The sequence below is a fragment of the Leptosomus discolor genome, chromosome 4 (genome assembly GCF_034619465.1).
Source record: "Leptosomus discolor isolate bLepDis1 chromosome 4, bLepDis1.hap2, whole genome shotgun sequence".
Classification (NCBI taxonomy): Eukaryota; Metazoa; Chordata; class Aves; order Leptosomiformes; family Leptosomidae; genus Leptosomus; species Leptosomus discolor.
Genome location: NC_141394.1, coordinates 9,727,897 through 10,005,000, shown reverse-complemented (window position 1 = coordinate 10,005,000; position 277,104 = coordinate 9,727,897). Strand labels below are relative to the sequence as shown.

The 277,104-nt window shown below is 45.5% G+C and overlaps 10 protein-coding genes across 13 annotated transcripts; 4 read left to right on the top strand and 6 right to left on the bottom strand.

Moving 5' to 3' along the window:
* Positions 1–2,451: 2,451 nt before the first annotated feature.
* On the bottom strand, positions 2,452–6,224 carry BTC (betacellulin). Its single transcript, XM_086464548.1, has 5 exons — positions 6,146–6,224; positions 3,487–3,582; positions 3,122–3,239; positions 2,837–2,983; positions 2,452–2,557 (listed from the first exon to the last, which is right to left on the bottom strand). Exons 1-5 carry the CDS (start codon positions 6,222–6,224, stop codon positions 2,452–2,454), a joined length of 546 nt encoding a protein of 181 aa, XP_086320674.1.
* Positions 6,225–9,725: 3,501 nt separating this feature from the next.
* On the top strand, positions 9,726–22,614 carry PARM1 (prostate androgen-regulated mucin-like protein 1). Its single transcript, XM_086464380.1, has 6 exons — positions 9,726–9,777; positions 10,068–10,138; positions 16,854–17,031; positions 20,417–21,124; positions 21,859–21,937; positions 22,533–22,614. Exons 1-6 carry the CDS (start codon positions 9,726–9,728, stop codon positions 22,612–22,614), a joined length of 1,170 nt encoding a protein of 389 aa, XP_086320506.1.
* Positions 22,615–33,718: 11,104 nt separating this feature from the next.
* RCHY1 (ring finger and CHY zinc finger domain containing 1) lies at positions 33,719–38,154 on the bottom strand. Its single transcript, XM_086464041.1, has 9 exons — positions 38,092–38,154; positions 37,874–37,993; positions 37,621–37,736; positions 37,421–37,499; positions 36,861–36,905; positions 36,700–36,758; positions 35,742–35,768; positions 35,339–35,459; positions 33,719–34,353 (listed from the first exon to the last, which is right to left on the bottom strand). Exons 1-9 carry the CDS (start codon positions 38,152–38,154, stop codon positions 34,225–34,227), a joined length of 759 nt encoding a protein of 252 aa, XP_086320167.1. The 3' UTR covers positions 33,719–34,224.
* A 1,722-nt stretch (positions 38,155–39,876) lies between these two features.
* On the bottom strand, positions 39,877–54,700 carry CDKL2 (cyclin dependent kinase like 2). Of its 3 annotated transcripts, none has more exons than XM_009949629.2 (13): positions 54,470–54,700; positions 50,025–50,219; positions 48,952–49,130; positions 47,937–48,049; positions 47,477–47,616; positions 46,362–46,450; positions 45,754–45,880; positions 44,587–44,861; positions 44,031–44,121; positions 43,165–43,276; positions 42,951–43,057; positions 42,322–42,414; positions 39,877–41,011 (listed from the first exon to the last, which is right to left on the bottom strand). In XM_009949629.2, exons 1-12 carry the CDS (start codon positions 54,635–54,637, stop codon positions 42,355–42,357), a joined length of 1,656 nt encoding a protein of 551 aa, XP_009947931.1. In that variant the 5' UTR covers positions 54,638–54,700; the 3' UTR covers positions 39,877–41,011; positions 42,322–42,354. The 3 variants fall into 3 exon arrangements, with proteins under 3 accessions (XP_009947931.1, XP_086319797.1, XP_086319798.1); XM_086463671.1 differs by lacking the exon at positions 39,877–41,011 and adding an exon at positions 41,841–41,856; XM_086463672.1 differs by lacking the exons at positions 39,877–41,011; positions 42,322–42,414; positions 42,951–43,057 and having other exon boundaries at positions 43,240–43,884.
* A 4,706-nt stretch (positions 54,701–59,406) lies between these two features.
* AP1AR (adaptor related protein complex 1 associated regulatory protein) lies at positions 59,407–77,939 on the top strand. Of its 2 annotated transcripts, XM_086464043.1 has the most exons (10): positions 59,407–59,483; positions 64,281–64,329; positions 65,926–65,952; positions 66,743–66,768; positions 67,662–67,758; positions 68,496–68,594; positions 71,598–71,659; positions 72,472–72,545; positions 73,439–73,567; positions 75,584–77,939. In XM_086464043.1, exons 1-10 carry the CDS (start codon positions 59,407–59,409, stop codon positions 75,847–75,849), a joined length of 906 nt encoding a protein of 301 aa, XP_086320169.1. In that variant the 3' UTR covers positions 75,850–77,939. The 2 variants fall into 2 exon arrangements, with proteins under 2 accessions (XP_086320169.1, XP_086320170.1); XM_086464044.1 differs by lacking the exon at positions 68,496–68,594.
* A 2,033-nt stretch (positions 77,940–79,972) lies between these two features.
* TIFA (TRAF interacting protein with forkhead associated domain) lies at positions 79,973–80,536 on the bottom strand. The gene has a single exon (XM_009957624.1). The coding sequence runs from the start codon at positions 80,534–80,536 to the stop codon at positions 79,973–79,975; it is 564 nt and encodes a 187-aa protein (XP_009955926.1).
* A 20,539-nt stretch (positions 80,537–101,075) lies between these two features.
* Positions 101,076–129,552, top strand: ALPK1 (alpha kinase 1). The gene is made up of 13 exons (XM_009957511.2): positions 101,076–101,196; positions 105,933–106,087; positions 116,249–116,447; positions 117,748–117,807; positions 119,461–119,547; positions 120,260–120,336; positions 121,917–122,012; positions 122,517–122,621; positions 123,045–125,064; positions 125,852–126,005; positions 126,642–126,804; positions 128,614–128,800; positions 129,356–129,552. Exons 1-13 carry the CDS (start codon positions 101,076–101,078, stop codon positions 129,550–129,552), a joined length of 3,621 nt encoding a protein of 1,206 aa, XP_009955813.2.
* Positions 129,553–141,832: 12,280 nt separating this feature from the next.
* On the bottom strand, positions 141,833–142,549 carry NEUROG2 (neurogenin 2). The gene has a single exon (XM_086464544.1). The coding sequence runs from the start codon at positions 142,547–142,549 to the stop codon at positions 141,833–141,835; it is 717 nt and encodes a 238-aa protein (XP_086320670.1).
* Positions 142,550–149,067: 6,518 nt separating this feature from the next.
* ZGRF1 (zinc finger GRF-type containing 1) lies at positions 149,068–172,352 on the bottom strand. Its single transcript, XM_086464417.1, has 28 exons — positions 172,332–172,352; positions 172,129–172,209; positions 171,973–172,029; positions 171,353–171,538; positions 169,199–170,984; positions 168,785–169,099; positions 168,358–168,440; positions 167,581–167,679; positions 166,133–166,238; positions 165,930–166,046; positions 165,594–165,728; positions 164,006–164,658; positions 162,320–162,458; positions 161,626–161,810; positions 161,001–161,188; positions 160,279–160,418; positions 158,998–159,144; positions 156,845–156,959; positions 155,770–156,029; positions 154,428–154,587; positions 153,684–153,761; positions 153,240–153,387; positions 152,097–152,224; positions 151,669–151,792; positions 151,040–151,216; positions 150,785–150,919; positions 149,871–150,132; positions 149,068–149,183 (listed from the first exon to the last, which is right to left on the bottom strand). The coding sequence occupies exons 1-28, from the start codon at positions 172,350–172,352 to the stop codon at positions 149,068–149,070; spliced, it is 6,141 nt and encodes a 2,046-aa protein (XP_086320543.1).
* Positions 172,353–173,879: 1,527 nt separating this feature from the next.
* LARP7 (La ribonucleoprotein 7, transcriptional regulator) lies at positions 173,880–201,924 on the top strand. The gene is made up of 13 exons (XM_086464000.1): positions 173,880–173,918; positions 178,247–178,462; positions 179,924–180,024; positions 180,138–180,221; positions 183,379–183,543; positions 184,195–184,303; positions 185,674–186,048; positions 187,140–187,269; positions 190,128–190,285; positions 191,227–191,345; positions 194,102–194,261; positions 196,554–196,645; positions 201,495–201,924. Exons 2-13 carry the CDS (start codon positions 178,255–178,257, stop codon positions 201,573–201,575), a joined length of 1,782 nt encoding a protein of 593 aa, XP_086320126.1. The 5' UTR covers positions 173,880–173,918; positions 178,247–178,254; the 3' UTR covers positions 201,576–201,924.
* Positions 201,925–277,104: the final 75,180 nt, after the last annotated feature.

The following is a 277,104-nucleotide window of genomic DNA, read 5'->3' as shown; positions in this document are numbered from 1 at the left end:
GGTCGGGGCCGGGCCCCGATATCGCCCACTCCCACCTCCCCGCAGCCACAGCCCCCCGAAACACGCAGCCCAGACCTGCCCAGCCCCGGCTCAGCCTCTGACCACGGGGGTCCCTGCCTGGGCCCTGCGGTGCCGAGCTCCTGCGAGCCCCAAGGGCCCACGCCGGCACCGGGACCCTCTTTCCCCCCGAAGGCCCCGCGGGGAACCCTGCCGGGGTTCGGCGCCCGCCCTCCCCGTCTCCCACCGGCACAGCCGGCCCCGGGAGCCCAGCGCCCCGGTCCCACCGCGCAGCCCCGCTCAGCCGCCGCCCCGGGCACTCACCTGCCGGGCACGTGTCTTCCCCGGCCCTCGGGGCCGAGCTCCTCGCCCGGGCGCCGGGGTGAGCCTTCCCCACGGTCGGCGCAGCCACACGGCACCGCCGGGGCCGCCGGCGCCTCCAGAGGGACCGGCAGCACCGGGGCGGCCGTCGCTCCCCGGGCCCGGCCAGGCCGGCTTCGCCGTCTCACCCACGGGGCTGCCGGAGCCGTGCGGGTCCCTGGGGCGGCCGCTGCTCCCACCGCAGCACGTTTGCAGCTGAAAAAGAAGGTTTTAAGTAAAACCATGGTTTCAAACAGCTCGGAAACACCCCCGGGCCCCGCCATAGCATTGCCCGATGCTGCCGGCTCCGGCCCTCGGGCATCCGCCGGCGAGGATGACGCCGGGCAGGGCCGAAGGGCTGAAGCCCAGTGGAAACCAGTTCCTCCCAGCAGCAGCTCCCACACTCACCAGTCCGAGCTCTTCCCAACTCCAGCAGGGCCAGCGCCCGCCCGGGGGCTCTGTCCTGCCGGGAGGTCCCGCTGGGACGAGGAAACCGGCCGGTGCCTGTGCCGGGGGGAGGGAGCCCGGCGGCAGGAGGGGTCAGCGGCCGCCCCGGGATCCCCCAGCCCCGCCAGGTCCCCATCTCCCCGAGGTTACCGGGTGCGGCTCCGCCACGGCCGGTCGCTGGGTCACGGTTTGAGCAGGGGCTGATCCCGCAGTGGAAATTAGGAGCTGCCGGGGACCCCCAGCCCCATAGGCCGAGCTGCAGCCGCTGCCCCCGAGAGGGGAGCCGAGGGTTGGTGCCGAAACCCGCCGGGAAAGTCACCGGGCCCGAGCCGGGCACCCACGGGGGTCAGACCCCAGGAGGAGAGGGGAACAAACCACGCACCCGCGGGCACAGGCAGCGACGGCAGCTCCTGCCGCTGGGAAACCCGGGGCCCGCAGCAGCCGGCGCCTGCCCGCCCCCCCCCCCGCGGGTCCTGGCAAAAGCCTCCGCCGAGACCCGGAGGGATCCGGCCCCGGGAGGGGACGGGGCAGCCCCCGCTGCCTGCGGGGAGAGGCAGAGCCCCCCCGCCCACCGGCAGCTGCCTGCAGGCAGGCCACGGAGCTGGGCTCCAGGCAGCATTTACCGGGCAGCGGCCGGTGCCGCCGCTCCCGCACCAGGGCCCGCCGACTGGGGAAGAAAGGAGTTAGCCGCCCCGGTTCGCCCAGTTTTCACCCGTTTTCCCCCAGTTTTGTGAGGTTTCCCTTGCCCGGCCCCTTCCCGGGACACCGGGGCGGGCGGGAGACGGCGTCGCCCCCGGGTTCTGCCCGCCGGCTGCGGCCGCCCCGCAGCGGAACCATGAGAGCCGCGACCGGAGCCGGCTCGGAGGAGCCCAGGGGAGACGAGACACCCGGGACCGGCGCGGCTGCAGCCGGTGCCCGGCACAACGGCACTCTCACCCGGAGGCGCCGGTATCCGCTCGGCTCCGGGCGGGGAGACGCGGCGGCAGCCCCGGGAAGAGCCGTGGTGGGGAAGCAGCCCCGGTAGGGCCCCCGGAGTCGGACCCCGAGCTCGGCAGGGCCCCCGGTAGCCGGGACCACGGTCCCGCCGCCCCCGCGCTTCCCCTCGCCGTTCCCGCGGCGGCGGCGCCCCTGGCGGCTGCGAAAAGGCGGGAGCCATCGCGCGGCTGGGGCCATAGCGCGGCGGCGCCCCCTGGCGGACGCGGGGCAGCACCGCACACCCCACCCCCCACCCTCCTCCGGTGCCGCTACCGCCACCGGTGAGATTTTTCCGTGCCCCGTTGTACCGGTAGGGGGAAAGGCTGGGCCCCCCCATCTGGGAGGCAGGCAAAATGGCGGGAAAACGTCGCTGGTGCGGGATAGGGTGGTGCGGTGTGTGTGTGGGGGGGGGGGAATTGGGGGGGGGGAGGGGCGCAGCGGGCAAGGAGCATGGTGACACGTGGACACCTTTCCGTCACCCCTTTATTCAAGCCGTTGTAAGTTTTAGCCCGCGCCCATGGAGCCGGCTGGTGCTGCCGTCCGGGACCCGCCTGCAGGTACCTGGAGCTCCTGCGGAGAGAAGGGACGTCTTCGGCCTCAGCAGCCACCCCTAACAGGGGGGTCTCCTGTCACCCCAGGCTCGACTACCCCCCGCACCCGTCCCACGTACCTTCACGCGATGCCCGTCTCCAGCACTTCCTCGCTTTTGGAAGGCAAATTCTTGTTCAATGTATCCATCTCTTCTGCTTTTCTCTTCCTACGCTGCTTCCGACAGTGGCTGGGGGAGTGTGTTAATAATTAAAACCAAAAAAAAACCCCAAAACTCAAAAAAACCCCAACCAGAACTTCAACCTTTGCTTTCCCCTTGCAGATGGGGATGGGACTACACATGGTTTCCAGCCCCGATGCCCCACACACCTCCCCGCACCCTCAGAGGCCGTGTCCCACCTGAACCCCAAATTCAACCTGCCCCAAGCCAGTGGAGATGGGCAGGATTCACTCTCAATCTAGGGCTACCCCTTCCCTTCCCACCCCTCGCCCCGTCCCCGCCACGTACTGACTGCAGAGGCAGGCGCAGATGATGAGGACGATGAGGGTGACGATGGCGGCGATCAAGGAGATGATCACAATCTGGCCCCGGTCACCTCGCAGGTAGAAGATGTCCACCCTCTCGCAGCGAGCCCCCGTGTAGCCTCGCTCGCACCTGCCCCACGGCACAGGGGAGGCAGAGGGGTCCGAAAAAATGCCGTGGTGCCCATGCCCCCCTCCTCCCACTGCCCCGGGGATGATGGGCACGGCATCCCCGCCCCGTGCCACCATGTCCCCGCTGGTGGTGGCTTACACGCAAGCTGGCGCCTTCTCGGCCACGAGGAAGCGGCACCTCCCTTTGACGCAGTAGTGCTTGTACTCCTCCGGACACCTGGAGAAGTGACCCTGCTGCCTCAGCTGCGTCATGTTCCCTGGGGGTGACAAGGACAAAGAAATTCCCCCCCCTGGGAGTTACGGTTGTGCTCAGAGGCAGCAGCATCCCAGAGCTGGTCTGAGCCTGGTTGGCTGCAAAGAGCTGCCGGCACTGGTTGCTTCCCAGCTCGGTGGATGCCACACAGCTATGCTAGACAAAACACCCTGCCTGTCCTCCAACCTAGCCCTCTCCCTGGCACCACCCAGCTCCCATCCAATGCCACCGGTTCCTCCGAGCATCCTTACCCGTGCAGCTCTCGGCTGCACCGTAGGCGAGCCCCTCCATGCTGTGGCCGGCAGTGACGTTGGTGTCAGCACCCACGCAACTGAAAAATGCCAAGCCTGAAATACAGCAGAGGTGGCTCAGAGGGGGAGCCTGGCCAGAGCCCCACCATCCACCACCACCACCCCACTGCAAGCTGCTCTCCTGGCTCCTTCTGTAGGGAGGGGACCGGCAAAGGGCTCCACAGCTGTGCCCACAGCCCCCCTTCCCTAGCAGCATCAGCTTTTCCCCGGGGCGAGGAGAAGGTTAAGTCAGTCCCTGACTGCCTCCTCCACCCACCGACGCCCCAGCATGGAGGTCTGGGAGCCAGCAGGGTGGGTTTCGGGGGGCACAGCCCTGCCTGCAGGCAGCCAGCAGCTCCTTTGCCTGGGGAGGATGCAGGGAGGGATCCTCAGGGAGGTTCAGCTTGCTGTGCTGCCCTTTTTGAAGAGCCTGGGTTTTGGGGTGACCAAGAAAACATGCCAGCCATGGGAGCAAGGAGGCATCAGCGCTGCGATTCAGCACCCACCAAAGCCCAGTTGCTTCCAGTGAAAGTGCTAAATCCCCATTGCTCACTGCTGCGCTGGGACATGGGATGCCTGGCATGAACCGAGCCAGGAAAGTGGTGACCACGCTCGTCGTGGCCATGGGACGAAGCTGAGCGCCAGCTCAGCCCTGGCACGTCACCGCGGTGGTAACCGGATCGCTGGCATACCAGCACTGACTCAGCACAGCCCTGCTCCCAGCCCAGCCCTCCCCAGGGATTCACACCGCTGTGGTGGCACCCAGGGGAGCGGGGACAGGTCCTGCCTGATGGGGCACAGTGCTGGGTGGCTCCCACGGGGACGTGGCACGCCAAGGCAGGGAGTATTTTCATCCCGAGTGGGTGCACTTCGCGGCTCAGCCACGTCAAGGCCTGCCGGAGAGGGGGGAGTTTGGGCAGCCGAGCCTGGGCAGCCTTATGCCCCACGTCCCATGGCAGGGACGTTCCCTGCACATGCGTCCCTCCTAGCTATATATAGCCACCGCCGTGCTAACGATGTGCTTTGGGTAACAGAGCTGAAACGAGGCTGAGGCTGAGCCTCCGCCAGGGCTTCTCCACCAGCACACTTCCCCTCCCCAGCAAAAAGAGCCCAGCAGGGAGGAGATGGAGCCCACCACCCGGTCTGGCCCAGGCAGTGGGGTAGGAGCTGCCCAGTGGGAGCCAGGGGATGAGCCACGGGGCGGCTGCCCACCTAGGAACCATCTGCGGGCGACGTGGGCACGCAGCGGCACAGGGCGGGAGGCTGACTTCACCCCCGGTGATCGAGTTCACAGCTCAGCACGGAAAGATCCCCACCAAGACGAGATCCACACCCTTATTGCAACCAGATGCAGAGCTTTGGCATCCTCTGGGCTGGCAGCCCCTTGGCGAGGACTGCCCTGGCGGCACGGCCAGCTGAGGGGGGTGTGCGTGCCCCCCCCCCCCCGCCCCAGATCTCAGCACCCAGGAGCTGTGGGTGCAAACAACCTTATCTCTTTGATGTACACGGAGAGCCCGGCTCTACTATCCAAGGCTGGAGATAACCCAGGAAAGCATCCCAAACATCGGATTGTTTTGCCATAACACCCCCAGCACTCTGCTGGGAAAGCCTGAATTTCAGGAGAGCAACTACCCGGGGCATTGCCTTGATCTGATGCACACCCCAGCCCCAAAACAGGTCGTCCACCCTTGATTTCCTCCCGCCAGCACAGGTTTGGCAGGTTTTGCCGAGCATTGTCACCAGCTCTGCCAAAGGACCAAACCCAAACTGCTCTGGGCGGAGGGGAGGGCTCCCCTGAAACTCCGAGGCTGGCACTCTCTACTGGGGGGTATCACCAAGCCTGGCTGATGTTCAGCCCCACCTGTGGTTATCTCCTGCCAGCCCTGAGCAGGCAGCTGCCTGCAGCTTTGCCTGCTTCCCGCGCACTTAGGAACTAACATGGGGACACTCGTGCACTTGCTCCCCCGCTCTGCATCCCCCCATCCCCAGCGCTGCCAAGGATGGTGAAACATGGGTATTCGGGCATCCATGAGCAATGTCCCACCAACGGGTGGTCAAAGCATCCCAGCCCCACTCCACGGTCCAGCCAGGACAGGCCATGCTAGCCCCAAGGGATTCGGGGATGCTGTTGGCACGTGCATATGGGAGCACTGGGATGGGATGGGATTGGATGGGAAGGTGGGGAGCAGCAGGACGGGAACTGAGGGCACATGGGGGATCATTTGGATGGGTGCGGGGAAGCATGGGGGACGACAGGGACAGGACTGGGTAAACTCCAGGCTGGGCATGGGGGAAAGATTGGGATGAGATTGTCCGGGGGACACAGGGAGTTACTGGGATGGGACTGGAGAAACACCAGGGTGGGCGTGGTGAGCACTGGGATGGGACAGGGTCAGCATGGGGATGGGGCGGGATGGGGGGGGGGGGGGGGGGGAATACAGGGGATCAGCGGGATGGGACCGGCAGGCAGGTGGAAGATCACCGGCGTGGGACCGGGAAGCAGCGGGACGGGACGGGACAGGAGAAGCACCGGGACCAGCCCAGGCTGGGACAGAGAGAGGACGGGGCAGGGACACCCCCGTACCGAGCCCCGCCGCCTCGGTTACCCCCCCGTGCTTACCGGAGGCGAGGGCCAGGCAGAGCAGCAGGGGACCGGGGCCGCCGCCCGGGGTCGGGGCCGCCGCCGCCGCCGCCTCCATGCGCGCCGCCGCCTCCTGCCCGGTGCCCGGTGCCCGGCGGCTGCGGCGGGGCGGGCCGCGGCGGGGCGGGGGCGGCCGCTGCCGGCACCGCCGCCCTTCTCCTCCTCCTCCTCCTCCTCCTCCTCCTCCTCCTCCAGCTGCCCGGCTCCGACCCCGCCGGAGGCATCCCCTGGGCGGGCCAGGGGTGCCCCCGCCTCCCGCCCCCGGCCGAGCTCCCCCCCCCCCGCGTGTGTCCCCCCCCTCCCCACAGTAACCACGCCTGGCCTCATCCTGCCAGGAGCGGCGAGGGCAGGAGGCGTCAAGGGGATGCCTCACCCCAGCATCCCTGGGGATTTGGGGAGCGAGAGGGACCCCACCCCCCGCATCCTCGCCCCCATCCGCATCCCACCACCCCGGTTACAGAGCGGGGCTCCGGGCATTTCCCCTCTGCAAAGGGACGGGGAGGGCGTGGGGCTGGAGCCCAGCCTCACCTCCCCAAAACTATTTATCCCTGGGCGGCGTGTTATGAAAAGGGAGATTTATTCATAGGGAGCTGCTAATAAAATACCCTCCCAAAGCCCTTGGCAGGGACTGACGGCAGCTACAAATTATTTCGTGAGGGGCTGTGCCTTGGCACAAGCCTTCTGCACGCTGGCCTTGGGGTGTTTCTTTTTTGCCTTGAGGTATTTTTTTCTTTTGCCTTGGAGTGGCTGGGAGGATGTTTCTGGTCCCCCGAGCCATGTGCCGAGGAGGAGGAGAGCTCCGCAGGGGTGAAGGTGTCCCCCAAGGTGCTGGTACATCCCCTCCTGGCATCTGGGGATGCTCGGTGGGGATGCGGTGCCATGAGCTGGTGCTGTCCTGGCCCCAGGGAAAGCAAAAATGCTTCACCCGGCAAAAGGGAGTGCAGGCAGGGAGGGATGGTGGGGCTGCTGCCTGCTCGGTGTCGTTACAGGCGTGAAATAAGGCAAGGGGGTGGGCGGGAAATGAAAGACTGGAAAGAACGGGTGACCTCAAACCGCAAGCTGGCAGCTATTAATGCAAGCGCTGGCAGCCACCCAGCCATGCCATTTGGTCACTGGCCAGGGGGTGAGCGAGATCCCGTGGCCCCAGTCAGCCAAAAAACCCAGCTGCGAGCTCTGGCACATCAGTACTGCCAGCCCCTCGGCTCACGGCCACCCCAGCTCCTGGCTGGTGAAGTTGGGAGACCCCAGCCTCAGCCCCCCAAAAGCAAGCAGAGCGTGCTAAACATCAGAGAAATATTGCAAAGCTCCTGTGGAGCAATGAGGATGTGGATAAGACCAGTGAAAGCAGCAGCTGGCACCTGGAGGTGGCACAGGGCTACCCAAGAGGAGTGGGCTTCGTCCTGGTAGGGCAGGCAAAGGCAGGGAGCAGGCCGCAAAAATCCTTGTGCCCACCAAAAGAAAAAGGTCTCCCTTCAGCATCCTTCATATCTGGATAAAATTGGGGGAAAAAAAAGTATTTTAGAGATTTTAGAAGAGCTGGAACCCCAAGGCAGATGTCACCAGAGGCAATGGTTTCTGTTCTCCAGCAGGAACGAGGAAGGGCTGGCAGAAGGTATTTTCAAAAACGGGTCTCTTGTTGGCTTTATATCCTCTGCCTTCACCGCCACCAGGAGTATCACAACCTCCCTGGGGGAGGCCCAGGGACCTGTGTGCCCAGGCAGATGTCACCCCTAGTTGTGGCCAGGCAGAGCTGGCCATGCCACGGTGGCCAGGCAGGTGTGGCCATGCCCATGAGACCAGACAGAGGAGATCAGGCAGAGATGACCATGCTGATGAGACCAGGCAGAGGTGACCCTGCTGAGGTGACCATGCTGATGGAACCAGGCAGGGGTGACTGGCAGATGTAACCATGACAATGAGACTAGGTAGAGGTGATCACACAGGTGTGGCCCTGCTGAGGGGACCATGTCCATGAGTCCAGGCAGAGGTGCCTAAGCAGAGCTGGTCATGCTGATGAGACCAGGCAGGGGTGATCAGGCAGAGGTGACCATGCAGAGGTGACCATGCCAACAAGACCAGGCAGAAGTGACCAGGTAGAGGTGACCAGCAGATGGCAGCTGGAGTCCAAGGACGGTGCCTGGTAGGGACATTCAAGGCCTCCTACAGGATTTGCACCCAACGCCACGGTGGGGAGCGGTGGCTGCACCCAGCCCTGCCCTCTCTCCTCAGAAACCTCCTCCTGCCTGTGGAAACACGCAGCCCCTTCTGCAATTAAAAAAAAAAAAAAAAAAAAAGTCAAAAAAAAAAAGGATGGGAGACCAGCAGCAGGGAAATTGTCACGCAGCTCACACGGCACCAAGGTCCTGCAGCGATAAGAGCATTATTTTTCCTCCTCCCGAGAGGAGGGAAGATTTCAAGGAGAGCTGAAGTATTGATGCTGCCCGATGTACAGCAAGGCAGCCAGCATCCCGGCCGGTGCAGAAACGCCACCTGACTTGGATTTTGTGTCCTGCTGTTTTGGGCCTGGAGCCAAGATCCGTCCTGAGAAAACGCCACACAATGCAACAGAATAGATGGCTGCGTAACCCCAGTTAAAGATAGCTCAGTCACGGCCTGGGTTTGATGACATCCTTTTCCATAGCGAGCATGTGAAAGCGTGGAGAAGATGAGTTCAGCCTGAAACCATTTCATTCACAGCAAAGCGCTTTCCAGAAGGAAAGAGGTAAAAAAAAAATGGCACTCGTACCTCCCGCTGTGCTGCAGGTGTCCCCTGGCTGGGTCCTTTGGGCACCAGGAGCTGCATTTTGGGAGCAGCTCACACCGTGGAAAGGCAGGGCCCTGGCTGCTTGCCTCTAGCCTGGCTGCCCTTGATGCACGTACCTGAAGCGTCCCCCACCACGGACCCCCTGGACCCCTTGGATGTGGCAGACGATGCTCAGCAGTGAGGGTGGGCAGGGGCAACCCTGTCTAGCCATGGCAGGAGAGGATCTCTGCCTGGCTTCCCCCCGCCTGCCCCCGAGGGATGCCCTGGCAAGGTGCATGCACCATTTATTACTTGAAAAGCTCTATTCAGGCAGGAGCCAGCGTGGCCCTGAGGAAGGAGAGGGGCAACGGGCGGTGCCACAGGGCACCCCGAGCACCTGCCCAATGCCACTGACTTGGGACAAGAGCACCCCATGCCCGGTGCATGATGCTCGCTGACAATGTGCCGCGCTTGGGGCTGGGTCCTGGCATGATGCTCAGCACCCAGTGCTGGGTGCCCAGTGCCGGGCGCTCGGTACCTCCACCCCATCCCAGTCCCCCTGCCCAGTATGGACTGCCCAGTGCCCGGTACCCTACGTCTAGTCCCTGATACCCGCTACTGACGCCCTGTACGCTGCATTCTCTACCCGGTGCCCCGTCCCGGTCCCCGGTGCCGGCAGGTGCCGCTGTGCTCCCGGCGCTGGAGGGGGGCGGTGGAGGCGGCGGCGGCGGGGGCCGGACCGGGGCGGGCGGGCGGGCAGCGGGGCCGGGCGGTCCGTCCGTCCCTCCCGCCGCGGCTGCCAGCGCCGCCGGCACCATGGGCTACTGCTGCCGCCTCCTCTTCCTCGCCCTCCTCCTCCTCCCGGCAGGTAAGCGCCCGGGGGAGGCGGGGGGGGTGTGTGTGGTGTGTGTTTACCGAGGGTGGGGGGTACCGGGAACCCCCGCTGCCGAGCTGGGAGCGATGCGATGGGGACGGGGAGGGGACAGGCAGCCCCTCTGCTTGCCGGGGACAGCCCGGCGCCCTCCTGGCAGAGGCAGGATGCCTGGGGAAGGGGGTCCGCAGAGCAACACAACACCCCCCCCCCCCCCCCCCCCCGGTCCCACTCAAGCCGGGTGAGAGGCGTTTCGCCCCTCTTTTCCTCGACCCTTTGCCCCGCAGAAGGGTCCCCAGCTGGGTCCCTGAAGACGGGGCGCAGGAGGACAACTTCAGGGGACCACCAGCATCTCCGGGTGGGCAACACCCCTGCCCAGGCTGGAGCTCACCCCCACCCAGCCTCGAGTCTCCCTTCCCAGCACGGTCGCTGCTTTGAAGGAGCTTTTATCGTTCGCCCCGGCCTTGAGCAGAGGCTCCTGCACATCCAGCAGCTGCTGCTTTCCCCAACCAGCTACAAGCATCTCCCTCCATCTGCCGCCGCCGCCGCCCCCCCCCCCCCCCCCCCCCCCGCAATATCCCCCTCCCCGCGTCATAGAAACACCCAATTTGACATCTTTCCCCTACTGAGAGAGTCACAGGAGACCAGCCCCTGGCCAGTGTGACAGCGAGCACTTTCAGATGAGAGCACGCACAGGTTATCTCTCCGTTCAGGTTGGGTTTTTAATAAACAACATGAAGAGCTGCTTGCTCAGAAACAAGAAGAACACACGCATAACTGAGCGACGGGGATGCACACAAGGAGAAGTACAGCAGGCAAAGCTGTTAGTATTAAATAGCTGACAGTGTGCAGCAGAGCAGTGCAAGGGCACAAGGCTGGGTGAGGTTTTGAGCTCCCTGCGAAAGCCCGCAGCCAGCAGACATCTCCCCAAAACAGGGGCTGGGGAGGCCACGTCTGTAGAAGCAGCAAACCATCATCCTGGAACACATCAGCTTGTGGGAGATCTTCCCCTGTTAAGTGACCCCACTAGTGGGAGATGGGGGGGAGCTGGTTAAATCCTTCTCCTTGTAAAGGGGGACCTGGCCAACAAGCTCTTGTTTCTGTACTTTCCAAGCAAGTGCATTTGGGAGGGATGGGGATGAACCTACATTTTGCTCTGCAGGGATGCTGCTCACCTCCTTCAAGGGCTTCTGCCTGGCCCCGATTCGGCCGCCACCTTGGCAAGCCACTCAAAAGGAGCCAGCCTCTGCTGGGAGTCAGCCCTCGGCCGCTTTGGGGTTGGGAGGCGGGTTTTTCCCAGCGCCTGGGCCAAACCCAAGGCTGTTCCCACGACCATCCCTCTCTAAAGCATCAATGCCAACAAGGCTTGGCAGAAGAGCTGGGAGAGATTTCCCTGGAGTACAGGCTCTTGGGCTGCTCCTGAACACCCCCAACGCCCCAAATCTTTCAGATGCTTTCTATGACCTTTTTTGGTCCCCATAGAAATAATACTTAATATATATATATTTATCACCTGTGAGAAAACAAAAACCGTGATTTAATTATGCTTTGAGCTCATTCTTCAGGACTTAGTGATAGAGAAGACGTCACTGGGCAGGAGTAAAATAAGACTGGGCTTTGCCTGGCCACATAATGAAATAATAGCATCTCGCACAAGGAAGTTTTTATCCTATTATTACTTCTTACTCTGGATGTAAATTCAAACCTGCTTTGCTTTCCTGACTCGATGCCTGGCCTCACACAAACACCCGATTACTGCAGCCCTGAGCCAGCTTTTCCCCTTTAGATGCTCACCCAGGTCCCCAGCCAGCAGCTGAGACATTTTAAAGCACCTGCAAGAGGCAGCTTGCAGCTTTAAAGGCTTTGGGTGCTTCTTCAAGGAGCCTCTGGGGAGGAAGAGCTGCTTTTTTGGAGGTCTCAGAGCCTGGCACCACTTTGAGCTGCCAGGGAGAAGACAAAGCTTTAAGTGCCCCTGGTCCCAGCTCCCCCATATGTGAGCTGGAGGACAGGGGAAATGGGCAGTTAATTATCCCCTCTCCCAGCCCAAACAAGCAAGCAACGGCTTCAGCCTCTAATACCAAAGGATGCTCAAAAATTCCTCTGCTGAACCCAATTGCTTCCCCTCCTGGGGAAGGCTGGGATGGGGCTGACGCATGTTGAAAGCCGCACCTAGAAGAAGTAATTAGCAGCTAGCCAGGAAAATTATTTAGCTGGTGCATTGTCACTTGGTCAGAGCTGCTGTTTGCAACATGCCTGGCCGGCTCAAGAGCCCCATCCAAGACATCCGCCTGGGAAAATGTATTGTGAGGGGGTCCAAGCCCAGCTGCATGGGCAGGCAGGTCCATCTGCCAGCCTCCCAGCCCAAAGAGCTGACAAATGGTTTCTCCTCCCATGGTGTAACATCCCAGGGAAATGAGCACAGCGTGAGACATATTGGCATGTTTCAAAAATGTAACACACAATATCAAAAGTATTTTTTTTTTTTTTTAAATTTAAATCCAGCAAAAACCGTTTTAGAAAGAGCTGGTGCTGTGAACTACTGCTCCTAATGAGTGCAAAGCTCGCACCAAGAGGAAATGTTCCCACACTGCCCAGCAGCCTCATTACGCCGAGCAATCAGCTAAAGCCACCACACGAGGTGACAGCCTGCCAACACACCCCAAGGGGGACACAGGGCCCTGCCAGGCAGGGGTTCTTCAGGAATGCAGAGACTTTCCACCGCAAGTCTTTATCAGACACCTCTGGCTGCATGGGTTGAGTGGTAGCCACAGGTTGCTTTGTCACTCTCAGGAGGAGAAAAACCTCTAAAGACTCTCTTCACCTTCTTTTCTGCTAGAATTTCATTGCAACTTCAGGATCAAGTGCTGCTTGACTTAAATAATTAAGCAACACTTAGTATTAGGGAGGGGAAACATCATGTTTTCTTTGCAAGGAGGGTGGTGTGGCCACCCAACTCTGCAGCTGCTCTGAAGAGTAGGTTTGTTGTGCCACCAACAGCCCTTGCTGCTGGGTTCGGACATTAGGGCAGATGGTTGCCTGAGGAGGACTTGGACACCCACTCCAGACAAGAAAGGAGCTGGTCATAGGGACCATGCAGGCAACCATCTTTGTTTTAAAAGTTGGCATTAATTTTTAGCTGGGAAGAGCAGAGACTGCAGGGTGGTGAAGCTGTCTGCCTGGTTCCTCAAGAGCAAGCTGCCTGCAACAGCTTTCCTCAGGGTCTGAAAAGTATGCAAGAGTGAGCCAAGCCCCCATGTTATCTCCTTCCTCCCATGCAATAGCCTGGAGAAGAACAGCTGCTGCTCCCAAGCCAGGCCATAACCCACAGCCAGTGAAGAGCTCACTTGGAGCCTCTTCTTACCAGCTTGCCCAAACTTGGTGTGTCTGGCCACATGAATTTTGCTCCCGTCTTTTGCAAAAGGCAGGCCATGCGTCTACAAGAGATGCCGGTACAACCCCTACATCCAGGGAGGGGGGTACTGACGGGTTTACTCAGCAGCAACCCCTGGGGTTGCTGCATCCCCAAGGAGGGCTGCCAAGGGACAGCCCCAGGGTGCCCCGGCCAGCTGTGTGTTTGGGACAGCCCCTCTCCCCCAGGGATGGGGCCTCTGGATGGTGAGGGACACATGGAAACAGCACATTGATTTCCATTGTGTAGCTGTTTCTCTTGGCTACAGAAAGCTTCAGGCTTCAGAGCAATTCGACCTAAACCACTTAACAACCATGCAGCAGAAGAAAACTAATCACACAGGAAGCCAGCTCGGCTCACCAGTAAATTGGAGCAACTGCAGATTTATTTGATTTGATGGCCTTGGCTTCTTTCTGCAGACATTGGATAGCTTCGCCTTTTACCTGTTGATGTTTCTGGCCCCTGGTTTTCTCACTTGGTTTCTTCCTCCCCTCGCAACTGGTTTTGTACCATCACCAACACAACCTGGCATTGAAAAGAAAGGTGATACAGCAGGAGCCGAGCAGGCAGCAAGGAAGCAGCACCTCACCCAGAGGTGCTCCCGCTTCTGCTAGCATTCTAGGTCACCAGCACACACATGCAGTGCTGGAGCTTTGCTAGAGACCTGGAGAGCCACCATGTTGGCCCTGGTTTACCCCCTGAAGCTCAGCAGCCCCCAAGAGCTACCATTTCTGGGTGTGCTGGGTGTTCCCTCTAGGATGGCATAGAAAGCTTGTTGGGTCTGAGACAGAGCTCAGACCCTGCAGAGCTGCTCCCAGATCATCTTGTCATCCTTATTTCTCGGGGATAACAAGGCAGAGCTCTACCACAGCACCCTAGAAGAGCAAAGACACAAGTTCAAAGCCCAACACAACCACCACATCCTCTCTCTTTCTTCTTCCATACCAATACAGAGCTTAGTCAGACCCCTGTTGACTGCAAATGGGCTCTCCACCCAGAGAGAGAAGTGGTGAACAACCCCAGAGCCCAAATTACATGCTGACTGAGAAGGTGAGGCAGCCCAGTACTGAATAGCTTGAAAAACACGTTGGACCCAAAACAAAAACCAGTTTTATTAGGTTTAGCCACCACAAAGAGACCTTCTGCCATCCACAACTAGATGCTACCAGTTTTATAGTTAGGAAGCAATAGCACAGTAAGTTACACCTGAGCACAAACAAGGGGGAAGGGAAACTGCAGAAAAACAGCACAAGGTATGGGAATCCCCAACCACAAAAACCAAAGCCAGGCTAAGAAGGTCACGAACAGGAAGTCCTCACCCTATATTTAAACATCACCTGGTAATAAACCAACACATGCTGCAGGACCAGAGGAGTCAGGATTGCTTTGTTATCATTACTTGGTGAGAACCACCATAATATGGGACCTGCAGAAGGTCAAAGAAGATTACACACCACAAAACACATCACCCTGAGTGACCTACACCAACTTACCTTGGTTGTTGGGCTCCAGGTGCTCCCCTAAATAAGTTGAAAGAACAGCTCACCACTGCGCACATGCTTTCCATTGTTAGTGCTATCATTTACAATTAATTATCCATAACACTTTTTTCTGTATACTCAGCAATACCACACAGAAAGGACACAGCTCCAGCCGCCAGCTTTTGTGTCGGAAGCCCCAGTTGTGCTAATAGCCCCTAATCATCCCGATGAGCCTCACCCGGGACCCTCCCACCCATGTACCCTCTGCCCATTGAGCTGGGGCCTACATTTAAGCTTGGGTCTCAGCTGTGTTGTGGGTGTATGTTTCTGTTGTGTTAGATGACTCTTGGATCTGTCTTGCTTGTAGGTTGTCTCTAACCTGTTTTTTATTTTAGGCTGGTATTTTAATGCTGCTTCTAATTGTTTCCTGCATTAACTTCAAATTTAACTTTGATCTTGTCTTAAGTAGAGGATAGGGCTGTATCAGCATCCTTCTTTCCCTATTCTTGTGGGTGTATAGTGAGGTTATTATGGACTCTTGCTTTACAGAATAGCGTGGTGCTTAGATATGGTCTTAGTCATGTGCTTTTGTTAGTACCTGCCCTGGGAGCAGCTGCTGAGCTGGCATGGGAAGTGGTACCCAACCTTGCTGCATGAGCACGCTATGCTCTGGGTACCCAACAGATCTCCTTGTTGCAGTGACTTATTCTTCTTTGGTTCCTCTATTTCTTGTTTGAGAAAGGATGGTTGTATTCTTTGTGGAAGTACAGTCAGGATGAGCTGCTGGGAGGGAGAAGAAATAATATTAATGTCACAGAAACTGTTCTTATCTCTGGGGTCTTGGTTGCTAGAGGAGCATCACTTACTGCAGCTGGGGTACGGGTGCCTTAGTTAATTCAAGCTGAGAGCAGGCATGTGGTCTGTTGGTTAGGTCATGCGGACCTTCTGGTAGTTACATCAGATGGGATGAGTCATGAAGTGAAGCTTGTTAAAAGCTCCATCACTGCCTTATCAGTAGATGTTTGTTTGCTGTGGCATGGCTGCTCCATCTGATGTCATTCACTTGGGCTGGAGATGTTCTCTTTTTATGCTGCATTTCAGCTGGCAGAACACTTTAAAAGCTTGCTGCAATTGCTTCTGGAGTGCCAGAGAAGCGCATCACTGGAGAGGCTGCCAGGTCAGGCAGCTCTTTCCCAAGCAGAGCACAGAAAGCATTCAGCTTCTGTATGGGTGAGACTTCCACCTTTATGTGGCTTGCAGAAGCCAGGAGAATAGCATGCAAATAGGAGAGGGAGATAATCCATCAGCTGGATAGTTCATTCCTTGGGTTAGCAGGTGATTAGGGTTAACATTCTTGAGGAGCAAGGTATTAGAATTATAGGGAGTTGGGTTTTTAATTTCTTGGTTGTTTCCCATACTCCTAGGGAAGACAGTCTAGAAAAAGGACCTTTTGAAGCTCGTGTGGGGCTGTGAAGTGTGATGCTACTGTTTACCTTGCCCTGGCAGTCCTCTGCCTGCCTCTCCTCTGAGGGGATTCCAGCGGGGTGGTCAACTGCCTTAAGTGAATTAGATGGGCACATTCCTCTGGGCTGAACTATGCTTGGCATCCTTTGATAGCTGACAACCTTCAGTCCCTCTAACAACCCCAGCTTGAGGTTTTTCAGCCTTTGAAGTCATGTGGTCCTAAAAAGTTCTTTAGTGTTTTGGTTTTTTTCCTCCCTTATTCCAGTGCACTGCTCTGGTTCCTGCTCCCAGCAGCAGCACCTACAAACCAGGTGTTGGAGAAACAAGGAAACCCCCTACCTTGGCTTTTCTTTTCCTTTTCAGATGTGTTGGCATCTGAGGGGGCACAGGCAGGTTTTGCTAGCAGAGATTAATGCAGCACTATCAATCTGGAAACCAAACTTTGGCTGGCAATGACCATACAGGGGCAGATGAGGAAAACCAGGGCTGAGCTGAGCAGCGTGGTGCCTTCAGCCATGCTTGCTCTCCTGGGAAATGTCCCTGTGACTTGTGACCTGCTTGGCTGGAAGCGCTCAGCCAGCGGCCAAAGATTGTTCCTGCATCCAGTTTTGGCTCACCCTCTGAATTTATACCCCTTTGATATTATCAGATACTTCCTGACTCATCCTGGCTGGCAGTGTTGCCAGCTTTTTGAGGTCCCTATTGGTTTGCCTCCAAAGTTCAAGCACATCATGAGGGCTCTGCTGACCCACAGCATGAGCAAGCACCAGAACTACAGACAGATATTGAACCCTGATCTGAAGAACACCAAAGGTGCTCGGTCTGTGTTAGTCAGCACTTCCAGCACCCTCTGCTACCATATGGCAGCTCATTTCTGCCCTGGCTTAGCCATCCCCAGTACAGACCTCTTAAAACCGTTGGTGAGTGCCGTGCTCAGGGCATGCACGAGCTGCGAGCTGCTCTTGCCCATGCAATGTCAGGTCGGCCGGGCGCCTTCAGGCAGCATTGCAGAGGTTGAGGGGTTTGCTGTCGCAATAGCACTTGCAGTGATGATGCCTGGCATCACTGCTGCTGGGGAAAGGCTGACTTGGTGTTGGTGTAGCTTGTGTGTGTGGGGAAATAATCCAATTATCTGAGGTCAGAAGTGCAGGCGCAGGGAGGCTGGTGGAGCCTGGGGCAGGGTATGCTGGGCCAGAGGACCTGGGTTTTTCACTCATGCCTTGATATCAACTTGTATTGCTGATATGCCTTTCCACCCATGCATGTCTAAAGCAGCCCCTCTGCTCTCTGCTAGAGACCATACCTCCTCTTGTATAAGGCCCAGGATGGCTGCATGGTGTTAAATCCTTGAGAAAGACCCTGATGCTCAGTGCTCCTCATGAATCCAGCCAGCGGTTTTGTGTCCCACCCTCGGCCATGAGAACCAGCGGGCTATGCACTCCTGGGGTTGTGGCTGGTGGCACCTTCAGGTCTTGTGATGTGGGAGGCTGGGGACTAACAATACCTGCTAGAAATGGCACTTGTACCTTCTTTGTTTTAAAAAGGAGATGCACTTTCAGCAGCCTCCCTGCTTTGTACTTTGTCCCTCCAGGAGGTGTGTTGGGAAGACCATATGGGGATTCTTCAACCTGGTCAGGAAAGGGCAAGGGGGGGTGGGGGGGTACCAATGTAAAAGCAAAAAGGGCACAAATCAACCGTTTGAACCTCAGCATGAAGGAGGCAGGTTCCTGCAACTTGTTTCTGGCCACTGAAAGCGCTGTACCAGATGGTGTTGTTCCCTAACAAAAGTTGCTGCAGGTTTTTTGCAGGTCCCACCATGCTGGCATGGGACCTGCCTGTTCATAGAGGACCTGGCACACGCTGCCTGTGGCACATCAGCGTGGAGAACTATGCAAGGGGATGGAGCAGCACAGGGAATACTTGGTTTTTTGGTATTGCAGTGCCTGAAGGGAGCCACCAGCCTCTGCAGGAGGAAGGGACAGGATGAGCGGGGGACTCATCGTGTTTGTTGGATGGAGTCAGTGCTGTAGGCAGGCTTTGTCCTGGTGAGATGCTGTTGGCAAAGCCAAGCTGTGAAAACCAGTGCATTCATCTGAACTAATGGCCTTTAAGCTCAGGATTATCACAGTAATGCAGCTCAAGTTCACATGCCAGTAAATCCCAAGTCTTAACCAGGAAGCGTAGAGGTCTTGGGATGAGCAGACATCCGAGTGCGCTGTTGACAGCAGAAGCTTTGCAGGAGGTGGTAATGCTTTGGAAAGCTGGGAAGGAAAAGGTGGGATGGCTGGGTGCTTCCCTGCTGCTGTGGTATGGAAACCATGAGTGCTGAGCTAGGTGGCTTATTTGGTAACCAAACTCCAGCTTGTCATCCATCTCCTCTCCCTTATCCTAAGGTCTATCAGCCTTGTGCCTCAGCAGACAGAGAGCCAGAGGAGGGTGAAAGCTCAGAGGCATCTCCAAGCGCCCATCCCTGGGAGAAGAGCACCCATGGCCTCAGTCCCACCTCCCAGACTCTCCTTCTTGGGAAACGGGGTCCATCGCAGGGATATCCACAGTGCCAGGAAAAAAATTTTGGGTCAAGAGTGCCAGGGACTTGTACTTCTAAATGCCTTGGGCTCTAATAAAAGCCTTGCCCCAGAGCTGACTTTAAGCCCCTGTTTGACCATATATTTGCAGTTTCTAGACAGAAAATGCTTTAGTGAAAGGTGTGCTACGTGCCCAGCACTTGCTGCAGTGAGCTGGAGGAGCTGCAGTGAGCTGGAGGTCCTTAGCTGAGATGTCCCTTCTGCTGTCCTCTTCCACGGAAGGTGTGCAGGTTGAGTGAAGCTATATTAAACACTTGCAGACTTCTGTTTGCACTGGTGGCTGAAAACACACAAAAACATAGTTTAGTGAGTCCCTGGTGCCGCATCTCACCCTTTCTACACACAGGCATGTAGTGTTTCCATCTGCCCTTCAGCACAAGGTGCTGCCTGTGCCCTAGGAGCCTTGTGGCTCTCCTGAGTGCTCAGTAGTGAGGAGCTTTGCTGGAGAAACCCCACGTTGCACAGCCCCTGCTCCCAAATTTGAGTCCTTCCCACACTATGGTTCCTTGGTGCAGCTTTATGTGCAGTAAGAGTTGTGTGGTGGGCTAGCAATAGCTCTATTCCATTGAAAACTCATCTTTGGTGCGGATTAGGTCCTTACTTGCCACCTTGGGTGCAGCACCTGCACGGGTGGCATTTCAGTTTGATGTCGGGGGGACAGCAGGTTTGGCTGTGGTGGCTGACAACATATTATTGGGTAGCTTGGTGATGGGAGGGAAAGCCTTATGTGCCCACCAGTGATGCCCAGCCATGTATGATTGCTGGGACAGTGGCCTCAGGCTAAGCCTGAACCACTGTCCCCGCATATGATCTGCAAACTTCTGCTCACAAAGAGCTACCGTGATAGCTGTCTGTACTTTCACTGCTATTGTTTCTCACTTAGGTAAGCACCAAGCTCCTGTCTCTGGAGCTGAGGTGGAAGTTTGGCTTTGGGGTTCCAACAAAATCAGCATTTTGCTGCGTTTTTTTGTCCTCCGCATTCATATAATTTGTTCGTTGTGGCTTGCTTGTGCTGGAGCGAGTTCTTGCTCTTTCCAGTGCTGGTCTTGGGATGCTCTTGGGGTGTAAATAAATAAATTCACAGGAATAAAAATGCCTCCCGATGTCACTCAGTGTTGGCATGCTCTTCCCTTGGCCCAACCGTGCCAAGGGAGCTAGCTGCTAGCACTGGCCCAGGGCTGAGTTTAGTCCTGGAGAGTAGAAAAAGGGGGGGGGGGGGGGGAAGAGCCCCAGCAGTCTGCTGGTGGGGATAAAGGAAAAAATGACTCATCTTCATGCTAAGAAATGGAGACAAATGAATGAATGCACAAGGAAATGGGGGGAGAGGAGAAAGAGGAGTCTTGTGTTATCATTCCCAGCTGCGCAGTGGTGGCTGCTGAGGAGGAGCTTGCTCCCCTGCTGCTTTGCTGGCTGCTGGGAAGAGATGCTGGGAAGACAGAGGGGGTGTTTGGGGATGGGGGGGATCCCAGCCTTGGGGGAAAAATGGTGCTGGCCCATGCCAGGGCAACTGGTCTGCTTTAAACCTCACCTTTAGCTATGCAGGGATATTTGCCATCTCTTTATTTTAGATGGTGCTCAGCATTTTCAAAACAATTAAGCTATTTCCAGCTTCATTCCCAAACCCTTTAGCGTTCACCCAAACCCCAGGTTGCCCCAAGGATGTCCCTGCTATTCATACTTCTTTGTCTCACTCCTAGGACTGGGCGATGACTCCACGGCATCGCCCCTCACCCCTGCCAGCCCTCCCCTCCCCTCAGAGGGTATCCCAGAAGGGCTGGGCTCCAGGGATGCAGCTGTCCCCACCCCAGCTCCTGGCCAGCCCTCTCTGCCCATGTCCACGGGATCTGCTGGAGATGGGGTGCCCTCCAGGCCGGCGGAGGGGTATGGCCGCAATGCCACCCCTGTAGCGGCACTGTCCTCTGCTCCTGCCTCCGTCACAGTGAACTCCATCACTGCGGCCACCGCCACCATAGCAGATAGCCTGTCTGTAGCTTCCAACCCCAGCTCGGTGCCACCAACCTTGGAGACAGCCCCAGGTCTTCGGACAGCAAATACTGCCAGCTTGGCAAGAGGCACGATGGATTTGGGGGCAGCTTCCAGCCCCACGGGTATACCTGCATCATCCTCCTCCTCCTCCCTCCCCACCAGCGACCTGTACTCATCCCCTGGGACAGTCTTGTCCCCAGCACATGTCCTCACGAGCCCTGGCACAACCCAGCCACCGATGCTGACCAAGGAGGTCCCTTCCCTGGGGACGCTGGCCGTGGCATCCAGCCTGGCTGTGGAGCCAACGTCCCCCCCAGTGACTGTGACAAGCCCCACCGTACCCGAGGCTGTGGCCACCGGCAAAACCACCCTCTCCACCGGAGTCACCATGGAAGAGGTCCCGCGCGCCTTGAGCGCAGGTGAGCACCACCCCTCTCCATGTGCATATCTAGATATAGTGTCAACCTCAAGGTATTTGTCTGAGAGGGGCAGAACCCCCAAATTGGAAGGGAGGAGGCAGTCAAGTTTGAGAAGGCCATTCAGCAAAAGCTGAGCTTTCCTGGATGAGCCTATGTCATCTGCTCCACCAGTGGAGATGAGGAGTCATAGATACCAAACCTCAGTTGCCTGGAGATGTGAATAAAATCCTTAGTTGCAAATTTGACTTGAAACACTTAAGGATGAGAGGAAACGAGTGCCTGTGTGGTCGGTGCAGCCTGAGTTAGGAAGATGTAGGTTTTTCTTCTCCCTCCTGGAGACCTCACTAAGCAGACACTAGCTTTCACCTGGCCTCTTCTGCAAGCTCAGGTAGCTTAAAAGCACTTCATAAGGCCAGAAAAGGGAGGGATCTGGAGCATTTTCTAGCCTTGGCTCAGCACTAAATGCTGGGAGGAGCATCAAGGAGCAAGTCTGTAGTCCTCACACAAAACCCAGCTGTTTTACCCCAAATCCTTTATGGGAAGGGGGTCTTTGCAAAAGCATAGGGGTGCCCAGCATCCTCTACAGGAGCTTTGGGGAATAGCAGTGGGGGAATATCACGTCCCCTGCCACCAGAGATGGCTGGCATGGGTGTATTTGGAGTAGTTGGGGTGAGGGCGACGGGGCTGGGACTCGGGGAGGCTGAGCGCTGCCCTTTCTCATGCTTCCTCCACAGGGAGCATCGGGGCCATAACCGTGACTGTCATCATGGTGGTGGTGCTGGTTTTTGGGGTAGCGGCGTACCTCAAGATCAGGTAAGGCTGGTTTTGGGGTGCTTGAACCGTGTCCTCCCCTGAGGCTGCATCCCCTCTCACCATCAAAAGGGTGATGCCCAGGGGCAAAGCCCTGGGGAGATGCTGGCCCCAAGCCTGGCAGGGCGATGGGCAGCCTCTAGTCCCAGCACAGCTGCATTTTCTACCACATCTATATTGAAAAAGCAGAGTTTTTCCTCCTCATTTTACAACAGCCTCACTCAAATGCCAGGGATGTTGTTCGGCATAGTCATAACCAGTAATTATCCCTAGGGCAAGCTGCTGCCACGGGTCTTGCCGTGACTTAGACAATAAACAGCAGCACAGCCCAGTGCTGAGCATCTGTAATGAGGCTTTGCTGACAACTGAGATGAGCAAAGGCCTTGTTTTAATTCCCTGCCATGTCCCAGTCTGGTTCAACAGGGGCAAAATCCTCCCTGGCCTTTTTTCCTGTCCTGGTTCTTCCTGCTAAAAGATCCCAAAGCTTGACCTAGTGAGCACTTGCATGCATTTATTTTTTTTTCTCACCGCATGGTAAAATAACTAATTATCCACCAAAGCAAGTGGTAACACCAGGTGGTTTGCTTTCCCCTGGCAGGCACTCCTCCTATGGCAGGCTTTTGGATGACCATGACAGCTCCTGGGGCAACTACAACAACCCTCTCTACGATGACTCCTAGCACGGATGAGGAGAAAAGAAAAAAAAAAAAAAATTAAAAATCCTTAATTTATAAGCACGTCTGCAGCAGAGCATCCACTGTCGAGGAGATGCCCGGGCACGGAGCCACCGCTGCGGTCAGGATTATGGCGGGTCCGGCGGATGACAGGCAACGGGAGGGCGGGTGTGCAGGGCCCACAATAAACCTGAATTTTGGCCTTTACGTAGGAAACTCTGGGTCCTGGTGCATGTCGGCCGCTTGGTTTGCAAGGCAAGGGAATCCAAATTGCCCTGGGAGAAGGGATGGGAGGAGGTAAAGGGAGGGGGGCGGAGGTTCAGCCAGTGCCATGGCATCCTTTGAAATGCTGCCCCACGGCTTGCAGGGGGGACACGGGGGCTGCTGAGCCAGAGCTAGCAGTGTGCAGGGGTTTCCCATGCTTTCACATGTCCCTTTCTCTAAAATTGCCTCCCTGCATCACCCCATTGTGAAATCTTCTGCCTTGCCTTGCCAAGGACCGTCAGCAGTTGTGGGGATGATCCATCACCACTCCCTTTCTTTTCCTGCAGGTGCTTCTGTGCAGAAGCTTGTTGTTTTGGTTTTTTCCATTTAATTGTGGTTTTGTTCATGTGTTGTTGTCTGTCGTGTCCCGTCCCCCCCCCCCCCCCAAACACAGCCTGGGAGCCCGTGGGAAGATGCATTGACCACCCACGCCCCTGAGCTGAGAGGTGCCCTATTTCACACGCGTGGCTGCTTGCTCTGCAGCTTTATTTTTAATCCTTGAAAAACTCAGCCGCTGAAATACAGCAAAGTGGTGGGTTTTTTTAATCCCCAATTTACGTGTTCAGCTAGCTCACCCCAGCCCACATCCCCTTGCTTGGCCACTTCTGCCTAAATTCCCTTGCAGTGAAAAGCAAATCCCTCAGCCCACATGGCCTTGATAAATGAATTGGCACTAGGCGATGCTGAAAAGGTTTGGGGCATCCCAGCGAGCCCCCAGAGCTGGTCACCATCATCCTGGATGTTGTAGCCTTGGCAAGACAGCAGCATGACTGAGTTTCTGGAGGGGTTTTGGGGAAGGCAGCAGCACCCCCGTACAGGTAGAGATGTGCCAGTTTGCAGTATTTTATGTCCCCGCTCTTAATTACAGACTGTTTTCCTGCACGAGGAGGGCATGAGTTTCATCAGGGTATCCTCCAAGATACCTCTTTGCTAAAGCTGAAGCAGCAGAGCATTTGATGCTATAGGGAGGGCAACCAAGAAGTCATCATTCCCTGTGGGTTGGGAACAGATGAGACAGGAGAAGATGGAGCTGCCATCTCACCCGAAACGCAGGCTTTGGTTTGCTTTGGGTTAGTTGGCGGCGCAGGCTGGGAAACAGGCTCTGCTGTTTGCCCTGGCTGCTAAATGAAGCGTCCTGGGGAACATCAAAGCTCAGGGCGTTTGCATGATTGCTTCCTGCAACAGATGCATCATCTCTTAATTTTCATCAAGCAAGTGTAATAAATGCAGCCAGCACCATAACAGCCACCTGAGAAGGTCAGGAGAAATGAGGACAGCTCCTCCTGTTCCCTTTCCCAAAAGGAAATGCAATCATTATGCATTTTCCTTTTCCTTCCTAGCCTTTTTTAGCCTCATCCTTTCACCTCCCTTTTTATATTGGTGTTGGTTGGATAGCTGAAGCCTGGCTCAACAGTGAGACTTCAATGTGGATTTAGCTGGCACTAAGCCAACCTGCTAGGCTGTGTATACCACGTTGTTCCTCTTTTAGTTCAAACAGGGTAGAAATGGAGAACAAAGCAGCAAATGGTCATTGCACCTTCAAACCACAGCCAGCTTGGGAAACTCTTGGGGCTGGGAGCATATATGGGGTGAGATTTGTGGTACGAGTGCTCTATATCCCACTCGCCCTCTTCCCTGGTCAGCATCCTGCCAGCCACTAGCCATTCCCACCAGGTTCCAGAGGGATGGGATGCATTTAGGGAGGCAGGGGAAGAGGGGAATAGGATGCCAAGGCAGGAAGCACAGTGGCAGCGCAGGCTCTGAGGATGCGCAGGACAAGCAAAACTCCCTTTTTGGCAGCCAAGAAGCAGTGCATTAGGCCACCTCAGCTAAGAAAAAACACAAACTAAATAAAAAACAACCCCACCTTTCTTGTCTTGAAATAAATTGGATGGTGCGGTGCTGCATGCACCCTCCCCAAAACCATGTAGAAAAGGCTCTCAGTTGTCCATCAGTGAGTCTGACCACTTTAAAACCCCACCTGAGCTACAGCTCAATATTGTCCAGCAACAGCAAAGAACAGGCATTAAAACCCAAAACCTCAGACACCCCAAACTATTAAAAAAGTCATGATTTGCTCAAACGCTACTGCTAAAATAAGCAAGGGAATAAAGGGAGAGGAAAAGCCATCACCTTCACTTAAAAAAACCCCATAATGCCTGGGGGAATACATTCCTTTTTCACAAAGGAGCATAGAAATTAGGTGTCATCTTCTGCAGGACACTGTGAGTTTGTAGGAGAAAGGCTTGGCCAAGAAATTAAACCAGACCTCATCAGCGTGGGCCAGTTTCACATGCAAATTCACACTCCATCTCTGCATTAGCGGCAAAAACCGGAGACACCGTCTCGTCCCCAGCGCTGCCGAGCTGTGGGTCCACAGGGCTCGCTTTCCTGCTCAACCCTATGCTTGGGTGCTTAAAAGGAATGAACTTCTCTTGCCTACAATACAAAGAAGAGGCTGTATGTATTTTTGGGGATACCCCAGGCTGAAAAGAGGTTCCTTGCTTCCAGCAAGAGTCTGGGACCAGGAACTACCCCCGGTGCCTTTTCTTTGCTCTCCAGTGTGGTATAAGCAGCAAGGCAGAACCTCTGCCCTAAATTGCTCACCTAAAACAGGTAAGGTAAAAGAAGAAAAGGATGGACATCCCACCTCCTGACATGGCTCAGGCCTCCGAGCCTGTGGAAGGGAAGGCACACCCTGCCAACTCTGAGCAGAAAATTATAAACAAACACATGACGTTCGTCCCTGTCGTTCATAAACAGAGACCAAACCAGCAGGCTGGGATACGTGCTGCGGTACCCTGCGACTCAGAGCAGCTAAGCCTCTGCAAGGCACACCGGCCGCTCCGCTGAACTCAGCCCCGTCACAGCCTGCCTGCTCAGAAACACGCAGCTAAATCCAGGGGTCTGCTGGAGGAAGGCTGCTGTGCAGGCAGCTCCGTGACGGGGCTTACGGAGCCAGTGCTGGGATCGCACCAAAGGGTTTTCCTGGGCGACCACACCACAGATACGCCAGACTTCGACTTTCGTTTATTCATAGTGCATCTACCCTGCGACACGGACCGTGTGTTTATGTCTACAGCACCGTGGGCCAGCAAGGGCCAAGGTGCAAGGCAGCCTAAAAAATAACAGCTGCACTTGCCAAGTGGAAAAAGCACTTAATTATGGGGATGATGCCCTCAAAGGGATGATGCCCATGTTTAAGGCGATGGCTGCAAACACCCCTCTCATCTTCCACCCTCAGACCCTCCAGCTTACCCAGGGATTTCTGTCCTTCCACACTACTATGGCAGGGAAGAAGGGGGAAGAAAAATCCAGCCAGGACCACCATGAAAACAAAGACTTTCATTTTTTTCTTCTCCTCTTAAAAAAAAAAACAAAACAAACAAGGAAAACTCTCTGCCACCACCTTGCTTTATTTACAAAAATAGCAGACCCCCATTTTCCCCAAAAGCTTCCCTCCTCCCTGCCCCCCCCCCCCCCCCCCCCCTTTGGCCTCATTTCATCTCAGGGATATTTTATTTATACAGAAAAAATAGCTCACATAGCTCTGTGCAGAACACCCCATTCCCCCCGCCTTTCAGGCAGCAGCAGGGTCTGGCAGCAGCGCCGCAGATGACGTGATCCCTCACCAGGTCTCCTGCCTTGCCCTCATCGGAGAGCCGGCAGGCTGCTTTCATCACCATTTCCAGATTCCCTCCAGCCTCCCTGACTGTGCTTTGGTTTTGCCCATTTGTGAATATGCTAATATCTCCTCAACGCCTTTCCAAGTGTCATCTTCTCAGATTCTTGGTGGAATTAATGGAGTAAGTATTAATGACTTATTAGCAAAGATGGCTCTTAGTTGCAGCCTCCAGGAGCAGTAATGCTCGTTAGATGAAGTAATTACCCCCAGGGTGAGAGCAGGGCACATTAAGAAACTCGCAGCTCAGACCAGAGCTGTCTTTGCACCGCGTGTTCCTACAGCTCCAACCTCCAACAACAGTCACTTCCACCAAAAACCCACCGGAAAGTTTGCAACGTGAGGACCAAATGTCACCAAATTTGTTTCCGTAGCCCATTTAGCACATGCTGCTGGATTGCGGTCATCTTCAGGTGCCGCTCCTATTCAAAAGTCATTTCTCAAGCAAGAGGGAAGCCCTCTCTTTTAGCTCTTGTGGCTCACAGCTACCTCTGATAAAACCACTTGGCCTTCAGCCCATCCAGCTTGCCTTCCTGCATGCTATAGAAAGATTTGTGCATTTTTATTTTTAGCCCTTTATCAGCCAAGAGCAGCCTTAGGCACCCAATGCAAGCTAAGACCCAGCTGGGGGTGGGAGTGTCTTCTGCTCCCCTTCGCCCCAGCACAGGTGGGGCAGGGTGAAGGTCTGAGCTTTGGCAAGCAAACAGCAGCTCTACCTGAGTCAAGGGGCACAACCAAGAGCCATCAGCCCCTGGTGGGTGAGCAGCCTCCCAAGGGCATGCTGGAGCTCACCCACCATTCTGTCACCTCTACTGCTCTCAAAAGCCACTACAGCCAGTAGCGACACACAGGGACCTGGACTCGCAACTCCATCAGCGTTGAGGGACTCCTGTCCTCAAAAGCTACAGGAGATGAGCGAGAGAAGTGGGAGGGGGGCAGCACCCCAAGGTCCCCCTGAGGCTCTGCTCCAGCCTCTGCCACCCAGACTAGAGCCAGCTCCTTGCAAAAGATACAGGAATCAGTTCAGGTGTCAGAGAGCAACTATTTTGTGACGGTGTAGTCACAAGTCCCATGTGCAAATTCCCCTCCAGCTCAAGGAGAAAAAGCAAGGAAATCACCCCATTTCCAGCGTGGAGGTCCCAGCACACCCTGGGCTAAGCCAGCCCTGCTTGGAGCTGGAGACAGATGCTCCGCTAGCCCTCCGAGCTATAAATAGCATGACATGACAAGCCTTTCCCTAATTGCGTTCCTTCCAGTTGGAAAGAAAAAAAAAACCAGATGGTTTCTCTGTAGCCAGGCAGGGGCAAGACATCGGCCTCAGCCCCACGGAAGCCAGGGATCTTCTGCTGCGGGACAGGGGGTTTTCAGCATGCACAAGCAAGAAGCCTGCACAGCTTCAGGGCAAGGTCTTCTCCCACCGAAGAGGCGGGGGCCAGCGTCTGCCTGCTTTTCCCCAAGCCCTCCCAGGGATGCGGACTGAAAACACACACTGCTGCTGCTTCAGTAGAGCTTAGGGTTGGGTTTCACAGCCACTGCCACCAGCTGAGCATCCCCCAGCTCTGCAGTACCACCCCAGCACCGGCCTTGCACCCACACACTCATCCCCTGGGCAAGCAGCCAGCTTGAGAGGAGCCCACGGGAGGGGAAGGCTGTACAGGAGGTTTAATATGCAATACCCCTGCTTTCCCCCCAGATGACATTATCAGACCCAAGGCCATCAGATCACACTTACCTGCTTTCTGACAGCAATTCAAGAACCACACCAGAGTCATTAAACCCACCCTTCCAGCCCAAAATTGGGGATCCCTTCCCCACTGCTCCTGAGCCATCACCCTGCACCTTCCCATGGGGCTGGAGGGCTCAGCCGAGCTCTCCGGTCCTGCATCGCTCCGCTCCTTGGCTTAACGAGTCCCTCTCCCGAGTTTCGCATACTTCAGCAGGCCCTGGCTTTATTAATAGCTCTGCTGACCTTTTTTGTGCCTGCGGCCCTCGCGCCTGCTGGAACACTACATTTTTCCCACAAGGCAGCGATAATCCCATCTGCTCCTGATTTTGCCCTACACTGGCGCGAGCAAGGCTTAATTTCGGGTGGCGGGCAGCATGGGAGCTCGCTGCCGTGCCCTGCAGCATTAAGGACAGCTTTGCAACAGCTCCCTTAGCCAGTGGGCAAGCCCTGACCAAGCCACCACGCTGCCTTCATCCCAGGACCACCACATCACTCTGATCCAAGCAGCCTTCCCTCTCCCAGCAGCGCTTGGCTGCAGGGGCACACCCAAACTCAGCAGGTACATGGTAGGATGGAGAAGGGTGGCCCCGTGCCCGCTCCAGGGAAGCACCCAAGGTCAACACCATGTCTCTCCCTTTGATGGCAGCCCACAGCAAGAACGGAAAGCAGCAGCAGCTCACCCTTACACAAATCACGGGTCTGACTGCCCCACGATCCACCCTTCATGCCCCGTGCGGAGGCTGAGCAGAACCTGCTGCTCCATCGAGGCAGGACGCAGGCGACCAGCCTCCCCAGATGCTCCAGTCCCTGCGGACTGAACCCCAAGGACGCAGGAACAAAGCCCACTTTGCACAACAGCACTGCTCACGTGCTGCTATATAGGACTCTCCTACGCCCCTCAAAAGGAGACCATATCCAGCATCTCCACCGGACAGGGCAGCGAAGCTCAGTGCAGCACCTTCCATCATACATCTATATCTATATCTATAATCTCCCATATACAGCTCCTTGCCTGTCTTTATTCCCTACATTTATCTTTATCACCTCGGGAAGCTGCGCAGTACAATTTATTTCCCTGGCAAAGGGAGTTAAGGGCTCAGCGCCAAGCTAAATGCACAATACAGCGGTTCAGCTGGTGGCATCAGGTTGCCCAGCTGCCCTCCCTCGCTTTGCAGAGGCACATACCAAAAGCAGGAGAGCAAAAGGTCAAAATCAGCTGGATCCCACCCCCAAGATCATTTTTCTTCTCAACCCAATGCAAAAGTCCATCTGGGGAAGGAGCTGCTCTTCCAAAGCTCAGATTAACTAAGGGTTTTCTTTCAGCCTCCTCTTGTGGCTGGAACCCAAATAGGAATGTTTCTAGCTGGGATAAAATTAGCTCACCATTTAGCATCAAATCTGCTTGGTTCTGGACTTGACCAGCACAGGAACACTGTCAAAGGCTACTTTGCTCCTGAATTTGCCGAAGTTGGCTTCCCAGCTGCACCACGATACTATTTATCAGCCAAATGAACTCAGAGTACTTTTGCAGGAAAAAAAAGAAAGCACCAAAAAACCCCCCAAAACAACGCCAAAACCAAAACAATTTGCTGGTAATGAGCAGAGCTCTCTGGAAACGACGCACAGAAATTCAGCCTCAACCTCAGCAAGCCACGAGCCTGTGTCGTCCCCCTGTGCTCCCCAGCAGCAGCTCCCACCCTCCGTACATCCTTCAGCCCTAACTGATCCGCTCCTCCGTTAGCCATCCCCACTAGCATTTGCAAGGCAGCACGTCCCTGGAATAGCGTATCTCTTCAAATATATATTTCATCGAGTTAACGAACAGGTTGCTGCACCCATGTCTCCCTACCAGCCGCTTGCAAGGAGAATTTGCCTGCTCTGGGTTTTGTTTTTTAATTAAGGCTGGATTGCTGCTTCTATCTGCCCCCAGCAGCATCTGCTGGCGGAAAAGGTCCATGTCCTGCATGGCCCAGCATCACCAGTAGCGCTCAGGCTTTCACGGCCAAAGTGCTCCTCTTGGAGGGAGAAGGCCTGCCAGAAAGAACTGTGAGGTCTATCGGACCCGGTGGGATAACAGCATCCTTGCCCAAAGGCTCACCAGCACAGACGTCAGGGTGGCGACGCAGCCCCCAGTTCGGGTGGGCAAGCCCAGCCCTTCCCAAGGAGGTGGTGTGGACCTCACAGTCTCCATTTCTTCACCCGCCAGCACAAGACATGTAAAAGGTAAGTTACCACCTGTGTCCTCCACCTCCAGCACTTTAGATGTGCTCAACATCTCACCACCTTCTGAAGGCAACAGCTACCAGGTGCCAGCGAAGCCAGGCTTGAGCCCCATCCACACCAGACAGTACCTACAACCACCTTGTGTCACGCAAGACTTGCTTGTGAGGAACACGAAAGAGCGTTTCATCACCTGCTTCCAGAGCAGCAGAAGGCGAGGACACCTCTGCCGTCAACCCAGAGCGCTCATCACCTGGGGACCCTGCCACAGCATCTGCAGAGACAGCCTGCCCTGGTTTCAGAGTCCACGAGGACCAGATGTAGCTCCACAACCTTCTTCCGAGCATCCATTCACTAGTGGCTCTTTTAATAGAAGGAGGGGAATCATTTTGTTCCTTTTCCTAGCTTTGCTGTATGCCCTCGGCACATCTCCGTGCCATCTCTGCTTCCCCAGCCCCCACCCGAACCCCAGCCCCTGCTGCCAGCACTGCCTATGGAAACGATGTCTAACCCAGCATTTGCCGTCAGTGGGCTTCTCAAGTGTCAGTCAAGGGATTTTTTTTTTTTCTCCTCCTCCTCTTTGGGAGAAGGAGGACCATAACTGCTTTAATAATACAGAAAAAACCTGTATTTCTCAGATTCATCTCAAAAACATCATTTGAATTCACATTTTTATCCCATTTAGTGTTCATTTAACCCTGCCTGTCTTTTTAAAGCCAGAGGGAAGTCACTTCTCCAGCAGTAACACTCAAGTGAGGAGAGCAACTTGAAAACGTCTAAGGGGCATCACCTGAACCTTTTTTGTCCTGCTTCTGGGCAGCCAAAACCACTGTGCCAAGGCTGCTGGCAGTCACTTGGGCCTGGAGCTGTTTGGGCAGCAGCAGCGGTGGTGATGGGGGGGATGAGCTCTGCCGGCAGCAGGCACCCAGATTCCCCTGCACACCCAGCGCTGCTGCTTCTTCCCAATTAATACAATACCCTGCATGGCCCCGTTGCCTGAGCTGGGCATCTCCCTACGAGACCACAAAGCTCCGAGATGAGAACTCCTCCAGGCTGATATGAGCCCCATTGGCCCTCAGGGCTTACCTGGGAGCAGGTCTCCATCCAGGGAAGGTAGCAAAGTCACCAGGTGACGGCAGACATTTGGAGGGTGCTCCAAAGCAACAGGGAGTCTTCCTGGCAGCTTCAATGGAGGAACCAAAAGCATAATCCATGAGCAAGAGGAGAGTCCTTTTTACCATCTACAGGAGCTTAAAGTCAAGCAGGTCTGTCAGCACCATGGGAACACCTCACTCAATATGCCCGTGGCAGCAGGGACTCGTGGTCCCGTAGTCAAACCAGCCCCTTCCCTGGGTTATATCCCCTCAGAGAGACATTCCCCAGCATGTCCAACCCCAAACCCCGCTCTTACAAGGATGGAGCAGACAGCAAGGAGCCAAGCCATGCTCCTGCTGTGCTTTAAATTCCAAAGGTAACACAGCACCCCCAGCCACCCTCAATTTAACAGCAGCCCCTGGTGGGAAATGACCACTTGGTGCCCAGCACAGCCCATAACCACTCCCCCACCATCTCCAAAAAGCACCTTTCCCCTAGAAGCACCCCCAAAGGCAGAGAGGCCTACCTGCTCCCTCACCAAATGCCCTGCTCACCCCCCCAGGGCAGCCCCAAGGCTAGTTATGGGCTCTGGCTGAGGTGATGCAGCCCACCTGGCCCCACACATGGTTCCCCACCATGGGACTCGCCCAAATTGCCACAGAGAGCGGAGAAAACCAGCCTCAACCTGAAGCGCCTGCTCTGCCCATGCACGTAGGTGCGACCAACTACGTCCCCCGTACCGTAGTTTGGAAGGGGCGGGATGGCGGGGGCAGGTTTGGGGTGGGAGAGCAGAGGCATGGGCTGGGACCTAAAGGACCCGGGTTTCGGCAGCTGCTCTGCCCCTGGCACAGCTTGCTGGGACACCAGCTGCTCTGGTTTCAACTTTGAACGGGGCCTCCCCTCCGGCGGCACCATTAATTCGCCACTCACCCATGAAACAGTACTGGGGAGCCCAGACTGGGACCAGTCACCCCCATGCCGTGCCAAGGGGGAAGACCCCCTCCCCTCGCACCACAGAAAAATGGCAATATCGGGGTTGCGGAGACCGCTATGTTCATCGTAGACACCCAGGGGTCACACATCCAGACATTTAACCCTCGTTTTTCAGCGCTGAATCATTGTTTAAACTCAGCCGGGAATTGCCAGAGAGTACGTGCGTAAAAGCAGACACATAGCGTCATTTGTTTTAATAGAGACGTTATTTTGCATTTATTTATAGCAGTGAGAAAAGTGCTTCAGAAAAAGATCCTCCAGTAAAGGCAAGCTACGGGAACGCTGTCAGGCGAGTCCCAGTATTTCGTACATAAAGGGGCACAGTTAGATTATGAAGAAAAGCTCTTGCTTTACAGCAGAACGAGTTAAAAACAAGTAGTTGTGTGGTAAATAACTAGGCTTCTTTTTTTTTGTATTTTACATCATTATTTGAAACCATTTGCATGTTCTGAAATTCTCTGAAACTACGAACTTTCTGTAATATTTAGACTGCAAAACATGAAGAGGAGCGGGAAGGTTTGTTGGGTTTTGTGTTTGTTTTTTTTTTTTAAACAAATCACTCCTCAATCCTCCCTTCTCTTCCCCCCAATGAAACCAGACACCATGAAAAAAAACCCCAAAACCACAGAAAATTGGTCCTCGCACTACTCGAGTGCCTCTGACGTGCTGTTATATCAGCAAACACCTCAGGCTCAGCCCGACCAGTTGGCTCAATGTCAATCCTGACAAGACAACGGCATGTGCTTCGCTTGGTGCACTTCTCCATCAAAACATCCAGCTAAAACCCTACGACACCTCGGCCTTTGGAAGTGAAGAAAGCAAAAGGAGGAAGAAACGGGTGTAAACGCGACTGCAGCTGGCAAAGGAATCCCAGTGAAGAGACAGGAGGTCAGTGGGTGTCCGGGGGGAGAAGGGCTGGATTTTTAGGCTGTTTATCGCCTGTCCCCAGGGAGGGCAGGCTCGTTTCGAAGCGACTCTCGACAGGCGCGGTGCGCACGCACGTGTCGACCCATCAAGCCAGGAGACGCAATCTCTGCAAGCTCACCCTCTGCAGCCGCTCGCGCCGATGGCTCCGAGGCCCGAGAACAAACGCGCCTCTCCAAAAGGAACAAAACGTCCTCGCACAAAACTTTGCGGATGTCAGCTTTATGTAAAAAGGCCACTCTCAAAGCTACCAATTTTCCGCAGCAGCTGCAACCAGAATAGCTGCACCTCCACCTCCTGTTACGCTCACAACCTTCAGCTGCCCCAAAACATCTTCTGCTGTGTCAGCTGCTTATCATTTCTCATTTTGCATCTCATTAGCTGTTCTTCTAGGCAGTCTCCTCTCTGACACCCAGCCAACGGCTCTTTTAAAGCGCGCCACTCTCTCCAGAAACAAACCTTCCTCGGGCATCGCACGGCTCGACGGGGATTTTCCTGAAGGGCCTGACTGCGCTGTGCCCCAGGTACACGGGAGGGGGGGCACAATTAGCAAAACTCCTTTGCACCAGCGTTAATTAAATCTTGTCATCGTTTCACTGGTGCCATGATAACTTTGACTACACTTTTACTGACAAGCGGGGCGTTTTCTTTTTAAATAGTCTCTTCCACGGCAGAGTCTTCCTCGCCCAGCCGAACGCAGTGCGTGTTCCAGTCACTGCTCCTCCAAAGGCAGCCGGCATCTTCCATCTTGGGCAGTATTGTACGACTCACAGTTTTTGCACTTCATGCCCAGGAGATGGAACTGCACCGTAGACCGGGCATTGCAGTCATTGCAAAGGATCTATGCACACAGGACAGAGAGGGAGAGAGAGAAAGGGAGGCTTTAGCATCAGCAGGACACTCAACAACATCCTACAGCCTCGCTTCTAGCAATCACAGAGCTGGTATCTTCCTTTTAAAGACAGCAGGGCTGATATAACTTTTCCATTTGTAACTGCTCAGATCACACTGTGTCATCACAGAGAATTTACGTTTAGCATGACAACGTGACTCCTTGCGTTAAGTCAGGGATACAACATGCTTTGGGTTCTTCTCTTGATGTTGGAAACCACCAGAGAAACCCTCAAGTGAAAGTGAAAGCCTAGTAACAGCAGCTAGCAATGTTAGCCCATCTGCTGTGCAGGAAAGGCAAGTAAGCATTCTCCTCAAAACAGGCAGCAAAGACGTTTTTTCCAAATATCCTGCCTCCAAGAGTTGGTAGGACAGCTTGTCTAAACCATAACAGAGGCAGCTAAAACATCAATGACCGTGCCGTTTAATTCAGCATTACCTGCAAACAGCAAACCGTTTCACAGTTCTGAGGTAACACAAAGAGACAGGAAGAAAACAGAAGTCTCTATGTACTAGCCTTGCATAAATCAATAGGGGTTTTTTGCCAAAACCCACCATATTTAGGCTGGAACACAAAGCTCCAACCTGTTAAAAACCAAATGTTCCTGCTTATTGCTATGGCAGCACCTAACGCTGCTGGAGAAAGCGAGATACTTCCAAAGGCCAAGCCATTTCTCTGCTGTGTGATACTACAACACTAAGAGGTGGTGGTTTTGGTGTGGGCTTTTTGGAGAGCAGGTGAGAGGTGCTTTTTTTGTGTGTTTATAAACCCAGCAGGTGAATACTCTAAGCCTACATACGACACTTCTTCACAATTCCCTAACTGTCAGATTGAATTTTAATCCAGGACAAGTTCCCAGTGCCCTCTACTGCCAGTACTGCAAAGGCACAGATCTGCCAAGGACAGAGACATGGGCACAATTCTCCTCTCTTACCTCCACCATCATGTTCTGATACTCCGTGGGCATAGGAGTCTGCGCTACTTCGTCATCCAGCTGACGCCAGTACCTTGTCATATCTAAAGCCGAGTGCATGCACAAAGGGCACCTGTAACCTCTGGCAGGAAGGGGTGGAAAAAAAAGAAAGTCTAAATCAGAAGATGGGAGTGGGGCCATGAAACAAGTCCACCCAAAAGGACAAGTTTCGTCCCAGTCAAAGAGAAACACCACGAATCATAAAGTTCTTGCAAACAGAACGGGAAATTAAAAGCCCCTTTTCCCTTTAGGAGTTGGCTTTAAGTTATGTGGTACAGGAGTACATGGTACACATCATGGTCTGTACCTCTTGAAGTAACCTGTTTGGACTACAACATTAAGAGAGATGTTTAGAAATACTTACTCCTTTAGCATGTCCTCGTAACATGTTCTGAAAAGAAAACACAATGAGAGTTCAGTAAGAAGAATGCAACTGCTGACTGGTAACATACTTGGACTGAACAAAGAGAAAAGGCACACAGTATCCCCAAACCAGAAGTTAAAAAATATCCTGAGTCCAAGCAAGAAGAAAGCTTCCCAGCAAAATCACTGTGTACTCAGAGCGCATCTGATTTCACCCTAAGGTCTTCTAACCTAACATGAAGGAACAGAGTCAGCACTACAGCAAGGATTGTGTGGTTCAAGTTTGCTGAAAAAATGGACTGTGATGCATCACAACAGGAGCTGAAGGAAGATTCAGTCTGGAGAGACCTATGTCAAACATTGAGGCCATTCACTCAGCACACAGAGACAACAGGGGGGGAAACCAGATAGCCAATAGAGTAACAAAAAGCTGTGTCTGTAACAAGACAAGCAGAAAGGGAAAATGGGAGGGAAACACGTGGTAGTTATTCCTCCAAAGGCACCCAATGCTATATATGACATCACTTTAAAATACCGATAGAAACAGCAGTTTCTGTAGTGCAATGGAGCGCTCTGTTGTCTTAGAGAAAGTAAAACTTAACTGATGAGCTGCCACCAACCTCCTAAAACCATTGGGCAACTGCTTTCTACACCAAGGAGGGACTTCTCTATGGGGTTCTTGAAATTTAAGTAGTAACAGAAGTAAACTCAGCACGGCAAAATTGAGAATGAAGAGCAGACAGGTCCCTCTACCACTGTCAATGTTTATTGCAGAAGGAAGACAACCTTTCTACAGAAAGTATTTCCCGATGAAACAGAGACTATCCCCTACCCTGTGGGTCCCTTAGAAACCAGCTGTAAACAGCTGATACAGACTAACCAGGCCTGCAGTGCCACTGAATAAATGCCAACACAAGGCAGCAGCTATTCCCCTTTCTCAACTATCTGCAATGCTTTACCTGTGAAGAAGGTGACCGCACGGCAGAACATGAGCTCCAACACGAGATGTGTGAATATCCTGTTTCAAGGCAAGTGTCGAACAAAAGATAAGAAAATTAATTCAAACACAGTAAAAAACACAGCCACACACAAATCCAAGAGACGAAAAGAAGCAGCTCACCTCCAAACATATTGGACAGTCCTGCCTGGAGACATTTTCAATACACTTTGCAGAGATGAAAAAAAAAAAAAAAAAAAGGAAGTAAAAGGAAGTTATTTTACTGTATGGATATCTACATTTTTCTAAAATTTCCTTTAGAATGGTAAGGAAAGATGTATGAAACATTACTGTTCCCATTTAGGTTTGAAGTTACAGATTAACAGATGGCTGAGCATACTACAAACCAAATAGCTTCAAAGTATACATAAGAAAAGGGCTCCCAGAACTCCCAGCAGCCTACGATGCAGCAGGAACAGGAGCTCGGACTTATACGCTGTCAGATCTGCAATCAACAGCTCCTTTCTAAAGGAGAGGAGGAATCCAAGATGTTTATTTCCTATAGCCTGAACTGCTAGCGAGGCCAGCCCAGAAGTGCTCTGTATCGCTGTTAGGTGCGCTAAGAACCCGCTCCTCCCCCTGTCTGTACAGCCTTGGATGGAACCCAGGCACCACCCGCTTGCGTTTACAAGGTGTTTTTTTACCTTTTTTTAAAGACACGGAGTTAACCGGTGCATTCTTACCTTGTGCTTTCCTCGAAGACTCAAGCTTAGGCATAAATTGCATTTTGAACAGTGGAAAAAATCCTCTTTCGGACCAATCCTGAGGAGAAAAGCGTCAGGCCGAGGACGGTTCTCTCCTCCCCTCCCCGCCCCGCCCGGCTCCGTTCCCCACCGGAGCCGGGCAGGGCCCGGGCCGAGGCGCCCGCCCGCCCCTCACGCACCTGCAGATCCCGCACTCGGCGCAGTGGTACTGCTTCTTGTCGCGGTCGAAGAGGTGGCAGATACCGCAGTAGTACTCGCCGAAGAGGCTGTCGCAGCCCTCGCACCGCTGCTGGGCCTGCCGCCGCACCGGGGAGAACGCCGTTAGGTGCGCAGTCGCCCCCTCCCGCCCCCAACACAACATGGCGGCGGCGACCCCCCCCCCCCCGCCCCTTCCCAAAATGGCGGCGCCCGCCCCCTCCGCCCCGGACCCACCTTCTGCAGCAGGCGGCAGCGGGTGCACTGCACCTCGGCCACGCGGAAGCGGTCCAGCCGGTGTCCCTCGGCGCCGTCGTGGCACAGCCGGCAGGCGTACAGCTTCCCGCAGCACGGCGCCTACCGACGGTACGGTACACCTCAGCGCCCAGCCCCGGCAGCCCCCCGCCCGCCTGCCTCCCTCCCTCCCTCCCTCCCTCAGCCCGCCCCCGCCTCACCCGCAGCAGGCAGCCGCGCCGGTAGTGCTCGCAGCCTTCCTCCCGGCCCTCCGCCGCCGCCATGGCCGCCCCCGCCTCGCCCCGGCCCTACCGCCCTACCGCTTCCGCTTCCGCCCCACCGGCGCCGCGCTCCCCGCCCCGGGACGCGCACCCGAGCGCCGCGACCAGCCGCGGCGGCTGCTGCCAAGGGCGGGGAGCGGCGGCAGCGTGGAAAACCGTTCTTATTTGCCCCTCCCCGTAAACCGTCGTCCCGCCCCCCCCCCCCCCCCCCGCCTTTCTTTCCTTTTTCCCCCCTCTCCTCTTAAACCTTTCGCCCCCCCCCCCCCCCTTTTTCTTTTTTCCCCTCAAACCTTTCTTGGAGGTGTTGGAAAAACACGTAGATGTGGCACTTCAGGACATGATTTAGTGGGCATGGTGGTGTTGGGCAGACGGTTGGACTCGATGATCTTGGAGGTCTTTTCCAACCTAATGATTCTATGATTCTTCCCCCCCCCCCTTAAACCTTTTTCTTTTTTCCCCCTTCCCCCCCTTAAACCTTTCTTTTGCCCCCTCCTCTTAAACCTTTATTATTTTTCCCCCCACTCCCCTAAACCCACCCTTCTTCCCCCCCCACTCCCCTAAACCCACCCTTCTTCCGCCCCCCACTCCCCTAAACCCACCCTTTTTCCCCCCCATTCCCCTAAACCCACCCTTCTTCCCCCCCCATTCCCCTAAACCCACCCTTCTTCCCCCCCATTCCCCTAAACCCACCCTTCTTCCCCCCCATTCCCCTAAACCCACCCTTCTTCCCCCCCCCATTCCCCTAAACCCACCCTTCTTCCCCCCCCATTCCCCTAAACCCACCCTTCTTCCCCCCCATTCCCCTAAACCCACCCTTCTTCCCCCCCCATTCCCCTAAACCCACCCTTCTTCCCCCCCCATTCCCCTAAACCCACCCTTCTTCCCCCCCCATTCCCCTAAACCCACCCTTCTTCCCCCCCCATTCCCCTAAACCCACCCTTCTTCCCCCTCCCATTCCCCTAAACCCACCCTTCTTCCCCCCCCCATTCCCCTAAACCCACCCTTCTTCCCCCCCCCATTCCCCTAAACCCACCCTTCTTCCCCCCCCATTCCCCTAAACCCACCCTTCTTCCCCCCCCATTCCCCTAAACCCACCCTTCTTCCCCCCCCCATTCCCCTAAACCCACCCTTCTTCCCCCCCCCATTCCCCTAAAACCATCATTCTTCCCCCTCCATTCCCCTAAAATCTTCCTTCTTTTTGCCTATGGGTGCTGAGGCTGAGCATCTTGGTGCTCACGCTGGGAGAGGCACCCGGCCCCGGCTGGTGGCTGATCTGTCCACCGAGACCTTGGTGAATTCTCACTAGGTGAACTTCAGGTGAGTAGCTTGGTTGCGTTTGCCCGTGGCTAGCTAAATGACTGCTATGGCCAGCTGGGAACATCCGCTATGGGTACATCTGGGCTACCCTGGAGCAGTTCACAGCTAGCGGCAAAGATAAGAGCAGGGAAATGGGAACAGAACACCGCTATCACCAGCCAAACTGGAAAGGTAAGGGGCACCCTGGATGAGCACCGTCAGCTACGTGCTGTCCGGGTGCTGCGGAGGGACATGAGGAACCTGTGCTTGTCAGTGGTTGCAAGAAACTCAATGTCAACTGTTAAATAAAAACTGATTCAAAAGTGCAGGTAACGCCACCGATACAGGTCGGCAGGTATAACACCAAGTCCAGGGACGACTAAGTGAGCACATCTTACGTTTGTAAGCACACACTAGTACCAAGAAATCTGCAATTTGAATATCCTTTTATTTACAAATTTTAACGTACATGTCAAAACACAGTATAGCCACAAAGCTCTAAATATGACGACGTTCATACTGTATTCTGCCATGATACATCGATAGGAAAGGCTGTATTTTGTGGAAAGACAAGTTCCAAAATTAACTACACTGTACAGGGCTGTGAGCTCTGACAGCGGCCTCGAGCCGCCGGAAAACATTTGTGAGCAACACAGGGACACCATAGAACTGACTACAGCCAACTTGAGGGCAGTTAAGCAAAAATGGTCTCATAACAGTCCCAAGAGGAAAGCGATGCCATCTTTCTCTCCCCACAAGCCAGAGTTTTACACTTAAGATGTCCCATTCCCCCAAGGAACCTAAAGGACCGATGACTTAAGTGAGTTACTGAGCGCCCACAGAAGCCATTTCACGTGCCACCTGCACCACAGCTCAGTATTTTACACTGATACTCCTCCTTCACCATTAACAGCAGACAGACATTCACCCAGCACAGCCAGACAACAGGCCCAGTGAACACCTGAAAGACAAACTGCCCGAGGACTGGGAGACAAAAGCATGGAGGGAAGAACTAACACAAGGTCACACATGCTGCTGAGCATTAGCAAGGCTTTCAAAGGAACAGCTGGGAACATTCACACGTTTAAATGTTGTATTTCTTGCACAAACATCTTCTTCATTGGCATTTTTGTCAAGGCAAAGGTGCTTTCCAATATAGACCAGGTAGCCCACCGAGACAATTCAGCAATCTACTCCCTTCACTATTCATTTAAAAGAAAACCCTCCAGAGGGCAGCAGTTAGACAAAAGAAAGCCCAGCTTCCTTCAAAACCCTCCAAACCACCTTCTGTCCTTGTCACGCACCAACAACCACTATTTTTCTCTGAGCAGCCTCAGACAAGACCTGGCCCTAGGCCAGAAAGTCAACATTTCAGGAGCTGTTTTGCATGCAAGAAACCCAGCAGCAACGGCAGCGTGAGCTCTGTCCTCGGGCTGGACCTGAGCTGCTTCCCACGGCAGTCCGCTGCGCCTAACGAGAGAGTAAGGGATCCTCCTCTCCCCTGCGGAGACCTTGCAGCTTCAGCACCTGGAAACTCAGGTGGATTGTTCCCCGTTTCAGCCACCTGCATCAAGAGGAGAAAAAAGCAGAATGATGTTATGGACAGGCTAACAAAACCACAGAGGTACTCCCTGATGAGACACACTCCCTTTAGTTTGAGTTATTACACGTCCTTACCCTGCAAAAGCTGCGCACGTACACCTCTGCGCTTCAGAGATGAGACAACTTTAGTAAGACTTCTTTTTCCTCCACTCCTATCATCGGGATTGCTTCCCAGCCCAATGGTTTTTCTTCTTTATTCGTAGTAGCATTAAGCCATGACATCATGTGAATATAAGTGACAAACACACTCATACAGATTAAGAGCACGTGCAGCATCGGTGCAGAGATTTCAGAGTCAGCAGTTGCTCCTGCTCCTCAAAAAGGAAGCACCAGAGCCCAGAAGAAAAAACCGAAGATGCACAGTTTGCACCTGCATGTTAACAGTATCGCCACGACACACTCGTGGCTCTCTGTAACTAGCACCGAGTAAGAGAGGAGGGAGGCTGTGGTGCCTGGTGGTCCCTGCGGCCACAGGGAGACTCCCCGGGGGGGCAGGTATGTGATCAGGTCCAGGCTGGCAGCACCAGCGTACCCAGAGCTTCGAGTAAAGCCCACCTATGCAGGACACAAGGTTCCAATAGAGTCGGTGAGATTTTGGAGCACAGCCTCTGACAATCCTTCCAGAACACCTTGTCTCCTTCTCTCCTTATTCTCCCAACTTCTGCTCCCTCCCCAGTCCTTCTGCCCAGCCTCAGTGAGGAACGAGGGGTGATCATGAGAGTAAAAACCCTCAGCTAAGCACTGCAGTTCTCGCTTTCAAGAGGATGTGACTAACTCCAACGTACACAACAGACACCCTGGAAGACGCTGAGCAACAAGAGGTAACGATACCCCAATAGAAAAAAAAGCAAAACAACAAAACCACACCATTTTTTCTATAAGGTTTCTTTCAGACAAATTGACTTAGAGGACTGCACGTCTTTCGATGGGCAAGATGAGAAACTATTAAAACCACGTTTAAAAACCTCAGCTTAAAACTACCTGGAATGGTAGGATGCAACGGTAAGTGAAAGTCCACATAGAGTGGCAGAGTTCAAACTTGGTACTTCAATCTTGAAACTACAAGTCAATCACAGACCCAGGACTTTTCCTAAGCCTCCCTGTCTTGTAGCTAGATGTTCCTAACTGAGGATGTGAAGTGTAAAAAGATTGTACCATTGCACCTCCCAGCTAGGTAAGTGTTCAGGAAACTGTCCATTTGGAAGTTGTCAGAAGGCCACACAGCAGAAATTAAAGCCACCAGAAGGCTACACAGCAGAAATGAAAGCTTACCTTTTGCAGGCAGGTGTGATCTTCTCCAGAAGGCTAGTGCTCAACTCTGGGGAAGGTGGCCTCGGATGCATCAGGCATCAAGGTCCCCGATAGCTGTAAATTGGGGGAAAAAAAAAGAAAAAAAGAAAAAAAAAAAGAGAGAGGGTTAATTTCCAAGTGTAGTATAAACAGACAGAACAACCAGAACCCACCTTCTAGGACATATGCAATGCCAACATGTAACTTACAACAAACCTGTTCTTTGCTCAAACCAGACTTCAAAAATGTTTCACCTGCCCCAATACGGTTTGCCAAATCTCAGCTGGAAGCAAGACAGCCAGAGTGACGGCCCGTGAAATTACTTACCTCGCAACAAACATCTCAATGTTACCGAGGAACTAATCTTTAGGAGAGCTCCAAGTTTTTCCCCTCTCTCTCGCTACGCCTGGCTCCTGTGCTTTCATCCTCCCTACTGGACTAAGCCCCTCAATACCTAACACTTTTACTTCAAAGAGTTAAGAAACCAAGGCAAGTTCTGCATCTGTTAAGAGTCGCACTGGAAATGTGTGTGTCACGCTGTTCAGGAAGTCCTGAACCAAACAAATACAGAGGAGCACAAATTATTTTATCGATTTATATCGATTTATTACCTGCTGTGAAGCCAGACTTGGGTTATGGAGGTCAATAGCAGCAAGGGAGGGGACACGGGACTCTGAAACTGTTTTATTTTCCTTTTTCAGGAATCTGGGATGCCACGCTGCAAGACACAACCAACGCATACAAGAGCTGACTGTTGTAACACACGCTGTTTCCTGCCACTTACTTCATATTCAGGTTTTATTTAGAGGACATCAAAGCTCATACCTTCCACCCCTCTCAGTTCAGGGAGATGATTTAGTTCTGGCAAACGCACATCTGTCTTGGAGAACTCCCATTTTTTCCTATTTGCTTGAAGGATGTTTTTTTCATTAGTGACCTGTAATCAAGGGCGTAAGTACCAGCTCATCAAAATATAGAAAAAAAACAAAGCTATTTTCAAGCTTAAAAACGCATCAACACAAAAGTGTTCTGCTGTAGCTGGAACTCGCGCAAAAGACTCTAATGTGCGTGAAACACGTGACACTTAAGCAGAAAGGATTCTGTGATAAACAACGGAACAGCCAGAGCAAAAACCACCCCAATCTTCTAAGCCAGACTGCATTCAGAGACACAAAATACAACACTTGGAAAACGGCTCAGATTAGTTATCTGTAAAAAGGAACTGTTCCTGCTGGCGTGGAAAGGCTATTGCCTAGGTTGAGTGCAGTGGAAAGGTTTCCTTTCCACTTGTTTTCATTATCAATTTTTAATGCATTTACAACACGACTAAATAAGGCCCTGACCATGTTAAATCCAAATCCTCAATTCTGCTTCAGTAGCACAGCACACGTGGTCTACTCTTCCTGTCCAGGCAGGAGGCTACAGATAGATTCCAAGTCTCACAGGTATCCTGTGTGGGACTGCTCCTCTCATTTAAAATTGTCCTCTGACACAAAATACGTTTCAGAGAAGATAACTATTAGCAAAGGATAACAGATGACACACCTGTAGAAAAAAGGGGTAAAGAAAATAATATTTCTAGTTGGGACTTATGGTGAAGGCTGCAACAGATGGCATTTTTGACAACAAAACACATACCTGAGTTCAGAGTTTATTTTTGCTTTGCCAAGGGGGAAGGACAGACAACTTACCGATGTCAAGCTTACACTGTAATGGCCCGCTGGAGAATGCTTCCGTTGCTTTAGAAATGGGTTCAAGTATTTTTTACTCTTTTCATCAACTCTGTAATCAAAAATGCCCCAAACTTTGTATTAGCCGGGGTAACGTGGTGAATATAAAACCAAATATGCAAGACATCTAGAAACACTATTATTAAATGCTTTGAAAGAAGGCTCACAGGGAGAATATCCTTCGTGAGCTCAGGTAACATAGATGTTTGGTCCAAAGGACGAGCTACGAGTCAAAGAAAGGCCAGTGTCACGGCAGCTGGCAAACTGCTGCTGTTCGGCAGAGCTTTGCCAAACGCAGAAACACAGGGGCCCTGTGCGGACACGCACAGCTGCTCGAGGTGACGCCAGGCTTTCTGACCCACGCACAAACCTCCACCCAAGAACTGTTCCTACCCATGTCCTGCCCCAAACCCACATCTCGCGTTCCCACATCATCACCCTGCACCTCTCTTGGGACACCGCAGTTCATCGGCAACAGGGACGATGGGTACAAGCTATTCTAGCGCTGCTCCCATACCTGTAATTAAGGTTCCCAGGCACAGGACCCATCCCAACTGCAGTGGGAGAAAAGTTCTGGTTGATGGGAGGGATAACTACGCCTGCATTCTTGGCATAGTCCAAGCTGCTGCTGGAATCTTTTAGGCTGGTTTGAGGGCTTATTTTAAATGGGTGGATCGAACTGTCGTAGAGGGAGCTCAGGTTGGAGCATCGGCCTGCTTTCTCTGCATCACCTTTAGAGCGCTTCGCCTTTAATAGCTTTGCATCTCTGCTCTTTGGGTCAATGCTGAAATCCTGTTTGGAAAGACAGGCATCATCTTTCTCTTACAGTCATGTTGAAGAAGTAGCTTAGAGCAGCACATGCGGGGAAAAAAGTCAAAAGCCTAAACTGGTGTGATTCTGCAAGGATCTGGTGGAGATGGAATTGTTTTTAGTAGAAAACTTCTGTTTTCTATCAAATGGAAGGAGACTTGTGAGGGTTCCAGCACCCTCTGCAAATAAGTCACCTTAGAATGGGATCGGAAATGATGGAGGAAGAGCAGCCGTATCCTGTGTCACTTCCAAAGAAATGAAGTAAGAACTGAGCCAAACATCACCTCAAAGTCACTCTGAAGCCTCTACTCCTCAGTATCTGATTGAAAGCAAAATAGGTAATTTTGGAGACAGGGCTTTAACAGAGGTAAACAGCAGCACACAAGCATGTTTTCACGATTCAACATGACTTATGCTTCCCAACGGACTCTCCCTTCAGCTCTCTATTGGCCAGTAACCGCATCACGATGTAGTATTACTTGCAAGGCACTGGCCAAACAGCCACTTGCAGACTGCGGAGCCAAGCGCTAGAGCAGACCTTGCAGCAGCCAAACAGCTAGGATCAAAGGCACAGAACTTGTACACAACAGCCTGCAGGCTGTATGGCACTGAGTGTCAGAGCTGGGGGGGGCAACAGGCCTAACACGCTGCCTTGAATCGGGCGACAAGGTCTCCAGTGCTGTTTAGATTCACCGTGGCCTCCAAAGGTGAGGCGGTGCTCTGGCACATCACACTTACCTAGTCTTTTTTAAAAAATGAAATGGACGGTTATGCTGATATTTTCGCTATGACCTTAAACTGCTGCACACATTTATACAGTGATTTTAAAACACAGGGAAAAAAATACAGGTTTGAAAAACAAAGATGGACCAACCTGGACACCAAGCATTTTTCTTTCTTCTAAAACATCATCTTTGTCCCTTTTGCCGATTTTTGATTTTTTTTGTAATTGATGGTCTCTGGCATCTTTCTGAATCTTTAATTTAAGCTCCTGAGCAAATCTACATTCCATAGAAGGGGGAAAAAAAAAAAGGGAGGCTTCTGTTAATCGTCATCAGCTGGTATTCAGCCCAGGCTCCTATAGCCTTTTAAGTAATCAAACAAACCATGCCTTTTTAACTAATGAGAAGCCAGCCAAATATGATGTATCCATTAAAATAAATAAAAGGCAATAAAGGTGCTTGTATCCCAGTCTGGTGTAGATGCAGACAGTGGATACAGCGTGAGACTATACTACCCAATACGGTGTGACACTGCGTGCGCACCCTGATGAATTAATGTCATGACAAGGTAATGAGGCAAACAGGCCACTGCAATGCATTCCCTTTCAACCGTCCTCCTATTTCCAGGAAGGCTAAACCCAAACAAAACCAAGACGCTCAGCAGCTGTAAGCTCTGCAAACCCAGCATGCAATCTTCAAGTGCAACTGCTTAACTTCCCTTTAATACTAACCTGCTTTGAGCAAGAAACTAACTCTTTACCTTTCAGCAAATCCATCCTTGTTAAAGAAATCGCACTGCAAGAGTTCAGCACAGGATGGTCTTTTGTCTGGATCAATCTGCAAACACTTCTGTCAAATCAACGCAAACATTAGAAGGCAAATACGTTAGAAATGAAAGAAAGGCTTTAGCATTTCCAAGTGAAGTCAAGAAAAAAAGCTGCAAACCTCCCCCTTCTAGGGTGTGTTATATTGAGATGAGCCCAAGAGACACCACTACCAAAAAAGTTTAATGTTTGCTGGCTGCTTCCATTCCAATCGCTAACGCTCACAAAGACTCACTGCACAGGGAATACCTCTCATACCAACAGATCACTCTCAGTAAACCTCCCTTGTTTTTAGTTACGTTTGTTTAGCTAAGGCTTTAGAATCTGTTTTGATCACTAGGCATTTCAAACAGAACCATGTGGTTTTTAGGTTGGTTTAGTTACCCAACATATCGGTGCTCCACTACTGTGTGAGAACACAAAAACACTCCCTGGAAAGATTCTTCAGAATCTATTGCAAAATTGTAGGCTCCCTAACTCCCACACAGCTCCGAGAGCAAGGGACACGTTTCGATGCCATCCCATTCAAACCTACTTGCTCGCAGTCTCCACCAGCAGGTAGAGGGAGGGTTGGCTGAAAACACTATATCCACACAGCTCTGCTAGCAAGTAAGAAGTAAAGGGCTGTGTATTATCTACAAAGCATGTGCTTAGGTAGCGGATGAGGCGCAAAGATTGGGAGAAAAGATCAACTGACGCAGTGAGGTGTATGGGGGATGTTTTCCACACACAAGCCCTTCTTCACCTTTCAAATCTCCTTGGGAAACTTAATCAGTGGGGTACTATATGCTACAAATCCTCCCTGGAGGATATGCAGTGACCATTTTGGCTCTGGAGATGACTGGCTTAGCCTCCCCTGTCACCCAGGATGGTAGCTGTCATATCCTTACAGTCCTCACTAAGCTACCAACCCCAGCAGTTGCTCATTGCATGGGTAATTGAGAGAAAGCCAGTTTAACAGCCCCAGCCCTTTCTGTAGGCTGCATTCAGCTCCCCATAGCGAAGGACAAGTAAACACAGGAACGTTCATAGAAAACAATCAGTTAATTACCTTGGCTAAATCTAGCACTGCAGCAGGAAGCTTGGGATATCGTTTGTCCAGAGTTTCGGCCTCCTTCACTTCAGGCAACCTCATGCCAGCAAAGAGGGGATTTTTATAAAATAACTCTTGGTGTCTTGGAATTAAGTTACCTGGAATCATGCAAACAAAGCAACCACTTGGAAGAAATACAGAACAATCCTGTGAAACATTAGGGAGGCTGAAATACAGGGTCAGCACTACTATATGGGCTACACTCTGGGTTGTTCTCTTTCCACCTGTGCACCACGAATTGATGCTGCACTCGCAAGCTCCTAGCTGCCCCTTTGTAAAAGGCACTAAGAGTACAAGCTCTCAGAAACACTTCAGTACACTCCACAGCCTTTCTCCCAGCACCCTCCTCCCCCCTGTCAAAATACATCTGACCCCTTCATTACTAAGCAGGCACTAGAAGCCTGACAGGCTGTCTTACCCAGGCACTTGGTGATATGGTAGAGCTGGTCAATGTCTGAATCTCCAGGGAAGAGGGGCTCTCCTGTAAGCATTTCTGTTATCAGAGAGCCAATAGCCCACACGTCCACAGCCCTGGGAAAAAACAAAAAACCAACACCCCAGCTCAGCACAGCTTCATTTGTCCCTCTGATGTAAAGGCTGAGCTAGGCCAGCACACAGCACGTCTTCAGCAGGACACAAGCCCCAAGTGCAGCTCTGCCCCCCTAAACAGCCAGACAGCTGTTTCCCAAGCTTACAAGTGCTCTGACGAATGGCAAGGATTCAGCTCTTCATGCAGGCAAACGCTAGCAGAAGCCTGACAGACACAACATCAAGTTCCAAACCCCAATGCTTTAAAAATACTAATACAACATCACACATTAGTAGAATCTTGCACTTTGGAGAGCACAAAAGTAAGCAGCTCCTCTTTCCGCAGGCATCCGCTCTTCAGGCACATTTACTGAAAACTAAGTTTAAGTAATACAGGGACACACAGAAACCTGCACAACTGTACTAACAGACCTGCGAACAGTTTAAGTTCTGACCTGGTTTTGTGGTACTGGAGATCCCAGTAAGAACAATCTCATTCATCCTACCTCCTCCCTCCTGAAATGTCCGCCTAGAATTGTTTGGAGGGACTTTTCTGCCTTCCCTCCAGGACTCCAGCTGCACAGGGGGGAGGTCTATCATAGCCACCCCCAGTACTAGAGTCGACAACTGAAAAGCTCCTATAGACAACAGACCAGGAATGCTGAGGGCTCTCCTCGCCTCTTGAGCCAGGAAAGCCTAGCACTGGCAGTCGTTAAGTGCAGAGTGGGAGAGAGAAGAGGAAGGCTGACACCTTTACAAGTGAATAACCAGGGAATGCTGAACAGCATCCCCTTCACCTGTTTGCCAAGCAACAGTCCCCTGCCTCCCAAAAAAAACAGAGCATCCCCCCACCCTCCCCCATACTCCCCACAAGCCTTCTGCAGCCTTGCCTGCCAGTCTCTTACTTGCCATACTTGATATCTCCCACCAGCAGCTCTGGAGCTCTGTACCATCGGGTTGCCACGTAGTCTGTGTAAGCTTCCCCAGAAGCTGCTAAGGTACGGGCAAATCCAAAGTCACATAGTTTTACAACTCCCGACTGGGAAACTAGTATGTTCTCTGGCTTAATATCCCGATGTATTATCTGCACAGAGAAAAGCAGGCCAAGACAAATAAAATCCCCATTTCTACATAGCACATTGACTAGCTCACCAAAAACAGTAGCTTTCTCATATCCAGGTAGAAAATGACATTTTTGCAGCGATGGGAAGACATATAGAGACTGTAAAAGACAGCTATGGGCACACGGTCAACAAACAAGTGCCAACTCAATTGCACAGGAAAAAGCAGAACCTCTAATTTTCGCACACAGAAGCGTTTACTTTACGTACCTCTCTGCATATGTTCTGCAGGTCTATTTACTACAGGTACTTTAAAAGGCAAAATTTATTATGCTTGAAAACCTGGCCTTGACCACAAGTTTAAAAGCTCTAAGTATTGCAAGGGCCATGGGCATGTCCTGCATGTGAAGAGTGTTTTGGGAATTCATAAGAGAGCCAGCTTCCCAAACATAAAAATAAATTTAAGAATGTGCATGTGTTTATATAATAGTTACACAACTAGGATTAAATCGGCAAACCTGTTAGAAACCAGTTAGAACAAAACCCCAAAAATACTGAAGAGAAAAAGCAAGCCTGTGTTTACATAGACACCATCTGAATCAAGCTTTTGCAAGACAGACTACCTCCCTCTGCACGATAAGCCAACTAACAGTAGGGTACCACCACACATTGGATCCCCACAGACTTTTGAACCTTTCCTTTGAAACACTGTCACAAATCCATCAGAGACAGACTACTGGATTAGCTGACATCAAGCTCTGACATTTTATATGAAATTCAGTCCGGCCCTTCTACCCTGCCTCTTTCTTTTCAGGCAAAGCTTTATCTCTCTCAGTTTTAATATATACCAAAAATACACGCTTCTGTACCCAGTCATTCAAGGTTAACAACAAAGCTGACTTCTTGTGCATACTTACATTATGACTGTGACAAAAGGCTATTCCTCTCATAATCTGAAATAAGTATTTCCGAACCCTGCTGTAGTCTAGTCCGTTCGGAAACGCCTCAAGGTCATCAAGCACCGTGTGATCCACAAATTCAAACACCAGATACCACCGTTTCTTCTTTTTACACACTTCCAGCAGGTTCACAAGATTCTCATGCCTGAGTTGCTGTTATAAAACAGGAAATATTTTATGAGAGCTTGACAGTATACAATGGGTAAAGTACAGCCAGATACTTTTAACTGCAACCCAGCCAGTGCACTGCCCTGGAATGCTCTTCTTGCCACGGCATTCCCATTCATTTATTCTTAAAATCAGCTCACTGATATTTTAGAACAGATTTAATTTTGCCAATTTGATTTCATTTTTTTAACACTATCTGGAGGATTTCCACCACCTCATACATGCAGACACCTGCTTTTCTAACCTAAAAATAAATAAAACCCTGACTAAGGGCATCTCTTCTTAATGGGGATGCTCAAAATACACTGTTCTGTTGTTGGAAAAACCCCATGTGTTCTGCCTCTCACAATACTCTCCTCATGTAAGAAGTGACCCTAACTCGTGCCCTGATCTTGACAAGCTTTAGAGCAAGCTTATCTTCCACATGAGAGAAACCTTGAGGAAGACACAAAGAATTCCAGAGGAGCGTGTGGTTAATGCTGAGAGACAGCAGGCACCTAGCAGCATCTCCCCCAAAGACTTGCTACGGCAAAGGAAAATCCAGAGGTCCCTGAGCTGGCAGGAAAGACAAAGCAGGATGGTTTGTACTGGGAATTTCAGCATGCTGCCAAGTCTGTCTTCGACCAGTGCGAGAAGAACAGGGCATTTAGCCACGACTGGTGAGCTGCAGAGACTCCTTGCTAGTTCCCTGGGTTTGCTTACAAACAGCTCAAGCAGCAATAAACACAGCTTGTTCCCATAATTGGGCTGTATCTGTGACTCAAACTCCTTTCGGAGATATTTTCATCGAGGTGACCAAGTAACACTGTGCTACCCTGCCTGCTCCCTCAGGGCAGGGCACACAGAGCAACGCTAGCTAGCTATCCCTTCCCGACAGGATTCAAAGGATTTCTGCAGACAGCTCTCAATGTTTCATTTAAAAAAAAACTTTCTGCCTCTCTCAACAATGCAAAGCTGATTACTCTCTTTTCTCCCACATTTCCAGGAAGTTTTACTATTCTTCTCTGTTATTCCTTTCTCTAGGTCCTCTTCTTAAAAATCTCTTACATCTCTATTTAAAAGAAAACCAAAAGCAGCTGCAAGACCTCTCTGTTCTACCTAGCTGCCAGTTCATCACCAACTACTCAGTGTCTGTATCTTAATTTTTTCTAACAAGGCTGATAGAACACTTTTATTTCAAGCTCCTACTATACTCAAAGCACTTTTGTTGGCACCAACAGCTTATACACATTTACAGTAACATGTGCCAGAATGTGAGCACATTGAATGGATAAAAGGAAAGTTCAGCATTCTTATCTATAACAGTGTTAACAATTAAACAGCTTCTATTAAACTGCATCTAGTGGATTCACAGTGAAAACTGAGTAGCCAAGGATTTGAAGAGATTTTTTTCCCCCAATATTATGCAGAGTAAAAAGCTGAAGATAATTTAGAGAAAAAAACCTGCAACATAAAGGAAAAAAAAAAAAAAAGCAGCTATATTTTCTAGTTATTTTGTCATGACATTCTAACCAGACAAGGATCCACCTCCAGTTTGTTACACGTTTGTAACCCTGATTCATCACGCACTGCTTTAACAGACCGGACCACGCTACAACGAGCAGTTATTTATTAGCTTGGAACCTAGCAGGGAAATACCTTCGGAGGCTGCCTGAAGGCAGCACCATAGCCTGGGGATCATGACCAAGGAAAATGCAAAAGGACTGCAGAGCACGGGGACTTGGAGGGAAAACGCTCTGCCAGTCAAGAGGGAGTGCCAGCCAACCTGCACCCAGGTCTGTCAAAGACCCAGATTTCTTAGAAAGTCTGAAAAGGAAAGATTACAAAACAATCAGAAAAAAAGCTCTTTTCTCAAGAATGATTTCTTCCCAGCACAGGAGACTTGAAGAGGCTTTGCTGTTTTCAGCCACGATTACACTTCTGCCCAAACTCCAGAACAGTGGAGAAAAAAAATAAACTAGGTTCACAGGGAGCAAGTGAAGAAACTACAAAAACATTAAATCTCTAGGTATTTATTTTCCCTCTGAGAGGCCACACTTCCTGAGCTATATATGGAAATGTTCCCCTTGCTAAGTTCCCACTTATGCAGGAAAATAAGTTAATTCCCAACACACCTGGGAGGTGGTACGTGCTTTGACTCAGTAACGAAGCGAGCCTGGCCAACAGATGAGGTGCGACCCAGACTCACACAGATCTGCTTTAGAAGAGTTCGAGGGGACAACGCTTGGAACTGCTGGCTGTGTCTCAAGTTCCAGCACGTACATTTCTATTAATTCTAAGGGTCTGTAGCTCTTGCAGTGATGGCAGAGATCCCTTTCTTTTTTTATGCTTCACAGCCCAGGGACTATATAGTCTGGCAGACTTGCGAAGAGACACTTGTGGCAGCTGAGAGGAGACATGTGTTCCCATCTCCAGAACACCCCACATCAGAGGAAAAACCTGGATGCACCCTAACTGTAATAACTTTCATTTCTTCACCAGACACCTCACCCCTGTCCCACCACTTAAAACTACCACGTGTGCCCACACACAGGGACAAGCACTCTTCTGTGCACACCATCCATGGAAAATGCTGCTAGAGGTTACGGTGGCAAACATAGGGGTTGAGGGCGGTCAAAAGAGCAAGCAGAACAATGGACACATGCCCTGGCACAGAACGCCACCCTGCATCCTTGGCATCCTATTCATGAAGGAATGCAGCAGGAAAAAATGGCAGTGAAACAGTTTAGGAACTTGCAAAAGCTTCTGTAGGAAGAACAAAGCCAAGAGAGGAAGCAGGACTACATAACTAAACACTGAAGAGCACACATGCACAAACCCCTGCTTATCTAAAGCTCCTGGGTATTTTCCCAGAGCCTCTACAGCCCACGAAGAGAAGTACCTTTAACAGACCAAGTGACACAATGAGGCTGCACCACATAACACTGCTGATAAGAAGCCAACAGGCTGAAATATGACTGGCTATTTAGGTAAGTATAAAGCATCCACAACCGATACCAGGCAAATCACTCGTCCGACAGCAGAGGACCTTATGCCAGCTGCCTTCAGCCTAGGGGCTAGCCACTAATTGATAAGGTTCAGGGAACTTGATACCTGTCCTCCTCCAGCATCTCCTGCCAGGAAAGTGCCATTAATAAAATAAAATAAAACTTTCCTAGAAGCATTTTTCCATATCGGGTAACAGCAGTACCCCATCTGGTTAGGCACTCTTATCACACGTTCAGGTCACCACTGACCTGCAGGTTTTAAAAGTTCAGCTTTTCTTTTGTTTTCAGCAAATTCACAGCAGCAAGGTACTTGATTTTGGTATGCAACACAGGGGGACACAATTAGCACCAGGAGGGAATAGAGACCTTGTGACTCCTTTCCTTGTACCTTTCCTTGCTGAATACAGGGCATATAAACAGATTAGATTCTGATCAAGTCAGGTTTAGCCAGGCAAATCCAGCACAGCACCCAGCCAAGGGGAAATGCAGCTCTGCAAAGCTACAACTCAAAGGCAAAATTAATTTACCATGGCTTGGCTGCTTGTGGAAATGCAAGCAGGGCCCAATCAAGTCTCTTTTGGTTTGGACTTTGTTAGTTATACTCTGTAAATCGTGGTCAGAAGCAACCATGTTTCCCTTTTGAAACTGACTCAATAGCTTAAATTTACACCCATCCTATAACTTCACTAGATAAACGCCACTTCGTAAAGGGCTATTAAGGAGTCTCAAGAGGCAGTTTCCTCCCAAGAACCCAACTCCCTACAGGTAGATCTCACCCACACCCATCGTCGTCCTACACAACTGGCACCTTTACTGCAAGAAAAACTCAGACCATAGACACAAGGGTTACTATTCTGCTTGAAGGAGACATTTGCCTTCACCAAGGTATTTAAACACCTGACGAGGATTCAAAATACGCTATGAAGAGGCACCTGGAGCACGGCAGAGGCCGGACCTGCACACCGCTACTCTCTCCATCGCTGCCCTTGCCTGCGGCGGGGCAGGTTGCTGGAGCAATAACCACAGCAGCTTCAAAATAAAAAGGTCACGCTCTGCGTTCACCACCTCGGTGCAGCGGCTCGTGGCAGACGTCGTACTGCGACATAAACACCTCCCAGCTGAACGAGGAGCTGTGAATTTAAACACCGAGCCACCAAAAAGCCATCGGTTTGGGCACACTTTGCTGGAAAACGCAGGCCCGCTCCCCTCAGCTGCCCTCACAGGCCCCACCCGCGGCCCCCTGCTCACCTTCAGCAGCTTGATTTCCCTCACGGCGATCTTCTTCACCACCGCGTCGTCTTCGCTTTCCAGAAACTTCTTGACAGCGACAATCTGCCCGGTCTCCTTGTTTCTGCACTTGGTCACCACCCCGTAGCTGCCTTCCCCTACGAGGCCCAGCACCTGGTACTTCTCCATGGCCGCGGCTTTCCCCCTGCGGGAGGCCGGGGAAGCTCCGTTAGGCCGCGGCAGGTTGAAGGAACCGAGGCCTCCCGCACCGTCACCCAGGCGACGGCCCGCCGTAAGGCGCAGCCGCCGCCTGTCGCAACAGCCGCGCCGGGCGGGAAGGGAGGCGGGTGGCTGTGAGGGAGGGCGGGCGGCCGCAACCGGCGGTACCGGGAAAGAGGCGGCAGCCCCGCCGCAGCAGGAAGGAGGAGGGTGGGCCGGCCGCCGTTGAGGCGGGGAGACAGGGCGGAGGGTGGTGCCGGGGGCGGGGGCTGCGGCTTGTTACCGGTAGTCGTGGGGCAGCCCCCTGAGGCGGGGCGGCGGGTTGATGTCAAACCTGCCCGGGCAGTAACGCTGCTCCTCTTGCCGGAGAATTTTACACTTCACATAAAAAAAAATTGTAACTTCGGTGGAGGGGTTCATAGTCTTCTCAGCTAAGGCATGCAGTAGGTACGGGTGTCAGCTACATGAGATTCCTTGGCTATTAATAAATCATCCACATGCCGTATCAAAACAGAGCCGTTTTTTTAACATGACATCCTGCAAATCTTTAACTAAAATTTCGGACAACTAGTGAAGACCCAGCGAAGCCCTGAGGGAGCCTTGTCTATGTTAGTGGTATCCTTCTCCAAGTAAATGCGAAAAAAAGGCATTTAGAGACAGGATGAACAGGTCTACTGATTTAAGGTAAAAAAAAAGCTGCCCTTGTATCTATTAGACAGGGGTCATTATATTCATTATTTAAAAGGTTTTAAGACCAGATCCTCCTTGGAAGATGAGGAAAACATTTTGTATTCAGCAGCGACTGCACAAAAGGGAAGGACTGCACCACAGGACCCGAAGATCCTTTTGGGAAGCCCTTTGGTCGTTCCCCTTTTCAATGACCTGGTTGTCGCACAATTACAACAGCCTCCTCTTCCTCGAGGCCCACTGCTCCTAAAAGTTCCTCCTCTGCTTCTGCCTCAAAGACCTCCACATCCCCGTGCCCTCAGTCTAGGATTGCTGTTTGATGGTGGGCCAAGGTATGAGGAAGGCAAGAATAGCCAGGAAACAAATCTGTGACTTGATGGCACAAGAGATGCTCGACTCCTTCCTAACAAAGTCAGTCTAAGAGAGCGCCCAAGACATGCTGGAAATCTACTTGGTTATGATGAGTAAGAAGGCCTTATAAAGCATTTTCCCTTGAGGTTCCTTTCTTAAAGCCATTAAGACACATTAAGAACAAATGACTAAGCAATCTTGTCTTGGCATGAAAATGTGCGGTGGGCCGAGTGCCGAGATGAAAAACCAGTATGAATTCATTTAATGCATATTCTGTGCCTGAGCAGCCGCGTGCTGTTGCAAGGCAGCTTACGTTGCTAGGAAAGTGGCAACGATAAAGGTGGAATAATTTGCTTTAAAATGGATGCCTGTATCGGCGCCCTTGCTGTGCATTTTATTTTGAAAACACGTCAGTTTCTGCACATACCATGTGCAACTTAACACCAGGCATGGAGGTAACCCGTTTCCTTCGACATAGGCTTCTCCCAGCAAAGCTGAAGCATGCGTGTGTATTTACCCATTGAGATTTAATCCAAGATTCTCTTGCTCTTTCCACTGCACACCAGTGAAGGAGTCTTTTGCTCACATTGTCTTGCTCTGGATGCGAGCAGCACGACAGGACGCGTGCAGGAGAAAGCAATCGGAAACTGAAACCACAGAAACACAAACATTCTGTTTTCACCAATCAATTCCTAGACATTTCTCTCCTCAGTTTGGCGGCCTATATTGCACAGTCCAGAAGAAATGGTCTCCCATTGCTCCAAAGAAATTGATGAACACCTGCCAGGTTTGACTACTGGAACGTTTCTCTTTGGGACAGGAGCAGTATATACCCTGCCAAAATGCCAATTCCCTGGAAAACAGCATCATACATTCCAATAATATTTTCTGAAACCTTTATCGTATTTCTCTCGAGTCACATCGAAACGCATCACCTTCTGTCATTCATTCCTGGTTGTTTTTATTTCTCCTTCACCCTCACCCTCACTTCCTGTACGCAATCACTGTAATGCACCTTTCAGGCTGACCTCACGTTTCCAGGACAAAAAAAAAACAGAGCTGAGTTGGCATTAATTTATTGCATTCCTCCCACTTTCTACTGCTCATCATCATCATCATCATAGCATGTGCCTTCTCTAGGTCCTGGCATCTGTTCAGCACAGCTAACAGAGAGCTAACTGGGCAACCAATTAGCTCCTCCACTGCCGAAATAAACACTCTTGGCTTCGTTAGGTGAAAGGCACGAACCACGACCACACATGCACAGCAGACTTCAAAAACTCGCTTTGTCAGTGCAGGTGGTTCTTCAATTTTATTTTCTTTTTAATCATTGCAAACAATATGGGGAACTAGCCTTTCTCGCTTAGGGACAGTGTCCAGCGTCAATGGGATCTCTGTTAATCAGAGATTCCAGCCGCCTCGCTGCTGTGTAATTCTGTTTTTTACCACCAGCAACTAACTTCAAAATGACAACGATTTCTTTTGGCTATAGGTTGCTTTGGGGTTTGTTTTTTTGAGAGATCTTTATTTATATATAGAGAGAACGTCACCGTTAACTTATGATGACGTGTGTTGGTGTGGTGCTATAATTTATAGCCAGAGAGACTGAAGGTGGTGAGAAACAAGTGAGATACCTTCCTAAGCCATCTAGCACCTGTGCTCTGGGTATGTTTGACAGCCCCTTGGTATCTCAATGGCATTGACCAAGTTCAGTCTCCGTAATTGGAGAGAAACCCTTTGTCCTGGTTTGGCTGGGACAGGATGACAGCCAGGCAGGCTGTGAGCAGTTTCAAGCCAGCCAGGGCAGCTGACGTGACGTAGCTACAGGTGTAGCCCATCCCATCGTGTCAGGCTCATTATAAAGGGGGAAGGTTTGCTGAGGAAGGGGAGTTCCTGGGGAAGTTTTGGCTGGGGTATTGCTGCTGGGGTTCCTCCTGCTCTTGATGACTAGGTGTTCTAGGCTGAGCGTAATTTTGTATATGCTATTTATTTTGCTATTTCCTTAAATCTGTCCTTGCTTCAACTTTTTGATCCTTTCTTTTTTCAGCTTGCCCCTCTCAATTAAGGAGGGATTATTGGGTGTTAAAATAACTGCAATAGTTTAGCTCCTTGTATGGGCTAAATGGAGACACTTTTTTTTAATCTTACAATATGATACCCATAGCCAATAGAGGCCTTGAACTGGATTCCTTTCCCCAAAAGTGTAAGTACTGGTGATGCTTTTTCATACTGGCCTTTGGAACCCTGGAATACTTTTCTTCTTTCACATGTAGGCTACTGTGAGCTCCTCCAATCTTCCATGGCTGTAGGAAAGGACATGCCCCAGGTTAACAAGAAAGAGGCAGAGGAATTTTTAAGTCAATAGCTACAAAAGCTTTATTTTTCTGAGATTTAAATTGGTATTCTTACAGTGAATACAGCCCTGAATCTAAGCCAATGAATAACTGGATAGTTTCATTTTCCAAGTTAGATGTTTTCAGTATGCTGAGCTGAGTGCAACTCGTATGACTTCTATTAACATGGATTCTGGATGCTTTGAATATGGGGCAAAGGCATTTCTTTTCCATATTATTTAGCTTTTTATACCAAATAACATGTGGCTATATGTGTGCCTTCCACATTGTCCTGCTGTAGCTCTCAAATGTTCATCTAGAGAATGTCAATGCAGTCTCAGTTCTGATTCTGTTTTTCTGCTGTGTTTGCTAGAAACTTTCAGGTGTTGTGGTGTTTGCCAGAATCATCCATCATAGTTCTTGTAGCTAAACCTCAGAAAGACAAATAATGATAGCCCTTGTTGTTTACATACTGGGGTTTAGAGGAGTCACACAAACAACTAGTTAATGTTTTTGATAATGAAGTATCCAAAGACTTACAGAAGTTACAGATGAAGTAGTCTGGTGCTCCAAATGATGTTTTGGGGCTGAAATAACAATGGTGGGGTTTCGGTTTTTATTAAGCAATTTTTGTTTGCATAAAGTGTACAAGCTGTAGTGAAGACAAGCCAAGACAAAGGGTTTCACAACAGACCTTATGTCTCTTCATGGCATGAAATGGAGGGTAGTAAAGTAAATGTAAATAAACCCATCACACCTGTGGCATGCAGTGATGATAACAGTTGATCATGAGATGCTACTGCCTTTTAAGGCAGCTTTGTGGCAAAACCTTTTTTTTTTTTTTACCCATCTTGTCTTTCCCAGATGACAGAACCTCGACACCCGCTTGGGTTTCCCGCAGGGCCTCCCCTACCTCGCTCGCACCCGCAGAAGCCAGCTCGGTCACCTCCACCTCGCCTCCCCGCTGGGTTTCTTCCCTCGAGACAACACCCGGGAGGGAAAAGAGCCCCTTTGGCGCCGGTCCTGGAGGAGAGGAGCCCTCGGAACCCCGAGATTTGCCGCGGAGGCCGGTCTCAGGCGGGCGGGCCCGGGCGCTGTCGCCGCCGCCTTCCCCTCAGCGCCCGGGAGGGGGCGGAGCCGCCGCCTCTGGGGGCGGTGCCAGCGCTCGGGGCATGCGGCGTGCGCCTCTGCGCAGCGGCCGCGGCCATGAGGCTGTGGGCGCGGAGCCTCCGCCCGCCGCCGCTGCCGCCGCCGCCCGGCCCTTTGTTTCGTAGGGTCAGCGGCTGCCCTTCCTCTCCGCCCTCCATGGCGGGGGCGGTTTGAACCCGCCGGAAGGGAGGAGGAGGAGGAGCCGCCGCCCAGGATGCGATGGGGAACTGCTGGGCGCAGTGGTGCTGCGGGCTCTTCTTCCGGAGGGAAGCCAGCCGGCTCCAGCGAGGCGGAGGGTAAGCAGGCAGCGCGGCTACCCCTTTCCCCTCCCCGGGGCGGGGAGGCGCTGGGCCCGCCCGGTTCCGCCTTCTCCTCCTCCTCCTCCTCGGCGGGAGGTGAGGAGATGCGGCCAGGCTGGAGGGCACTGGGGTAGCTGGTCCCCGTCCCCCGCGGGGGGTTTTGACAGCGGGACGTGGGCTGCCTTGGGGTAGCGGGTGGTGGTGGTGGTGGGGTGACGAGGTCGGGGAGGTGAGGTGGGCCAGGGTGAGGGTACCGCGGGTGTTCGCCCCCTCCCCGCAGCAGCGCGGGTAGGTTGAAGGGAAAATAAAGAAAGAAAAGGCGTGTGCGGGGTCTGCCTCGGCAGCTGGGGCTGATGAAATGCCGTCCAAAGGTTGCTCGGCGTTGTGCGGTTTGCACGGTGGGTGGTAATATCCTTCCAGGGATGGCTTGGGGTCACTGACTGCGCGGACATCCTCACTCCTTGGCCCTCTTCAGGGTTGTTTTTCCAGAAGCAGTTTAAAGATTTTTTTTTTTCCAGGTCAGTTGTCAAAATCTGTGTTTGTGCAAAGATGGAAAACCGCTATTTTCTGGAATATGTTTTTGTGTTCGCAGAGGCTGAGACCCTGTTAGGTTAAAGTGTGACTACTACAGAAGATCAGGAGCAGAATAATCTGAATAAACTTCCATATTTCTTGTAAATGTGTTTTATTCTGCAACAACCAGTTCATGGAAAAGCAGTGTGCAAACCAGGGAGAGATACATTACCTGTACAAGGAGCTGGCTTTCTTCCATATGCTTACCAGTATTTGATACTTATATAGCACTCTTTTATTGACTGATGTATTAGGATTTAAGTCCTTCTAGACAGATATGTGGAGTATTTCACATGCTGTGAACTCACAGCCCCTCATTTCACATCCTCTAGCAGGCAAGACTGTTCTGCTTGTCCTGAAGACCTTTTAGGGATACTTTTCAGAGATGGGTGAAAGACCAGGACAGTGTGTGCAGAAGATACCTGCTTGTGTTCTTAGCTCTCTCTAGCTGAGGGTATGAGAACATCTGAAGTGCCTGGACAGGTGGCACTTCAGTGTCTGTTTCTTGTACTATACACTTGGAAAAACAGGCAATACTTGAAAGGTTCTTGCTTCATGTGTGTCTTTTTGCTGAGTCTCCATTCATAGGCTAATACCTTTTTTTGTAGCAGTTGAGGGTAGTGACAATTAAGTCTGGCAATGTGTACTTACCCTGTAAATTAATGCTTTGATTGTGGGGTCTCTCTGGTCTTTCATTTCCTCCCCCAGCTGCTTTTAATTGACTTAACTGACTTAGGAACACTGGGTAGGAGACAGAGTCCAGAAAGGCACTAGATTGTCTTGACTGTGACAGCAAATTCTAGCTACACAGCTATCTTTTTATCTTTCACTTGGGTCTAAAGTATTGCCTATATTTGTTGTTTTTCCCTGCCTTGTATCTTGCTTGTATGTTTGCAATACTGTGTTCCCCTTTTGTCTATTAATTGGTGTTTGCATTGTCAGATACCTGTTCTAGTACTGAGGTTTGGTGCAGGTTTGATTCGTGAAGCGTCATTTGTTAGCTTCCTGCCACACTGCCTCTTAGTCTCCAATTGGTTTTTGGCAGATGGTCACTGAAATTACTGTCCTGTTAGCCAGACTTTGTGTGTTTCAGTGCCTTTTGTGTAACCACTGGCTTACTGCTTGCTTAGGTTTTAGAATGGCAAATGTGGATGCTGATGCCCAGACGAGCAATGCTCTTCTCTTAAATGGCAGGGAATTAATGAAGAAATTAAGTGTACTCTCAAAGGAGATGTTTGTTTGTCATGATGGCTTAGCTACTCATTTAGTCCAGTATCAGACTGTCCTTACCAGTAAAATTAATCGTATATGCACATTTCCTTAGGTGTTGCATAGCCTGTAGTGAAAGTCTGAGGAGAAAATTACAGGAGTACAGAAACTAAACCTTTCCAACTGAAGGGGCTGCATCTATTTGGATTGGCTTTTGAAGCCTGAACCTGGAATATTGTACACAGGGATCAGTGTATGGAAAAAAAGATGGTCAGTGCTACCTCTTGCAGTTAGCTGGCACATGTCCCAGAGCATCTTTGCTTTCTGGGTGTGCTGGTAGTTTGCAGAACAGTATAGGAGTGTTGAGCAATTTGGGCATTTTCCTTCCACTGTGCGGTGGGAGGGGCAGGCAATTGTATTAAAAACAAAACTGTAAAATGTGTCTTAAATTTTCCAAGTTTGCAAGTTGGATAGCTACCAAATTCTGCAGATTTGGCCACTTCTGGAACAGCATAATACAATCATGTAGCTTATGAAGTTAATTGTGATTATTTTAATTGCTTGCATTTCCCCGCACCCAAACTAGTGCTTCATTATTCTTAGATGTGCCAAGATTTAACTGTAAGAAATGAACTCTGAATTAAATAATTAAGTATACAGTTTTTAACACTTTTTAAGTGTTTATATTGTGCAAGATAAACTGCCTTTGCTTGGAATTGTGCTTAAAGTTGTGGGAGATCTATGTATGACTTGCTGCAGTGATTTTTAGTTTCATGTTAAGCATGTGTAAGAGACATGAAAACACCAAAACCTTCTTTAGTGTAGTATAAGTTTAACTTTCTGTAAAAATACAAATTTTCAATTGGTAACTTTAAGGGAGTGCCCTTATGCTTGGGCTGAAATAGTTTTGCTTGAAGTACTACAAGCTGCAGCTGTAATTAGAAAGTGGGTCATAGCTAATTTGTCACTATATTCAACACTCTCTACTTCTAGAGGAGTGTTTAAAGGGGGTGGTGGAAAAAAAGAGAAGAATAAATATTTCTCTAGGTTATTTGTTTGGTTAGATTGGGAGGGGTTATGTAGTAAAATTGAAACAATCCTTTTTGTCACTAGTGTAGAAAAATTTTAACTCGTGCCCTGGTTGTAATAGATTAAATGCTCGTTTTTAGTGACTTTTTCCCCCACGTACAATCTGTATAAGTTGGTTGGGTTTTTTAAAATAAAAGGTGACATGACTTTGCGTAAAAGGAGAATAAAGCATGTGTACGTATGGAGTGCTGAAAATTTAGTGTCTCTGATAGCTTTGAAGATTGAGCTGACTGTCTCTATAGGTCCTGTGGCCTGTTAGCTGAACTGTTTTCTCTAGTACCTGTCAAACCTAAATGTTTAAGCCTGTTAGAAAATAATGAAGCAGTAGAGCTTAAAGAATAATAAAAGCTGTACACATTTTTATAGGTTACTATTATTGCAGTTGGAGTTATATATGGGGGTGAAGCTGTTGGGCCTTCCATTTCTGTCCCTAATGACCTCAATCTTCCATAGTTGCTCTGGGATTTAAGGGCAAACTCTGGCACAGAATTAGGTCTTTTGTTAGAGTCCCTGTTCAGCAGGTAGCAGAAAGTGTAGCTCATGTCATTGCTGTTGGGCTCCTGTAATTTCATTGAGTAAGCTTGCACTGCATTGTCTTAGTTTTCTATGGGTTTGCTGCTCCTACTTTGCAACTAATCTGACTGCAGCTCATGTGTTTGTGAAGTTGAGCAGAATTTAGTTAATGCCTGATGCTGTAAACTGGAATTATAGTTTTGTTAACAACATTGATAGTCCTGAAAGAATTTCCTGTATCAGTTTTATTATATTAGATTATTTTTGCTGTACAGAAACCAGTATCACTGTTTCACAGGGGGGTAGCATTGAAGTTACTACAAGCATTCATGCCATGCATCCCAGTGATACTTGTGATGTAGTGCATGGATTCAAGTGGTCTTTCACCTCTGGTTTCATAGCAATGAATCAATTTGTAACAGTTCCTTGGTGGTAGCTCCACAGTGTGAGGTACACTGCTGTGGAGAAGGAAAGGCTGCGCAACAAGTGGGTTGTGCAAGTTGCCAGGGGAGATGTACCCTAACTGACTTCCAAAGAAAAATGTGATGGAGATGAAATAGGATATGATTAAAATAATTCAGGCTTTGGCTGGTGTGTTGCTTTTAGTATAGTAGAAGTAGGTGTTGGTTGCGAGTACAGAAGGATCTTTTGTACAAGTATGGAAATGCCTGAGGGCCTGGGTTTATTCCTGTTGTCAGTCAGCACTTGCAACTGGAGACTCTGGTTTTTAAAATAGTTTGAAATGGATGTTATGCTGAAGCACCAGAATACATTTGAATGCTTTTGGATGATAGCCAAACCTCTTTCACTAGGTAAAAATGTGTTCAGGTAACTTAATACTGTGGTGCTTTTTATAAAGGACACTGTTAAGACAGCTAAAGAATCAAGGTGGAGGCTGATTCCCTGTGTAAAGTTACAGACTGTGAGTAATTTTTGGTAGCTGAAAAGTATTGTCCTGACCTCCTTCTAGACACTTTTCTCTGGGGTTCAACCTTCCAGCTGTGTCAAGCTGTCAATAAAATTGTTTAACCTTGATGTTGTACAAGGTGCTATGCTAGTAAAGAGTGAAGTGCCATGATGAGCAACAGTGTCTTCAGAAATTGCCTGGAACAATGTTTTTCTTTTGAGAAAAATGTACCAAAGAAATTGCAGGACACACTAAATGTCTGTAAATGTCAAGTCCAGCATCTTGGTAAGTGATTTCTTTGCACTTAAGGGTGTTTGTCTTATCTCTAGTTCTAAAGAAGGTGTTTACATGCTTTTGCTCTTTTCTATTCTGGTAGTGATGCAGAGCGCTGGTTAACATATACTTAACATAATTCAAAAGCTATTTAAAATTACCAGGCTTGTCTTCCTTCTGCTGTGAATTGAAGACTATTCTATAATGTAACTGTAGACTTATTTTTCTAGGTCAAAGTATTTTAGAACATGTTCAACAGGTGAACACTTCACTATAGAGGTGAGTGCTTACATTTTTAGCAATTTAAAGAACAAAAAGTGGAGGAAGCTGAATTCTAGCAATGCCTTTAATGTTTTCTGCAGTTGATGTGCACTGAAATATTCTGGGTTTTTCCAGACCAAATTGATGCAGCACTTGGTGGCAAGATAGTGGTTCTTATAGCAGCTCTGAACATGAATGATCTCACTTTAAGCTATCATTTGGAAAGAAGAGAAGTTGTGATCTGTTGTGATCTGATACCGCTAGAGCATTCTGAAGTCTGACTATTGCATCTTTCATCACTGCTGTGTTGGGAGTGATTTTTCTTTTCTGCTTGTGTTAAGTGCAGGATACTTAGATCTTGATTGCAGGATCATGAATATGGTTCTACAAAAATCCAGGATCTGATGAGGTTACTTTCTAGTTAGTTGTATTTGTAGTCTGCTTAGCTCACTACAGAGGTCCTTTGGGCCACCAAGTACCACCCCTTTTTGCCAAGGGTAGTGTAAGGTTAATTTGTGTAAGCTGGGGTTCTCAGAATAACCTGGTTTACTTTCTCTGAGTGTTCCTTATGGTCTAAAAGTCCTAGACCTTTCAGATTGCCCCCATTATGGAGAATAACGCTAATAACTGTAATCACTGCTTTGGTGTTCAAGGAAGGGGACGGATGTATATGGTGAGGGATATCTGTTTTAGCACACAACTTCCAGTTGTGAGAGTGTTCCTGCAGCAGAACTATGATGGGGAAAAGAAGGTTCTGTCCTCCCAAATTCTTGTTCATGTTCTGCTTACAGCAGTTAGTCAGTGGGCAGGTCAGTAAGGAGTCTTGCTGTAGGTACTGACCTCTGTTTGAGGTATTGACTACACATGTGATTACTGAAAGTAGTGTGGAGAGCTTCCATTGCTTTGTTTTTATGTGATAGCTGAACTTCTGCTGGATGAGTTGGTGCAGCTTAGAATGCTTTGTTCTGGCCCAGTTTGGGTGCTTTTGCCTTCCTATCATTAAACATTATGATGCCTTTACTGACATTGATTATGTGCAAAGCTGGGAGAGGGGTTCTTGCTTGTTCGTTTTGAGAATTCTGGGTGGAAAGCAACTGTTTTCTGTAAATTAAATACCCCTTCAAATACTTTCTGATATGCATCACAGTTGTCATGTGAGGTAGAGGTTATGTATACCCCTTACACCTTCTGTGTTTTTAAATTGAGCAGGTGCTTTGGTGTATGTCAGAGCCATACCATTCCTTCCACTGCTTGCACTGTCATGCTTCAGATGCACAGAATTATTAACTATCTTATAAGCTACTGAGATTTCATTTTTATCAGGGCCGTCGGATACATTGTAGTGAAATACATGAATGTTTTTTGATTTTGACTCTTCTCCTTTTAGGCGAATATAATATTTAAGAAAAGAAGCACTGGTAAGAAGATAGGTCCTACTCTGAAAGTAATACTTCCCCTGAAAGTAGAGGCTTTCACAAATGCTAGCACAGCCCCACTGTTACCATTGGAGTAGTGTTTTTACAAGTCAGATATTACCTATGTTGTCATAATTGCTGTATGTGTTTAGTGACTTGTTAAATTGAATTGTAAAGATTGTTTACTCTTTCTCTGCAGTTTGAGAACCTAGTGGAAAGTGATGAGGTAGGTACCTGGATCATAATGTGAAGCCTCCTAGTACAACCCTTAAATTATTTCAAGATCTGTATCCTCCTCCCACTTTAGGCTATGTTGTAGACTTAAATCAGAGGTTTTCTTTTTACTTTTGAGTTTTGTTTGCTCTAGGAATGAATATTCAACACTTTGGTAGAGTTGAAGACCTGAGAGAAGAGAACTTTGGGGGGAGTATGGGAAGTAACACTTTCAGGAAGAGAGCACTATAGACATTAGGAAGGCAAAAAGAAGAGGGGGAAAAGCAGGGGAGGGAAGGCTTGAAGGAGAATTTGCCTCTGGTATCTCTTATATAAGCCTCAGCAAATGCTTTCTATCAGAACATAAATGGACCTGGGTTGCTTTGCTGAGGAAAGTTTTAGGACTGCTCTGTCTTTACAGTTATGGGTAAACTGGCTGAGCAGTACTTCGGAAAAATAGTTGACCTTAAAATTTCACTCTTAAACTTAATACAGCTTGATAGTGGGTGGGGGACACACCACACTTTCAATACCTGTATGTAAAGACATGAGGACTAATAGTTTGGTTCCTGAAATACACTACTGGAAGATTTATTTTCAGTTGGACGTACTGATTTATTTTACTTGGTCAGCCACTTCAGCTGATTGCATAACAAGATTTTTGTTTAAATTCCAACTTAAAATGGGATTCCCCCATAATTGTAAAGTCAATATATGGGGGAAACTATGATTTTGTATTTTTTTAGTATCTTAAAATTGATTAATTGATGGGATTCTCAAACTCAGATTTTTTTTTTTAACAGGGAGAAAGCCCAGGAAGCAGTCACAGGTAAGACTTTGCGATTCAAGACCTCACCTTCCCTCTGCTCTCTGACTGTGGCTATTAAATTTTTCAGAGTTCCTGTGAAAACCCTTTCTGCCTTTTTAGTTGTCAGATACATGGAAAGAACACAGGTCAAACTAACCTTAACACTTAGCTATGTCAAAACAGTTTAGATAATGCATCATGTAAAAACTATTTAAGATAGTTAAAATGGTATGTTGCAAAGAGAATCTTTATTCTTGTACCCAAGGTCTGCATTTAAAGTTACAGAGGTGTTAGTGCTACACCTCCAGTGAAGTTTTTGTGTGTTAATACTTATGTAAGCAGGAGAAACATAGAGGTCTACTCTACAGAAATGTTTGAAGGCATCAAAGTATACACTTACTTTGTCTAATTCTAGAGATTTTGTATTGAAGTTTGATAGTTCCCAAAATGTTGTTCCCTGTCAATGGTCCCAAAGAAGCAATATAGCAAATTATAATAATGCTTTTGCTGTCTTGTTGGTTAGATATATGAAAGTAGACATAAAGTAGGCAACAGATGAAAGGGGAACAATGTACAATCAAGGGACTGAAACAAGTAAGATAAAGTGAGATTTACATGACAATGATATTACCCATTCTCTTCTAGTAGTGCTGTTAGCATGTGATGTTTTGAAAATATGCTTTCTGTAAAGACAGGAAAAATGCTTTGTAAGAGTGAGGAGAGACAGTGTTGTCTTGAGTAAACTGGGACTTTGGAGCTCTGCTCTCAGGAGGAGCAGGCCAAAAGCGCAGCTTGTTGAACTTGCATTAAAGGACCAGTCAAGAAAGACTGTGGTGGGTATGTTTAAGTGCAGCTTAGGGTTGTCATGCGTAAATAATAGATGGAGCCTTTTTGTGTTTTTCCCATACTTTTAGACCTCTGACTGAGGAAGAAATTGCTGACTTGAAAGACAGACATTATGACTCCATTGCTGAAAAGCAGAGAGTTGTTGATATGAAACTTCAGTCAGAGGTAAGCGGTTATAAGGACTAGTGTGGTATGGATAGCGTTTCTTTCGAAGTAAAAATCAACCATGAACACAAGGAGATTCCATTTGCCTGAATAAAACACTTGGGTTTTGTTCATCAGATTGCATATTTTAGTCTACAAGGTACACAAAGATTGCTGCGCAACTAAGTTGGTATCGGAGATTGCTTCTGTTTAATAGCCTCTTAGCTGAAAAATGGAGTGAATAGGCTGGCGCTCTGACTGAGAGCTGTTAAATTAGAATTTGTTTTATGCAAGGCAAAATGGGGCATACACTTGATTCATCTTTCCTTGTGAGCTTTTATTAAGGAAAAAATCTGCAACTTGTTTTGCTGTAGTGTTGCAGCAATTAATGGAATATGATGTGGAATATGACATAGAAAGTGAGAATTATTTTTTTAAGTACCAATGAAATATGCAACTGAAAAGATTGAAGTCTTTTACTGTGCAGTTCATAATAAAATGCAACATGCATTTACAGCAATTTGATAGTAATTATGCTTATTCAATAGGGTAATGTTTAGTTATCTAAATTTCTTGGGATGTTTGGTGGGGGGAAGCTGTTAGATTCAGCTAATGAAGAAAAATGGTTTAGCTATAGTCAATTTTATTTTATTTTTATTTTCTAGTAGCTCTTTTGTTTTATTGAACTTACAGCTTTATTCATAGGAAGATAGATAGGTTCTGCTTTTGTTAACCATTACTATTTTGTTCATATACAGTTAGCCTTACAAGAGGAGAAGTTAAGAATAGAAGAAGAGGCTTTATATGCTGCACAACGTGAAGCAGCCAGGGCAGCAAAGCAGAAAAAGCTCTTGGAGGTGAGGGGAAAAAGACCCCAATATATATCAGAGCTTCTGTTCTGTTTCTATGTATGCAGACTTTCCTAATATCCTTTACATCTCAGGAAATGTAATGAGGAAATTGCTTTGGCTTGTAAATTCCTGTAGAGAAAGAAATATGATTTCAAAGAACAGCTGAAAATGATTGGAGTTGTTTGAAAGAGCTTCTGTTGCAGAGTATAGATTTTGAAAATGATATGTATGATTTTAATCTATAATTAGCTTCACAGACTTCTTATGTTATATAGAAGTTACTGATCTTTAATGTAAAGTGATTGTGACTGTTTCTAGTAAAAAAAAAAAACAAACCCTGAAATTAAGCATACTGTGACACAATTTAGATTTGTAAAATGTCCTTTGTATATTTGTGCACTTAATTGTTCCATATCTCTGGTTTGTGATAACATGGTGTTTTGAAGTCATCTGCATTTACTGTTGACCTGGCTTTGAGCAGGAGGTTGGACTAGCTGACCTCCTGAGGTCCCCTCCAACCTGAGTTGTTCTGTACTCTTGTGATTTGTAGGTGTAGTAGCCCAAGTCCAGTAATGACTTAACAGTAGCCTTTAATGTATCTGTGCCTACTTCCACATGTCTGGTGTGCATGCTTTTGGAGCTTGGTCAAGCAAAACAAGAACAATGTTATGTTTTCCTGCTTTTTTGAAAACCTGTGCTGTTCTGTATCCTGGGAGTATTTATTATTGATGGTTTTCATGTTGCAGTTCAGAGTTACATGTTATTGGTGCATTTAATACTTTTGTCATCTTAAGCCATTAAAGTATGTCTTCTCACAAACCTCAGGTTGCTGGAAATGTGCATGTTAAAATGAACATCTTCACTTCTTGCTATCTCTCCATCTATAATGTGTATGGCTGGGGTTGTAGCATGTTCAAGGAGACAGTCCACTAAACATGTGATATGTGTTCCTTTAAGAAGTAAACTTTTGAAAGTCAGATTTAGACTAATCAAAAGTCTGAAGTCCACAATAGCTATAGGGGGGATTTTAACCCCAGCCTATCATCTATATTCAGAAGAGTGAATTGAAAATTGTTATTTTCAGACTGATAGCGATGACTGAGTTTTCATGTAGTATTTATGTTGCTAAGTATAGTTCTCATCTCACATTTCTCTAGCTTCCTGTCATTTGGTATGGGAGGGTTAATTCTTTCTGACTCTTTTTGCCTGCCTTTTTTTAACACTTTTGGTCTATATAAAGTCAGCAAAAGTAGGTTGGTTTTTGGTTTTAACTGCTTTTTGTGGAAGTTCTGTGCAAGAAATGCTATTTTTCTTGTCTTTCAGTATTTTTTAATATGCATCTCTTTTGGTCAGGACTTCAGATAGAATGCATTGTAGAGAGTTGAGTTTCCTCCACTTGTAAAATTAGTACCACTTATCTCCTTTACAAACCTCCCCCCCCCCAACCCACAAGGATTATAAGGATTTCTAAGAATGCATTTTTGTATAGAGATGCATCATTTAACCTTTTTAAAGAAACTAGAAGCCATTTTTGACTACATAACTCATCTCTCTGTGGGCAGGGTTTGTAACAGTGGAGAATTTTAATGTGTGTGTATCCTGGAACTTACAGTGCCAGATATTTGTATGTGACCTGGCAAAATGGGTAGATAATTTTGTGAGTATATGGATCTTAAAAGAAAACTGTTGCTTATGTCAGTAACTGATTTTTACAGATTTGTTAGCTATGTTGATGCCAATTCCTATCTCTTCCTCACTGTGTACCGAAGTCTTCTTGCCTCTAACCACCATTACGTGATATTTCTACTACTTTTATACTGCCCATTTCCTTACTGGTTTCAATCTGCTGATTCTGATACTTAATTATTTAAATTCCCAAGGTGGGAAGGGTGCCAGGAAACAAACCCATCATAGTCTTGGATTGAAAAATGCTAGCTGATCCAATGCAGTTATGTCACAAGACTATTTACCCTACAAAAAGCAATTCTGAGATGAAGTTTAAGTTGACATTAAAAATAATGGTTTATTTACTCCTGCTTTTCTTTTGCTGGGTAATGAAGGCTGAGAATAGATTATTTTTTTTTTTCAGACAATACAGTAGCTAGATACATCAGACTTGCCTATAAAACTAGCTCGTTCATTTTTGTCTTAGTCTAGAACAATTACTGCTTCATAACTGATTGACCTTTAATCATGTAGTTGATGTGCCCAGTTTTCATGCTTTCACTTTTTCAAGGCAGGGAAAAGAGACAACTTAAGTTTTTTAACTCAAGCCGAACCCTACTTCCATCCAACAACGTCTGTTGTTTCTCTTCTAACTACAAAATAAATGCATTTATGGCTTCTGTCTTGCATTTTTCATACTGTTTTTGCCTAGTGATACCATGAAAGCTTTTTACCTTAAGAGTGTAGAGGTACTAATACTTTTGGCCCAGCAAGGCAAGAGCTTTTATGAACATAAATGAAGCACTTAATGCTGATACAGACAACCAGAGGAGATGGCAGTGTTGCTTTGCACAGAGATAAAAGGACACGGAGGAAATATTTCCTTTTAAATGGTAGGCTGACTGTTCTGGTGCACAGAGCAAAACAAATCAAACCTAACCCAGGTGTTAGTTCTGTTGAAAATACTTGTGGCTTAAGATAAGGCAATAAAGGACAGATGCAATTGTGAATGAGGTGGTGTTCACGTGTTTCTAGACAGCGATGGGTTTTTTTGAGTGTGTGAAATAGGTTAAAACGTTGAGCTTTTGTTCACAAAGCTCCCCTCTTAAATGGAGAGATTGCTGAGATGGAAAACAATACCGCTTGCATGTAACAGTCCCTTCAGTATCACAAAATTTGATCTTTATTTGAATGAAAGTCAGTCTTTTCCTGAGTTAGACTTCGACTGCTCCAAGGGCCAGGACAGTGCTCCTTCTAAAATGTCGCAGTTAAAGGAATGCTTATATAGTATGTTACTCTGAGTGATTGCATTCAGCTTTTTCAACAATTTACTTCTTTCAATAGCAACGTAGACAGCAAAGGATAACACAGAGAGCCCATGCTGTTAATAATGGAGAATTTCAGAGGTAAGATGTGAATTTTTGTTAATGTTAACAGAGAACCGTGACTCTTTACTCCTGGTCCTCATCTCCCTTCACAAAAATTCAGTGTGTTTTTCAAACCTTCTGTACACAGTATTTCTAAGTCAGAGTTGTTTTAATTCATTGCAGTTTTCTTAACACTGAATAGTTCCTGAATGCAAACTCATTACTATTAATCTGAAGAATTAGGGGGTAGATTGCCTTTGTTCTAGTTTTCACTGTAGCTATGGGACTGCGTACAAAACTGAACAAAACCAAAACCACAAAAAATGCCCCAAAGAAATTTATTGTGGAACAGTATTTGAGTTTAGAAAAAACTCTAAAATTAAACACCTGTTTTTTTTTGAATGAAAGAGGGATGGGAGGGATTTTCACTTAGGGAAGTACAGTTAGAAAAGGAGCTGTGAAAACTGAGGTCTTATGGCATGAGTAGGAACTAGCCAGAGTTTAGAAATGAAAGGACTGCAGTTAGCAGGATTTGAATTCACTAGTTAAAAAAGGAATTGAAAATTAAGGAGGCATTATCTGAAGTGACAAAGAATGAGAAAGGAAGAGTTGTTTTGTGACAAGTTAATTCATTTTTAACCGAGAAAACTACTAAAAATTGAGTATAAGCTCAGACTGAGAGGATGTGATGAGTAGGACTGGAAAGGCATTCTGTAGATCATTTTATAAAGATGTTAAAGGTGTATGTGCTTTCTAGCATAGAACTGGGGGGCATGTGGATTAATGTATCTTCTTTATGGCATCCCTAGAGGTTTATAAAGCTAAAAAGGATACCTGCATTGTTCTTACAGCTGTGTGGCAGAGGAAGATCTTGATTCTTTCTTAAGAAATACAAAATTCCAGTATGAAGCTTTTCGAAGTAGTAGTAAGTCTTCCTTTTCTTATGCCTGTCTTTAAATGTCAAGTGACTCTGAGGAGCAGAGTGCCATTTCTTTTTCTAGATAAACATTGCTTATTTTTTATATAGATACACCCACACATAATATATATCAAACATGTATACATACATCTGCATTAAAAAATCTGATAGAAACTTTTCTTCTCTAATCCCTGATGCTTCAAGTGTTCAAGAAACACTTCCAGTTCTCAAAAGCAAGTTCTGTAAGCAAACAAGTCTTGTGCGTGGATTTTATTTTATGGAGGCAACATCAATGTATTGAACTCTTCTTTTCTTGTAAAACCTAACTGTGTGTTAAAGATGCAAATGTGTGCCTATAGCTTTTTTTAATCATTTCTTAGCAAAATACTTACAATCATATTAACGGTTAACTGTTCTCAAATGAAGTGCAAAAGAGGATTTGGCTGCCTGTATTTAAAAATTTCACTAACAACTTAAAGGAAAACCATTTTACAAACTTATATCCATAAGTTTTGATGGCAATATGTGATAGTTACTAAGAAGCTGGAGGACTGACAGTAATTCTACTGCCTGTAGTTTGGGGTTTTTTGCAGGGGAGGGTTGGGTCTTGGTTTTGGTGGGGTTTTTTTGGCAAGTCTGCACACAAGTCCAGTTTACAGCTTACTAAATTCTTCCATAGTTCTAATTAGATGGTATTGCTAAATGTGCTCTTGTAGTATCTTCATGATGTTGACTGTTAAAAAGCTGCCATATGCTCTTTGAAGTGAAGTGCTTTTTCAAATGTTCCTGAGCTTTAAAGGCCATAAAGCACAATAAAAGCTTTCAAAGTAAGTTTGGTTTTGCCTATTGAACCTGAAACTCAAGTATGTTGATGAAATCAAAATATCTTTTTTACATAGGACTTTCATCTGATGCTACAGTGCTGACACCCAACACAGAGAGCAGTTGTGACTTAATGACCAAAACAAAATCGACAAGTGGGAATGATGATAGCACTTCATTAGATTTAGAGTGGGAAGATGAAGAAGGTATTTATTTTGCTGTTCAGTTTCATTCTGAACTTACTAGTTAAAAATGCTGATAGTTTAATCTGTTGATTGTAAATCTGTTGTTTTCAAAGGGGAAGGTGATTTAAAAAGTAATTCTGATGGAATCTGTCAAGTGTGTCATGATTAAACTGTAAATTATTTTTAGCTAGAAAATTGCTTATTTTGATACATGTGGTTATCTGTCTAATAAAGGAATTTATTTGGATCCTTGAGTCTTTCCACAAGTTAGCCACAAAAGGCAGGAACTCACCGCAAAACTAATAGTAAAGAAATGGTGCCCTCTTGTGAGCCAGTGGCAGCAGGAACAGCTTGTTCTTTGTTTTAAAATGTAGAAGTTGGTCAGGAGTCTCTGACCAAAGTATCTTGGGAAGCATTGTTTCTTAAGCCCTAATTACTTCTCTTATAACTTCTACTGGAGACCTGGGTCTGTGTTCCGGGTGGGTATCCCCACTATCCTAATTGCTGCTGCTATTTGTTACAGATCTTTTCTGCTGCTCTTAGTAAATCTACATAAGCTCTTGTCTTTGTTTCAAAGTTAATCCAAAATTTTGAGACTTTGACTCTTGAGCACCTCACCAAAAAAGCTAGGATTTCTTTTAGCTAATGCATAGCAGACTTTTTTTTGCTTTCATAGACTTTTTTGACACACTGTGTAGTTTAAATGTTTAGCACTGTGTAGTTTAAATGTTTAGCACTGTCAAGAGCACTAAAATACCTAGTTTGGAAACCTGTTTTGAAAGATTTAACTGTCTCTGATCTACCTGCATGTGAAACTATCTTGTTCATTTGACTGGTGAAGGGTCTTGTGGCATACAAGCTTGTATTATCCTTGTTGTTCAGAAATGTAATTCAGTGTGTAAGATTAACAGGTTGTGATGTTTGCTATTCATTGTTCTCTTACCACTGTCACATTGACTTAGCCATAAGTATTGATCTGGTTTTGAGGTAACTAAACAGTAAGTGCTGAGGAGGGCTGAAAACTGCCTAAAACCACAGAACAGAATTACTGCATAGTTCTGGTTTTGATTCCTACTAGCCTGTGCTCTACAAAGGGGAATAGTCTTTAAGAGTGGGTCATTGTAATGGCAGTTATCTCTCCTCCCTAGTAACCTCAAATCTCGAGCAGAAGGCATGGTAAGATAAACTTACGTTAAAAACAAAACAAAACAAACCAACCAACCAAACCCAAAAACATAAAAAGGAAAATTGCTTATGATTGAGAACACAGCTTGTTTTCATGGCTGCAAAGGAAGGAATATGGTCATTTGAAAGAAGTGTTTTTGCAAGGACTGAGTAGTTTTTAGCACATTTGTGGCAGATCTGGCCCAACTTTAAGTGTATTAAAACCATCTCCCTGAAGGGGCTGACTGCTTGCTTGCGATAAGAGGTTTAGTTACTGTGTGCGCTGTCAAAATCTACTGTGGAGACTGAGTGTGTGTGTGGGCTTAGTGATCTGGGATATTCACTTATGGTCTAGTCACACATTTTTACTGTTGGTAGACAAAGCTGTACAGGGACTGAACACAAAGCAGAGAAGAACTGCTGTTTTGAAAGGGTATTAGCCTTTTAAAAACAACCACTAAGTAACAGAGGATGACATTGCTTGGCTCAAAAGTTGTCAGATTAGGAGGTTCTTCAGTGGGAATGTCTAGGTCCTGAACTAGGCATAATTATGTACTACTACTGGTGGTGCATAATCATTATGTAATATATAGGAGAAAAACATTGCTAGTGAGTTGTTTCATTGTGGTGTCAGTCTTCCTTAGAACTGTGTAAAACAGCATCACTGTCTGTTGTGTTCATCTGGGCCAAAACTGACTGCAAATGATGGGTTTAATGTGAACACTACCAGAAAAAATACAGTGATGCTCAGCAGAGAAATTACCAGAGTCTGGATCTCTAAAGGATTCATGTTGTTTCTTAGGATGTTCTAACACAAATGTAAAGGTACTTCCCTCAAAATTATGTCTCTCATAAACATGTCTTAAATTGCAGGCATGAACAGAATGATCCCAATGCGAGAACGCTCCAGAACAGAAGAAGATATACTCCGGGCAGCACTGAAATTTAATAGCAAGAAGCCAGGAAGTAATCCAGCTTCGGCCTCTGACGATTCCAACGGCTTGGAGTGGGAGAATGACTTTGTTAGCGCTGAAATGGATGATAATGGCAATTCAGAATATGCTGGATTTGTAAATCCTGTATTAGATTTGTCTGCATCGGATGTAAGGATATCTGATTCCGATCGTCAAGACAGATAGTAGAACTGCGTGGCCCTTGTTTATGACCAAATGTTGAAAAGTGAAATAGAATGTACAGAACTAACTTGCTCTTTTATAACATGGTTCCCTTTTTCTGATAAATGGATCAGCAAGGAATGGGAATGACTTGCTATATCTGAATTAATTCTGAATTAAGTGCAATTTTGTCATCTACCTTCTAAACTTTTATGAAAACTGGGATGATTCTATTGTGCATATTTCTGGATATCTGGATTTAATATAAAATTACCTGCACTAATTGAAGCTTCATAGCTTGACATATCTATATTTTAACTAGCCTTTTTTCTGGATGATGTTTCTACTGATTTTGTTTTTAAAGTTAATCGTTGGCCTAACATTTCTCAAACAGTCTCATATAATTTATCTAATACTTGAATATAGAAAGAATTTTAAAATATTTATTTCCAATATGTGCTTTTTGACTGGTTCTTTAGCTCTTTGGAGGGTGAACTTAGCCAGCTGCAAAACAAATTTCACACATGGCAAATAGTAGTTTTTCCTTGTCTAGCTTATAGTCTTCCTAGCCTTGTGTTGTCCTCCTTCCATTTATTTCTTTTTTATTCCTTTATGCTAAGCACAGTTAACCTCAAACATAGTATAAATCATCAGGTTAGGTAAGATACTGTCTTGTATAATATGCCGGACTTAGTGTGTGCTAGATAGAAAAACAACTATAAAATTCTTTGTGTCAAATGGGAAATTTTAACCAGTATCTAGTAGAGACCTGGGAGGACCAAAGTCTTGATTTTCCTTGCCCCCTCATCCCTCCCAACAGACAACACCTGTTCCTACATGGTCCTTAAAATTCTTCAGTTGTGTAAGACTTTTAATTCAGCTTGACAGGAACAAGTATTGAAAAGCGACATTCTGTGAGCAAACTGGGGGAGGGATGATTGATTGCTTTGCTGCTGGGGTGGGAAGAACAAGAACGTAGAGACTGAATTCCTGTATCTGCATTTTAGCAAGAAAAAAATAGTTCAAGTTACAAAACACTGTGTTTAAGTGCTCTAGTTTTCTTGTGCCTCTAAACTGGACTAATATGGACTGAAATTCAAGGTAGTTTTCAGGTACTGCAAATCTGGTGTAATGTATTGTGTGGTCTCCCCAATATTTAATGTAAGTTATGCTTTTTAAAAAAAGCTCATTGAAGAGAACGTGCAAAACACTTGTAGATCTCAAGCTTTCTCCAAAGTTTCAGTAAAGCCATTCTACTCTACTGTTATTTTGTGTAGCTGTCTTGTTTTTCCCTGAAAAAAGGGTGACAGGGTGTAACTTCACTGTTGTGGAGTAAAAGCAGCATATAAATCTGCATCATCAGAAGGACTGAATTTGTTGGTGAAAGTTGTGTCACTGTTTTTGATCATCTAAGCTGAAGTATAGTACCAGGATCACTACAGTGTTGTCCTCTTCATGGTAACTTGAACAAAAATACTGCATACTTGGATTAAATATGTACAAACATCAACGCTAATGAATAGATAAATCTTGTTGATAACATTCCATTTCCTAAATTGTAGCTATGTCATTGAAAATATTTTAATGTAATTAAGTTTGCAATGCCTGTAATAAGCTTTAAAAATTTGTACACATCAAATGTATATTTTTGGTTTGGCATAAGCTACTACTACTGTGAACATTTATTTGTATAATCGATTCCTATGGAAATGAAGGCAACTTTCTCAATGTGTAAATAACATGGTTTTTTACCTGCCAAAACTGTACTTTGCCTGCAGTGGTCACTACTTTTCCTGACCAGTGAACAGGTGGTTAACTTGTCCTGACCATGCTTGGAGGAAGAAGACTAGTTGATAGTCCTGCTTGTAGAATGAACAAGCACTTGGGGGGAAAAAGGAAGCTGACTCCAGGTGAGGGCTTTTATGGTGACGGGCATGTTCCATAGCTGTGGCTAACAGCATTCTGCTTTTCAGGGTTTAGTGCACCACACTGAAACTATGGTTAATATTTGTGGAAATTTAAGAAAGATTATATAAACAGCTCATGTGGAGCAATTCAACAAACTGTAAAATGCCTATCTGTACAAATTTAAGTCATTAAAATTTTCAGTCTTATGTTTGGCAATGTTTTATCTGTTGTTGGTTTTGTGGCTGCCATGTCATATATAGTGGAAGCAGTATGTGAAGATGAATTGTTAAAATGTTACCCAAAATTACCTATGCGTCAGCTAAGGAAGGCTTTAATAAATAATAACCAGTGTCTCTTAACTACTGAGTTCCATAGCATCCCTTCTGAGACCTACTTTGGAAGAGAAGCTCTAACAAGCTGCAGTAACAGAGGAGTTGACAGGCCAGTGAACTGAAACTGGGTAACTGTACTGCTTAGTGGTAGTAGTTAGCAACCTGTTTTTTCAAGCCCAAAGCAGTACAAAACAAGAACATCCATATAATCTGTAATAATTTAAGAGCACTAGTAGGGAGCTGTTTACTGGAATGCAAAACTAATGCTCCTTCTTCCCTCACATGAGCTCAATTAGTGAATGTAAGAAATGCCATGCATTTTGTTAGAGAGGCTGATTTAAATGTAAAAGCTTTTATATGTAAGAGCTTGTCTCAGATGGTATTTGCATCTTGCTCTCTTTTTCTAGACAGCTTGCATTTGCAGGTATTAGCCACTCTGTCTAATTAGAGTAGAAATACTCTGGTCAGAAGCATGTAAAAGGTGAGCTGCTGCTGCTGGAAATCTGCAACCAGTAGCAGCAGTATGTGCTGACATGGTGACACCTGCTGGGGTTTGTTTTGTTAAGCTGAGGGGCTGGGTGTATGACTGGTGTTTGTGCCAAGATGGTGGCTGAATTGCACATCTAAGCTAAAAACTGTAAAAGTTGAGAGTACCAGTGTCTAGTTTAAAGAGTAGAAAACAGGGGAACCAGGTATTTTGGCAAGGATGAGATGAACAGACAAATGAAATCCTTGGGAAGCCTGTGTTTGAGTTTCATTGCCTCTCCTGTGACTGTCTTTCACATGTAGTTGGTTGCCTTAATCTCAGGTTATGTTGTGTAATTTGCTGTCCTCCCCTCAGTTTATAATTGTGGTTTGCCTGTAATGATTAATGCTGAAACGCATCCTAATGTTTAGGGATGATAAGGTGGGTAACTCTTATGTATGCTTGTGTCTTTTTCAAGCAAATTAATATATGGGACAAAAAACAAGTGCCCATGATAAGCTGAGGCCCTAGCAAAGAAAAACTTAACTGAGACAACCTGAAAACAAAATTGTAAGAGCTTGGGATGGGGGGGCAGAGGTAGAACACTTGCTGAAAGTATTTGTCAACTTTCATCTTGAGTAATGCCACTTTGAGAAAGCCCAGAGGAGTGCCAGTGAAAGTTTCTTACCTAGAGTGTCCTGGAAATAATTTTATTCACCATAAGTGCTCTTAGACTTAGTTGTAGAAGACAGCAAATCCTTACTAGGCAAGCAAATGCTTTTATTACAGAAATTATCTGGATTTTTACATACCATGATCACTGACATGGCATGTTTACTTACATTCACAAGCAAAAGTAGTTAACTTGAAATTTTTAATTCATTTTAAATAGATTTTAATTTATTTTAAGTAGAAGAAAAATTCTGCTGGAATTTAATAAAAACAACTTTAAAGGATGATGCTGACAAAGTGTTTCTAAGCTACAAAATCTGGGAAGTACAACCTAGGCTTGAAAATACTGTTTGGAATTTCATGTCAAAAGCAAAGCACAACAAATGCAGTGAGATGTTATTTTTTGCTAACCAATGCTGGGGCTAAAACACTGTTTTGCGTGCTCTATATTAATGCCTATTAAATCTACCTTCAAGGTACGTGGTCACAGTTCTTGAATCTGCTGCAATGGATTTGAGTGGTGCTCACACGTTTACGTGGCAAATGGTGGTGATCAGGGAGCACATCAGCCCTGGTGAAGACAGAGGCAGGAATGTGTTTCTGTTGAACAAGGTATGTTCTGGTATGGCTATGCTGAAAACAGCAAATAAGATGACTGAGGTGCAGCAGTGAGGACCATCAAGAACAGTGGACTGAGATGACAGCCTTCAACTTCGGAAGCTGTGCAGGTTTCCAGTGATCAAAATCTGATCCAGCCTCCTTCTCCCTGCTAGCATGGCTCGTTTTCATCAATCTCTATGGGGCTTTTGCCTTGGGAAGGAAACAAGGAAGAAGAAATGCCATTCTCTGGTACAGGTTGTAGTGATGGCAGACATCTTTCTTGTAAGATTGGCACTTCAGTCAAGTGTAAGTGAGTCTCAAAATAATCCACAGACTCCCCTTCTTGAATCTCTGCTAAAACCTGGTAGTCCCCAAAACAAATGATGCACTTCCCTGGCAGGTCGACTTTGTTTAAGTAACCCAGTTCTGTTTGGTCCACAAACAGTTTTGTTTTCTTGCTCATGTTCTTTATCTCAAAACAAAATTCTGAGCTGTTCAGTTTTCTGTAAAACTGCAGTGAAAACTGAATCCGAGAAACACGAGCATCCATTAGGTTATAATGGCAGACATTAGAATCGCGGCCAAACTTGGCTGTTTCATCTGCCCTGACCTGTTCTCGCTTACAGAAGTTCAAGCAACGAAACATCATCTTGTGTTCTTGGCAAGGATGGTAAAAGGTCATGTGGAGACAAGTTACTGTTTCTTCAGTTTCAGCTTCTTCAAAAGAAGTCATGATGAAATGAGTCAGAACTACCAAGAAAAAAGTGAAAATACAGCATGAAATCACTGCAGTACCAAAAAAACTGGCCTCAGTGTGGCATTAAAATACTTCATATACTAGTGGATAGCGACTGTGTATACTTTATAGTAAATTGGCTGACAGTAAAAATAATGAAACCACTGGAACAAGAGCTGACAACTGTCACTTCCTACCACGTGATCAAAGACTTGTTCGGTGACCACAGCTAAGTGACAGACTGCTCTGTGCTGAACTCTTCCCAGCGGTCCATCTCGCATCTGTTGCAATGGCTGTGTTGCACTTCAGACCTCTGAAACACCCACGACTGGAAATCGCTGCCAACTAGTTCATGAGGATCTCACAGGTAGGTTTACCTTTGGAAGAAATGTGTCACTTAGCAGTGACAGTGAGGTTTACTTTATGGACTTAAAATTGAGCATTTAGTGCAGTCTGGGCCTGCGTGCTGTGCTTTACAGTGCAGGCCTCTCGCTAGAAGGCGTCAAATGATTTTTACAAATGCAGTAGACTGTAGGCAGTAACATTTCAAATGTGTATAAAGCACTTTTGGCTCTTAGTCAGAATTTGTACGAAACAAAATACAGCATTTAGAAGTGACTGACATGACAGTACGTATAAAATGAATGCAAAAGCTGGAGTATCAGGGAGACCTAAAGGAGGAATTGCCACCAGCTAGGTATTTCCCTATTGCCTCCTGGAAAATCCCAGCTATCTGCTGCAGAAGTGCTTCACAAGGCACTAAAGACAACAAATAACTCTTGTTCAGTTTTGGGTTTTGTTTTTTTAAGCTTCTTGCATGCAGCACAGACACCTGCTTGTGAACTAAATTCTGTTCCCAAATCTGAGCAACTGCAGGGTATCCATATAAAAATCTGAGACACCTTAGGAAACGCTGTGATCTGATCCTCTACACATGCAAAGCCAGTATTTTCCAGCACTGTAACTGAGTCTGAAGAAAGAAAAGGCTAGCTACTCAAAGTACGAACCAGAGAATAAGTTCTCAGTTACTCAGCAGGGAAATGTGGGCAGCCATTTAAGTGAAACCATATAGTGCAGATGTTTGTAATGTTTTTCCTTCTAGATTGCAGTAAGTTCCAAACACATCACGCATGGATCCTGAGCTTTCTCATAGAGCTTTGTCACCAGCTATATTCAGTGAATGATGCTGAAAAGCAGCTTACAATTTAATCTGGCTTTTTTATGGCTAGGTGAATCATCTCTGCAGTTAAGTATTCTGACTTGTGGGGTTTTTTCAAGGCTAAATTATACCACTGTACATAAACTGCAAGCACAGTGAATGGTGGTATATCAGTGTATCACTGTTTGTGTGAAACCAAAATTGCTTTCTTCTTAACCCTTAACACAGTAACAGCAACAGTTCCAACACAGTAGTTTAGCCACCTCAGCTTGGTTACTAAAGTAGGCTACAACAATGCTTCGACCAAGCTTAGATCACTATAGAATAGCTCTCAGAGCTCGCTTTGAACATACTAGGAAATATCATCCTGACCAAAGTACAGTGAGATGCCTCGATAGCAGGTTATTCCTTTGCCATTTTTAAGACAAGATACTGTGGCATCAGTATCCACCCTCCTCCTCCGAGTATGCCTCAAATCTGGGGAGCTGGAAGTGGCTCTGTGAGCAGGAGGATGGACTGTCTCTTTCTGTGTGTGGTTCTGCCCTTCACTGTTTTGCACCAGTAAGAGGATGTGAGATATTCCGTGAGGTCAGCTTTGGTCAAAGGGGAAAACCAAGTAATTTCACTTAGTTAACAGATTGGCCTACAGAGACTGTGGGTTTTTTTTTTTTGTCTTGAGACTTGGGCTGTATTTGATACCAACTTAAAAGTATGTTCTGCTTCTGTTAGTATCTTATTTGGTTTCTGAAATGCATCAGGACTGGGCAAAACACAGGAATGTAGAGAAATATATTTTGAGAAATCTGCAGTGTATACAATGTGCATCAACTCAATGCAAAATGTTAGCTTTATTTACATGTTTATGAATGTTACAAATTGCTATATTTATTAATTAGAGAAGGGGAAGAACAGCCACTGATTGCTTCAGTGGCACCTGTTGAACCTGGATCTCAACAGCTCCCACAGACCTCACCATCTATTTGTGATCTGTGCCACCTCAGGCTGCCCCAGCTCAGCTGTCCACTCCTGTGCTCGAGGTTTATTGAGTTTGGACTGAACGAACTTTTGCATAAATACTAAAGGAGTTTCCATCTACTAGACTGTATTGGAGAGGAGAGAGATTTCGGAGAACTCCAATGGGACAAGGAAACTTTTCATAGTTAAAGCCAGACATCTCCTGCAACTGTAAGGTGCCCTGTTGTTCTGCTGCTGTCCGTACCTTAATTTGAGTCAAACAAATCATGATCTTAACTCTTTCCCTTCTCTGAACATTGTCTCCTTCAGTGTGCATCATTATCCCTGTTTTTAGAGACAGGGGAATGACACAGAGCATTAAATACAAGGATTCCTAACTTGACAACTGCAGGGCTCTTACTCGAGTGTTTAACAATGCATTCAAGAGCTATAACTCTCTACCTACAATACATCCCTCAGAGCTCTGAGCTTTTTTGTAACCCAAACTATAAACGTTCAACCTGTGTATCAAGAAAAACATCCCTTTTGTTATTTAACTTTCATTTTAAACGTCCATGAACTTTGAGCAGGGGCACTGCAGAATATGCTTTTCAAGCACGTTACACCCCTCTTTTTCTCCCCAAAATGCGATGCCGGGGTCACGAGCCTATCTTTCGCCCTCTGCAAGGGTTTTCGTAGGAGGCCGGTAGACCACAGCTTGCGATTCAAACTCTGCTCAGCCCCGGCCAGCGCTGTCCCGCCGTGGTCCACGTATGCTGCACCCAGCAAGCTGCCAGTCCACAGGCAAACATCCTTCTGACACCTCCTACACCGGGAAAGTAGCCTCAGTTTTGCTAAAAATACTGTCTATGCTGGCGTTACAGGAGAACAGGCCTAAACTGTTGCCCACCCGTGGACACGCACACCAGGCTCCCCTGAGCAGGGCTCTGTGTCCCCCCGCCCAGCTAACATCGTACAGTGAGGGCAGCAGCTGCCGAAAGCCCTCACCACCGGAGCCGCCACCTCGGTCGGAACTTACCGAAGAAGTCCCGGTCTTTACTGAAGAGATCCCGTACCCGACGGCTCTGCACGCCCCCGGGGTTCTCCTCACGCCGGCCCGGCCTCCCCCTCACCTGTCGACTGTTCGGCGGGAACACCCCCCGTCACCGGCCGCCTTCCCTCCTGCGGGGAGCGGGCCTCACGGAGGGCTCCGACGGCTTCACCGGCTCCTCACCGCCCGGTACCTCCGCGCGTCGCCGGGCGGGCAGGCGGGGAAGTGCCGCTCGGCCGCCGGCCGGGCCCTTCCCGCCAGCGAGGCGGGGGCTGGCTGTGAGGGAAGGCGGGAGCGGCGGGCCGCCGTCAGGGCGGGAAGTGGCGGGGCTGCCTTGGGAGCGGAGAGTGAGCTGCTCTTCTTCTTCCGAAAAGGATACCGAACTCTCCTTTTAGTATAGTGAACAAACCGAAAAAAAAAAAAAAAGTAAGTTAGCCTTAGCTCTGTCGGGGGGGTGGGGGTGGGGGTGGACATCTAAAAAGCCCGCGCTTGTCGCTGATTCAAAACAGCAGTCACAGCCGTGTCCACGGTGTGATCCAGAGTTTGCAGGCTCACGTTTCAGTCAAAAATTAACTTTTTGAGGAGTAAAACACTCTAGTAAGCAGCACATAAGCGTAACAGTAGACGGATGAAGTTCTTAAATCGAATATTGTCAAATACTTGGTTATTCGCTTTAAGCAGCAGTGGTATAGCTTCATTGCACTGCCTTTGGGAAAAAACACTAATTTTTCCTTAGCTGCTGGTCTAAGGTGAGCTGCAAGCTTTTCATTTTACTAGAAATCCTGAGGCAGCCCTGCCATCTGGTAGGAAAAAAGGAACAATTCTCTCTCATTTGGCTGCTTCATTTTTCTTACTGAGCAAGATTTACTCCCAAGCACAGAACAGGAGGCAGAATGCAGAAAAAAAAAAACTATTTCACTTGGGTCTGAATCCTAGATACTTGGTGTCCTCCCTCACCTGTGCTTGTGCAGTGTTGTGACTGGCAAGGTGTTGTGCTTCGATAAGTACTGCAGGTATAATTGCTTTGGCACGGGTGGTGAAATACCCTGTTGGTTTGTATAAACTATTTTTCATTTCCTTGTATTTATTCAACAAACAGGTAAATTACTCATGAGTTGATAAGTTCCTTTGTAGTTCTTGTGGAATAGCTTTTATCTGTACACAGGCTAGTAATACCTGCTGCGTATGCCCTTCTCCCCTTACATCAGAAAAAAAAGGAGTTAAGACTGTTTTGCAAGAAGTCACGTTGAAAAGCAGAGAAAGAAAACAGATTTTTCCAAGTTTCTCCCTTAGCAGAATGCCTTTCCTGCAGCAGGCAGGGCTGGGGGTGTGTGCTCACACAAAAGCACTTTGCTGCTTTCTGGAAAAGCCGGAGTTGTGCAACTCTGCTATTTATTGCATCTGTTGATGGTTGTAATTCTTGTTAGCTCTTTGGTTCCGGAAACAGACTGCTTCCCAGCATGCGAGAGAACTTTTCTGGTGGGATAATTTTGATACTTGTACCTAGTGAGGTATGTAAGTACCCTTCCTTTTTTTTTTTTCCCCCTAGGATTATGTAACCTCATATTAACCACATATTACTTATTAGTTTATGATTTAAATATAGCTCTGCATGATTTTGTACAGGAGAGGACAGGAACTGGATTTACTGCTTCTCTCTTCCGTAAGTTGCTAACTGGTTGAAATGCTGCCAGTTTCAGAAAAACAACTCCAGGTTTGCCCTGTATGAGAAGAAAAAATCAGACATTCTGTATTTTGGTTTGTTTTTTTCGGGGTGATTTTCCTGTTAAAACGGTTACGTGGTTTCCCAGAGTTTGTTCAAAAGTGAAACTGCAAATAAATGTGTAAAGCTTTGTAGGGCTGAGCTGCACTGCGTGGCGAGCAAGCCACTGGGACTTGGGCCAGAGGAGCTGATGTCAACATTAACCTCGTAGCTCTTGCCGCTGCCCTGTTTTGTGTTGTCTGCACAACCCCTTCCTCCCCCAGGATTGTGATTTTCCTCAGGCATGCTTTCCTTTCTGGAGTGTGAATCTACTCTGGCGTCCCTGAGTTATCCAACAGATAATTGACAGGATGGAAATTTGAGCCTTCCCACACCAGACTGCAAAGCACGTGGCATTCCCCTGGATTACGAAGATGGCGTGGGATATGAAAATAAAGGTGGAGCAGAACCATGCTCTCCTTTCAAGTTGCCTTCCAGCTGGCTGGTTTTCAGACACCTGTATTTGTTGCCTTGCCAATCCCTGGAGAGGAGGGAGGCCTAGGAAAAGTCATCTTGTTACTTAAAATGGATGTTTCCTGCTTATGTATGCCTGGCGTGGCTTCTCTGTGTAATTATCGGTGGCATGTTATCGATGCTAGCCGTTTGGGCTAATTAAGTATTTGTAATGCTTAGACTGAAAGACTGAGGTGGTTTTGGCTTGGCCACGGTGGTGTATTGTTTTTCTAACAACTGATTCGTAAGGCTTTGGAGAACTCCAGAGCCTAAATAGGCAAATCTGGAAAATGGAAAAATCCTAGAAACTCTTATGTTGCTTTCAGTCATGATCAGCTTTGAAAATCTGAGAGTCAGTGAGGGCAAATATGTTTCTGCCTCTTTCTGGGAAGTTCATGGTAGGTCAGTAAAGTTATAAAAGGTGTATTCTGGGTTAGTGAGTAGGAGGAGTGTTTTCGGATATCCGTCTTCCAGCTAATTCTTGATGAATGAATCAATGTGAAACCTTCCTTCCTGAGCTTCCTCCCTGTGCTTTAACACACCATAAGAAACCTTACCAGAACATCCCTGGGTTTTTTTTTGAGTAATCTGGCACATGTTGCAGCTGGTATGGCTGTTAATGGTCCTCCTGACTGGTCACAAGTTGGGAACGCTGTGATAGCGTTCCTCGGACACTCAGGAATCACGTCCTTTGTAGTTCTGTCTCTTTTATTGCGTAAAAGCCGTTCTGTGGACATTTGAGGCGAGATAGGAGACCACCAGTAGTCTGGACAAGTCTGAAACTTTCTGTTTCTCTCTGCTATTTAAATTAGCGTGATGAAAGTATCCTTATCTTGTCGGCTCAACAGCAAGCCCGGCCTGATTTCAGTGGTGCTGAGATTTCACCACGGTTGTGTCCTTCCCTCCTGAGGCCAGGTTTCACATGTGGTTATCAAACCTGCTGATGCAGTGCCTAGGTTTGCCAGCAGTGTGACAGGACGGATGCAGGTGTAAAGGGTGACTGCACTTGTAAATGTCGTGTAAGTATGATTTCTGTGGTTTTCTGGTTACTGACTTTCCCACTCGCTGGTACAGCTTGTCAATGGTGTCATCATCTGAATACTGACAGATGCTGTAACCTCGCGAGACCTCTTCATGTCCAACTTTGCACTAGAAATACTTGCAGTGGATTCGAATGCGTTGGGGTTTGGTTTTAAGGCAAATACGTAGCGATGCCGTTTTTTTCTGCAGGCTTGGCCACTCGCCCCGAGGGAATATAAGCAATGCGCTGCCGTTGTACCTCCCCTGTCCCAGGGCTTGCTCTCCTGGGGTGGCACAGGGGTGACCTGAAACCGTCCTTCACTCGTTCAGGGATGTACAGAGAAGGAGGATGTTGGTGAGAGCTGATTGCTGCTTTAAAACCATAAAACCCAGGCTGGTGGACGTGGTTGCTTGTGCGTAGGCAACGCTAGGGTATGATAATATTCAGTGCCTAACACCTGTAACACTTGTGTTGGCTTTAAATAAGCCTCTGCCTTCCTGCTGCTCTTTGCCTCTGCTTTGCAGCCCATTTCTTCATCCAAACCACCTCAGCGCTGTTGAGGGTGCAGGGGCAGGAACCAGTAGGTGGCAATGTGTGACCAGACATGGAGAGTCACCGTTTGTTTGGGGTTTTTTGGTGTTTTGTGGTTTGGATTTTTGTTTGTTTGGTGGTGTTTTTTTTTTGGATTTGTTGTTGTTGTTGTTTTTTTGTTTTGGTTTGGTTTTTTGTTTGTTTTTTGTTTGGGTTTTTTTTTTTTTTAAGTCAGAAACTTAATTTTGGTCTTGCAAGAGCCGTTGTGGTACTTTAAGTTAATGATAATACTGGCAGTGGTAACTTCCAAGAGTTCATTTGGGAAAGGCGTAACAGAGTACACAACGACGTATAGCTAGGTTGTGCAATGAGTTGTTATCACTATACAGCAACCGTGTGCCTCATGTACAAACAGAAAAGAAATAGGCCCTTCTCAAAGACACGTGTATTCCAAAGATAAAGCAAGATATTCAGCTGGATCTCAGTGTGAGAGGGAGGAGAGATGCATGGGAAGGGAGTACATTCACTGAACGTTTAGATCCCAGTGCCAAGGACAGCTCCACACCATGAAGCAGAGAGGAGGTCTTCCAAAGGAGGCAGAGAGAGCACAGTTCCCTCTATTTAGTTACTATTTTGCTCCTTGTTTACTCAGGAAAAAGAACTTTTCCATTTCCCATCTTAACTGAGCTGAATAAACTCAAGGTGAGGAAGGTCACCTTGCCTACTGAAGAGAAAAATTTATTACAAGTTGGTCTTCATTTATGTTGCTCTCCAAGTTCTCATTTTCTTTCTCTTTCTACATCACGCTCTGCCCTTGGTCCTCCTTCTGAACCCCTCTGGCTTCTCCCCTTCACTTCTTTCTTGCCTGTCCGCTATCCCAGTTTCTCTTCCATCTTCCTGCCCCTCTTGCTGTCTAAAGTTCTTCCTTCTTGCCATCCTCCCGATTGTTTTTCCTACCTCCTCTGTCGCTCCCTCCACCCTTTGTTTGTTTTTTTCTCTGGGGCCTTTCTCCCTCTGTCTGGATTCTCTCCCTTTCATCCATCTCACTGCCCTTATTTCCACTTTCTCCCCGGTCTGCTTTTGGTGCTCAGGACTAGACACCTGTGGAGTGACTTACGGGACAAGTGAAACCATGCAGTCATGTGGCAGCAAGGAAATAAACATCAGGAACAGGCGGATCTGTCGACATCACACAGCAAGACCCAGTAGTGGGTCCTCAGCATTTCTGTCCTTATTCTGTTGAAAGGATGGCTGCCCTCTATAAATAACTGGCAGCAATCCAGAGCTAGAAAAAGAAATCATAGCAGAGACACTGTGGAAAGAGGTGGAGGTGTGACTTGGAGCCACGTCTTATTGATAGCTATGGCTTTGGGGGAAGGTTCATGCAGCTTGGTGGGAGAGAAGCTCCTGTAATTCCAGCATTCATGGGAGAAGAAGCGGAAAAGAGTAAGGGAGGTGCAATGCCATAGAGCAGATTCTTGCTTCTTGCTCAAAATTACAAGTAAATCACCTTTAAGCCCTGATACAGAAGAAAAATTGACAGCTCTTCTCTGTTGTGTTTTGGTTTTGAAGTTGGAACAAAGCCCGGAGTCTTAAGTGTGTTGAAGCATCACGTTTCTCAGACAAGAGTGTCTTAATGAATTTCAGTAGAGCTGAAAATTAAAAATTCATTTGTGCTACTTTGAAATGGGGATGAGTAGTCTGCACAGCTGCTGATTGTAACTGTGCTTGCAGGATTCCTCTGTGTCTTCTAATAATAGTTGGAAAGCTGTGGGGTTTGGTTGATGAGCCCTACTGGAGTTCTCTTTGTTTACCCGTAGCTGTGAGTCCAGCTTTCAGTTCTTAGGCGGTCATCTCCTGTCTTTGTATGTGGAGGCGATGTACCAGTTGAAGTTTTGCTCCCCTAGTTTCATGTCACTACAGTTCTAGCCGGCATACACGTCTTCCTACATTTGCTGTTTTGTGGAACTTCTCTCAAACTAGAAAGAGAAAATACTTGGCATACAGGCTTTTCTTTCTGTAATTGCTTCCAAGAAGTATGCAATTCGTATGTGATTTTTCCCCACCTCCAGATACCCTGTGAACTTCCTACATATGACCTACGCTATCTTCATGATATCTCAGGTTTTGACCTTGACAGATTCACAAGCTGTATGAGACTAGACCTTATCAAGGCTTGCTTAAGAGAAGTCTGTGGGTAGCCCAGCACGCAGCGTGACACCTTGACTTGAGTTCTGTGCGATAGAGGGCATACCGGGAAGTGGAAGCTCCATTTTTCACATCAAATCTCACGTTGAAAATCTGAACAAAAGGCTTGAACTGGTGTTTTACAACCGTTGAGTGAGGGTTTATCAACCTTTATAATCTCACTGATCAACTAAGAGAGTTCTTTGCAAGGCCTGGAACAGTCCAGGTTTCCTGTAAAGATTACAGCAAAGGTAATCATGTTTTCCCTGGGTTGTAACCCTTGCATTTCAGTTCTCTGCTTTTTGCTATTTCCTCTTCTAGAGAACAAACTGAGGAAGCTGCACTTTCTTAAAGTGACCAGATACCAGCAGTAAGGCATCACAATACATAGTCTGGCTAGTGGCAAGCATTTTGAATACTGTATTGAGGATTTATAAAGTTCTAACAATGATAAAATCTATTCGCTGCATTAATAAAATCTCTTTCCTCTTGCTCTGAAGCAAATCGATTGGAGTGTAAAACTGTGACAATATAGACTCCAGCGAAATGGTTTGGCTGAAAGCAGAAGCTTCACAACTTCAGCGCACTTCGGAATAGCCTCCAAAACATCACCTCTGTACTTCTTTATATTCGCCACATGAGGGACGATGTGGTCTTGTCTCCTGGGTATATAGGAACAATTCTAAGTGTGTTGGATTATCAACATTTTGGATGAGATACTGGTTTTACACCATTTAGCTGCAGATAACTTCATGTGTACAGTGCAGACTGAACAGAACCAACCTTTCCAGCCCCCTTCAAAAGCAGTGATTGAACAAAGTTATTCTGAAGAGTTAACAGATAAGCACTAAAATAAACTGTCTTTTGCTGATACATAGCAGGACCAGCAAATATAGTGGTTTGGGTTTTTTTTTTCCCTTTGAATTTGTATAGATTTTAAGGTGTTAAAGGTTCCACATTCTGTGCTGTGTGGCAATAAAAACTCCATTATCTCAGTTTATAGCGTTTGAGGGCACTCAGCTGTGACAGATGCAGCCTGCCTTGGAGGTACATGCCCCCTTTTTTTTTTTCTTTAAAGACAGATATGACTGTGTCCCAAATTACCTGTGATGTCTTTATGTAGTGGAGCGTACTGGCATGATACAACATCCATTTTCCTGGGATGTAGGCTTTAATCGTAGTTTCTAGGTAATCAGTTTGGTATTGCTCTCGCTCTCCAGCTGGCATCCTAAAACTAAGTGACCAAGAAATGGACCTGAAACAAATGTGAACCTTGCTGAAATAACCGTGAGCCTTTCCAGAGAAAGGGATCTAAGGTGGAATACAGGCAGAAAGAGAAGAGAGGAGGGAGCCACGTTTCAATGAATATTCTCACTTTGGCACCTTCCATCTCACTCCGGGTTATATTGGCTGTCGTCCTTTGAGATGGAGCCGTTTCAGAAACCTTGCTGGCCTGTGAGAGAGAGGATTTGCCCAAGGAAGCAGGTGCCTGGTTCATCTTTACCTTTTATTGTTCTGGTACACCGCCCCCCCTCCTTGGAGCAGTCGCTGTCTGATGATGTTTGGAAACGAGGCATTTGTTTTTATCATGTTACTGGAGGCTCTGGTTGTAAACTGGCGTTGAGAGGTGGTGAAGGCAGCTGCGTATTTTTTCCCTCTTGTGCAGCCCCTTACTTGGGACTAGGGAGGGTCTGTCCCTTGCAGAAGCTCTTGGTGCTGAAAACAGCAGGATTTCACAGCACAGGGAGCATTGGTTTATGGCTCTGTGTCTCATCTCACAAGGGAACACTGTTCAATAGGCTTCAAAGTGATTCAGCCATGGCATAACCGTGGCTGTGGCCACATGTAATATAGCCTGTAGCTCTTTAAAGAGGATTAGCCTTAGATCAGGGATGGCATTCATTGCTGGATTTCATGTAAAGTAGAATATGCTAATGAAATGGAAATGTCTACAGCAAACATTGCATAATATTGTAAACCTCAAAATTGAGCATTGTGTCTTGATATCTCTGCTGGAAGTCAAACTTCTGTGTTCTGTTTGTTGCTTGGAGAAAAACTGAAGTTTATAGTATCACCACAAGCTCTCTATAGTAAATTAAGATCTAGTTTGCAGTTTTACAAGCCAAGTTTAAAAGATAACAATGAACATTTCAAACACTGTTGAATGCGATCATAGCTCTCCAATAGAGAAATCCACCACATCTGAAAATACCTTCATTTGGGTTTGCTGCACCACGCGCAGGCTTGGTTCGATCCTGCGTTCTCTCCCCGCCTGTCCTTCTGTGGCTTTAAACACCCTGTTTGGGCTTACAAGAGTTTCAGCCCCAGTCCTGCAGAGACACAATATTTCAGACATGCGTTTCTGAGCCATTTTGTCTTTTCAAGGCGCTTTCTGTCTGTACATCAGCCTCAGTTGGCAGTCCAGTAGGCTTGATTTGGCTCTCGTATTTCAGTTTTATGCCAGTCTTTTGAATGCTTGAAATGTAATATATGTATATGAAGCCCCCAAACTTCACGGGGACCCGCGATTCAAACTGTCTGACTTGAGATGTTGTGAAGGATTTTATTTGCAGAAGGTCATGAACATCTCTCAGACAATTGTTTTAGTGGGAGCACTGGGAAATCAGTGGCCACTTCTGAAAGCCTCGGTTGCACGTAAAGGAACCCTTTCTTACTGTATCAATGGGCTGTATGTAGTTTACTAAACCTAGAATCATCTTTATTTTTAATGTTGTGTGTTTGTAAGCTTCACAGGAAATTTGTTACCCTGATACGAAGCTGACTCAGTGCCTCGACTTGAAACCTTTGCCCGTGGAAGCATTTAGACCTGCTATGGGTGCTTTCCTCCTCATGCAAGTAAGCAGGCATTCATGTGAGGCTCCGTCTTACCAGGAGATCCTTCTGGCTCCACTTCCAAAACGTGTGCTTTCATTACTTAGTAGTTTTTTCTCTCCACGCAGCTCTGTGTCTTAGGATTTTGTTGGTTTTTATGGTGGTGGGTAGGGGTTTTTTTATTATTATTTTGCCGTTTGGAAGGGTTTTTTTCTGTAGACGTGGAGGGTGGTGATACATATTCATGAAAGAGAAGTCTTTCCAGCCCCTGCTCACATTGACAAAGACTTAGCTGTTTCACACAGCAAGCTGACTGGAATTGTGTGGGGCCTGCCTGACCAGATTAGAGCAAACAGCAAGCTTATTCCTCCAGTCGTCAGGCCTCCCCTTCCTAACAATTTCCCCAATTGTCATTTTGACAAGGCTGTCATTAGGTGATGGCTTCTTTTGGCCATTTTCAGATAAAGATAATTTCCTTAACTTCCATTTTATTTGACAACAAGTAGTTTGGGAGAGAAAGGAAGTGCTTCAGTAGTTTATGGATTAAGGGTTTGTCACTTCAAAGGCATCTTTGATCTAAAAATATGTGCTGTACCAAATTAATTATGTCTCTTTTTTTTTTTTTTAGAACTTTTTAATTTATTGATCTGCCCCTCAATTATTCCCTTTTTTTGCATCCCGTAGTAGTACACAAGATAGCAATGATGAGGGGAAAGAGACCAAATGGCCTCTCTGAAAAGTCATGACCAGGGCAAAACAACAGGTACTTTTGTTCAGCGCCCAGCGCCGGCTCTGCCGCAGAGCTGGTTTTAGCCAGAGGTCCTGCCTGCCCCTGCCACGGGAGGGATGTGCGGCTGGGTGTAGAGCTAGGTTAAAAACCAGGAGGCAGAGAATACGTTTCATAAGAAATGGCTTATTGCAACTTTACTGAAGCTCTGCTTTGTGTCTGTGCTGCCCTAAGAAATCCCAGACCTCATTCTAACAAACAAAAGCAGCAAACCTCATTTTCCTGGTCTGCTTGCAACTTAAACGCCCTTCCACAAAGCACTAAGCTCAGCTTTGGAGCAGGCAGGTGCGGCGGCCATTGAGTAGGTTGCCTACCCGACCCCAGCCACCCAAGGAGGGACACTCAGAGTTGGACTCAATGATCCTTATGGGTCCCTTCCAACGCGAGGTATTCTATGATTCCTAAATGCAGGTCTGCACGGGCAGAGTTTCTCTTCAGGTGCTTGGTTCACGCTGCTGCAGGGAGAGCGGGATGTGGTGGAGGTTTGAATATGGATCAAGAGCCGGGCTTTTGCAACGCCTGCCTTAGCTGTGTCAGGCACTGGACTTTGCTTTGACCCCTCCTCTGCTATTTAGGACTGACAAAACTCTGTTCTTTGCCATAGCAGTGGAAATCCATCGCAGTAGCCCATTACACTAGCCTTATGCAGGCTTAGCTGAGGCTGGAATTTGTTCTGTATTAATATTAGTATCTGTTCTATCTAATGACTTCAGCTTTTTCTGTAGTGTTACCTCTGTATTATTCCCAGCCGGCTAACCACCTCCTTGCTGCTGGAGGCTGTTCTTGATCCCATTTCTAAACAGAAGCACTTCTGCTTCAGCTCTGGCTGGGGTAGCTGTGCAGAGGCTGGCTTTTTTTTTTTTTTTTTTTTTTTCTCCCTCCTTTTGCCTGCTAATTGGCTGAGACCACCAGAATTTGGAGGACACAGATGTCACTGATAGTTTGCCTAGGGAGCACATTCATGCCCATCTGTTGCAGTCTAGAAGGCTGTTCATATATCCACAAGGCCTTCATTTAATTCTTGTCAGAAAGTAATGTAAATCCAGTTTACCTCAGAGGTCACAGCCAAGATTTATGCCAATGAGCCCCCTGCAATTTACACACACTGTAGTTGTATAGGATGAAAAGAAAGCCTTTCATGTTGGTGCATATTAACAAGAAAGCTTGCCTTAGGAGAGGCTTTTTGATTGAGGTTCTTCCTTATTTTAATACAGCCAATGCCAGTTGGTATATCCAGCTTTACCAAAAGAAAACATCTAATCTTTAAGCCAGAGAAGTAAACTAAATAAATAAATAAATAAAGCCCCTAGCAAATATTTTTTTTTTTTTGAACCATCTTTTCTCCTTCATGCAGCAAAGCCTCCGTGTACTGAAAAGAAAGGTAAATGCTCTAGGAAAACATAAGCATGTGTGCATTGAAATAGTCAGGAAACTGAATTTGCTTTCTGTGGAAAATGATATTAACTCAGTCACTGAAACCTTTGCTAAATTGTCGTAAGTATGTTTTCCTTTTCTGTTTGTTTTTTATTCCCGCAAGCTGCCAAATCTGAAAATAAATCGAGCCTGTTATTTTTGACACATGTAATGGGAAGGACTCCAGAAGGCTTGTGTGCAAATCGGCAGGAGGGAGGGCAGCTGAGTACAGTGTGCATGCTCGCTGTTACCTGCTGAAGGAAAAAATACCAGCCTCGATGTTCACTCACTCTTCTAGGGACAATCTTTTGCAATTTTTTCAGAAAGCAAGGGGAGACAAAAATACCATAATATGGACTGAAGGTGAGACCATAACTCAATCAGCTGCAGGAGCGGGGTGCAGCTGGAAAATATCCAGCACTGCCTCTGTGTTATGATTTCACCCCTGCCCTCCTTATTTAGCAAGAGACTATACCGGCTTAAAAAGCTCCCTCAAAAATTAGCGTAGCTTCATTGACCTTGGTGAAGCTACGTGTGGATAGGCCACGGTACACCACGAGCTGCAGTGTGCAGTCTTCGTGTTGGGCAGTTAATTGCTTGATCAGAACAAGGAAACTGGATTTCACAGAGTCGGAGGCAAGGATTCCCACCCCAGCACCCATGAAAAATGCTGTCCCGCCACGTGGTGTTGTCATGGCTAAAGTGTACGGGAGAGCCTGTTGAATTAGACCGGAGGGAAAAGCTGGAAGTGCAAGTGGTGCAGACACTTGAATTGAAAACTAGCTGTTAAAAAAGAAACATTCTTAAGTACTTTGGTTCTTAAAATTGCGTGTAAGAGCAGGCAGAGAAAAGTAGCATACAAAGATGGATCGGAGTGTGCCAACAAGATGACAAGGGGGTTTCGGAGTAGGGCACCTCTGCTTCTTTAGGCCCAGTGTAGTTTGAGGGTGTTCTTTCATTTATTCTGGCTCCCTCAGAGGGATCCTCCTTCCTTTTCTCTAGTTTTTGTCCAGCCTGTGGATTTTACCTTGGCAAAGACTTACAAATGTTATGGGCATGAAAATCGGTATCATTTGCACGGTATCATAATGACTGGAGTGGTTTGGGATTAGGAGGGAGGAAAGCAAGGCATCAAAATGAAAACAGGGCTCAGATTCTAAGTTCCAGCGTAGCACTTAAAATAATTAAAATGTTTATTTGAAAGTCAAAACAGCCTCAATCATAAATAACTACCCATACCTCGATTGATTGTGCCGAGTCCCAACCGAGAGCTCTGGGAATAAGGTTTATTTGCTCCCTGTTGGGATTAATCCATAAATGTAGTCTCCACATGGAACTCATCAGGTCTTTGCTTCCTCTTCATTAGTCTCCCTGGAACTGGAGGGTAGCCTGAATAAGATGAAAATTAGGATAATATATTTTCAGAGAGAAAAGGTCTGGCGATCTTTCATTTGTGTTTCAGGACCATAATGCTGTGGAAGATTTCCTAAATGATGTTGTCTGAGAAACCAATGCTTGTTATGCTTGCCGTATTTGATGTTTGAATGCAGCAATTACATCTTCTTTTTCTTAAAGCCTCCAAAGCTGATTCCTTAAACTAGCTAGATTGACTCCCAGGCTTCCTTCCATCCACACTAGAACTTAAAATTCCTTTCTCTTGGCAGATCTTTTGGTCGTCTAGCCCAAGGGCTCTGAAGTGTCACAGTATGGCCCATTTCTTGTTAAAGAGATCATTTCACTGTAGCCCACCCAATTCCTCGTTCCCTCCCTCCCTCCCCCTTGATCTGAAATCCAGCTCCCGTTAGAGGGCAATCACAGATATATACTTTCTCATCCCCTGAGACCTTTGGATTATTTTTTTCATCGTATCTGATGCAAGAAGTTATTTTGATCCAGGCTCCAACCAGAAATGGCACAGATTTTTTTTCATCATTTCTGTTTTAAAGTGTCTAGCAATTACATCAACCATTTAAAAACTCTCTGTGCCCAAAGCTTTCCTGTCACCACAAATTGCTTAAGTCCGCAATCTGATGCAAAATCTTTTTTTATTATGTGCTTTGCAGCATACCAAGCTGCAATCTTTATCACTTCAGAACCGTAGACTCCTCAAAGTACTGTTTGTTAGGATTTAACGGTACTTTAAGAAAGCTCATTAGTGAGCATTGAGAGGGTTCTAAAGGCCCCTAGAAGTTTTTGCTCGTTCTGCTGTTCGGCTTTAGTCTCAGGTCCTGCATTTGCCCCAGGTCTGTAAGCTGCGTGCTTGGTTATTTTCATGTCCCAGCTGTCATTCAGTGCTACAGCTGTCACAAAACACAACTTACAGAGTGACATCTGTCTGAAGGGTGCTGCTCTAGTTTAAAGCTCTTCGGTGCATTTTAAGCTGATTTTATGATGCGAGTCATTGCCCCTAGTGCCGAGTTTCAAAAGGCTATCTTCCTTCTGAGTACTAATGTACAGTTTATTGCACTTTTCTGTATGGTTCCAGCACTTTGTTGTCGCTGCTGTTGTAAATCAATATTTATTACTCTTAAGTGTCCTGGCTGATTATTCAGTTCTTTGGAAAAATGTACTCGAAGAAAAATTTCTCTCTTGCTGACATTCATATATCACTGTTATAGATCTGGCAGTTTCCCGGTGAGTTAAATCTTTACAATCCTAGGAAGCCAAGTGCTGTACTTCTACACTAATTTAAGCTTCCCCGCTAAGCCCCATCAGCTCTTTGTGAGGCTGGCAGTCTGTGTGGCTCACAAAGCCACGGGGCCCTCCTGCTTACAGTAAAGACCCAGGCACTGCAGCCCTCCAGCCTTTCCACGAGGTGGGTTTAAAAGGCTGATTTTGGGCCCTGGTTTGCAGCGTGGATAAGTTGGGGCATGTCTGTAAGCTCCCTTGGATGCTCTTAACACTGTGTTATTTTTTGTAAAGGCAAGTATCTTTGCTTTAGTGCATCTTCAAAGAAAATGTTGTTTATGAACGTGTATTTAGCAGGGCTGGGAGGCAGCAGTTGAACCTGGGCTTTCTCCAACATGCTTCTGCATGCTCCAGAAGCAGTCTCCTCTGCTCGGTCGGACTCATGTTCGCAGCCGATCTGAGATACGTGTGCATGTGCTCAGCGGTTACTAGGGAGGACTCCTTAGAAAACGAGATTTTGGAGATGTCAGTTACACAAAGGAATGGAGTCAGGCCCAGATGGCAGGGATGCTTCATCCCAACCTGGGAGGTGCTCGTGGGACAGCCCCACACTCGTTCCCGCAGGGCTGGGTAATCAGATAAATCAATTAGCAGATGTCGGTGCAGCTAACAGAGCAAGCAACGCTAGCATAGGTGTGTTACTGTGATTATAGCAGAGGCGGCTGCTTTTCTTTTCCCTGATGGATAACCAGCAACTGGATCGGCTTTTCTAGACCTGGCAGGGTGAGAGGAGAGGACTTTATTTTCCCAAGAGTTTGCTTTCTGGGTGTTGTCACCAGGTTCAGATATCTGTCCTTGCCGACCTGGAGGTTCTTAGGGAGAAGAGGACCTTTGTGAGCTGGGATGTGCACTGGGACCTTGTGCTGTGAGCAAATCCTGTCAGTCTGGTGGCCTTTTTTTTTTTTTTTTGAATGATCTTTGTCAGTGATAGATAGTTCAGCCCTGTCTCCTGGGTGGACTTTGGACCACGCTGTAGCTGTGTCTCCAGACCTGTCTTTGGCTCCATCTCCTTTTTCTCCTGATGGGAGCCCCTAAATGGACCCTGTGCCTGCTCCATCCCCTTACCATGCGCGGGATGATCCCAGCACCCCATTACCAGCACCCAGCTATGCTCACCTGGCCCAAACCCTGCGGGACAGTGACCTACATTGGGGGTGGCCCTGCTCACTCTGACTTGGAGCTTACTTAAAAGGATAGCGAACCCTTTCTGGGCTTTCCTTCTGCTTTGTTTCTTAATGCCCTGTACCAGGATGGGGAGAAAACTCTGGGAGAGGCCCTCGGCTGTAAATTCTGCGTTTGTGGCTTTCTTTTAACTTTGCCATCCTTAGGAGCTGTATTCTTGGGTTCTGTTGATACCTGCATGTTCACCTCTTTTCTGAAAACGCCTCTGAATCTTCTCCCAGGAAGGCATTTATAATACAAAAATGACTACAGAGAAGGGAGATAGAAGTATCAACTTGGGCAGAGCTATGAAGGGTAGGGAAAACAGCAGAAATCCCACCTCAGTGTTCTGTTGGAGGGATGGGAACTGAACCTGAGTGCAGACTTTAACCTGCTCTCCTTATCAGAACTCTAACCTGTATTATACATTTTATTTGATTGGTTTTCCTGCTAGGTTAATTTTTCAACAGCTTTCTGAGCACAGACTTAGTTGGCTGAGAGTCACAACCACAGCAATGAAACCTGTGCTGTTCCTAAGAGCACTTTTTCACTCTATTGGCTCTTTATTTGTTCGTACATCTCACAAACCCTGACAAACTTGACTTTACAGCAACCGAGGTTTCTAGCTGTCCATTGAGAGGCACAGCAAACAGGCCCAGTCTCAGATGGCATCTCTGTTCCTCTCCTGTGTATGTGACAAGAAGAAATGAGGCACAGTGTATGTGACTTGGCATCAACAGCAGATCTGAGAACTGAAGCTAGCTGCTCTGTATCTCAGTCTGGCGCTGAGACTTGATGACCCTTAGGGGTCCCTTTCAGCTCAAAATATTCTATGATTCTATTCTGTGATTGTAATTCTTAGTACAGGATCGTTTGTAGCCTCCAGAACTACAGCCTGCTTTTGCAGCTGGTTGAATGCTGTGCCAGGACCTTCTCGTGCTGTGCTCCAGAGTGCAGCTGGAGTAGAAGGAAGCCCTGCCGAGGTGCTCCACGGTGTGGGTTGCGCTGACGCTGGCAAAACACCGCTGCGACCACAAAGCCAAGCCTCAGATGCTAGGAAATGTTGAGTGTTTAACAGCGTTAGTCTTGCCTGAGTTTTTACACGTGGCTCTGCTTCTAGCTGATCTTTTGCTTGTCCACCCTGCTCCCCAGCTGCTCATATGTGCCTGTGCTCCTACCCTGGGTCCCCCTTTTACGGCTACCTTTTGAATTTCTTTCTCTGACATTTGTCTGCAGAGTCAGTTACAGCCCCACCGATGAGCTCCTGCCTCCAGGCTCTTTGCTGATGAATCTCATCTTTTCCCCTGCTCCACCTGCCCTTTCGCGACAGGCTCTCTGATCCTCTCTGCTTTCGCATGAGTGCATCTCTTTTGCCCTGTGCTTTTCAATCTGGCAGCTTGCTCTTACTTGGTGCTGTTGAGAACACAGGCTATCTGCCACCAGCTCTGGGATCCAATGATCCCAGAGCTGCAACAGAAAGGAAAAACTGTCTGGAAATTTAGCTGCTGAAGTGTAAGTCGTTTCTAGTCAGCAAATTGTGCCTGTATGTGTGTTCCTTTGCACTCCCCTTCCTCCTTCATAGCCTTACTGTTTCCCCAATTTCAGAAATGTTTTCACAGAGGCTGTTTCTACATTGCTTCAACCTGTGGGAGCAGTTTTCTAAGTGAGTCTGTCACCAAATTGGTGGGAAAAAACCCCAAAGCATTTCTTTTGTGCTTTGTTTATGAAATCTGCTCTGCTGTTTTGGCAGATGCTGAGCCAGATACCTGGGATGGAAATTGTGGGATTTTTTTTTGCACTGCCACTGGCAATGTCCTAAGCACCTGAAGGACTTGCAGTGGAAAAGTTACGGCAGGCCAGACAGCCGAGTGAGCCCCTGCTGCATGCTGCAGCATCAGCTAAAAGACTTTCCATTCCAGTGGGCTCCTTCAAAGACCATTGTTGCTCCTCTACCTCAACCAAACAGTGGTAGGACACTGTGTTATGTGGCAGGAGTGGGGCTACCGTGAGAGAAGGCAAGACAGCAATGTGTTCCCGTGCCCAGGGTAAAAGAGACGGCCCCCATGTTTTGGTAAACGCATGCAGCATCCTCCACGAGTTCAGCCATTCAGTCCCGGCTAACAGTGTGCGACAGCCTGAGCCTCCCAGGTGCAGAGGGCTCCGGCACAGCCTGGCGAGTCACTTTTCTGCTTGGGGTTTCCCAGCTCCATTGAAGGACCCGTCCTTTCTCCCTGGCACCTTGGAGATGTTCGCCTTGCACAGTTTGTCACCGAGACCCTGCAGTAATTTCACACACTCCTCTAATAAAGTCCTCCGAGGCTGTCATGTATTTTCATGTATTTCCCCTATTATTTCTCCCTGCTTGAGCCTTTCGGATAATTGATGATACTTTAGTTAATCATTTTCCCCCTCCTTTGTTCACCAGGTATCTCAGCCTTGAAGGGATCCTTTTCATTTAGAATCCGTGTCTTCTCTTAAGTAATTGATCACCGTGCACCCGGGGACACCCAATTCACAGCCGAGTGGGATCAGCCTTCATGAATAATCAAAATGTCGTGGCCACGCTGCTGCAGGAGTGCAAGGGAGCTCTGGACACACTCCTGTCAGCAAAGGCTGACACGGGCGAGGAAGATGAGCGAGAATACCGGCGGTGCCAAGGTGAGATCCCCAGGAGAGGCGGCAGGACCACGGCAACAGCCGCCGGTCCTCAGCCCTGCCCTATTTTTCTTCTCCTGGCAGATGAGTGTCAAGAGATGCCTGGATTTCAGGGCCATGAATGGGACAGGCTACAGGCAGGCAGGGAAAGAAGTCCACTTTGTTGCAGTGAATTGCTGTCAGTTCTAATTTTAGGCTTCAGTAAACATGAGGCTGTAAGGAACAGTTTAGTTTGGGAAGAACAATGCCCAAAAGTTTGCTGATGCACATAAATTTCAGTTATTAGAAAAAAAAGAAAGAAAAAAAAAGGATGCAACTTCTGAATAAGGGCACATATTTCCTCTCCTTTCATAGGAACTGGGGGAGGGCCTTTTCTGTTTGTCAGCTTCTCCTAATATATTAAAGAGCTCATTGCCTGAATCTTTATCTTGTAAAATGTGTGTGACCTCTATAAGTGGTGTCCAAAGGAAAAAAAATACCCCTCTTGAAAGGAAAATCCATGCCGGCTAATGGCTGGAATAAGTAACCGGGAAAGGAAGTGGTATTTAGCAAGAGCCGTAATAGAAGGGTTCTTAATTTGTTTTAATGCTGGCATTACCTGCTGGAAACCGGCATTTATTTTGGTATTGCCATGGTGCTTTGAGAGTGTTTTGTTAAAAAAAAAAAAAAAAAAAAAAATTATTTCTTAATTCCAGTAGAAATCCAGTTTGTGTCCGTCATGAAAGGCTGCAATACACTCGACTCAGTTTTTCTCTAGGTTCAGACTTTCAGAGGGCTACATAACTTCATTGCCACAGCTTTTTTATTCATGAAATAAAAGCCAAAGTTTGAATTGCTGAACTTGTTTGAATTACATCTTGTTGGTACAGGGTGGGGAGGTTGTGTACTCCTTTCTGCCACACAGAAAAATAACTTCAACAAGTACGGAAGGGTATAGTGAAGGATGGAGGTGAAATTTCTGGGGGGGGAAAACAAAGGCGTCAGCAAAAACTCAAAAAAAATCTATTTACGTACATGTTTTCCTTTGCATGACACATCTGCAGTACTGTCCATTTTCCAGTTTAGTGTTAATAGTGTTTAGTTTTGCTCTGCATGAATGACTTGGCCATAATGTTAATTTGATCTTTAAAATCCTTTGTTTGTCTTGGAGCGCAGAGCCGTTGAGAATATGTTTTTCTGACCATCCTTGTTCTTGCTGGGAGGTCAGCTGCCTTTTTCTGAAGCACCTAAGTCTGTTTGCGGTGGAGGGTGGCGTATAGGTTTCTGTTATGGATACTGGAAGATTTTTCTCTTCTTTTTGTGTTTTCAACAAAGGGTACTTTGTTTCCTCATCACGAATTCTTTGACATTTTATTATGGCTCCTTAGAATAGGCTCTTGAACTCCTAATCAGGTAGCGCTTTTTTTTCCCCTCATCCTCCTCCCTGCTTTTCTCCTATTAAATACCACAAAGTGTGAGAAATAATCAGTTTAGTTCCAGATAAGGTAAATCAGCGCCCTTATAATCACTCGATTAGACATGGTCCTTCAGGTAAACTGCTTCAGGAAATGGGCGATCAGAGCCTGAAGTGATGCTCGAGCTTTTCCGAGGACCGTGTTCCCATCAGCTGAAAGAAAAATACCCAGCAGCGGGGTGGTGACAGCGACATTAATAACTTCTGGGGCTCTCTGCCTGGGGAAGGCAGGGCCTCGCAGGTCGGCGGCTCTTGGCTTCGGGGGGACCCTCTCAACGCAGAGGCAGAGGGGGTTTCATTGCCCCCCTCTCCTCCCAGGGCTGCCTTTGTTCGCCCCGGCTTTCTCAGACCAGGCACAGGAGGAACTGAAAGCCAAAGACATATAAATGGGGAGGAGAGTGGAGAGGAAGAGCACATCCTTATCTCACTTTAGTTGAGGGGCCTGAATGGGTCTTAGATGGGTCTGGTTGCTTTTTTCTTTCTTTTTAGGCTAGAAATCATTCCAATCATTCCAATCAACTTCTGTGCCATCTCAGTCTTCGTTAATTAATGAATTTATAATGCCTGCGGTGAGAACAGCTACCTATTACAAGAGTAAACTTTTGTCCTGGGATCTGGATTTTAGCTGAAAGCTGCAGAACTGTTCACATGATCTTCCCAATTGGTTGGTGTGGTTCTAGTAGATGTTCTTGCGATACAACATCATTTTTATTGTGATTAACCTGCTAATTGTGTTTATTTCCATGCAGTGACAACTAGTCACAGCAAGGCTCGAAGCAGTATCCTGCTAGGCTTATATGAATGTCCAACCCCAAAGATGACTGAAGGCTCCTAGACTGCCAAATCCTTCTGAAAAAGTTACCCTGGTTTCCTTTTCTAATCAGCTCAGCAGTAGTGACCGCTGAGGATGCCTCTTTAAAAATCAAAGTTCAATATTAAAGAATTTGGCCGTATTCTTTGTTCTTTAGTGCATCAAGTAGGAGGGGGATTAAGGTTTAATAAAGGTGACATGGAAAACAGGAAGAAGAGGACAGCAGTAATACCTTTGTGCTCTAGAGAGAATAGCAACGTCCACGTTATCCCACCAATTATTATCTTAGTTGCTGACACTATTATTTTTTCCTGTTTTAGTGCTATTTAAGTCAGTCCTATGGGGTCATATGGGGAAACACGTGCTTGCTGTGACTGCCTTCACACCAACCCCATCTTCCTTTGGGGGATGTTTTGGGAAGCTCAGTCTTCCCCCCTCTACATGGGGGGATAAATCCCTCTGTCCGTCATTTTGCATTCCTTTGTGATGAGATGGGTATCCCTGCTCCTGCACTGATTTTGCAGCGAGAGGTGTGAGGGTGGGAGCACGACCTCCTCTTTTCTCCAGCTCTGCCCCTTGGCCACCTTGCTGTGGCGTGGAGGGCTGAGCACCTCCAGATCCCACTTCAGAAGGGCAGGGAAATGTGGCTGCGCGTGAAGCTGGGCTGTGTAATGGGAAGCATGTCCAGAGATGCAGCAACAAGTGAGAAAACATGGGCTGGAAAAAGTTATATCTTTTATAAAGGTGACTTTTTGGAAAAAGGGCCCTAAATATCTGACTTCCCACTTTGGAAAAATGTACCGGCGAATGCCTTGTAATATGAGCATGAAACAGACTTTTTATGTAGTACATTTTCTGCAGTCATCCGTAAAGGATTGATTAAAAAATACGCACTAATACATTTATTGCGTTGCCTTGTTAGAGCAATGATGGTCTCTGAGCAGGGTTTTTTCTGGGGATTAATGGCCAGAAGGGGCTAGATCTGCAGCTGATGATCACCATTAACCCCATCTGGTCAATAATCCTCGTTAATCCACTTTTCATTGGCCAGAGAGTCTGCTCGGCCGAGTGGTTAGCACAGCACAGCACAGCACACTCAGGCTGCAGCTTCACCCCTGTTTCAAGGAAAATTAAAATGTGGGCTGAGGCTGAAAGGAAGGGACAAATCCAAGCCCATATCTCTAGCTGGATGCTTCTACCAGAGATTGCATCCTTAGTTGGGTCAGGCTGGAGATCCAGCCGAAGCCTATGGTTAACTGGGAGGCAAAGAGTCAGCCCAAGGAGGGAGCAGGGCATGGGCATGGGCCAAACAGCGCTCTTGCCTTGTGAGCTCTGGCACGTCGCTGGAGGATCAGGGGCCAGGCGTGGGAGCTGGGAGTACTTTGCCCTCATCCAAAAAAAAAAAAAGAAAAATAACTGACTTTTGACTTCTTTGTGCTTGGCCTTTCCAGGTGGGAGGGAAGCTGTGCTTTGGGTAGGGATTGGAAACCCTCGGGTGGAAGGCGTGAGGACTGGGGTTTCAGTGCGGCTCCATGCTGGCTGTGCCTGGGTAGGAGTGTGCCTGGACCAAGGGCACCTTCTCCTTTTAGCTTCTTTTTGACTTCTGTTGTAAACTGCCAGAGAAATGCAGAAGCTCAGGCCAGCTCCTCAGCTAGAGAGAATTACTTGGCTAAACTGGCTTCAAAGAAGATGCATCAGCTTCAAACAGGGAATCTCACGGCGAGGCTTCAGGTGGTGTCTGCCACGCATCCGTGGGTACTGCCGTGTTAATAGCGGTTCCCAAGCGTGTGGTTTAAACCATTTTGTCTTGCTGTGAGACAAGAGAGCAGTGAGTTCTCTTGTGCTGAGGGAAAGTGTGTCCTGTAGTCTACAGCTACTGCTTTGAGAGCAGGTTGAGTAACTCAACCCAACAACTTTTTTTTTTTTTAACCAAATTGTCAGTCAAATAATTATTCTCAAGACCGTGTTTTTGTTGTTCATTATATCCCTTTAGATCTTTGTATAATTGCTTTATACGATCAGGGTTTATCTCCCAGTTTGGATGTGGCTTTTCAAGCTGGCTCTGTTACTGCCGCCAGCAAGCCCCGAACAAGGGGGACAGGTCTTCTGTGCCGTTGGCCCCGTTCGCTCTGGCAGGAGCCTTCTCCTCAAAGGGGGGAACAGCTTTCCTCCTGTCCATCTTGGAGCAGCTCTTCACGCCCAGCCAGCTACCAGCCGGTGTGGCTTCCTGCTAAAAGCCTTTTTAATGGCTGATGGCTCCCATTTACCTGGAGGGCAGAGCAGCCAAGGGTAACGGGTGACAGGCGAGCTCGCTTTCCCTCCCAATGAGGCTGGTGGCAGAAGCTAAGAGCTGCTAACAACTGGGAGAAGGTCCGAGAGGGAGGGGAGGTATGCTTTTTGCAGGGTAGGCTCTCTGTTCTAAGTGTTGCGGCTGAACCTGCTGCAATATCTTTACCTGCTCTTTGACCTTTTCAGCTTTGCTTCCCGAGGACTTGATGACTCTTCTGGAGGAGGCAAAGGAAATGAAGTGGCCCTTTGTGCCGGAGAAGTGGCAATACAAACAAGACCTTGGCCCAGAAGATAAAACAAACCTGCAAGATATGATCAGCACGAGGCTCCCTGATTTGCTGGTAGGAAGTTCAACACATCTGTTGTGTAAAATGTCCCTTTGAGACGCTCGAGGGTGTGCAGAGCCCCCATAGGCAGTGTCACCTGTGGGTTCAGGGGCTTTTTTTTTCTACACGGTGGCAGCAGCGGGTGAGCAACTGGCAAGCAGAGGCGAGTGAGTCTGTGTTGGGATGGAGCTGCTCACAAAGGCCAAAGGGCCGAAGTAGAATTGTGACTTTTATTCCTTTCAGTCCTCAGACAAGAGAGGGACCCAGAGCCACATATAGTTTCTAATTTTTTTCATTGAAGTTGCTATGAAGCAATATGTGTGAATTATGGTTTCCTCCTCCTTTTGAGTCAGCTCATCTCCGGGTCACCGCTGCATCTTCCAGGGGAAGGAAAGTCCTGCCCTCTGCTGCCACTGCAACCAAGCCAAGGTAGTGAGATCAGTGGAAGCTCTGTCTCAGGGCTAGGCTTCTGGTCTGTTGGCTACGTAGCTCGCAGCAGATGGGCGTGCGACACTGTGCTAGGCTGTTGGTTTGAGGTCTTGCTGGTACCTGCAGTTCTATGTGCTCTCCCAGTGCAGGGAAGATAAAGTGGATGCAAGTGATAAAGTTTTGAGTGTGTCCAGGCGTTTGGCTGCCGCTGCACAAGGAGAACAGTGCCTAGATAGTAAGGACAAAGACGTCGCAGAGCGGACCAAGAGGGCACTGGCTCTGCCTCGTCTAGAAGTGATCCCAGAGGTGTATAGGGCTTCTCCATGCATTGAGCATGTTGCAGAACAATAGCCTCGTTCACTGAGACATGCAGCAATGGCTTTGACTCATTTATGCTGTTTCTGCTCACTTTCATGCTCAGCCCGTGCTAATTTGGGCGCTTGCTTTGTCTGTTCCTCTGGTTTGACAGGGCAGTTCTGTTTCTGTTTCCACTAAGGTAATGTTTACCTCTTGCCTGAAGAACTGGCGTTACAGTAAAAGTAAAATGTCAAATGTTTATGTAAAGTTTTTGAAAAGACATGAATTTGAAAAGAATGCTGTGCCTTGCTTAATTCAGCACTGCTAGGAGGCAGTGAAGATTACTCACTTTAGTAGGGCTTGCACGATTCATCACCTGCTTTTCTTTAGTCAAGAAAATTACTTGACAGGATCCTTTTGGGGACCAAAGCTGGCCAAAACCTAGGCGGGAAAGGCAAGAATCTTACGTGACGTCTCTTATGAGTAAAGGATACTTGGCTGTGTAAGGAGTTGCAGGATCCAAATGGTGCTTGGTGATCCCATTCTGTAAGGTAAGGAGTTTGAGCTTGAAGATTAGAAAGCAGGAGGAAATGTGGATTGCTTTTTGCTTTTCTGATTTTCTCAGAGGCATGTTAGACATGACTTGTAGCCGACAGAGGACTCCCTTTTCAATGGTAAATGTAATATCTAGGCTAATGAGCATCCCTTTGGCAGGACAGACACCAAGTAAAGATGAGGTCTGTGAGGTTTTGGGGGGTTTTTTTTTGCTTGCTGTGGTGCATGTCTGAAGCCCACACAGTCTCGTTCCTTGCGGGAAGGGGTGGTCTGGCCTGAAAATCTGGGGTTTGGGGCAGGGAGGTCTGGCCCTGCTGAAGTCCTAGCTGCAGAACTGCGGTTAACTCCAAGGAGGCCAGGAGATTTCACCTGCTTCAGAGAATGCCCTGCTCAAGTAAGGCCTGTAGGTTTTGTTTGAGGCTGACGATTACTTTGAGTAGTCCTGAGCATCGAGAAGCTCAGAAAAGCCAACTGCAGTGCTGGGAGGTGTCAGCCCCAGCATCCCCTCGCCAGCATCCCACGTTGGAGGGATCCTGAATTTACTGGGGGGCGGGGGGAGGCGGGGAGCGGCTGCTTCTTGGGTATTTATTTTCTTTTTCTCTTTGGTGTGTGTGGCCTTAGACAGAAATTTATGGCAGAGGTTGACCTCCTTCACAATCCCCGCACAGCTCTGTAACTTTGGAGCATTTGTCTGCTCTCTCCCAGGATAAACACCTGCAGTAAACTCCCTGAGAGACCTGGCTAGATGGGAGATTAATGTGGCTGTAATAGTGGAGCAGTGTTTGCAGCATTATGCCCTCTCCCCAGGTAGATGGATCTTTTCTGAGATGATACCAATTATTTATTGCTGAAACATCTGTTGATAACTGCAGCTGCCCTTGTTAAACAAAGCATATCATGGGGTCATAGACTATAGGGACCTAAAATCCTGCCGCATGCTAGTTTTAGACTATTCACCGACACCCCCTGAAGTCCATTGGTTACCGTTGTCTTCAACGTTTCATCCTGCGGTTGAAAATACTTTGTAAACGTTGTGCTGCCTTTCCCCATGTGCTTTGAAGTATTATTTCATCTTCATCGGTAATTTATATTCCAGTGCCATTGTACCATGGGAAAAAGGGAAAACCTTTTTTGTTTTCCATTTAATTGTAGATAGACTGACATTTTGACCTGTATTATTAGTATTAGTCAGGAAAAGGGATTTTTTTCCCCTTCATCCATTCCTTCCCCCCCTCCCTTTTTTTTTAAATAAAATTTCAAGGCAGAGCAAAGGCTGCTTCAGTTCTTTTTGAATAAAAAGCTGAGGGAGAAATGAGGCTGAAGAGAAGCGATTACAGTGTGATGAGGGAAGATAAAAGTCTGAGCAACTTTTTCTTCTTCTTTTTTTTTTTTTTTTTTGGCATGAGGGACAGAAGGATAATTTAATTCCCTGGAGGAAAAAAAAATAAGTCTTTGTTGATTTATTGTTCAGAAAAACCTTTAAAATTTTTCATCTCTGTTTATTTTAATTTGCCATGCTTAGAATAAGCTCATAAACCGTAATTCATTACATTTAAAAAGTGCTTTGAGATTCATGAATGAAAGGCACTTCATTACCATAACACACTGGTGGTGTTACGAGGAGGCAGAGCTGGCTACCAGGGCTCACCATGAGGATGTTTTACTCTGCGAGTAGGCTGCAAAGCTCCATGAGACCAGCGCAGTGAGTAAGCGGATTAGGCTTTGGCTTCAAGGGTTTCCCTTAGTGTCGCACTTTAAAAAGTGAGATACCCGTTGCTGGTGGCTGCGTGCTAGTTTGACACATCAAGAAGGCAAAGCCACCTGCACCTGCAGCCTTTTAAAGTGCTCTTCTTCGCCTTTGCTGGGGGATGCTCATTACTTCTGCACGCTGGCTGCAGCCGTAGGAAGGCATGGCAAAACCGGCTTGGGGGGGGGGCAGGGTGTAGCGGCAGGCCAGGCTTTCCTCAGTGCTCTCTCGCTGCAGACTCGATTCAGCGGGGTAGATTTTGGCAATGTACGCAAACTTTTCTTCTTTCCCCCCTCTCTTTCCACTATATGAAACCACTGAACCTCCCTAGGGATTTTAAGGCAACAGATTTACTGTAATCCTTGAGGCAAACCAGCACTTCTAGTTTTACAAAATCTTTGCATCTTACAGAAGGTGGGGTTTTTGGTTTTGTGGGAGTTCTTTATTCTTTTTCTCTGCTAGGGATTCACCAACCATTACAAAGGCCACCTCAGTTCAACAAGCTCAACATGCTGTTTTCCATGTTTTCCTAGCGGGTTTTGAGAGCTTCCCTGTTGACCGCCATCAGCTAGCAAACCGAGCCCATCCTGCAGCCCCCATCTCAGCCTGAACACCCCTTACTGGGAATCTGCGCTAAGGCTTGAAGGACAGTAACCAACGTTCGTATCCAAAGCAAAAACTGGGAAGCACTGTTGGTTTTGTTTTTAACAAATCGGAGCAAAATCAGAATTTTTACAACATCCTGGCTGGCGAGTATAAATAAGGAGGGATTACTTTTTCTCTCCGGTTACCACCTGTGCTGCAGGGTTCAGACTGGGGCTGCAGATCCAAAAGGGAGGCTGCCAGGGATTACCCTTCCTGCAGCTCTTCCCTATCCCAAGGGATGGAAATAGCCTTACGCTCGGTGACCAGCCAATAGAGGGCAACATGCCCATGTACACGTAGGCTTTGATCCCACAAACCCTGTTGTGGGTTTCGTTGAAGGACAGCAAGCAGTTCTCTTGTGGGATGATTCATGCCACATTAATATTTTGTTTTGGTTTCGTTTTTGACCCGTTTGCAAACCCCTTGTGATGATGTGGGGCTTTACTTCATTTTTATTGTGCGTATCAATAATTTCTGCCTCCAAGCTCAGGCATTCAGCCACAGACCAGGATCTGCTGGGATAGGTACAGTGCGAATACAGAAGGCAAAGCCCCCAAACAGGGTTCCTACAGGTCCCTCTGCATCCGCTGTAGGGAGCTGTGCAGGCTGACCCTGTGCTCCCTGCCGGGGATGGGGGAGCGCGGATCCTGGCCCCGCTGGCACAGAACCTCATGAGAGTTAATGGGAACATGGAAAAGAGTGGAAAGTAAAGCCCTACAGCCCTTGCCTGGGCCTTGGCTATTTAGTGCTGATGGATTGCCATTAGGGAAACCGTTCTGAGGGACATGCCCTTAGGTGTGTGTGTGGCACTTCAGAGTGGGAGCCTTTGAAAAAGATCTAAAGAGGGGGCTGGGGATTTAGTTTTCTCCTCCTTCTAACTGTTGGCGTGGTAACAGGAGAATTAAGGCCCTAAATCGTAGCCCTGGGATCTTGGTTGATCAGGCTGACCTTTTGCTACCTGCCTCATAAGAGCTCCTTCTTGGGTGATCCCAGCGAAACGGAGAGTGATGTAAGGGAGAGCTGTGGCTGTGGGCTGACGAGAGGGAATCTGTGGCACCCCAGGCCTCCCTTACGTTGCACGATCCCCGGCGCTTTATCAATGGGAAGTATCAGAGATCAGGTGCAGGCAGGAGAGCTTCAGCTGTCCGGGGTGACCGGCCTGATGCTGCCAGCGTGCAGCGCTGCAGAGCACTCAGTCTTCCCACTGCCTATGTGGGAAAACTACAGCAGAACTTGTGTGAAACACCAAATAAAAAAATGGGAAGTCTGGTCCTCATCTGAGTCCCAGATGCAGTTTCGTGGAGTATTTCCTCCCTGGAGAAGACTTTAAATGTTGTATTACTGAAATCGCTGTGTTGTGTTTTCCTGACAAATCAAACTACTTCTCAAATAGGTTGATGTTTTGAGGACACGGACTTAGGAAAGAGACTCTTGTATTTTTAGCTGATTATGGTGGTCTTGATGCCACCCTCTTGGGGGGGGTTCTGCCACTGGCACTTAGCTATTTTTAAGTATTAAAATATCACCTTCAACTTAGTATTTTAATGCACGACAGGGAACCGCCACAGTAGTTTAGGGATAGTCTAGAGCTTGAGCACAGCAGGACAAATCAGGCTCACAAAATGATTGTTGCACCTATCCTTGGTAATAATTAAGAACAGGCGCTCCTGCAGATGACTGCAGTCCCCAAAACCCCTTCTGCCTTGTCAGATACAAGAGGATTCCAGGAACTCCCTCTCGAGGAGCTTCCATGGTGCTTTAAAGGGTTCTGCTTCTGTCCTCACCCCAAAATGCTGCTCTTCAGCAGCCTGAGCCGCCTGCTGCTTTCCTCCCTCCTGAGACCGCTCAAGTTTGTCATGCAGGTGGTTCTCCCATGAGTAGGGGCACTCCCTTCGTTACTGCTACCCAGTGCTGAGTGCTACGTGCCCAATGGCAGCTGGATCAGGGATGGTGCCTTCTCTGCTTTGTGTTGATGGGCTGTGGGAGGCCCTCTCTGTCCTACAAGGGGTGGAGCTGGTCCTGCCAGTGGGACCCTCCAGGCGCTGCTCTGCTGGAGCTCTGCTTCCTGCAAACAGCCGTGGCTCTCAGCGAGGGAGTGGAAGCCGAGAGCAGCCCGTGGAATGTCCTGATAGCGGTACAATGAAATCTGTGGCAAGTTAAATTGCAAAGAAGGGGTGCTCTTGAGAAAAGCGGGAGTTATTCTCCCTCTAGTACTTCCTCAGTTGGTGAAGGAAGATGTGGTGGGTTGTAAAAAAGCGACCCATTCTGTGGTGTTTTGAGCTGCTAATAATGGACCTAGTGCTGCTCCCATTGAACAAACACCCAACTCTCCATTGCCTTCAGGGTGAATAACTTGAGCTAATTAACAGCTTCAGAAGCTCAGGCCATTAAATGGGGTTCTCTGCCGCTCTAGGCAGGGAGGGAAGTGTCCAGGAGCTTCTTATTCCTCAGTCTGCAGCTATTTAGTGTGCGACTTGACTGTCCCGTGTTTCAAGCGTATCCGTCTGCACCTCACGGACGTGATTTCTTCTGCCCATCACAGAGGTGGTAGGAGGCTTAATTCCTTGTTGTTTGTTGTGTGAGCTCTGATTGCCAGCTGAAAGGCAGAGATTGATAGAGAAGTCCCATGCGGTGACAGCAGCTTTGGTCTCTTGGAAAGACAGGCTTTGCTAACAGCGAGTGGGGTAAAAGGGTGAAAGACTTCAGCCAAATCCATTGGTGTTGTGACTCTGTGTTTAATCTGACAGGGGACGAACATAGGGGGAAAGAAAACCAGACAATTTGTTAGGGTTCAGTGAAGTGCTAACTAGGAACAGCTCTTGGGAGAGAGCTAAAGCACCTGGAAGTACGTGTCACTGAAACTCCTGCCTTGTGCACAGAATTGGAAATGCTTTGTTGACTGCTCTTGGTTTTGTTGGTTTGTTTTTTTTTTAAAAAAAAAGATTTTAAACCTTAACTGGCATTGCAAATTAAACGAAGACTGAAACAAGTCTGAGAAAAATGCATATAAGCAAACACAGAAATCCAGAGCCGTCTGCAAAACTGCGGGGACACTCTGAAAATGAAATGATTCCTGCCCCTGCTTTCTAGCCTCGCTGCTTGCAGAGGGGTTTTTCCAAAGGGGAGCCTCCCGAGCCCGCAGGCTGGAGCAGGGGGCTTGCCTCTGGGATCTTCGCTTTATAAAGAGGGCAGAGAGAGTGGATTAAACCAATATTTCATTTATTTGGGCTTGTAATTCCTCTTACATCAGCTGCCACATAAAGATTTTCCCCTATTTTCTTCCCCTCCTCCTCATCCTCATTTACTATGCACCAATAATTTCCCTTTGACGCTTTCCTGCCAGTCCTAGTGCCAGATGGCCCCAGTTCTGAGCTTCTCCCCTCTCTTGGGAGCGGCCCCCATTGTCAATGCAAAGGAGGCGTCGTGGCTTTGAACCCAAAGCTGGGACCCAAACTTCAGCCCCGGCTTGAGGAGGAGCTAACCCACTAATGCAGGAAACCATGCAAACAGCACACCCTCCCACTCATCGCCATTAAGGGAAAAAACCCTTCACTAAAGGCTGTTTTGCATTTCCCCCAATGGTCCGTGTATAGAAATCTGGTGCAAATTTAATTCTCTCACCACCTGATTCCACTTCCCAGCCGCGAGGTTCCCTTTGTGCCATAAACTCAATTAGACATATGCATTTCACATCATGGACACAGATGTGAAAACAAAGTGCGCACGTACCTCGCTCTTTCTTTCTCTCTCTCTCTCTCTCTGTGGATGTGCCTACATCAGCTTTAAAGCGATAAAGAAAGTGAGTAAAGCTGTTTAGGGCGCTAGCCTGCTATGCAGAACAAAGTGGCCGGCTGCGGCGAGCAGCGCCGAGTTGCTGATTGTGTTGGGGTAGGCTGTGACATCTTGGAAGTCAATAGGGTTTCCCTGGGTCTGGGCTGGGTGACAGGGAGCCGCTCCTCCGTTTCATTTCAGAGTGGCATGGGGAGGGTGTTTGGGTGCGTGCCCTGCACGCCGGTGCATTAGCTGTAGGTGCTGAGGAATTTTCCAGCCACACGAGTTGGCAGGGAATGAAAGGAGCGGGTATTAATTTCTTGGTGTACTGCTCAGAACAGGGGGGACGTAATTGCGAAGGTTGACATCGAACCGTGTTTCTGTGTGCCACACAGCATGCAGCCCTGCCTTTTTTTTTAAAAAATAACCGAGTTTCTCTCCCTGGCTTGACTTTTCTACATTTTATATCCATTTGGGTTTGGAGAGGGACACAAGAGGTTTCGGCATTGAGCGGAGAGTTAAATTATGCAGCTGCAAGACTGCCAAGCCCTTTAGAATAGGATGCTTCGTTTAGATTTTCCACAATGCTATTGAAGTGCTTATTTTCCTCCTGAAGAGACACAAACAGATGCAAACTTCTGTAAACACTTTAGAAATGAATTCAGTGAGTTTGGCCTCTCAGCAGTGCTCAATAGCTGACAGAAAAATGTCTAATTAGTGCAAGTGGAAATAATAGGGCCACTTGGATTCCTTCCATCCTCCTCCAAGTCTACTTTTCCTAGGAACTCAAAGGCTCTTTTGTTTGGTAGGTCACCCTCTCTCAGGCTTTTGTGCTCCGATCTATTAAAGGAAGAAGGGGAGGAAAAAAAAATAGATTAGGCGATGCTCTCTGCTTAAATATATGGCCTGTTGATGAGCATTTCGAATGGCTGGTTTGCAGTGTCAGTTTACAGGTGCTTGGAGAGGGGGATTCCTCCATTGTTGGCCGGCACAAGCGGAGTTGTGCGTGCCCGGCTCCAGGAATCCTTTTCAAGTGCTATCCTCTTAGAAAACCCAACTCGGGCTCAGGGAAAAAAAGAAAAAAGGAAATTTGTACAAATCTGCCTTGCTGAAGTGCAAACAAGCTATCAAATGCTTGCAACAGATCCGTGCTGCGCTCCGGCCTTCGTGCCATGTACCGTTGGCTCTTCTCCAAAGGGTTTGACGTGGGCTCTCTCCCACACACCTCAGACGGTGGTTATGCCGCTCAGAATCAAGAACGAGTCTTGCCGTCAGATCATGGGGCTCTGAGCTGAAAGCAAAGAGAATAGAAATGAGGCTGGGGAGGAGTCCCCAGAAGCCTGAGCGACCTCTAAAGCAGCCCATTGCTGTCTCTCTGGCTCTGCCTGTGCGTTTACACAAGGAAGGCAAGGGAATGAGACAAAAATGGGAGAGAGCTGCCAAACTTGATGTTTTAGTGGGGATTTGGACAAAGTTTTCTTGGCAGTCTCTCATCCTCTGATACTGCTGTGGGGCCTGATCCTCCCTCCTCTGTGTGGCTTTTGCTCTGTCATGAGTGGAGTTACTCGCTGACATGAATGAGGTGAGAAACGCATCCTTTTTCTGAGGAGGCTATGTATGGTTTAAGGTGGTTTCTTTCCTCTTGTGATTGACCAGGTGTTCAAGCCATGCTCTCCATAGGCAGCGTGAGGTTGCTGAATAGCTGGTGGCCATGGAGGTCAGGGCACCCACGAGGCTCCGTAGCCGAGGAGATGGGTCTTGCCTTACAGCCGATGGCTGTGTTTCAGGCAGATGTTCCAGTGAAACAATGACTGGATCCCATCCTGCGTGACACACCTGTAAAAAGGGAATTGCCTGGATGTCAGTGTGTGGAACGTCTCCTTGCTCCACCAGGCAAGAGTGCAAACCCCTGCCCACCATGGGAAGAGGTCGGTTTTCGGTAGATGTCCCCAGGTCCATGTGGACTTCTGCAAGCATGATGAGGCTGTGTGCCTCCTCATGGCTGTCTTTGCTGGCCTCCTGTCCTCTTAACAGCATGCTATCTCAGGAGCTCCGGCTGATTCCTCACGTTGGTGTGATGGCTCGACGGCTGTGCGAAGCCGAGAGGGTTCATACAGACTTAGTAGTCATTAAAGACGACCTACAGGGGAAAAACGTCAGACTCCTGGTCTGTTGCTTGTTTGTGGTGTACAAAGGAGTGGATGGCTTGAGCCCCACCTGGGACAATGGTTATAGTGACCATTTCCAGTCTTTACAGACTCATGTCCCCCTTTTAAACTAATTATTATTACTGCTAGTAATCTGTTGGGCGTGATTTAATGCGTTAACAGACCGCCAAATTATTCGGTTCCAAATACTAAACAACAATTAGAAAGACAAAAAAAATCAGGAATGATATCTACGGCTCGAACAAAATTAACAGCCGGAACCTTCCTATCTTAAAAATGAACATATGATCAGCAATAGTCATAATGATAGGTTATAATAAATCCTATCTGATCACTGCCACAAAGACTTTCTCTGTTATATAAATACTGAGGAACATAAAGGTTATAAGGTGAGTAGAAATTTTGAGATAGCCTCTTAATTGCTAGTGAATATTGGGTTCTTGTGATGTTCAGTACTTCACTTGCTGTAAAACCGCTAAAGCTGGATATCTTCTGTAGAGTTCACTGAGCGTTTGCAAGGTGAGTTTCTCCAAGGCTGCCCCATGGCACTGGTGTTCTTTTCAGGTTTATCTGAAAGCTTCCATCATGGTCAAGGACTGCGTAACGGCAACTGCCATTGTGTTCCTGATTGACCGGTTCCTGTATTGGATTGATGCCTCCAGCAAACTCCTTCAGATTGCCAAGGGTCTGCACAGGCTGCAGCCCACCGCGCCCATCAGTCCTCAGGTGCTCATCCGCCAGGCTCGCCTCTCCGTCAACACAGGTACCGCTCCGTTTTCGCAGCTCAAGCCCAATTAGGAACTACTTGACTTTGAAGAAGACACTTTGTCCCTCGCTGGGGATGACATGCTTGCAGCCCCGGTGCCATCTTTTCAAACGCACGGCCCACTCCCAGCCCCCTTGAGCCCTCCCAGCTCCTCTCACTAGCACAAAGGGGCTGCTATAAAGGGTTTCAGAGCCAAAAGCAGGAGAGAAAATTGTGAAAGGGTGTGGAAAATACTAATTGGAGCTTTTGTTCCTTAACAAATCTTCCCTGCTGGTTTCAAACAGGGATATCTGAATTGCTATACTTCTGACCAAGAGTCTTTAAAAAGTAAATTAGAATCCCGGCATTTTCTCTGCACTGTCCCAGCTGCTTTTTTTTTCTTTTTTTTCAGTGGGACCACTTGACTATGCAAACAATGCAGCTTACAACCCCTCCAGGATAAACTGATTTTTAAAAAAAAAAAAATTCCGTCATTCCTATAACGTGGGCAACACCTGAAGGATTCTTAATGTATCATCCCACTGGGGAGAAGAAAACAAAGCCAGACAAACCTGCTCTGAAAAACCCAACTGAGGCATATTTCATTTGCAGAAAAGAGAGCTATAAGTTTCCCGCGCAGCCATTTTTATTTGTGGCTGTGGACTAACGCTGCCATTGCCATGGTGGCTGGGTACTGGCACGTTCCAATTGATGGGCTAGTTCAGCCAGCACTTTAACTGCTTCGTGGGCTGGAACAGCCCTCTTGAATTCAGCTGGACAGTTGAGATGAAAAGCAAGGTTCCACATGAGTCAGTCAGGCTGATCAAAGTAGACCTTAAGGTGTCTCCTGCAGCCCATCAGCCCTGCCACGGGTGACTCCGGCCGTGCGACAAAACCTCTGAGCTGTACGACACGGGGCTGAAAGGCAGAATCCCCGCTTTGTGTTGCCTGCTGCATCCTGTCTGTGTATTTTCTGGCTATATATTCTGTGCTGGAGCTGGTCCTTACAAGCTAGGCAGAGCTAGCTTCTTGACAAGATTTTCTGAAGAAAGTGGCTGGCTGGAAACAGTTGCCTCATCAGCGTTTTCTGCAGTATTTGTTGTATATGTGATAGCCTGTGTCCGAGAGATTCCTGAGCACGGGGTAGCACCTGCAGCGCATACTGCCTCGGAGAGTTTAGTCTAAGTGTGGACACGCTGACAGTGCTGGCAAGAAGAGTACAATTTGCAGGGGCTTTTGCTGATTAATATTTTTGTTCACTTCATGCCACATGATACGTTTTTATATTCATTTTCTATCTTTTCTTTTTTTTTTTCAGGTAAACTTTTAAAAGCTGAATATATCCTAAGCAGCCTTATTAATGACAGTGGAGCAACAGGTACGTATGTATTTCTTTTCCAGTTTCAGAGTTCATATTTTTGATACTAATTTTAATAGTCGCACAATCTTCAAATACACCCAGTCTGACCTCAGTAATGACTCCTTACATCATGTTGCTCTTTTCTTCACCGTTCTTTGGTGGAAATGGCAAACTTTGTCTTGAAATTTCCGTAATTCACCCTTGTATATCTTCATCTGGGTGGGAAAATATTCTGGATTGACAGCCTTCCTACTAATTTCTCTGCCCAGAGAATTTTCAAATGTGGACCAATTTCAAGCAATTAGCTGACGTAGAAAACAAAGACGACTGCCTCCTCCCCAAAAATCCAGATTGTTAGATTAATGCTTATCCTCCAAATTCACACCGATCCTACAAACTAAATGAATGGTTTATTCTAGACCTGTAGCAGACTGCAGTGCAATTATTTAGTATCTTTTGGGGTTAAGAGACAGTGAGTTTCTTAAAAAGAAAGTGAGTGAGTCCTGGTTCTTACAGCACTTCCTTCTATTGCTGAATAGACATGCTAAATTGTGAAAATGCAGGATGGTGTTTGTAGAAATTACTTTTTTTTTTCTCTTTCTGTCAAACAACTATACAGATCTGGAGGAATGTGTAGTATTTCTAATGGTAAGAATTCATTAATTTTGACAGACATCCATAATTATTGTTTAGTTATGGTTTTGAGACAATACATTTTAGGGTTTTGTATCTGTTCTCCATTTTCTTAGCCTTCAGGGTTTAGTTTGTCAATACATTCAGGTATATATTGTCAATACATTCAGGAATATATTCAGGTATATACAACCATGAAGCTTAGAAAATTAAAGAAGCCTCTTCTGGGTTTTGTTGGTTATTTTTCCTGTGAAACTGAGATGCTCATACACAGAGGGCCTTCATGCCAGAGGGATTTAAACAAAATACCAGCTCTCGCTATCAAAGTAGAACTGGCTATGCAAAACACTGCATTTTATCTCTCTTGAGACTGTGCTTTTCTTTAAAGATTATTTCATACTGTTCAATTACAATGTTTGTTTAACTTTGAAGATGTGTTGTTGAACAGATACTTCATGCTGAGAATTGCAGTGAAATGTTCACAATACTTAGGAAAGCTTAGTGATTTTATTTCATATTCTATTCTGAAATCCAGTTTAGATTTGATAATGAAAGACTTTGTATAACTAGTCGTACTGTGTTCACATGAAAGCTATTGTTTTATTCTTCTTGAGGTACTGATACCTGAAGAGAAAACATATTTTGCCAATGGTTAGAAGTGTTTTGTTCTGCTGTATATACTGGTGACAACAAAGTTATCCCCTATTAACCCTTTTGACTAGTGTTTAGTGAAACTCTGTACAATGTTTATATACAATGACTTTTTGTTACTTCACAGAAGAGAGGTACCTTTCACTTTTAACATTGTTTTTATGCTCTGTGTAGCTGTCAGTCAAGCTACATACCCATATAGCTGTCTACTTATATTCCTTAACGCACTGTCACTTTGTCATCTATCTGACTGTAAGTCCTGACTCAAACCAGCTGAATTCGATGGGGAGAACCCTGGCAGTTTACTGGGATTTGGGTTACCCTCAGAGGCTTAAAATGACAGCAATGTGTTTCATTCTCTGCTGAGATTTTCCACTCTTTCCTCAGGTACCTGGCGATACGCTAAGGCAAGCGATAGGATTCTCGTGCAGTCAGTCTGCTTACAAATCAGAGGACAGATTCTGCAAAAGCTTGGTAAGGCTTTTTTCTATAAACATCTGCTCAAGGTTTTCCCTTATTTCTTTTTCTTTGCAGTCAAGCTTTGTGCAAATTTGGCATATGTCAGAGTTTTAGCTTGTGTAGAACACCTGCCTGATGACCGTAACACAGCCACAGAGGATGAGTTGTACCCCTGTCTATTTGCAGCAAGGACCTAGAGCCATGTACCAAGCAAACACATTTTAGAAACTATAATTTTTTTACTAATCTTACCAGAAGTCAAGAAGCTTTCTGACATGTTGTTCCCTTTTGTTTCCCGGGCTACTCTGTGTTTGCCAACGCTTTTCCCCAATTCTCTGTTCCCAAGGACATGCAGTAGTTTTATCACAGGTACATCACAGAAATTTCCTCTCTCAAGACAAGAAAATCCCTAGTTTTCAGAGTGATGGGCTTCTGTATGCAGGGCTTGGTACTTGAAGCCAACAGCCTTAATCTTTTGCTTTTGATGTGACCTCTCATCTTCCATGACTGTTGAGCTGAAGTCTTTTATGAGCATGAAATGTGTGTTTATGCACAGCCGAAAGCTCAAGGAAACTAATAAATGTTCAGTGTCACCAAAGCAAAAAAATGCCATGGTATGGTTTTGTACAGTTTTGAGGGCTCCTGACTCAAGGATGTGTAAAAAACACTACTGAAAGCCATCTGTAGCAGTAATCTGCTTTGTGACTCTTTTTCTGATTCGTTTCAGGGATGTGGTATGAGGCAGCGGAGTTGATTTGGGCTTCAGTTGTGGGATATTTCAAACTTCCTCAACCAGATAAAAAGGTAGTATTTCCTTTTCACACTGGATATCCTTGCAGATAATCACTCCAGATTAGCTTTTGTTTGCTTCGGGTAAGTCTTTTAGCAATAATGTTTCAATTACGCACCTCAGACAAGGTTAACATGCAGGACAAATATTCTAGCCAACGTCTGTATTGCACGTTGTTTCCGCATGCATACACAGACTTACGGACACCTTTGTTCCTGCAGGGGAATGAAAGTAATAGTTTTCATTAAGCAGAATGATCTGACGTGAACCATCACCTAGGATGTCGCAGGTGCCTCTGACAAGGACACCCAAAGTGCAGCCGTAGACTTTATTTATTAATTAGGATTAAGGCAATTTTTTTTTCCTAGTACCAAGCGTGTCTACTTGCTGAGCTGCCCTACACTGTCTGTTGTGGGTGGTGGATGTCCCCCGGCTCTGCAGTATCTGAACACCTTGCAACAGATACCGTATCTGTCTTGAACACCTTTGTGAGGCCTGGCCACGCTAATCTTCCCACTGGAGATGAAGCAACAGTCACACCGTGTGCCCGTAGCTAAACAGGAATGTGAACCTAAGTCTGCCAAGGCCTGGGGTGATGCTTTAAGTGGTTTTGTAATTGTACCGCAGCGTAAGATATACCACACAACCAGACCTTGTCACCTTTCCTCTGCCATACCTTAAAGCTTGACCTCCAGCTCGGAACATTTCTCGGGGAGCAAAGATGTGTAGCGCATTTTGCAAAAAGCAGACAGATACTTTCTGGCATTCTTAACTTATTTAGCTGGGCAGACCCTTAGCTAGCGTGTATAGATCGAATCTTCCAGAGAGACAATTAGCAAGTTCATAGATCTGTGTCACATGCTCGTACCTTATTTTTTAATTGGTTCTGTAGGACCAATTACAAACAAACAAACAAAAAACCCCAATTATATCAACACCAAGAACTCTTGACTTTTGTCCAACTCTGTTTATTTGTTTGTTAAACAGTGCACTAAGCTAGAGAAGTGTGTTAAAAAAGATTCTGGTTTTCTTAGGCTACGTGTGATAAGCATTTATTACTTCTGTCATCTCTCTAGACACCCTGGATTTTTTTAGAAAGACTGGGATCAACTGGCCAGTTCTTAAACATAATTTTTAGCTTTCCGTGCTCTTTTCTGAAAAACAAATTGAGTCTTTTTTCAGATGTGATTAGCCAAGGACTTAATGCGGCTTTTGATGATAGCACGAGATTTCACTTTCATTCTCACAAACAGCACCTTGAGAAAATGCAATGCTAAGGAAAATGCAATGCTATTCTTGGGAAAATGCAACGCTATTTTAAGTTGAAATCTAGAGCTAGTGGTCATAGGGATAGCTGCCACTCATGGAAACTTGTACGTATCCACCAGGCTACGCTTTCTGCAAGTTGAAATCAATAAAAGCCTACCAAGGTGACATCTCTGAATTTCTTAGCAGTGCTTCTCTTTGGATCTTGTTTGGTTGGTTTGGCTTGTTTTTTTCCGGTATGTTCTACACACAACCTACTTTACTGTGAGCAGCAAAATTTAAAATACCAGGGGAAAAACACTATAATAGTTTTCCATTTCTTTTTCAGGGAATTGCTACTTCCTTGGGTATTATGGCAGACATCTTTGCTTCCATGAATGAGAAGGATTATGTACGTTTTAAAACCAATGCTGAGATTGACCTGGTAAGACTTGGTTGGGTATTTGTGTGTGTAGGTCCTTCAGATGGACTGTATATTGTTGACCCAAAGTCACCTATGCTTTGTTCTTCCTCCAGTCCCTCTCCTGTGCTGAGAGGGCTGAAGAAACTTCCATTGCTTCTGGTGAGAAAGTTCATTAGCACCTAGATGGAAGAATACCTTGCTTCAGTGAAAAAAAAACATCAAGAGTATTTATGGGGTGTCTGTGTAATATATAGAACATTTATAGGGTCAAAAAGTGACACGGTGGTGGTAAGCATGAGCAAAAAGGCTCTTGCAGAAACAGACCTGGCTGTTGTTGCTTAAGATACAACCTCCCACTCTATCAAAGACTCGAAGGTCTCGGAGAGCTCTAGGAACCTACAACAGACAAGAAACAAATCCCAAGCTGCCTTGCTTCAATCTAACAGAGTTGCTTACCCGGTAGACCTATCTCTTTGAAAAGAAAGCCTTTGAGATGAGGTTTTCCCTCTTTTTCCATTTCACTAGAGCCTTCTCCAAGAGTTCAGCCATCGCTTGTTATCAGCTGCTGAGGCCTGCAAACTAGCGGCGGTCTACAGCCAGTACACCCCACTGTTTGTCCTCACAGCCGTGGTAAGTATTAGCCTTCGTTCTGAAAGTGTTATTTGTATAAGAGAAGAGTCCAGGCTATTCAATCTGGCTGTAATCCAGTTTTCAAACATTGCATCATACAGGGTATTGTGTCTGTGTTGTGGGTATGATGCTGCTCTGCACTCCAATCAGAAGCTAAGCAGATGGGCAGAGAGCAGTATCTGTCCACAGAGTGACGGTGGGCTTTCAAGCCCATCTGGGAATGCTGCTTCTCCTGTAACTACAGCTATATTTCAAAGGAAAAAGGGCAAGATTATTTCCTCCAGGAAACACAGCAGCAGGCAGTTAAAGCCGATGTTTGCTTCAAATTGGGAAGGGAAAGAAACGTATTTTTTCCTCCCTTTCATTATCTCTTACAGAGGTCCACGTTTTTAATTCCTTCATTCCTCTTTCGTCCCCTCCCAGAACATCCGTGGTGTGTGTTTGCTGTCCTATAGTCACTCCAAGGACTGTCCCCCAGAAAAGAGGAAGTTCTACTTGTCCGAAGCCAAAGAATCCTTTGAGATCGGCCTCCTCACCAAAAACGATCAGACTCCCGTCACCAGCAAGCAGGAGCTCCATAGTTTCATCAAAGCCGCTTTCTGCCTCACAACCGTTCATCGATGGCTCTATGGGGAGGGTGAGACACTCCGTGAGGTGAGTCAACTCTGTAGAGAAGCCATGGGGAAACTGCATTCATACAGCACTTCGTTTGCAGAAGAGGAAGAGAAAGGAATGCTTGCCAAAGAGATCATGTCCCTGATCACATCCGTGAAGAAACGCCTGCAAGTGGAAAGCTTCCCTAATTCTGATGCCAGGTCTTACGTTCCAGACAGCTATAAAGGCGCAGTGGAAAAACCCATCCTGCAAGGGGAAGCCAGCTTTGAGAAAATCCTTGCCATGCATTCTCAGCATCATCTGTCAGTGTGTGAAGTGTTTGAAAATACTTGCAGGATTCGTAAAACCACACCAGGAGAAACCCAAGTGGGAGCTTGTATCACAGCCTTAAGAACAGAAACCAAAAACATGGACACCGTGTGTACTACTGAAGAAACAGCGTACCAGAGGAAAGGCGCTGCGAAAACGCTGAATTCGCCAACAGCAGGAAGTAGCGCAGAGAAACTCAGTGGCCAGAGAAATAAATACATGGGTTCTGATGTGATGACAATTTCCTTCAATGAAGAGACTGAGCCATTAGGAGTAAAAATCAATGATGAAAACAGTGTTTTCAGCAGACGGCAAAACAGGAGTCAAACCACTGCTTCAGAGAGCTCTTGGTGCAAGCTGTCAAATTCGAGTTACTCTTCCAGCTGGGAGGAATTAAACTTTAATAGCAGCAAAGAATCTCCCAGGGAAGGGCGGCAGCAGGAAAAGAGCTCAGCGGAGGAGCAGTGTTGCACAACAGAATCTGATGAAAATGGTGAAGCTGCATGCTTACGCTTGTTGCCTCCCGGAGCCTGGCATCCTTCCCCCCGGGAGCTTCAACATCGCTGTTGGGGACCTCCTCCGCCTTCCGTAGGGGCAGATACACCTCTAGCTGGGAGGCTGGTGGAGAAGGCATCTCTTTGCGGAGGAGAGCTGCGGGAGGGAAGATGCCGTGGAAGGAGCTCTTCAGAAGAGAAAGCAGTGGAGGTGACCAAAGCAGTCCCTTCCCTCTCCAGCCCTTCCTCTGTTCCGACCAGGCCGGAGGAAGAGGAGGAGAAGGAGAAGCCTTCCTCAGGCTGCAGGACCAAGGGCAGCGGCAGGGAGGGCGGTGGCGGTGTCCCCGCGTCCCGGCCCCGGAGCAGGTTTGTGTTGGTCAACCCAGAAGGAGAAACTGCAGATAGCACCGAGGATGATCCCTCCTTTGAGGCACGTCCCCCTACAAACGGGGGTGCTCCTGTACTATCAACGAACTTCGAACCGAAAATGGCCGCTGACTCTTCTGTGCATGACTGGCTGCGGAAATCTGCCAAAGTGCCTGAAGCTGACCCCCAGGCAGAAGCGATAGATGACGCTGAATTTGATTTCATCAGTATGCGAGACTTAGGAAACAATTATCCTACGGCGTCTGTTCCAAAGCGTCAATCAGCTCCCAGTGCACCAACAGCTTTGCCATCGGGGGGAAAGGTAGCTGTAACCAAGCTCTTTGACTGTGCCACTACTGAGGAAGATGAAGAAAAGTCTCAGGACGTGGTGAGCAGCAAGAGACAACCTGCTTCACCTCTGAGCTCGTGGTCCAAATCAGCACAGATGCCCAAGAGTTCCACTGAAGGTCCATTTCTGAACCCAAGGGGAAGTGGTTTTGTCTTTGTGCCTGGAAGAACGAAGGAAGAAGTCCTTGACGCTCGATTTCTGAGGGACGATGATTACTTGCAGCTTCTGGCAGGGGTAGAACGTAATTGGCTTGTCCAGAGACTGAAGCCTACTGGAGTTTTTAAGTCTAAACAGCTTCATAAAGCATACTGTAAGTTTCCACACAGCAATGGGCATTTTCACGCAGCAACAGGTACTCCCACAGAGAACAGTCTTGACTCAGGCTTTTTAGCACAATGTTTTAGTCGTCGTTTATTAGGCCTTAATTGTCTGTTGTTTTATGAGTTTTTGTATAAGAATTTTAGCAATGGAAGAACACTCCCTTAGACCATTTCCTCCTAGTCCTTTTTACCCGTTTGCACATCAGTCACAGCTGCGTGGCAATGGGCTCCACCTCCATGCCCACACAGCCCCTCCTGCTTCAGTCCCTCATGCAAGAGGTAACTTAGGCCGCTGGAGCTCCCTGTGCCAGTTCATCAAGCTCTTTCTACTCCGTAACTTGAGTCTCTGGCTTTGTCACCCATTTAGATTCCACATTTCAGCCCTGCAAACTGTGTGGTTAGGATAATGATTACTTAAGTTAATCATAAACAGCAGCCATACCTGAATATGCAGGCGCTTGATCGAGATACTGAGAAATGCAGAAGCTAGGAGCAACACCGCTATAGGCTGCCTCATTGAGGTCATTAAGTGAAACCCACTTAGAGCTCATCCCATCCTGCATGTCTCAAGCCTGTTTAGCCATTTTTTGTCCTTAATGTAAAATATCCAACTCTGCACCTAGATACCTCTTAGCATATATTTTATAGCCCTGTACTTTTCTTTCAGAGAAGCCTGGCTATCTTATCTCCTGGATGCTGGTTATTTCACCCCTCAGCACAGGCTTAGAGCAGTGCTGTGGAGTTGTCCGTTCTACTTGTGGTGTTTTCTTTTTGTAGCTGCTCTTCTTTTAAAGTACTCAAAGAAATCAGGCCTCTGGACAGGCCAAGAAACGGCTGTGTTCGTTGGGGACTACCTGAAGGTGGCAAAGGAAGGCAAACAGAGAAATGCCTTTTGGATACACTTCCTGCACCAAGAAGAAACCCTGGGAAGGTACTGACCAAACCCATTTCTGAAACGAAGTGTTTAACAATGCTGCTTCTGTGTAAATATGAATGAAAAGTGTCTGTTTCAACCAACATTTGGTTAGATTTTGAATGATTTTCTGTAGCAAGAATGTTTTATGGCTTTCCCAAATGTCTTGGGGATTTTGGCAATCTTTCCCATCACTCCATGTGACTCTACTTTTTAATTTCTGGGAGGAAAAAGCTACTTCACTGTTGTCTTCTAACAGCCATGTTAGTGGTCATTTGCTCATGATGATGCTTAGGCCCGACTTCATCTTTGTCTATGCTGGGATAATCTCATGGGAGCTTAAATGTTGTTTCCTTTTTATTTGACCTATAGTCTCGCTTCAGAGTTGAGAAGACTTGACTGTAAACATTACGGCGTTACGAAACCCCCGTCCTAGGATTTGATTGATCAGTGCAGCGATTTACGCCTGTAAGAGCTATAAAAGAAAAAAATCCCACGAATCCAATCGCTGCCATTTTAAAGGCATCACCAACAGCTGGCTTTGCTTCTGAGCACCCAAGCTCTGCTTTGTAGTGATGTTTCTGTGTCACGAGTAGGGCTTCCCAACAGCCTGCTGCAAATCTGGCTACACCAAACACTTCTCTGTTTGTTTAGGTATGTTGGGAAAGAATATAAGGCAGAGAAAGGACTTCTTCATCATTTCAGTGACGTGGAACGGCAAATGACTGCCCAGTACTATGTGACAGAATTCAACAAAAAGCTGTACGAGCAAAAGGTCCCTACCCAAATCTTTTACATCCCGTCTGCAGTGCTCCTGGTAAGAGCTGTCTTCTTAGCAATACAAAGGGATCGATGGGAAGAGTGTCTGAAGTCAATTTTGATTTCAAAATGCTGGCAGTCAGGCTGCCTCTAGATGACACACTGTCATTCACGTGATCTTACCTGGTAGCTGCGTTTGCTGATTTCAGAACAGAAGACACCCACCTGCAGAGCTGAAAGTTCGTGGGTGCACTGGCAGAAAAGATGCCGTGTACTGTTAGAAGTCAGAAACTCACTTGTAAATGAAGCCAGGGAGTTACCAGGGATAGTTATGAAATCTGAACAGCAAAGTGACCCATTTGAGCACCACGAAAACATTTAAACCTCACTATAACCCAGCAAGTGAGGTTCTTGCAGACAAGGTGATTTGCTGCAGGGCAATTTGGAGGCCTTTTCTTCATAATGCTGAATTTCAGGAACACAGGGCTGGAAAGGACCTGCTTGTGACTCATCAAGTCCGGTGCCCTGATATCACAGGCAACAAGACTGCATAATCCCTTTTTATACTCATTAAGCCCTATCTTAAAAGCAGACATGTTGTGGATTGTGTTTTAACCTTCGTTGCTTCCAATAAGAAATCATTTATAGAGCTGCTGTCTTGATGTCTGGAAACTTTCTGCTATTTTGTAACCCGAAATTAGTCGATTTGTATTTATCGTCTTTCTCACAACTTCTTTGAGGCCTGGGTTTAAGGAAGGAGCAACAATGACATCCCCTCATAGCCTCTGTTCTCTAGGCTAGGGAAGCCAAACTCAGTGTCACCTCAAGATACAGGTCTCTCTTCCCCTGTTCATCTGTGAAGCCTTGAGCCTGCTCTGCTTTAAATTCCCATTTCTTAAATACTGATGATCAGAATTATACAGTGTTCCCCTGAGACCCCTCCACACCTTTTGCAGAGGCAGTAGGAATCCTTACCCTTAGCGAGACCTGCATTTTTCGTGGCCCTATCACACTGGCAGCTCAGATGACTGTCACATAAAGCTCTTTTCCTCAACAATAATCCCGTAGCGTAGAATAGGACACCTTGAACCACAGACAACTTTAAGCCACGGTTCAACTAACTTGTTGAAACAATCTCACCACCGATACAGTGCCCTACAGCCTACCGGTATCTCTCTCTCCACCTGTGTGGGCCGTACTCAGTCACGAGAAGTCTTTTCTGTGTTCTTATGCTTAACTTCCAATTTGATTTGTGTTTCAAATGTGGAAAGCTACCCTCTACGGTACAGAGCTGAGGTGGCAGTTCCGTTATGAGTGGGTGCATGATGGCATGCGACGCATATTACTATTTCTGTTAGCTATTCTGGCACTAGATCTGGCTCTATGCCACTCACTAATAAGGCCTAATGAGAGTCTGGCATCAGTACTTACAAGTCTCTGAACACAGAAATGACCAAAACAACCCTCAAAACCTCCCACTGGTTATTTACACACCCAAGAAGGACAAGGTGCAGGTTTAGGCAAATCTTTTCAGCTTTCTAGCTTATTCTTTAGGCATAGTCTCCTGAAAGAAGTTTCCTATTTGCCGGACAAACTAGATCTTTGTAGAATTTATTGCTCGTGGAGTTTGGCCTGTCAGGCTGATTTTGTGTTGGATCTTGTTCCACCCTTTGTTCCAGTTAAATGTGAGCTCCTTGTCTAAACAGCCTGTGTTTTGAATCAGCAGTGGGTTAACATGGGGGCTCTTTCCATCCATCTTATGATGGAAAGTTCTAGGAGGGAAAAACAAGACTTCTGTTAGAGGAGCTTTAGCATCCTTGTTTTCACATCTCTGCTTGCGTGACTGTCATTAACACTCTTTTCTCAGATACTGGAAGACAGAACTATAAAAGGATGTGTGAGCGTGGAGCCCTACATCCTTGGGGAGTTCGTGAAGCTGTCCAATAACAAAACGGTGGTAAAGAATGAGTACAAAGCCACAGAGTACGGTCTGGCCTACGGCCATTTCTCCTACGAGTTCTCCAACGGAACAGACGTTGTTGTTGACCTGCAAGGTTCGTATTACAATGAACTTCGTTTCTCGTGGGTCCTCTCGTGTTGCAGAATGTGCGATATAAAGGACGTCCTGTCCCTAAATGACGGGGAGTGAGGGAGGTTTGTGCAGGTGTGGTTTTGCCTCGAGCAGTGCTCTTGTTCTCCGCTGTGTCACGGCAAAGGCACGTAAGCCGCGTGCTCCCACGTGTGCCACCGCTTCGTGCCGTGGAGTGGTCTGCATCCAGTTAGACAACAGCCAGTCTGCAAGGAAGTGTCTTGTGGAACCATCTAGAGGGGAACCACTGAAAGAGGCAGCCGGCTTTGTCACGGCTCCTCCTTCCTAAAACTGGCAAGCCTAAAAAAAGGTCCCTTATTCAGCTGATGGAGAAATGAGCTCTTTGGTTAAGAGCCATGGATAAAACCTTTCAGACTCAGCCTTTAGCTCACAGGTATCTGGGATACTCATGTCATTAAATATTCATTATGTACCTCTTAGGGTTCAGCTTTTGCTGACGCAGGTGCAAACTGGGAATTACTGAAGCGACAGTAACAGGGCGTGGGCCTTTCTTCCACAGGTTGGGTGACAGGTAACGGGAAAGGCCTCATCTACCTCACAGACCCCCAGATTCATTCTCTTAATAGCAAAGATGTTTCGCTGTCCAACTTTGGGAAGAAAGGGATTTATTACTTCTTCAACGATCAACACGTGGAGTGCAATGAAATCTGTCGCTGCCTTTCTTTAAGAAGACCCTCAGCAGAGCTGCCAATGTAGTCTCACACAAGACAGTCACACAAAGAGGGAGTGACCCATCAGCTGGATGGTATTTTATCCTACATGCCTTTACGAGCGTGTTGTCTTTGTGAGGACAGAGCCACTGAGAACAGATACCCCTGCGAGTCGGGTCAGCCATTACCTGCATGAGTTGGGCAAGTTCTGGTCTTTGCATCCAGGCTGGTAATACCGTGTTGCCGTCTGAACCTCGTGTTGTTACAGCCATCTGTAAGCGTTAACAGAAGAACATGAGAAGAGTAAGAAAACAGCCTCCCAAATTCAGCTAGAGGTGTACTACAAGGTTGTATAAACTTCTAATCCATTCAGACCCAGTGAGGGCAATAGGCACCATCTGCTCTGTGGAAATGGAATATGAAACAGATTGAGACAGAAGCCGGGAGCTGAATTTCAACCATCTGGAAAAATCTCAAAAAATTGTATAAATGCTTCAGGGAACAAATGGGTTTGGTTGGCTTAAAAAATAACAAAGTTTCTTTCAGAGGTGTGTGACCACACAACGTCTAAACAGATGGAAATACGGTTTTAACTGTAACAGCCGTGAAAGCTCTGCTGCTCTGCAAGGCAAAAATAAGTGTTCTTGAACCCAGAGATGCTTTACATGGATAATTTAGAGCTGCTACATTTAACAAACTCTCAGAAGACTTGCCCAAGAGAAGAACAGTTCTCACTTAAGGACAGCACATCTCTTCTGCCTGTAATGAAACTATGAGCACCGCACCTTCGGTGGCGGATTGTGCGACCAGTTCCCACAGGTGATCTCGCAGGACATGAGCGTAGCCACCTGTACAAAGGAGCGGTTCTGGGGGAGGTCCAGCATCTAATGAGCACAGAGTAAGCAGCTTCAGCACCAGCTTTGGTTCCAACTAGGCAGGCAAAGCACCTCCTCCCTTTGAGCCTCTGTCATCCAGCCTCACAGGGCTGCGAGGTGGAAGGTATTCAGGAAGGAGAGGCGCCTTACTCAGCCGCGTCCCTGACAGAAGCGGACGGGAGGAGACTTGCGGTTTGCTGCCGGTAGCAAGGACGAGGCGTCCGATGGGTTGTGCCTCAGTGCTGGTGGAGGCACAGCCTGCAGAGCTTCCAACCTGCTGCTTTTCTGGCGTATCCCAGGAAACACATTTATGAAAGTAAAACGGATGTCCCATGATATTTCAGTGATGTATTTACAGACTGCCTCTACCAACAGCCCACACCAAGACCCTGATCCTCCCACCCTGCTCATGCAGCCAAAGACTGAGCTTGTACCCGCACGACGGGGGGTTTTCTTGACAACTCGGCCTGCGCTGGGAATACGCTTTACTATGACACATGGAAACAGCTGCAGCTTAGTCCTTGAGCTCCAACATTTTAGCGGTATTTTTGTTATTGTTTGTGGTTGTTATCCAGCATACTCAGAGACCCCCTGATTTTTAACACCAGGACTGAAGAGCCTGTGGCACATATGCTGGCCACATGCTGCAGTAGTGCCTGCCTGGGTTAGAGGCAGCTGCAGCCTTTTACTTTTTATGTAACAATCTTTTGTGGATTGGGTTTTTTTGTTGTTTTGGTTGGTTTGTTTTTAAACTGAAGCTTGCAATTCATTCACGTGACCTCCTTGGACACCTACAGCAATTCACATACTGATAAGCACTCACCCACCTCCAGTAGACCCAACTGCTAGAGCTACTCTGTCACAGCAGATTTCAGAAGCCCGTAGAGGAAAGCAATGCCCTCCCAACTTCATGAATCCTAGCCAGACAGCTGAAATCTTTCTGGTTTTTTTCCCGCGCAGGATGGTTGGCTGAAAAGAGTCAAACCTGCTGGCGTGGTCAGATAATGTGTGCACGTTCTGTGAAGAGAACAGCCATAAAAAAAGAGGGGATGGGAGCTCCTCACACGAAATGCTGCGCCCCTTTGGTGCTGAATTAAGCCCACTGGAGTGCCTGGTTGAAAAAAAACAAAAACCAAAACCAAGAACAAACCAAAGAACTGTTGGCAATATTACCCAAATTCAGACTATGATGAAAGAAGCATTTTCAAATCAAATAGGCTGACTAATGCATTTTAGTCCTAAAAATGCAACCATCTGTTTGACATCTGCTGCACACAGACTTCTAATGAGTTACCTGGCCAGGATGAGTGGGCTTCAACCTTCCTTTCCGATGGGTGATTAAGCTCCGTGGGCTTCCAGGAGGATGCTTATTTCAGCCTCTGCCAGGGATGCATTGGAGATTTTGGTTAAAATGCATCTTTGCATCTACAGGTTGCAGCTGATTTTCTGTTCCACGGGAGAAGGAAAGTGATCTTACATCCTTCTGGCACGCCTTTCCCCCCCTAACCGGCAGGCAGAAAAGCTACTTCTGGGGAAGTTCAAGCACCAGTTACACGAATTCCCCTTAACAGTGCTATATACGACTGGAATAACGCACAGGACTGGAGCTAGCATTTGTTGCTGCCTCTCCAGCCAAAAGAAACGATGAGGAGACCTAGATTTTACTCTTCCAAGACCAAGCCAGCACCTCCAGAACATGTGTGTGCGCGCACGCATATGCATACGCGCTGCCACGTGAATGGCGTGGCTCTTCGTTTGAAAAACAGTAGGTAGCTTTCCCGCTCCATCAGCAGTGAAAAGCTGCCTTCATTTCAAATTCTCCTCCTCTCCTCCAAAGCCCTGATGTCCCCCTGCCCCCGAGCTCAAAGGCTGGGATCGTTTCTTTGCGGGGCCGGGGGGGGGGGGGGGGGGGGGGCGCGGATTTTCCTGATGAGAAAGGGAACGCAGCATCAAACTTCCACAAAAAAGATGGGTCCCCAACAGGGAGTTAGCTTTAACAAAACCATCCGCTTTTGTTTCTGCAGCCAGCAGAGATTTTTAGGCTTTTGTTCCCGCTTTTTAGCAATGCTATTGTTTTCTAGGTGATGTTTGTGCCGAGTTGTTTGGAAAGATGCCCTATCACTGCGCTGACCGATTAGAACTAGGTGTAAAGAGGGAGAAGCAAGAGAAGAAAAAAAAAAAAATTAAATCTCTTTATTATGGTGCATAAACCTTCAGTGTTGGGGAGCTGGACAGCTGCGCAGGAAGAAAAATGCATTCAAAAATATAATGCTAGTGTGAATAATCCTTTCTCGAATGCTGCTTGCAGACTGCTTCAGCTTTGTCAGGTGAACTTGAACTGGGCCATCAGCTTTGCTGCTGTTCCCATTGCGCACTGTCTATCACCCCGGGGCATTCACCATCTTGACTGTTGTTGAAAGCGAGCAAACAATCCATCATTGAGCCGGGGAGTCACTCGCTCATAGAAAAGTAAAATCGGCATGTGACGGTACACTCGGCCCCAGTGTTTCGCAGATTAAAGTGATACATGAAAACTCACGTGTTACTGGGAAGATTAAGTCCGTTATCTTGTTCTGCAGCCAATAAAGGACGGCCTTGTCTGCGGCAGTGGGGAAATGCTGGCTTTAACCAAGTGACAAACGCAGCGCATACATAGCTTCGTGCTCCGGCAAAAGAGAGCGCCGAGCTCTAATCAGGAAACAAAGCTAGTTAGCAAGATCTCGGGAATTAATAGGCAGCAGAGATGCTGTGTTAAAGCCTCTCTGCAGAGGCTTTCCCTTCTCTATAGAGACAATTAAAAGCAAAACAAAACCTCCCGGACAATCTCCGCGGAACAAAGTGTCCTAATAAGCTGCCAACAGCCGGCCCCGCAACGTCTGCTGGAAGAGCAGAGACCCCTGGAAAGTCATGCCTTCTCCAGCTTATGCCTCCTGGTCAAAGAAAGAAAGAAAAGGTGGATTTAGATATGGTCCTGAATAAATGGATCTGTGGGAACCTTCAGTATTTTGAATTCTTCCTAATACTTGCATTTAGCAGATGATGTCTTTTGTTGGCTCGGAGCATGCATTTTACCATCTCAGCCAGAGTTATGGCTACTCCCAGGTCAAAGTTAGTATCAGCTTGTCCGGTTCCCTGTTAAAACAGACAGCATCATGTTTAACCCCGTAGCTTCTACTGGTCTTACTCTTTACAGGCCTGGGCACAAATTCAGAGGTATCAGTCCTTCACAAATGCAGACACTCTGTCTTCATCCGGGGCTCGGATACTGGAAATGCTGGGTGAATGTGCTCTATAACCTCATCGCCTGACGAGCTTAGACACCTGCGTGGCCCAAAACACACAGAACTTAAATTATTGGTTCCTATTTGTCGTATAAATAGGTGATTACTGGGAGAAATTAATAGTTGGCTCAGACTGATGACGGAGCATTTAATATTTTGACTGGAAGTTTCATCTTAGAGCAATGGATGGAAAAAATTACTTTTCTGCTATTTCCTCTGGTTTCAGAAGGAAGTCATTGGAACCAACCAAGACTTAGGGAATACTTTTTACTTTATTTTCTTTATTTTTTTTTTTTTTTTAGAAATTCAGTGGTTTATATTAAGTGACTTGCTACCAAGGATGCTTTTTGGGCTTGATTAATTATAACACACTCCAAAGTCCAACATAAGAGGGACCTTTAAGAGCCAGTCACCCTGTGGTCTCTAGAAAATGAGCGAAAGTGTGTTGTGCTGGTACAGTGAAATGCTGTCATTAACTGCAGGGACATAAATTCTGAAGAAACGTTTCCTCCTCTCGCCTGAAGCAGCCAATGCAAGGACTTGAGTTTACGCCCAGCGTAAGCGCTGCGGTCAGTCAGGCGCAGAAATGTCCTGCTCTTGACAAGGTGACGATGCACTTCCCTGTCCTTCGGGGAAGATACTTGGTTAAAGAGGTTTTTCCCACTTACCTTTCTGCAGGTATCCAGGTGAAAGGTAGAGGTCTCCTTTGCTGCGTGTCATGTACTCATGCATAAAAGCCAGTGAATTTGATATCAAGAGGGAACAAGTTGCTGCAACCCAACCCTATGAGCCACAGGCGGAATGATTTTCTCACTCTTTTGCTGATGGCGAACGTCACAGCGAAGCACTTTGGGGAACATCGCTTACAAAAGATGCGGTGTAAAAGGGAAACCCTCGGTTATTCCGACAATAAAAGGCTGAGCCGGGCTTGCCTCCGTCCCTCTCCCTCCGAGCCAGCAGCATCCCGGGCCATTAAGGCCAGCAGGGAGTGGGCACGGGGTGACCCCTCCAGCTGTGAGGCAGCCCCTGCACGCGAGGCAGCACGTCCCCGCTGCCATAAACTCGGCATCAGCTGCCCCGAGAGCCCAGCTGCTGGATTTAGGCATCGGTCCTTTACCAGAAAGAGCTATTCATGGGTACTGAGGGGAAAGCTTCACGTGCGCAAGCTGAACAAGGCAGCCTGCGCTGCCAAATCTCTTCTGCTTGGCAAAATAAAGCTGAACGCAGCAGCACCAGCCTCTTCAGCGAGCTCCTTCCCACCGTGTGGCTTGGTAGCAGGGGGTGGCAGTGCTCTTCCAAGCATGGGAGTATTCCCAGCCCATCCTGCCCCTGCGGCCAGCAGAGCCGTGCGGGACCCCCGCTGATGTTGGGGGGCCCCTGGGGGAAGGGACGCCAAGCGCACCTGGCTATGTCTCTGAGCATCACGTGCGTGTTGGGGAGAGCACGCTATGTACAGGTGGCGGGACGTACTGGTGTAACCGCTGCTCCCTTGGAGTAACCAGGACGGGGATATTTGCAGCAAAGTATCGCCTGATAACTGCCACTGTCACCTGCTGCCTCGGAGGGGGGTCCCTGCGGCGGGCGCAGGGAAGCCAGCAGCCTGGGGACGGCCCCGCGGCAGCAGCGTGCTGCTCTCACCCCTCTCCCGGCGATGGCACACGCCACCCTCCTTTTTTCCACTTGGATGAAATCGTCTCCCCTGCCCCTCTGCAGAGCGGGAGCAGATGGGGCTGTCGGCCGCCGCAGCCGCCTGCTGCCCTGGCTCCTGTGAGCCTCCCCCCCCAGCCTGCCCGCGGCGACCCTCCAGATAGAGCTTAATCCCAGTCCTAAACCAGAAAACCTCTCTGCCAAGCTGGTTTTAAGACCGAGTGTGTCGTTCATCAAAAGATACCAAGTTATTAATAATTTGGTTATTGCCAGATCTTCCTTAATGCCTCTGCTCGAAGCAGCGGGTGCCGCAGGACCGGCGCACCCCCAGCACAAAGCGGGGGGCACAGGTCTCGTAGGGGCAGGCCCAGCATCCCGCTTCCCCTCCCCGCCAAGGGGGTGCAAGGAGGGGGCACAGCCAGCACCCAGGGGTGCCTGAGCAGCCCGGCCGATGAAGGGCAGGGTAACTTTTCCTCCCTCGCTAACAGCCGAGTGAAGCCCAAGCTGCCGTGCCGGCTACCGGGGCTGCCGTCCCCTCCGAGCAGGCCATCACGTTAATAGGGGTTGATTTGCAAACGGCGTCACCCCCCCCCAACGCCCCCCCCCCCCCCCCCCTTTCCTCTGACTCCCGCTTTTCTGCTCAATGGCACAGATGCTGCTTTGTGCTGCCCAGGACCAAGCAGCTATTAGCAGCAAATCCAGCGAGGGAAATTAATGAAGGCGACTACTAATAAAAGACAGCTCAGGACAGCCATACCAACTTGCTCCAAGCAGTAATTAACTTTTTTTAAAACTCATGAAGGTAAATATGCCATCAGCTTTGGTCCAGTTTCTCGTCTTTTTAATAAAAGGAGGGGAAGGGGAGGCGAGGGAAAGGGGACGGCTGTGTGTCACAGCCGCCCCAGCACCGTCCACGTTCCCTCCCCGTGTGCCGCCGGCTGCTGCGAGGTGCTGAGCAACAATCCGCCCCAGGCAGGAGTCAGAAGAATTGTCTTCTCCCATCGATTTTTAAAGGCTTCATTTTAAATCTTGGCCTCGCAAGAGCACACTTCCCTCTCTTTAATCCAAATTTTGATTCTGCTACAAGAAGTCGTGGAGATGTTTGCTGGATCTGCACAAATGTTGCAGCATCACAGGCTCAAGGCAGGATAGATATATTCTGAAGTTGAAGGTATCAGCTTCTCTGACCAAAAGAGTCTGTCTTAGACTTTGAGGCATAAGATTTGGCCCTGTAGTAAGACAACAACCTACACCAGGTGAAACACACCCCCCCCGCGGGATTTCTGTTCGTGCAGGTGGAGTGCAGCACTGCCATTACTATCTAGAAGATGGATGCTTGGGATCTTTTTGCCCGTGTGGTATGGGAATCGGGGCTGCGTGGGCCAAATCTACACCTAATAAAGGCAAAACATTGCGAAGTCCAAGTCCTTACAGGATTTCGTGTGTACAATTCACCCCTCAAGCGATAAATTGCGACACACCCCCCCCATCTGCAGAGCCTCGCGAAGCCTCTGCTGGTTCTTCACCCTGCGTGCCGCCCGGGGGGTTCCCAAGATCACGAATTACCGTTTCACCTTCGCTCGGACACGTGCCTTATCCCAAACACCAGCCTGCGAGAGCAAACCCCGTGCTCACAGCTCCCCCCCGGGCAGCTCCTGCCTCTTGGTTTCCCTGCTGATGCCATAAGCTGAGGCGAAGCAGCCCCTTCCCACCGCCGACCAGCCTGGAAGTGCCGCTGGGCGCAGCTGCCTGCCGCCGAGGCGGGCTCTCCCACTGAGCTTTCCAGCCTGCCTCGAAAAACACCGGCTTAGTTCTGTGCCACCGTTAGCCTTGCTCCTGGCTCACTTTTATTCCTTCACGCTGAGTTTATCTGATTACTTCGGCCGAGAGAAAACAGACGGCCTGGTGACATCCCCAGCGAATGCTCCTAATGTCCTCCCCGGGCCGAGAGCAGCTTGCGGGACAGGCCTTGGCCGAGGGGCGGCAAGGTGCAAGGGCTTGACTGCTGCTGGGCAGGGCAACGCCCCGATTTCTACTGCAAAACTGGGGGTCCAAGCGCTCCCATTGTGTGTGTGGGGCCTGGGACCTGGGATGTGGTTGTGGTCTTTTCCCTAAACCAAACTGGGAAGAGCGCTTTGCCAGGCTCCTGCGGCAGCTGAGCCCCTCAGGGCTGAGGTTGTGACACTGTGAGACACAGATGCGCTTCTGCCAGCAGCACTGGGAGCAGCGGCATCCCCTGCACGGCCCTTTCGGCAAGGCCAGGCTCACTCCCACCCCACTGGACCTTTCCTGGCCCCCTCGTATACACCCACCAGGGCCGTGTCCCACTCCACCACCTCCTAAATCGTGTCGCTTCTTCTGCCACCCATGTCCTGCCGTGCCTGGGAGGGCAAGCTGGGCACAAAACCAGACAGCCCCTGGCCACCTGCAGCCCCCTGGGCAGGATGGCTGGCGTCCCCCTCCCCGGGGGCCTCCTGGCCCCCCAGGACCTCCCCTCTCCCCGCGGCCAGAGCAGCAGCTGCCGCTCATGGCTTATGCCCCCAGGGTGCCGGTTGCCCTCCCAATGTGTAGCCCTGCTGCCAGCTCCCCCAGCGCCCAGGTACCAAAACCCCCTCCCATGGGTGTGAAAAAAAGACCCCCAACCCCATTACTTTTTCACCGTCAGGAAACCCAAGCATCACTGCGACAGTAAAATGATTTAATCAATAAAACCTGGGGAGCGGTGGACCTTGCACCGCAACCTGAGGCACCTGAATAAGGCTTTAGGAAATGTTTTTTTTTAGCTAGACCCTTCATGCTGAGCCTAAATGTCTCCAGATTTACCTAGAAAGCTGCTTACGCTGAATTTACAGCCCTCCCAGGTCGTCTACCGTCGTTTTGACTCTCAGTGAGCATCCAGGGGCTCAGCAGCGAGGTGCCCGAGCCCCAAAGGCCAGCTCTCTGCCCTGGCTCTTAGGTCTTCACCTAGGAGGGAGGGCGAAAGCTGGGCTTAAAATCCGCCAGCCAGGCGAGGGCTGTGCCGGGAACGCTCTTTTTTAATTACGGCGATAACATTGCGAGATTTATGCCTGACATGAAAGCAAGGCAGCGCAAGCCCTTGGGGTGCGGCTGCTTGTCACACCGGCACTAGTTTGGCGTCTTGTCGCTATTCTCATGCCAAGGAGGGCTGTAAACCCCCTCGGGGGCCATAGAGCTGCCCCTCCAGCTCTGACGGCGTGGAGACGCTTTTATGCCAAAGTACAATACACAGAAGGATCATAAACACACGTTATTAGGGCAAGGTGCTGCCATGGAAACCATTCCCTCCCCCCCCCCAGTTTTCCACTTCATCCGAAGAGGTCCTTTCCCATCCCGCATCCCCTGGTCCACTTCCAGGTTCGCTGGAATTGTTTCTGGAGCCGCGGGCTGATTTCTCGATGCGTTGGGGAGCTGCAGCTCCGGTTGGGGCTGGGACCTCCCATCACCTCCAAAAATCAGTCTTGTGAGAGAAAAGAGGGAAATCAAAGAAAAAAAGGAAAGAAGGAAATAAACTTTTCCAAGTTTAGAGGGAGGAAAGAGGGAAAGAAACTCTTTTGGCCACATTAGGAATAAAATTCAGGGCATGGGTGCGTGGGTTAGGTAGCGAATCCAGCCTCTCTGGCTCATCCCTTGCCAGTGCTGCCCAGGCTTCCCCTCCGCCTTCCCCTGCTGGGCCCATCTCCTTCGAGGGCACCTCCAGCCATGCCGGCAGCCCTGCCCAGGGCACCAGGGAAGGTTTGGTCTGCGTGGCTCCCACCCCAAAGCCCACGCTCGGCCACTGAAAAACCCTCCCCTCCATCCCCCAACGCTACGTGTGCTTTTTCCCACGGTGGTTCCCGTTGCCGGAGCCCCAGCAGGACGGGGGATGCTCCTGCTGTACCTGGCACAGAAGGAAATACCTCCAGGATGACGAACCTGGCAAGAAGCACCATCCCTCCCTGCGGACCGTGGAGGGAGCATCACGGTGCTGAGCCACCTGAGACGTCCCTCCCGCTCCTGCGTGGCTCGCCATGGAGAGAGGGAAGCTCATCCCATCCATCCCGGCCTCGTGAAGAGCCGAAGACACCTACTCCAGCGCCTCTTAAAAGTGGGAGAGAAACCGGGAAGGACGATAAGACCCAACCAGAAAAGGCGGAGAGGGTGAGTGAGACGCTAGCCTTCTTTTTGACATTCCTGGAGTTTAATCATTAAAAGGGGTCGTTAAAAGAGAGCGAGAGTGAAAAACCCGCTCCCGACGGGCTGCCCCACACACTGCCAGCGGATTGAAAGGCCCCCCTCTTGTTTTGTTCCTTCTGGCCCGTGGCAGATTTGGGGGGGACACAGCTTCATCTTGCTGGCCACATCAAAGCAGTGATTATGCAAATAGGCCCACTTTTTTTTTTTTTTTTTTAAGGAATTATTTATCACACAATAACCCCCCTGCCAGGGGGGGAAACAATAGATCAGGCTCGATAGCGCTGCTCGCCCGAGGCTGTGGGGCCGGGGGGGGGGGGGTGGGGGGGGGGGTGGGGGGGGGTGTGAACCCCCGCACGTTTTATTGGCCTAACCTAATTTCACTAATTCTCTTTTCACACGTTTTGGGTTTTTTGTTTTGTTTTGTTTTTTTTTCTCCCCCTGCCGCTTCGGGGATGTCGCTCCAAGGGCCTGGGTTTCACGCTCCCAGGATCCGGGGGGCACCGGGCAGGATTCATGTGCCGCGCGTTTTATTTAATTAATACGTTCAGGCGCCTCCGCTGGTTTTTAATGATTTCCAGGTGTTTGTACCCAGAAGTCACCAAGTGCTCCCGGGTGCATGGGGGCGATGGCTGAAGGGCCTTGGCGGCCCCCAGCATCCCCCCACCCTGGTGACATCCCTGGCCGTACCCACGCTGTGCACGGTTCCCTGGGGCGGCCGAGGGGTGCTCTGCGCCATTGACCCAAACCCCCTGGTCTTGCCTGTGACTTGGGTTTCACCCGTCCCTCAGAGAGACAGAGAAAGGAAATTCTTCATCTTTAAACCCACACGGGGTTGTGTTTGTTTTGTTTTTGTTTTTTTTCTCCACGGCATTTGTTTCCTACGGCCTTCTCCGCGAAACGCAGGAGCCCCAGCCTGAGGAGGCGCGCTCAGCAGTCCGTCCGCCCATCGCGCCTTTGCCGCGCGGCATCTTCTGTACCGAGAGGCAAAAGTAAACCAGCAGTAACCTTCCACCGAACTTTTTGTGCCTACATATACACTGGGCTTATCGCCGTTTTCCTTCGTGCCGCTCTCGGCTGCACGAGGAACCCAAGAACAGGAACGAAACGCCACAACGAGAGGCCGAGTCGTCCGCGCGTTTCTGTTGGTGCCGGTCCCCTTCAGAACCAGCCTGGGGCTTCACTTGGCTGGAAAAATAGGAGATTTTTCTTGGTTTGGATCCGCATCTCCCCAAGCAGCTCTACACCCAAACGGTGCCCCCCCGCCAGCCTCACCCTGGGGCTAAGCTGACATCCCCAGGAGTTTAGTTTTGTCCTTATTCTGCAGAAAAAAGGGGTTTTCTTGTAACAGGCAGAAGCGTAAGTGGCATTTGTCACCGTCAGGCCCTACGAGCGCAGGCAGCACCCACCGGAGCCTGGTTTCACCAGGGACGAGGACAGGCGCCGGCCCCCCAGCCCGGTGCTTCCCGGCAGATGGCATGTAACCCAGAGAAAGCAGCAATCCCAAAGTTACGAAAATTAGAGATTTTTATTTATATTTTGTCGTGAGAACAATCCCTTTGCTCTTCAGCTGTAAATACATACTAGAATAAACTCTGTAAATTATACAAAAAAATACATATTTTCCATGAAATCTTTCTTTATAATAAATAAATGTGAACACGTGTGTGGCTGATCGCTGTAATGTTCCGTGTCTGTTTAGGTTTTCAGTCTGTTGATTTATTTTTAATCTCCTGAAAGAAGGGGGGAGTTCCTCGTCCCCTAAAGGTCGAAATAAATAATGCATGAGGAGGTCCTCCCTCCCCATTTCCACACACACCACCCCCCCTCCCCTTTCCTCTACATTTTTTCCTTTTGATAGAGAGTTCAGCCTAAATTTCCACGCTTGCATTCAGCCCTCACAAAGCCTACAAATTATACAATGACTTCTAACCTGGACCCCTAACAAAGCAATTTACTTTTTTTTTTTTTACTTTTTTTCCTCCCACCCCCAATGTTCTCTGCACCACCCCCCCCCCCCTCCCCCCAATAAATCCTAAGGGACAGATGGCAAAAAGGGGGGAGCGGGGAAGGGGACAGACGCACAAAAGCCCTGGTGACAGATCTGGGAAAAAAAAAAACAAAACCAACAAACAAACAATAAAACCAACCCACAAAATCCAACAAACTGGACAAAGTGCACATCGGAGAGAGAGCGCAAGTTTGGTTTGGCAGGTGCCGTTCCCACAGCCCGCCCTGGGAAACGGGCAGATGCCACCGCCGCCGCCCCCCTTCCTCCTTCTCCCCACCCCCGGGGGTGCGTGTGGGAAAGCCCCGGGACCACCGGACCGGGCTAGAGGCAGCGGCGGGGCAACGGAGGAGGAGGAGGAGGCGGCGGAGGCGGCGGCGGGGCGAAGCGACCCGGCGGGGGTGGCCAGTGCTCGGCGTCCGAGGCGGACCCGGCGGGGCTGGCGGGCGATAAAGTGCAGGCGTACGGGGAGGCGGAGGGAGCGGGGCTGGCGGAGCCGCCGCTCCAGGAGGAGGCGGGCGAGGGGCTGCCCTCGGCGGGGACAACCCCTCCCGCCGCCGCCGCCGCCTCAGGGCCGAGCCGCGCCGCCCCGGCCAACCGCAGGGTTTCGGTGAGGGCCCAGATGTAATTGTGGGCGAAACGGAGCGTCTCGATCTTGGTGAGCTTGGCGTCCTCGGGGAAGGTGGGCAGCACGTCGCGGAGGGCGTCCAGCGCCGCGTTCAGGTTGTGCATGCGGTTCCGTTCCCGGTTGTTGGCCTTCAGCCGTCGGCTCCGTTTGATCCGTTGCGCCGTCTCCGCCGTTCGAGCCGGTCGCGGCGTTCCCCGGCTCCGACCCGGTCGTCGTTTCCCCTCCGTTCGCCTCAACCCCCGCGCCTCGACGGGCCGCGCCGGGGAGGCGGCCCTCAGCTCCTCCTCCTCCTCTTCCTCCTCGTCCTCCTCGGCGCTGGACGGCAGCGAGGGCGAGGGGGCGGGCGAGGCCAGGCCCAGCAGCAGCAGCTCGTCCTCGCCGGGCGGCGACAGGCCCTCCGCCTTCACCAGCATCCTGCGGGGCGGCGGGACGGCACCGGACGGGGGACGGCCGCGTTCCCCTCGCCTCACGGTTCGGCGGTTTAACGGGATGATGGGGGTGTGGGTGTGTGTGTGGGGTGTGTGTGTGGTGGTGTGTTAAGGGGGGGGGGGGGGGGGTGTGGGCGGGGGGGGGGGGGGGGGGGCGCGGCGCTGGCACGCGCCCCGGGGCGACGGCGGCGGCGGCGGAGCTGCCCGCGGCCCGTCGGCTGCGTGTCTGGCACACGACCCTCCTTAACACCCCTTATATACCCCGCGGGGAACAATCAAACCTACCCCCGGGGCCCCCCGCCGCCCCGCCCGCGCCTCCCGCTTTTCTTTTCAGGGCGCCGCCGCCTCCCTCCCTCTCCCCCCCCCCCCCCCCCCCCCCCATCCCCCCCCACCCCGGGGCCGCGCCATTGGTGCCTCGCGCTCGGCTGGAGCGTGCCGCTAATTTCTTAATGAATGGGCCAGGGAAAAGGGGGTGGGGTGTGGGGTGGGGGGTGTCGCGAGGCGCAGCTGGCCAATCAGGGCGCCCCGCGCGCCACGCGCGCCGGAGCCGGCTCCCTTTCAGGCGCTCATTAAGGGGTGGCGGCGGCTGCGACACCCCCCATCTCTGCACACACACACACACACACCCCTTCCCCATTCCCGGGGGGATGCTTGGGGTTTGGGGGGGAAATGCTGGGGGTACCGTGGTTTGCAGTGTAGCAGGTCCCCCGGAGGCAGCGCGCCCCCGGGGGTGCGGGTGCTCCCCAAGGCTGATGCAGGGCCGGGCCGCCGCCGCCGCCTGGGCTGGCCTTTGCCTCATTCCCTCGGGTTTCAGGAGTTTTTGCAAGGAGCAGGGGAGGAAAAGCCACGGGGCTCTGGCGGCTGTGGTTTGGCACTCGGGAGAGCCGCGGTCCCGGCGCACGGGCAAAAACCCGTCACTTGTCAATCCGCCAGGAAAGCCCCCCCCCCCCCCCCCATTTGTCCCCCAGACCACCCTCTGGGGCAGAGAGCCCCGGTGAATAGCCAGGCCTGGCGACATGCCCCCGGGGTCAGCTGGCTCGCTCTGCCTGCCAGACCCACGGCGAAGGAAGGAGGGCGAGGGAGCGCAAAAAGAAAAGCGTAGCGCGGTGTCCTCCCCGTCACCGAGGCACAGAAACAGAAACGTCTTTGCAACCGCTGGAAAAAGCCCAAAATAGATAAAAGAGCTGGAAATCTCAGCGAATGTCTCGCCGAGCACGCCTCAAATGCGGCCACGATGCAGTCTAAGATCGGTGACCACCCGCTCATTACGATTTAGCTGATCTGTTAGCAAATCTCTGTGACTCTACCAAGAGATTTTAACACTCCCCTCGCCTCCTTTTGAAAACCACTGGGTCCCCTTGGCATCTCGGGAGGGTGACACCAAGGGGCCTTCTTTCTTTTTCAGCACTTTAAAGCGCAGAGCAGAGTCACCTGTGACTGGGCCAGCCCGTCCCTCTGCCCCTACCCCGTTTACAGAGGTTCCTGTCCTTCCGTCGCTGGTGTGAAAGCAGAGGCGGTGAAGCGGTGGGGAAGGCGGCTGTGGTGCTGGGGGGCAGCGGGAGAGTGCAAGCCCAGCTTTTGCCAGACCCGGCGCGTGTAACCCATCGGGGTGCTTTTGTGGTGGTCGGCTGGATTCCTGCTGCCAGCCCCCCGCCCCAATGCAGCGGGTTGTGAGCACAAGGTGACTGAGGACGAGTCGGCTACTGAGTCCTCTCAGCCCTCCAAGAGGCGCTTGTGTGGTCCGCGGCTGGGCAAGGCGAGGGCCGAGTGGCTCTGCCGAGAGCCGTGGGGAGAGGGGGCGGCGGGGGGCAAGGGAGCGCTGCTGCTGCTGTTGCTGCTGCTGCCCACCGCCTGAACTGTCCTCCAAGGGTCAAACTGTTCAACTTCAGCCCCTTTGCCAGACTCAATCCTACTTTACGGGAACAAAAGCCCAAAGTAGGCGACGATCAAGAAATGGGAGCACAATGATTTAAGCTTATCACACAGCCCAGAAATAAAGGACGCTGAGCTTGTGTGCGGGAGAGGGGGAGACCTTCAGAAAGGCTTTGTTTGCTGTAAGAAGATTGAACTCTGATGCGACCCAATAGCCCTAAAAGTTTAGGGTCTGTGTTGCTGAGAGACCTTTGGATACAGCCCGTCCACACTTCGACCTCACAAGTTGTGAGCCAGCGTTAATGGCTTTGCCTGCCCCAGGTGAACGGGGGTACGACACCCCCCGGGGGAAAGGGGGGGGACATGAAGCTGCGGGGACAGGATGGCCTGACCCCTCCCAGCTCTGCCTCCCTCACACCTGCCAGGCCCGAGGCCCCCCGTGGGTCTCCTGAGGGTTTGGGGGACCAGGGCTGCCCAAACCACCCTGTGCCCCGAATCCTGAGGTGCTCAGCCCCATGGCAGCAGCCACGAACCCTGCGAGTGGGATGGTTCTGTTCTAAATTGGGGGTCAGGCTACATCCTCACCCAGCAGGGTACCGGGATGCTCTGCGGAGGAGAGAAATCAGAGGCTGCTGCTGCGGGGTGTCCCCCCACCCTGCACTGAGCCAGCTCCTTCCCGAACCCCCCCACGCCCCGAGCATGCTGCTGCGAAAAGTGCTGCAGGGAGGGACAGGGACTAGCCCCCCGACTCCCAAGCTGCACTAGCAAGTTCAGGGTTCGTTTGGGGACCAAAGCAAGGAGGGGTCGTCCCCTCCGAACGCTGCCCCGGCATCCTTCCCTGGGCCCCCCCCCGCCCCAGGGCAGACGAGCCCCTCGTCGGGGGCCGATTGTTCCCGGCAGATTTGCATGGCAGGTGCAGGCCTGCAGAGCGATTTTGCCATCCCAAGAAACATCCCCCCCCCCAAGGGTTTGCCCCCCCCCCCTTGTGAAAAAAGGCCGCCGGTGCCTTGCTTTCCCATGAAGAAGAGAAGAAGCTTGAGGATCGCGTGAACACGCTTCAGTTTTCTTATTCTTTTCTATAGCTGTGGGGAAAAGAACAGCCGATTGTGTGAAAAACCCAGTGCCTGCAAAAAGGGACATTGGCCATCCAGGCGAAGGTGCGCGAGGGAGAGCACTAATCGCTGAACCAGGAGACAAATACGATTACCAGCTCCGAGCCTTGAGTCAGAAAGTCTCATAGACTTTAAGATGTTAATCCCCAACATAATCCTTCCTTTGGCGTGTAGGAATAGTGCAGCCACAAGAGTTGTTTTGTTATTTATATTGGCGTTTAATAAAACTCAGCCAGTGGTGAATGGGCTGCCCACTCTCCAATGGTAATTAATTCCCTATTTCAGTGACCCAATTGTGCTGGGATAGAGCAGTGGGACAGTCCCACTGCCCCAACCCGCCTTTGTGCAGCTACACGGCTCTCGTGCTTCAACAGCTATGGAAACTCATTCTTTTGATGTCATTCAATGAGTTTTCCTTGGGCATCTTCTAAACTTCAAGGACCCTTTTCTTTCTCGAACGCCTGAAAAGCAGGACTAGCTTGACCACCTCTGTAGAATTTAATGATTTGGTGAAAGGGCCTTTTTTGGGGGTTTGTGTAAGGAAAGAGAGAAAGAAAATTTGGCAGGCTGCTATCAAACAGGGGGCTATCCAAACTCGAGCGCACTGAACTCATTCAGCTCCTAATTTATACGGGTCTTAAAAGCCACTCTTCCTTACTCAAAATACTTTGGAGCTTCTCTTAGCCAAGGCATTTCTAGAAGGGACTTGCTGGTGAGCAGACACTCTTGTGTCACGCACGCCGCAAGTTCAAACCAGGCTGCGGATGAGTACAAACAAATCATGTTTGAAGGCGGCATTTCCACCCACCAAAGGGAAAAATAACCAGATTCCCAGAATCTGTTGTGTTACTGTTAAAAAGCGTGGCCGGGGCTTTATCTTTTCACTCCTAGGCAGTGGTGAAGTGGCCGCAGAAGGAGTGTGTGAAACAAACACGTGAAGAACACGTAGTAACCCTGCGAAGCCGCCCTGGTACAGTCAGCCTCTTCTACGTCTTTATACACGCTTCCAAAAAAAAAAAAAACCCACCCCAAAAAAACCCCTTCGCAAGTCACAAACAATTCAGGATTCAACTAAGAAAACACAGAGTGAACCATATGGCCGGGGTGGCTCGAGTTGGCTGCATTTTCCCCCAGACAAAGAAGGGATTGAGAGTTGAAGGAAAGGAGAAAAAAACCAACTTTCCGGCTGATGAAGCTGTTGTCTGGAGGCAATGATCCCAAATCTCAAGGCTTTATTCCAGGCTCCGACTGAGACGTGATATGTCATATGATTAGCATCTTTCATATTTACAAGAGTAGTACGGGCTGCCAGTCTTTAGAGAAAGGCGAGAGAAAGAAGGGGCATATGCTGAAATGGATTTAGCATTTGAAAGAGAGAAAAGAGAGCGGATAAATACACTTAAACGAGGATTTAGTTTTACTCCCGGTGAGTTCTAATGGCCTGTTGATTGAGATTTTAGGGAGCTGTAACCGAGGTGTCAGCAGTAATTTAAAGGCGCTATTCACCCCGCCGCTGCTCCTTCTTCTTCCCCCGCTCGGCTTCTCCGCGCCTCTCGCCCCTCTGGCCGCCCTCCTCAGGGCCCTCCTCAGGGCCCGCTCCCGCCCTCCTCAGGGACCCTCCTCAGGGACCCTCCTCAGGGACGGCCGCGGGGCCGTTCCCGCCTTCCCGCGCTCCGCTGGGCGGGCGGCGCCACCTGGCGGCGGCGGCGGGGAGGAGCGGGGCAGGCCGCGGGCGGGTTAAAGTCGCCCAAATTGACAGTTGTCACCTGTCAGCGGGGACACCTGCTAGACCAGGCTGCTCCAAGCCCCATCCAGCCTGGCCTTGAACACTGCCAGGGAGGGGGCAGCCACAGCCTCTCTGGGCAACCTGTGCCAGTGCCTCACCACCCTCAGAGTGAGGAATTTCTTCCTAAGATCTGATCTAAATCTCCCCTTTTTCAGTTTGAGGCCGTTACCCCTCATCCCATCACTACCCTCCCTGATCGAGAGTCCCTCCCCACCTTTCCTGTAGCCCCCTTTAAGCACTGGGAGGCCCCTCTAAGGTCTCCCCGGAGCCTTCTCCTCTCCAGGCTGAACAACCCCAACTTACTCAGCCTGTCCTCACCGGGGAGGTGCTCCAGCCCCCTGAGCATCTTCACAGCCTCCTCTGGACCTGCTCGAACAGGTCTGTGTCTGTCTTGTGCTGGGAACACAGCACTGCAGGTGGGGTCTCACCAGAGGGGAAAATCACCTCACTGAAGCTGCTAGCCCCACTGCTTTTAGAATAGGGCTAGCTTTCTTTTTTTAATGGTTTTTCTAATGAAATAGAAGCATAAAGCAATAGGCTGTTTCTCAAAGGCAGCCTCTGCAGAAGCACCTGGGCAACAGCCTGAAAAGCTGAGAGCAGAGATAGGGTTTCAGGCAAAACTAAACAAAACATTCTGCTTTTGTTTCCAGACACAGCAGTGAGGTAGTTCAGGGGTTTTCGCACATCTGCCAGCCGTTGCGGATAGCAGGTATGAAATTAATGCAGAGAAGCTGCACACACACAGCCCCTGTGTTCCTAAAGATAACCTTTCCCTCTATTCCTCCATATCCCCTCTCCTTACATCACCCCAGGCTAACCAGTCCCTTTGTCAGCTCATGTGCTGTAAGTGTTCACGAGTTCAGTGTTTCCCACAATTCTGATTTCTTTCCAGTGGCAACTGCATCACTGCATGCACCTCACCAGGTGATTTACTTCAAAGCTGCATAAAAAGAAAGCAGATTGTTACATCTAATAACTTCAGGCTCTCCGGCGTACCTCAGAGTCTTCTCTGGAAGAAGTTTAACAACATGGCAGCGTCCAGAGATTTTATGATGTCCATGCTTAGCCCACCTCTCCCCACCACTCGTACATCAAACGCTGAGCCTCCTCTGTCCACCTTTGAGACAGCCTACGGTCAAACTTTTCCCATGGTAAAGGCAATGAATTTTTTTTTCTTGTCCAAGAGTTTCTGACACAACAGCACTCAAAGCAAAATCATTCAGCGTTTTTGTAGTTTACAAACACAGCTGAGTGATCGTATCCTAAAAAATCTAGATACAGGTCAATCCGTTCACATTTTGTTTCGTTGACGTCCAAAGATTTAATGGACTAAGGACATGGAATTTTTCTTTGAAGAAATTACTCTGTTTTATTTATCCTTTCAATTGTTTTAGCCGTGCTCCTTCCTAGATGTCACCCATTTGTAAATATGCAAGCTTTGTTCTAAGGTACAATGTTCTGTGTATATCTCAACTGAAGTTTAATAGTAATATACAATTAGGTCTTTCGCAAGCATAAAAGGTTTTCAGTTATCAAGCAGATAAAGTTAATTTATTAATTTTTAGCCATACAAACAAGGACTCAAACCAGAAGTATCAGTGCACTGAAATACAAACAAAAATTTCCCACATTAAATATAAATTTGCAATATCTCTATAAATACAGATTTGAAATCTTCCGATAATTTCTATAGACACACAATTCACATTTTCTTCATGAAATAGGCGCACGTTTTATCTTTCCTTTTTCTTATTCTGTTCCTCTTCCTTCCATTTCTCCAAATAACACTCAAGAATGTCGTTTAGCTGCTGCTCGCACTGGCTTACGTGTTGTAATCCATTTTCACATCCTAAAAGCAGCAATAAACAGGGTAATTACATCTCCCTTTACAGCATCCATCATGGCATTAGTCTGTGGTGATGTGACCATCTATTTCCCCAGCCTATCAATTGGCTGTAACGTTTCTACTTGGAAAATTATTCTTCACAGGAATTACTTGCTAGAGATAGGTGATCCCCAGTAGCATTGTTTTTTTTCCAAATTTGTCAAAATTTAGAAATTTTTGCTCAAAATTTGTCTTCCGAAAGCAACAAGTCCCTTTTTCTTTCCTTTATTTAAGTACTATCTATTCAGAAATACTGCTGTATGTAAAAATTTGTTTGTAACTTGTTTCTGTCTGCGTAAAAGCAAACGGGGAAGGACTAGACATGCAGCAGTGGGTTTCAGCTCTCCTTACTGGCGTGCTCTTTGATGGCACCAGGTAAGAAAAAGAAGCCCCGTTAGTGGATAACAAATACCCTTCAGGTATAAAGCCAGCTTGCAGGTAAAACTGCAAACATGCAGCTTGCAAATACTCGTGTTTTCCTGCAATATACTGTATTTTATAGGTAATAAATGTACTGGTTCATATAGCATGCACACGATATACTTTATTATATAGTATGTATAGTATATATACACGATAAAGTGTTTATACGTAGTTTAATTGAAGATATGAGCTGCATGGTTTCAAAAATGCACGAAAAGAAGGTATTACCTTTGCAGTGATGAATTACTCTGCCCCACAGCGCGTTCCTACTTAAGCAGGCCAGATTTCCGACGATTAACAAATGCCTCTTTGCTCTTGTTAGTGCAACGTTCATTCTCTTTTCCGAGTCTATGAACCCAATTTGTCTTGTTCTTACACATGACAAAACAATGATCTCTTTCTCAGCTCCTTGGAACGCGTCTACAGTGGACACCTGGACAGCTTTAACTTCAAAAGCCTCGGAGTGAACGCCTCGGAGCAAGTTCTGGATCTATAGGCAAAGGAAGAGGGATGGTGACGGGTTAACGCTCCTCACGGGCAATCACTCGTCCTGAGCAAATGCACTCAGCAACTCCGAGTCTACACAAGATGCGAACTAAGAGACTAGAGAGAGCGGCGACAGCAAAACCTCAGCTCATCACAGGAGAATACTACGCCGTGAACCTTGTATTTGCCAGAACACCGGTGCGTTCCGTGTGGCAACCAGCGCGGTCGCTTACTCATCACAGCAGCCCATGTCACGTCCTGGATGACTGGGCTGAGGTACGACTCCAGCCGTGCAGAGCTGAACTGCAAGCAGATCCCCCGTTACCGGTCCTTGTCACACGTACCAGCTTGTAACAGCCTCTAATTCATTTATGGAAATTACAAACTACTTAATTTGCCAGTTTTCTGCATGTGCATGTGGAAGGAAAACAAATGGAAATACTTTTTTTTTAATCCTATGTTTGAATTCGAAGATTTTGACTAATTTTTTTTTTTTTTTTAAAATAAGGAAGGGAAATTACAGTCAACTCCAGTTCACCTATCCAGCGTTTGTTTCTCACTCCTCGTTGACTCTTCCTAGTTGAAAGGGAGCCTATGTTTAGAATAAACAGACACATTTAAGAGAACTGTTTTATTGATGCCTACATTATACAAACCTTACACATCTGCGATTTATAAAGAGTGATCACGCCAACTGCAGACCCTTCTATTCCACTTGCGAGCAGAGACTGGATGAGCTTGACCGCAAAATGAGCTTCCGCCATGTTATAAAAGCTGTTGTCTCTCTCAGTCTGGAAGCAGGGAAGAAGATTTCCAGTGTAGCTCTCGCAAACAGCAGAATGCAAAAAGGAACCGAATGGAGGAAAAACTACGATATTGACCTTTCATAAAGGAAATGTTAAAGAACTTACTTGCTCTACCCCATTAACACTATAAAAACATAGTGTTGGAAGCCAATCCAATAAAGGACTCCTGTCTTTCTTGGAAACACCATCTATCAGATTTCCTTCATAGAACAGCTCGTTGGCGATGGCACTAATGGCAGGGTGACATCGGTACTGTGTCCGAAGAAGTATTGTTTTATGTCCCTAAAGGATTATGATACAGAAAGTGTGACTAGGAAAAAGAATTACTAAATATTTTGCAATGCCAGCTAGGTCAAACGAGAAAGAAGTGGAAACAATTCCTGCAGTAAGCTGGCTTAACCATCCTACAGTCACCTCAGCAGTTAGAACAAATCCTGTGGCCTCTGATGCTCCTACCTGGATTGAAAACTGCACAAAAGGAGCAGAAGGCGGAATCTCTCGTTGGTTTTCAATCCATGTTTTCACATTTGTTATGCTTACAAATTTCTGTCCACTGTGAAAATAACATTTGCAGAGAAATGCACTAGAATGGAACTAGAATTAACTACCGCTTAATTAAAAGCCAGGCTGAAACACTGATCCTCTGACATCGAAACCTGAACTCCTTTAGCAACTTCAGTGGACCTACAGTTTCACCCTCCATCTTTTCTACAGGTGTGGTTAGTCGTACGTACCATTAAGCAAAGCCGGTCAAAGAGAGTCTGCTCCAGTCCTTTCTCGTGAACACTCTCAGACCCTTGAATAGTTGGCGGTAATTGCTTCGGGTCTCCTACAAGGACTAGCTTTTCACACTGAAACCTAAATAAGAAAGAAAAGTTCCAAAAGGGACGCCAAACTATTTATGACAAAAGCGTGTGCTGTGTTTACAGATCACAGAGTGCTTTCCATCAGGCTCCCTCCTCCATCACAGTTAAAATAACACGGTAATTCAAGGAAGGCACCTATGAGCAGGCCTCAGTTTAAAATTACTCTGCTTGCTCTCCAAGGTGAGACCTCAGAGTTCATGTTCTTAAACAGACGTGTAAGCTTGGCGGTTATTTGAGGTGGTGTCACTGCTAACTAGAAGTTATTTCTCTGCTGAAACACAAAAGGCAGGCTGTACCTTGCGATAGGGAGGAGAGAAGCAGGTTCAGTCATCTGACTGCACTCGTCCAGCATGACTACGGGAAACTTCAGGGTGTTCAGGCACGGAAACGGGCAGGCAGCGCAGGTCACTCCCACAACCTTCACCTTTGTTATTAGTGAGGGGAAAACGGGCAGACAAGAAGTTAAGCTCATTTAACAGTTAATCTCTGTGCAGTACGTAACTATAGCTTCCGCGGCACAAGACACCTAAATTAATTTTTAGCAGTTCTACTGCATGCTGTCTCATACTCACTGGGCCTCAAAAAATTATATTCTAACTTCCAGTAAAAAGCACTCTGTACACACAGAGATTGATCCAAGGTTACAATTTCTTGTACGTGGGGTGTTTATATGTTAGAATCATTCGCAGATTCCTATATTCATGTATTTTAAGACCATGTCTGGTACAGAGAGAGTTCAGATTACACAATTCTCCAAAACCCTCTGAGCCCCAGCAGCAAAAGTGGCAGCAAAGACCACGAGGAATAAGCACAAGAAGCAAATTGCTCAGATCAGCTCTACAACGAGCTGGTATTTTTTTCAGTCTAGGTCTGAGGAGAAAAGGCAAATAACTGGAAAGAACAGAAATTGAGACTTTTTTCTACAGGAAGTGGTGACCTTAAAAGGTAATACTTTGATGAAAAGTAAAATATAAATGAAGTGAAAAGTAAAATACACTTAAAATATATTTGAAATCTTCTTGGCAGTTGCTGCTCAACTCCAGGACAAATTTCGCTCAGTCCTTATCTTTTACCTTTATGACTATATAAATTTTAGTTTCAAGGTGACGATGCCAACCAGCTGTGCTCAGAAATTTTTCTCTCCCCACCTTGTAAACTAGATCGGTAATACCAAATCAGGTTGCAATACAGCTCAGAAAGGGTTTCTCTCATCATATATCACTAACAGGAACGGCAAGTTCAACTCGGAGAAGTCACACAGAGGTAAGACACTAAGCTATACCTGTGGAATCAACCCTGTCCTAGTCCCAACATTTGTTTTCTTTTTCAAAACTAGGAGCTTGGCAGGTGCGAGAGGGGATTCCCAGTTGCCGTTGGCTGGGCTTGGTGGGTAAGACCTAGCGAATCCCCACTTTCCCATCCCGCCACGCTGACTGTACCTGTTGCAGTATCGTTTTATTGGTCCCCAGTTTATGTTGCTCAATGCTCTTCCTCACGTATACTTTTTCAGCTGGGGTTAAATCTTCTTTCATGAGAGCAAGCAGCTCTTTTAACTGCTCGTTTTCGTTTCCTGAGCCAGCATGTAAACTTCAAAAAGATTTTGTAACAGGCATTACAATGATTGAAAATAACAGCGCTCTGAAATCTGTAACTGCCATTACTTTGTTCTCCCCTACTATTTCCCGTTTAAAACCATTAGCTCTATTCAGCAACAAGTGGAATTCCTAAATCAGGGTAAAATTTCTCCACCGGGTAGGGGAGAACACGGACAGGACAACCCTGAGATATGCGTATTACAATCAATTTTGAATTACTTCAAAATAGTAATGTTACAGCGTGCATCTTAGAATTGCTTCAGATCCCTCAAAAATTAAGATTCTTACCTATGGGGAAGAACTGCTTTGGTGATTTTTCTAATGCTTCCCACTCTGATAAAATCCTCAAATCCAAGATCAAGTAGGCTTCAAAGAAAAAAAAAAGAGATGATGCACGTTACAGAAATGTGAAAAGAAATTTTGAAAAATTCCAAAGTGGTTGTAAAAAGGATAACAGACACATCAGAACACCGAAGAACACAAACTTCTGCAATTAACGAGATGAAGACACTCGGACCAGAATTCAAGTAAATCAAGTAAATTACCTCATCATGATTGGTCTCAAAAAATGCTTCATGCCTTTACAATTCTCATAAACAGTCTTCCATTTGCACTTTCCCTTCCTTTACCCTTCCAAACCCTGAGTTTTATTTCATGTTAGCTTCATGCTGAAGCTGCCCAGAAGTCTGACTCCCTCTGCCTCTCCCTCCCCGTCCCTCCTTCCCCTGCCTCTACTGCTACTTCCTAAAGCTTCCTGAGCAATACCGCTTTCTGTCATGATGGATTTTAATAGTAAATTTGATGAGAGTAGAGCCCAATATTAGTCTCATGTAAATTCATGCAGCCTTATGGTAGCATCTGCATGCTGTGCAAAGGAGCAAGGGTGAAATAAAAGCCTGTGTGTGACACTCTCTAGGGAAAGAATGCGATCTTTGTGAAGTGTCATACTGGAAATACCCACACCATTACCTTTACCATTTAAGTGCGTTATTGGTTTTGAACAATAGTCTGTAAAAAACCTGGGTAACCTACCCCAGCAGTATCCTGTCAACGGCAACGTTAGTGGAAGACGCAATCAGAAGTTTCCATGGAGCTGGCCTTGGACCCTCCGTAGCTTCACTGCTTTCAAAGAGCTGTACTAGGAACAAGATCACAACAGACAGCAGATAGCTCTTTCCAGCTCCAAAAACACCTGGTATTTTGGAAGAAAAAGCCAAAGTTACAGGTGAAAATTCTCGAGAAAGTACAGGTTTAATCAACTGTTAAAACTTAAGTTTATCTTATGAAATACTACCCTGTAAAAAACATGGCACGTGCTTGCTTCAGCAGCTCGAAGCATCCAGGGGCAATGAGGTGCCTTACATTCGCATTTACTGCCTGCGATAAGTTGACAAAAAAACTACAGAGGAGGGGAAGCTATGGTCTTTTTCCTACATTTTCTGGTTGAATCCGTGCATTACTTGCTAAGGAGTCTCATTGGTACGTTAAAAGAATACAAGTATCTGCATGCACATCCCTCATATCACATCCTTGGGTACAGAATAAGGGATCTGAGAGATGATGATTTTGGAATGACTAATAAGTTTAGCTAGATGAATATGCCTGACAGCCTAACAAAAGCTCAGGCAATTGAAGTCTAGTGGTGTCTGTACTAAGAGTGTCATTATCGTCAACCTCTTTACTTTGACAGGATCTGAAAACTTATGTTTATGGCAACTGCTTTTCAATACCGATTTAAAAAAAATAATCTTCAAACTAAGATGTGACTAGCCTTTTTGTACATGTTGAAACGGGATGAAACAGATAGAAGGAAATATAAAGCAGCAAAGAACAACATGTAACAGAAAAAAATTATATGATAATTTAGCAAAGCTGATACACGACAAAGAGTTTTTAATATGAAAAGAACCAAGCAGAAGATGCTAAATAACTCCTGATTTTGTGTATGGATCTTGCTGGGACAGAGTTCTACACTTATGTAAAATCCTGCAAAAGGCAGGATGCAAATTCAAGGATCAAAAGCTCTGATCTGATAGAATGGATGTTGTTATGTGAAGGTCATTATCAGAGGAGCCTCATCGAAGAAAAATGAATTTTCAGGAAATGCATGAAGTAGGCGAGGAGAGCGGCGTTACATGGAGGCAGTTTATTCAAGCTCATCTTTTGCGCTACATTTAAAAATAAGTCAACATTTACCTAGATGTAAGAATCTCCCTTTGCATCTGCTTGGAACTGTAAATGTATGATTACGGAAACAAGTCTGTTTCATCACTGAGAGAATTTAGGGATATTTCATTAACAATGGCATTACATATTAATTAGCATTTTTGCAAAGGTACGATAGCAGCAGATCTCACAGTTATTTGGTCTATACCTCGTATGATTGTGATAGGGAAGATCTGACGTTCTTCCGCTGCTTTGGTGTTTTCACATGAGGTCATCATCTGAGCTACCTGAATCAGCGACGTAGCTTGATCGGGGTTCAAGGAGAACGTTTGGATCATCTTTTTAGCTAGTTCCATTGCCACTTCGGTGCTGACAGGTCCAGACATCATTGTGCGCTTCAGGCTGGTGGCAGGTGGAATAAATTTTCTTTTGTTGACTCTATTAGTAGCGTTTTCAGACTCAAAATTCCTAAGAAAAATACAATGGTGAAAACTTGCAGTATAATACTGCGTATGTATAATTTGTATCTCACGGCTCTGATACTCCTACTCACCTGACATTGAAATGCTGAGGCTTTATGATTAACAGCTGACAGAATTACAAGTTGCTGCCCCTTGCACCCTGACATATGCCTGGGCTGTATATTCCTGCCTTTTATTACTTCCCTGGGTAAAAGGTGGATCATATCAAAGAGGCTTTAGGGTTTTATCGTTCTTGCCATGTATGTTAACGCTTTCAATCTGACTTACTCCAAGGCTGTGAGACTGACAGAACTAAGAGTGGCAGAAGAACGTAGTCAGAGGTAGCATTTAATTACTTGTTTTATATAGTGAATATCCCTATATTGCTCCGATTCTCCAAGAAAATATTTTATTTTTAGGTTTTGTCAAGTGACTCTCAAAATTGGGAAGGAAAACCAGTTCTGCTGAACCCCTGTGCAGCATATACATCAACTCAATACAGTCAGCGACTGTACCATCAGTCTAATGGTCATAATGATGCCCAGTGTGAATCTCTAGGTTGTAAAACACGGGCTGCAGGTAAGCTTTAATAAAAAACCCCAAACCTTTACAATTGAGTTAAGAGCTAAGCAACCATTGTATCTTCATTTCCACAGAAATGAAAGTTGCATCGTCAACAGTTCATTCCTTGCACTGTGGTTCTGATTTTAGTCTTCCTCGTCTACTTTTTAATGGGGCAAACTCCATGGTGGTTTTGTTGGGGTTTTTTCTGGACCTGTTGCCATACTGTATACTCGCAGTATCGCTGGAACAGTAACTTACATTTTCAGTAGATATGGTATTATCGGTAAGGTAGATGGACTGAAGTGCTCCTCCATATTTCTCAAAGATGTGAGCTCACCGCTAGCGTTACAAACCAGCAGGGCATGAACACACACTGAAACAGCCACAGAACAATAAAATAAGGAAAAAATGAAATTAGACAAAATTCCAAATCAGCTGGATAAGCAAATTACCAAATGCCAAAAGAGTAATTAGCCTCCTGTAACAGAAACCAAGTTAACCCAATTGCCATCTCTGACTGAATATTACAGATGAGGACAGAAGACCTATTAGCCCTTCTGTTTGAGGTGTGTTACTTTGAAGTACTGGTGACTCCAACACTAGGAACCTTCTGGAAGGGAAACTTAGATAAAAATCCGTACTCGTTTTAAAAACACTCGAGATATTTTGTAAGTAAACGGTCTGTATCGCAATAGCTAAGCAGATTTTTTCTTAAAAAAGACAAGACAGGACCGTAAGAATGGTTCAGACTCGGGTTCCATCTAGCCTATTTCCAAAGTGTACAAAAGCAGATGCCTAGGGGAGAGTGTAAGAACAGAACAAGTATTCAGTTATAATTTTCTGAATTCACTGCCAGCTTCCTAAGGTTCTGTGGCACAGGGATTGCCTAAGTAACAGGTTACTGAGATGTTCAGTAACGCACATACCTCTGTTTTGCTGCTGCTGTTTATCACTGCCGACAACTAAACATTACTTAGAGCTTTATTTTCATACAACTTAGGCTTTTAGTTTTGTGATGGTTATAGAATTATGAAATAAGCTGCATTTATGATCACAATGAAAGTTAGGAGCAAAAATTCCCTAAGAAAAAACAAAATGCTGTGATTCAACAGCATTAGGACTGAAAAGCTATTTATTAACTCTTCCAGACCCTGACTGCTCGAGGGATCCAGTCCTGCAATTCACACCCAGAGAACAAACAAAACGAAACCTCCAAATGCATTTGAAGGCCATGATTTTGATAGCATGTACGCCCACAAAGAACTTTTTTCTGTATTTTTTAGTCTTCTGAATGTAATTCAGCACAGGATGTTAATGCAGGCTCATTGACCTGTGCTTTGCAGGAACTCTCCCCGCAGTGATTACACAGGAAGCCTAAAAAAGATTAATTTGTGAACTTAAACCGCTCAATTTACCTGCTTAACCGTAAGTGCTAGGAATAAAGCCTTTTGTGACCGAGCACACAATTTCCATGTTGCATTAAAAGGAAGTAAGCAGAGGTATATTATTGCTAGCTCCAGAACGACTACATAATGCATTCTTCAGCTCTTTCTTTTACAAAAAAAAACCAGAACAAAACAAAACTTTAGCTCAATTCAACAGCAAAAATAGAAACTTTTGCATCATGTTTGGCAGCACATTTGTCATTTTCCCCACAACATCTATAGTGGACCCACACTGTTTCCTTCTGCACTTAAGGCCCACTGACCTTACTGTTTCCAAAACAGTGATGGTGAAATACTACAAAAATACCCCCCCAAAAAGTTAAAACCAAAAAAGAAGGATGGCTGCAATTTAGTTCGGAACAGGTTGCTGAAGAATAAAAAGGTCAGTGGTTCATTAAAAAACATCAGTGCTGGGTTTAGTAATATTTTCTTTTGAAAATGCAATGATGACAATAACTAAAACTAGAGGTTTTTTTGCTTCTTCTGAATTTTGAAACACCAATTTTTTAGTCATTCTAGACTGTAGCAACAAAGGCACAGAAAGGAACGTTGACACGGCCAAGTCACAGATTTAATACCTGGCTTTTTATAGAAATACAAATTTTCCAGTGAGTTGTTTGGGGTTTCTGTTTGTTTGTTGTTGGAGGACTGTAACAACATAGTACTGTTGCTTACACTCTGACAGTCAGTTTGCATCCTCTATTATATTATTTATACTACAATATTTATATTAGCCTCATTTCTTCATCACCCATTTAGAATTTCTTACCAGCTACGTTGGAGGTTTAATTGCATTAAGTACTATATTCAAGATACATATTCAAAAATTCAAGGAAAAAAAAAAACCTTGTGAATAAAATCATGTATTAGATTTGAGAAATTCTAATCTCATCCTTTATTGCTGGCAAAATTTTCCCCTCAATAATTGTTTTCCCACAATTCTGAATTATTTGGTGTAGAACTCACTATTTGATCGCCAGTTTGAGGGAGAGTAGCCTTTCAGTGGTAGTAATTCCACTTCGTTGTTGGAAGATGGTCCAAAGAAAGCACTGCTTGCAATGAAAGTATCAAGGGGATCAAAGGTCAGGGTCTTTGAAACAACCCAGATATCATCTGTCAAGAAAAATACAGAATTTTCATAAGCTGCTTCTACTGCTGCCTTTTAAAGGAAATGAAGGTGGACAAAATAGCTCAGCATTTACTATGCTACAAATTAAACCACGCCAACGTGAAAGTAGGGGGTATTGGGCAGTTCTAAATAAGTTTGAAAAACGTGAATACGTAATTTGCAGTTATTCTAGCACTTAATGTCTGAAACTGATGGTCGCTGCAAAGTTCTCTCCTGGCGCGCCTAGCGGTGTTTCTTCTGACACATTTGAAGTGTTATCGATTTTGAGAGTACTTGGAATGAATCACTGCAGCATACTACAAACCCAGGTAACCACGCTTTTGCCAAAGATTAGCAAGTACTGAAACATGCGTTTTTCCCTTTCCTTTCAAAGCCAACACATACTGGAGCCTGCAAATGTTCTGTTTTATTTGGCACACCTGATGAGACTAAAGCTCACTGCGCTATTCCTGTGCCATATATTGCAGAGCAAGGGAGATTTCCAAGTTAGGGGCAGTAACGGTGCCCTATAACAAAAATGATGAAAAATTATCATACGCAAGTAAAAGTTTTGTCCACGCAGAGCTTCAGAATTTAGTTACCAAACCCCGCTTCGTTAGAACATTTCGGTCTGTAGGTAAAGCGTGCACAAACATGTTTGTTTCTGCCTAATTTTCTTTGCATCGTTTTCAACAGCAAAGTGGACAAACTATGAAGGTTTGGGTATCATTTCAAAAATTACTGCAGCGAAATGAGCTGTTGAGACTATCTGGATCAAATCACCGAATGTCCTCCAACTTTGTGTCATTCCGATAATTTGGAAGAGATACCCAGTCAAGTTTTCCTTAAATATCATGTTTGAACACTGGGCTTTCCTGAAGCTTCACAGTTGGCAGATTTAATAGACTCCAAAGCCAAGGATGTGGAAGTCATATTTTTCTGAGGTAGCTGAGCATTTCCAAGAAAAGACTAATTGATGAGAGATACTTTGTTGCCCTTCTAGAATGGGAACTGAACTAGCAGGGTTTGTCAGGAGTTTTAAAAATAGGATTCCGTTTTTCTCTTTAGATTACAAATTAAAATTTTTTCAAGGCACAACATGACATGGACAATTCTGCTGCTGCTGAAGATTTGCTTACCTTTGCTATAGAAAGAATAGTGCTCCTTTCTGCTTAGTTTGAGGTATAATTTGGTTTTGGAATCACCATCAAATATGGCAGGTGTATTCATAAATTTCTTGAACTTACTACACCGCTGTGCTTGAATTTCAAAGGCTTTCCTGTTGAATTGTAATTGAAGAAAAAGAATGTAAGCCACAGGCACGTTTTGGATTCACCAGTAAAAGTAAGAAAGCTCCACAGAGTGGGCCAGATTAGCCCAGATCTTGGTGGCTGTTCATCATCTTACATTACAAAGTTTTAAATACATTTATCTTGACTGCAAAATACTTCGCTCATATTCAGCCATAATGAAATTGTTTCCCCTACAGTTTACAGCACAGAATAGCCTTCAATACAACTTCTGACATTAAAATTAGAAACACTAAGAGAATAAATCAAACTCTCTTAAGAAAGATTATTCAAATGCAACAATCATAAGGGACTTCATTCAGCAATTGATGATGCTGCTGGCAAGCAGTTTGGATTGTTGCCGAGAAGAGCGCAGAACCTGAAATGCCACTGCTGTGAATATTATTCCTTCACTCATTTGGCGTTCACATTTCGACACAGAACTGCAGCCTCTTTAAACATCCACAGCAGAAGTGGCCGTTAACTGCTACCGAAAGGCAGAGCTGCTGGGACATGTCGGAACCCTGCCGTTCACACAGCACTCGTGAAAGGTGCGTAGCGTTTCAGAATACCTCACCAAAAGCTGGCAGCCCTCATAGAGACAAATCTTTTGGCTTCTGAGGTACGTCCCAACGCTTTTTATATCACGAAGCACTACGCTAGGTCTGGATTTTGTCTGTGCGGGGTTCACATCTTCTATCCACTTGAAGAAGGAACACTGCTCAGCTTTTGGGGCATCGCAGGCGTAGAACAAACGACCCTGGGGGGGGAGACAGACCAAACCAAACTTTAGCACATTAAAACAAACAAGAAAAGAAAAATAAAATAAACAAAGCAGTAGACCTGCTGTAGAAATAAGCAGATAAACACAAGTTTTCACTGTGTTTGGCTGAAAAACTCAAGTGTGTTCCCAGAACTCTCAGCTTCCGAAGCCAACGTGTGTAATCATACCGTACAGAAATCCCATATTACCTATAAATTATAAATTCAGGTCTTTACCTCTACATATATAAAGCTGTTTCTGTACGGAGAAAACTATTACATCTACAATTACTATTACAATTCTGGACACTAGTGGATGCTACAACTAATCTTAAAAACTATCTCTGTAACACATCACTTTAACCTGCAGTTGTAAATCATACAGAATTGCCCTGTAATGCCCCAAACTGTAAACAAACAAGGAATAAACAGCACCTTGTTTTGACCCTCTTTTTTAACCGTCACGAGCTTAGCAGGATGCATGTGATTGCAGAGTGGAACGCAGCTTGCTTTGCTCTCGCTTTGCTCATCTTCTAACGAAGTGTAAAATGATATATCTGCTTTTGAAAGAGCGTTGTGTAATCTTTGTGACAACTCAAACAGCATTATGTTTAATTGCTCTTGACATAGAAAGGAGAATAAAATAATTAGTACAGCCTTAAAATGGTTGCACGAGTACACAATGTTCAAACAAATACATTTTCATTTGAAATGTTCAATCCCAAATCTAAATCAAAACAGTTAACCCGAGTCCTAAGAGAAACCATGCGACCTGCAAGATTCACATATTGCACATGCAATTAACTGCCTTACTTTCATTCAAATTGCATTTAAATGTACGACTCCAAATGATCTAAACACTAAATAACTGTAAAACCAACCAAACAACAAGCTTAGACAGGAATCTAAAGATTGGTAAACAGGCACAAGGTTACACAGTTGAACGGAAGTGTAACTGGTCTTTGTTTGCCTTTGTAATTTTGGGTATAGGCTGAATATATTTCAGTGTATGGATCCAAAACCAAACACACAGTTGCTCCAATGCTGATGTTCTCTCTCCCTCCCACCCTGCTTTGTGAAGCTCCAGAAATACAGGGTTTCATTTTACACAGCCCGGTGTTAGACGTACCTGTCAGAGCAGCTTTAAAAATCTGTTTGTAGTGAACATAAGACTGAAAGACAGTTGGTATGGAAATCTTTCTTTTGGGGAGACTAGCATTTTTTACTTTATCCACATTAGGAAAAGACAACTCTGAAATCGTTGTGGCCTAAAAAACAGAAAAATAAACCATTAAAACTTGCAAAACCCTGACACAAATTTTGATCAACAGCTACTGTACAGATATGCCAAAACCTATCGATTTTTTCTTCTCTTTTCCCTTTTTGTTGCTTTTATATATCATGCTCTCAATAAACACAGCTAAACAGAAAAAATTCAGGGCCTGTTTCTGCAACCAGAAGTTTCGATATGAAGACTGTCAATGAAGAATCAGTTTCCCAGAAGAAAAATACTAATCCCCATCACAACTGTTGGCAGACTTTGTAAGTCCGGGAGCACGCATTCAACAGGGCTGCCAACAGGAGGGACCTTAAGTACCCCTGCAGCTACAGCGCAGAGCCTGGACTGCCATTTGGGATGTACCAAGAAGGTAAAATTTGCCCCTTGACAAACAGCCTGTATTTCTAACAACACAGATAATGCTTTCAAAGGCTTTAGAGTAAATGATATAATTCTGAATCACGTTTTCAGCCCTAGACATGGGGAAGGAGCACTCAAACCCCATTTTTAACAGCGTTTCTGCACAGAATTAAATCCATCAGATGAAACTATAGCGAAGGTAGCACAAGGCTAGGACAGGAAGAACCAGACTAGAGAGCTTCAGGGAATAGCATACCACAAGCCATCCCTGTGCCTGCCATCCCAGCTAGTCCTGAGGAGCTGCTTCCACCCATCTACACTGCTGGGAGGATCGCAGTGACAGCTCGCTTCATCGGCTTTTAAAAATCCCATATAGATGGATAACACACATATAGAAACATGCACAATGTGCATACCAGTGTGTATATGAAATACCCTAGTGATTTCCACACCTGTTTGACAGGAATATCTTACTGTACAAACAGTTTTAAAGAACTAGAAAACACAGCATACTAAGTTTGCATCAAAAAAATGAACACTTTTATTAACTCTCAAAACCAGCCATTTGACAGCTTTTTAAAATTGACTTGCAGTTAATTTCAGTGGGGGTTTTTTGGTGGGTTTTGGTTGTTGTGGGTTTTTTTTCCAATTTACTCCATTTGTTTTAAGACAGTCTACTGGTCACAAACAGCTGTGCTAATTTTTTAGGTGCTTATTCAATGCCATAACTTCCAGAATTAAAACAGAATAAATTTGTTTTAAAATCAGAGACTGGGCTTTGAAGCAAGATATGGGCGTTGGTTAAAACAATGCTGATTTCACAATTAAGCAAAACACTTCTTGAAAACACTTTCTTACCATTTACAGATGACAAAACAGCCCAACAGCTTTTATTTCCTCTTCCTGCCATCAACATTCAGATTAAAAAAAAAAAAAAAATTAAATGTGGCACTGCGTGCGCCAAGGAATTACCTTTACAAAGGATTAATCATGGCACTTAATACATTAGCAGCTGCTGTTCTGTAGCTGAGACTCTTTTGTGTTACTACGTATGTAGAAACATTTCATCCAACCACACTGATAATATCTTGCAGGAAATCGGATAAAAGCAGTTTCTTTGTCCAGAAAAAGGTGTTTCTGTCACTTATAACTGTGTTTGCTTGAACAGTTACACACCTGGCCGTCTCCTGTGACAGTGTGGCAGCTCAGATGACTTAACACCTTTTGTGTTGCTTCAGCCAGAGGTGTCTGACCTAAGTGCAGAGAAAGTAACTTCCTCTCTGAAATCAAATCTTGGTCGCTGGTATTTGCAGAGCATTTCCCAGGCATGCTCTTCGCTGCCAGTAGAGGTGCAGAGCCGGGAGCGCTTTTATTCACAACACAGCTCTCTCCTGTGTCACCTAGCAGCATTCCAAGGATGTCCTTAGCACAGATGTCATCAGTCACTTCGCTATCATCGCTGTTTTGAGTGATCAAGTCACACTGAGCACTGTTTTGGTATTTCAGCCACTTGCTTTGTCTATATTGTGAAGTCACATTAGGGAACACTTGTACCGATTCCCTTTGTCCGTCTTCCGTATCCTCTCCAAACACAGAGGTTTCATAATTTCTGTCCTCCGGGCCTAAAGCACTAATGGGAAATACCGCTGACTTGTTGCCTAAATGCCCTGCTGAAGAGCCCAAAGATTGCTGGACCTCCTCGCTGTTAGTTGGATAAACGTCACAAATCTTCTCAGTGGCAGGAAGCGTGACAAATGGAGCTCGTGTTTTAACTGTGGGTTTAAACCTGAAGAGGTTGCAGGCCTCTGGATAGCTGGATTTCTCCTGTGCTGTAGGGCAAATACATCTTACAAGCAACTTGTAGCACTTACGGACGGCACATTAACTTCAGATGTACAAAAAACCTAAGATAAGGAAAAATTCTACGTTCTTCGTTTTACATCCTGTCTTCTAATGGGCAAGCTCTTTGCATCATGCCTGTGCAGGAGCACGCTAAATTTCTGTATAACATGAGTGGTTTCAACTGTGATTCTGTTAATACTTAAATCCCTATATTCAGAACATGTTTCTGTAGGCACTCTACTGGTAGAAAAGCAAATGTTTAGTCAAAATTATTTAAACATTATTGTGTTTTGGAGGTCATTAATCTGGTAGGTCCGTGACAGCTGGAAAAAAGCCAGCTTAAAATTTGCTCTTTTTTCCAAAAAGATCACCCATAAAACTGAGTAAATTAATATTAACCAGCGTAGACAAATAAGCTTCTAGTACCACCAGCGTCCTTTTGACTTAAAGTCACCGTCAATAAGAAATGACAGTCATTGATAGGTGTCAACTGGAAGAAGACAGAATATGGAAGAAAACTAAAAGCAGGTAAGTAAATTAAAACATTAATATGAATTAGAAGCTTAGCTTACAGCCTTTCCCCCACCCCAAAAACTAGAAGCTGCTTTTTCTCTATAAAATGAAAACACTCTACTGAAGTCTCTTTCAGGAGAATATAATTGGCAGGGCGGGGTGGCATGGGATTCAAGGCTAATTCAGACGATTTGGAAAACACTGTTTAAAATCTTGCTTAAAAAAAAAAGGTAACACCCCCCCCCCAGTGAAAAACATGTGCCAAACACAAATCAAACTTTACCCAGACATATCATGGTGTATTTCAGCCCCCTGGGTAACTGTCTTTTATAGTGCAACTCACCATGCTTCAAATATCCTCAAAGATTTTCTAGCAAAAATATTGTAAAGTGCAATTACAATTTCTTACTGAAAAAGATTTCTGAAAGTTCTGGTTCGCTTGGCAAGATCTTGTGTATCAGGGGCTCCTGGATGTCTCCAATAGTTTCCTCACTTCCTGAAGCCAGAGAAACTGTAGAGTCTGGATCAAGCAAGGAAGTCAGTTCTACTGATGAAATCATCTACAGGTGAAGAATTAACACATCAAGTGAATGACTGGGAAAAAAAAAAACTTGTTTATAGCTCATTTGTCATTATTCTCCCATCATTCTAAACAACTGAAATGTCCCTCAGAGCTGAGATAAAACAAGAAATTGCTACCGTGACCACGCAGGAAATAAAGCCAAAAAGATCTAGAAGAGACAGCCCGTTTGCACCTTGTCAGGTTCCCATGAAGTGCACTGCATCTGTCTCAGATCCAGCTGGGAAGGTGATGCTGCCACTGTCCATGGTGGAGCTTGAGAATACACATTCAAGGCCAATGCTAAGACAAATACGGGAAGGACAGAAGTCATGCAGAGTAATTGTTCCGAGGCCAATTGCTGTCCTTCTACTTTTACTTTCACTTACGGGACCGATCTGTTCTTGACCCTTTAATGATGTTAGACTTCTTTTGAAAATTCTCTTCTCTGATAAAGTTGATATCATCCTCATGAAGACTTCTTGAGCCTGGAGACTTTACCAAAAAAGGATAAGCAAAAACTTGTTAGAAATGAAACTGTTTATCCTCTATAGAAGTATTATCTCTGTGGGAACCTTATTTCTAAACTTCTTATTTCTAAATCTTATTTCTAGACATAATTCTTCTGTATCCCTAGCCCATTCTGGAAGTAAAACATGAAATATCAATTTTCTTCCATTATTTTAAATACTGAAATCCATACTGCATTAGAAAAAAATATTTTATTTATCGTTGCATGCGGCGTTTCTTTGCATCCAGGAGGAACAGCATCATAATGCAAGAAAGAAAGTTTTAACCCTTGCTTTAGAACTCTCCAACAATTATATACCTAATTTTAAATCCAGTTGAGGTGACTATTATACCGCTAACGCCAGGAAACAATCGTTATAAAAGCCCTCTGCCACTTTTCTCTAGAAGAAATCTCTCTGTTTAGTATCACACATTATGACCATGTATATTTTTCAAAGTGAAACTGATCAGAGGAACCAAAAAAAAAAAAAACAAACCAAGTTACATCTTGCAAATGCATACTCCTGTCACAAAGACAAGTAAAAATAATTGTCTAACTGCAAAGTTTTAACCACAAAGCACTACATTTGGTTCTTAGTTTCTTCGATTTTGATATGACTCTAGTATTCCTAAAATGAACTCTCTTTTATCCTACTTTTACAGGATACTTTCTTGCACTAAGGTTAGTAAGAATAGCTTTGAAAAAAAATGTTTTACCTGTCTGAAGTCAGAAAAGACATAATTGCTTGAAAACAGGGGTGACAAAAATCTCTCAGCTGTAAACTCCGTATTATCTGGGTACTGCTGCCATCCTGGCTGTGAGCAGGGAGCTCTCAACAGTATCTCACTAGCTGCTGACCCCTTTACTTGGTGCCCTTGAAACGCAACAGGCTATGCGATACATGGGAATGATCGTTAACTGAAAATAAGTACAGTTCTGGAACTACCTACAGTCAATAAAGGTGCTTTTAACACATACAACAAAAATAATCCGTTGGAAACTGCAGAAGATAAAAAAAAAGAGTATGCTTTTCTCTTGCACTACTGCAAGTCGGCAGCAATAAAGTTTTTGCACAAATCTCTATCAACAGAAAACTGATATCCTGATCTAGCATGTTCAGTCTTATTTTTGTATTGTAAAATTTGAGTTCAAAACTCTCGGTGGAAAACTTCCCACAGACAACTGGACTATGAAGTGATGAGAAGCCCATTATGAAACTGGTTAAATATTTATTAGGACTTCTTGTCAGATATTGCAAATAGTAAACCACTGAAGTGAAATTGAAGAAACACTATTCATTATCCTTCAGTTCCACAGGAATTGTACCTTTGGTTGGCAGTCAGATGTCCTACGGTCTCGTTGGGCCGCTGCTATTGGTAGAATACATGTCTCTCTCTTCTGCAATAAATTGTTCACACAGTTGGGTTGCGTAGAAAAGTGTCAAAAGCTGATTAGTCTTACAATTTAATAACTATTTAAAGTGAAAAGTTAAGCTAAGAAATCTCTTGTATTTATAGAAGGGAAAGCATTTAAAATTGCAGCCTTTTTGTTTGGACACCAGAACAATCCACAATAGGATAAGAAACAAAGTTTCTTTTTCAAATGGGACAGGAAAAAGGGTTTAATCTAAAATCTTTCTTACACTTCGGATGCCTTGAAAGAAAACAACTATCAATAGCATTGGACAAAAACCAATGTGAAGCGTCAAGCGCAAACAGACTTGCCAGTATATTTCAACCCAAGTGCTACGACTCCTAGGAAAGCCATGCATTCAAAAAGATAGCGAAAGAAAAGAAAAAACAGATGATAAAAGAAGACAGGGTAGGGAACAAGGAGTACCAGGCATACTAATGTGATATTAAACGCAACTAAATATTACAATTTGCGTTAAATTTCTTGTCACACATTAGGCCTCCTGAACATTTATTGGCACTAGGGTCTGCAAGAGGACACTGCCTGTTTACTAGCAGCTTCTTAGTCGATGCCTCTAAGCAATTTCTAGCCCAACCTCTAGTTTCATAAACCAACAATTTTATTCAAGAAGCCTGGTGGAAAATGAATGTATATTATACAGATAGATATATGTAGTCAAAAATTGGTTACCATGAGGCCAGGAGAATCAAAGTATGAACAGGAAGATGCCTGTGTACTTTCTGAGTAAGGCATTCCCATAATATGTTTTACAGCTACAAGAGATGGAAAAGCGTAATAAGTTACAGTTACAGTATTCTTCTTACATGAAAACATCTGAATATTTACTAGGCTTACAAACCTTACCCATGCAAACAATTGCACCGTTCGGATTTAACTGAAGTAAAGCAAACAAAGACGCAGACTTGGAGCCCACATTGGTGCTTTAAACACTAAAAATTGCATGAGGGAACCTGCCTAAGGCATCACTCCAAAAGTACAACTTCTGACTATGAATTGTCCAGCAGGAGAGACAAGAGTACAGCAGGAGAGACAAGAGTACAGAAGTCAAGTAGGTACAGTCATACAGAATTCATTTTAAAATAGAAGCTGACCTAACCTTCATCTTTCACAAGGGGTTCAAGTATTTCTTTAGAAGTCTCTGCTGCACATAACATGCTATTGTTTTCCTCCATGTTTTGTAAGCTTTCTAATGCTGTGCTATGTTGAGTCAAAGCTCTTAGGAGCACGATATCGTTTACTAGATCAGGAAGATCTGATGAATTTTCAGCCATTGCCGTGCATTTCAGGCAATCCACTCCTATTCTTTCACCTTTACAGGCTTCACGAAAGGCATTTACGCTCTCTACATTTTCAAACTCAGTTTCACCTACTGCTGTTTCCTCTGGAGACAAATGGCCTTTTCCTATAGGATAGATAGAACTGCTGGAAATGAGACTATCTTCCTGAGGTGAGAAGCCAAATACCTTTTGATGGTTTTCTGCAATATATCGGAATGAGCCACAGCTAGGAACTGATTGTCGTGGCAACGCCAGCAAAGGACTACCTGGTTTAATGGCATCACTCCTAGTACCCCAGAAGCGTTCTAAATCAACATCTGGGGATTTCATGCAGCCAAGCTGCGTAACATCTTCTTCAGTCCTTTCGTCCATCACAGGCATTATTCTGCTGGTAGAAATACACGAAATACTTTCAATTTCCTCAAATGTATTGGTTTTAGAGTGACATTCATCAAGATCTGCGTCCCCAGGCCTAAGATCAGAGCGCTTGCTGTTTATCCACGACATGCCGTGAATGGTATGGGCTGCGCAGCCATCGAGACCCTTCCTATCGTTTGTGGCTTCAACACTGAATTGACTTTCATTAACCTCGCTTATGTTGTGTCCATCACCCAGAAGTTCCACTTCAGTTCTGGTCTGGTTCGCAGAGTCTTCTGCGCTTTGCCCTGTATCTCCGACATTGATGTCACAAGGCTGAGGTGAAATACCCCCAGTGCAGCCGTTTCCAGTGTTCTCTCCGCCAAACGCCAAGCATTTGACTTCTTCCTTTTTACTGCATGTTGCTACTTCACAGCGAGAACGAAGTCTCAATGCAGCAGTTGGTGCTACATCTTCTCCTTTTAAGCAATCTGGAGTTTGTGAAAGCATGTCTCCTTCGGTGAGCTTATTTGCATCTCTTTCACACAGGTCTTCATTGTCTCTGTCGTTCAAATCAAAAGCCTCCACTAGATTAAAGTTAACCTCCATGACCTGCTCATCTGGACCCCAGTCTTTGCCACGTGTGCATAATTCCTCCTCTGCAATTGCAGTTTTAGTCAGTGTTATGTCTGCAGAGAGCTCCAGGCCACGAGGCTCTCTTTCTGCGTATTGTCTTGGCTGAAGCTTGCTTTGCACTGTCACAGATGAGTTCTCCTTAAGACCGTTAGTCACTGAATGCTCCCTATATCTGGAGAGGTTTTCTTCAAAGGGGATTGGACTTGCTGAACACAAAACATCAGCTAAGGATGGGACAAACTGACAGTCACTCACTCCACTTGTGTCAGATTCAGGTAGGAAGCAACTATTTGTATTGCAGGGATCTTGTAAGTCTCGACGTAAATTATTTGCCTCTTTGTCACATTTCTGTCCTGTGACTTCTTTATCCCAAGGTTGTTCAGCTGAATTCAGAAGCATTTCAGCAGTCCATTCCTTTCTATCATTTACAGCTCCCTTTGCAAAAGGCAGGCCCTGAGCATTGTCAGTGAGCCTTTTGGCAGGGCTGCCTGAAAAAGCAGGTAGGACTGTGCTTTTTTGGCTGTGTAAACCATCTGCCTTTTCTGACGCCTGAAACCTAGAGAGACATTCCGTGACTTCAGACCTCGTTCGCTCTCTGCATCCTTGTGTCGGTTTAGACTGCAGCAGAGCTATTATCTGCGCTGTGCTCCTGATGTTGTGCGACACTGCCCCGCGACCGGCTGTCTGACCGCTGGCTTTGCCGTGCCCGGTCACCAGAGGAGATTCTGGCTTCACAATGCACTGGTGGGAGTCTTGCTTCTCTGTCTCCTCACATCTGTCAAGAAAGGGAGTTGAAAGCAGCGAGGAGAGAGACATGTGTTCTCTGTCATTAGCGCCTTCGTGAAAGTCTGCAGATAGGTTTGTTTCTGCATCCTTCTTGCAAATCATAGAAAATAATGGAGAGGTAATGTAAAACTTGGATGGAAAAGTACCCTGACACTGCTTAGATAAAGGCAATATTGCTGGGTTTTCTCCATCTTCCATTGTTGATATTTTCTTTTCAACTTGGCGTGGCCCTTGGAAGCCCTAGGGAGAGAAATTTTAAATTCATTCTACTCAGCAATCAACAACATGTTTTGTAACCAAATGCTGAAAATAGGGCATGCTCCACAAAACATATTCTGATCCAGCAGCACATGACGATTCCACACGTGTACAGAAATTATCTCTAGCCCTTGGGATTCTCACTGCAGCCTTAGCAACAGCAATCCTGCAACACCAGATTTAGTAAACTCTGGAAGAAATAGCTACCGGTAACACGTTCTGGCTTACGGTCCCAAAAAAAAAAAAAGAGGAAGACATTCTCTATATATTTACCATTCGTTAGAAGATGTGCCCTTTGTGTTTTAAAATGCATCTTAACATCAGACATCACTTTTGAAACAAAGACATACCGTAAACTTCCTTTTCAAGCCGACAGACGGGTGTCTTGGAGGCAGAACACCAGGTTTGACACCATTTCTATCTGCTACTGGAGTTTCTGTTTTCCTTGGCTGATCTTCAAAAGACTTTTCATTCCCTTGCACTGCTTCAACTGTGATCAAATACCGTTCACTTTCTAAATTATCTCCAGCATTCAACTAGAAAAGGGAAAGCAGCAATGTGTACGTCACAGTGCGACAGAAGAAACAGTAAGTGTCTTCTAAATACTTGTACGTAAAAATTTTAGACATTTATACCCAACATATCACAGCTGCCATATAAATACTTCAGATTAAAATCTAATAAACTAGAAAGCATCAGCACTCAGCTTCAAGTTACGCTTATTTAATGCATCACTGTAATACACTGCTTTTACCCAAAAGGAATAAAATTCGATAAAAGCTGTACGTTGGTTCTGGAAAAGCAGTAAGGCTTCTCAATAAATAGAAGCTGTTTTCACCTTCCACTATTTACATGGCAGCAGACTTTCCTATCCACAATAAGGAAAAGTGTTACCAAACAAGAGTTTGAAACGCTCCCTGAAACACAAACCACAATCAAGCATAAAAATAAACCTCCAAGCAAAACATACCTGAGATTTTATAAAAATACTCTCCAAACATTGTCCTTTGTCATCAAACAAGATAGCCTGCAACGAAAAAATAGAATTTTAAATAACTAATTTTATTTCCTAGATCACCACTGCCAGTCCTGCAGTAGCAGGTGATATTAAATCCGAGTTGTTCACCTTATTTCCGCCAGTTCTAATCCGCAGAATTCCATCTTGCCACGTTTTTGATTTTTTCATTTTTTGGTGAGTGTACAATACCTGTTTTCAAGGTGTAAAATGTTGAAATAATAATAAGCAATAAAATGTTTAAATAATACAGCAGCTACAGTGTCTTTTAATTTATTTCTACTTAAATGTACACGGCGTTAAAAATTACTTACAGCAAATTCTTGAGAAGCCATTGCTTTAGCAAAACAGTCATCCAACAGCTTGTTGCGCAAATATTCACATCTTCATACAGCCTGAGAGACAGGGAAACGTTCAGAATCCACCAGAGTTGTGAAGGAAATTTATTGACAAAACACATAGATGTCAGTTCACTCCCCCCCCCCCCGCCCCTCCAAAAGAGCTAGGTGCGAGACAATGTCAAAACAGTGGTGCATAGCTGATGCGGGTGAAAACCATCCACAGAAAGACTGCTGGTAAAAACCGGCGCTTTTTAATAGATGCCAACATATTTTCTAACTTTCAGAGGAATTCATGCCTTTAAATGAATGGCTGGCAACTCTGAAACCCCCGGTGCCTATACTGCTGTTCAGAATTAACAAATTATCCTAAACCTGTTTACTGGCAGCAAAAAAAAACACCGCAGAAGCTATTAACAGAATCATTTTATCACGAGTTCGACTCTGGACTTGGTCATGCATGCTTAATCACGTTAAAGAGAACTAACTCAAAACCAGTTAGCCATGAAGTCAAGTCTCTCTCAAGTCAGATCACACTAACTTTGAAAATAGCCTTTGATGATGAAACCAGGAAGAAACCATCACAGAAGGCACTCCTCTCCAGCAGCCGTGACTTACTGCTGGACACGCTGGCTGATAACGCTTGAGCAGTGCTGCGACTTGCATCCACCAGCGCCTGCGGCCTCACGTCAACCCGTCAGCAGCACCGCAACGAGAAGGGGCCCAGAGACGAGGCAAGGCTGTCAGCTGCTCTCACTAGCGAGAGGCGGTTTCCCTGAGGAAGGGAGAGCGATTCACGCCGTTTCTCACGGCTGCCACCTTCTTGGCAGCCGCCGGGTGCTTCGTAAGGCGCGAAACGGTGCAAAGGGACACGCTTAAAGGGCACAGAACGACCCTGTCGCTATCGAAAGCAGCTGGACGAACGCGAACGCTTCCGGAACGCCGTGGGCGCCGGGGCGAAGAGGAACGCTGCCGGCACACGTTCACACCGAGCTGCTAACCCCCCTTCCCCTCACGGCCGAGGCAGCCCGGCGAGCCCCTGTCAGCCCCTCAACATCTCCCTCAGCACAGCGGCGCTGGCTCCAAGGCCGCCTCCCCGGGAGCTTCGCTGAGCTACCGGGGGCGGGCCCCGCCGCTCGCCCCTCGGGGACACCCGCCGCCACCGCCGTCCCCCGAGGGCTGTCCCTCCGCCCGAGGGGCCCAACGGATGTCCCGGCCCTACCCACCTCTCCGGGGCGGGCCCGTAGGATCATGGCCGCCACCACCGCGCTCCCTTCCCGCGTTCGAAACTTCCCGCCGCAGCCCGCGTGACGTCACGCCGCCCCGCCGCAAGGAAAGAGATCACGTGCACCCAGCGAGGCGCGCCCCCATCGCTGCGCTGCGCATGCGCGGGCGGCGCCGCGGGGCTTTTCTCCCTGCGGGGGTCGCGCGTCGCGCCGGGACTGACGACGGGACGGCGGAAAGGGGCAGGGCCCGCCGCGAGAGGCGGGGGCGGACGGCGCGGCCCGGCCCGGTGTCCCTGCGGTGACGTTGCCTAGCGAGCCCCTGCGGGCGCGGCGGCAGGTCAGTGGTGCGCGGTGGCGGGGGGGGGGGGGGGGGGGGGGGTCCGGCAGCCGGTGACGGCGGCGGCGCAGGCAGGGGGCGCTGCCGCTCCCCCCCAAGTTTCCCCCCCCCCCCCCCCGCGCCGCCGGGCGCATGCGCCGGGCGCGCCTCGTGCGGCCAAGCGAGGCGGCGCCCGTCGGGCTGAGGGGGCTGCGCGTGCCGGTTGGGCCCCTCAGGCGGAGGGCGGGAACCGTCCCGTCAGGGCAGCGTCGCCCGCCCGTACCGCCGCTCGTCCTCATTAGCCGTGAGCCGGTCTCGCCTGCAGCGGCTCTCTGCCCCGTGCCCGGCTGCTGGGCATCCCCCTTTCCCGGTGTCCGCTTCTCCCGAGGTGTGTGGCGCCTTCCTGGGGGTGTTGAAGCGCCCCTTGTCCCTCAGCATCTCCCTGGGGCCCTGCGGTGACTTTGCCTTTAGGTGGAGCACAGGCGGCGGTGCTGGCTGGGGTGCCTTCACGCGTGGTCAAGACCTGACAGCTCGCGTTGTGGGAGGGGCTCCCGTGTTGAGGGCGGGGGACACGGGGAGCGGCTGATTTAGGGCTTGCTTTACTTTTTTTGTGCATGCGAGGTCCGTGAGCGGTCGCAGCAGCAGTGCTGAAACCTGCAGTGGTCAGTACCTGTGCCACTGGCAAAGGTATGGCGGTAAGCCTCTTGGGCGCCAGGATTCAGCTAGTTGCTATGCTGGTAAAGGTTAAGTTGGGGCTAGAAGATGCTATTTCACATTATTCGTTCCTCCTTTCTTTGAAGGGTAAAGGAGATAAGGTTCTTTTACAGCTGTGCAGTGCTGCTGGGCCAGTCTGTGTGCAGCTGCTCATGGGGCAGAGGAATGCCTTGCTTTTCTACCGGCCTCTGTCATGTGCCCAAATGCTTATTCCTGCTGCTTCCCTTCATCAGATTTGCTGCTTATTCATCTCCTTAATGAGTTGGTTTAACCCACTCGTCTAGCAGGGAAGGACCAGAAAATAGCAATTTACTTCTCAGGTCACATAGTGCTTACTAGAGGGTGAGATGCTGTGAGGGTGGACTGTGTAGCAAGTCAGATGAGAGAGCCGGGCTGCCCTTCTAGTGTCAGTGAACTGTTGCTTTGTATAGCTCAATCCGTCTAATCACACTCTCGTGCTGCAGGCCTGCATTTTATTAAAACCGCACTTTTTGCCTCCTGTGATGACAGAGGAAAGGGTAACCACAGCAGGACTGATGCAGTGGGGTCTGCCCGTGTCTGGAAACAGCCTTAACACCCATCAGTGTCATGTGGAAGCAGAGCCTTTTCTGTTTGTGAGCACACTGGTTTTGTGACATCTCTTGAACGCCTTAAACGTAGGTTTAAAGTGATATATTGGTTTCATTGCTTAAAATGGGGAAAAAGCAGGAGGTTTTCTGGTCTTAGGTTAAGAAAATTGTACAGGTCCCCATGTATTAGCTTATGTCCTTTCTCAGCTCGCTTTCTGTAGAGTGAAGATACAAGGCAGGGTAGGAACGTCACTGCTGCAGCTCTGCCTGCGTGTACATTGGATAAGAATACCCAAAGTGGATTACAGAATGCATCTTTGAAAGTAGTTTCAGGTTTGCTGAATACTTGCACTTATTTTGGAATAAAAGTCCAGAAGAGGAAGCGTTGCCACTGACTAAATGGAAACATTTTCATAGTATAAAAAGTATTTTGAATGATGCATTCTTCCCCCATTTGGCTATTTAAAATGCCTAAAGCAAGCGAGCATTTGCATCAATGCTTAATATAAAAGAATAAAAGATACTTTATAACTGGAACCCTGTTTCTTCCAGACCCTGGATTACAGTTGAATTTGATTGTTTTTCTTGATCTTTACAACAGTAGAAGTTAGTTTTGGAACTTGGCTGTGTGCAAGTTAGCACCAACATGTTTCATGTTTGACTTTTAAAGTGTATAGATAAGTTACTGTAGGCTTGTGCGGACCTCTGTTGTAATCGAGTGCTTGTGAATTAAGGGAACACCAAGAAAAAAGCAAGTGCTATGAGTTCTGGACATGCATCCTTATAAACAGTATTTTCTTAAATCCTGCTATTTAATCCAGTGTTGTCTCAGGTATGAGGCTTTCACTGCTAAATGGAAGATTGTGTACAGATTCTAATTACAAATTTATAGCTGACGTTTGTTCAGACTCTGGCTTTTCCAAGCCCCTCCAAACTAAATTTTCTCAAAGCTTCATTTCTAAAGCCAGTAGCACAAAGTGAAGGCTGGGGAGGGGAAACCCCGAATACAGCTTGCAGCTGTTTTTCTTTAAGCTTGAGTGAGAACCTCTCTCCTGGGAAGGAAGTTCCAAGGCTGACTGGCTCAAAATGCATGAAACACTGAGATGGCTGCTTGGAATACAGCTTTGCTGTACATAAGCCACATTCATTATATGTCAGCGTGGTCGTTGAATACTGTTCAGCCACTAAAAGCCATAATGACACTTTACCTGTAATGGTTCAACTCACTATAGCCGTCAGCTAAGCAGCATATTGTTGTGCTGATTATTAATATAAATGTCTTGCTGAAGGGCTTGAATGGAGCTTGAAATTCTGCTTCAGTTGGGAGTTTTACCTGGCTTATCTTTCCAAGGTAATTGTTGACCTTTCCCTACCTTGAGTGGTCAGCTCACAGCAGGGAGAGAAACTGATATCCGGCTAAGAAAGCCTGATTTGCACAATAATTTGAAGACCATTTCCATTTTTGTCATCCTGTTGTAGAGGTGGGCTTCCTCTCTGATGACTGCACTGACGTATGCTTCTATGCTGCCTTGGCAGAGGGCTGAGAAGTCTTTCATATGGTGATTGCTACATTAATTACTTTAATTTTTGTGTTAATTTCATTTTCAAAAAGCTGTCTGCTTTTGGCAGTATCGCTTTGTTTGGCTCATGTAAAATGAAGCACGGTGGTGACTGACTAGCTACAGTAAATTGAAACGCGAACCAAAAAGATGAATTGATGCATTAAAAACGTTTGGCGTTTTTCAAGGTAAATCTGTATATTCAGGTCACTTCCCTCTGGTTAGTCCTTAATTTTTAGGGGCCCGATTCTGAGGTTCTGAGAGAAACTGGTTTGCCATTAAAATCGGTGACAGTCGATGAAAGAGCCCTAACTAATGAGAGGAAAAAATGAAGTGTAGCCCGTATTGATTGCCACGGGGACCTGCAGGTAGGAATGTGTTAGAACATGTTCAAAGGCGGGATTGGAAGATTCTGAGTTACTGGGCTTTGGTGTAGGGCCTTGGCGTTGCCAGAGTGAGCGTTTGCATTTTTAAGGTTACAAAAACAATTGTTAAAACCAAACTTTACTATTACCAGACCTGCCGTGAATATCAAGTAGGTGTCTAAGTGTATTTTCACATTGTATTTATTTATAAGGATTAGCAGATGCTTCTTGTTTGGAGGATATACCATAAATTTTTGCAGCAAGCTCTTCAGCTGCCATATGCATGTCAGTGTAACCTGTTTGCAGCTACTGGATTTATGATACGTGCCTGCTGAGCACGATCTCTTGGCCAGCCTTCTCAGAAGTCTTCTACATAATCCACCTTTTTCTTTTCTTTCTTTTTCCTGCTTTGCCTTCTACATAAAAGGGTAATTCCTGAAGTGTATAGTGCTCTGGGATTTTTGCGTGTTCTTTCTAATGGTTTGTACTGGAAGATATGGGGAGTGGAGAACAAATTAGTTGTCTTTTTTTTCAAGTCTAAGAAAATGTTCATTAGGAGGGAAATTGTCTGTTTCTTAGGTTTATGCTTTTGTAGGCTCTCTTTAGTAAGGAGCTTGTTTCCTGGTAACAGGGAAGTTACGTATTTTGTGACCTGCACAAGTGCTTTAAAGAATTCACCTTAAAAATATATATCTATTGGTTTTCAGTAGTGCTGCTTGTCCCATAACTCACAAACATAGTTGGAACTGCGGATCCCATGACTGCTGCTGAAATTCAAAAGCTGCTGTTAGAAATCTAATGGGGAGGGCAGGCTGTTCACCAGGCATTCTGAATTAACACAATAGTACAAATTTTAAATGAAAAGGCTGCAGTTTGGGACCAGCTTTCCTCCAGTAAATCTCTGTGGTAAAGGGCAGTACTAGGTGCCATGAGACATGAGTTCCAACTTCATCTTCACCGCACAGTTACTGTGTGACCTAATTTCCCTCTTCTTCTGTCTGCTTTGTATTTTTTCTACACTACAAATAATGAATGTCACATAGTCTCACAGGGGATGTGTGAAGTTTTTACTGTAAGCTAAGACAAGAATGTTTACTCCCTGAATATTTTTATTTTTCTCAAAGGTTATATTTAACTTTCAGTTGACAGAATGACAGGAATGGAGACTGAAACTGCGAGAGACAAAGGTATGAAAGAAGAAAGCACTGAACAGAAAAAGGAGAGAGAGAAAAAGAAGAGGTCAAGGGTTAAACAGGTGCTCGCAGATATAGCGAAACAAGTGGATTTCTGGTTTGGCGATGTTAACCTCCACAAAGACAGATTTCTCCGAGAACAAATAGAAAAGTCCAGAGATGGGTGTAAGTTTATGTTCACTGTTTCAGTACACAGATACACTTAACTTCCTTCACTGTATTGGTAGTGACAGTTACAAGTTACTTTAAAGTGCATCTCTACTTCTGGGGAAGACAGTGGTTTCATGCTGGAAAGCCAGCATTAGGGTGAGCAGCTGAGGAGGCAGAGCTTGTTACTAGTTTTTAGAAATTATGTTTACCGTTTCTCTGTTCCTTCCCTGTCAGAGGCATCTGCTAGGGTACAAATGCCAGGGAGACCTGATTTTATTCTTTTAACTTTGTATCATTTTAAGAATAAGGCAAAGAAACAAGGGTCACTTTGCCCTTGGAGGTACAGTACTTGTAGGTAGATATACGCAGAAATTAAAATGTCACTTGGATTTGCAGTTAGATGTGGGTACCTTTTTTTTTGTTTTCTGCGCAAGTTTGATATGTGAGAATTTGTGTATTTGCACGTGGGGCTACTGTGAGTCACTTTGCTTTAGACGATTTTTCACATGATTGATTTGGCTTTAGAGTAGGAAATTGAGCTTGCTTCTGAAACTGCTTGCCAATTTCTGAAGAACAAATTAATTTACACATTAGCTGCAGTGATTAGTATGCTTCTGCTTTAAAAAAAGTACATGTGTGGTTAATACAGTCTGTCGGTGTAATTGTTAAAGTACCTGCGTGATGCCAGATGGACTAGAACTGCCTATATCTGCAGAAAAGAGGTGTTCTTTTTCTATCAAAACAAACAAACAAGCTGTTTCCACAAGTGTTTACTTACTTGTTTTCGTAAGGAGTCCATATTTACTTGAAGTGTAACTCATTAGTGCAGTTGCATTGTGTGATAACTTTCTAACGGCTTGGTATGGCCCTCCGTTCTATTGAACTTCAAGCCAGTTCTAAAAAAGCCCTTCAGAGGAATAAAATTTACCTACATTTTGTAGAGGTGTTGGAGCTCAGATGTCTTTAACTTTTTTTATGAAGATTTGCACTGCATAATTTTCTGTCAAGGTTTTAGCAGCGTGACTCATCACAACTGGAGTGCAGGTGGGGGCGGGGGGGAGGGCTCTTTTGTGTTGGGAAGGCTGGGTTAAACACTTAATTGAGTACTTGGAGGAGAGGCACGTTTTCAATGCAAATTGTTTTTGTATTGTAAAACTACATCAGAAAGGGGTTTTTCTTCCTTTCTTTTCGGAGACAATTGTTATCAGTGGGGAGGTAAAAGAACAAAATTCCTTTGATAAAAGGTTGGCACGAAAGAAAATTAAATACAAGTTTACTTGAAACTAATTTTTATGGTAAAATTTTTCTGTAAATCCTTGGCAGTATGGTCGTAAGCTGCATTGTCATAAGCTGCACTTACGACTTGTAGATTGTTTTACAAAAATACTAGCTGAGTCTTATCTTAATGTCAGATTATAACACATAACTAATGTGCTCTACCCCGATTTCATCATTTCTACCTTTTTTTATCCCTAGATGTGGACATATCGCTTCTTGTTTCATTCAACAAAATGAAAAAATTGACGACTGATGGAAAATTGATAGCTCGAGCAGTTAAAAGTTCATCTGTTGTAGAGGTATTTAATATTTCACTCTCTGGTATTTGCTGATGCTGGAGTAATAACGATAGCAGTACTGAAGGAGGCTATAATCTAATGGAAAATGCATGTTCGTTTCTTGTTACTTTTAGCTGGATTTAGAAGGAACTAGAATCAGAAGACGCCAACCACTGGGTGAGCAACCAAAGGATGTGGATAGTCGTACAGTCTATGTGGTAAGGTTACACCTGTTGTCTATGCCTCATGTCTGGCAGCGTGCTTTATTTCTAACTGTGGAAACTTTTAAGCTTTCTTGCTGTAAATTCTTTCAGTGTGCAAAATCCACGGTGTGTTGTCTGGGACAATCTAATTGCATAGTATTATTTCTGGTGTTAAGAAGCCACATACAGTTTTACCGGAATTAGAAGGTAGATTTTCTTGGCGAACATCATGGGTTTAGCACAAGAAACGTGTACATAAGGTATAGAAGCTGATAGAATTTGATTCTTTTCTTTTTTTTTTTCCTCCAGAAGAAAAGGGCAGTGTGAGAGAGGGAAATGCACTACAAGTGTACTGAACTTGTAATGCTGAGGTCCATAGAATGGGGTCAATGCACATATTTAATACAGTAACTATCTTTTGCATCAGAAGCGTATCGGTGTATCAGTATTCTTGCTAACACAGGGAGGGACTGGGCGAGTGGCTGGCTGCTGTTGCTTCTGCAGTGCACATAAGGGAAATAAATTAAGTGAAGGCAGGTGAGCACTGGCAGTGACCATGGCAAGAAAGGGATTGGCTTGGTACACCGATTTCTGGTACCAGCTTAAATCGTTTTAAATGCTAGACAAAGACGTGCTTCACCTGCTGGTGAGAAAAGGTGCACTTTCATTTAGCTGTTACTGCTTTTACTGGGCTTTCCTAGTTAATACCATTAGAGGAGCAACAGTGGTACCAAGAAATACTTAAAAATTACATTAATGTAGTCAAAACTTTAGAATAATAACCCGATTAGTTTTATCAAACAGGATCTGGCTGAGTTGGCAGGGTAATCTGGGGTACTTTAGAAAGTACAGTGTGTTTACAAAACCTGTTAGTGACAGTGCCTCTGGTTTTGTTACACACAAACATCATTCTTTTAAAGGCAGAATGTACCTAAATGAGCTAATCTTATTTTTAGGGGGCTTTTCAAAAAAAAAAAAAAGTAAGAACCTCCTAATAGCACACTACCATGTGGCTACCTTGATACTGAAATGATTCATTAATTTAAATGAAAATAGCTTGTACTGCTGGAAAAACTCGGCATTTTGACATCAGATATGTCAGAGTGAAACAACTGTTATCATGTTGTTGAGCCGCTTAAGTGGTAGCAGGGGAAGAGATCTGGTGATTGCACTGTCACTTATTTAAAATCCTGTGCAATTTCTTTAATAGACTTGAAGCCAGTCTGGAATTCCTTTCGTCTCTAAAGAAAGCTTTTCATGACGAATGTCAGTTTAGGTATATACCTGTAGCTGCTAGCAGCTGAATTAGTCATTTCAAGCAGGCACCGAGCTCTCTGTGATGAACATACATAATCATCATGCCCAAGATGTCAGCCCATCCAGAGAAAGAGGAGCTGAATTACTCTGATCCCTGCGTTCTTTACAAAAAGCCCAGAAAAGGTGGTTAGGGGTTTTTTTAAGTACAATGTGCCCATCATCGTATTTCCCTAACATGATTACAGGGACTGCCAGAACTTCTCAGATACTTTGTCTGTGTCATTTTTGGCAAAGATACTCTAAATTTAATGAGTTACATAGTCTATATACATAGCTTAAGTGCCTTAGCTAAATGGTTTTTAATTTAAGTTTTTCTGAGACCGAAATGGAAAACTGGTGTGCTTTGCAAGTTACTGAATTCACAGAGATCTTATTTAGAGAACATGTAGCAATCCATTACCTTCCTGCTGCCAAAAAGGGTGGGTTGTTTTCCTTTTTAAAGACTAGCGTGTGAGGTATCTGCTCTTTATACTGCAATTACAGAAGTTTTAAGCAATGTTAAATGACTGGTCTGTAGCAGTGTGGGGGAGCAGAAGTAGTCAAGCGTTGGTAAATTTTGTTTCATTCTGGAGTAGGTGAAAGATTGATTTCTGTGCTGGATTAATACAAAGGTTACAGTTAAAGCCTCCACTGTGAAGGATTGTCTACAACAGTAGTGAATTTATGCGGGAATTGAAAGCTTCATTTCTGAACTAAGAATTGAGACTTAAAGATGTAGTTCTTTAAGGGATAGTAAATTCATTCCTTTGTATTTTTTACAATCTCATTTAATTTAGGGGAAGTTTTAGTTAAATTTCTCTGAAATAATCTTATGGTTAGTGGCTTTTTGTTATATGCTTTAACATAAACTACAGTTTGACATACGCTATTTTGTACTCATCCCATACTATTTTTAAAGCTCCAAGTAACTGGCTTTTCAACTTTATACCAAACCCTAAGGAAGCATTTTTCTCAGGCAGGCAGAGTTTGTGCAAAAATAGCTTTCTACCTGAATGTGATAAATAATGTTTTCCTACAAGGGGAACCTTTTAGTGCAGTAACTTGCTATGAAAAAAACCAAAGTATTGCTGTCTCTCCGTTGTAGTTTAGGTGTGAATTTGAGAGTAGGGTTTTAAAGTGTTCAGTTGGGTCTATTAAGAAATTGCTAAGACAGGATTTCTCTTTGACTGATGAAGGGAGATGTTTAAGAACTGAGACATGAAGTCTGCAAGCTGCTAAAATATGTTTCTATATTAAGGAGATTATAGAAATAAAAATCAGATAGTTTTATCATCCAGGAAGCTGGCTAAAAGTTTCTGCTGCATCTGATCAAGTAGGCCTTAAGTGCCAACTGCTATGCTTTAAAATGTCAGCCTCTGGCAGGAATTTGTCAGTTGGAGTAGTGACTCCTTACTGACCTGCAGGAATGCTTTCTGTGATAAAGAGATTACCAACAATTAAAAAAAAAAAAATCCTTGGGCTTTGCAGTGGATAGTTTGAGACAATGCAGAATTATGTTTGCTTGAAGGCCTTAAATTTACAAAGGTATGTTATATTGCAAAGAAGTAGCTGCAGGTGAGGTCTTGGTATCTGTCACAAGAAGAAGATGAAACTAAATTAAATATAAAATGTATTTGTTATAGGTATATGCATGATTAAAGATCCATTTTCATATCATTTTTTTACCACCTGAATGAACACTACGACCTCTTGACCAGAATACCTACCGAAATAAAAAAAGGTTCTCAGCGTTGTCACATCAAACTCAAATATATTTTGTTGTTACAAATTTTAATTAAAAAATGTAGCAAACAATCTGACACAATGGTAATATGGTAGTGAGAAAATGACATTTCTTTCTTTCCTTTTATTTTAGGAGCTGCTTCCCAAAAATGTCAATCACGGTTGGATTGAGCGGGTGTTTGGGAAGTGTGGTAATGTCGTTTACGTCAGTATACCCCGGTATAAAAGCACTGGCGATCCAAAAGGATTTGCTTTTGTTGAATTTGAAACTAAAGAGCAAGCAGAGAAAGCTATTGAGGTGAGTAATGGTGCCTCTGGTCCCTTAATATCCCTCCTGATTGTCGCTTTGTGATATGGATGGTGTAATCTTGACTAGTTCCCCTACTGAATGTTGGAGAAATTCCTAAAATACCATAATTTAAAAATTAAACTTAGCAGGAGTTATGTTCCTGTCTCCTACCCTGAGACCTCCAATCAGTTCCTCAATTCTTTTAAGAGTGTAATTCTGTTAATAACCTGCAGACTTAGTAGAAGCATAGTGGATATTTTCTGGAATAATTTGGTTGGCCGCTCTTGGCATCTGTCACAGAAATGGAGATCTCTGTGTAACAGTACAAAGGCTATTAAATTTCATCAGACAAGCCATAGTCATACCTAATTTTCTGTATTTAAATGTGATTTGAAAATTCAAAACCATTTGTGTTTCAATATCGTGATGGATGCATGAAGATATCACAATAATGATGTGCAATCAAGCAAGCGCTGCGCTTAAAAAGCAAACTCACAAAACCCACCCACCAAAGAACAATGTACACCTCTGGAGTCAGGAGGGACTATGTCTGTCTTGAATGAATCTAAGGCTGCTGACTTTAACTTGGATGGAGAGTCTTTAAAAAAGAAAATATGATTTTTTAATAATGGTTTGTAGATTTTAATTTTTTTTTTTAAGTTTTTGAATAATCCACCAGAAGAAGCGCCTCGGAAACCTGGGATTTTCCCCAAAACGGTGAAGAATAAGCCTATTCCTGCACTGAATACAAGTAACAGCAGTGTAGTAGGTAAGTGTTAATAAGTTGTTGGGATCAAGAAACAAAGTGGTTTGTGTCTCAGCTTCCGAAGAGAGACTTTTGAACTGCTGTGTTAACTGCAGTCTAATCTCACGTTTCTTAAAAACTTTCTAAAAATAAAAACACGTGTTGCTGTTTGCTTGTTGGCCAGTGCAGCCTTAAGAATGAAAGTGTAAAACTAAAATACAGTAAATTCCTGCCTTTTTGCTCTTCTGCTTGATGAAGAACTTGATTCCTTTTTTTGCTGTGCTGCCAGCTACCACCATTAGTCACTGTTAGGCTGACAGAGCAGCTTCCAGCCTGTACAAGAAATCATTAAGCATTTAGCATTAGCAATAGACAAATTTGACACAGATTGTTCTAAAAATATTTGGTATTGCAGGGAAAGATTACAGACATGAGAGCAAAATTATGCTTAAACATTAGTGCTGTTCAGCTGAGTTTGTGAATGATTTCAGAGCAAACCTTGTGGTATTCTCTGCTGAAACTTTCTGAGAGAACTATGAAACCAGTGGATTTCTGCCTGCCTTCCTCTTTGGAACTCTTGCTGTTTGAGCAGAGCAGTCTATAGTGGAATTAACTTTTTACAGTGTATTTACAGTTCCACTTACGTGATCCATAATTACTCATAAAAACCTGAAGGATATTGGTGAGAAAAGAAACCTGAATTCACGGTTGAGCCTGTTTCCAATAAATACAACCTACTGTAACTTACAAAGCAGCATCACAGGACTATGTTGCAACTTTGGTCACTGAAGCCTTTTTTATTTCTGATGATATAATACAATTTCCCAGACTTCACACACCTTCCGACCTTTTTCATAAGCATAATGATGAATTGTATTCATGTTATATTCCTGTTATCTCTAATCCGTTGTTACACCAGTAACTATTAGGACCAAAACAAAAAAAAAAAAACTCATGCTTTTTAAACCTAAGATACTTTCTGCTGCTTTGTGCTGCATGCATCCTGCCTGCTGTAACTTTGAAGCAAGTAGACAGTATTGAAAATAAAATGATTTAAATGTACATGTGTTAAGGAGAAGCAAAAACGCCTAGCTCCTTTTTGATTTGAGAGTAAGGACTTCAGGAACCCTGTAGTCAAGCTGCTCTTGTGACCCAGAGGTCTTTCTCACTTTGTGAGACTGGGAGGCTTCTCTCTTTTTTTCTGTTCTGCTTAAAATGCCTAGGAAGAACTTCGGGAACAAGTATTGCATCTCTCCACTAGTTAGAGATGGCAGAGACAGGCGTTTCATTTAACATCCTAGATGACACGCGGTATCCCGATTGTTTACTTAGGTCAGTTAATCTGATCTAGTTTTTAATCATTGGCAGTTTTAAATATTGTGGTTTTAATACAGAAGAGAAGAAAAAGAAGAAAAAGAAGAAATCCAAAATCAAGAAAGAAAGCAACGTACAGGCAGCTGTAGAGACAAAGGAAGCAAACACAAACACTACAACAGAGCATGTACCCAAGTCAAAAAGACATAGGACTTCGTCAGAGTGTTCAGAAATGGAGGGAACTGAGACTCACAGGCAGCCCTCAAAGAGAGAGAAAAGAAAATGGGACAGAACAGAAGGCTCAGAGGTACCTTGGGAAAGCAGACCAGGGAAGAGAAAAAGAACCAGCTCTGAAGATGGTGAGACATCAACTCCAAAAATCAAGAAAACTGTTAAAAAGGATGAAGTTCCTCCTGTAAAAGAGGAAACAACAGAAGCTCCAAAGGATTCTAATGGTAAAGTTTGTTGCTTAAATCTTTTGGTATTTTTATTATTTATATGCATTAATGGAATCAAATGGCAGATGTATCTCTTGCAGATTACAAATAGTAGAATTAGTAATGAGGGAAAAATCTAGGTAAGGAGAAAAGGAGTTAAAGAAACTGCCTACCTTGCAGTTGAAATAGTATTTGTAGCAGCCTGAGTTAAGTAAATGAGAAATCTTAATATGCTGGAGGGTACCAGGCAAGTGAGGAAAGGGGAGTTGCAGAGAACATGGCTGGAAAGCAACAAGAAATCTAACAAGTGTCATCTGTGTAATGCAAATGCATTAGTGAACTGACTGTTGGAGGCTAGTAGGTTTATTACTTGGATCAAATGACTAAACTTTTCAGGTGCTGCTGGAGGTTCAGACACTGAATTTCTGTCTTTGACAGACTGAAAACTTAATTGGTAAAAGGTTGTTCTGCTTGAGTCAGTAGGGGAAAAATGATTGATTTAACAAGGTCAGTTTAGGAATATGTGGTGTTCCCTTGCAGTTAAATTTAAACCTGGTAAATGAGGCACTCCAAGGAGATAAACTGCATGGAGAATAGCGAAGAACTTTCAACACTGAAGCAGATAAATCTCATCAGAAGTAAAAATAGTTCACAAGGAGGTTAATATCAATAGAACTTCACTGAACTAAAGTATGGATTAAACAGTCAGCCTAGGCAAATGGCGACAGTATGAGAATCTAGATAAATAAGATTAAAATACAAAAGAAAAAGCTGATGATCCCAGTTTTCTTACATGAGATAAGGAAAAAAAAGCAATCGATGGGATTAAAAGCGGCATTGAAATCACATTTGGCTTGACAGCAATCCATGATTAGAGGCTAAATAAACTCAGGCAGTTGAGAAAGTGGACTAGAAATAGGTAATAGGCTCCAATTTTTGTGAAGAGTCTTCTTTCGGATTTGAATCAAAGAACCAGTGTTCATTAAACTATTCTTGATAAGTATAAAAATACTGTGCCATTTTATGAAAATACTCAGGCTGTATTGTTTAATAACACCTATAGCTTTAGGTATCTGTCAGTGTTAATTTTTTTGTACTTTTGAATGTAGACATCTCTGCAGAAGAAGACAAAGATAAAAAAGACACATCCCTTTCAAAATCCAAAAGGAAACACAAGAAAAAACACAAAGAAAGACACAAAATGGGTGAAGAAGTGATTCCACTCAGAGTCCTGTCCAAGTAGGTTATGAAACAACTCTGACTAGCTTGTGTTTATTGTTTAGTTGCTTCATAGCCTTGTAGCACTGAGTGTGTTCCATTTTCCGTGGTTTCACTGAACTAATTGAGCTGTTCACTTTTGGGCACTCATGATTAAACTAATAATGAGTACCCAACATAAAAAGGAAGGCTGATATACTTGCTGCTCCTTGAGCAAGACCAAGGCTTGTTCCATTTAATTCATCTGCCACCTCAAGGCCTGGATTAGGCCCACAGGGGTGGGTGAGCACAAGCTTCCTTGTTTGTTTAAATTATGTGATTCATAGGTTTTACATATACTTTCTTTAGAGGCTGCACCTAGTCACTTGGCAGTAGTGACTTGGTTTTGCATTTAGTTTAAAGGCAGTAGTGATGGCCTTTTGGCCATATGGTGGCTTTATTTTTTAGCTAGCCAAGTTTGCCTTTCTCGAAACCCTCAGGCATTTGGAACGTTCATTGCTTTGTGGTACCTCTAAGTCTTTTCCATCTGTATGTAGTTATATCAATTGTCCCCTATAGGAAACGTTTTTCAAAGTCACAGATTTTGTATATTTTTTAATTTTTATTGCTTAACAGGCTCATATACACGATGATTTCACAAAGTTTCCAACCTTTGGAGTATTTTAATTTAGACTTTTAAAATCTTTGCATGTCTGACAGTCCATCACCATTGCTAAAGTGCAATTCCAATTTTTATACAACAGAGTTGCATATTAGCAACAGTATTAGCCTGCAGCTGAAAAGGTTCAAATACCAGCGTTTTCAAGTCTGACTGAACTACTGCTTACAATAGTTCTGGCCTGTAACAGTAACTGCAAGTCACCAGTTTACACCTGGTTCCTCAGCAGTTAATGCTGCATTAACTGGGCTTCTAGGAGTCACCACAACTAAAACATGGAAGCACTTACTTTTTAGGCATCCAGCAAGTACCTCCATGTTAAAGTAGAGGGGGTCCTTGCATTTTGTACTGTACCATGATGCAAAATGGCGCTTTCATGTTTAGAACGGAGGCTACATGTGCAGGCAAATACATGCTTTGTATCGGTGTAAGTTCTGATACATTTCTTAAGAGCAGGGAGGCAATTTTAATTGAAGAAAAAAAGGATACACCATCACTAAAACATGGAAGCACTTACTAATCAGAAACAAAGCAAGTACATCCACATTTAAGTTCTGGGGGTCCTTAAGAGGAGAGAAAAACCCGGACCAAAAAAGCATGGTATATACAGAGTTCTGATAACGCAGCAATAAATAAAAAACATACCCGTATATCCCTGTATATGTAGGGCTTCTTTGAGCTGTAGCCGGTTTCTAGAAAGACATTCAAGCACATGAAGAACCACCGCCACTGAAACATGGAAGCACTTACTTTTTTAGGCAGCAGGTACCTCCATGTTAAAGCAAAGGGAGTCCTTTAAAATTCACAAGTTGCTTAAAGGTTTTTGAACACACAGGCCACTGAAAAAAAATTGCCTTGTTCAGTAACACTTAAGCTTTTAATTCTTGTTGGAGAAGCATGATTTCAGCTGCTTACAGTCAAAATGATTCGTTTCTTTTTCCGTGTCTAAAAATCTTGAACTGAAGTGTAGACAAAAAAAATCCTGGATGGTATTTCAGTATTGCGATCAGGATTCACCTCTACTAAAACATGGAAGCACTTACTTTTTTAAAATCACAGAAAGCACCTCCATGTTAAAGTAAAAGGGGTCCACGGAAAAAAAAAAAAAGTTATCAACGATGTCCTCTTCCTCTGAGACTACTGCATCAAAAAACAGAGAAAGTTTTAAATTTTAGTTCGTGATAGCAAGGGGGGGGGGTAAAAAAAAAATCATCATAAGCATAGCGAATACTTGCCTGACGCATTCCCCGTGGTCTTGCCTTCCTTCGAGTCAAGTTAACAAGAAGTACCTCCTTGAGCTTGTATTTATACCATACCTTGCTATGGAATGGTGTCGCCTTTTTATCTCTACGAATCATTACGTGGGTCTTTTGTTATTTTAATGTCTTTGCTCTGTTGAGAATGTATGATCCTGGGTGAGTCTGGATGCTTTTTTGAAGTATACAGTTGTCAATGTTAACAGCTGAAACCATTACCACAAGATATCCTCCTCTTTAAAAATCCTCTATCAGCTTGTTTGATAGCACAGATTAGGGTAACAATGAGTCGTTCTCACAGTGGCACTATAGGCATTGTGTTTCTGTGGAGCAAAGCTCTAGCTGTTTGCAGAAACATCTCCATGTTAAATGTATGTAAATATATAAATTGCTTCCATGTGGTGGTATTTTTTAACCAAAATGCATTTGAATAGTAAGGAATGTTCTTATCTCAGTGGGTTTTTGGTGAGTTTAACCAGTTGTTGATTTTCCGTCAATGATTTTTCTAGGAAGTAAATGACTGATTCTTAATATAGTAACACAGGAGGGGGTTCACTGAACTAATTCAGTAACTTCAGAGTTCACTGTCTCTGAATTAACTCTGAATTTAGTGCCTATGCTTTGTGTAGTTCCAGTAGAAAGCACAGTTTACCAAGCTGTTCTATAGCCTTTCTCAATACGTACAACAAATTTGGGAGTCACTCTATGTGAATGATAGGTTGATCTTGTTAGAACTTGCTTGAAATATTAAAAGACAAAGCAAAATGATAAAAATGCAGATATTGACAAGGCTTCATTTGACCGAAGTGCAGGGGGATTTGTCATGGTAAAGCGATGGTCTGCACTGCTCACCAAGTTCAGCTTCAGCTATTTTACAAACTGGTTTGTCTGAACTTGTCATTGAGTTTTTAAACGTTATTTTCTTGTTTACAACTAACATCTTATGCCTGTGTTGCCACTTACAGGACCGAGTGGATGGATTTGAAGCAAGAATATTTGGCCCTTCAAAAAGCCAGTATGGCCTCCTTAAAGAAAACAATGTCTCAAATCAAACCTGAGCCTGTGGCAGAGATGGAAACGGAATCTTGCACGCAGAGAAAGCCTCAGTCTGAAAATGACAAATGTAATCCTGTTTGGGTTTTGTCTTGTTTTCTTCATGATTCTAGTACGCAATCATAAGTGATTTAAGACACTGGTCCTCCAGAAACGCTGCAAAATGGTCTTATGTTCTATAATGCTGGTGCTTTCTCTGAAAGCCAAGTATTATTAAAAGCACACCTCCCTCATTTAGATAGATTTGGGACTAAGGAATTTTGTAAGTAAAGACTAAACAAGTAATTTCAGTATATTCCAGCAGCACTTCTTAATCTTGAGGATGTTTTTAGGTAACTGTAGTTATAAAAGCCTGAGAGGTAAATCAAGAATCAGCTTTTTTGATGATGTAACTTGGGCCTGATTTGCTTAGGCTTAACTACACCTGCAGCCGTTTACAAAACAATTTCTCTATGTAAGACACTACAAAAATGGCTTGCATTTGGGTTTGATCACCTTTATGGTTGAAAGTAGCTTTGTAATATGTTCTATTAATTAAATGTCTCCATCTTTTGGAGATAAATTGCTCTTTTTTTTTTTTCCTCTGGATCATCTGTACCTCACTAGTGTCAACGCCTGTCTGCTTATTTTTTAATTATGTTAGAACTGACAGTTCAACTATTAACTGTAATCAATAGAATATAAAATACTTCTATATAAGAAGACCCTGTAGGCTGTAAAAACTTCTCTAAGACTCTTATTGGAGCTATTTGCTTTTTCCTTTTATTAAACTCATGTTGACTTTACCTTGTAAGCAGTCTAGATTTGGGAAAAAAGTCTTAATCTGCAGTAGCAATATTCGATGCCCCTTCTTCTGTGTTTTGTGTACATCATGTGGCTTGTGTACATCATGTGGCTTATATGCTTTCATAGCATTTTTAGTTTGTCAAACTAATAAATGTAACATTTTTTCTCCACCACCACCACCCCCCCCCCTCCCCTTTTTTTTTTTTTTTTTCTTAAATTGACCAGCTGCCAGTGAAGATCCTGCCCCTCCTGCCAAGGCGAACACAATGGGGCCCCAGTTCGTGAGCGGAGTAATTGTGAAGATCATTAGCACTGAGCCCCTGCCGGGCAGGAAGCAGATCAAGGTAATGCCTTTGTAACCTCAGGGTAGCTGTTAGCCTTTCCTCTTACAGTGCCCCCCAAATGTTTGAATATGGAATACCACTTAAACAAGGCTTACTGATTTTTTTTTTAATTTGTTTGGCCAGTAGCTGTGTACAGATTCTTCTCTAGTACCTGCTAATGGCAGCTTTGACAACGGCAAAATACGGTAAAGAAGATGTTTCAAGTCAAAAATTAGCCTTTAGAGTGCCTCAAGCAATGTCAAGTTTATAAGGAAAATAGCGACAGACATAAATAATGCTCTAGAGGATGAGTAGTTCTTTCCAGTTTAAAAAGAGAATGTGGAGACCAAGTGGGTGCAATGTTCTGTATTTGACTCAATCAGGAAATCTGTAACAGTATATTGGGCTGTTTCCCATTAACAGGAATGTGTGGGCAAGAAAATGCTCTCTGAAAAAACAATTGTCTTTTTTTTTTTTTTTTCAGTAAGAAATTCACAATTACAAAACTCAGTTTCCATGAGAGTGACAGCAGTAGACCCTGTCCAGTAATCCATTCACCCTTTTTTTTTCCCCTTTTTTTTTTTTTTTCCTCTCTATGGCAAGTAGTCTTTTTCCTCAATTTAAAAAGAAGCATTTAGGGTAATTTCAATTTTGTTTCACATCATGAGGCGAAACTTAGATTTGTTAAGTAGAATATTTTCTTTTAAGGAAAACACAGCCGTTTTAATCTTTTGAAATAGAAATATTAAAAGTTTTCTAAAATAAGTAACAGGCTTTTTCCAGATACGAATTTTCTATTAATGTGACTGGACATTTTCTTTCACAAATTGCACTTTTGGATGAATAGCAACTGGAAAGAATTTGCACAGCTTTACCTCATGTTGGAAAAAATATTCAGACCATTTAGGACAAATTGAGAGTGGTTCAAAATGGGAGTTCTGGGATGACTTCTCAAACTAGCTGTATTTACAACTGAGTAGTCCATCTGAAGTCACTGGCTGCCTGGAAGCGTGTGAAGCTGTGTGCATAAATCTGAGCAAGATGAGAGATGTCTCTCACTGAAAACACACTGATGATAGTGTTTCAACTTAATCAGTCTTATCAGCCTAGGTATATTTGTAGGCAGTTGTCTGAGTGCTGGAGGCACTGAGGGAATGTAGTAGTTGTCACTGTACCGTTTGAGGGCCCTTTTGGCTCCAGTATCCGCTTTACTGTTAAGTTCGTGTCACAACTTAACATACTGTGGTCAAGAGGTAAGCTTACTGTTCCCGCAGTAGCTGGAAACAAACTTAGTTTGGTATTTCCAGTTACTCTTTTGGGTTAGTTTTACGAAGTGTTTCAGGGACAACTAATGCTTTATTAAAGTAGATGGGGGAAAAATAAGATGGAGGTAGTCTTTGCCATTATTAATGATGTCTTTGGTTCCCATAAGAAGTAGATAGGGAAAATATTTCACAAAATGTTAGCAAACAAATATGGCAAGGTTTGAGGCACACGTATATGCAGAATACAACTGTAGCTGGAAGAAGCAGCAATCTTTAGGGTGCACCAGCTCTTTTTCAGTGGAAGCTGCAACCTGTACTTGACACTTAGTGGGTTTTTCTGGCCATACCAGTTGCTTTTATGAAAGGTGTAAGTCTGACAAACCTCGCTTTGCCTGTGTGCCTGGGTTGTCATAGCTACAGCAAAGGCTGCCACACAGCAATGCATCTCGGAGTTTTTCCTTAATAAACTTCCACAATTGATCTGTATTTCCGATTGTGTGGCAAACGATTATTTCTACCCACTGGAAAGGTCTTTGCAGAGCAGTTTTACTGTTATGTGACGTTTTAGTTTTTTACGTCTATATTTTGCTATGAAGGTGCTTCTCAAAGAACAGAACATTTGTCGACTCCAGCAAACCATTTGGTCGTCGTAGTTTTCCATGACTTTAGGATACCCGAATTGAGAGCGGAAGGTAGCTTTGGCTCTCAAATGATGTCAACAGTATCGGCACTTAATTCTTGTTTTGTTTTGAGGCTGTCCTTGGGAGTGGAGGGTTAAAAGCAGTGTGTAATTCTTGAATAGAAGCATCTTACTTGAGCTGCCTGCTGTGAACGAAATTGCCTAGGAATGTGTGGTCTTAGTTAATTTCCCTAACAGCAGGTATTACAAGTCAAGTACTTCATCTGAAAGAGCATGTGTGACTCTTCTCCCTTCAGCTGTCAGCGAAAATTTTCAGGCAGAGGTCACTTTATAAAGATAGCAAGGGTTGGTTTACTACTACTCATTTCTCAAATAATCTGCCATGCATTGAGCTTGCTTTTATGTATTTCATGCACAGAACGAGGTTAGATATTTTTCTGTTGGGCCAACATGTATCAACGTTGTAGTACACAAATACTTTCTTTAAAATGTTCACGGGGATACAGTATTGAAATAAATGGATCGTTACTGATGCTCCATTAGTAAAATTATTCTTGCGCGAAAAAAGAACCCCAAAACATCTTCAGGAATTATTGCTTTAAACTGTTCTTGGAGGGCAGGAGGGAGAGATAAATAGATGTGGGTTCATAACTCAGAATTCAGTTATAGCCTTCTTAGGAAAACACAGTAATTCAAAATTATTTGACAAGATACTCATTGATTAAATGAAAAAGTTCAGTGATTGCATTCTACTTCATCACCCTTTTGAAAATGTCAATGAGCTACAAACTCAGTGGTCAAAAAGTCACTCTTACTGTATTCTTTTTATAAAGCCTGGTTTATGGACTGTGTTCTCTCGCACGCTTTGATAGGATGCTTTGGCAGTGCTGGCTGATGTTGCTTACGTTGACAAGCTGGAGGGAGACACAGAATGTCATGTCCGTTTTCAGACTCCTGAGGATGCACAGATTGTCATGAAATCATACAAAGAAATACAGATCAAAAACAACTGGAAATTCGAAGTTCTTGCTGGTAAGATTTTTTTTTTTAATTCGTGGTTCAGAAGAAGACTTAAGTACTGTGGAAAGGATCGTATCGCATGGTAGCTTTATGGATATATTTAGATATATTAGTCGCTGGGGAAGAGACTGCATTTTTTTTTCTTCTGTGAGTCTTCTCATTTTGCTATTATAGTGAAATGGGTAAAAGAGTCAGGGGTTTTATGCCACTTTTCAGAGCAAAATAACGATTTTGCCTGCCTTTGTCAACTTAATCCTGTTTTTTTGAGATTGATTATGTCATTTTTATTGGCAATGGACTATAGAACTTAATTCAGATTTCAGCTTTACGAATATAATATTCTGATCATGCAAAAGAATGTTAAATGAGGAATTTTCTTGAAAATACTGAACTTACCTGTGAAGTTACAGGACAAGGATCTAACAGCATGGAAGTCGTTTCAGCACTTGCCTTCTAATTAATCGTTCCTTTTTTTTAGGAAGTCGAATAACTTATGCCAGAGTAATGCCTTTTTTTAAATTGTATTTACACTAACATTTTTACAGACTTACTTTGGAACTTCATTCTGATAGCTGCTGTTCTACATTTGGATCTTGTATTAGATTGGACTAGTTCTCCAAGTGTGGAGGAACCTCTTTATGGAAGTCAGGGGTAGAAGAAAGGGGGGGGGGGGGGAGTCTCTCAAACTTTGTTATTGTATTCCTAAAACTTTTAAATTCTAGACATGCACTAAAAATCCTAAATGTGCAAAAACGCAGGTAAAAAAAATCCAGATGAGATTTTTTTCATCTGTGTACTTAAATACTCCTGCACAGATCCTTCCGCAGGGCCCAGTTCCATGCATGTGGGGATGTAAACCCCTGTAAGTGTCAGTTGAGGATTGCAGAAGGAAGAGGTATAATGGAAGCATCCACCTTCATGGTAATAACAAAGTTAATTAAAGTTTGAGACTCTCTGAATGCTGCTAATGTCATTTGGAGATAAATTTGTCTCCAGAGTGTTCTGTGTTCCAGACAGCCAGAAACAACTTGAAATAGGGCATTTTACAGCTGTGGGTATTTGTCTCTGGTTTTGTATCCTTATGTAAAAGAGTGTAGTAGTAGATTGGGACTAAGTAGGACCTTGTAGGAACGTTCCATTCATAGTCTCTAGGTGCTGGGTTTGGTGTGTGTGTTTGTTTTTTTTTCTTCAAACTGGTTCATTGAAATGAGAATGGAAAGGCTTCTGAAGAATGCAGAAGGGGCTCACAGTAAGGACTTCAGCTTTTCTTGGTGGCTGAAGGTGAATACAGAGAATAAGTAAAGAGTCTTTAGGGCTCCCTACTGCAGAGACTAAAGCTTTCCCAGTATATTTTACTTTTTAGAACTTGACTTTGACGAAATGTCTTCAGGTTTTCATCGGACAAGATAGTAAACATTATGGTAATGTTTAGATGTTATCGTGGTCGAATGTATACATAATGCCGTTAAAATGTATGCAAAATCGGTTCTCAGAATTATTAATTACGTAACTTTTGCAGGAATCTTTTCCGAGATCAGTTGGAAACTTCCCTGTAACTGAAGTTTCCCCATTACATCACAAAATTCCCATCATGATAGTTACAGCACAAACCACAGGAAACAGTGGCAAACTGCTTTGTACTGTAAAACAGCTGCTGAAAAAAAGCTGCAAGTGTTCCTAACTGCCCATGAAGTCCCCAGAGTTTTCTTCTAACTCTGGTTTTGATGAAACAAAATAATCTCAGTCATTCTTACAGTAATGATTTTTTTCTGTTCGGGAGTTGTTTAAAATTAGTCAGAGGTTTGATTATGTCAGTAAATCAAAGAGCCTCTGAGGGCTATGGTGAAACTTTAGCTAAGACTGAGCTCCGTCTGCTAATTACATGTGGAGAGTGGTGTTTGCTTATTTCCCCAGTTGTTCTTGTTAAGTGTCTGAAACTCCAGGCTCAGGAAAATTCAATTACCTTGGCAATCCAGTCCTAAAGCTAATAAAATGTGTAGGACCTTGATTCAGGTCCTGTCTACCTCATACTGAACAGACCACAGTGTCAGCTTTAAGTTTCTTTGGACAGAGTTTTTCTTTTCTTCGCCTTGGTGTGTGGTGGTCAGATGTTGCAACGCTGTGTGACTTCTGACTATGACATTGAAGACTGACAGGGAAATACTTTAGGTTTCCCAAACAGGTATTTTCACGTGCGTTTACCTTTGTCAGAAAAGCTTACTTCTCAGCACAGTCTGAAAACGCTGCATCCACTTGTGTTGAATACTTTTATTCATGTACTGTAATGTTAATTTGTTTTTCAAGGTGATCATGAACAACGTTACTGGCAGAAGATTTTGGTGGACAGACAAGCTAAACTTAACCAGCCTCGAGAAAAGAAGCGGGGTACTGAGAAGGTAATTTGCAAGGAAACGTGTTTCCTGTACAGCAGTGGTTGAAAATATGACTCTGTTTCTGTGTAGGTCTACGTTTTTTGATACTTTTTAAAGTTTGGCTCTCTATTTAACCCATTTAAATCACTTTCTACTGACATTGAAGCGGGGTTTTCCAGCCACAAAATAGAGAACGTGGGGCTGTCCTGGTCCAGTTGCCAAATGCAAGGCTTATCGGAGAAAGTTAACTCCATGACTAAAGGCACAAAGTGAATTTGTAAGCTGGATTTCCTTCAAAACCCTGTCTGGATGAGCTCATTAAAAAGTTAAGTACTCTTGATTTGCTCTAGTGTGATGAAGTCTAGTGCTTTAGTCTTAATTCTCTAGTATGAAAAAAGAAAATGGTTTTCTTCAGAATGAATCTTTTCCTCACAATTTACCACCGATTTGTTAGTGCACAGTTCTGTGCTACAGTGAACGCTGGTGTGTTCCCAGTGTAGTCAAGTGTCTGTGCACCAGTGTGTCCGAGTTCTGATCCAGACAAATGGGATGCCGTTGCGAGCAGCCACGGCTGAGCAGTTTCCGGACCAGAACTGCCTCACACCTAGCGAAATTTCCTTCCAGCCTTGACCCGGGTGCGCCCGCCCGGCCTCAGTGTTGAGGGAGTGTTGCAATGAACTTGCAGGCTGCAGCCTGCCCTCCTGCCCGAGAAGATCCTTCCAGGCATGAAGGATTCTTGATTAAGCCAGTCAGATCCTTTACCTAACAGAGAGGAGCCAGAGAGTGTTTCGCAGACGGTTTATTGCTAGGTTTACTTCACACTCATTGCAGATAAGGTTTCTTGAGTTGGCTTTAACCTGAACATTTCTGCTGTTGCTTGCAAAACTTCAGAATCATCTGACCTTAATTATTTGCTGGTGACTCTGGAGGCTTTTTGTTTCCTAGACAATCCGGTGATGCACACAATACCAGAAATTTCCTAGTTGTTCCGTATATAATTGAAGAGGGATATTACATTGAACTAGAAGATTGTACACATCAATACCTGGTTTTATACAAGGCATATTTTGCATTTATTATCTTGTTTGTCTAAATGGTTTTTTCAATGATCCCGCAGGCAAATGAATCTCCTACTTTTGAACAAAGGTGTGCATAAAGCGTTTTCACAAATGACTGATTTGATTTTCTTAAAAGCATAGGGATGGTATTGGCTCTAGCCATTATCCTCCAGTATAAGCAGTAAGGGAATGTGAAAACTGCAGAGCTTTAGAGCCTGAGTGCTTCCTGGTGTCTTTCTGTTTTCTAAATGTACTTGTACTTTTTTAAACAAAAGGTGCCAGTGGCACCCTTGGACTGCAGGTGCCCTGCTCAGAAGTTTCTGTTCATCTTTTGAGGATTGGTATTTGTGACCAAACTGGTGTAAACTGGCCAGTAATGTACCTCATCTAGGCTTGCAAATATAAACTGTTTGGGTTCTGCCTAACAATAGCAGAGGCGAGGGTGCAAACTCCTGTTCCCCCCCCCCTTACCCATCACCTTGCAACACTGGGAGGTGTTAACTTCAAAGCTCAGTGAGTGCTATTTAGATGCAAACGCTGTTAGGCAAAAACATCAAGAAAAGAATGCCTCGCTGCAGTCAATAACTCTTAACCCTTTCCGTGCTTTTTGACAGTCTGTATTCCAGAAATCTAGACTGATAAGGACAGTGTTTCTTTCTCTGTTCATTAATATTAATTTTGTTCTTTTATTTGAAAAATTCTTCCAGAGTACTCACAAGTTGACTTCCTTTGAAGGTCTCAATAAAAGGAAATAATACAGTAAATTTGTAATTAAACATGTACAGCTGAGTATGCCATTAGTGTATCTTTCTTGTAAGTATCTAGTCTGTTAAAGGTTTTGAAATCCCTTAAAAGATCTCCCTGAAGGTATTTGCCTGTTAGCTGGTTTATCCTTACAATAAAGCCAGCACCTTATATTTTCTTTCAGTTAGTGTTTAAATATAGGCTTAAAAGTGAGATTCATGCAAGCTGTATAGCTGTGATGCTGTCGATGTGAGTGTAGTAGCAATGACCATAGGTATTGCTGCACGAACTGCATCACATTACAGGCAGTGACAGAGCCCAGAGATGCTTTTGATGCTCAAACTTCAGGCAGTTTTGAGATTCCTCTTCTCCCTGTGTTCTAAAAAGCATAGGCTTACTGGGCTTTCCTGCGGCGAGTCCTGTGGCGTGCCAGGGTAAGGGTTAATGATCACTTCAGCAGAGGGTTTCTGGCATAATGTCCCCTCACCCACCCCCTCAAAAAAAAAGTGGTAGAGATTCTACTTCTCTGGCATAGCTTTTATAATAAACTGAATGTCCGAAGGACTAGATATCCTAAGGTTCCCCAGAGCTTGTGACCAATGCCTAGCCATCCTTTGGAGTTAAAAAGGTGTGCAGTGGCGGGCTTTCCCCCTGGGTCTGGGGTTCCATTGTCGCCCCTCCAAATCCATGTTCTTGTTAGTCTTTTGTTCAACTGCCTGATAAAACGACCTTAGTGATTTAGTGGTAACAGATTAAAAACCTTCTTGCCAGAACTGTTTCTTTAGGGCAGTGGCAGTTTATGCAGACTAAAGCAACTCATCTGTCCTGTAGTCTTAAACTCTAGACCGATTACCAAGTCTTCTGCTCAGGAAGCAAAGGCAGGAGTTGCCTGCAAGCTTTCCACTGGGGGACTTGTCTTCTGGGGGGAGGTGCTGCTGATCCTAGTTTACACCTTGTACACCCCCTTACACAGAAGGAAAGGAAGACGTTTAAGAGGGTGGGGGCGGCAGTAGAAGTGAAAGGCATTTGGTGAGGAAGTGAGAATTGGGTATTTGCGAAGGGTGGAATAATCTGCAGAATATTTGGGAAAGGAGGATAGTGAGAATGCCTGGGCACAGCCCACACTATTCTCTTCTGATTATGCCTGGGGCTTGGGGGCTGTGTCCTTGCAAAACGGACCTGTTCCCTGTCTGTGGGCTGGTGGGGAGAGGTCCCACTCCAGAGCACAAATTGAGCCCCTTTCCCTGGTTCTGTGGAAGGGCTGGGTGCCTGTTTGGGAGTAGTTTCGAATAGTGGGGTGCTTAGAAAGAGGTGCTGATACTAGATTGATTAGCTGGAAATGGGAATCCTTGAGGGCTCTTGTAAATTCTGAGGTATAGAAACTGGTAGGAACTGGGCAGCTCACATCTTAAGAGGTTTCCTTCCAGTGTTTGTGATTCTCCATCCCATATGTCGAATGAATGTCCCACTGTACTGCTTGGTTCTTTTTAGAGTTCACTCTTTTAATCCATTTTTCAGATACCAGAGAGTAAGGAACCCTTAGGTACATCGTTAGATCAACTTTATTTCTGGAGACCGGTTGAGGAAGTCATCTACCAGAACTTAGGGCCTGGTGCTGTTAAGAACACGTCAGGTTAAATGCTGGGGGCACAGGGGGCCGTACCAGTAAAGCTGCGGTACTGTGATTGCGTTGCAGCACAGCAAACCGTGCCTCCATGGGCATCAGTGGGGGGTGCCATTCCTGACTGCCCTGGTCAGGGCAGCAACATACTTCGCACTTCCGTGCTGTGTACAAGATGCAGCCTCTGCAGGACGTAGCTGTAACTACAGTCACATGGCTAAATAATAAATAGTTTGATTTACATGTGAAACATCTCAAATCTAGCAAACTCTTTACTGGACTGCCTGGTGAGCAAGTGCCCCCCTTCACCTCAGTACCAGCTGATCTGTTCTAGTAGTCTCCATCAGATAAGTTAATGTGGATTTGTGCTGGTGCATTGCAGATGCGCCTGGATTCACAGGAGTTTCCTGCTTTCTCACTTTTTATTCAGATTAGGCAGCCTGTCTTGTTCCTTGCATTTTGTTTTTTTTTTTTTTGTCTTACTCATTTAACCGTTCCCTCTTGAGTTCTTGCTTATGGTTAAGGAACCTTAATGGGGCATCACAGCGACCAAGCGTGTACCTTTGCTTTTGGGTATTGGTATGACTTTGTGGCAGTACTGTGGTTAAATCTGTGAATGTTCTAGTGTGGAGTCTTTAAAGCCCGGTATGCTTTTAATGCTGTTCCCAGTGTGTTGGTTTCTGCCTGAAAACACAGTACGCAGAAGCTGAAAATCAGCAGCTCAGCTGTGTTCCACAAGAGCATTTCTCATACCTCTGTGCTGGGAGCAGCTAACCAGGTATCTTAGTAATTTAGGCAGTCTCCCTAAAATGCAACTGAAAACGAACAAATCCCTGGTCAGACAGGATTTGGAGGTAGGGATTCCTAGCATCAGTGTTCCTCCATAAGCACCGCTGTTTCTTGAGGTCAGTTCTCAGCAGGGCTGTGATCCGTATGGTGCTGTTCTCCCAGCCTGAAGGATGGTCCCCATCTGGATTCAAGTGGGTTTGTTTCTTTGCTAACTGACTGTAGAGAATGACACTATATTCTGAAGGCATATTTTTTATGGTCTGACCCTGTTTTTCTCACATCGGTTACAGCATGAAGCCAGTAAAAAGGTAGGGGGTTTTAACTTCCTCTGAGACTGCGTTTTGGGATTTTTGAAGTCGTAATTTTGTTCTATTCAACCATGTTGGGAGGAAGAAGGGCTGGAATGAAAGATGCTGCGCTGACCAGAGACTGAAGAGATGCCTTACTATTTTTGATGGTTCTGAGGCAATACTGAAATAAATTATATCAGGCCTGCTTTAACTTTTTTGGTCAGATGTACAGGTTAGCTCAGCTGGTCAGAGATCAGCTTTTCCTTAGGAAGCTTGGCAAGTCAGTGAATAATACATTCATGATTGTAAGATAAAATCATAACAATATACTCTTCCTCTAATCTTTTCTGCGATATTTTTTCTGTTTGCAGTTGATCGCTAAGGCTGAAAGAATGAGGCTTGAAAAGACTCAACAAACAAGTAAACATATTCGCTTCACTGAAGATAACTAATCCAGACTGATTGTCATCTTGAAAGTGAACTAGGGATTTAAAAAAAAAAAACCAGCCAAAACCAAACCCCACAAGCACCACTGCTTACAGCAACTAACCCGTTTTTACAAAGGCCTCCAAACCTGGTCCATTTGATTCATAATTCTGCAAACTGCAAGTATGAAGATTGTTCTGAATCCCGTTTTTCAATAGGCTGAATGTTTACTGCTTCTGAGCCTTTAGGTAAAGCTTTATGGGAAAAAAACGTATGAAGAGATCTTGCTTTTGTTAATTTTTGGGTTTGGGGTTTTTTTTGTATGTTGAAGTTTTATACACTAGGTTATAAAATAAAATGCTTGAGAAATTTTCAGTTGTGCATCTCTAATTCTTCAGTCTGCTTGATGACACTATAAATAATAAAACCAGTTAATGCTAAATAAAGCTCTCTAGGCCTCTGTTTAGTCAATCAGAGTGTTCAAAAATACAATAGAATGACTATATAATCTTCCTTGTATTTTAAAGTGGCTAGGACTGTCAGAAAATCTGACATTGAAAAGTCTGGAAGCAAAGTTACTTGCCTGAAGTGCACACTAAACTGAATGTAGACTTTTTTGTTTGTTTGTTTAGAAGAATCTTTGGGGGAAGAAATAGGAAAACCTTTGTTAGTTACATCTGGTAACTCTAGCTCCAGAAGTAGTTCTCAGTTACAGATAAGTGTAAAGTTGTGTAGTTCACAAGTTAAGGTGGTGATCTTAATGTATTTCATTGTGGACTGGCAAATTTAAAAAACAAAAAACAACAAAACAAAGTGGGATGATCTAAAACGTTGAACTTCTGTATGACTAAGTCAACTGGTAAAGCGCTCTCCATTAACGTGAAGATAAGTTCACATGTTTATTTGTGAAATTGTTTTAGTGAGTTTTATTGCAGGGCAAATAAGACACTAACACATTGGTTTATAAAAGCGTGAAACTTCCTTATAAATAGAAGGATGAGCAAGTCAGCTAGAAACTGGAAGTACATTCCTAAAATACCATCAGAGTCCCGTGAAGGGAACTGTGTCAGTGACACCCGAGGCGTTTTTGCAGCCTAGATTTTGCTGGTATGGTAGCTTAACGTTTTTGAGTTCTATGCTATCAGATTACTGGAGCAGTGCAGGTATTTTAATGATGCATATTACAATAAAACAAAGGTTGTTGACACTTTTTGCTATCTGAGAAAAGAATCTGCAGCGTTTCTTCTTAATTCTTGAAAGTAGTGTGGGTGTAATACCCACGGTGGCTTTGCAGTCAGGGAGAACAGGAGGACAAAAAAAAAGGCGGGGGGGGGGGAATTTTTCAAGACATTATACCAGAGCCTGTTAGCTGTAATGAAGTTATCCGAGATAAAAGTAGCGTGAAGCAGCAGCGCAGTAAGGGCAGAGGAGCGGTTATGGAGCATCATTTACGTGCTGCTACTTGTGATGGAGCCTCGTGCAGCAGCGACGGGGACTCTTCACTTGTGCAGTCCGTAGGCGCAGGGACCACCCGCGTCCCTCCTCACTCCCGGGAGGCTCGGATTAGCATCGGAGCCACCCGCAAAGGGCATCCCTCTCCTCGGGCTGGGGGGTGATGAATGGGGAGGATTACCGCCAAGCCGCGGAGAGGGTACAGCAGTGATCAACCTGAGATAGCAGAAACACAGAGGGAAAAAGTGCAAGATAAGAGCCGAACTGTCGGGGGAGGAGGGGACGAGCTTGCTAATGGTTCTTGGAAATTGCGCAAGGAAATTCCTCCCAGGGGACTGCAGGGGAAAGGTGGGGGGGGGGCAATTGCAAGATTTTTTAATTTTATTTTTTAATCTTCCATTCCTCTCTTATACTAGGTGGGTAAGAGAGAACTGAGATACCTAGCTATGAAAAGAATTGATCAATGAATGTCTTCTATACATCCTGCCTGAAAGACAGGAGATTTTCTTCCATTTCTGTGATGTGAAGGGAACAGCCAACTCTGGGTAAAATGTTCTGGATTTTTCTGCTGAAATTCATTTAAGTCAAAAATTCATCCATGTTATAAATAACTTGGCTCATAAATGATTCAGACTTTTTATTTTTTGTGGAGAGTGGAGCAGAATGGCAAAAGCATAAGTTTTAGAGTTTTTATGGTAATAATTCCCGACTTGAACACATAGCAAGAGAAGTCACCCTTCTGTTCCTTTCTGTTTCTATGTAGTTAAGTATTTACAATTAAACATCCGTTTTCTTTTTCTCCTTTTTCAAACTTGTGCAAAAACCTGCTTCAGCAGGGAAGGGTGGTGGTTAGTTCTTTCTAAGGAAGTTAATAATGGAATTTTTGCCACTTACTTCAGAAGTCTTGTATGGAGAGTTCAACAAGCCTGGGTTCTTAAGTATGCCAGAATGGTTTATGTATTTTTTTTTTTGTCTTTAAGTACACATGACAGTTAATATCTGCTGCTGTTATCCCTCCCCATCGACATATGCTAAGAAGAGTCTGTCTGTTGAGTTTTACCATCCCAAGAGCTGCATCCCTAAAGGTACTTTGTGTTCGACCTTACCGATGGAGGGTGCCTTCAGCCAAGCCTGGCACGTTTACCTGCAGTGGTTTGGTTTGTTGCTTAGAATTAAATTTTGTGCTCTACTGTTTTTCTCTAGGTTCATCCACTCTTAGGAACTTCCAACAATGACTTTTTTTTCTTTTTAAAATTCATCCTCCCGCCCCAAGAAATACCATATTTTATTTTGAAAGCCAGGATGACACCGTAAAATTATAGGAATTCATAACCTTGGACTCCTCATTTGGTTTTGCTGATTTTCCTGTCTCCCTTGACTGTTGAGTGTTTTGAAAGAGCATCATAAATCTGCCTGGAGCGAAACCAGCATTGATTCTGTTCTTTGTGACCCAGCATAGGGCTGAATCTGAAACTATTTTTAGTGCTCATATTTTTACCTCTGTTCCACTAGTTGGCAGGTTCTGCGTGGCAGCAGCAGGGCTGTAATGCTGACCTGTGTGGGGCCTTTGGTGCCAGCAGAACATTTGTGATTTGGGTCCTCAGTTAAAGAGAGTTCTGTGTTTAAAAGGAAAAAAAAAAAAAGTGTAACAGTAACTTTGATGATTGCAGGTCATCATTGTCCACCATCTTGTACCCCTGAAGGCTTCTTTGATTTCTCCTCTGATGCAAGATTTCCAAGTGTAGACATTGGCCTTGTGAATACCTCGTGTCTTTTAACGAGGTTACCTTTGTGGTGCCACCTTGCTGACTGGGACCAGGGCTCCACCGTGTTGGGCTTTGTGCAGATAAAGAGCTCAAAAGCGAGGGGGACAAGAGGAAGAGGGTGGGAACGGAGCTGTGCAGTGGTTGGCAACAAAGAGTCATTTTTGATGAGCAAACAGAGGACCTCAGTGGTGCGGAGAGAGCAGCAGGGCCTCCTCGCTGTCGGCTGCAGAGCCGCTGTGCGCCTCTAAGGGACACTCGTGCTACCCGCATCTTCAGATTCGTGTCCTCCCGTTCCGTGACTGTCTGTCTGTCTCCCACCAGCTGTGTTTGTGCAGTAGAAGTGCTGGAAGGGAGAACATGCTTTTAGTAAAGCAGCCGTGCTCAAAAGCAGCAGCCTGATACTCCACGATTACTGGCCCTGTGGGTTTTCAGCGGCCAGCGGTGCGCAGTCAGCGCAGTATCCCCCTCGCGGCGTGATGCTTGTACCCTGCTGCCCTTTCTGCCTGTCCTTGCAGGGCCGAAAACCTGCATCACCTTTGATTTTTGCACTTTGTGTTACTTTGGAAGTCTCTGACTGTCCACATTCTTACTGTCACCTGGAGCAAGCAAAAAGTCTGTGGGGGGAAAAAACCCCACTTGTGCTGAATTACAGTTTCCACAGGAGACTTGGGTTGTTGTGAGATGCAGAAGTGTTGGTGTCTGCAGTGAGAGAACTTGCTAAACCTTTATCCGTGTCTTCTATTGACATGCTGTATGCCCCAAGACTAAGCCCCTCTCTTTAATTCTTTCACTTTTTTACCATCTGACCAAGTCTGGTTTAACATTGCCTGATCTACCTGTTTTATTTTGCACAGCCAATACTGCCGTTCTGTAGGTTCTTTTTTATTTTTTCTAACATGTACTGCGCATCCTAGTTTAAATCCAACTTTAAGGCAGTCCTTGACAGCTAGCAGGTAAGTAAATTATCTTTTTCTAGAGAGGCTCTAAATCGAATTAGAAAATTATCCTCTGATAGATGACAAAGGCTCTTGCCTGCCCAGGTCCCCTAGAACATAGGTCAGTGTCATAATTGCTTACTTACGGTACCGTAGTGTCTAATGATCTCAGATGGGATTAAATCATGGGAATAATGTTGCATAAGGCTGTAAAAAATAATTAGATAAGGTATGTTTGGGTGACTTTGAAATGTGTCTGAGCGGGGAAGTAATACGGTTATCTTACCTACAAGTGATTAAGTTTCCGTGAGTGGTGTTGCTCTCTACCAAAAGTGGAATATTCTTCCTAGTGTTAAATATGTTTTCTTCACATCAGTTGTGGCTCTGAAATGGAGGAATATGGCTCGCTTACCTGGGATGCCCTGGCTGTGAACTAGCTGTATTTGTACCAGTGGTATTAAAGCGTTACGTTCCCGGTGCGTTGCCTTCTCTTGTAGCAGGTTAGAAGTTTGGTCTTGCCAGTGCTGAAGGGTGTTGATGTTAAATGCAAGCACAGAGCTGTCATGTTCTCGGTTTTTACTCTTTGTTTCTTCAATATGCCAGTAGCTGTTTTGTCAGTGTGTTAGGGAAATGGCTGGGAGAGCACCCTTGATTAATTTCACAAAGGAAAAACAAAAACCAACTTTCTAGCTGCATTCTATTGTGTCATGAAGGTGGATCATCAGCCTGTGTCTTCGGCAGCAACACTGGCCGAGGAGTTTGTCCCGTCTCTTGCCTGCCGCTGAGCCCGCAGGGCCTGCTGCACAGGAGTCCGTGGGAGCTCGCTGTGAAGTACGTGACGCCAAGGATCTGGACAAATAACGGGGGGAAATTTTCAGCTGACTTGGTTGCTGAGGAAGACAGCCTGTCTCGGCACACCTTCAGTGCGGGGCTGAGGTACCCGTGCGGGGCTGACATCGCCGGGCGTTAACCAGGAGCGCTGCAAACTGTACTCGCTGCCTAGTGTAGCACCTGGGCTTTGCAGAGGTCACCCTGTCCGAAATCATTGATGGTCAGATACCGGTTGAAGGTGTCATCAAACCACCCACACAGATCTTCTAATTGCATCTTCATCCTCAAAGGGTTGCTCTCTAATGGAGCTGTAAGTGACAGGGAGCTGCAAAGCTGGGGGCTCTTGGACTTGTCTTCAAAGCGGGCGGTGGCTGTTACAGCGGTGGGCGAGTGCTTTGAGCTCTGCCAGTGCCGAGAGGCCGGGCGACTATCCGGGGTACTTGGCAACCCACTGGGTTTTGTTAGTTTACGAGGAGAGCCGGGCTGCTCTCCTATTCGTGCCTCCCTTTGCTGGACCTGGTGTCCATACTTGGTGTGCGTTACCCGAGTCACAGCAGTGGCGGCAAAACCAGGAGAAAACGAAGGCAGGAGAATAAGGGAGAGCTTTGCTTGCTGTTGCCAAGGCGACTCGTTTTGAGCTAGATAAACACTCGCTCATCACTGCTGCCGTTATGTTGCCTCACGGCATTTTAAGTGGAACCAAACAAACACCCGGGAGTGAAAAGAAGTGGGAGAAAGGTGAAGGGAAGGGACGAACCAGCCCTGGCACTTGAAAGCCAGCGACGGCCGCGTGGGCAGAAGGGCTGCCTGGGTTTCGGCAGCGGGGTTTCTGCTTCCAGCCCGTGCCGCGGCGCCCTGGCCCTGTGCACCCCTGGGCGGCAGCTGGCTGCCAGGAGCGCCGTTTCCAAATGCCTCATTGCAGTGTTCAGTCCTCATGTGTTGTGCAAAAGAATAAAGTGAGGAGTGTGGCGAGGCCGGTGCAAAAAGCCTTCCAGGACGGTGTGATTTTACTGAAGCTCCTTTAGCCTACCCCATCTCTCAGCTTTTGCAGGGCTGGGGCGGAGCAGGGGGCAGGGGTTGTGGCTCCATCAAATTTAAAGGGGTTTATTCTTCTCTTTTTCTAGACTTCTAGGTGTGGCCATTCCCAGTGAAGGGCCGCTAGCCACTAGCTGACGACTCGCCACGTCTCCTGCTGTATGTAATCTTTGCTCTGCCAGCCTGGGGAAGGCCGGGGGCAGAGCTGGCAGCCCCGGGATGGGGGGTGCCCGTGGGGCAGGGGGGGCTCCCGGGGACCCCGCAGAGGCTTTGTCCAGCAGAGGGCAAAGCTGCTACACGCCGTGCTGCGCTGCAGGCCCAATGCAAAGCTTAGGGCGGCTTTGCATTCGGTGTGTTTTGCTATGCGTTACCCCCCCGCGGCTGATCACGTAGGTGAAGTCGTATGCATCATTTTGGGGGGAAAGAAAAGTCGCCGATGTTCCCCAGTACCCAGGGGGCCTGCGAGGTGCCCAAGTGCTGGAACACAGGGTCCCCAGGCACCAGCCATTAGCCCAGGCTCTCATCTGCTGCCTGTCATGGACCAGAAAGATGCTTTTCTAGTACATTCAGGAGAGATTTTCATCGAGCTGGGAAAATACTTCTCCAAGGGCAGCTAAATCTGCTTACATCTGGTTTGAATACTTCCCCTGCCTCAGATAGCAGAGCTGCCTACAGAGAAGTTTGGGTGGTTTGGCACTGAATTGCTTCTCACAGTCAGTAAGTAACAGACCAGACAAATGCAGGAGCTTCATGAACACAGAGATTTCCGCTAAGTGGTGGTGGGAGCGTACGTCCTGGGATGTGGGATGCAGATTACACGTGTTGTTTCTTGTTGCCAAAAGCAAAAGACCGTAATTAATATAAAAGTACGAAGCTCCCAGACTCCTTGTCTCAGCAGAGGGGGCATATTCCAGTCCTCCCACCCTCTGAATAATGTACGGAGTGGATGTGGTCAAATACCTTTTTGCCTTTGTGCTTTATGCAGTTTTCTCCTTTGTTTTGTTTTGTTTTGTTTTGTTTTCTCTGCCATGGCTGGTATTTCTGTTTGCTTTCCATGCCCTTACCTGGTACTCACTGAAACGTGGTTTTGTTATGAAAAGTGGCTTCTTGTTACCTAGTGTTTTGTGTAGTATTTGTTTGGTGAGTATTTTGGGAATACAGCTGCTCCCTCAGATCTTTGCCACCATACCTCAGTAGATAACTTCTTGTAAGGCTTAGCCTAGAAGACCTCTTCCACGTGCACAGATGCAAAGAGTACTTGACCTGTTGGCTCAGTTGAGTCAGACTAATAAAACCTTGGTTCAGAAATGGGCTGTGCTGTCAAGTCTGAACTTCACGCTTGCCAAAAAGAGCCTTATTCTAAACCCAAAAGCCCTGAATTTTCTCCTTTATGGCAAGTAATGTTTATTAGTTACTCGTATGTAAAAATAAACTCAATTTTATTGCAAGGTAACTTACTAGGTGGGAGTTCTCTCTCACTGATTATACGCTGAAGTCTGCCTTCACAGCGGCTTTTGCCTGGCGTAGCCTCATGAAAATGTGGCATTTTTTCAGTGCAGACAAGTTCTTACGCGTGGAGGCGGGCAGAGGTGAGCTCAGCCGTGCTGCGCGCGCGCTTCGGGGGCATCCACTGCCGTAAAACCAACGCGATTCAATCAGTACGGGCCGTCCTTTCGCCTCTTTTCCCTGACAGTGCGGGGTGTTAACGGGAGCCCATGTCTGAGTACAGCTCCAAAAGCAAAGTTAGGTCGCCGTTAATGACAAGGCAGAAGCCAGTTCCATCTGCCTCCTTTTATGTTACATTTTTCTTTGTTGTTCTCCATGTTGTAGCTGTAGGCTTTCGTGCTTCTAGTGTCTTACACTATGACAGATACAGACACATCTATCTATTCATTTGGCCACAGTTTCAGGCATAATTAATCTCTTTCATACAATGCTGTTCTGATATTATAAATCATCTTTTTTTTTTTTTCCCTTCTTTCTGACATTTAATGCTTTCAAAACTGAAAGCTGAATTTTGAATCCACTGAAATTCCTTGACTTGCACTGAAACATCCACTGCAAAGCTTATTATTTATGTCACCACAATTCATCCTCAAATAATTTTCCCCCGTCTTCTCCCAGCAGTACCTCTGAGGTGGTTTCTGGTCTGTGTTGGATTCAGCTCTCAGGTCAGACGTGAAAAGGTAGATTAAACTCTGTGCCTAGAGCGATGGAGAGAGTGTCAAACAACTGCATCTCCGGGATTTTCCACCTGATAGCAGTTTATTTTGCTCTTGGAAGGGTCAGATGATTGAAATGAGCAGATTTACTCAGTGTTTTATGCTTTTTGCCAAGGGTTGGTCTTTGAGATGGTGGTGAGGGTCTCGGGCTGGCAGCTGTGTCCTGATCCCACTCCCTGCCCTGCCCGTGGCTGCCTGTCTGGGCACCCAGTGTCTGCGTTTACACCAGAATCGCTCCTGTGCCGAGCTATGTGGAAAAACCACAGTGAGTCTCTTGAAAACTTTGAGCAAGAATCTTATTGATTCACATAAAATCTTCTTTTTCTTTTCCTGTCCTCTTTTTATGGCCGTTCCTTCTCTCTTTGGCACTGGTTTCCTGCATGCCAGGATTAAAGGTGAACCCCTTTCCCTCTAACGCTCTCATCACCTCCTTCCCAGAAGCGGGTCTGAAACGCTGCTGCTCTCTGCCAGGTCTGTTGCTGCGCTCTGACACTGGTGGAAAAAACAGAATAATACAATCTGAATCGGGGGCAAAATATTTAAACTTATTTGGGTGTTAAAACATGCAGCTGTGCAGCCTTAATTGGGTTTAGACTATCTCTCTGTATATAATTCTGTAGGCATCTCTCTCTCTGTGCAACTATATATAGATACAGCTGCAGTGGCAGAAGGGGTCATCCGCAGCCTCCAGCAGGGAGACACACCCAGAGTCGTTTTGCAGTCTTTAAGCCAGAGTTTGACACCATCCCCTGTTTCAGACGCCCTGGTGACGACTCCCGTGCCATATTTTATATCCCGTTTGTTGTCGAAGTATTGTACCACGGCTGGGGACGTGTTGCTTGTGGCTGGGTTGGACTCTTTCCTTTAGGGAAACCTGACAGTGTGGCATGTTCTTTTTAACTTGTACTTTCTTCCTTTGTTGATCAGGTGCTCCAATTTTATTTTCTCCAAAATAATTTGTATGCTCACGTCTTCGATGTGCGAAAGCAACAATTTTAAGGAACGTTTAAATCCGTTAAAGCAACTGGTAGCTGCTAGGCATTGAGCAGTGCTTGCAGGAGAGAGAGTCCTTCCTTAGGGAGCTCTCTGAGGAGTTTGTGTCGCAAAGGAACGGCTGGAGCTTTCACAACGGGGAGGTATGGCTGTGTTGGCTAACGCGGAGCGCCGTTGCATCGCGTATGGAGATGATAACTTGGCCTTTGGATGTGAGGTGGCAGCTTCTGTGGGGAAATGGAAATATTCCTGCTGAAGCTCGTGGTAGGTGAGGCTGAGGGAAGGGTAGTGTTTTCTGCAACATTAGGCTGGCATCCCGCCCTGGAAAAAGACAGCGTGCCTTCCCAGGAAAATGTTGTTTCTCTCCCCTGGCTCCGTGTGAAGGCTGCTGGATGGCAGACAATGCATCCTGCTGTGTGGGCAGATGTTAACCAAACTGTCTCGTGCTCGTTGTTCTGCTGCTGGCAATTGCCACCTTTCCAGATCACGATGGCTGTCTTGTCCGCTGCTTTGCCTCTTTGGAAAAGGCATGAAACAGGCTTGGAAAGAGGCGTGCTGTGGCTGAATGGAATTGGGGGTCAAACAAGCTAAACTGAGAGAGTTTACAAGGAAAAGTCAGAGTACCTGGCTTGAAACGTTTTCTAGATACAATGGCTTTTGCTGTCTCAGTGCCAGAGGTTGGAAAGCAAACGCTGGTGCTTCTGTTGTGTACGGGTGGAGACCCAAATGCCGCAGGCAGCAGCACGCTCGGGTTGAACCTGGCAGTGGCAGAAGCAGGAAGGATGAGGGGATCGGAGCTGCTGGCTGGCTGCGGATGGGAGGGTGGAAGCTGTTCCAGGAGGTCCCAACCCGGGTTCAAAGGGTTAATTTTAAAAACATTTTTTTCCCCCCAAGTCTCAGCACTGTCTGATTTTAGCCATGACAGGAATTAGAAGTGACAGCGTACTGCAGGGCAGATGTTCTCATGGGGTTTGCATCATGCGTGAAGCTGGACGTACCAGAAACCTCCCGAGAGAGGCTGCTCTGCTGACACCAGCCGCAGTTTGGCCGAGCATCTCAACTTCCCAAGTGAAAGCAGCTTTCCAGATTTTTGGCGTTCCCCTCTCCTAGCATACCAAGATGTTTTCTGAGCCAGACGAGATGGAGAGGGGTGAGCTGGCGTGACAGGCTCCACTTTCCCCTGGCAGAGGCAGTGCAATCCTTTCCTCCCTCACCGCGATCTCCTTGGAGAAGCGTAGGGAAGGCGTGACTCCCGGGGCACTGCTGGGACAGGCTTTCCTGGTCTCTGCAGCATCCCAGCGCCAAGGGAGACCTACGTGAAAGAATTCCTGCGGATGCAGGCAGTGACTCGAAGCAGCCTTGCGGCACCACACAGCTAGAGAGGGCAACACGCAGCAAAAAAAGGAGAGCGATACATACAGAATAGTAATATCACTAAAAAGGCCCGATAGCTAATACCCAGCAAACATACTCCTGGTGGTGCTGTAGTTCCCTGTTGTTCTCAATATTTTTAGAGATCTACCCTGCAAAAGAGGTGTGAACATCCTTAAGGAGAGGGAGGTGACCTGGGCTTCGTGGCTATGAGGTGCTGAGTGCTGGGAGCTGCTGCCAGCCGCTTGCACCGGGCAGGACAGACCCTTCCGCAGGGGGCTGCACGTGCGGCCACAGGTCATGGAGAAGCTGAATAATGTTCTTGGCCTCAGCAAGCTGACTCGGTTGTGTGACTGCAGTATCTCTCGGAAACATTCCGTGGCTGCTGTGGAAAAGGCAAGAATTTGTATTTATAAAAAGTATTTTTGTCAGAAAGTAAAGACATTATTTTTCAATGACATTGCTGCGCTGTAGATGCTCACGGAATAGCTTACGGGGATCTCTCGGACTGAATGGAAATGACAAATGTGTTGCTATGGCCAAATACAAACAGGTATTTCCAAAGTAATATGGCTATTAAATAATTATATGTGGGATAATAGCAGTCTAAGAAGGAGACATGACAAAAATCTAGCGAGACCAAATACTCGTTTTGGTCAAAATTTGAGGTTTTTGGTCTGATTTTCAATGCAGCGATGCAAAAAGCCTTTTCATGCAGTGAAGTCTCTCTTGCTGTTTTGAAGCTTACCACAGAAAGCTGGTAGAGACACAGAAATACAGGCGCAGCTTCTGAAGTATATCTTCTGCATAATATCAAAATCAAAACGAGGATCCTGACATTAGGACAGGACAAGATGAAAGACTAAAGCCACTGTCTGTCTTTCAGTACCAAAATACAAAGCCCAGCATTATGTGACACTAATCTATGCAATAGCGTGGGCAGCTTGAGGCCCATCAGGTCCATCTGATGGGGTTCTGCCACCATCCCATCTGCTTTATATTCATCTGTCACTGAGACTCAGAGCCACTGGAGAGGAAAAAGAACTGGCAATGTCATGCAGTGGCTTTTTGACATCGATACAAGCAGTGTGGGAATTGCTAGAGGTTGTTTCCTGATACTTACCATGGGCATCAAAATGTAACATGGGGGAAACCCCACAAGTTCTATAAATACCACGTTATCTCTCACTTAGGAGTAAATACAATTGTCATTCTTCAAAATTTCTAGACCGAAAGCTACAGTTACACAGCATTTCAGCTGTTCTCTGACAAAAGGAGACAACGTGTGTTGGACTCAGCATGTCAGCTTCCCCCCGGTACAGTCTGAATCCTCCTGTAGGCTCCGCTACAACCGCTAGACAGAAAAGGTACAGTCTGGGCTCTGTTAGCTGGAGTGAGCCGGTATCGCTCCATACGGTCATCTTAAAACAAACTAACAGCAGGTGTAAAAAGGGAGTAGGAGCAGCCACGTACACAGCGGGACTGGGGGTTTCCTTTAGCTGGGCACCCTGTTTCCAGCAGCAGCAGCAGTCGGTGCCCAGGGAAGAGGTAAACAAATGGATAAACAGATGCTGAAACTTCCCTGAAATGGCCCCTGAGCCTCTACAGTGCAAAGTACTACTTTTAACTCCTACTTTTTATCCCTTCTAGTAGGCTCTTTTCCAGTCCTTGGTGGTGCCTACTGAAGAGTAAATGTTCTCTCTCTGTATTTCTCGCAGGCTGCCCTACTTCACATTATCACCTTGGAGATAGAATACACAATTCTGTGCAAAATCAGTATCTGCGTGTCCCGGTTCTGAATTCATTTTCTCTTTCAGAGGCGAGGAACCGAAACCCTGACCCCGCTGAAATCCCTGGGCAGGTCGCGGTTCGGCAGGGGCTGCAGCTTTGGGAGGCGAACGCAAGGCAAAGAGAAGGACTTGGGGCATTCCTTGCAGGTCGTGGCACAGCTCGCCGTTTCTACCCGTTTTCTGTGGCGCCTTTGTTCTCGAGCAGTTTCCATGGTGCCCCTGCTTTGTCTGCAGACCTGTCTGCAGGCAGCACTCTTCTCGAACGCGCCGCACAAGAGGATTTTTACGAGGCGGCGCATCGCATTGCGTGGCTGCGCTGCAAAGCCGTAGCGCGAGCTGCCAGGCATCAGCTGCCGCAAAGATCTTGCAGGCTGTCTCACGGGCGCGGCTTTAGAAAGTGTGGATCAATGTTTTTTTTAACTGGAGGGAGTGACACAGATGATGCTACCTGAAATTCCAGCTCAGCCTTTTGCCAGTCGCGTCTGGCAAGTTAAAATAGCAAGAGGAAGGCTCTTGTCTAAAGGAGTTATTGCTGGCAACGTAGCGTTGCGGTAAAACAAAAATAATGAAAAGCAATAGAGGGCATAGCAGGAAAGAGCAGCCATGCTGTTTGCTGCAGCACTCTGCAAATTTTGTCTCCATCTGACACAGATGTGGAAGTAGGCGGTCTGTGTGTGTAACACAGCATCGCTCCCCTCACACCGGGACTGAGGTCAAGCTCATTTATCCGTTATCCAGCTGTTAATTCTCGGCAAACCAGAGCACTGGCCCCCTGAACTGCTTTGGCAGGTGACCTCAGGGTCCTCCTGTCAGGTACAAAGTCGGAAGGGCTGAGTAACCTGGCCCCTGTTTTTTATGTCCGGGAATACTATCCGTTGAGAAAGCCTGAGCTTTGAGGGGTAGAGGCTGTTCGGAGGATAATGGTAAAGTGCTTATGGCCCAATAGTAGAAATATTTCAGCGAGAAAACTGGTTATATGAGTCTTGCAGGCTGTTCATCCAAAAAGAACTGGAGTGTAAAATCACTGCCCAAGTGAAAAAGCAGGCAAAAGGGCAGGGCTGTGCTAATGGGGGATTTTAACTCCCAGGCACAGCACAGAGTACATTAAATAGTGGAAATAAGGCTGGAGGTCTGTTACAGGCTGTGTACAGGGAGGCAATTTAATCCAGGACCTGCAGATATCAATAAGAAATGGAACAATATTAGTATCAAAGTACAGAGAGAATATAACTGAGGACGCAAGGGCAGCTTAGAAATAGACATGACCTAGTCACAAAAACTTGGTGCTTTGAGCAGAAAGGAGGTTTTCTTCATTAAGGTGACGCTTGTACTGCGTGTTGTGATAGAATAGGCTGCTCCCCAAAGCTGGACATGAAAATTAACGGCTTCTAAGTCTTGGCAGACATTTTCAAAGATGCCTAGAAAATTATAATGCCCAATTAAATAGGAATCGGTCATCCAAGTCCCTTAGGCGGTCCTGAAACTCACAACCGCTCTGCACTGCATCTAATTTTCAGTCAGATTTTTCCTCTCTACTTCTCTTCGTGCTCTTCCAGCACCGTCCCCAGCTCCCGCTGGCACAGACCTCCGGCTGAAGCCGAAGCCAAATAGCAGGGCTTTGAAAGATGGCATTCGAGCAGCCTCGGTGGGGACAGGAGAGAGGATCGTCCTTCCCTGCTGAGGCCGTTCAGAGCCAAATCTGTGGGAGCTGTTACGCACCAGCCGACCGCTGTTTTTCCCTCTCGCTTGTGGCCCGTTTTTGTACCTCTGACGTGGAAACACAAGGTTGGATTAGCAGTGAAAAAGCGGGCTGTGCTCCAGTGAAGTTAAGAAGTGCGAGGTCTGTTTTGAATGTTTTTTTTTTTCTTGGCTGATGTTAGCATCTCGCATGCCCGTACGGTGCACCTGACCCGTTTGGGCTACGCGTCGGGTCTGGTGGAGGTGACGGGGGTGTATGTCCTTCAGGCTGGAGGATACTTTGCAAAGGAGCGTTAGGCAGAGGACAGCGCACGCTGAGCACGTCCTGCGGAGCAGGGCACGTGGCTCAGAAGATGGGACTGTAGAAAGGCAAGTCCCCAGCACGTGTGATCCTCTGCTGAAGCAAGGTCCCCAAAGAGCTTTAATCGACATAGACGAATGTCGTCCTTTTGTGCTCTCTTCCATTATTCCAAGCTGAGCAGCGCCGAATCACTACCTGCATCAGTATCAGTCTTCCTCTTCAAGCAGGGCACAGGCTGGGTGGGAAACTGTGCCCGAAGCGCTGTCGCTGTAAGAAAGATAGCAGAGGAATGAAGAAAATTGCATCATGGTTTATGTATCTGTATAGTTTCACCGTGCACATCGGGGCCTTGAACTGGTCACCAGCAGGACACAGACTGGTTTCGTCCTCCCCTCCTTGCTGCCAGGAGGCTCTAACAGGTTACCTGAGCTTGCTGTTTTTTGCCTCTGACTGAGAAGTTTCTTGCAGCCACAGAAACAAAATTAGGAGAGGGTTCTCCTGGGCTGTCTGCATGCCCGAGGTTAAACCTCTCTGGATTATTTGGGGTCAAGAGAGATATTCTTTTCCCCAATCAGCCAGTGCTATGGGCCATATCAGTGAAAGACCATAGGGAGCTTCTCTGCACTACATTAACTTCCTAGGACTCCCTGGGATTTTCACTATGTCCTTGATTCTCCCCCCCACCCCACCCTGAGCAACTCCACACCGGGAATGGGCTGTAGCCGAGCGCAGAGCTGAGGGAAGTCCTCCACCTGGCAAAGGCTTGGGAGAAAGGAAAGGAGAAAAAAACCCTCATTGTTTTGGAGGTAAGAGGTAAAACAGACTTGCAGGAAAATGGGAGGCAAAACTAGCCCTGAATGGGAACAGGATGGCTGGGCACCATCTCAGACAGGAACAGAGTCACAAGCTTCCCTTGGTGGAACCACCCTCTGACAGCACCTTTAAATATCACAGACTTCAGCTTGTGAAACTTGGTCATGGCCAGAGCACTGCTGCCCTCTCGCCTGTGTCTTGATTTTCCACTAATTCCCTCAGCTCCACCCTTCTCATTGACTGAAGTATCCGGTTCCCACCACCTAATACCAGTTGTTATTGCTTCTCGGCCTTCCTCAACCTCGAGATCCATCCAGTCTATCTGTGGCCCTGGAGTTCCTGAGCTCAGCTGCGTTGCCAGGAATAGTTCCCAGGAATAAACATGTTTGACGTGCGTGAGGCATTGTGGTGCCTGGCACTCTGACGAGATCCGAGGCGGAGATGTGCCCTTGGGTGATGGAGGTGACACGGACAGGCATTGCTTCTGGAAGTACCAGGAGGTGGAGAGAGTGGTAACAAAAAATACAAGTGAGCAGAGTGAAAGCTCTTGTAAGCGAACAGAAAGGTGTATCTTGCAGTTGTGTTTGGCTTGAGTTTTGTGCTCCTCTAAGCCGGAACTTTCACTTGTACGGGGTTGTAAAAATGTCACGTGCACCTGCAGCGTTCCACAAATAACAGCTTTCCCCACCAAACAGCCGGTGTCACGCGTTCAGTGAAAGACAGACACCGTGCTACAAAAAGCTGGGGTCCTCCTTTCAAATCTGTGTGAACCGTTTCCAGTCTGCTCTGAAACACAAAGACTCTTTCAGCCCTCGTTAGGTGCTAGGTAATGTTTCAGCGAAGATTATGGTGCAGAGTCACAGCCCATGAGCTAGGTAAAAATTAAGAATGGGTGAAATAAATGTAATATAGATGTTGATTATGGGAGAAATACACATGGAGCGAGGGCCAGCTCTCCATGCTGGATGGAAGACATAAATTTATTGATTTGTGGTTCTGACAAGGGGCTGTCGTTGTCTGTGCAGCGCCTTTGCACCTAGGGGAGGTGTGGTAACACCTGAAACAAACTTCCGTTCAAAGGGAGGATTTCTTCTCCTTCGGTCCTGGGCTGGCACCGCTCGCCCTGGGCTGGCAGCACCGCGCGCTCCCGCAGCAGGGCCTGGAGGTCCCTCGGGCCAGCTGGCAAACGGCCCTCGGGAAACACCAGCCGGCAGCTGGACCCGGCTGGGCGCCCAGCTGCCAAAGCATCGCAGGGAAGGGATGTAGGGATGTGACGCTGGAGGTGGGGCTAAAGGTATTGGCTAAATCCCAGCGCAAACAGGACTAAGTAGTTTTCAGATTAATTAGCTGGTGGGAGTAAATTTAGCATCTCTCTAATGCGATAGAAATCATGGCGATTTTTGAGTCTGTGCTTCCAAAGACTGATTTTAGCTGCTAGCACTTAAAAGCAGGAGTGCTGATAAGATCATACAAGCTGGAGCAGGGCGGGAGTTGAGGAGAGTAGAGGAATGCTTTTGATTAACTACTTTCCTACACCTTGTATTACAAAACAAAGCTATTTTTGGAAAGAAACTTGAGCGAAGCAGTGAATTTCCTTCTCTGCTGTGAATAAGGGAGTCACTGTTTTTAATACCCTGGCAGGCAGATCGCTATAGGACTAGACAGGTATTTTGGTGAGGATTTGTGACGTCGTGCTTAAATGGAAGCAAGGGAAGGTTTCCTTGGCCATACAGGCAGGCAGGGGCGTAGCAAGCTCCCGTGGCTAAAATCTGGAGCTACGTGAGTATAATTAACAGTCGGAACCGCTTGCCTAGGGCTTGAATGGATTCGTTTGAACTTGATGATTTCAAATCGTCTTTCTGACGTGCATATTGTAGCTCCACCAGCTGTTTGGGGGTTGCTATAGGAGTCACCGAGGGAAACTGTATTCCCAGAAATTCCTGTCGTATGGGGAGATCAGACTCTCTGATTATAGGGTCCCTCACGGCCTCAAAATATCTGAACGTAGGCAGCAGGGAGTAATTCTTCCCCCTTCATGTTCCACCCAGATAAAGGCCAAAAGGCATTCAGCAATTTAAAACCCTGCATGCATTTGTCCGCAAGCAGACGGCGGAGGAAGATGATGATAATTGTACCTGAAAATATCCGTATTTTTCTAAAACCCTAAGCCACGGTTTTATTCCTGTATTTTGAAACTTAGAGCTGAACGGGAAGGTAGAACGAGATGTCATAATTTAAAACAAAGCCCCGAGGGGGTTCAGCCCCCTGCCCCGGCTGTGGCCACCCTCTCACCGGGCTGGGGGGGGGGGGAGGGGGGCGGCTGTGCGGGTGTGGGAGGCTTGCGGGCAGATGTGAAGGAGTGCGGGAGGGGGTACGTGTGCGATGGATGGATGTCGGGGAGGAGGGGGGGGGGGGGGGGCTGTGCCTGCGAGGACGAGGCGGGTCCTCCCCCTGTGCCCCCCCCCCCCCCCCCCCCGCACCGCCGGCACCGCCCGCTCGCCGGCATCCGCGGAGCTGTCCATGATCTCATCGGGAGCCCGGCCTCCGCCTCCGCGCCCCTCCGCCGCCTGCGGGCACCCCGCCGCGCCGCACCGGCTCCCCCGCGCCCGCTCGCACACCCACCCACCCACCCACCCACCCACCCGCGCAGGGGCCGGGCGTGCGGCCGCGCTGCAGCAGAGCCCAAGCGGCGGCACCGCCGCCGGCCGTCCCGGGAAGGTCACCCCCAACTCGCCACCCCCCCCACCCCCCACCCCCCGCCTCTCCGGGGGCGGGTGCCGGGCCGTGGGCCCCGGCATGGTGGCGGCGGCGGGGTGCCGCCGGCCGCGGGGTTGAGGAGAGGCGGGCGCCGGCGGGAAGGAGCCGCGGGGCGAGAAGATGGCTTCCCCCGCGCCCCCCGCGCCGGGAGGCGGGCCCTCGCCCCCCGCCGGCCCGCCGCGCCTTCGCCAGGTGGGTGCGCGCCGCGGCGGGCGGCGGCGACACACGCGTGTCCGCGTACACCCCCCGTACCCGCTCCCCGGCTGGGGGGGGGGGGGGGGGGGGGCGCGGCTGCGCGGGCGGCAGGTGCGGCGGGGGGCAACGGGGCCGGTCCGCGGCCCGGGAGGCTGCGGGGCTGCTGCGAGGGGGTCCCCGCGGAGGGGGGGGGGCTGCCCGGTAGGGTGCCGCGGCAGCGGGGAAGGGGGGAGACGGAACCCCGCTGGACGGGGAGGGGAGGCGAAATGTTGGGACCGGAGCGGCCCGAGAGTACTTCGACAGTGACGGGTGGGTGGGTGGGTGGATGGATGGATGCTTTTCTATTCTCTGCTTGTCATTTAATAAAAAAAATACCTGTAAAATGACCAAAACCCCCCACACCCACCCCAAAATGATTGCAGGCAGCGCACCTGCGCAGGTGTGCCCGTGCAGTCACACGCACAGAGGAAAGCGGGTGCGCACACACACACACGCACACGCACACACGCGCGATGTGTGTAACTTCACGTGTTTGTGAGCGATGGTGGTGCAGGGCGATACGTTTTGTGGTGCATTACTGCCGTAGCAGAGCATATCGAAAGGCATGAATAAAATCTTAATTAACGTAATGCAGCAATTTTCCAGCGGCTGTTCCCGCTCTCGCTCTATGCCACGCTTCTCTGCTTGCATCTATCCCCTTGCAAGAAGAGAGCCCTGGTTAGCCGCGGCTGCTGCATTAATTTACATTTGGAATGGTGAAGTTGGCAGGAGTTGTCTGACGTTCGGGCCGAGGAGCGGTGCTGGGGGTCCTGGGGGGGTCATGCCGTGAGCTCTTCGTGTCTCCTGAGAACGGGAGCTTCTCAGGAGGGACACAGTGCTGGTGTGTTCCATTTGCTCTTCCTTGCCCGGGCTGTGATGTTACTGTGCTAAGATTAATAAAGGAAAAGCTGTTGCAAAGGAGGATTCCCAATGAGTAATCAGATTAGCATAGTATGTATGTACTCAAACATAAATCTAAATATAAATCCCATCCTGCTCCTTTTCTTTTTTTCATCTTCACTGAGAAGCTGGTGGCCCCGTTGACGAGGAAGTCTCAGGGGTCTGCAGTTGGGACAGGCATCTGAAAGTCTGGAGGAGTATCTAAGCTTGTCAACCCTCTTACGCACTGAAAGCTTGGGCTGGGTAACTTAAGCAAAAAGGCCTTTGTGTGAGTTTGCTTCTGACCGCATCTGGAAATGCCACAAGAACAGCCACCCCCCTCACCCCCACGTCTTTTGGCACTTCCTGTTCCCTTCCCTGCTGGAAACTGGAAGAAAAAAAAAGTAATTTTAGTAGTTATGTTTGGTTTTCAGAGGACGAAAAATGAGGAGGGACCTCTCCACTTTATTGTCAGTCCGTACTAGGTGCAATCAGCGGTACCTGCAGGACAGATGAAGAGTGTCGGAGAGGGAAAAGACGTTCCAGGTAGTAAAGGAAAGGCTTGGCGATGAAGACCCCAAGCACCAGGGATCCTCGTGAAACCTGCCTTCTGTTTGCACAGAGCTTACTCCGCGGGCTCACTGCAAAGCAGAGCAGCCCCTGCCCTGTACTGAAATATGCCGCTGAGGAAGGGTCCAGCACTGGCAAACCCAGACCGCTGCTTTCTGTGGAGGGTTCTGAATTGTCTTCTGACGGGGTTATTCATTTGACGTGAGAATGAAACAACAATGTAATATCCTTAATTAGTATGCAGAAAGCACTCATAAAAAAATGGACTATTACAGTTGTTTTACTGATTTCCTATGCATTTTGTCCACTCTATGTTTAGAATTATTTTTAACTGCATTTAGGAAGAAATCACTCATCAGATATGTTTCTGAACTATGTGGCTGTGGTAGGGTGTTTATTTGAATTTTTGGTACCCTTCAGTAAGATGGCATACGTACAGCTTGTTGGGCGACCTTCCCAGGAACTGAAAAGTCCATGGATATTTGCACAAAGCCACTCAAGACCAAGATAAAGAAGCCAATCAGTTTTTCTATAAATCACTAACAGCCTCCCACTTTACCAAGCAGCTCTTGAGTCCTTAGGAGGGAAGGAAGAGTAGACTTGGGAGAGTACAAAACAAAAGGGAAGTGAAACCATTTTCTGCTTGAAACCACTGTACTGACTGTTTTGTTACCGCAACACACTTATCACGATAATGAAAACTGGAATTGGCAACGTGCTGAATTCCCACCACACTGGAGCCTCTCAGAGGTCCTTGAGGCTAGTCCCGTCTTGCAGCTTGGCAGCGAAAATCAATGAAGAAGCTGTTTGAAGTTGTATTTGTGGAGTTTTTACTACGTCTTCTGGTTAATTTAAGAGGTCTTTGAATCTGTCCTTTGTGTTAAATATATATTTGGGGGCACTTGCAGAACTGAGGCTGTTACTTGCATGTTAGCAGAGAACCTGTTTCAGCAAGAACGTATTTTACCTTAAACGCCTGAGTTGTACCATTTAAGTTGTGCTTAAAGTACACCTTGCCAAGTCAACAGTGCGGTCAGGTACCAGTGAAATTTGTTACATAAATCTTAAGAATGTACCGAACAAAAAGCCAAGCTCTTATAAATTATGCCATTGGAGGCCATTGTGTTTGGATTAGGATGGATGTTGTTTCTCTGTAGTCATGTGGGTTATTTCCACTTTTTTCTCTTCTAGTTGTCAAGGCTGTACTTCTCGTGTCAAAAGAAAATGTAAACACTTGTCCTCGCGTTAAAAAGTACAACTGTATTAATAAAATTTGCAAACCAAATGTGAAGCGTCTTGCATCAGGACACTTCAACTGTAGAAGAAACAAAACAACAAAAACAGTATTGAAGGGAAAGACCGGGCTGCTGGGTTGGTGTTGTGACATGGATCCGTGATTAAATGAACCCTTCTACGGATCTCCTGTTGCCCATGCGACAGGCAGGTCCCTTGTTCCAGCCTCTGCGGAAGCTATTCCAATGTTTGAGCTCCACGAGGGCAGCAGGGTTTATTACACCGGGCTGCGCTCCTCAGCCACCACAAGAGTATCAGCAAGTGCCTTGCTGTTCCTGATGACCCTCCGCATGGTAAAATCGAGCTGGCTTCGGAAGAACAGATTCAGGTTACTGTGTTAGGATTGAAGGAGGTTCAGAGTAAGAAAGAAACGACGGAAGGTACAAAAGGATAGAGATCGCACTGGGGTTCAGTTCTGGTCTTTTGAACGACCAAAAGATTTCCATGAGGAATCCTGTTTAATTTGGCACTGTGATTTTATGTGAGTGTGTTTCTGTGAGTAAAATAAAGGAAATGGGGATAAACCCCCCTCTTACTACCTGTTCCCTAGGAAATATTTTTATTCCATTGAAATGGCTGCCTAACTCATTAGCAGGAAAAACTTACAATAATAATTGTACTGTTTACGGGAAGACATTAAGGTAGTTTAGTGCTTTGGACTTGAGCTGAGTGTATGTCTGGTTATATCTCTGAGGTGTGTGGCTGTAAACACCCTTTCTGCCTTGTTTGGAGCAAGAGACTGATTCCCGCATTGCTAATGCTCAGGCTGTTCTGGAGTCCTTGTTTGAAAACCAGTTCTCCTCTTGTAAGCGTGCCACTCAGCGTTATCTGCCGCGGCACTCAGGCACTGCTGTCCTACTGCACCTCTGAGCATGCATGAATACATCGATGATCTTAATCCGTTACCTGATATGAAAAGAAAGTGTGCAGGAGTATCTTTTACTGTGATTTAACTGATCTCAGTCAAAGTTGCTTATCATTGAGCAGTGCACAGCAGCTGCGCGGTAGTTTTCCTGATGTTATGCCATTATTGGATCCCCCTGAAATCCCTTTATTCCATATGATTCTCTTTTAGTAAAAGACCTGTCTGTAAAATGGTGCCTGGAACTGGAAGTCCTCCTTTTCCTATTCAAACTCTTTTTTTTTTTTTTTTTTTTTTTTTTTGGACATATGGTTGGATGGATTTGGAAATCTAAATATGTCCAAAAGGACATAAAAAATTGTGGGGTGCTGAACTCATGGCTTGGAGTGGGAACCAAAGCTGGAGAGAGTTTGAACACCAGCGTGGTGTTCAGAGGAAGAGTGCTGGTGTGGACATGGGAAGATGATGCAGATCAGAGCTCCTGTCATTCTGTTTTTCCGGGGATGTTTCCGTGGCAAAATTGTCCTGTATTGTGAATCTGTGAGAGCGAGACATTCACTTGAGTACTTAAGAGAGTGGAATGTGAGACCTTCAGATTTTGCCCAATACCTCGTTACTAGGAGAGCCAAAGTCACCGCAAGCAGTTGAGATCGCTGGAAATAAGAAGGATGCCTGGCCTCGTGAATTGTGCCAAACGTGACTCTTGGATGCAATAGCAATTCATCTCTGCTCCAATTAAACAGTTTTTCAGCCTGTTGGATCGCATCAGCTCTAACAGATGTGGTCTAATCGGTATGAGGTCTCCATCTAGGGCTTGACAAAAATCTGTTAGAGGGAACACTTCAGTTGCTGTGTGGGACTGCAGGAGCTAGTTTTCTTCTTATTGTTTTCTTTTCTCAAGGAGTTTCACCCTGTAACTCTACTGGATTTTGTCTCCTACCATTTTATACTTTTCTCCTGTAAAGAAGGAGCAAAGAAACCCTCCTAAAAATGTGTATGGCACTGCAGTGTTGGAGGTCATCTTCTGGACTGTTCACATTACTGACTATTCATATACTGCTGGTGTGCTTTGGTGCTGCCTTTTCTAGCCCGCTGCTCTTTATCCCGCTCCCCAGGCGTTTCCTACTGCAGGATGTTCTTTGTCCCCTACTAACAGTTGGTGGGATTTGAGGACATCTGAAGCTTCTCTTCCATGGGTGGTTTAGACCGACGCCCCTCCCAGCCCACCCTTGTGGTAGCTTTGCTTTGGACAGTATGTTGTTTGCCTTCCCCTCTTTGCTGGCATGGATTCTAGGTCCATAATTTAAAACGTTAGATTGGTTTGAATTCCCCATTTTCAAGGTTTCTTTGAACTTTAATTTGATTCAATCTTATTTTTAATTTTACCTTCTGCTACTGCGAAGGATTAGAAGTAATTTGTTCAAAACTAGAATGACTTGAAAATCAGCATAGCGAAGGACTGGCTTAGGCGTCACAGCACTGGGTAAAGAGAACTTCTATCAAAACGAACATTTCTGTTTCAGTGAACCATGTATGCCATATCAAAGGGAAAAGGGCACTAGAAAACATCTTCTCACTGATTTGAAGTGATGAAACATAATGCGTAATGAACCTGTTGTATAATAGATGTAGGCTAATGCAGGAAGAAATAATTACAGTTAGCGCGTAAATGACTACATGTGTCTAGATTACATATAAAAATGACTATGCCACAGTGTTATTTACGTTGCAAAATGAAGCGCTTGGTAGTTAAAAACTAATAGAAATGAGGACTGTGCAATCTTAGTTCTGTCCCTTTCTGTGTGTGTCCTTTACACTGAATTGGGCTCTGGGAAAAAAAAACAACAAATGCTGAAGTGATCGTATAATTAGAAACTGAATCACAATATATGATATATATGATAACACACTGTAGGATAATAAACACACTTCTGCCACACTGCCAGTTTTTTTTAGGTCCATCATCAAGAAATGGTAATTTTGGAAAGCTTGCTTCCCAGCCAATTGTGGAGGGAATTTGCAGGCAGAGATTAAAGATACAGCTCCAGCTCCAGGTCTTTACCCCGGCAAAGTTCTCCTGTCACCTGGGGGCTGGGCCTTGGCATATGGCTGGGCTGCATGAAGATTAGCTAATCCCCGGAGAAGAGTGTATGTCTATAAGGGAGGTGAAATCTTTTAAAATGCTTGCTTTCTGTAGCGTTCAGCAAGGGAATCACAAATGATCACGGTAGGAAGAGGTGGATCTGACACGAAGCACATACCAGGGAGGACAGATGAGAGGAACAACCAAACCGCTTGCTGGTGCTGTGCAAAGCTGATGTTTGGTGTAGAGAAAGCCTGAGAGGGATATGTTCTAAAAGCAAACGTGACCTCAGCTAGAAGGTTAGTCTGCTGCTTAACATTTCAGCTCAGTATTTGTGTTTTGGTCATCTGAATACTCAAGAAAATCTTGAGGCAGGCAATAGAGATACTGGAGCTTTTTAAAAAAGTGGCAACAATTCTCCAAAAATCTGATATATGCAAAATTACAGCCAATCATTGGTATTCAGTCTCATTTCCATGACATACAGTAACTGAAACGTAGAGCCTGTGAGACCGCCTGACCATGGGTTGGTTGCACCTAGTCAAAGGAGCACTCTGAAATCTTGGAAATTAGCAGATCCTTTTGACCACACATGAGATTCTAAAATGAAGGAACTACGGTGAATTGTCCCGATTTATGCAGAAAATGCGTGTGAAGATTTACCACTGCCATGAAAACCACTTTAATTTGAGCTAGGATTTTTAGCCTGCCGTGGAATTTTTTGAATCCGTTCCTCTTCCAGTCGGGTCTGTTCTTGGTTTGTAGAAAAAAGTGTGGAAAAGCCAAAAAAAAAAAAAAAAAAGGGAAGAGTAAAGCAAGTCACAGAGCATTGTCTATCAGTGGGCATTAAGCATGTTCCCAAACTAAGTTAATTTAGTAAATACTGGCAGGTGCCCTGATGTATACATAGTATTGGAGTGTCTAAACTAGGGGGAAAAGGAAACAGACAAGGCGTTGTGCAAATATTGTGAGTTATTCCCCAGGGGTATAAAAGCAGAAGTTGATGATTTTGTCTGTATCAAAGGGACAGCGTTTCCTCAGGGTGGCTTCCCCCGGTAGCCCTGGCGGGAGGCCTGCTGGGGCTGGGACACCCCCAAAAATAAACCCGTTTGCCGCTGAGCAACATTGCAGTTTTACGCTGGAAAGCAACCCCATAGACACCCAAGCAGTCTGCTGCTGTAATGCAGGGTTTTTTTGGGGGAAGACGTCCCCAAAGGGTGATGGGCTCAGGGAGGCCTGGCTGTGGGCAGGCAACCCTCAGGGACTGCTGAGCCTCACTCTGCTCCACTGAAAGTCAATATACTGAAAAAAAAAAAAAGATTATTCTCTCTCATATACAGGTATGTGTTTAGGCTCAGGTCTTTAGGGATGTGGAGACTAAGTAGCTAGTGACCATGCAGGAGGATAACTGATCGTGAGGGGCATCATCCCTTCTAAAGTCCCAGGGAAAAATATTTCCTTAATCTTCTTGGGTTTTTTTTTATTACTGTTGGGTTGGGTTGGGTTGGGTTGGCCTGGCCTGGCCTGGCCTGGTGCCTCACCCCTCACAGCTGCTGGTAGGGCTGTGGGAGAGCCCTGTGACAGCCTCCTCCAGCCCCGGAGCCTGCTTAAGGGCCGTGGTGGTAATTAGGCCCAACTGGTGCTAATTATGAAGCAGGTCCCTCATAAAGGGCCTGTGACTCGTAGGGTCCCCTCATAGACTGCGTAGAAGGTACCAGAAGTACCAGAAAGTGCTGCCTTCCTGGGGCTGCTGCCTGCCTGCCTGTGGGGGAGAGGCTGGTTGCAGAGGTAGTGGTTTGTTTTATTATTTTTAATAATTTTTTTTAAGAAATGGGTTGAACTAAGGATTGTAATGTCATACTGATTTTTGTGTCAGTATTGGATCCACTGTTTTTCTGTTTCTGACACTGTGTGATTTTTACTAATTTTCTCTGTACATGTCCTAGTTTCTATGTGCGTATCCCATGAAAAGAGTGTTTGGGAGAAGCTTATCTTTTGTTTGATTTCTTTGTGGTTTAGGTTTGGTTTTTTTTTGGTCATTTTTTTTCATTGTTTGGATTTTTTTGGGGGGTGTTCCCTCTCTTACAACAATTTGATGTGACAATGTTACCAAAGGCTGACTTTTGGCTGTTGGTGTTGTTTTTGTTCAGGGAGCCATTGGGATTGCCCCTTGTCCCAGAGGCATGGAGCCTTCTGGGCTGGGGGGCGTCCCGCCATTTTAGGGGAGAGGCATGGAGCCTTCTGGGCTGGGGGGCGTCCCGCCATTTTAGGGGAGGGGCATGGAGCCTTCTGGGCTGGGGGGCATCCCGCCATTTTAGGGGAGGGGCATGGAGCCTTCTGGGCTGGGGGGCGTCGCGCCATTTTAGGGGAGGGGCATGGAGCCTTCTGGGCTGGGGGGCGTCGCGCCATTTTAGGGGAGGGGCATGGAGCCTTCTGGGCTGGGGGGCGTCCTGCCATTTTAGGGGAGGGGCATGGAGCCTTCTGGGCTGGGGGGCGTCCTGCCATTTTAGGGGAGGGCATGGAGCCTTCTGGGCTGGGGGGCGTCCTGCCATTTTAGGGGAGGGCATGGAGCCTTCTGGGCTGGGGGGCATCCTGCCATTTTAGGGGAGGGCATGGAGCCTTGTGGGCTGGGGGGGGTGTCCCGCCATTTTGTGGAGGGGGCATGGAGCCTTGTGGGCTGGGGGGGGTGTGTCCCGCCATTTTGTGGAGGGGGCATGGAGCCTTGTGGGCTGGGGGGGGTGTCCTGCCATTTTGTGGAGGGGGCATGGAGCCTTGTGGGCTGGGGGGGGTGTCCTGCCATTTTGTGGAGGGGGCATGGAGCCTTGTGGGCTGGGGGGGGGTGTCCTGCCATTTTGTGGAGGGGGCATGGAGCCTTGTGGGCTGGGGGGGGTGTCCTGCCATTTTGTGGAGGGGGCATGGAGCCTTCTGGGCTGGGGGGGGGGGGGGGGGGGGGGGGGTCCTGCCATTTTGTGGAGGAGGCCTGGAGCCTTGTGGGCTGGGAGGCAGCCTGCAATTTTGGGGGATGGCCTGTCCTGCGGTGAGGCCCCCCCCAAAAAAACCTCAACACAAACTGTGTGAGCCTTTCCGTGCTAACTGCTGATTACTATGTGTATCGTGGAAACACATCTTGTTGCTCTTACGTATGTGTAGCTTTCTTGTCTCCCAAGGTTAGAACTTTGTCAAGTTATAGTAACGTTTGTTGTGAAATACCAGAATGGTCACGGTGGATGTGCTGTGTCTGTATTTAAGTTTTATTATGAAGTATTTATTGCGAGGTTTTCTTTCTACAAGATTTTAGGCTTTATATTAATGTGGCTTGCTGTGTGATGTTGCCTCTGAAGCCCTGGTGAAGGTACTCTCCACAGCTGTGCGTGTCCTTGTGAGGTCAGTCTTGAGCTATAGTCACTGAGAATATGCCCTCTGTTCTGCTGGTGACCAGGGAACTTAGCTGGGCCTCCTCTCCTCTGGCTGGTCTCTGTGTTTGTTGAGAGAAATCTCTTCTACATTTATAAACAGGAACTGGTAAATGGGACTTAGAACTCTCCTAGTTAACTGTCAATAAAGAACTGACTAATGGAGTGGGGAAAATACTTGACTAAACACATTACGTTCTGTTCTGATGGCTGTCCTTTCTTTCTCTTTTATCCTTCTTTCCTAAGTGCCTGATTGTCCATGGTGAGTAAGCTGGGAACTTAGAAACAGCTGTTGTATCTAGCAGGATGTAGACTTCAAGATGTAACTGTGTTCTGTACTCTTTATTTACGTTTTTACAAAAAAATAATATTTACGTAAAGGTGGTGGGTGGGTGCTGGAAGTTGCTGTTCATTACCCTGTGGAGGTTTATGAACTTGGATGGGGAAAACAGGCTGTATTCAGAATCTGTTGTTGATGCACGGTGATTTTTAGAGCAATGCAAGTGGGTGGCTGGATGAAATAATCTGATAGAATTTCTGTCAGAAAGCTTTAGAGCTGAAAGCTGGACCTTGCTCGTTACAAGCGTCAGGAGTAATACTGTACAGACAATGAGTTAATTGCAGATTTTCAGAACTGAGAATGCATGGAGGTGAATATTTTTCTTTTAATTTAGCAAAAATTATTTTTTTTGATCATAGCTTTAACGTATTACAATTAAGTCATGTGGAGTGCTCTACTTCCTGATATTCTTCTGATAACTGGCTGAATGTGCAAACTAGGCTAGTGGCTGCTAAACCTTCAATGGACAGACAGCAGCGGTAGTCCTTTTGCTAATGAGATTATGGCAGTAACATCAAAGTTGCGCTTCACTTGCCCCCTGCTTCAGAACTCAAAATTGCAACTCTGAGAGCTGAAGTGTTTGCAGAAGTCGCTTTGCAGAATACTGTTTAAATATGTGCTTTCTGTAAGTCGTCTAATAATATCCTATTTGTATCTATTTTCCCTCATTCTGTGCCATAACTGCTGGTATCAATTATGTAAATGCTCTGCATTTTTAGATGTACTCAAGTTAAAGCTCTGGTCAAGTTGTACATCACATCTGAGATTCCCAACATGAAGAAAAATGGACTGTGTTGAGCTGTGGGACTGCACAGTACTTAGAGCACAATTATGTTGTTTCTGCTTGTACAGTTTCTTTTTTTTTTGTTTTGGCTGTCTAGTCTTGAAGTATTTTTATTTATCTGCAGAACTTGATTGCTCTTTTAGTGTATTAAGATTACAGTATGTAGTGGGGCAGTTACTTGAAACTTCCTGTATTAAAGGAATCTTTGTTTATGCAACAATGATTAATTCATCAACCCCCCTGCAAAACATTTTGGAGAAGTGTTTGCCTTGTTAACTCTTTGTGTTCAGTTTTACTGGTGTATATAAAGTGACAGCAACAGGAGATTAAGTTGCTGACCTGTCCCTTTCCGGGGGTTCTCCCTCAGAGGTGTTTTGACTGTTGATAACCAAGGCGAGTTTTCACAAGTTATGTGCTGTCTTTGGCATTAAAGCTGTGCTTGCTGAAAACTGCGAAGAAGCTTTATGAAGAGCATCTCTTTCTTAATTTGAGCTTTATTTAAGAGCAGCTTTATTAAGATAATCTGTGTCTTTTAAGATGAGGTATCTGGGGTAGGAAGAAGAGTACGGCCAAGGGGCCGCTGTCCTCTTGTGGAGCTCATACGTCTCCTTCCATGGAAGCAACCGGTTCCTGTGTGCTGAGCTGCTAGTGCTAAGGTCCAAGCTGGTAATGGTGTAACTGTCGTCATCTTAATTGCTTTTAAGATTTGTACTTCTTTAGGCATCCAGTTAGTTTTGCTGAAGTCCTTGCGTCAGGTATTGTTAGCTATTGCTTTTTCTAAATGTGTTAAAGATCATGAACTAAGTAAAAATGGTAGAGGTACTTCACAACAGACTAAACTGGGGAAGTATTTTGTCCCTCTAGTGATTGCTCTTTGCAAGGAGAGTTGAACGTACGCATGAGTATATTCATGTGACTGTCAGGAGCAGCATGACTTTGTGTGGGGTGTGTGTGTAAGGCACAGATTCACGTGAAGAAATGGTGTGTGACCAAAAGTCCTGGCAATCTTGCAAAACGTGTGAGAGGACTTGATATAAGTTGTGTGTCCTGTTAGAGAACTCTTATCTTGTGGGACATTTCCAGACCTCCAATGGATGGGAATGTATTTCAAGCATTCAAACTGGCTAGATTCAAGCTAGTGAAACAGTGCTGTAAATACCCTTGTCGTTTATGTTAGATCTAGCGGTGAAGTACTGTTTTATGAGCTTACCTCTGAAAAGACTGAGGGTGTCTAGACTTAATTCATCTTCTCCTGCAGTCTTTCTAAATGTCGCAGTGTTTTTTCTTCAAAGAAACAAAAAGTAATCCTAGATTACCTACCTACCTGTATCTGTATATTTGGAAAATACCGAAACGAGGGCAGTAACTCCTATCCACCATTAGAAATAGCATGCACCTAAAATCTTTGGTTTAAAACAAAACAACACGAATGCACCCTCCCCTAAAACGCACTCCCCACATGCATAACTCTGAGGAGAAAATGAACTTTGCAGTTAATTCTGAACTAGGGTGTTTTGTATATGATCTAAGCTAGTAACTGTTAGGTCACGTAACCAGAACTCTTCTGAAGTATCCTTTGTACGCTACTTTAGTGTGCTGCAGCTACATGAATCCTCGGAGACATTTTTGTTTATTATTTTATCCTTCTAAAAATCTAGCTTTCCCTCCTCCTCCGGGTGTGGAATGACTGCCAATACTTGGTCATCTGTGACCCTCAGCTGCCGCTGCTCTCAGGAATGTGGGTTTCGTTCCAGCGGCAGTGGATGACTGAGGCTGCGGTTCCCTCTGATGTGTGCTGTGCATGTACGTGTGGGTGGTGCGGGAGCTGGCAGGGGAAGGGGCAGGACTTTGTCATGAGTAGAACTCTCGTGACTGCGCAAGAGCTTTCTGGGAACTTGAACTTGCTCAGGCTGGATGCTAATATCCTGGCCTTGATTCAAGATGATATTTTAGTTCTTGCCGAGAGCAGCAGCTGGTCAGTGCACAGAAGCCAAAGCCTGTTGGTTTGCCCGGGATAGCAGACAGGGGTGTCACATGCTGCATGTACATTTCTTATAACGCTGTAAACTTTGAGCATTTTTAGATCCAGATCATGTCACTAATAATTTAGTCTTGGATTTCCTTCAAATAGCTTCTCATATCTGAACTTGCTCTTTAATGAAGCAATTTCAGAGAATTATTTCTGTAGCAGTCAGATTTGTACTGGAAATGCCCTACTTTGAATCATTGCTGGGTTCATTGTTGTCTTGGGTACGCATTCCGTGCTGTCTCCTGGTATTTGACAAGGCAGATGTTCCATGCAGTTTTAGGACTCTTTGATATGGTCAATGTTGGAGTATACTTAAAAACAGGCTAGCACCCCTCCTCCTGGTCTGAATTTTTGGGGCTTTGGTCCCTGATAAGGCATGAGGAGCACACATGATTTTCCAGGTGACAATAATGGATGAAAACGTGCCATTGCAGTCTTATTTAACATGTGTGCATGTGTGTGTGCTATTCCCCCCATGTGAGTATGTGCCAGCCCAACCTTCTTCAGACTTTACTGAGAATGGGCTGCTCCTGAGGACTGTAATATGCTGGAAGTAATGGGTCTTAGACTTTCTCCCTGCTGGGTCAAAACCTTGCATGAGCAAAGTGTAATTCACAGGCCAAAAGTTTCAGAATAGCGCGTTTGAGTTGCCAGATCAATTTTTCTTGTCCGTCTGTTGCAAACAGCCATATGATCTTAAGAAGGTCTTTAGAGCAAGAGCCCATAGTCCTGCTGTTTGAGCACTCATTGTCTCATTCACGTTACAGGAATACTAAGCTGTTCTGTGTGTCATCTCAACATTAAAGTGGAAAACTTATCTTCAGCAAACCTTTGCTTTACAGTAATCATCACAATCGACCACTTGCTGAAACAAACAAACAAAAACCCCAAACCAACAAACTGGATTTCTGGTAATACTTTTGTGGTAATTACGGAGTTCTAAGGATGCAATTGGAGAAAACTATTAGTTCATTTTTTTTTTAACAAAAAGGGGCCAGAACAACAGAGGACCTTAAGTTTCTGTGGCACTAAAATGCAAAAGGGGAAAGTCTTGTGGTTCTCATAATGATGGCTGGGTAAGTCAGAGCAAGTAATTAGCAAGAAGAGTTTGGTATAAGTATTTAGAAGTAAAAGCACCTTGGCAAAACTCCTGTTGGCTCCAGTGGCTGCTAGTTCCCCTTCACTTTTTTTCAGCTTGAAGAAGAGAATCTATATTTAGTAAAGCAAATGTGTATGAAGTCTGTGTAAAAGCATTTTGTCTGACATGTTTTGGATGTGTTCTTAAGATTTGGTAAGTTGATGGGCAGGCATGATAGAAAACTGATTATTTGTATAATTTGAAATTACTGAGTGTGGGCTGATGAGTGATAACCTTTTGTCACCCAGACTAATACTGCTTCTGACAGGTAATTTATTTGCTTCTGGACTTGGCACCTGAGTCTGAACTATGCTCTTGTGGCTCCCTTGAGGGTTAAGGTTGAAGGCCTTAACTTCTCAAGTTGGTTGACCTTGGTCTTAGCATCTTCCTGAGAACTCTGTAAGACCGCTGTACTTAGAGGGCTGGGGAATCCTTTGTGGGCTGGGGGGAGGGGGTCTGGCTCTTACTGTGTGCTTCTGACAATGTCTCTGGATGCTTTGAGTTGTCTGGTTTTGGTAGCACATGCATCCAGCAAGGCAGGAGCTGCCACATCCCACCAGTGCCGTATTCCCCTGTAAGTTGTTCAGGGTGCCATGGCTCGGGCAGCTAAGCCCCCCTTGCTGGTTGGGCTTGGCTCTGCAGCTTTCTAGTCCTCTTCAGGCGACTGCCAGATGTACCCATGGATACAAAAGCGTAAGAAGTCCCTGTCAAGGTTTTATGTTATTGGCTGTGCTTGATGAAACTGGGGTCTCCTTTTCCTGTAAAGGTATTTTAAGAAATACCAGATAGCCTGAAAGGCTGCTTGCAATACGATATAGAGGTGAGGTGCAAACCTTTGCGTCTACAAGTGTGGGGGTGGTAAAGCTCTGGTCATCTGTAATGTGACCTGACACAGCCTTCCCTGCAACTAAACATAGTTTGGCATTCTGTGCACCTGTCAGCTGGCTTGTTACTGTGCCCGTTTCGGAGGAGTGCATCTAAACCTAGACCTTTACCTGGAGTTAGCTTCTACTATATATGAAAGGCAGTCAGCTCACCTTTTTTAAGGTTTGCTAATATAAAATTATGTAAACCTCTTGGAGGGTCTGTCCTTTGAGACATTTGAAAGTTGAGATGGTCAAACTCTACTATTTCTGTTGTCCCATTGAGCTTTAATTTGATTAGTGCCTGCAGGAGCTTTTGACATTGAGCTTTACTGGTGCATTACCAATGTGCAGCAATAATACAGCATATGCATCTCTTCCCCATAACAGTTTCCTCTGAAAGTATGGGTGTATTGCATCTGTGATATCTTTTTTTAATCAAGGTTTTGCAGAGTTAGTGTAGAGATTCATTTCAGTCATAGAAAACTTCTGAGCAACAGCATTATGGTTTTTTTTGAGATTAATAATAGAATGTCCTGCTGACTCTGACACTAATTATGCTATATCAGTTTGAAATACTAGAAATGCCATGCACTGTAGAAACAAGCTCCAAGTCAACTCTCCAGCTTCCTACAATACTATTGCTGTGACAAACCCGGGAACACAAAACAATTGTCTGTCCAGTCCTGCTGCTATTTAGCAAGAATTGAGGAAGTTGGTCACCTTAGTTTTGGTGACAGCTTAAAATCCCTTATTAGTCTGTGGTGCTTCTGCAGAAGTTGGGAAAGCAACGTTCACCTAAGGGCCGCAAATTTCAGGGCAACATAAAGAACATGTTATCATTTTTAGTGGAGTTCTACTTGTGGTACACACTGCCAATGATTATGTAGAATGAGTGGTGTGAGCGTACGTTGCAAAACACATGTTGATGTAAAACAAATCTATGTAAGAGGTTGGAGAGTAATAATATTTCGATAATCGTTTTACCTTGAATTTTAATTTGTCTGGATTTGAAATGGAATTTCTAAGTCTTATATGTACAACCTGAAGAGTTAATTTGTAAGTACATGGAGTGGCTCCTGGTTGCAGGATACATAGTGTCTTTGTTAAACAGTTCCCAAGAGATGTTCTTTTGTAGTAATACCTGTTCTGAAGCTGGCCACTTGAAACAGTGGCTCAGCTATAGAATATAGAGTATTTAAAAAAGGCTATATCAAGTTTTATTCAAAAGCATAATGCTTTATGTTGATAGGTAAATGAAGGTTTACTTGAAGTCTGTCCTTTTGCTTTGATAATATATATTTTTAAAGATGAAATGGGAAGTGTGTGTACTAAAGACATACTTAATGAAGAAATTGCAATGAACCCTTTAGACTTTTTTTCTTAGTGAAGTGGAAAACACTGGTTTAAGGTACATTTTAAGAAGACTTTATTCATATTGTTGAAAACGGAAAGGATTAGAGCAGAAGTGAAGTATTAAAGTATTGTTAAGTCAAAGACAATAAAACTTTCATACTGTAAATGGGTGATTTCTTCAGTCTTTGTCACAATGGCTGTAGTTGTCACAAACTAGTCCTGACATAAATGCAATTACAAAGATAGATGTGTTTTCAGAAGCGTGCTTTGATGCAGGACTGAAAAATTAAATCTTCTGATTTAGAGATGACACAAATATGTATTTTTGGTCCCTGTTTGTAGGAAGATGGAATTATGTATGGCAGAACGCTTACCATGGTAACATAGATTATGATAGCGGAGCCATTGACTTTTTTGGTACTTAAGATCCAGTGGAGCCCAGAGAATAACTATAAAAGGTGATGTTTCTGTTGCATATTTAATTATGTTAATGACTATATATTTCACTCAAAGCCCATTTAATGTATAGGTAAAATGATAATTTTTATAGAATTTAAGTATCAAATTTAGAAGACCATAAATATGTATGTAGAAATCGGTATGCCTTTGGAGGAATCCTTCTAAGTACTGAATAATGGTTTGCACAGGGCAAGGGTTTTGTGTCAGTTTTATTTACCTCCTGTAGATAGAAAACTGCTACAAACCTAACTGGGGGTACAATGTAGCCCTTGTTATAATTACATGTGTCTTTTGAGGATTATATTCTGCCAAAAGTGAAAGCTCTTGTGCATCTAGTTGTATATTACTTATATTAAACAAGTCCTTAGGCTGCAGACTTTTTTCCCCTCCGCTGTGAGGCTGTAAAACTGATGTGAAAATTTTACGCTGGTGACCAGAACAGTTGGAAAGAAGGAACTGGGAAAGATGGGAATCTTCTCTGCTCTTTTCTAAGCCTAAATGAAATGTTGCAGATTGCAGCTGATGTTAATTTTTGTCTTGGTTCAAACAGGTTGAATATGTGAAGCTTTTTATTTGTCTGTGTTGCCCACAACAGAGGATATAACAGATGTAACTTTTTAAAGGGCAGATCAGCATTTATGTCAATTTAAAAAAAAAAAAAAAATTAGTCTGTTTCAAGTTTTGAGATGAGGTGTTATCCATCGTGATTCCCTGCCTGATGAAAATTCCTATCTTGCCTCCTTGAAGAAGGCCCATTCAGTAATCCTGTTTTACCTGACAACTGATCTGCTCAGTTGGCATCAACGTGCTGCTCCGAAGAGAACAATGAGCTAGGTGTCAAAACCAGCTCTGAAACATGGCGGAGAGCAGCAGGTACATCACCTACCCCAAATGCAAGCTCCGCAGACTTGTGTTGGTTTGGTTCACTTAATTTTAAAACTGCAGTGAAGAAAGACCAGTTACTCTGAATACAGGAAAAAAATTATTTTAAAAAACAAGCAAAACCCCAACCAAAACTTGGTGTTGCTACCAGAACCCACCATTTGATTGTATTGCCAGACAGAAATACTATTGAGAAGTGGTTAGTGGTGTATGTGATTTGACAAATACTTCATGTCTGATTCCAAATTTACATTATTGGGATTACTCGTGAGGAATTTGGACACCCGTAGACATAGGAAATGGTAGTGTTTACCCAGATGTGCAAACTTTAGAAGAAAAGCCATGTAAGTCAACTAGCCAGATGTTTGAACAGTGTACACATTTCAGATGTCCTGTGTATAAATGTGATTGTATAGCGTAGACTGTCTTTGTGCTTTCCTCAGGTTTTTAACTGCCCTTGCAAAGAAATAAAAGGACTATAGTTAAACAGCTCTGGTGCATGAGGACCCCTCTAGGCACATGTGTAAGATTAACCTTGTTCATGTAGTTGGGCAGTCTCTGAAGAGATAACTCAATAGGAAAAAACACATCATGCTCAGCTAGTGATCTGCAGAATTATTACATTTGGCCCTGAGTGCTTTTTAATTTGATTTGATTTGTATTTCCTAAGCTTTTTCATATATTTGGTATCCCTATGGGAAGAGAAGTCTTCATTTACTGTAGATTTGCCAGAGCCAGTGAAGGCTGAACCTATTAAACCTGTATGAGAAGACTGCTCAGATGATGAGATCTTGAAATTGGTGGCATGTTCTTAATTGTTGTTTCTTTTTTTTAATCTTATGAGAGATTGAATTTACAGCTATTGGAGACCAGATCTTGGTTTGCATCTCTCTGCAAAAACTTGTCAGGTAGTCTGCTGTTTTCTCACACTGAGGAAAATTGCTATAGCTCAGGTAAGAATATAGCTTTTGCTTTCAAATGCCTGAGCCTTGGCTGTCCTGTTTCCTGAGCATGCCAGTTTGTGTCCTTGTGACCTCTGGAAGTTGCCTTGGTGCATTATCAACTGTTGGCAGGCGCAGTTGTATTGGAAGCGTGGTTAACTTTCATGTGCCACTTGGGAGACAGAAGTGTAAGACTAAAGAAATTGAACTTTTTATCCTGGTATTGTATACATTAATACCTAAATTACTGAAATACAGGAGTAGTTTTAAACTAGTAATTTATAGTTTTATAATAAAACTAAAGGAAAACTGAATATGGAGCTTCCTGAGGGTCAGTAGACCTGTTTACATACTGGTCGCCATGCTCCAAATGCTGGAGCATTGTTTATTCTACAGCTATTGTGTATTTGCTAGACACAAGTGTGTTATTTGCTATATTGCTTGGTGATGACAAAAATTGAACATTCAAATACTTTTAAAAAATAGACCTAGACAGTGATTGAGAAGTTGGGTGGCAAGTCCCAAGCAATGTTATTTTGAATGACTGATCTTCCCCCTCGCCACTGGAGGAAGAAACAAACAAAATGCTTGGCTGAATGGGCCTTAAACCCCAACCTGATTGTGTCAGCTGCTCAGCTTCGTATTTTGAGAGACTGTGGTTGTTTATTTGTCGTATTTGCCGCAGTGTTGGGTGGTGGTTCTGTAAATGTGACCAGAGGATAAACTTTGTTTAACTGAAAATACTTCCAGTAATAATCTTTTCTTGGAAGTGCCTGTCTGGCTGGTTTTTATAGACTGGCTCTTAAATGGCTTATCAGATAAATCAAAACAATTTTTGAGAAATGCACTTGAACTGTAGGCCGTGCCTCCATAGATGCTTCTTCTCTTTCGGTCAGAATATGAGCAGAGAATCTAATCAAAGCATATTAATCTTGAAATATTTGATATTGTGAAAGATTAAATATAAAATTTCTGAAAGGGAATTCTTATCAACTAGTAAGAACTGCTGAGAGAATGGAGCGTATCTGTAACTCTTGACTTAGTCTAATGGGAAGCTATGGGAACAAGCGTCTCTAGACACACTTACTGTGGGAAACGGTTTACTTGGAGTTTTCTCAAGACACCTAAGAATTCATTTCGGACTGTGTTTTTCCTGTACAGAGTCTCTAAAGACTTGAGAGATGAACTCATGTTGCGACTTGAATGTACTTCAAATAATGTGGCAATTCTGGTGGCTGCAAAACTGTATTTCTTCCTCTTGCTGCTTTTCGGTGCTTTAGCAGCGTAGATTGTGAGGTGCTTTCTGCTGGGGCACAGCCTTAAGAGTTGTGCCGGGCCAAGCTGCTGGTGCATTCAGACAGCCCAGTTTGTCAAAGTGTTTGCTCTTTTCAACTGATATTAAAACATACCTGCCTTTTTTGAGCATCAGTATAAGGAACCTCAAATTGAAAGATTAGGGATTTAGATGATGTCAGTGTGCTTACATTTTGCAGAAAGGATCTACTCCCATTTGGAAGGCAGCACCTTTTGCCATGCTGGTATGGTGGTCAGGCAGGGGACTGTTTTGCTGTGCCTGTAAAAGGATCCAAACTCTCCTGCTGTGTTCGCCCTTTCCAGCACTGCTGTAAGGAGGCTGGGGACTTCACAATGTAGAAAGCATCTGATTATCCTCGACCTCCAAAATGAGACTTCTGATGGGACAGCCTGTTAATTTCTTCACCAACATAAGACAGAAATCTGTGACTTTGAAGTGCGTTGAGAACCATTTTGGTAGTATTTGTCACATATCTTATACAAGTCCAAAACCTGTGAAATTGTTCTTTAAAATAAAAGGTAACTGGTAAACTTTTTTCTAAAATAACTTATTTCTGGCTTCTGTTTGCACAACCACATGTGTTAAAGGGTTTTTTACAAGCATTGATGAAGGCTGTATTCATTACAGAGGCAGCCATCTGTAAAAACTGCATGTAACTTGGAGCAGTAGCAAATGCAAGAGAAGATAACTTTTGTACAGGGAAGCTGGGGAAAGCCCTTTTTGATGGGAATTGAAAGAAACGGGGAGTGAGAGAAGAGGAAAACAAAACTGATGAAAAAAATTGGAAATGAAAGCAGAACACTTCTAGCTTTGTTCAAGAGTTTTACAAACTGCAGTCCCAAATACCTTTCTCGTATGTGAAAGCACAAACATTTAAAATATGCTGCTCTTTTAAAAAATAACTATGTGGAGGTGATACTCTCCTCACGAACAAATATGTGAGAATCAGAGTGGCTGATTTCATTCACAAAGTTTTCCTTGAATTATTTTTCATTGGTGGAGAGCAAATGAAGTTTTCTTGGCCATTGTCTTACTGATGGTGGTGGTAATGGTATGCAAGCAGCATGGCATGGCCTGTTTTGGCTGAGATGGCGAGGTTAGCATCTCTGCAGCACATCTGATTCCCAGGGTGGTCTTCTGGTATCAAATGACACAGTAAGTAAGAACTCCACCATGTTGTTTCTCCAGTATTATTTCAGAGTAGGATTATTCAAGATCTGACTTCCTTGTTCAGTCTTTAGAATTGGTACTCTTGATACATGCTGCAGCACGAACATTCCCATTTTTGGAAAAAAGCATAGGTATCAGATGTAGGGGCAAATCTTTATCTTAAGCCCGTCCTACTATACCTCCAAATAACAGAGGTGGTTCAGGAGAAAGTCAGAATTGTGAGGAAGTTATGAATTACTTGCCCTTGTTTATTTTCTTAATATAAATAACATGTGTTTTCAATCATTGCTGTTGCTTAATATAGACTTTCTGGCTGGGAATACAGAAGTAAAATAAATCAGATGTGTGAAGTGTTTGCTGATCCGAATGCACATCCCTGGGAAAATGCTAAGTTAGCTCTGTTTGACTGCGTGCCCTTCCTGCCAGGTTCCTGCGTTGATGAGCTTTGAACGCATCGATGTCTTTGGCCACAGTGCTTTACCGTCGTGTTTCTGTAAATCAGCAGCAGCCTTCACTCTTCAAGGCTCACCAAGCACACCGCCAAGAGACACTTGAGCGAGTTTGCCCCTACAGTGCCCTGTGTGTTGTGTTCTCACTGCTTTGTTTCAGTCCCTTGAACATTTAGAGCCCAACAGTAAGTGCAATGGAGAGAGGAAAATCTGAGATTTATTGTGAAGTCTGAGTTTCTGTTTTCCCAAAACAGGAGCTTTCTTTTAGTGGTATTCAGCAAGTTCCCTTTCTCACAGGAACTGTGCCAGAAGATGGCATTGCTGTACACAGAGCACTCATCTCCATTGCAACAAGTCATTAAGAGGAGTGGAAAAACTTCAGCTTCGAAGTCCATTAGACTGAGTCAGGCTGACAGGAAACGAATTTGCCTTCATATGACATGTCAAGGACAGTTCCATTAAAATTTATTATGTGCTGAAGAGGGTTTTTTGTTTTTAATTGTTGCTGTTTAACAAGAAGCTTGTATTTAAAAGTACAGATTAATTTATAGGCTGAGGGGGCATATCTCAATACCGACAACTTTCTTTGTTTGAATAGAAATAGAAGACAGTATAAAATGCCCCGCCCTGCTCACACTGCTTCCTGCCAGCATCTTACTCTTTGGCTTCAGGATCTGCTCTTTTTCCTCAAAACTTTTTTCCAACCATCCTTTAGGTGCAGTGGAAAAAGAATTCTCAATGAATTCTGGCAGTTTGCTTTTGCTAAAGTCTGTCTGCAAGGGCAAGTGGCACTTGGCACACTCCAAAGGCTTCTGCAGTGAGTTTAATCCCCCAAAATAGTAAGCAGCCCTTTGGGGTAGGTGGAAACCTGAGGAAAAGTTGTACTCAATTAGCAGAAATGGGATTTTTCCAACTTTGTACTCTGTAAAAAAATGTGTTATCTCAGACATAGAGCACTGTAGCTCTGATTTCCCCAGGCTGTAGGATGAATTGATGTGATAATAGACTATAGTTTTTCTTGGAAAAAAATCAGAATCTAAGTTTTTCTGCTTGTCATGGAGTAGATCCAGTCTGTGTGGATCTGTCTGTAAGGATGACAGTGTAGTCCTCTCTGGACACTTTGATGGAAGCTGCCTGCTGTGGTTCCAGCTCCCCAGGGAATTGCTAGGTTTGTTCAAAGGCTGCTTGTTCCTGTCATGAGTTTTGGAAAATCTTTAGGTTGGCTCGTGCTGGTGGTTGAACTGTAGGAACCAGCTCCTTCAATTAAGTCCCAAACACTAAACAGAGATGCACAGAAATTTAATTAGAAAGACATAATGCTGGGAATTAACAAATACCAGAGAACTTCCTTTTGCCTATGCTGTAAATGAAGTTAGATTCCCTTACCAGTAAGGCTTCGAGGGGGAGGGAAGGGAAGGCAAATAACAGTGAAGAAAAATGGAAGGAGTCTACAGCAATTATTTTAAGTTAGCCTTTCAACCAGAAAGTGAGTGCCTACCATCTTGTTAATTTGGCCATCTTATGTTTGCTGATTCTCTCCCCTTCAAAACCACAACGGTTTGGACGAGGAAGTCAAGGACATGAGTGCCGTGCTTTTTCTTTGCTTTTCCCATTACCTGATGAAAGTGACTCTGTGGGATTTGGGGTTAGTGATGGATAGGTAAGGTAGGGACAGAATTGGCACCAGGAAACGGATAAATTTTTGTGTGTATGGGCCAGGATCTAAGTGGGTGGGTAGATGTCATCTTGATTTTTCTACAGGTGGAGACTCCCCTGGGAAGAATAGGGATCGGCTTCTCATAAAACTTCTGATCAATCCCTTTAGCAGCAGTTCCTTTTGAGAGGGATCTCAGGGCTCGCTGTTGCTGTTATCTTCATAGAGTAACTGTCACGAAGAATGGAACTTAAAACCCTGAACCAACAAACCTGCCTTTGAAATACCCAACTGTAGCTCTGAGCTGCAGTGATTCAAAGCTGTTATGTAGACACGGGCTAATGTGCATTTGGCAAGCACTTCTTGCAGTCTGTGGCTTCCTCTGCCAGGAAGGTGAAAATTGGCCCTCGCTTAGTGGTTTAGGAGATGGCACACGAAGGGCTTGTCTCAGAGTTGGCCTTTGTTAGCTTGTTTCTGAAGGGATTAGTGCTGGAGAGAAATATTTTGCTTTGCTTTAGTAGTCTGTTGCTATGCACAAGAAAACTTATTGTTATGGTGAAACCCTCAAAGCATTCTGTAGCAGGAGAAAACCGCTCCTCTTTCTGCTGGTTGGTGACAGGTTCTTTTGGCCACTTCTTGTTAGTTATTTTGTAATGCAAAAGGGAGACTTTAACTCTGTGATGGAGAAGACGTTCTAAAGCTCAGTGGATATGTGTGTCCTTGAAATGCATCTTTGTGTTACAACCTGTTGGGGTTTTTTTATGACTGAGCTGAGTCACAAGTTGCCAGCCCCAAAAGCACAGCCTCTAGCTTGAGCTCTGTGGCATGTTCTGTTCTGCCCATGGCAAGGCAGCTGCGATGCAGGGAGACTGGAGTGCTCAAATGTCAGAAAATGAAGTGTGGAAGAACAGCTTTAATTAGTGAAATGGCCTGCTCCCCCGCTGCCTGTGAGGGGAGAGTCTCCCACTTGAGCAGCTTTGACACCCAGTGCAGTCCACTGAGAAGCACTGAAACACTGTTGCTTTCCCCATCCTTTTCAGAGCCCCAATGTATGTGTATATATGTATTTACTTATAAAAAACCCCTTATATGGCTATGCTGGGCCTGCTCCAGCATTTTTTACACTTGGGATTTGCTCCTGTTTAATTTTGGAAAGGGTTAGATTTGAAAGGGATGCAGCATTATGCTGAACTCTTTATGTACTCGGAGCTAAAAGCATTATTGATTTCATTTGCTGTGAATGAAACAACTTAGATGTATCTGGAAAATGAGAGTAGGAGGAATAGGGAAAAACAAATGAATGTTTCATGCCACATACTTCAATGCAGCAATTTCCTAGCTTGCTTTATTCCTGGCTTCCTTCATATTCTATCCGGTGCGTGTTTTGTGCTGCAGGATTCAAAATACCCTGCCTCATCAGGCTGCCTGAAGAATACTGCCACTGGCTTTGGCCTCAGTATGAAGTTATAGGTCACTTTAAGTCATTTTATGTCAGTGGTGTGGAAGCATAACACTATTTAGAGGGGGGGAAAAATACAGAAAGAGATCTGCTATTAAAAAAAAAGATTCCAGCATAACTGTCTTAACTTCATTTCAGATTTTAGTGGGAGTATTGAGAACTGTTAAAGCTTTCTCAGAATCAGTTCCAGATAACGCTGACCAGAGCTAATGTGTACAGCATCACAGAATAGTTTCATTCTGTCTTTGCTTTTCTTCATACTTGCTATTCTCTTTAACCTATCTTAAACTGGTCTTCTGATTTTAATAGCACATCAAAGCCTGTCTTCTGTTACTTCTTGATGTGTGGGTTAATGTTTTTCTTACTAAAATTATCAAACCTTACGTGGCTAAAAATTCAGGCTCCAAGATCCATGTGCTTGCACATGTATGCTTAATATAGAGCTTTTTTATTTTAAGTTAGAAAACTGCACAGCTAGGGAAAATGCCTAGTAAGCCTAGATCCTTCTGTTGCTCTGAGGAAGCCCTAAAGGTGTAAGAGCACCAAACTTTGTCCGTCCTATGCTGAAGTGATGATATGTTAGAAGAAGAATGAGAAGTGTTACCTGTCATCTGTCTTTGAACCATGTGGTAAATAATAGTATTTTCTGAAATGCCTTTAGAAGGTAAATCCTAGTGTTGCTGAACCAGAATATTTCCTTCTGTTTTGCAGCGACCAGTACCTCACTGACCTGCCCTGTTCTCCACTGCAGCAGTGTTCTGCCAATTTCTTTTGTGCTCAAAAAGGAGACTTGAATTTGTGCTTGTAATAGGAAGGGCCAGATAGAGTAGCAAATGTATTTGAAAAATCCTGTTGATCGCTCTGTGTTAAAGTGGTAAGAAAACCAGCTGTTTACTTCAATGAGACCTGGATAGGTCTTGAACCTAAATCCTTGTGATCAAATTGGCTTCTGCTTTCCTGTATTAAACTTGTTCCTTAAAGCTTACCACAAAGTAATAGGCAGCGAGGCACGCGGGGGGGGGAAAAGCTACTTTAGGGAGACATTTATATCAAGTGACCTTTTTGATACTTTATAAGCTTAAGCTCCCTTTTAACTGTGTGGTCATTACCGTTACAGTTTACAAACAGGCCACCCTTACAGCCTTCCTTGAGGGCCGCTGCGCTCTGTGCCCTTCGTGGCTGGCGCAGCTGAAGACTGCTCTTCAGACCGTTGGAGTTATCGCGTGGAGAAATCCAATGGGGAGTTGCTGAAGCAGGGGTCTCTGCATCGTGTTGTATTGTGGTGGTGGTGACGACAACGCTGTTTGCTTCCTACCAGCCCTGTCCCGTGACGTGCCTTTCCTTCTGTCCCTAGTTCTCCCAGCCTTCCCTTTCCCAGCTTTTTGCCTTCAGAGGCTGGTGCAAGTACTGGCTTAGGCTTACTTCAGCTGTGCACCTCAAGCATCGCTATTTTAGCAGAGCTGTAGTCACGGAAGTGTATTATAACGCGGCAGTAAAGCCAACTTAGATGCCTTTTTAGACAAAACTAGCATCGTTTGTCGTTGTTTGGCAAAACTGTTTTTGAAGCAGCTGCTTTTGTCAGTTCCCCTCTTCTTCCCCCCGCCCAGCTCTGGCACTGCTGCTCTTGCTGGCAGTTTTGTAACGCCCCAGCCCCTGTCTCGGATGGCGTTTTCTGCCATCAGGGCCATACCCCCTCCGGGTTGATGGGGTGAAGAGGGGAGCGGGGGAATAAGCAGTTCTGTGTGTGTATGTGTGGTGTTCGCAGTCTGTTGGCCGCTGGCCGTTCCCCCTCGGCGTGGCTCCCCTCTCCTCCCCCGGTACGAGCTCGCACCCCGAGAGCTGCCAGCCGGGGCCGGCGAGGAGCCCCACGCGTGTTCGGCTCTGCCCCAGGGTCCCGCTGCGGGCACGGTGTAAAGCGGGGAGCAGGGAGGGTCCCGGGGCCGGTGTCGCGGTGGGACGGGAGCGTCCTCTCGGCAGCGCCCGGTGGGTGGCAGCGGCGGCGGGGCTGGGGGGGCGGCCGTGCGCGGGGGCAGGAGCGGGCCCGGTGCCGTCCTGCGGGCTCGCGTTTCGGCTTTGGCGTGAGGTGGCTTGGGCGTAGCGGGAGAGGGAGGGGAAGAGGGAGGGCTTCTTCCCGGCGCTGTCACTTGCGAGGAGCAGTGGGAGGCGGGCTGGCTGCGCCCGCCGCTTGCGGCAGCCGGGGATCGCCGGGCTTGCGGAGGGAGGCTTGCTGAAATGCGGCGCGGAGAAGGGAAATACACCAGCGCGTAAGTTATCCGGGGTCCCTCCAGGGTGGTTGTAAGGGTGTTCCGTTTGGTGGCGGTTGGGTTTGTGTGGTGTGTTTTTTGGTTTTTTTTTGTTTTGTGTTTTTTTTTTTCCCAAATGGTATTTGTCGCTGACAGCCCCAGAACTTGTACTGGGTAAGAAACCATTGAGATAAATACCAAGGAGGGATAATCGGAACTCTTTGGTTAGAAACAGGAAGCCTGCCTGCTGGCAAAGTAAAAAGTCTTTGGACGCACTGGATGGGAAGCCCTCGCTGGGATCGCTAGGTGCGGAGACATTTTTTTTCCTGTGAAATCCCGGAGCAGTGTAAGGATGGTAGACACAGGTGCTATTGCTGCGTCTTGGGAAGAACTGCGTGGAAGGAGGGCTTGCCTCAGCTGTGCCAAACTCTGCCTATCTGCAGTCCTTGGGTGAGAATGATCATAAAGATGCAGAGTGAGATTTGTCAGTAATTCCTATATCCTCTGTAAAGAGTTGTCCAAAAGATATCCCCCTCCCAGTGTGATGGGGAGGGGGTTGCTGGAGGAGATTGTCGGGGTTTCTGACTCTTCCGTTTAAATGAACAAGGGCTCAAGGGAAGCAAAATGCCCTCAATTCCTGATATTTTCTTCCCTTTGCTTTCTTTCTCCTTGAGGAGCCTGACCAGTAGACCAGCATGTCAATTCCCTTGCTTCCTTTTTAATTTCCCTCATAACATCAAGCAATACTAGATAGAAACAGCCTCTACATTCAACTGTTTAACGTGAGGTGCTTTACCAAACAATTTACAGGCTTAGGGCTTCATTGGCAGCAGCATACAGATTCTGACTGTGCAGAAGCTGAGGATGGAGCATTGAATAAGGCCCTTGGGCGTGTCAGCTGTTGGAAATACAGGTTGTTTTAACATTTGCTTTGGCTTCCAGCTCCCTGCCTTTTTGTAGGGGGCCGGGGACACACACACACGAATTACCAGTGATGTAAAATAATCTTTCCTAATTTGGTTTTGGTTATTTTACTTTATTTTTCTTCATGATAGAGTGTTGAAGAGAGAAGACACATTCTAAGAATGTGCTTGAACTGCAGTGAGGGAGCTTTATATGGAGTCGTGTCTGTGAAGTACTCCTGTTGCTGTTTGCTTCTCTCATTTTTCTGCAAAATGGGTTTGATCTTTGTAGAGGTGTTACTGGAAGCAAAGTAGTGTGTAGCAGCTGCTGGAAAATGTGTTTGCCAGTCTATGTTGCACTTTTTTGCTCAAAACCTCCACTTTTTTTGGTAGCCCAAGGCATAAGAGTTGGTTTGTGTAGAAAAGCAAGAAAACACATTTTAATAAGCTCTTTTGCTGTTCTATGTTCTATGCTACTTTGTTTTTTTGCTTTCTATGTCCTTTTTATTGCCATATCTGTGCTTTCAAAAGGGTGGAGCCATGCAATGGTTGGCACCTGATGGTAATTATTGCTTGAGTTTAAAGGATAAGCCAGTACTAGTCAGGTCAACACTGGTATTCTAGGGCTTGATCTGAAGGCTGCTGTGATTGATCAAAAGCACTCCATTGACCTGGATAGATTTTTGGATTGGCTCCCTAGCTGCCCATCTGGGTAATTAGTGACTCTGGATTCCAGCAGGGTGTCTTGGTTATGATTTCTCAACTTGTTTCTAAGCATTTAAAATAATAATACCTTTCTCTTATTTCACTGAACACCAGTAAAAGCAAAATATGGTTTTATTATAAATCTTGCTTATGATTGTGTTGGATTATTTCATTGGCTTACAGCAGTCTGCTTACCCTAGCGAGCTGTGGGTAATTCAGTGGTCTGGATACAATCCTTGACTTGTCTTTTCATTCTGCGCATTAAGCTGTGCTGATAGGGTCAATAAATTATCACTTCCAATGCCGCTTGGGTGTTCTGAGTGTAATTAGACCCCTTTTAGGCCTGCTAGATTTGTAATTCTAAAGAAATTAAGAAAAGTGCCTTGTTACTGAATGATGTCCTCTCCTACGAAGTGATTTACTCCAGTACCTATATGGCTGCGTGGACTCTGTAATGGGTTTAAACAGCCAAAAGAGCAGAATTTTTTGAGGTTTACCAGTCTTGCTGTCTGGTAGCTTAAGTTGAGTGTGACTTCACTGTAATCTGTAGTCATGTGGATGCAAACCTGGAGTCGTGGTAATCCATTTCAGAAGCAGTGGAAGCGGGCCCAGTTTCTAACACTTTCTGAATCACTTTTTTATGAAGGTTTTGAATGTAAATAGTGACGAGACCATGGCTGGGAAAGGAAAAGGTGATGGTCAGACCGTAATGCTTTGGAGGAATAAATACCAGCTGAAGTTTACTAAATTTTCTTAGTGGGTAGCTTTAGTCTTACGCTGTAAACTGTTCTGTAAGCTCTGTATTTGGGTCTCTTTAATTGGTATCACTTAGGCATAGAGCAGAAGCAGATATCTCATATAGTAAACAAAGGAGCAGATTTAAGTTAATGCTAATGTGTTTGCAGCCTGAGCCAGAAGCTTTTCAGGGTTATTATAACATGCTGGGCATACAGCCCATCTATCTAAGTGTCTGAAGGAGACAAAAGTTATGGATTGACTCATTGTACAAATCAGCTCATCTGAAAGTCAGATTCTGCTATTTGTTGCCATCGGTAATTTAGTTGTATTAAGTACGGCTGAGGACGGATGGCAGTGTGGCCAGAATATTGAGATGGGATTTCTGAGATCCCAGGAGCCGTTCCCTGCGTCACCACAGATGTCCTGTGTGACCCGGGGCAAGTCATTAAATGTTTCAGTAAACCAGGGTTGATGACACTTCCCTCTTTTTTTCATAGGGTGCTGTGAAGATTCATGTGTTACAACCATTTAGGAGGGGACCATATAAATACAGTATCAAACAAAACATGTGCTGAGTGCACACCCCATACCTAACTAGTTGCTACGTGCTTTGTAATCCTGTCCTACAAACGTACTTTGTACTGTAATGTACGTACATGTAAGCATGCACTGCTAAAGGGGCTGAGTTTCTTTACTTTTGGCAATAAATCCTGCGTGTTGATTTGGGACAACTCTGAGAAGAGCCTTTGTTCATCGTCAGATACAATCTAGTATTCAGAGATCATTCCAGTTGTTAAATGTGACGGTGAATTTTGTGGTGTCTTAACAATGACAAGGTAATGCAGACTCTGACAATGACTTAAATATGTAATTTGGATGTGTCAGGGATGATGGTATGCATCTCCTCCTCCCGTGACTGCTGCTATTGTAATCTTAAATTATTTGGGCATGTAAGTTTTGGAAGATAGAACTCCTGAAAGTAGTTCAGCCCTAGTCATTGGGAGTGCTCAACCAAGTAGGAGGAGTTTGGTTATCTTGAACTGTATAAATGCTGGTACTCAAATTAATACATATGTAAAAAGTTACATTTTTAAGCTTCATGACCTCAGCCCTTTCTTATGAGAATGAGCTGACAAGATGGTGTAGATTTGTGGGACATCCCTCTGATTGGAAGCAAAATATTTGTTTCCATAAAGCAACTTTATCAAGGCTGGTTAATTACACAGAACAGAAAGTTCTTGAACTCTGTGCAGCAACTTTAATTAAAAGTTCGGCCTTCTAAATGGGTCATGATGCAGAGCAATTAGTCATAGACTGCTTAAGACATTTTTCTTATTATCTTATATCTAACATCTTATTATAAATGGTGTTGGAGTCTTATGACCGTACAAAATACCAGTCACCTAAATGTCATTCTATTGCCTTTTTTTTAATCCGTTGCTTTTCAGCGTGTATTCCCACTGTTGTCACAAAGCTCTGCAGCATTGGCTGGGTGGCTGCTGCAGAGGGAAACCTCACACTTGGAGTGTTACCGTGTGCTGGGCATTTTGAGCAGGAGGTGGGACAGACGCGGTTCTGCCTGTATGACTGTTGTGCTCTCAAAGTGCAGTTCCAGCCCAGGGAGCACAGCGGTGTGTGTCATGCCGAGCCTTCCCAATCTCCCTTGGTGCTGCTGGCTCTCTGGTGCCTTCCCCTCCTGACAGGCGCAAGCTGTGCCTCCTTTCAGCCGAGCCTGCTGATGTTGTCATCTGGAATGAGTTTATTTTTTGATAGGTTCTGTTTGGAAGAATATCAGTAACTTGTATATTTGGAGCCAAATATTTTAGCTAGCTATGCCATTTAGCTTTTCAGCAGAACACCTCTTCTGCTTCCAGAGACAACCTTTTGCTTTCCACCCCTCCCGACATCTCTTCTCCATTCCATCTTGAGCTTTTGTAGTGAAACTGGAAACTGAGATATCTCACTTGGCTCACACTGGCCTTCATCTGGGTCCATAGGTTAAATTTCAGAGACATTTATGTAATTTGTTTCATTTTAAGTTGCAGTCCTCTTTTCTTGTTAAACTAGTGGCCTGAAAATGCTTTTCATGTTGTTCCTAAAACTTCATTTCAACTTACTCTGGAATGTCTTCATCCTCTTCTGCTCTCTCTTCCCCCCCTGTGCCCCCCTGACAAAAGTTTTCACTTTACAGTTTTTCCCAACTTTGCAATGTGGTTTGGAGAGAAGCAGTAAAGAAGTTTTAAAAATATGTGGTTTTATGTGCATATTTAGAAAACATATACATATATATGTAAAATAGAAAATTTGGCTCATGATCTCTTAGCTCACTCTGAAAATTCATTTTGGAAAGTAAGGGAGAGAACTTTTTAAAACAAACAACGTGCCTCACTTAAAGTTTGAACATTTTCTACAAAATTCAGAAGGCTTGAAAACCTTGGTTATCAAGATGACTATTTTGAATCTAAAGCCATTTCTCATGTGTTAAGAAAAGCACAAGATGATGACCCCAAGGTTTATTTTGACCTGTGGTACACTGATTCAACACACAGGGTTAAAAATAGTTGAGCTCTATTGTGACTTTTATTTTGTGGCTCAGCATGGGTTTGAGGTTCTAGTAGTCCTATAGTCCTCGTCAAGTTCTTGAGTTTCCATGATGACAGGTATTTTTGTGCTTGCATCAGAAGCATCTCCACTAGTTGTTTTCCCATCTGCTGTTTGAAGATCTGGAGAGAGAACCTAATGCTATTTCTTCTTAATTTTCCTGGGAGAAGGTGTAGGGCAGTGGTGAGATTTTAACACATGCAGATTACTTATAATCATAAGCCATAACTGATTGATTTTAACTACCTAGAGGGAAACTATGGAATGGGCTGCACAGGCATTTTGCATATTGTGCCTTTTACAGAAAATGTAGTTTTCAGAATGTTTTTGATACTAAATGGGAAGGACCTGTTTTGTAAGAGCTCCCATTTTTATTAATTTCTTGAACAGAAAGTTGATGACTACTAGAAATAAGTATTTATCAATTTTGTATTTTTTAAATGAATTGATTCAAGTGTTGGTTTGTAAGCAGAGAAATCAATGTTATTGTTTGAGCTGAAGTAAACATGGCATTATGGGCTCTCTTCCTTTCTCAGGCTCCTTAAGTAGTGAGAGTGACTTAAAATCTTAATTGCCTGCTGTTAGAGCTTTTATTTGTATGTCTGTGCTCTGACCTGCAGAACAGCTGGGCTGACTTCACACCACGGTTTGCTTTGTGGTTCTGACCTGATGATCACAAAGACAGAAAGGTACAACTGGTCCTACAGTATGGAGCTCGGTGCTCTGCAGCCAGCTGCTGCCTCTCATGTATCTGTTGACATTCTCTTTGCTGTGGGGAGCGCAGCCCTTGCTGGATGTTCTGCGTGCTTCCACGCTGTCACCTCGGGGGGTGACGTGTGCCTGGCAAAACCCCCGAAGGCTGCACTCCAGGCTGCAGGCGGCGTGCCTGGAAAGGGAGATGTCGGTTAGGGTGCCTTCCAGAGTGGTACTCAGCTTTCATAGACGTGCTGCTTTGGTTCAGAGAGACAGCAGAAATCTTTATAAATACAATTAAATCCATAAATCAAAGTGTTTCTTGCATTGATGAGACTTGTTTCAGGAAGTTGTCTTCACTGGCTCCCTCCTTTGCTCTCCCTGAGTGCTTGCTGTTCCCAGGTGTTCTCACACTTGTCGGCTTCCTACAGTTGACAGGTTCTTTGCTGTATGTTGTTTAGGAAGATGCAGCATTTCAGCTCTGTCTTTTTCCATAAAATGGATTTTGAATGATTGAAAGGCAAAAGGTGGAGCGCATACACTGATGAAACAAAATTGTCATGTACTACAGAACAAATTACTGGTTTAATTTTGAAAAGAGGCTTTTTTTTTTTGGAGGTGAGCAGTGTTCAGCTGTTAGTGTTCCATAATAACATCGGGTAATGGTGTACAAGCACTTAAAGGTTTCTATTTCTAGTCTTTGAAATGACTCACTAATAATGTAGAGCTGCAGCGACTGGAATTCCTATGGCATAGCATATGCCACTGCAGGAGATAGCTCCGTCTGTCCCAAGGGATACAAAAATATCCTGTCTTCTCTGCTGTGAGTTCTAGGCAGCTCTGCCTTGAGAGGGAGTATAACAAGTGATCCTCTCTTAAATTACCCCCAAACCTCTCTGCTCTCAGCCCAGCTTAAAGAGCTATAATTATACTTTGGATGCTGAGGGGTGTCCAGCAGTGAAGTGTGTGTGTGTGTACAATGCAGGAGGGACTTTGTTCCTCCTGTCCCTTGCCTCTTTTTTTTGTCATTCCAAGAGAATGATCATTGAGTAGTGACTAAAAACGATTTTGAATGTATTTAATTTCACAAACTTATCCTACTGTTTGTGGGCATGTGTTTTTTCTGGTTTTTGGGTTTTTAGTGTCTGCAGTGTGTGACCTCTGCTGGGGCCCAGGTAAAGTGCTAGCTTTACTTGGACCTGATGCAGGGAGGCACATGCTTCCAGTGCAGCATACACACAGGCTCACTGGTTTGAGCTGGGTTTCAGCTTTTAAGGATCTGATTCTTAAGTATTTCCATGTCTGATTCTTTGTCGCCTCTGGCTAGTTTTGCTGGGTTTTAGACAATTGTTCCATTATGCGCTATTGTTAACTGCTGATTTCTAAGAGTTGTGTGTAATCTTTGGTGGCTCTATGAGAAGATCTTGGTGTTGTCCAAGGGTTTTATCTTATGATTTCTCTGGGGGTTTCTCCCTAATTAGAGTGAAAAAACATTGGATATGTTGAATCTTCCCCCTCACTTCATTTGTATGAATTTAGAGTGTGATAGGTGCATTTTATACTTAATTTCTGCAAATTTTTAACCTGTATCTGGGTGGAGCCTGCATGAGTATAGGTCAGATGACTGCGTCATATTACTGAAACCACTTCAGCAGTCTTGAGTAAAATGTATTGCATTGCCAATTAACACAAGCTATTATGCTTGCTATAAAAAAGAGGATAAAACAGTGAAGAGATGACGTACACTTGAGGCTTGTCCATCTGAAGGAAAAAGAAAAAGTGTGAATCAGGTGGCGAAGCTTCCAGTACATTAGATTAGTGACTGCAGCAACTATCTGCTCTAATGGTGGTCAGAACATTTTAGACTAAATGCATTTTCTTTAAAATCTGCGGTTTTCACTGGCTGTCTGGATTCAAAAGGAAGTTCTTGAAGACCAGGATGCTCTGGTCTTGATGAAAGTCTGGGAATCTCTCAGCCATGATTCTCTTGACCTCCCATTATTTTATGGAAGCAAAACTTGATTACGTCTGTGTGTAGTTGTTTTCTAAAGGGTTTTGGTATCTGGTCATTCCTCTGCTTGTCAGACTTGTCCTGTGGCTGAGGACATCTTGTCTCAGTGTCCTATACCTTGAGTCTTCATTGCTGCAGCCTAGGTGAAAGGAAGAACGGCTGCGAGTTTTACAGGCTATGTGACATGTATCCATCAAAGGCTTTTTGTACATAGTTTGTGCTTTTTATTGCCATGAAGGGAATCTTATCAAATGGATCTGGAATTGATTTTCTCTTCCATAGAAATGTTCACATCTGCTACTCTCATATGACCTAGTTTTTGGAAATCACTGCAGTATTGTATGTACAGTGTGCAATCTGAGATGTATCTGAATACTAATTTGTATTGTGTACAAAGTTACTGGATACATATAAAAATTCACTTGTATTAAAAAAATAGCATTCTTGTGGCAACTTTCCATTTTGAGGAAATGAAGGAGAGAAAAGATGAATATAACGTAGAATGATACAAAGGTATCAGTCCATCTTCCGAGATGTCCTTAGGGTCCAAGTGATATGTGTGAATTGATGCACTGTCTTTTCTTTGTCACCTCAGCTTATCTTCATTCTTATTATTGCCACCTGCCTCTTCTGAGTGTTTGTGGATGTCAGGCTGGCTTCTAAACATGGTGAGGCTGATGTCAGCTGTTTTATGACTAGAAGGGGCTTATGTTGAAATGTATTGAAGTCTTCAGTTCATGAAATAATCTTTGTGTGAGGAGGATGAGCAGAACTTTAAGTTATTGTGAAATGTCTGACCGCTGCAGTGTAAGCTAATACGTAGATACGCTGCAAACTATTTTGGGTGTAACTATTCAGGATGTGGTTTTGATCATAAAATTGTGGTCACTTCCACAGAGAATGCTAAAATGAAACCTTAAAGAATTTGGAAAATACTACAATTCAGGTCTTTGGGGAAAAAAGCAAATAACTATTTGAAAATTAGTTTAAATTGTTTCTGCTGAAAATTAGAATTGCTTCTGTAAAAATGGAACCTAGTATTCAGATTAAATTGCTGCCAGGATTTGATCATTCTATGTAATTAATGTCTAACTCTAGCAGTGCCAATTAGAAGGCAAGTGTGAAATTGTAGAATGTTTTTTGTTTTCTTTTACTTTATTTGGTATTAGTTAAAAAACCAAAACACTGCAACGTAGTATTGAATGTTATGTGTGGTAAACAGAATTTGCTTTTGTGGATTGAATTACTGCCAAATAACAGTAATTTCTTAGGATTTTGCAGCATAGTCTATCATTTATCTATATCCTGGTAGTTCACGTCTGTGTTAATTTAACTCTAACGGGCATGTTGGTAATGACCACTGTAGCACACCATATTCAAACTTTTTTTTACCCACACTTTTATTTTCTGAAAAATTGTTTTCTTTGCTTATTTTCCCCCCCGTACTTGGGTGCTTGTTTGCTTTTTTAACCAATTTATGACTACAAGACCTAAGAATATCCTTAAGCATAGGAGAATCTTTAGCCTTTCTTGAGCAAGAGCCTCAAGAGCCTGTCCTGTTTCTAAAAGAGTGATAATGTTAGTGCACTGACTCATAAAGTTTGAGAAGGGGCAATATTTGCAAGGCGTTTTGAACATGAATAGTCTAGTTTGTAAATGTGCTAAGCTGCTATTACAACTTAAACTGGCTTTTTCAGGCTGTTCTAGGCCTTCTAGTTGACTGTTAGGATGTACAGCATGTAAAGTCTTCCAGTGTGGCTTTGAGTACTGTGCAGGGGTAATTACATTAACATGTCATATATTTAGGCCTTATGAAATAAAAGAACTTGATTACTTTCCCTATGGAAAGAATTCACTGGTTAAATGAAAACCTTGATGTTTCAGAAATGTAGACCAAATAATTTTTTTAAACTAAAAATGTGTTGGACTAAATAAAAATTTTTATTTAACTCTTTTTTTTTTTTTAAAAAAAAGTGTCTGTTCTCTGTTTGGCTCTCCATCTCCTGTCTGCTAAGAAATAAAAATATTTAGAATCATCTATGGCAAAATGAAAGATTGTTTTAAATGATATATTTGAACAGGTGGATTTTTTTTCAAGGTATGGGGCTGTCTGTATGTAAATAAACAACATGGGCTGCACCAATTGTTTTGCCATCACAGAAAGAATTTGCACCTGCCTTGCCTTACCTTATGGTATCAGCTGTTTATGGACCCTACTTCCTTAAATCAGGCTGAATGGCAGCATGACTATTGCTTTGTTGCACCTGGAGCAGCTTTAAAAGACCTTCAAAAAAAAAAGAGGGTGGAGGGAGAAGGCTGAAAAAGATATTGCTGTCTGAACTGATTAGACCAAACATGTGGTTCAGAAATTTGCCTTTTGTTTGCTTTATTGAGGTTGGACATTGTTTTTTGCAGATGAAATAAGGTATGTAGAAAGGGAAAACAAGTAGTTAAGTACTGTAGCTTCTGCAGAATGAGACAGTTGTTTTTAAGTTTTATTGTGCTCATCTGTTTATAGAGCTTTGTTGCAAAAGTAAGCATACTATGTGGGGAGGGTTTTTTCTATGGATAGAAAACAAAGGATAATTGTAGTATCTTAAAAAAACCCACTCCTGCTTTTAGAAGTCTTTTCATTGTACATCAGAGTTAATGTTATCAGTTTGTTACTCTGAGCTTACTACTCTTAAACTGGTTGAATCTTTCATAGAATAATGAAGTATTCAAAATTGCTTAAGAGAGTCAGACTTGCAATTTCTATTAATTTAAATGGAAGCTGTGTGGGCTCCATAATTGCTTAAGTAGCTTTGAAAAATATCCTCATCCTTAATGTATTATTTCTCTGCAGTAGTCAATGTTTATCATCTGCTTTGTACAAGATTTAAAAATTCCTTTTTGTGGTACTGAGAGCAAACCTGAAAATGTGCAATTGCCATTTTGTTCTTAACAGAAGTGATATGAAAAAGTACTGTATTCTTTAAAGTCAGCGTGAAATATTAATCGAAAAATGACAATAAATGTTTAAAGGGGATGTGACATTTTCTTGCATTTTAAAGAGTAAGAAATAATTAAAAGATTGTAAGGACTAAACTGTTGTAGTTAATAGAAGACTTGTACTAATATCTGTGAAATTTGGACCAGATTTCTGGTTTAATTTGGTGAAAAATGCAGAAAAACATGGTGACTATGGTGACTTCTTATTAACCCCTCAATTTCTGTAACCTGGGATTAGGCCACTAGTTTAAGATGTGGAAAATGGAGTTGCTTATCTCCTTACATAGAATGGAAACTCCTTTTTGGTCCATGACTGAGGTGTCATGTATTAACCAATGCTTGTAATACAAAAGGAGAGTCCTGATATTAAGACCTGTATTTGGGCAGAATGCAGGGATGCCAGGGCAGTTCTGTGCTTTGGCAGAAGAGGGAGGGGGCCAGGATGCAACCCTACCCAAAACCAAATGTTGCAAGTCTTATAGTTGCTGGAAAATAGCCTTGCCATCCCCTTCCAGTCAAGGCTATTTTGTGGGTGGGTTGTGAAGATAATAGTCTGCTTTTATCGAAGAACCTATGTTCCAGTGGCTATAGGTGCCTCAGAAGCATAGAAGACTAAAGCTTCCTGCCTTTGGAGGAGAGGGGAATAAAGAACCTTCTGAATAAGTGGAAAGTTTGGGGGCAGGTTTTCTGCTGATACACTTACTTGGCAGTGGAAAGCTGTGGATAAGACTGCAAGCTACCTGGGCTGGTTTATATTTAGGCAGTATCTTACTTTTTGAGTTGCTCTTGGGCAGCCTAAGACTTCTGACCATGTTTGAAAATCTGTGTGCAAGCCGTTTGTGTGGCTTGTGTCCTGTTTTGTGTTGCTTGCATCAAGTGATGCTTTGAAATCTTCAGAGTGCAGGTGTTTGCTTTAACTGATGTTTTGCATTGTATCAGATTAGTGCTCCAGGGCCCGCAGTGACTACTAAGTGGCTTCAAGAAATATTTTGAAGTAGGAGGGTCCTGTGTGGCCTGGAAAGGGGCCTTGTCGGGGCAGAGGTGCCTGCGCATCCTTAGTGACATTCACGTGCATGAAGGTACTGTGTGGAAGAACAGTAAGAGACTTCGTAGGAGTAGCACTGGATACCAGAATGCCTGCCCAGCCAAGTACTTCTGCTGGGGCTGGGACAGTGTGTTGTAGTTTTGTCCTCAGTGATAATGTTAGCTTAAGAGGAGATTCATTAAGGTTTATTCTGTATGGGTACTCAAAAGATTTTTGAAGTGGGGGGGGGAATAGAAAATAAAACACTTGACACAAGCAACTTTGGAGGTGTGCGTGCTTGGCTCTCAAGGAAAGGACGTGCTTCTCTTGTCACTGCAGTTTGGTGCAGCTGGTGACCTGGGTGGAATTGCTCCTGGTTTTCGTTTCTTGAGGGGAAATAAACCAGTGCCAGCTTTATCCCTTCTTGGCTTTTTTGGCCCAATACTGTTCTTCCTGCCTTGGCTCCTTGGTTGCCATCTTTGCTTTCAATCTCCCTTCACATCGCCTTCCTCTGAGATTCCACGGGGGCTAGGCCCGGGATTTTTGCCTACCCTTCTGAAGAAGCTTCTGAAATTCGGATGCCAAGTCTTCAAAACCCTACCTGCTTGCAAATGTCTAAATTACTGACAGAAGCAAACCAAAATGCATCTTGTACGCTAGGGAGAGATGTGGTTGTAGTAGTTACTACCTTACTGATATTATTTGTGCTCTCATTGCTTCTCTCATACCATGTCTCGGTTCCTGTGTTGGCCTACAAGGTGTTTAGAGGTGAGCCTGCAGCTTTTCTTTGATATTGATGCCAATTTACTGATGATAGAAAAAATCTGGAAGACATTCAGCTTTAGTTTTTCTCCCCATTAAGCTGGCTTCTATTGTCTTCTAGAAAAAAAAGCTCCCTTTCAGAAGCATAAAAGTTCATTAATAATGTAAGAACTTTATAAATTTTTATCAGGTTGAAAAAAGAAATAGAGGCTTACAAACGAGTATTGGTTTGTACTGCAGCAGAAGTGAAGTCTACTGTTCAAATACCAGTTCAGCCAACCAAGCCATGAAAACTAATACCGATATTCTGTATTTGTTAAGTAAAAATTGACAGCACTACTTTTATTGTCCAGTTATTACTATTCTGTACTTTAAAATGCAGATATAATAAGCTGTCTTAATATTCAAATACAGCATAACACACTAACTTATAGAGCATCAGTGCAAAACAACAAAGAAAGTATGTTTCAAGCTTGTCTTATAATGTGTAGTTTTCGAGCATAAAGTTGTTATTGCAAGTATAAAAATAAATTAAATGGGTAATTAGTTTTTCAATCTGAAGGTATTGAAATAAATTGTATTATGGTTATCATAATTTACTGAGCGTCCTAAATATAGCTGCTTGTGTACTCTGCTAACTGTTGTAGAATGCTGCTTAATTAAAACAGCACTACCAGGAACAGTGATGCAGGAGGGGATGCCTCTGTGGACAGGAGAATGCTTGCTGAACAGTGGTGAAAGGCTTTACCTGCTTCAGCAGGCTGGGAAAGACAGCAGGAAATAGTCCACCGAGGAGGTTAGTGGCAAGAGAATCAGACCCTCAGGCTGTGCTACTGATCTTCTGACTCACCTGCTGTGCAGCTGGAATCGGAGAGACATGTGGCACTGTACAACCAGAAGCACAGCAAGTGTTTTCCTTGGATGCAAATAAAGCATACCATGGTCCTGGCGTCACAAGAATGCAGACATCAGATTTCCATGTTTTCTAAGCTAATTTTAAAAATATCAGATTTTAGGTGGCTTTCTGGCTGTTCAGGATAAACTAAATGGCAAGGCATTTCAGAAGTGGTTCTGATATTTTCTAAAATTCAATTTCTCCAGTTTGAAATCAAGAATAAACCTATAAAAGTTGCTGAGCCCTTTGCATTATAAATGTGAGTACCATTTTGGTGGGTGTGAATTTAGAAACCGAACAGTCTGTAGGTGCGGTGAGGTTCCAACTCTTAAGCCTTGACACAGCATTTTATAACATTTTTTAAAAGCATCCTTTCTGCAAGTCACTTTGGAGATGTTTCTTTGGCTCTTGTGTTCCGCCTCAGCGTACTTGAAGATGTGTCCATATGAGATTTATAGATATCTGCCTTGACTGGCACACAAGTGAGTTAGAGTCATTAACAAACCACGTGTACAACGGGTATGGGAGCTGATGAATCTCCTGGATTAAGGACTAGATTAAGTCTAGATGGATATTGGTGCCTGTAGGTTGTCAAGTTAAAGAAAGGTTGTGAATCTTATCTAACTCTAATAAATTCTGTCCTGCTTGCAACCTGATTCTCCGAGGTAAGGGTTGTCTGCTGAGTGGATCAAAATATCCTGTACCTCTCCCTGACTTCGCAGAACTTGAGGACGCGCTGCACCTTTCAAAAGGCCATGCTTTGTTCCAGTGGCTCTCTAATTAGCGGAAAAAAGCAAATGGGAAATTCCTTTAGCGCAGTTGGAGTGAATGTTGAAACACTTCATGCAGGGCTGAACTCCAATTCATTAATGTACTGTAGGCAGCTTCAAGATAGTAATGCCAAAAACTGGGCTGCGTTGTGCCAAAGAACCAGCTATACCAGCGCACTCTAAACAAAATCCCGGCGCCTCTTTCTCTGACCTTTGGCATCCAGTTAATTAAACCTTGGGGAGATTTAAATGGTCACTTTAAAATAATGCAAGAGGGTATCAATGCATCAAGGCAACATTGTTGGTGTCCCCTCCCTTGCTAACTAGAAACACTTGGTTTCCTGTTCTCTCTTGGATGCGGATGTAAAGCTCTGAATCTTCACATGAGAAGATTTAGATAATCTTCACATAGGGTGCCTTGTTTTTCAGGTTGTCTCATGGTCTGATTTTTAAGGGCAGTTGTGTTCCTAGTCCTTCCCCCATCCCAATTTTGCAGCAGGTCAGAGCCACAATTTGACTTTCTAAATCACCTTAGTTGTGGGGCTCCTGCCTTTTGCACCAGCATCCTCTTAACAAGGTAGAACTTCATGATGAGACCATATTATGTTGCTGTAAATCAGCAAAGCTTCTAAGTTGGAGCTGTGGGGTTTTTTTCACTCACTGTTGGGGGTTTGGAATGCTGAAAGCCTCCAACTTGATTTTTGTGTATATGGCTTTATTATTTCTCTTCTGAACTTGTTACCTGTGTAAATCTTCTGGAATGACTATCATCCAAAAGAATACAGAGTAAGGAATTATCCTGGTGGCCATGAAAAGTGGTGCACCACACTTAGTGGTGTGTTAGTTTGGGAGTTATTTTATTTTTTGTGTGGTCTCTGACATAGTAGCTAGAGGAGGTGCAACATGTTCTGTTATGACTTCGAAGGGATTTGGATTCCTAATAGAATATTTTGGAGGATTGTCTCTGCTGTTCGGGGACTCCCATCTATTCTGATTTAATTTTTTGCAGCTTTATTGCTGAATGTGACCAGATATCAGGTGATGCTGTTTATTCTGGAAATATAAATGTGTAGCAGTAGAGCACAGAGGGTGTCCTCCTCCATTTAGTAGCGTTCAAAAGAGGGACATGGAGGTTCACTTAATGTTGTCAAGATTCTAACAGTGGTGCTGGCAGCTGGCAGGAGCATCCTGCTGGTCACCTAAGAACAGTTATTTTTCTGGCTTAACTATAATGAAAAATATTGCGTTCCTCTTCTTCTCCTCTTGAAATTCGCCCTTGTGCATTCACAAAGATACACTGCTGCTGCCTGCCCAGGCTCCCGGAGAGATAAATCCAGCTTTTGTTCTACCAAATTCTTTTAGCCTGGCACTAACAACGCTAGTGGCCTCATCTGATTAAATCTACTTCACTGCCATGCAACATGACAAATGCTTTTGGTTCAAGTTGAATGGTAAAGCTTTTGCAAACAGGAAAAACAGTTGTCAGCTGTCACTGTTGTGGTACCAAACATGCATTGTGCTAGAACAAGCAGACAAAAAAGCCTATGAGGCGTACAGCAGATCAAATGGAAAACCCACTTAGGGTACATCCAGTTCTATTAAGACTTGAGTGTATTTTTATCAAGACTTGTTTAACAACAGAGGGGAGAACATCTGTCAGCAATTCTTAATGTGGAAAAATACTGTCTTTTGCTCTCAAGAAAGCCTAGAAATTGTAAAATTACATGATACTATATAATTTTCAAGATAGGAGGTTAATTTGTTTTTCTAACAAATACAGCTTTTTGACATAATGTTTTTTTGGAAAAAGTTTAGAAGAAAAAAGCTGTTTTGAGGAGCTCTGGAGAAAGCTGGCTGCAGAGTGGTGGCTCTGCTTCAGAAATTAAGGTAAGAGTGAAATGGGTTTGAAAGTGATACCTGTGTGTTTGGCATGACCCTGCTTATTGAGTTTCTTGTGCCAATGCTCACACATGGTTTTAAGATAATAGACTTGTCTAAGCAGATGTATTTTTCCAGCAAGTGCAAAATATTTATTTCTCCAGCATAACTAGCTCTTAGTCACATGTTATCACATACTGCTGAAGCTCTGCTGTGGTGTAGTTAGTGGTACCATTGTCAAATCAAAGGTTTCTAGGAATATTTCTTACTGTTCCAGAACTCTGGACCAAATCTTTCCAGGTTCTCTATGTTCTTATGCTCCCTGACACCCCTGCTGAAGAAAAAAGTGGAGGAAGTTTGATTATTACAGGACATAGGACAAATCAGGATATTTCTGAGTTACGCTTCTGTGTGTGTATTCTCCGCTCTGTTCCTTGTTTTCTTTGAATAGACTAAAAAAGAAGCAAATACTAGCTTTTTGTTTTTCTTAAATGACTTGGAATAGGTAGCTTTTGAATTAGAGCTTGTTTTGAACTCTTTAATCTGGAATATTAAAGGCACTTGCCTCTTACACCTCCTCAGACTGTAAGGAAACTTTCCTTCGCTAAGCTTTTCACACTGAACTGAGGTCTGCCTCAGTGCTATGCTGAATTTATGCTTAATCGCAAGCCAGGTGAGTTTTGGTTGGGCATCTCTGCCTTCATGTGGGAAGTCCCATGCATGGTACAGTGCATGCTGGCATTTCCTTTTGGGGCTATTCTGCTTGGAGGTTATTCGTTGAATCTTTTATTTTTTTAAATATAAGCAAAGTCCAAATAGATAAACTTCAAACAGAAATTTGTTTTAAAACAAAGTCAGGCAGAAAATACTTCCCCATCTGTGTTTTCCACTGGATTCCAGATTCAAAGATTTAATATCTTAAGGTAGATAGGTAGAAGTGGGGGGTAGGTGGGTAGAGTGGGGGGGAGCAGCACCATCCTGGAATTATGGCCATCACTTTTGAATTTGGCCTTACAAATATTGGCCCAGAAATAACCTGTGTAAATCGCTGTGCTGACCACTCTGTACAGTCAGGCTGGGGGCACGTCTGCCTCGCCGTTTCCAGGCAGACCTGTCCCTGCTCCGTCGATTTTTCCAGGCTGGCTGGACAGCAGCCAGCTCTGACCCACAGGCATAATGTGCCAGCTAATACGATAAGTGTGGCTGAAAGCACGGGGTAACCTAATGAAACTGGCAGGGCTTCCCGAGCGGAGCTTGCTCCTGCTGCAGGTGTGTCAAAGCCAGGGGAGGTAGGTAGGCAGAGTGCGGCCGGCACGCTGCGCCTTCTGATAGGACAGCTCGTAGGCACCTGTCTCGTGGAGAGCCATAGCTCCTTCTTCTAGAAGGCCAAACGTAAAAGGAAAACACATGTCCTTTTCTCCAGCAGGTTGTTCCACTCTTGTTCCAAGGGATGGTTATGAGCTTTTTCTGAAACTTGTTTTGTGGGGAAAATGAAGGAGCTGTGTTCCTGCTGCTCACTCGTTCTTTCCCTTTTCCCCCAGTTCTTCCTGCCTGCCTGCCTCTGTCTTAGGAAAGTATTTCATCCTTTTTATGCTCTGGGAGGAGTACAGTGAAAGAAGTGTGGCAAGTTTTAATCTGAATTTCTTAGCCATGTTTTTTTTCCCCTTCTCGTTGTAGAAGGAATAAGAGTTACTAGTGTCCTTTGGGGACCCCTTGTTTTTTCTAACTTACATAATAAAAAAAATTAAGATACTGACATAAAAATAATAATAATCTCTTTTTCTACCTTATGGCACTTGCCTCTTACACCTCCTCAGACTGTAAGGAAACTTTCCTTCACTAGGCTTTTCACGCTGAACAAGAAAATGTTGCCCTGAAGGTCATAAGTGGCTCAGTCCTCTAGCTGTGGTGTCTGGAGCCATTCTCATGGCTATATTTTTGTAATATGCTAATGGCTTAGTAACTAGCGAGAGGAGTGAAATACCTATGCCTGCCAGCTGAAGAGCACCAAAAGTCCTGTTTGGTCCTTGGTATAGTAAGGACATATATCTTAATGACCAGCATTCCTTCCTTCCTCAGCTAGAGAGCTTTGTGACCTTCCATTCAGCTTATTTTATATCACAGCTGTTGAGGAACTGCTAGAGCTACCAGCTCTGGGGGAATCATGTAACTGAAATAAAACAGTGATTTCTGCTGTCGCACCCTTTGCTTCATGAGGTGTCACCCCTCCCTGCTCCCCAATAATCTCTCACCTTAGAGCAGGCAGTAACTTGCAAGCCAAGCAGGATTCAGTAAGGAAGACTATTGTGTTTTCCCCTAGATTTACTTTCTGCTTCCATTTAAAAAAATTAAATCAGCATCTTAATTTTAATTGAATAAAAGACTGCTAGCTAAAGCCTCTTGTGCATGTAGTATAGAAAATAGGAAGGAAGCCAAACAGCAATGACTGCTGGGATGATAATTTCATCTTGCAAGTAGGGGTCCCAGCTGTGTGTCTTTCAGCTTAGTTTCCTAAACAATATATTGAACTCCAAACCTGCTGGGCACCCAGTGAATGCCTCAGTACGCTGTGCTGTCGCCCTGTGGCTCAGGAGTCCCTTGTGGTACCATGACTGTGGCTGTCAGAGGACACCTCTCCTGAGAGAGCCGGTAAGAAAATCATCTTGGGTCACATAGTGAGAAAGCTAGTGAGGTGTCTCAGAAAATGTGTCGAAATACGTTAATGCTATAAACTAATTTCTCAATAATTTTGAAGTGAATTAGCAGTCATTCCTGCTAGAGTTTCTTCAGGTGTTCTCAGCATTAATCTCTGTGTTCTCTGCATTATATTTATGGCAGAGGATTATCTAATTACTGTCCATTAATGAGTATTTGTAGTCTCTTACACTACTCAAAGACATGAGGAATGTCAGATTGATTGTTTGCTCTATTCTCTATCTCCCCTGTCTCCCTTGTTCAATATTGCAGGCCAAATTCTGCACTATATATTATAAGCAAGGAACAAAAGAACGATGCACTTGCTGTTGCGGAAGATATAGAATGAATTTCAGAGAATCCTCTCTGTGTGGGATTTGTTTTCTGACATAACTGCTCGTGTGCTGAAGCTGGCCTTGTGCCAGCCACTGCTCCTCTGTCAGGGATGAAAGTCAGCCCGTTGGAAGAGGACTTAAGCAGAGGAGGAAGGCAGATGTGGTTTTCTTATTACTGCACATAGGTGCCATCCCATCTTCTGTGACTGGGTAGCTTTGTGGAGATCCTAGTTTGGCTTCGTGTTCCAACAGTCACTAGCTTTGTAGCTATGAATGAAATTTCTCTTTTTGGCATGTTGTTCTTGGAGAGAAAATGGCAGGTTTGGGGTTTTAATGTTTCAAAGGGAAAAGATCTAATGGTCTGAGGAATAGCTGCCAGTTTTCCCTAGTCATCTTGTAAAACTGAGTATTGTGTCATGTGGAGACCCAAAAGTTATACAAAACATTGAGATACTTACAATGTTTGGTCTCTAGTCCAAACTGAAATACTTCCTAGCTGCTTCTAGACACCGCATCTATGTTTGGATTGTCATAATGACGTGAGTCAGCAGAGCTTTTCCTTTCCTCTTTAATGCCTCTGCTCTTGATTTTTCTTTTTTTCTGTAATAACTGTTGTGCCTGTAACTTGAGCACATATTGCATTGGGGGTGGCCCTGTGTCTCTGTAGGTGTGCCTTTTCTGCTGTCAGTCTGGACTTAGATGTGTTTAACCCAGTTGTGTGAGTAGAACATGAATGCTTTGTATTTTTCTTGCAGGGCATTTTTGTCATGTGCCTTTTCTTGATCGTACTCAGCTCTTGTTCAAGTTTTTATCCTGGTGGTGAATGCAATGGTTGTCTCTGCCAAAATTAGGCTTTTGGTGTAGTATGAAAGTAAAGTGTTCACATGAAACTAACTTTACTCCTTTGTTTTAATTTCTGCTGGCTCCATTTTTTCCTCTAACATGGAATACAACAGGTATAGCTTTCAGAGCTGTCCAGAGCTGCTTCCCTCCTCACTTCAAAATGATACCCTTTGTTTACTAACAAACTGTTGACTTCTCTCTCTAATTAGTTCATAATATGAATTTATAATACTCATTGCCCTTCAAACAAATGCTACCAGTGTTTGCCTTCTGCTTTCCTTGTATGTAGAGATGTGCAAAGCCATTTCTCTTTTGGCCAGTATTTTTCTGCTAGTGTTTTACCATGGTTTCTGTAGCGCAGGCTTCTAAGTGAGTACGCTCTGTGGTAATTTGTCCTGGGGCAGGAAAAATAAGTGATTCGGAATGTTTTGTCAACTTCCAAAAGAGAACTGTGGAGATGAGATGTCTCGGAAGTACCTGGCAGCAAGCATGAGGTTGACAGCTGGCCTGGACAGTGTCAGTAGGTACTGTCCCTTCACTGAGGAAAGGTTAAGCTGAGGTGGAACTGCATCATGCAGCTGTACTGCTATTAACACTATGTCTACTTGCATCAAAATAAAAGTAGCGTTAAAACAGATATCTCATAATGATTGACATCCATGTAGCACTTAGTAAATAGTTTCTAGGTTTTCCCATGAAACCTCTTTTACTCACTATAGAATTCATTAAGTGCCATTCTATGGGAGCAGCAGAAATTTCAAATGGGTTTTTCATATATCAGTTGCAAAAAGATAGTATGGCAGGAGAATTCAGAGAGCTGCCCTGGAAAGGAAGATGACATGAGCTCTTCTCTCTTGCTTGTTCTTTTTTATGTTGGAGGAGCAGAAATACTCTCTCCCTTTCCCTAAAGGATTAAATAGAATACTTTGCTGCTAATCCCTAGGTTTACTTTAGTAGCTACTTTGGCTTCAGATATCAGACTTTGCATTTTAGTGCTTTTAAGAAGATTGATGTTATCACAGTAAATGAACTAAATACAAAATGCTGCATTATAGCTTTATATATATATATATATCGGGTTGCCACCTCACCCTTAAGATTTAAGTGGAATTTGCAAGACCATTAATTTGCTATTAATGCAAGACTTAGCTGTCTACCTTAGAGAATGACTGTAAGTACACAGTGGATTTAAACTATTCAAAACCTATTACAGTATCTTTGGTGGTGCTTAGGGTTAGGAGGAAGAGTGAGTGAAGTACTATTTTTTTATGCCGTTGCTATTCTTATAAATAGTACTGATGGCATCAGAGTTTGCAGAATCAGGCTCTGTAATGTTAAAGCTCTGGTTAGACACAAGAGTGGTTTTTTTTAAAAAAAAACAAACCAAAAATACTGAAGAGCTTTGGACTTTGAAAGCCTGCGTCAAAGTGGAGTCCATGCTGTCAGTGCTTTGAATATTTGGCATACTGTACAATTGACACTGTCCCTGACAGTAGCATATCCATGAGCTGAGCTCTCGCTGCCTTCTAAGGAACCTGCACAAAGGCAGCATTTGTTCTCCTCCTCTGTGACCCGGGTGACTCGGTGCCCTGCCAGGATGCTGAAACTATTTGCTATGGAAAAAAGAAGCTGGCTGTAGAGCTCTTACAGAGGAGGATGCAGAGGCAGTTGGTTTGAAAGCGCTTAAGCAGGAAAATAGGTACATTTCTTTTAATGCATCACTTTTAAAATTTTAGGCAGTGTATAGTGGTCTCAAGAAGGCAAGTTAAGATTTGTATTCAATGTTTACTGTGCTGTAGGGTTTAATATTTCACTTTATATGTTAGAAGTAGTAACCAGGTGTGGATTTTAACTACTATGAGTGTGTGAAGAACTGAGCAAGTTAAGTTGCGCTGGTTATGTATGTGTTTGTAAAGCATGAAGCAAAGGTTCTGACAGCTAATGCATCTCTACTCCTATGTCTGTGGCCTATAAGAAAAGTCATGTGTGTGGTCCCTGCCCTGAAGTCCACCAAGGACCATCCATTCAGTATCAGAATGCTATGTATAAATTAAAATTACTCTCTCTTCTGGTAGGCTGGTGGTTTGGCTTGCAACTGGCTCTGTGTAATGGCTCTTCGGAGTGAGTTAAAAGTAAGATGAACTGGGCAACTTGGTTCTTCCTGTAGTTGCTCCAAGTTTTGCTTGACGTGATCTTAGTCATTTGACAGGATTCGTACAACTTCGTGATGTGTAATTGTTGGTGTTACTGTCACGAGTATAGGCCTTTCTTGCTTTTTGCCTTTCCCGTCAACCCGTGCAGCTATCTAAGATTAAAGCAGTAGTACAGGTTTTGACTCTGAACTAAGAGTGCTGTGATGGAATTGGTCTAAAGGTGTTAAAACCACAACCCTATTCCAAGCCTGAGTTCATATGAACCTGCACCATCTTTCAGAAGTCGGTGTACCAGGACTGCTCCTGTTCGTGGGGAAAAACTACCTTTCTCCACAGAATAACTATTTTTATCTTAATTTTGCTTTCTCCCAAAGCTTTCATTTTATTGTGTCTCAAAAGCTGAAAACTCCCAAAGGAGACCAGAAGATTTGAGGCTTCAGGCTTCTGGTTTGATATGCACTTCGTGGTGCCTTTTCTACATGGAAAGGGCGAGAGAGACCAACCAAGCTGGAGGGGGCAGGGCAGTGACATCTGAGTGCAGTGAATACATGTCAAGTGTCAACTCCTGGGCCCTCTGCAGCATCCTCTGTGGCCTCTCCCATGCCCTGCCCATCCTGCCTGTCCCTGCTGGCCTTCTCTCTCCCTGGCACTTGCTTTCTCTTCTCAGGAAGCTTGTGCTGATTATTAGTTCTCCGTGCAGCTTTGGAGAGTAATATGTGTAAAGGAATCACAGGTATTAGTGATAGGTGTGTTATCTCATGTAGTGATTGCTTGCACATCCTTAACTTCCTTAGAACATTTCATTCTTGGCCTATCTTGATCTCTTTACTTATGCCTCCCACCTCCATAAAGTTTCTTCTGTGCCATCTTCACACTCTTGCCTGGATACCTCTGTCCTAAGTTTCCTTTTCCAGGTTTTCTTTTTGCCTAGATCATGACACCCAATTTCTAAAAGTAAGAAAATGTTGCTAGTCTGAGTGCCTGCTTCTCCCTGTCATCGGTTCTCTCTGTCCCAGTGGCCATGTGTAGAAAGTTATGGTTTTAACCGCAGAGACCTGCTTAGAGAAACGTCCCTGGAAGGATGAAGATATACCAGGTGATATCCAGTAGCTGGAGACTATTTCCAAAATGACTTGGGAACCTTCACACAGATGTTTGTTTCATAGGTGAAATCTCCTGTGAATCTGGAAAAAAACCAAACCCCAAACTCCCCAAACAACCCCACCCCTGTGGAGAACACAGTTCCTTTTCTTTCCCTCTCTTTCAAGCATGCAGGCGGAGTTCTAGAGCTTTTTTTCCCAAGGTAAAACAGTTTTTACCTGCTTTGTGTAGGAGAAACAAAATTATTTAGACAGATAATGGTGGTAAATATCTTCAATGTACTCTCCTTCCCCACAGGAATGCAGAGGTGAGCGTTGCAGTTGTGCTAAGTGTGGTTTGTTTAGTACTGGAGGAATATGAAATCAGATTAAATACAGCTTTTCACAGGCTGCTTTCTCAGTGAGTTGCAGGTATCAGGATAAAAAAGTGAAGGTATGAAGGAACAACAGTAAGGGAGGACAGATAAATTCTTGCAAGAGAGCAAAAAATAACACCAAATTTCTTAAAAGCTTAGTTCAAAGTAAGATTTGTAAACGCAATATGTATGTTATAGTGAAGGATAAAAGTTACTAGGCTGGAAGAATGCAGTTTTTAAAATCACATTCTAATTTAAAAAACAAAGCAAACGGCAATTGTTGCTTCTTGCATAAGTTGCTCTAAGCAGATGCAAGAACCTGGCATGGAAACCAAAGAACACAATTATTTGGTGGACATGGGCTGAGCCAAAGCAGTGAACAGGGTGATGATCCCTGTAAGACAGTATCTTTACCAGCCGCTGCTGACTCTTGGAAGGAGTACTTCGAAGGTAAGGCAGCTTCTTATTAATCTAGTTTGGTGGGCCCAGATCCTGAAGGAAGGAGACTTGGCAGTGTTTTGTTGACACGGATGGCAGTGTGCAGATTTGGACTAAACTATTTTCGTTTAAAGTCCTCTGCAGTAGTAGGAAGAATATGATTTCAGTCTCATAGCTATTTATGTCTGTAATTGCTGGTTAATGCAATTCCGGCCAAAGTTTTTGGAGGATTGCTTCTAATTGTTAGACAGACAAGAGACAGCTTCATCCATTAGCACTGATCCTATTTCACAAGAGGCTCAGTGTTTAAGCTTTTGTACTGGTTTCCTCCCTGATTCATGTTAACTATTGCATCTTTATCCTCTAAAATTGGAGGAAGGTATGTCTTAGTCTCATGGATAAAGGTGGTATTATGACACCTGCTACTAATGTGGTCATTATTTCTTTCTGAACAGCGGATATCATATTTCTTTCAAAAATTAACGTTCTAGGAGAAGAAAGCCATGCTTACTGTGTGCAGTAGCATTTCTGACAGTCCTGTTTGTAATATGCTGGTATGGTATTGAGAAAGGGGAAGGAGGGAGTGTGAAAAAACACACAGCTCTTCATACAAGTGGTGGAGCCTAACTTGCAGATTAGTAATTTTAACATACCTTACCAGCACTGCTAGACTCACTTCAAATGCCTAAAGAAACAGTAATGTAGTTTTTAATGGCTCATCGATTACTCAGATTTCTTCATTGCTTTGACACACTTTAGGCATCTTCTTTCCCCAGCCCAATAAATATTTAACGATACAAAGTGGAGCAGCTCCACAGAAGAAACGGAGATGCCCGTCCAGAATAACTCAGAGCTTGGTGATCAGGAAGGAGTCTTGCATGGTGTGTTGGCATCATAAAGCTCAAATGCTGGTTCTACCTGATTCAGAGCAGGATCTTCAACATAGTCCCCCCAGCCTATGTAACAGCTTATGTCCTGTACCTGATGGTTCCTGAATCAGTATGGTCTTGGATGCCTTGGGTTGTGGAGGTGCAAAATGAAGGACACAACATGAAAGAAATGGTATGGGGTTCATTATCTGCATTTGAGTCGCCCCATTTGGAGTCTGTCTGATCATTGTTTCCTGCATAACTACTTTTCACTGATAAGAGAAAGGTAAACCTACTTTGAGTGGAACACTTGTGATCTGCAGCTAGAATGGGCAAAGGACAGCTCAAGTACGTGCATTCTTGGTGGTTACTCTTAATGCACAACACGGGGCGCTTGTCTTGATTTCTACTCTTCTGGTATAAGCCCCAGACAACTGACTCAGTGTAACACTTGCCAAATGGCAAAAGACAGAGATATTTTTCCAATGAAATAAGCTTTAGCCGTAGCACTTGAAGTCTAATGTGTATTTTTTTGTATGGTGCCCTCCCAACTTTTTAAACTGCAAAGAAAGCACTGAAAAAATAAATTATTTAAGTTTTTATTATTGCTCAAAATTACATGTGGAATGAGTATGTGGGTCGCCATTGCAAACAACTGGAGGAAAACTAGCAGTGAGAGTTCCTGGGATAAACAGGATTAATTTGTTTCCTTGCTAACCTTAAGAACTGTACTTCCTCCTAAAGGGGAAAGTAGGGGGTCTGGGAATGAACCAAACCTAAACCCCAGCACATTTCATCAGACAGTTCTAGTCCGATGGCAATAATACATTGGGCTGCCATTTTAAGGACAAAAAGTATATAGTAGTACATTTTAGATCCAGCTAAGTACCTCTTCTAGTTAAAGCACAGTAGTGTTATAAACTTGAAATGGGTGTCTGCCATGGAGAAGTATGAATTGTAGCTGGCAGTTTCATTTCTCTTGAAAAAGACTAAACATGTGGGTGCATATGGACTAGAGGACCAAAATTTTCTGCTTTGAAAGAGGATGATAAAATGAGTTCTGCCAGGAAAAAAAAGTGTTCATTCAGCGACACTGCAGAGTAGGCTGACAGGAGGTGGAAGCAGCAGAACTTGGGCGGTAGATGTCTGAATTTGGCAGTGATTTAAAATTCAGTCTAAAATAAAGTTAGCTGGGTACAGGCAGAATTACTGTTGAGCCTGTACACACTGTTCAGTGTGAACACATTATGTGAAAAAATGAAATTTCCATCTGAAATTTTTCAGAAAGATTGGGCAAGCATAATGCTGGAAAGTATGGGGTTATGATTTAAAGAAATTCATGTGAGTTTTTGATTGAATATGAAAGCTGTTTAGTTGTTACGGGTTTCACCTATGTTTCTTATTATTTTCAACTTGTGATATTGGTGAAGAAAACATCTGAAAAGCCAGCATATGTCAAAAGTTGTGGTATGGATGCAATATGAAATTTTTTCTTTTCAGAATCAGTGCTTGTAAGGATATATTTTGGGTAATGTAAGGATCATCTAAGACAATCATACCTTTTGTAGGATGTATTGTGGACTTTTAAAATAATTTTCAGTTTGAGTATAGAAAAGTAATAAATGTAGTTCAGTCATAAAGAGTGATTGATGATGTGTGGATGGGAGAAAAACGAGTTGAGATTCGTTTGAGATTTGCAGATGGTGACGCCTATGGTTGTTGCCTGGTCTCCTTGCATGGGTCATGGGGAAGAGCAGGTGCTGTCACCTAGATCTGAGCGAAGATGCTTCTGTCTGCGTAGTCGTGCTGGGCACCTACAGGCTTTTTCCAGGCTGTGCTAGAGTGTTTTCCCATTGCGGTGCTTGGTCTCTGGGCAAGTACTCCTGGGTGAGAAGGGGAGGATGGGACCTCTAGGAGGTTCTGAACTCATGCCTGTTTTGCAGGGCTGATTTGGAAAGGTTTTGTTGAAAACAGAGGTGGTGTATAATGACATGTTTGTGTGGAAGAGAACTGTGAGCTTGTCATGCGTATGCTGCTCTAGCTGCTCCTGACTTGAGGGTGTGGTTCTGTTACTGGTTTTGGGGCTTATATGTACTGTTGCTCCAGTATCTTCCAGATGAAACCTGAATTTAGTAGTGCCAATAGCTGTTGCTTTGCTGAGATTTCACCTAACAATTGATAAAACCATTACAGCTCTTCCTCCTAGGAGTGTATGCTTACATGACTGGTTCAAGTTTCGGTTTTCAGATACGTTTTTAGTTCTTTTCCTTTAAGCAAAAAGCCTGAAAGACACGATCCTCATAAAGTAAGGAAGCAAACAAAAACCTAAAATAACAAAATTCAAGCCTCCTCATACCGAATCCAGGTTTATGAGTTTGCAAAGTAACTTAGCAGTTTGACTTGTTGGAGGCAGGAGACTAGCAGGACTCCTGCTTGGCGAATAATGTACACTGGTCAGTATGTCGTCGTTATATATTGCTCACTAGTGTGGCCGAGTGCTTTTTGAAAGCTGTCTATTCTGTCACAAAGTTGTACTTTAGTTTGCCGTCATTTCTAAAAGTGCTTTAGGACAGTTTTAAGTAACCAAAACTGTTTCTGTACAGTGTAGGGAATGACAGGACTGTGGAATAGATTTATTTTATCATTTGGGTAAACACAAAGTGCAATTCCAATCTGTTGTGATAACCTTGACTTAATCACTTCAGTATTACAGGTTTTGGTTATTTCTGAGTGTTGACACAGCGTTCATTAAGAATTTGAAGCTTGGAAGGGAAAAGCCACAAATACAACCATTCCTTTCTAAAATGAAGCATGATAAAAGCAAGAGAAGAGCATTAGCTTCTAAAATGGTTTTGACAGCTTGGGAGGAAAAGGGAGGGCCAGTAAGGAGGATGAAGTTATTGAGTAGCAAATGAGTGAAGAGGCGAACATTGTTGACAGCAAGCTTTTTTCTTTCTCAGTAATAACTAGTTCCTCAGACAGGCAGTGGTACCTACTGTTATGTGCCATTGTTTAAACTCCAAAGCCATGAGAGATTAATGACAGAACTGAAAAGAAACTGTATGGTTAAAATACGGATCCTCTGGGGGTTGGTGGGGAAGCTGTACCTGAGCTCATAGAACTAGTCTGTCAACTAGAGTCTCATGGTTTGCTGCCCTGTGCTCTGTCTGCTCATACCGTGTGTTCTTGCAAGTAGTCGTCAAGAAGTTGCACAGAAATCTGCACAAACTTCTGTGCTGAAGACCATGCTGGGGTACCTTTGCTGGATGCTTTTTGTTTCCATTACTGTGGCTGCAATTGTGACCTCTTTCCCAGAGTAAATACACAGAATGTGGAAATCAAATTGAGAGCATCAAGTAGCTTTTATTTAGAAATAATTTACTGGGGCAGAAAAAAGCCATAATAATAATAAAAAAATCTTAAATCCTATTACTGAATGCTTAGCTGAAGCAAAATGGAAACATGCCATCCAAGCTAATAATATAAGCAAAACCCATTACCCTAATAGTTTTACCTAATTTGTGACTACTGAAAACTTACTGGGGAGCTGTGGAGAGCAAGGTATGTATTCATGATATATTTGGGAACATGGAAAACTAATATTATGCATTCTTTTTTTTTTAGGTAAGTAACTGAAGGGGACATGAAGAATTGACATTTAAATGGCCAGCATGTTGCAAAAGGTATTGCACTTTAGATTGATGAGGAATGCATGAATAACTCATTTGAGTACATATTTAATGAATACTTTCCTCTTTAAAAAAAAAAATTGATTAAACTTGAATGTTCACTGAATGACTGAAAGAAGTAAAAATTGGCAAGCTTGTGTTTTGGTGTTCATACCATCCTTAAGTGACGTTAGCATCTGATGGGAAACTGGGTACTGTTCTCTTAACTTGTTACCTATGTAACCCATGCCAATCGATGAACTGCTGACCTGTGTTAGTCCTCCTGCCTCTTATTCAGCGTGCAGGTAAAGCATTTGTGGTGCTTCACTAGCAGGTCACAGGTTATTGCAAGGTAATGTCATGCTGTGCTATTCAGGAGTGGGAAGTAGCTGTGGGCGGGGAGCCTTCTTGAACTCTGCTGTCCCTATACGGGGGTTTCATCCTTCTTCACTATCAAGTGATTTCTAGACTGGCAGGAGGTCCTCACTGTGTCATTGCAGAGAAGAGAAAAGAACCTAGTCTTAGCTAGTTGGCTGAAATTATTTTATGTACTATAAAAGTAGTAGGAATAATAATATGAATGGAATATGTAAGTATCATGCCTGAAATATTTTTCTGCTGCAGAGACTTTGCCTGAGGTCGGATGAGGTCTTGCTAATTTTGCTGTTGGTCACTGGAAAGTCTGTTTTAGGTGCTGATCATAAAGTTGATAGATGTGTCTCATGTCATTTCTAAGAGATGGTATCACTAAGTAACTTTCAGAAAGCTAAACTGGTATCTGATCTCTAAACAGCCGCTTCCTTGCGAGCCAGATGGTTTCGTAGGTATGCAAGGGCTTATCGTGCATTGGGAAGCAGTATCTGTAAATATGCTGCTAACAAAATTCTTGAGCTTCTGCTGGTGACACCCACACATGAGCTTCAAAGCACGCCCTGCTGTATTTTGTTTGCAGTAGTTGTCCTACCAATTACTACTTCTTAAATCACTGATAATCGATTATAATTTTATAGAAAGTTTGTTGCCAAGAGCGGTAATCTGAAGTCCATCAGAATAGTGTAGGTTGATGGGAGAGCAATGGTTACACAGAGTAATTCCAGCTAATACCTGTTAGAGATGGTAACGCAAAGTTACTTGGAAGAATCTTCAGGAAGACTTGTAAAAGAAAGAATTCTGTCTTCTAAAAATGTCAGTGTTTCCTCATTATTTCCATTAGTATGAAAGTGATACTTAATATTTTTGACAGAAGAGTGGAAAGAGGAAGTTGGACCTTTTGATTAGGGAGTGCATCTGGGATGTGGGAGAGACTGACTCAATTTCAGATCTCCGTAAGGCAGAACTGAGGTTTAACTCTGAATTTCCTAATTCTGCAAAGATTATGGAGACTAGTGGGAGACTACTGGGCTCCTTCCCTAGATTTTAAGTTAGAAACCCAAAACTATATTTGACACCAATTACATGTTCTTTGACAAGATTTTTTTGACTGAAATGTTCTGACTGGTTTTGTCTTTTATAGACTTTCCACTATTGACTGCATGTAACTACTTTAGCATATTTTCTTGCTCTTCTTCCTGACTTTCCTTTCTTTCCACTGGGATTTTACTGACATCGAAATGTCACGGAGAAACAAAGCCTCACCTAAAGCTGATTTAGTGATTTAGAGTTTGGGAATATTTAAAAAAATAAAATCTGTCCGACTAAAACTTCGATTGCACTTCTTTGTTCTGACTCTCATTTTAAGCAACAAGTGTTCTGATAGATGGGGTATAAATGTGTTGCAGCTAAGCAAGGAAACAAATCAACTTTTTTCTCTCCTGAATCTTGCTGTAGTTTTTCTAGCTCAGAGGTCCTCCTGAACAGAAGCACAGGCATATCAATGTGTTGAAGGGAGTGATGCAGAGTTCTGCTTGTTATCAGTGAGTAAGCCTTTGTCGGAACTAAAAGTTCTTTTAAGTTCCCGGAGTATGCCCCAGCATCGTTGTAGCCTTTCAAAAGAGAAATCACTTGGGTAGCATTAAACCAAAATGCTGCTAATTGTGGCTACTTGAGAATTTATTTTTTCGGTTTGAGCAGCTAAACATTAAGAAAAACCTCCAGTTATGAATAGGAGGCAAAACTTTCAGTAACTTGGGAATGATGCGTGGAGCCTGCAGTGCAGTATAGTCGTCGCTTTCTGAAAAGGGGGTTCTGAGCACCCCAGATCATTCCCTTATTCTTGACGTTTACCTTCCCCAGTGTATGGATGCAGAGACACAACTGCATGGAAAATGCATGTAGAGTACAACTTCTGCATTACTAAGACCTTTCTTAAGCAGTTACTTGGAACTGATAAAATCTGTTTAAAATCAGCATTAAGTACTTGATCACTAGTTTCATCTATCAAGCAAAAATACTAGGTCTGATGCAATGCTTACTGCATACCTTGTGTATTTGGTAAGTGTAATATCAAGACAAGATTTTACTGTATAGGTTTGTCTTGTGGGCTACATTAGGATACATTGTGGGGAAACAGACATAACAATATAAAAAGATGAAATTAGTGATTTGTTTCAGGCAATTTAGTTTATTACGTTTGACATGTTATCAGTCTCTGAAACATAGCTAGAAGCTTCTTCTTGGAAACATGTTGTGTCCTATCTGTCTTAATGATTGTCTGCAGTGCATTATTATTCCTTCGTTGTAACTATGTGCTTTCTGTCAGAAGCCAGTAGAGACTCTGCTGCTGAGGAATAGAAAATGCGTTTAATTTTTA

Bases quoted from the DNA above. Each gene is read 5' to 3' on its own strand.
- RCHY1 (XM_086464041.1), bottom strand. From the start codon at position 38,154: ATGGCGGCGGCGGAGGGCCGGGAGGAAGGCTGCGAGCACTACCGGCGC. The intron at 36,759-36,860 runs GTGAGCTGCTTC...GCCTTGAAACAG, and splicing joins ACTGTCCAATATGTTTGGAG to GATATTCACACATCTCGTGT. The intron at 34,354-35,338 runs GTAAGAGAGGAG...CTGTGTGCATAG, and splicing joins ATCAGAACATGATGGTGGAG to ATCCTTTGCAATGACTGCAA.
- PARM1 (XM_086464380.1), top strand. From the start codon at position 9,726: ATGGGCTACTGCTGCCGCCTCCTCTTCCTCGCCCTCCTCCTCCTCCCG. The intron at 10,139-16,853 runs GTGGGCAACACC...TTGCCTCCAAAG, and splicing joins GGGACCACCAGCATCTCCGG to TTCAAGCACATCATGAGGGC. The intron at 17,032-20,416 runs GTACAGACCTCT...TCTCACTCCTAG, and splicing joins CCCTGGCTTAGCCATCCCCA to GACTGGGCGATGACTCCACG.
- ZGRF1 (XM_086464417.1), bottom strand. From the start codon at position 172,352: ATGGCTTCTCAAGAATTTGCT. The intron at 171,539-171,972 runs GTATGTTTTGCT...TCCCTTTTCTAG, and splicing joins GTATTTTTATAAAATCTCAG to TTGAATGCTGGAGATAATTT. The intron at 166,047-166,132 runs GTAAGTGAAAGT...TATTTGTCTTAG, and splicing joins GTCAAGAACAGATCGGTCCC to CATTGGCCTTGAATGTGTAT.
- BTC (XM_086464548.1), bottom strand. From the start codon at position 6,224: ATGGAGGCGGCGGCGGCGGCGGCCCCGACCCCGGGCGGCGGCCCCGGT. The intron at 3,240-3,486 runs GTAAGGATGCTC...TGTCACCCCCAG, and splicing joins TGCAGCCGAGAGCTGCACGG to GGAACATGACGCAGCTGAGG. The intron at 2,984-3,121 runs GTAAGCCACCAC...GCCGTGGGGCAG, and splicing joins GAGAAGGCGCCAGCTTGCGT to GTGCGAGCGAGGCTACACGG.
- AP1AR (XM_086464043.1), top strand. From the start codon at position 59,407: ATGGGGAACTGCTGGGCGCAGTGGTGCTGCGGGCTCTTCTTCCGGAGG. The intron at 64,330-65,925 runs GTGAGTGCTTAC...CTTTCTCTGCAG, and splicing joins GTGAACACTTCACTATAGAG to TTTGAGAACCTAGTGGAAAG. The intron at 66,769-67,661 runs GTAAGACTTTGC...CCATACTTTTAG, and splicing joins AGCCCAGGAAGCAGTCACAG to ACCTCTGACTGAGGAAGAAA.
- CDKL2 (XM_009949629.2), bottom strand. From the start codon at position 54,637: ATGGAGAAGTACCAGGTGCTGGGCCTCGTAGGGGAAGGCAGCTACGGG. The intron at 50,220-54,469 runs GTGAGCAGGGGG...GTTTTATAACAG, and splicing joins GGGAAATCAAGCTGCTGAAG to CAACTCAGGCATGAGAATCT. The intron at 46,451-47,476 runs GTAATTAACTGA...TTGATTTGACAG, and splicing joins CAGTGCTAGATTTAGCCAAG to AAGTGTTTGCAGATTGATCC.
- TIFA (XM_009957624.1), bottom strand. From the start codon at position 80,536: ATGACTTCTTTTGAAGAAGCTGAAACTGAAGAAACAGTAACTTGTCTC.
- NEUROG2 (XM_086464544.1), bottom strand. From the start codon at position 142,549: ATGCTGGTGAAGGCGGAGGGCCTGTCGCCGCCCGGCGAGGACGAGCTG.
- LARP7 (XM_086464000.1), top strand. From the start codon at position 178,255: ATGACAGGAATGGAGACTGAAACTGCGAGAGACAAAGGTATGAAAGAA. The intron at 180,025-180,137 runs GTATTTAATATT...TGTTACTTTTAG, and splicing joins AAAGTTCATCTGTTGTAGAG to CTGGATTTAGAAGGAACTAG. The intron at 186,049-187,139 runs GTAAAGTTTGTT...TTTTGAATGTAG, and splicing joins AGCTCCAAAGGATTCTAATG to ACATCTCTGCAGAAGAAGAC.
- ALPK1 (XM_009957511.2), top strand. From the start codon at position 101,076: ATGAATAATCAAAATGTCGTGGCCACGCTGCTGCAGGAGTGCAAGGGA. The intron at 120,337-121,916 runs GTAGTATTTCCT...TTTCTTTTTCAG, and splicing joins TTCCTCAACCAGATAAAAAG to GGAATTGCTACTTCCTTGGG. The intron at 125,065-125,851 runs GTAAGTTTCCAC...TTCTTTTTGTAG, and splicing joins ACAGCTTCATAAAGCATACT to CTGCTCTTCTTTTAAAGTAC.